This window comes from Poecilia reticulata, chromosome 19 (assembly GCF_904066995.2).
Source record: "Poecilia reticulata chromosome 19, P_reticulata-male-v2, whole genome shotgun sequence".
Classification (NCBI taxonomy): Eukaryota; Metazoa; Chordata; class Actinopteri; order Cyprinodontiformes; family Poeciliidae; genus Poecilia; species Poecilia reticulata.
The window spans coordinates 20,493,995-20,709,221 of NC_088848.1; the positions used below are offsets into that span (position 1 = coordinate 20,493,995).

The window sequence follows — 215,227 nt, forward strand, 5'->3', positions numbered from 1 at the left end:
AGCAAATGTGACTCCTGAACAGACCACCAGTCCTTGTCTGCCTTTTAAATGAAATTGATGACACAAACATTCGCTTACATTAAAATTTGTACTCTAATATGACATTGCAGCTTGCCATATTTTCTTCCCCCAAAATGTGGGATTTTGGGGTCATAGCTCAGATAACCAGCTTCTCCCAGTTGCAAAAATAATGTTGTTGCAAACGTTGCACATCATAATAACTGTCCAAAAGTTTACCAAAAAAAAATTCTGAAAAAGTATAAACCTTTAACAAACTTTAAGTGTGATGTAAATACTTTTTATTTTTTATAATACATAAACATTTATAGGAAAATTGACTCAAACAGTAACCATTTTGTTGTTTTGATATTACTGATACGTCACTGAGCTGAGTTAGGTGAACAGGTTATGCTAACCATTTGTGTTATGATTAAAACTACATAAAACAAATATGGAAAGATACTCCACATCTGAGGTTTAACTTTCTATCGTGTTCCACATGAGCAGGTTGTAGTCTGTATTAACGACAAATGTTGGGAACTTGGGGAACTTTATCCTAAGGCGTATTATCTATTAATGTTTCACAAAATGACAGAAAAAGTTTGATATGTGAATCATCCGTGGGAAAATATGTCATATGTGGTATATTTACCCACATGTGTTCACATGTGGAAGGTTTACCATTGGGTGATAGTCTTACTGGACAAGAACATAAACTAACAGTCTTTAGACGTCCTGAAGGGCTTTGTGGGTGGAAATCTTGTCCAGCGGTTAATGATACATTCTATGCACACTCACATCCTTTGGATATGGGCATATAGTTGTCAACATGAACTCTTAATAAAGCACTTCTTATTCATCTCATACTGATACCTTTATCTTCAATATTCTCAGATGCCACCGCTGGTATTAGGAAAACCTCTGTTCTTCATCTTTACTGCAGGGTCTACAGAATATTCCTGTAAGATTAAGAGATTTATGAAGAGGAAAATGTAAATCAATTCAATCTATGACTAGAATACTGAAGGTGTCGTTGACTCCGCTACCTAATTTTACTTAGTTTTACACTGCGCACCACCACCATCTAGTGGCCATATTCAGCACTGCAATAAAAAAATGCCTTTATGAAACACAAATGGAGTTTTGTTTTTTTTTTAAACTACAACTTGTAGCAACCAAATTTCTAAAGAAATGACAAAAAGAAATAAATGAATATGAGAAATTCACCACAAACAGCTGGAATTGCTGAAAAATCTTACAACTACACATCCTCTGGTTTCGTGAGTGCGGGTTCCTCTTCCTTTTTCAGATTTTGAGTAGCCATCTGCTGTGTCTCTGTGGATGCTTGGTTGGTTAAAGAGGTGTGATCGAAATAAACACCTTCTGATTCTTCAGGTTTCTACATCGACCACCAAGACATCCGCAGCACGTTTCACAGCACAAATAGGACAGCCATTTTGTATTGTTGATCAGCTCTTTAAAAACACAACTTAAGTATTAGAAATTTTTTCTACTTTAATAGTAGTTAAATGTATTAAAACAGGACATGTGGTGTGCTTTTAAATGTGTGTCTTACGTTTCTGTGGGGAGGATTAATGGTGTTTTTCATGCCAGGAGATCCGGCTTCCCTGTGGGGCCGGATCTGCAGCAGCTCCTTCAGAATTACTATGGGCCTCTAGGCAGTTTTTCTAATTAATGTTCTCCCTGCACAGGATGACAGTTTTTGGTTTGTGGCCGTGTTTTGCAGGTTTGTAGTCGTGCTACATACTCTTTCAAGTTTTGAAAGATGGTTTTGCACCACTCTCCATGAGACATTCAAAGTTTGGGGGAATTGTTTTATACCAACTTTCCTCTTGTTCCTTTTGTTTATACTCAGCTGAATTGAAATCCCACACAGGTGGACAAAAAAATAGCATTTGAAAAGAAATGGCAGTAATTAGATTTTTTTTTTATCAGAGTACAAATGCATGACACACTTTCCTCATTTTTATTCTTAAAATATTTTTGAAAAGTTTGTGCACTTTTCCTTCCACTTCGCACCTTATTCTACCTCGTATCGTAACTCTGTCACATAAACCCCAGTATAATAACTGTAAGGTTGTAATTGTAAAGTGATTCAATGTGAAAAGTTTTTGCAATGCCAGTCAATGTAAAAACTGAAAAGAAGCGGGCCAGGAACACGACCCTGTGGTGTACCTGTGCAGCTGCTGCAGTGAAGCCTCTGAGAATAATTTAACGCTCTTAGTCTGTTTTATGACAGCAGCTGCGCATCAAAGCCGTCTGCTTTAGCACAGCGACATCAAGTTTAGATTACTGAAGTGTGACCCCAAAGTCAGGTTAAGAGGCCAGTATGAGTGGGAAACCATCAGAAAATGATTGACTAATTTACTGGCAAACCCTGCAGTTCATTTGTATGTAGTAGTTGGCATTTAAAGACTTATTTGCATTAGGCATTTTAAAAAGAACAAATATATAACTGATGTCAGCTCTGTTGTGTTTTAAAACGGGTCTCTGCACATCATGTAAAAAACCTCTGAGCCTCTTTAAAACGATCATCAGCCAATCTGCACCTGTTGTTTTCAGCATGCTAAGATCTTCTTGTGATCACACAAAGCGGAACTAAATTAGTGCATCTCAGGACAAAACTAACACCTTTTGATCATTTGCAACTACACAGTTTCCGTTCGGTCCGACCAGCTGCAGCGGTGAACCAGTCAGAGAAAATCTCTATTGAAAAACCTGCTATGTTTAGTTCCTCGTCTACGTTACTCGTCTGTGTTTTATCCTGTCAACTTTGATGCGTCTCTATTAATATTTTGTCTAATTATATTGGCAACCCAACCAGTATAAAACGGAACAAAAACACCTGGTGCATCATTAAATAAATAATTGGTTCCATAATATTGAACCACAAAGTCACAAACTGTTAAGACTGAAGTTTTCTGTCCTGTTTTAATTACTGGATTAACCGAATCCAACTGATAGTCGGCAGTTGAGGAAGACTTACAGTACAGAAGGCCAATTGCATGTTAAGTAGCATCAAGCGTTCATATTTCAGCTTCCTGAATATTTTAGACATGCACGACAAAAAATAACAATAATTAAAAAAAACAATCTGCAAATAGGGATATTTTTTAAAGAACTTTTTGTTCTTTTGTGGAGGAACAAAAGACATTTGCAAATAGGTGAATGTGTGAACACTAAACTGTGAACAGCTGATGACCAGTAGCTTAATCAGCCACTATTAGCTGCGCAGTATTAATGATGATAGCTGAAAAATGGCAGTGCACCGTCCCAGTTCTGTAATCGCATCTTGGTGGGGAAATTGCCTTTTCAAACATAATTGTGGAATTTAATAAAAACAATTTGGGAATAGAAAATTTAACAACAGAAGTAAATATAACAATTTTGGATGAATATTATTTTTTGACTATTATTTTTCACTGACTTTCAATAAAATTGTAAATGTAAATGAAATGTAATAAAACTGTAATGAAAGTTGACAATTATGATGTAACCTAATCACTTTAAAAGTGTTGTTTGAGAAGCTGTTGGTAAATTAGACGGATAAAAAGAGTTCAGTTAAGTACTCCTTCACTAAAAACTCACTCATGTGGACATTTAATGAAAATGGAGTGTGAAATGTGAGCAAAACAGTGTAAGTTATAAAAACGCAGATGGTAAAGAAACATAGAGATTTGAAATAAAAAGTAAAAGCTCGATGGCTTAAGAGAAAAAGTTGATGATCAGTGCTCACTAGTAAAGTTTTGGGCGGAGAAACTGACCAAGCCCACATTAAGTAATGTATTTTTGTGAATTATAAATTTTGTGAGTATGTTCATTCATTCATTCATTCATTCATTCATTCATTCATTCAAGGTTCATAAAAGACAACAGAAAAAATATGAATTAAGACCAAATATTAAGTCACATTTTCTCCCCAGTAGATGATGAAGAGTGGAATTGCCCAACGCGGTTTCACACACTGACGTCGCGAAACTACATTTCCTTGCCTGCGTTTCTCGCAGCTGCCAGAAATGCTCCGAAGTTCACTGGTGCTTGTCAGCAGAGTCATCGCAGAGGCTTTATTTATGAGGACTGCACAGCTGAGCTCAACCACATAACTTCTCTCTTTTTTTCTATTTTTTTTTTTCAAATACATGAAAGTCTGATGACTCAGAATTTATTAATAAATTCAAAGGGTGTCCTAAATTTTAACATCAAACAACTGTAGTTACTAACAAAAGTGTAGTTTAAAAAAATGTATCGGTACCAACCTAGAGAAAGTAATTGCACCTCTAAACAATTGGCAATGAGATTTCTGCATCACTATGGAGGGATTTGGTCCAGTCTTATTTGCAGAATTGTTTGAATTGAGCCACATGGGAGGAATGGTCTCCCTAATCAGATTTAAGTATGGATTATGACACAACCAGAACAAAACCCATTTAGAGGTTTATTTGCTGGTGTGCTTTGGATCAATGTCTTGCTGAAAAACCCAAGGAAAGGTCACAAACTGATCAGGGTCACGTCGGTTTGGATAACTTTCTTCCTTAAAAGGTGAAATTAGTATTTGAAAGCAGAAAAACAAGAGAAGAAATGAAAGAGGGCCAATGATTTTTCAAACTGCTATACATACTGGTGCTAAATGAAGTTTGAGCTCATTTCTCTGTAATTGTTCACGCAGCAGCTACTTATTCAAAGCAATCACTTCCAAAAAGTGATTGCCATTTATAATAGCTTGGGATTGTTTATTAGTGCCTGTTATAATTGCTATAATTAGACTAATCAGACTCCAGTGACAAAATCAAAACAAAAATATCATAAGGCTTCCTTAATCTGTTTTTTTATTATTAAAACTATTGCAGACTTTTCCTGTTTTGCTTCCCCCCCATCAGACAGAAACAGTTCAAACAGTTTGTGTTTGCATGAGCAGACAGAAGCTCAGACGACTACAAGTACCAACTTTGTGGAGGAAAAGGTGTCGTTCAGAATGCAACATTTTTCCATGTTTGTTGCTTCTGTTTGGCTTGTTTGCTTTCTGAGTTATTGTCCTTCCATTCAGCCCAACCCGGTGTAGAGCCGAGAGGCTGTACAGCAGCTCCACCCTCTGGCGTTGTTACGCTCTGCTGTGCATTAGTCACAAGGTACCACTGAATGCAAAACATTTTTTTCCACTTGTGTTTGAGGGTAAATGTGCTTTCCCAGCGTGCTGCAGGCCCACAGTGATGCTATTTTTTCCCCCCTTGCCTCTAAATCCACTTTCTCCCACGGCGTTTCATATAAACCCCAGTTTATATGAAACTGGGGTTCGGCTCTAAAGGTACTAACGACCTTTAGAGCCGAACTAAACACCTGAACCAATTAGCTGGACTCCCTGATCAGCACGTCATACTAATTCAATAATTTCCACAGTTCTCTCTTCGTCCTCTGTTGCCCCCCCACAGTGCTTTTTGCTGTGTATCATATCCAACTCTACAAGGCCAAATGGAGAGTTAAGTATTTTCCACAAACACATTACTACCTTCAGGCTGACAACTTGATTTCTTGGATTCTGCGTCTGATTGGCTGTTTCGACCCTGTGACGACTCCTTCACAGGAAGCTCTGGGAGCTCAGAGCAGAGCAGCTGATTTATTCAAACAAATGATTCAAAACTCACGCAAAACACAAAAATCATCAACAAAGATGTAGGCCGAGTTAAAAACCATCTTGTAATTCATGTTCATATTTCACCTTTTGTTCATTATTCAGTAACATAGTTATGTTTTATAACGCACAATGATTATAAAGGAGCCATTTGAACATCCTGCACTAAATCCAGTCCCAAAATAAAATAAGATTATTTTTTCTATTTTTATTAGCTGAAGTCCTTTAAAAAAAAGTTTATTAAGTAATTGCTTTATTATCTTGCAATTACCACATACCTCAGCAGCTGAAATGCCTTTTTATATAAATGATTTGATAAAATCTTTGGATTTTAGACTTCCAAATCAAATGCAATACTTTTCATTTAGTAAATAAGACACACTACAAAGTTTGCATGATAATAAGTCCTAATGATGTACAGACTTTATGGGAGTCTTACCTTTGTGTGAGTGTTAAAAAGTGGTGGTGGGGGAAGGGGAGGGGGAGGGGGTCCTCCTAACATATGGAGGGGGAAGTCCCACACCAAACAGCAACATCATATCCAAATTAGCTTCCATGCAGAAAAACAGGAGTGTCTCTCTCACACCGCTGTCTTCAAAAACAGATTCTCCCTTCGTCTCACAAGGTAAGTGATCTCTCCTGCAGAAAAATGATTTTTTTGTGTGTGTGTGGGATTTTGAATAAGTTGAATGATTGAATAGAAAGTTTTGATATAATCCGCTGAGTAGCCATATGTAGTTCAATCCTTTCTGCAGTTGAATTTAAACAGAAAAAAACAAGAAATCAGAAAAAGCAGCTGAGAAAGCCACCACAGAAAACACAAATTACAATCCTGAATATTTATTTTTTATTTTTTGGCTATCATCACGTTTTAAGTAGTCGCAGGCTGAACTTGGTGCTTGGTAAATCAAAAAAAAAAAATGTAATAAAATTAAAAATAAAAAAAAAACGCTACAGGCTGCTGGTTGCTGGGGTGTGACAAATGTACTCAAGAATAAATCAGGCCCGCAGCTCTGAGCGCGAAGGCAGCCGAGGGCGGAGAAGATCTGTGAGCTTTTCACACTCTGCTGCTTCACTGCTCGCTGGAGCAGAGAGAGAACAAGAAGATACAAACTCTAAAGAGACAAACGCGTTTGAGCTCAGGCCAAGTTGAGATGTTGGTAATTATGTTTCTTTCCTTTTTTATTTATTTTTTTTATGGTGAGGGGAAAATGGCTCTAACTTTTGCCATGTTTGCGCAGAAAGCTTCTCAAAAGACCAGAAGAATAAGGAGTGTTTGTAACAGCAGAAAAACTCTGCTGAAACTCTAAGTACGAATAATATACACAAAAATATATTTAACTGGCATGAGTGATATTTGGCTCAGGTTTTTGCACTATTCAACTAGCTTTCCAGAAGGACCAAAATGTTAAGCTTTTGTTAACTCTGAAGATCATTCAATAGTCAAATTACAAAAATAAGGAAACGCTGTGCTGAAAAAATTCTAAAAAGGAGGCTAGTTCAATGATAGCTGATTAAATACATTTTACACGTTTAAAGATACTAAAAATATTCTCAGACAATATAATAATTTATCCAGTAAAGTTTCATAAAATATATACCAGTGTCTCTTCAGGCTTAACGAGGGCCGAGTAATAAGATTACCCACTGATGTGTTTTGTAGAATAAATCTCTTATGAAATATAAAGGTTTTTTTGTTGTTGTTGTAAGCAGCAAAGTGCTTTGGTATTCATAGAGTCAATAAAACTTAAAAGAATAGCCTAAATTAACTTTTTATTTTTCTGAATGACAAATGAAGACAAACCCTATATTGAATTTTAAAGCCCAGTCTGGTCTCAGCCCCCTATTGTAAACTAAATACTTAAGTTTCACTCTGAAAGAAAACATAACATCCAGTTGAGGTTTTTGGGAAAATAGAAGACAATTTCCAAATAAAACTATATTACTTAAGTGTTTTGATTAACCTCTACAAATTTAGATCCAACTTTATGTCAAAAACCTATAAGCATTCATAATGTAATTTGATGTTTATTAACTACCTGCGACAGAATAGAGCCAGTTGGAAAAAAATAAATAAATCATGGCATCATTTGTATAAAGCTTCACTTTGGCTGTAGATATATTCTTCCAAATATTAATTTAAAAAAAGGTATAAAATTGGACCAAATTTTGAACTTTGGTAGAATCAATTTCAAACTAAACTTATATCCATCTTCAGTAACATTGTGTTCTGTACATTTTTCTACTTGCCTAAAGCTCAATGACTCAACCCGACGTCTTGGAGCAGAAGCTAAGGATCAACAGAAAGTAACTTGAAGACTTTCACAAACATGGGATCACAAGGCTGCCTCATATACAAGGCCTTCGTAACGTCATTTGTTGCCAACATAATTATGATTATGGCACTTTGACCTGCCCTAAAGCTAGACTGAGTTTCACTTAAGATATTATCGTCAACCAAGTGTTTCTTCTTACTTCTGTACAATGCTTATATCAGAATCAAAGATCTCAGCAACAGTAGAAAGTAGTTTTCTTAAATTATTAACAAGCTTCTTGAATAACAGCAGCTGGATATGTGGAAGTTTTTGACATTTTGCCATGTTAAAACCACAAACTCTTAATGGGATTATATAAGAGAGTGATAAATCAAGTTTGCTCCAAAGAAAGATGACTTAATAGATTTTATTGAAACCTAAAACAACACATCACTCTGACAATCACCACCAACAAAATCTAATCCTGTGACCTATCAAAGGTTTAATCAGTTATCAAAGACCATACACCTCCCCACTTTTTGACTACTTAAAAGTGTGCTTATATTTTATATGGATGTCTGCTCTGTGGGTGTGTGTTCTTTTCAGAGTGAGGGCCTCTGGGGGGCAATGGGTAAAAGATGCAAAGAGGGTGAGCATCTAGATTCCTTGACCAGATCATGTGTCCCCTGTCGCATATTATGTCAGCAACTGCCTACATCCCCCAGTTGTGCCGTCTATTGTGGTGAGTAAAGTATTACATCATTTTGAGATCTTTTTTGGAAAAAGACATTTTGAAAACACATTATTTTGTCTTCCACTTCAGTTATTCTCTATGATGTGTCATTCTGTCCCATACAGTTGAATCCAGAAGTTTACATTCATTAAGTAACAAGATGTACACATTTTGTCTCACTGCCCAAAATTAGATCAGACCAAAATTATTTTGTTACATGTCAATTTGATTGCAGTCTCTTTAAGCAATGAGGGAAAGCCCGGTCTATGATGTCATGGAGGCACACCTGTTGGAGTATTTTAAGCACACACCTGATAGACACTTCTTTCTTGTTTGACACGATGGAGAAGTCGAGAGGATTCAGCCAAAGTGATTATAAAGTGCCTTAAGGAAAAGAAACTAAGTTCTGGTGTGGACATCACAAAGAACTCAGTCCTATGGAGAATTTGAGGACAGACCTGAAAAGGCAACCAACAAACCTGACCGAGTTATGCCAGTTCTGTAAGGAGGAATGGGCCAGACGTCCAGCAAACTATTGCGAGAGAATTGTGGAAGGAACCCCAAAAGGCTTTAAGCCAAGTCAGTCATTTTAAAGATGTTGCTAACATGTACTGAGGGAATGTATGCAAACTTCTAATCTTAAAGTCAATAAATAAGTCTCTGACATGTTCATTATTGTGACATTTACCAAATAATGATTTTGGTTAATTCTGACTGACTTGAACTAAGAGACGTTTGGTCAAGAGTCTAGACAGTGAGGGAAAAAAGTAACTTTTTATCCTGTGTATGTAAACTTATGGTCACAAGAGTAAGATCCCACGAAAATACCACACTGAAGATTGCACTTGCTGATATTACAAAAATGAAATACGTTAAGTGTCCAAAGTCTCGTTTTTCTAACTTCTTTCACTTTTCTTTCCTTAAGAGGCTGCACTCTGCAGGGCTAAGCCCGGCCACTACTACGACAGGCTGGTGAGGAGATGTATGAAGTGTGCAGACATTTGTGGTAAACATCCAGCAGAGTGCTCCCCACACTGCCCGAGTAAGTACCACTCTGCTAGGGATTTCAGTTTTGAAATAAATGCCAGATTTACAGTCAAGAATTCCCGGCAGAAAAAACTAAGAAGTCCTAGCCTGGCCATCGTCTTTCTATGCAATTCCACTCGATTCCCATCTCCCTTCAGTGCTCCCTCTGAGAATTTCTCCCACTGAGCTTGATTTTTCCAGTTGAATTTCAAATGGGCCAATTAGCAAACAGGAGGAAGAGTTTGCAACAAGGACCTTGATTTTTGTGTAGTTTTTAAAATTGTTGTCTGACTACATTGGATTGTAGTTTTGGCAATGGCAGCAGAGGAAGTGAACACAGCCATTCAGTCAGTGTTGGCCACGCATCCAAGACTTGTCCAATTAAAGTCAGAGCAAGAGGAATGTTTCTGATATTACTACTCACAAAGATGTCGTGGCTTTATTCAGTGGGTTGCTTACAGTGCCAGCAATATCCGGTAAGCTTCATCGACCAGACTCAATACATATGTCACGGTCAAACATTAGCGATTGGGCAAAATTAGATCCAGTCAATTCAAACTTCAACAGAGCCCATGTTTCCAGCAAGCAATCATTTCTGAAAAATCGAAGGTCCAGCACCTATGTATGAAGCAAAGCACAGAACAAGTCCAGCAGCTTAGGAGTATTTAAGACTTGACAACACTAAGAGGCATCACTAAGATATTCTGTTTGTTTCCTCCTTCAGCCCAGTCACCTCTGACGGTGACCAAAAGACTCCCTACTGAAGTTAGCAAACAGGCCGTGAACACCAAGCCACCTCTAGGACCTTTGGACCCTGCCATCCAATTGTACGCCCTCCTAGGTTTATGCGCAATACTGCTGCTTTCCAGCCTGTGTCTCGCTTTGGTTGTGTTTCTGAGGAGAGGAAAGGCCAAAAACTCAAACACCAAACCCACAAGTACCAAAAACCAGAAGCAGACGAGTGCTGTTCAGCCAGGACAAGAGTCTGGCTTTCCAGAAAGTCAGACCGGAAGAAGCCTCAAAGGTTGGTGTGGCAAAAACCCAACAGACCCGATTGGTGAGGTTACTTTTTCTGGAATGTTATTTCTGTCTTTTCTAGATTGTCCATCCAGCTCATCCTATCCCCTTTACCGTGAGTCATCAGAGGACTCCTACCCAACGGAGACCTGTGTCTGCGTCCACTGTTTCCCTGACCTGAGGGGGCTCAGCCAGGACAGCAACAGACAGCAGAGACCATCCTATTCATTCTACCAGCAGGGCATCCTTCATAGAGCCCACATCCAAAACGGAGGTTCCCTGTGGACAGGGGACAGCTTGAGTGCTTCGGGTTCAAAAGCCCAACAGGAGGCAGCGGTGGGATGAGGTCCGTCTGCAAAACTAGAGCTGGAGGATTTCTACTTGGAATATTGGAGGTTGCTAGTTAATGCACAGTTGACTGATAAGGGAGTGCTCAGCTGTAAAACGCAGAACTTTGTGGTGACCTGCAGTATTTTAGGCCTAACAAGCAACCATGATACTTTGTTCAAACTAAGATCTAACAACGCCTGTAGCAGACACATGAAACTTAACTTTAAGGGATACTTTTACCTCATGTTTCTCAAAACGTAACATCTGTTCTGACATTTTTCTGTATAGTTTCTCCATGACACCACTTAAAATACAGTTGAGGAGCAACAAGGCAACTCTGGTTACACTGGCTTGCAACGACGTAAAATATCACATTTTGTCACGCTACAAACACAGACTTAGTGGATTTTATTAAGATTTTTGTGGCAAACCAACAAAAACAAGTAATTAGTGAAGTGAGGGTAATATTTTCTTAAATGTAGTAAAGTAGACCCCCGCCCATTTTGACATTTAGTATTCAGTCACCTTTTTTTGCTGACTTTTTTTCCTAGAGCATATCTTACATATTCAAAAGAAAAAAGATTTTGGGAAGATGAAATACTTTGATATGATGCTACTTGACGTGCAAAGTAGCCAATCCAGGAGCACCATTCATTTTACTTGCCACTGATTGGAAGCCCCCCCAAAAAGTAAAGATAAGGAAGACAGTAGATGCTAGCATCTGGGAATGATGCTAAGATATATTAATATATATGAAGGTATATTCCATTTTTCGACCATTAAAATAGGCAATTATGAATGTTTTAAGATGGGGAGTCTGAAGTATTCACAGATTTTAAGTATTCGCAGGTGGTCTTAGTCCTTTGCAAATAGCAGAGGTCGACTGTACCCAACGTTTGGCAGCATTTTTCCTCAAAATCCCAATAAATCATGCTAAAGTTTGTTTTAACGTGACAAAGTTTATTTTCAATGGTTCAACTCTATGTAAAGTGCTTTGCTACGTTTTCATAGGCATTTGCTTGTCTGCCCAAGAAAACGAAACATGACAAATAAAGAGAATCCCACTGAGTGGTAAAATGAGCAGAAATACTTGACTACTAAGAACAGGTGTAAAGGTCAAAGTCATTTCTAAATACATTGGGTAGAGATAGTCTCAAAGCTGAATACCTGCAGCTTTTAAAGCCGCTTTGGGAAAAACCGGTACAGTGTGAGAATTCTGAGTCACCACAGACGCCGATCAGTGGTTGAGTGATAAATCGACCCGATATGCAAACTCTTGACTGGTTTTTGTTCTTAAAGATAAAATCACAAGGTCAACCTCATACTGAAACCTTGGGGGGAGGAGGGGTAACTTGAGACTTCCAGAGGAGGATGTGAAGCTACATTTGCTTCATTTCTACTCTTTGTGACAAACGTTTTGACTAGATTTAACTGTACAACTCTCCCAATCTAGCGTGACGCTGAGGAAGGGCGCGGAAGATGTCACTGTCTGTCAATGGAGAATCGATGGGGTGTCCGGTCAGCGGTTCAGTTCCCGAAAAAACACAAAAAATAAAAATAAGAAAAAACTGGGGAAACTCGCGCACGGACTGCGCGCGCACATACAGAACAAAAAGCTTAGTTGGGGTCAGTGCGACCTGCGGTTATTCATTCATTTTTAGCTAGCTTCACGCGGAATAGTGACATTTAGCTAACTGAAGGACAGCCAAGCCGACGAATAAACAAACGTAAACTGACCAATGACATTCAGGCAGTAGTGGGAAGTAACGAAGTACATGTACTTTGTTACTGTACTTAAGTACAATTTTCGTGTATCTGTACTTTACTTAAGTAGATTTAATAATGGGTACTTTATACTTTTACTCCACTACATTTTACAGTAAGTATCTGTACTTTTTACTTCACTACATTTCTACAAAAGTGTCGCGTTACTCGTTACATCCAAGTCGCATTGAGCTTTTTTTCCGTTAAAATGTGAAGTTCAGTGTCTTAAGGTGGCGCCGTAAAATCCTAGCAATAACGTGACTTACGTGTCTGTTGTCACCCATCGCCTCCAACTTTACTCGCACGTGAAGCTCCCGACATGTGCAGTGGTTTCCTCTGAGCGGGAGAAGATGTCTGTCTAATCGTCAGTTATATAATAGCGCTGCATAAACCATAAGATATGGCGACATGTAAAATCAGCAGCGCTTCGCTTTCACAGACGGTGGGGACTTCGTCCAACTTTTAGCGTCACTTGCATAGGCGTAGGAAGCGGGGGGACATGTTCCCCCGCCCCAATATTGAAGAGAGTCACATTCGTCCCCCCCAATAATTTCACCTCAGTTGCGAAGAATTTTAAAATCTTCCACTCGCATGCTTTTACAGCGCATTAGCAGAGCACTTAAATAAGCTAAATTATTTTATTATGAGAGGAGCAGATCAGGCATAGGAGAGCCAGGTGGAGTTTTAGAGTGTGAAGATATAAAAATTATATTAATTAATTATATTAATTATATAAAAATTAGATTAATTACATGAGACAATAAGAAAAGTGCTTGAGGAGAGGTTTAAAAATAAATTAGTGAAAATTTTTGCTACAAAGTAAATAGAGTTGAGATGTATAATAATGTATACATCTGAAAATGAAGTTGTTTCAATTCTCATTCTGTATGATAAAAACATACTTTTTATATTTAGTTCACGTTCTGATCCTGTAAATTACTGTAGTGTCTGTTGTAAGTCCATGAATCCATGCAGGAACACCAGGTTGCAGAGAGTCAGAGGGAGGCAGAGATAGAAACACATATCTGTAGATATTTTTAATTAAATGTTTGCGGCTAAAAATGACAGGAGAATAAAAACATTTAGGCTTTTTGCCTCAGTGTTTTTTATGGCTCATGTTTGCTAAGTTACTGAATGCAGGGCTGGAAAGTGAGACTGAGTTAACAGTGAGGAGCTAAGGTGTCAGACGTGAAAAGCATCATTTTTATTTATTTTGTAGATCAAACTGTTGCACTGATGTAGAGAGTAGTTCAAGAAGAACAAAACTTGTTTTTTAGATTTTATTTTTGTTGGTCAAACTGCTGTATTGAGTTTAAAACTGCAGAGTCCTATTTTATTATTTGTTTTTTACTTTGGTTTTAGAAAGAAGTAGAACCAGTTCAACTGCAAGTCAATTTATATCAGTGCATTTTGACCAATAATCAAATGTCTTTTGACCAATAAGATATATCAGAATCTGGTAGCCTGTCTGTGCTACCAGAGTATGTAGCTTGCTAGTTGTGAGGCAAATGCTAAAGTGAGTGTTCATCCTGGAATCCTGATTATTGGATTGTAAATAGTAACGTGTTAGAATACTTCTTACTGAAACAAGGGTCAGATTAGAGTAATGCATTACTGATGTGATGATGGCATAATTGTTTGACATTTCTGCTCAAAATATTAACTGATCTGTCAGGTTTCCGATATGCGTCGCCCCCAATGACAGACTCGTTCCTACGCCCTTGCCTAGAACACTGTAAAAGACAATACCTATTCTTACTTAAATTAGGTTTGTATGCTTTACTCAAGTCTCACTAAATTGTTTATTCAACTCAAGTAATGTGAGCAATGTACATGTTTGGCCTGAGAAAAGTACAAGACTACATTATTTTGAGTAAACTGGATTTGACTATTTTTGTCACTGGAGTGAATGCTTCAGCTCAGCGGTGCGCAGTAAAGTGCGGGAAGCTTCCACTGGAAGAAACAGAGCTTCTTTAAAGGTGAGTTATTCGTCTTCAGTATATTTTCATGTGTCATGTATGCCTTTACTACTCGCATATATGGTTACAGGTAAATTTTTCTTTGAAAAGATGACGCATAAAAGTCTTTGCAGGCTAATATGCTAATGTTAGCATTGGCTCATGGGTCCAACATTAACTAAAACTGCCACACTTTTTACTTGAGAGACTTTAATGTTTTTGTCCATTGTTGTGGAAAAAAAACTTACCAAGCACTGTTCAGGTAAAATCACTCAATTAGGTTTATTTATGAATTATGCACAATACAGAGAGCTTGTAGGACAATCAATCATGAAGCAATTCTGGATGGAAAGCTCTGCCAGGCAGAGACAACACATGAGTCTTTTAAACACATTAAAGTTAATTTTAAATTTACTTCTCTTATGTCTAGAAGAATGAATTTCTAAACTCTTAAACATCCTCAGGAGTCAAACAACTAAGAATGATCATAATTAAGCTACCCAATTTCATGTGTTTTCTAGAAAACCCAACAAAACAAAAAAAATTACATTAGTGCAGTGAAGGTATAGATAAGTGTCCGTTCAAAACCCAACAAGAAAGCGCAGATTTTCCATCTGGAAAGTAGGTAAAGCGTAGAAACAGGAACACTGATCGCCTGCTCAGGAGGGTTTGTTACCTCCTGTCATAAAAGTATAAATCTTCACTCTCTGCTTCGGTCACTCGACAGTGGACCAGCAATAGTTCTTTGAGTGGAGAGCCTTTCAGAAACATCTAAACTAGCTGTTGCTCTGGACATTGTCCTCTTTGGTGTCAAAAGTTGAAGTACTTGATACTTGGTAGAGTGAAGTTTTGCTGCTCACTCTGTTGCTCTGTTGTTTCAGATTTAAAGTCGTGATCTAGATGGACAGTACAGACAGGTCGTCCTTCACAGTGCTTGATGTGGATTCATGTTGTTCCTTCCTTCTCGCCCCTCTCCCCCACTCGGTCTCAGCGTTGCTGCAGCCAAATCCTCCCCCGTCTCTCTTCTCTGGCTTCCTGTCGGTCCAACTGGTTCTGGTGTTGGATCTTTGGGTTGTCCAGATCGTCCCTCAGGAAATGTCCATGTTGTCCACAGATGAAACAAGCGTCAACAGTTCAGAGTCGTCTTCTCTCACAGTTCTGAAGCATGTTTAGCTTTTCTTCCTCTACGCTGATACTGGACAGCAGACCAGTGGAGGTTGTTAAAGCTCAGTCTCACAGTTTTCAGTCCAAATGCTCAACAGGAGACTGACAGTTGTCCCCTGGAGGTGATGGAGGTCTTTTCTGTCTTCTTGATCCTCCAGATCTTCTCGATCATTTTCATCGGCTGGTTTTGTAGGAGGGACATCATCTGGTCCATGGGAGGACAGATGGGAAGAGTTGAGGTCAGAGGTCAGATGCACCGCGCGAGGCTCAGACAGAGAGAAAGAGAAAAAGCAAATAGAAATCAATTAGGGTTTGTTTTGTCATTTTTCTATGCATATATATTTATTAATCTTATTTTAACCTTTTACGTGATCATATAGTTTTAGTCATTTATTATCCATCCAGTATTATGGCTCCTGTTTGTGGAACAGTTTGTTATTTCCAATAAAGGTCTTTAGGATTCCAAAAAGGTTTGGTTCCCTCAATTTAGAAAACTCAAGGAATCACCTGCCTTATTTACCTTCCCTACGACTCGTGTTTAGTCAGAATGCTAGATTTGGGGTGGAGCACTCCATGCATGGTCAGTAGTTTCCGAGTGTCTTAACATCGGTGGTCTTCATCTCCTCCTTTGGCCAGCTGATTATTCCTGCAGGGTCTCTGATTACTCTGGTGTAGGGCTGAAACGATTCCTCGAGTGATTCGAGTACCTCGATTATTAAAATTCCTTGAGGAAAATTGACCTGCCTCGAAGCTTCGTTAATTTATGTTTTATCATTTAGCGCACCGTGTTTCAGCCGGAACATTATTTGCGTTGCGCGAAGCTCTGACTTCCACCTCTGAGTTGTTGACGGAAGCTACGTGTTAGCGGTATAACGTCCAATCTTCAAGTTCGGCCCGCGGGGATTTTACTGATTGGTGATAATTCCGGGTTTTCATCGTTTTTGTGGGACCAATAAACATCCTTAAAATGATGCCGGGAGTTCGGCAGCCTTTCTGCTCCGGAGCTGCTGGTTGAACGGCGGGAAGAAGCTGAGGAGGATTTATACAGGTGAGCGGAGAGACTGAACACGGCGGGCGGCTGAGGGTTGATGCTTACAGGGTAATAAGCAGCTTTACGGACGAACCGCACAATAAACTTTTATCATCCCGGTCTGAACAAACGGGAGGCGGAACATGGCTGGTAGATGAGTTTCTGAACGGAGGAGCCGTAAATATCCCGTATTGCTCCCCCGGTCTACACAAAAGTAACTGGTAGGGAAGCACAAATGTGGAAAAAATAGACTGATGTTGATATCTGATAGTAACACTGGTGTTATGGAAGATTTACCAATATTTTATTTCATAATTGTTTTTATCCGATTACTCGATTAATCGTAAGAAAAATCTATAGATTACTCGATTACTAAAATAATTGTTTAGAACAGCCCTACTCTGGTGAGTAGCTGTTTATCGCACAGATCTTGTTCTTGCCATTAAGCTGGCTTCTCAGGACTTGCCTTATTTGTTGGAGGTACGAGGGGGTGCCCAAAAGTTTCCAGAATGACGCTGCTGCACACACAGTTTTTGTAGTACACGATTCTGCCGCTAGGTATTTGTTCAACCACGCCTTCTCAATCAGTGTGCCAAGCAGCGTTGATGTGGAAGGTTTCATCTACCCGCAGTGAATTTTCTTGTAAGAGCTGTTTTGTCCAGCAGTCGTTTTTCTTCAAGGAGAAGTTCTATGAGCAGCACACGGCTGAAGCTTTGCTTCCTGCTCCGGAAAAAAGCGGTTGATCATCAATTGACAATTCACCATTTTTAAAGCGGGTGAACATGAGTAAACTTGAGCTTGACACATAGCGTCATCCTTGTAAGCGGTCTTTAACATTTGAACGGTTTCCGATGCTTTTTTCCTGAGCAGGAAGCAAAGCTTCAGCCACGCAAACTTCTCCATGAAGAAAAACGACGGCTGGACAAAACAGCTCTTACAACAAAATTCACTGCGGGTAGATGAAACCTTCCACATCAACGCCGCTTGGCACACTGATTGAGAAGGCGTGGTTGAACAAATAGCAGTGTTTCTCAACATTTTTCAAGCCAGCGCCCCTCTAGCCCTTATCCAGGTCCCTCACCGCCCCCCACCAAAGAATTTGCAGGCTACTTTGCACTGACTATATTTTATCATTAATATTACTATCACTATTGTAGATGTTTTGATTTTTATGCTTGTTTCTGTATTTATCATCAAAAATAATTTCCCAGAGAACAAAAAAAGTCATGGGAATAGAAATTATTTTCACAGGCGTCTACGAAAAATGCAATGAACATTCACATTAAAATTTGTAGGCCTAACAGCAGCCAATCAGAGTGGGAAAAAAAATCTTATTTTGTGCCGTTTTCTAGTTGTTAAATCTTGCACAAAATGACCAGATAAAAGATGTACAGCAATGCCAGTTTAAACTTTGAACTATTTGCAAAACGACTGAGCTCTGCAACATTAAAACATGGATAGAACTGTAACTACATCAGTGTTTGTCAGTTTCTGGTGGTGCAGCTCTGTGCTGCCTTCAGGAGAATGGGACATCAGAGTATCATCCATAAAACTTCACCCACATGGCATTTATTGTGCAAACCAGAGCTTTCAGTGGAGAAACAAAAGTTCCAGGTCCTTTTAATGCCATACAAATATGAGACAGAAACAAATCCTTAATCAAATCCTAATGAGTCAAATTGAAAGTGTCATGGAGTCTCAACCTCATGACACTGACATGAAAATTAATATTGAAGAAATAAATATATCAAAGCTAATTAAAAACATAAATAAGTGATCAGTTCTTTACTGTTATGGTCTGTAAGATATATTTATTCTCAGTACTAGATGGGGTCTCAACAAACCCATGACATTTCAACAATATTTTACCTTTATCTGGAAATAGTGTCTGTTTATTCTTGCCATACAGTCCTCTGTATTAATTATTGCTCGAAAGGTCTTGCCATACAAGTTTATTCCTCTTTCTTAGTTTATTCTTGCATTTTGTTCTTCATTCATTTCCATTTAGTTTCCTTTGATTAGTATTGTCCTCTCTTGGTTTATTGCTATGTCCACTTTAGTTTCTTTCCTGTTGCTAGATTTATTTTATCATTTATTGACGCTCACCGTCAGTAATTTTCACTCATCACCTGCTGCGCCGTCTAATCGTCATGTGTTTCACATCATGTGTTGATTTTTTTCAATGTTCAGTGTCGGATTCTCAGTTTTTATGCCATAATTCACATCTAGTTCGTCGCTCCGTTTTATGTCCCGCTTCTCCTGTTTCAGAGTTTTGCGCAATGTGCACGTCTTTTTTTTAAGCCCCCAAGGTGCTCGGCGGTCGGGAAGCGTATCGATGGGGAAAAGCGATGCAGCACATATAGGCTATACTGCATTCTGATTATTGAAATTTAAAAGTGCTGTGTTGTTCTATCACACCAGTTTCATACCGGACCACTTACAGCACCGGTGTTAAGGCTATAAAATGAACGCCCTCTATCGTGGTATCACCCATGGAGGGATTTCTTGATTTCTTTATTTAAATGGGTTCATTTTTCAGAGGGATACACAGCGAGAGTATCGTGATTTTAGCTACCAGTAGAAGAAGAACGGAGCTGCGCCAAGAAGCTAAAGGAAGCTACAAACACTGAATAGAAGAAGAGCTGCCATCAATACAGCTGCAGCCAAGCATGGTTTAATGTTACACAATACAGTTTTACCAAGTCGCTCAAAGTCTAAACTGGCATTGTTGTGCATTTAAGGTGTAAAGTTTACCTTAGACTAAACGCCCCCCAAAGGCATCCCAGCGCCCCCCTTTTGAAAAAATGTCCGCCAGCGCCCCCTGCCGTCCTCTGAACGCCCCCTGGGGGGTGGCACCGCCCACGTTGAGAACCGCTAACCTAGAGGCAGAATCGTGTACAACGAAAACTGCGCGTGCAGCAGCGTCATTCTGGAAACTTTTGGGTACCCCCTCATATTTGGCTGTGGCTCCTTTCCTTGTGACCTCATTCAGGTTGCCATTTGCTTGTGGTATTCCCAGGTACTTGTAACTGTCCTCAATGTCTGCTATTGTTCCTTCTGGGAGTGAGACCCCTTCTGTGTGGATGACGTTCCCTCCATCCGCCACAGTTCTCTAGTCCGAATGACATCCCAATGTCAGTGCTGTAGGTCCTGGTGGTGCGGATCAGTGAGTCGATGTCTCGCTCGCTCTTGGCGTACAGCTTGATGCCATCCATGTAGAGGAGGAGACTTTTGGTGGCTGCATTCTTGAGTCGGTATCCGTGGCCAGTCTGGTTGAAGTTTGGAGCCATCCCGTTTTTCCAAACAGCGATGGTGCTCAGAGGGGCTTTCCTCCCTCATTGCTCCTTCCCACCTGCCTCACCCGGAGAGCCAGGCAGCCGCTGCTGCTGGGACCTCTGTCCGTGGAGCGCCTGCTCCTTCGTCCAAAGAGGCGCAGGCGATTCTTCTTTGTGCCTGTGTCCTTGAGCTACAGGCGCGCCACCTGTAGCTCTGTATGTTCTATTTTTTTGCCACCATTCGGATCACAGAAACGTGTGTGGGCATCTGCCTGCGCCTGCTTACCAGCAGGTTTCTGGAGGTCCATATGGTGGCTAGGGTGAGCCACATCTCCATGAGGCCCTTTTTTATGTTTTCCGGTGGCTCACCCTATGCAGCACTAGCTGCGTGTCGAGGACCTCCCTTACTGGCAAGTATGGGAATTGCAAGGAGCCGGCCTTTGCCCACAGGTCCACAGCAGCGCTACACTCCCGCAGAAGGTGCCTAACCGACTCCGGGTCGGGGGCAGATGTCGCGGGAGTGCATGACGGCTCTGACTGGGAGGATCCCATGAGCCACCATCCTGGAGTCTGTTTGGAAGGACGGGATGGCTCACGTTGATGATTTGGCTGAGGGGATTCAGACCTATGCAGAACAGCAGTGGGGGCAGAGAGTTTCCTGGAAAGAATTATGATTCTTTCCAGAGTTTTTGATTTCTGCCCCATTTGATTAACACTTGTGCAAGTGGTTTGCAGTTGCAGGTTTTTTTATTTATTTATTTTTTAATATATATACTGCAAACTGCACAATTGGTTTTCAGTAGCAGTTTTTTATCCATCCATCAATTTTCTTACACCCTTGTCCCTTAGTGGGGTTGGGAAGGGGTGCTGGTGCCCATCTCCAGCTAAAGTTCTGGGCGAGAGGCGGGATACACCCTGGACAGGTCGCCAGTCTGTCGCAGGGCAGTTTTTTATTTATTCCATCCATCCATCCATTTTCTTTACACCCTTGTCCCTTTGTGGGGTTGGGAGGGTTGCTGGTGCCTATCTCCAGCTAAAGTTCTGGGCGAGAGGCGGAGTACACCCTGGACAGGTCGCCAGTCTGTCTCAGGGCAGTTTTTTATTTATTTTATTTTATTTTATTTTTTTAAATATATACTGCAAACCACTTGCATAATTGGTTTGCAGATGCAGTTTTGTTATTTTATTTTTTTATTTATATATAATGCAAACTGCAAACCACTTGCACAAGTGTCCACTGCTGTTCTGCATCTGAACCCCCTCAGCCAAATCACCAACAAGACTGGCTACGGATACCGACTCAAGAATGGGGCCACCATTAATGTTACCCTAACCCTCCTCTACATGGATGACATTAAGCTGTACGCCAAGAGCGAGCGAGACATCGACTCACTAATACACACCACCAGGATCTACAGCACTGACATTGGGATGTTATTCGGACTAGAGAAGTGTGGTCGGATGGAGGGAAGGTCGTCCACACAGAAGGGGTCTCACTCCCAGAAGGAACAATAGCAGACATTGAGGACAGTTACAAGTACCTGGGAATACCACAAGCAAATGGCAACCTCGATGAGGTCACAAGGAAAGGAGTCACAGCCAAATACCTCCAACGAATAAGGCAAGTCCTGAGAACCCAGCTCAATGGCAAGAACAAGATCAGTGCAATAAACAGCTACGCCTTACCAGTAATCAGAGATCCTGCAGGAATAGCTAGTTGGCCAAAGGAGGAGATAAACACCACGGATGTTAAGACTCTGAAACTACTAACCATGCATGGAGGGCTCCACCCCAAATCCAGCATTCTGACTAAACGAGGAACAAGGAAGGTAAATAAGGCAGGTGATTCCTTGAGTTTTCTTAATTGAGGGAACCAAACCTTTTTGGAATCCTTTACTGTGGCGATTTAAAATAAAACCTATTGGGTGTATGTACAGTAAAAAGAGGAGTGGGCCCAAAACTGAACCTTGGGGAACCCAAGCTGAGCAACAAGGTCCCAGAATACTGAAATATTAAAACTGTACAATTCATGTTTAAGGTCAGAAATCAGCAACTTCCACCCAATATACAGAAAATGTTTTGTGACAGAGAGGGAAGTTATAAGTTAAGAGGTGATGGACATTTTAAAAAACAATGTATTAGAACAACCATGCAGAGTTTTTGTTTATCGGTGCGTGGAGTAGATGTATAGAATGGATTGAATGATGAGTTCAAAAAAGTAGAAATATAAACCAGCTTAAAAAACTGATTAAAAAGGAGCTTATTGCAAAATGTTCTATAAGATGACTGTTTTAAAGTCTGTATATACTATTGATGATATAAATACTTTTTAAATAATGAGACATCTTTAAATGTCATGTAAAATGGAAACAGGTTGTCTCGTTTTGATGTTTTGACAGTTAATTGATTATAAATTGATAAGTATGAAAGGGGCAGGACATTATAAGATATTACATCTTCTGCTCCTTTTCAAACAGAAAATATAAAATGTGCATGTCACTTGGGCATAATTTGTTTTACCTCTTATTTCTCTAGTCTGTTTCATTCTATTTTATTTGATTTTTTTTCTTTCTTGATTGTCTTTTCTGTCTGTTATAGATAAAAATAAATACATAAATAAATAATTAGCTGGCCAAAGGAGGAGATGAACACCACGGATGTTAAGACTCAGAACCTACTAACCATGCATGGAGGGTCCCACCCCAAATCCAGCACCCTGAGACTAGCCACAAGGAACGAGGCAGAGGACTAGTGAGTGTGAGAGCCACTGTCCAGGATGAAACATCCAAGATCCATAAATACACCAAGGACAAGATCTCAACAGGCAATGTGCTCAATAAATGTCTCAGACAATGGGGAACAGAGGATGAGGTGCTGGAGGTACCATGATGGGAGATGACAAGCCCCTACATGGGATGTACCACCGACAAATAACTGAAGTGGCTGATATCAGGAAATCCTACCAATGGCTGGAAAAGGCTGGACTCAAGGACAGCACAGAGGCTCTCATCCTGGCTGCACAGGAACAGGCCCTAAACACCAGAGCAATAGAGGCTCAGATCTACCACACCAGACAAGACCCAAGGTGTAGGTTGTGCAAGGATTCCCCTGAGACAGTCCAGCACACAACAGCAGGGTGCAAGATGCTAGCAGGGAAAGCATACATGGAATGACATAACCAAGTGGCAGGCACAGTGTACAGGAACATCTGCAGAATATGGACTGGAAGATCAAAGTGGGGAACACCCCCAAAGGTGGTGGAGAATAACTGAGCTAAGATCCTGTGGGACTTCCAGATCCAGACAGACAAAATGGTAATGATGAACCAACCGGACATTGTGGTGGTGGATAAACAACAGAGGAAAGCCGTTGTGGTGGAAGTAGCAGTACCAAGTGACTACAACATCAGGAAAAAGGAGCACGAGAAACTGCAGAAATACCAGGGCCTCAGAGAGGAACTGGAAAAGGCCTGGAAGGTGAAGACCACAGTACCATACCATCCCACACCAACTTTATTTATGAATCACTTTATACATCAATAAATTGATTAAAAACAGAAGAAAACTGACCATCAGTAGAAGGGTTAAGAACACGATAGAACTGAGCTGCAGCGCATGCTTTAGCACAGGACAGCGTTATCTCAAATAAAACAGGCATATGGTCTGAAAATAATGAGTCACCAATCACTAAATTACAAACTGGTAGACCATAAGATAAAACCAGATCAAGACTGTGACCATGCTCATGGATAGCACCAGTCAGACTACACAAAATTAAAAGAATCGGTAACATTAAGAAATGACTGAGCCATAGGTGAAGTAGGACGACAGACAAGAATATTAAAATCACCAACAATGAGAACTCGGTCATACCTTGGCATAATATCAGCCAGGAAATCAGAAAAGTCATTTATAAAGTTTTTGTTGTACTTCGGTGGCCGATAGACCGCTGCACACAGCACAGTGTGAGAGCTGCCGAGTTCAAATAGGCTGATCTCAAAGCTACTAAACGAGGCCAGAGGCAACTGTTTACAAGTAAAACTGCTTTTAAAAACAGTCACTATACCTCCACCGGACCCCGACATCCTTGGAGCATTAAAATAGCCGCAGTACCGCGGTACAAGTTCATTAAAAATGCTGGAGTCACCAAACCACTTGTCCATGATTCTGTTAATAAAACATCCAATCAATAAGAGGAAAAGAAATCCCTAATGACGAAAGTTTTATTTGTCAGCGACCTGGCATTTACCAAACTGATCCTGGCAGAAATCGGCGGGTCTACACCATCAGGTGGCATCCGGTGCTCCCGGCAAAGAGGCCGCAGGTTGCTAGAATTCACCCTGCGTCTACAGGGCCGCGGAGCGCAGGGACCTGTGGTAGTGCCTGTGGTCATCGGGGCCCTCGGGGCAGTCACCCCCAAACTGGAACAGTGGCTAAAACAGATCCCAGGAACAGCATCAGCCATCTCAGTCCAGAAATGTCAGGTTCTAGGCACAGCCAAGATACTGTGCAGAACCCTCAAGCTCCCAGGCTTCTGGTAGAGGACCCGAGCTCAGAGGGTGAAAGAGTCCACCTGCGTGAGGGTGAGAAGGGAATTTATATAAATATGAATAAATATATATACACATTGTCTGAGTATCTCTAAGTAGGTTTGATTTTAACTAGCGTTTCACCTAGCATTATTTTTTTCTTATGTGCACAACTATCAAACGTTTCCCAAATACAATGTGACCCCAACACTGAAACTGTGAGTTTCTGTAACAGTATATGTTGAGTAACTGAGGGAAATAACATAAACATACAATATTTAGGGCTCTCTAACAGGCACCATGATGTGCAGAAGTGCTTACATCCCATAACTATTTCTAGCATTTGCAATGCTGCAGCCACAAATTCCAAGATATTTTACAACAAAGATGATTACTTCAGATCAACACAAAGTCGCTGCATAACTGTAAAGTGTAAGGAAAATAATTTGCAAACTTTCTACCTTTCTGATAACATTTTAAAACTTAGAAATCTGACTCGTTATCAAATTTTTGGGCCTTGTCAGAGAACTTAGGAACAGGAAATTTAACAAGGCAAGTGATATCAGATCTGAACCTGTCCAAACAATATCATATGATACATTGGATGCTCACAGAAAGGAACATTTTAAGTCTGCTTGTAAAGCAGGTGTTTCTGTTTTTTAATAGAATTCCTTTAACTCAAGAATTTAAGCCAGTTCTAGGAGTTTAAGATAAATTGTGTTTTTTTTCTCATTTCTGCCTTTGCAATGATTCTGCTTAAACATCTCTTTTTGTAAATATTTCTGTCTTTGTTCTGTAGCCTTTACTTGGTATCACAAAACATTAGGCAATATCAAGATCGAATAATGGTAATATTAGCCTAAATGCAGCCAGTGGCATGTGGGCTATAACTAGCATGTTGTCTTACATTGACTTCCTCCATTCAGTGTGCTAAACATGGTTAATAAATAAACAAAATAGCTAAAAAGCTTATTTTAGGAAAAAGCCTACTTTTAATGTGGGCAATAGTTACATTAGAAATGTTTGTGCTCTGCTTTTTGTTCACTTCGTGGCACTTGGTTACCAGTAAACACACTCATCTCTAAGCAACAGATTAGCAACAAAAAATTGTTATTGTTCAAAAAACATAGGATTTCTTCTGCTATCTCTCAGACGTTTACTTTATGGAACTTTATGGAACTTGGTTACCAGAAAACGCGATCATCTCTAAGCAACAGATTAACAGCGTAGCAACAAAAAATTCTTATTGATAAAAATGTATAATGTTTCTCCCGCTCTTTTGAAATACCACTTATTTTACACTAACAAGAATTGTGCAGTTGGTCAATTTTGCAGAAAAGTATTGTTTTTTGTCATTAATGGCAAATAGGCTATATTAAACACACATTCAACACAAAAGTAAAAATCTCGATTTATACTTCGTGGCAGTTCGTTACCAGAAAAACCCCGTTTATCTCTTAAAATCAAATTAATAACAAGTAGTTTATATAGTTTATAAAACAAAAGCTCTTTAGAAATAACGCTTACCTGATTAGATACAAGACATTTACCGTTGGCAAATTACGCTAAAGTAAATATCTGAAGTTCACTTCGTGGCTCTTGGTTACCAGTAAACATACTCATCTCTTAGCAACAGATTAGCGACAAAAAATTGTTATTGTTCAAAAAACATAGGATTTCTTCTGCTCTCTCTCAGATGTTTACTTTATGGAACTTTGTGGAACTTGGTTACCAGAAAACGCGATCATCTCTAAGCAACAGATTAACAGCGTAGCAACAAAAAATTCTTATTGATAAAAATGTATAATGTTTCTCCCGCTCTTTTGAAATACCACTTATTTTACACTAACAAGAATTGTGCAGTTGGTCAATTTTGCAGAAAAGTAATTTTTTGTCATTAATGGCAAATAGGCTATATTAAACACACATTCAACACAAAAGTAAAAATCTCGATTTATACTTCGTGGCAGTTCGTTACCAGAAAAACCCCGTTTATCTCTTAAAACCAAATTAATAACAAGTAGTTTATAAAACAAAAGCTCTTTTGAAATAACGCTTACCCGATTAGATACAAGACATTTACCGTTGGCAAATTTCGCAAAAGTAAATATCTGAAGTTCACTTCGTGGCTCTTGGTTACCAGTAAACACACTCATCTCTTAGCAACAGATTAGCCTGGGAGAGCGGCGCGCGTGATCCGCACCGAGTTGCAAAGATCCAGAGATGCACGAAGCGCTGCGACACGCTGCGCATGCGGCGGCGTTAGCTCGTGCCGCTGCGTGTCCCCTTCAACGCGCACAATGAACCGAGCTACGTGCTCATGATTAATTAAAACAAATTCAATAATTTCCATTGGCATGATTTATCACTTCTCTTTTTATTTCTCTTTCTTTCTACAAAAAACTGTATGATAAAAGCTTTCAGGTTGGTGCTTTGGTCTCAGCTAAACCTTTTTTGAAGGAAATTTTTATTTACAAAGACTTCAAAATTCATTTTATTTTTGTCATTTTGTTTATTTATTTTGGATATTTGAGATGCCTTCCAGTTGCAGTGTTAAATGTTCATTATAATTTTAAGTTTACTGATCTTTCAGATTGTGTTCTTGCATTATAATTTTCCCATTAACATTTATTACTTAAAAATGGTCTAAAAATAATATTGTTTATCAAAAATCTAAATTTGTTATTGTGACAGGTCTACACACATATGATTTATAGTGTAGTTAGTTTATTGCCATGGATGGCATAGTTACTTTGAAAGAGTAATTTGATCACTCAATAAAAAATTCATCCATCAGCTAGAAAATGTGCATCTCTTTTCCCTCCAAAAAGAAGCACATATTGTTGCTTCTTTTTCCCCAAGGAAAAAGAAGCAACAATATGTGTTTTCTAAAAATAATCACAAATACTTAACTTGGATACGTAATTTTAATCTGATTATTGGATTGTAAATAGTTAGATTACGGGTTACAAGGGTTCAGATTAGAGTAACACATTGATAACACCATTGTTTGACATTTTTGCTCAAGCTATTTACGGATCTTTCAAGTTTCCGATATGTGTCCCCCCCAATGATAAACTTTTTCCTACGCCCTTGGTCACTTGGAAGGAAAGCTTAAAGAAAGGTAAGCTCCGTGGACGTGATGCTAGCAAAGCTACCTGTACTGACTGATGTTGCATCTGCAATGAGAAAAAGTTGTCACTCATGCGCTGAATTATTGTGTGGAGGAGTTGACTGAGGTGTCAAATATATGGGACAACGCTGTGACCAAAGTCTGCATTGATATGACATTCAGGAACGGTCCGATTCTTCTGGATGGATCTTTACCGATTAAATTTATTTCTGCTCTAAGTATTTAATATCTAGGTGTTTTATGGGAATGTGGATCTTTCAGATCAATTTGAGAAGCAATTTTGATAGGTAAAACTAATTTTTTTTGTGTCACGTAGCGCGAGGTGCTGGTCTTGACTTGGTCTTCTTGGGTAGGTCGTCTTGACTACAATTCTGCTATGTGACTCCTTAGTTCCATGTCCTCTCCCACCCACCTTCTTTCCATCCCCTTTCTGTTGGATTTCTTTCAAAATAAAAGCCACCAGTGGCAAAAAAAAAAGTGAAGTTCATGCTATGTTAGGACAGGAGACGAGATGTTTCCATCCCTGAAATTATGATGCATAGAATCACATATCTAAGTCTAAACTATGTTACACAGAGTAAACATAATAAAAACATGCTTTATCTGTGACATTGTTCATTAAATGGCACATTTCTAATGTATTAAAATTAAATACGATCGGTACACTTAATGATATTAGCGATTAGGTAATCCATTCAGCAAGTACTTTTACTTTTAATACTTAAGTATTTTTAAAAGCCAGGACTTTTTTACTTTTACTTAAGTACAAATGTTAATGTGGTAGTTTTACTTTTACTTGAGTACATTTTTGTCTGTGTATTTGTACTTTTACTTAAATACATTTTTTGAGTACTTTCTCCACCACTGCATTCAGGTTTAGAATGTACGTGCCCACGCCGACGCACACAGATGTAGGCTACGTACACCAAAGACCACTTTTATTTCCCACCCACAATTTTAATAGCAAATGGAGAAAATAATTAAAAAGTACAATAACTATCATATTTTTTATTTGTTTTTTTACTCAAGGAGCCCACAGTGCATGCTGCCGTGACGCACCTGTCTATATAACAGTGATTCTTATGTATGCAAATATGACAAATAATGTTTTGGAAATGTGAAGATGCTAAGGTGCAGGCTCCCAGTTACAACATTTTTAAATAAATAAAAATTTTAATCGACCTGACCCAGAACGTTATCACCATCTGACAATACTTGTGCCGTTACTGGTGCATGTCTGATGCAAAGGCTTTCTAACGCCTTTCTCATGTCACGACTCTGAAGACCGAAGGACGTTGTCAGCAGGTTTAATGACAATAAAAAGGGTAAAACTGAAATCAAGACAAAAAATACAGTAAATATGCGATCATATGCAACATAAAATACACTACATTCAATTTCTACCGATCATCACATCTATATGCGTACATCTAGGCTACCAATTGCGCACCTGATAACCTCACGATAACCTCGCATCTAATTAACATAAACATACTCTACCTTAAACCAACACATTAGAGCGCTATCGCTAGACAGAAACAATGTTACAAAGTTACAAACTTAATACATACCGGCAATGCAACCATACATGAAAGATTTCAACAGTAACTTACACTAACGGACACTAACGGTGCCTATTTCTACCGTTTAATAAAGTTTTGTTTTGAACAACAAAAAACTTACTACGTTGTAGTATCTGAAAACAACATGAAAAGACAGGCTCTCTCCCCTTTTTCTTGTACACGTACTAAAACAACATTTATAACTTCAAAACGGAACACTCCCCGTCTGGCGTGAATAAACGCCACAAATTGGGTTTTTGCAAAAAAATATCTTATGAAGGAACCAAAACTACAATTTCTGAGATAGGTCTTACAAACTGTTTTAAACCATCTGCTTTGGCTACATTAACTTCTACTTTACGTACTCTATCATCTTTACTTGGAAACACCTGAGTTATAAGTCCAAGAGGCCATTCATTTCTTGGTACTTGACTGTCTTTGAGTACGACGACACTTCCTAAAATCACATTAAGTTGGTTGGATTGCCACTTGGATTGCCACTTGCGACGTGAAGAAATTCTTTCTTCCACTTGTCCCAGAAGACATTTGACAGGTGCTGCACTTGACGCCACTGGTGTCTGTAAATGTCCGAAGCTGTAAAGTTGCCAGCTGGAGCCTGAAGAGGGATAACTTTCTGCGTAAGAAGAGTAGCTGGAGTCAAGATGAAAGGGTCACTTGAATCTGAAGAGACTGGGACAAGAGGTCTTGCATTTATAATAGCTGACACCTCTGCCATGAAGGTGATGAGAACGTCATCAGTGAGTTTTGTGGTCTTGAGTTTGAAAAACATAGAGTCTAAAATTCTCCGGGCCAGGCCTATCATTCTTTCCCATGACCCGCCAAAATGGGAAGCATGTGGTGGATTGAAAGTCCAAGTACATCCATTTTCCTTTAAATAGGTCTGTAGAGCTACATTATCCAAGTTTGAGGGGATTTTCAGTTCCTTACATGCACTGACAAAATTAGTACCCCGATCAGAACGAATAGTTTTTACAGGTCCTCTTATAGCCAGAAACCGTCTAAATGCATTAATAAAGCTAGATGTGTCGAGTGAGTCTATCACCTCGATGTGAACTGCCCTAATGCTCAGGCATGTAAAAATGACAGCCCACCTTTTGTTTTGGTTCACACTTCCTCTGGTACGTCGGTAAGACACAAACCATGGGCCGAACACACCTAAGCCAACATTGGTAAATGGAGGGTCCGTTGTAAGACGGTCTGGAGGGAGGTTTGACATTTTTGTGTGCTCAAGGGAGCCCTAAGTCTTTTGCAGGTTACACAATTGTAAATGATTGTGCTCACCTTTCTTTTGCCACCCACTATCCACCATCCTGCAGAGCGTATAGCTCCTTCTGTGAACAAGCGACCTTGATGATGAACTTGACTGTGATAGTGCTTTATGAGAAGAACTGCAACATGGTGGTGGCCTGGAACTAGAAGTGGGTTCTTTTCACCATGAGTCAAGTTTGAGTCAGTGATACGACCACCTACTCTGAGGAGTTCATTTTCATCCAGGTAAGGGTCTAAGTTCTTAAGAAGACTGTTTTTGGGTAAGTTCTCATGCTTTTGTACACACTTGATCTCTTCAGAGTACACATCCTGTTGTACTGCTCGAATCACAATATTTTGAGCTTGTTGAAACTCATCCACAGTGAGTCCTATCTCACAGTAATGCCAACCACTGCAGTGATTGTTTGTATTTGGTGGTGATTTGAAGTTGTGGACGACATGTAGTAGTCTTGAAAGAGCACGGGTAAGTGATCTCCAAGTAGAAAACTTACTGAATCTTTCAGGACCAAGTTGCCTGGTTGAAGTTGTAGTTTGGAGAGTAGTTACATGAGGTCTAACATCTGAGTCCATGTTAGGGTCCACAAGATCGTAGGAGTCATTTGGAAACTCTTGGAGTTGGAGTAAGAAGCTGGGGCCAGTGAACCAGTTACAAAAGGGCAACTGGTATGTAGGAACAGAACGAGTGGCGTGATCCGCTGGGTTCTGACTACTAGCTACATAATGCCACTGGCTTGGTTGAGAAGATTTGCGGATCCTAGTTATACGGTTACTGACATAGACATAAAATCTCCTAGTTTCATTGTAGATATAACCTAAGACTACTTTACTGTCTGTGTAGAATATAGTGCAGTCTAGTTCGAGGTCAAGTTCATCTGTGATTAGATCTGCAAGCTGTACTGCCAATACTGCAGCGCTAAGCTCTAGTCTTGGTATGGTGTGATCTGGGCGTGGTGCAAGCTTCGCCTTGCCCATAATAAACCCTACTTCACAGTTTTTCTCTGCATCTGTCACTCTTAGATAAGCCACTGCTGCTATTGCTTTAGTAGAGGCGTCCGAAAAAACGCACAACTCTTTTTTTGTGGCTGTTGAGGGAGAAATGTCTGTGTATGTTCTAGGAATAATCAGGTTAGATAGTTGTTTAAGCGAGTCCTTCCAGAGAGTCCAGGACTCTTCCTTTTCTGGAGGTAATGGAGCATCCCAGTCTCCATTTTCAACTGTGAGTTCACGTAGAATAGACTTTCCCTGTATAGTGATAGGCGCTACAAAACCTAATGGATCATAAAGGGTGTTAATTGTTGATAACACACCTCTTCTTGTGAAGGGCTTTTTCTCATCTGGTATTTGAAAGGTGAAGCAGTCTCTACCTAGGTCCCAAAGGAGGCCCAGGCTGCGTTGCATTGGGAATGAATCAGCTTCAAAATCCAGGTTTTTTAGATCTTTAGCATGATCTGGTGTAGGGAATGCCTCTAACACTTCCTTTCTGTTGGCTGCTATTTTATGCAGTCTGAGATTTGACTTTGCAAGTGTGTCACGGGTTCTTTGGAGTAGGGACACAGCCATTTCAATGGTGGGAAGAGATTTGAGTCCGTCGTCGACGTAAAAGTCCCGTGTGACAAACTGTATCACCTCTGGATCACTGTCCGAATCGCTGTGTAGAACGGACTGATGCAAGCCATATATTGCCACTGCTGGTGATGGGCTATTTCCAAAGACATGGACTCTCATCCTATACTCCACAATATCTTTGGAAATGTCATTGTCGCGGAACCACAGAAAGCGCAAGTAGTTCCTGTCTTGCTCATGAACGTTGAAACAGTAAAACATCTGTTCAATGTCTGCTGTAAAGGCTACAGCTTCTTTTCTGAAGCGCATTAAAACACCTAGCAGAGAGTTGTTAAGATCAGGTCCTGTTAACAACACATCATTCAGTGATACATTCTCGTATTTGGCGCTGCTGTCAAAGACGACCCTGATCTGTTTGGGTTTACGGGGGTGGTAAACACCGAATAGTGGCAGATACCAGCATTCCTCTCCATCTTTTAGTGGAGGGGCAATTTCTGCATGTTTGTTTTTGAATACTTTGTCCATGAAAGTCACAAAGTGTTCCTTCATTTCCTCATTTTTTTTAAAATTACGAACAAGTGACATCAGTCGCTTCAGGGCCTGCGGTCTGTTGTTAGGGAGCTTTTGGCGCGGTAGTTTGAAAGGTAAAGGTGCTGTCCAGCTATTGTCATTGTCTTTTGTTAGTCCTTCTTTCATTATCTTCAAGAAGACTTTGTCTTGAATGGAAGGTGAGATGTAATTGTCATGCCTGGTTTGTTTGAATACATTACATCCTAAGTGGTCTGGTTCACAAGCGCTGTCCACAAACTGGGTGCTGAAGTTGAATGGAACTTGAATCTCACAATGTCTCTCTTTTATATTGAAAACATTGGGGCACGGTTCAAACATTGTAGGACGACCCTTCTCAGTGGCATTTGTGAACAGAGTCTTTACTGCAAGGGTTTTGTGAACATCACCAACACACACGTTTCCTACTATGACCCATCCGAGGTCCAATTTTTGTGCATAGGGTGCGTTGTTAGGTCCACTTATCTGTTTACGGACTTTGTGAACTCTAATAATGTCCCGTCCAAGGAGAATTAAGATAGGGGCTTTAGAGTCCAGTTCAGGGATGAGGTGAGCTACTGACTTCAGATGTCTGTGATGCATAGCTGCACTGGGTGTGGGTATCTCATCTCTGTCATTTGGGATGCCTTTGCATTCAATAAGAGTAGGCAGTGGAATGTGGACTGAGCCATCCAAGGCTTCCACTACATAACCTGTAGCTCTCCTTCCCATTGTACTTTTAGTTCCAGCACATGTCCTAAGTGAGTAAGGGGAACTGGGTCCACAGTCATTAAATACTTCAAAGAATTCAGGACGTGCTAAAGATCTGTTACTTTGTTCGTCATGGATAGCATAGAGCCTTACTGCTTGTTGTGGTTGCCTGCTGGATACACTTTAACAAGACAGATTTTAGAGCATGATCTTCTTGCTTTATTCATGCCACAAACCTGTGTGCAGTTGGAAGTTATCTCTTCTAGTTCTGTGGAGTCAGGCTCCCCGCCATGCTCTACTGCAGGTTCAGTTTCTCTTAGCCAGGGAGCTGGCCCTGGGTGGAGAGCAGTGCAGTGTTTCTCATTGTTGCACTCAGAACACTGTACCTTGACTTTACAGTCTTTTGCGATGTGTGAAGATGAGGCACAGCATTTGAAACAAAAATTGTTCTCCTTTAAGAACATTTTCCTATCGTCCAGTGTTTTCATACGAAATGTCCTGCATTTTGAGAGAGAGTGAGGTTTTTGTGAATGGGGCAAATCCTGTCACTATCCACAGCTTTGTTCTCAGATCTATGCTTATCTGCATTTGAGTAAGAGACAACATCAGTTTTGTGCACTGAAATCTCTTTTTGTCTGTTTGTTCTCCAAGGTGGCTTGTCTGATTTGGAAACATCAAGCAATGACACGAAGTTAAAGCGGGATCATTTTTAGCATCCGCTTCTTGTGTGACAAAGTTCACGAACACATTAAATGGTGGAAACGGCACACCTCTTGTGCGTTTGTAGTTAGTTCCTACTGTAATCCATTTTTCCTGCAAGTAGAAAGGAAGTTTTTGGACAATAGGATTTACTCTCTTGCTGTATCCAGAAAAGCCAAACCAGGGAGGTCTCCTTCTTCTTTAGCACACTGCATTTCCATGAGCAGGTCACTAAACTTCCTCAGTTTTGTGTAGTCTTTGGGCGTGATTTTTGGAAATGCATCAATTCTTTAAAAAGTGCATCTTCAATCACTTCAGCCGAACCATACATTGTTCAAGTCTGTTCCAGATCATGTTGAGGCCATTGACTGGGTTATTGATGTGTTAGCCCTAATTTGCTCCACCTGCTCAGCAGATTCTTTTCCGAGCCACTTTAACATCAAGTCCATCTCCTCACTTGCTGTTAGATCCAAACCCCTTATGGCATTTTCAAAGGAGCGTTTCCAAGCTCTGAAGTTTTGAGGTTTGTCATTGAACTGGAGAAGCCCTGTTGTTACTATTTCACGACGAGCAAAATATCTAATAAAATCACTTACATTAGAGTCTCGAGACTCTTTTCGTGGGGGTCTAGCATTGTAGAAGTTAGATCTTCTATGTGATTTGACCAGTTGGGTCTGAAATCTTTATTAGTATGTGGAGACCTGGTAATGACTGGGGGGTTTTGGGGGTTGTCGGATAACAGGAAGGACAGACTGGAACTTGCCGTGAATCATCTTTTTCAGAGTGTAATAACTCTTTGCTAGTGAACTCTGGTTTATTTTGAAGTGCATTTTCCTCTTCTGCTTGCTGAAAATCAGTATTTTCCTCTTCTTTTACAAATTTAGCTTGGCTGATGACATATTGCTCAGTACGGTCATCTGTTAATGAAGAACATGGGTTGCTGCGTGCTTCTATCTGTGTGGCAACAGCTGCTTCTAATGCCTCCGCTTCTGCAATAGCTGAAGCTACATCCTTTTCTTGTTGTAGAAATTCAATAGATGCCTCAATTTTGGCTTTTTCTACTTTTAAGTTAATTTCTTTAGCTGCAAAACTGAGACGGGCTTTGGCTGCCTCCGCCTTTGCTCTTGCCTTGGCTGCTGCAGAGCTTGTAGAGGAGACACTGGAAGCCTCGGACCGGGTCTTAAGGGATGACGTCTTGTTAGACATGGCGACGTTGACTAGGTGACGTTCGCAGGATCACTGCTGTATGCCGTGCTGCGTTAAGGCGTAGTAGTGGTCTGCTTCACTCTAGCTTCAACAACTGCGTTATCTTCTTCGGCGAGGACGTTGCCGTTTTACTGTGCCGTTACTGGTGCATGTCTGATGCAAAGGCTTTCTAACGCCTTTCTCATGTCACGACTCTGAAGACCGAAGGACGTTGTCAGCAGGTTTAATGACAATAAAAAGGGTAAAACTGAAATCAAGACAAAAAATACAGTAAATATGCGATCATATGCAACATAAAATACACTACATTCAATTTCTACCGATCATCACATCTATATGCGTACATCTAGGCTACCAATTGCGCACCTGATAACCTCACGATAACCTCGCATCTAATTAACATAAACATACTCTACCTTAAACCAACACATTAGAGCGCTATCGCTAGACAGAAACAATGTTACAAAGTTACAAACTTAATACATACCGGCAATGCAACCATACATGAAAGATTTCAACAGTAACTTACACTAACGGACACTAACGGTGCCTATTTCTACCGTTTAATAAAGTTTTGTTTTGAACAACAAAAAACTTACTACGTTGTAGTATCTGAAACAACATGAAAAGACAGGCTCTCTCCCCTTTTTCTTGTACACGTACTAAAACAACATTTATAACTTCAAAACGGAACAATACTAAATAAAAAATCATTTTTAATGACCCTAATAGTGATATTTTTACTCATTTTACAGACAAATGCTTCTCAAGAAACAAAATAAATATTATTTAAAACAAAAAACAACAAAAAGTCCATCTGACGGAGTTGACACAGAACTGAAGGTGGTGACAAACTTGAGTAAAATGAAAAACTTGATACATGTGAAGTAATGCAATTTATGTAAAATACATTAAAATGAATTAATTGCACATTTAAGTGAGATTTGACAACAATTTCCCTGAAAGAGTCAGAAAAACTCTGATGGAGTTGACATCTGACGGAGTTGACAAAAAGCCAAACTATCTCAATTTATATGACGTTATTCTGAAGTAGGCCGTGTTGTAGCTCATCAGGTCCATGAAATCTTTATAATGTACCAAAATTAAGCTTTTATTTCACGAAATTTCATCAAAGTTTTGTAAATTGTCAGTTATGGTGTTGACACATCATGGTTGTGACAAACAACTTAGGAATAATAATAAGAAAAAACAAAAGAATAACATAAGCTAACCAGAGCTAACTAGCCCTCTTAGCAAAGGAAGAAAAGGGAAGTGGTCATGGGGTCCTCAGAAGTTCTGGTGCTCCCCAATAATGCCTGATTTTTTTTTTTTACATTCTTTTAATTTCTGACGGTGTTGACAAAAACTAGGGACAAATTTCAATAGAGTTGGAAAATATATAAAAATGCTTTTTAATTAAATTTATTGATACCTTTATAATTATTTATATGACTACTTATACTTAATTGTTATAATATATAATTTTAGTATTTCTTTAATTGTTTTAAACTATTATAATGCATTGAGTTCTGCTCCGGGACAAGGGATTTTACAGGCATCATCCACCGACTACAATGTTTAAAATAAAAAAACATTCAGCAAATACCTGGAAAATATTCATTGTTGTGCTCACATGACCCAGGTTAGTTTAGTCAGATATTTGAAAAAATAATATTTGTGTATATTTTATTCAAATTTTGTGCTTTGTCCATAGGACCTGTTTTGTCCCTATTCTCAAGAATCACTGATAAATATTAAAGAGTAACTAAGCCAATCAGAGACAAGCTTTGCAATCAGTCCAAAGAAGAGACATCTGTGAACAACGAGCATAATCAGTGGGAAACAAACAGCAATAATAGCAAAACACAACATTCTATACAAATATAAGAATCTATAAATGCATAAAATCACAAAGACAAGACATCTCATGGCAGCTGCAACATTAAGGCAGAGAAAAAGGAAAGCAGAGGGGAGCATTTTGGATCCAGTCCTTATAGTCAATAAACCCTTGAAGGCTTAGTGAGGACCTGGTGTCGAATTGTTTTCTTTGTCTTTTGTGACTTTATATATTTATGCATGAATATATTTGCGATTAATCGGATAAAAAAGATAATCATATTCTATCGCTTTATTCTGCATTTATAACTTAAGCTTAGTTTATACAATGTTAGAAATACAAAGATGAAAATAAATAATTTTTTCTTAAAGAAAATAAATATATTTTTACCTAAAATACAACAACATTTTTATAGTTCATTTGTAGCAAATATGCAGCTAAAAACAGCACTTCCAACATCAATATGATAAAAGTTGAGCTCTTCCTGCTTGACCTAACAGTACAGTTTAGGGCTGATCTGTTGATCATATTTTTGGAGTAACGGATTAGCAAAAAAAAAATCATTCAGTTTCCTGTTTCAGGGGGTTTGTAAACAGATTTTGAACCAGGTGGAGCTAATATCAGGCCACTTGAGGAGTTCTGGGTACAACAGATTTAAAAGGGTTTTTTATATCTTAAAAGCAAAATGTTTTTGTATAATTTAGGCTTAATTACTGATGTGTTTTTTCAGCAAATGGCCTTCTGTATTCCAGTTTCATAAAGAAATTGCTTAAAAATGAAGCAGGTTTTTTTTCCAGATAGTTTATTTGTTTCCATCACTGTGTCCAGTTTTTGCAGCAGTAACTGTGTGTGTGTGTGTGTGTGTGTGCGTGTGTGTGTGTGAGTGAGGAACAGCTGCTGAGCTCAGTCAGGACAGGTTCCCTGTTCTCGGCGACCCTCCGGCTGGATGCAGCGGTGTTAGCGGAACGACTTCCGTCGGCTTTTGAGTTTTCACCTGTCGTCTCGTACGTACAAACTGTACACATACACTTTTACACACATCATATCATCATCATCATGTGAACAGAAGAGAAAGAAAACTTTTTAAACATATCAAACTGTGATACCAGCTTAGACAGCATGCTGAATGCAAGTACTGATTCAGTACACAAACGTACAGTGCATACGCACGACACACGTGCATACAAACGAGATCTCACGCTTTGTCTTTTTTTTTCTCTTTACACAGAACACATTTTATACAAACATCTACTCTAAACTTTTGAGTTTCTTCCTCTTTCGCAGACGCGCGCGCCTAAATGGACGGAGCAGCGTGCAGGTGACTGTTAACGCTGCGGCTTTTCACCCTTTACACAAACTCGACCTTCTTTTTCTTCCATTCGTCTCTTTTTTAGGTCATTTTCCTGAAACAGCAACATGACAACGTGCCGTCAACGCAGGGAGGGAAAAAAAAAGTCACAGAAAACAAAAAAAAATACAAAAAAAAAAAATACAAACAAAAAAAACTTATTGGCATTCCTTGACGAAATCTTCATAAATTCATATTTTACTGCAGTAAATAACCTCACAGAAACTGTACACTTATGCAGAATAATGTTAAATAAAAAAAGAAAGACTATTCGTATCCTGAAGGAATTTTTCATCTATGCTTTACTTTTTTTTTATTCAATTAAAGTAATTAATGACTTCCTGTTTTCACGGGCTGTTAATGTGTAACACAGGAAGCTCAACTTTCTTTTATTCTGGCCACACGACGTACAAGGACACTGGTTTAGCCGCAAACAGGAAGGTAAAGGAGAAAAGTGTCCATAGCAACCATTAGACACCATCTATATGCCAACCAGTTGTCAAACCTACTGCAACTGGTGATGGGGGGGGAAAAAGAAGAAAAAAAGGATTTGTGTTAAAGCTCCTCCTAAAGTGGAGTAACCCAGACAGAGGAACCACCAATCACTGCTTCATAGTAAAATACTGTAGCAGCTAAAGATGAAAGCACACCAGGGCTGAAGCGGAGCATCCTGCACATTCATTTCCTGGCATTAACATACAATCGGACGGGTTGAGCTGACGCGTGCCAAGATAGAGGAAAAAAAAAGAAAAAAGAAATAAGTCTCTGGACTTCAGCCAGGGGTAGTTTTTTTCCCCCCAGACTGCTGGAACACTTCAAAGTCAAAAGAACAAAATGGAAGACGTGTCATTAGCCTTTACAAAGGAAGATGGTGCGAAACTTTTTAACTGCTGCAGTATTGACTTTTGAAAACCCACATGTGTAGGAATGAGGGGCATTTTGTACGGATTTGGGGAACAAACCATCTGGGTCAAGATCGTGTTTCAAAACATGTCAGAATCAACAGAGAACTGGATTACCAGACAAGAACCAGCTTTCCCTCAGTCGCTAGCCCTAAATGAAGTGGTGAGTACTGTATACTCGAGAAAATGGAGTAATGATATGCAAAGAGGAATAGTCAAAGATCGCCCTTTCTGAAAGAGCCTTCCTACAGGCAGAACAGGTACAATGTATTCAAACTGTGACAACGATTTCACAAAAATTTGGACTGTTCTTAATTTTGTTGGGGTGAGATTATTGTAATGCAATAAAAGAGAAATTTATGTTTTTACACAAACCCAGAGGTGCCAATAACAGTTTAGCACTAGATAAAGGTAAAGAAAACAAACAAAAAAACGGCAATAGCAGCAGCTTCACAAAAATCATTATAGCATCTTTTTGTCTTTTGTGTACAAAAACATGATCGACGACACGATTCAACAGACGAATAATGCATTTTGTTTTTCTTTTTTTCAAAGAGAATGCAAAACCGTAAACAAACCATTCGAATGCAAGATGTATAAAAATATATTTACTGGGTCATTCATTTCCCCTCTTTAACTATGGAAGCCTTTTTTTTAATGATAACAATAATAGTACCACTTTGACTACAACAATCTGACAAATAATAATTGGAATAACATTAGAATACTGTCAGATGATAGTCTTCCATTATTCCCCAACTCTGGACAGAAACTGCATAATAAGACAACTTCCGTGCTGAAAATATTTGGTCTTGCGGAGGAGTGTTTGCGCGTCAGATGAAGTGTGCGCCCGTGTCCGGAAACGTTGCCTGGCGATGAATGCGGCTGTGCAAGCATGAAGACGGAAGTGGGGTTTGAAAAAAATAAATTGAAATAATTTTTTATTTATTTATTTTTTAATCTAAAACTTCCCGGAGTTTTACTTCGTAATTAACAGAAAAAATGTTGGGATAAGACACTAACTGTCCATGATCTGAAAAGCAAAAGCAGAATTTCACAGCTTCTTTTTCCCTCTTCATGTCCTGAATTCAAGTGATAACTTCAGCAAGAACACAAATGTCTGTATTTCTAGCAGTTTTGCACGAGTCATTTTTATTCGGTTTCGTCCCTGTGCAGGGTCCTGCTGCTGCGCGGAGGAACGGTGGCTCCGTGTTTACAGCCAGTCTGGCGTTCTCCCTCTCCATGCCTCTTCCCTTACATACTCGTCACCTTTTCCTGATTGGGTTCCTCCTGGAGGCTATTCGTACTCCAGGAACTGTTTGTGATAAAACAAGAGGTACCTGAGGAGGAGAGGAGCGCGGGGGTCAGAACCAAGCCTGATGTTAACGGTGGAGCCTGGATGACCGCTTACCCTTCACTGTCAAGCACATCTTTGATGCTGGCCTTGGTGATGATGGCGTCGTCACACTTGAACCACTGGTCTTTGTGCTGCCGGATGAAGGTGGTGTAATGGCCGCTCTCTAGTGTCCCCTGGTGGTTCACCACGGCAAATAAACTGTACCTGGAACGAGGAAGGGGAAGAGAAAAGGGCAGTTTTGAAATGATGTCGATGAATGACATTGTTGAAGGCGTAATGTGATGACCATGTCCACATGTAGATATGACTGTAATCATTCTTGTGATTATCAGAAATGTGGCCAAATCATTTAAATAATCACTCTTCAGTCAATAAAACCTCATTTTAACTTTGCTTCTAAATGGTCAAGACAGCAAATAGAAATTTGACCAACTGCAGAGCACAATGTGGACACTGACTTCACCGGTCGAGCTGCGACAAACATCAGCTCTCACAAAATTGGAAAGTTTAATGAAATGGAGAGATGGGCTAGAATTAATCTACGTTTCAGTTATTTTTAACCAAAAGCAGGAGGGTTTAGGCTTCATTTTAAAGAATTATGGAAAGTTTTCTGGAAGTTTGTCCCAGGATAGAGGAGCATAAAAACTGAAAGCTGCTGCTTGGTTCTGATTCTGGAGATGCAGAGTAGATTTGAGAGGTTGGTCCAAAAACATCAACAGATCTTTTACGTAGCATTAGCAACATTCTAAATCAGCTGGAGCCATCTGAGTTTTTTAGGCAGACCTCTCCACAAAACATAAGGAAAAAAAAGTGAGAAATTGCTTATTTTTACTACAGAACCCAGGTTTGTGTCCATTGGTCTAGAGCTCACTTATTGTCATTGTTGAACGCCTCCACGGTCTGCTGGTACTGCCCGTTCATCCTGCTCTCCTTACTGAAACACACACAAACACAGATAAATGAATACATGCGTCACATTAAAGTTAAAAACAATGCACGGGCCGCATCAGTAAACACATCAGACTTACAGTTTGAAGGATGTGAGTTCCAGCCTCACACGGGGAACCAATTACACCAGGTTACAATAAAATAGTTTTTGGAAGTTGTCTTATGTTTTTTCAGCTGGATTAGGACTATTTTGCACCTCTGAATCCAAAAATGACCTCAATTTTTCCTCAATTAGGTCAGGTTTTTATTCTAATTTTAGTTTTTACAAAAATCTAATCTTCTGACTAAATTGATGTTCATTTCCTTTAATATTTCTCATTCAAAAGAGGTTTTAGGAGAAATAAATTGTTTTCTAACAGAGTGCTTTAGTTAAATGCTACAAACTTGGATTTTTGGATCAAGTTAAACGGTGATTTATTTACTCTGTCATGTCCTGATTGACAACGGCTCTTTATTTCCGCTCACCTGGAGGCCATGAAGGGGGTCATGTCCAGCTCCAGTGGGAACGAGACATAAGTAGTGATCTTCCTCCGTAGTTTGGCTGAATGTTCAAATCTCTGACACACACACGCACACAAAGGAGCATTAGGTCTACGCTGTGGTTTATCGACACAATCATTAAAAAAATAAAAATAAATAATACTAAAAAAAGGAAAACTGCTTTACTTTAAGGTGAAAACAGGCCACAATAGGCAGCTTCTTCATGGTTAACTGCTTGGTGGATTCCTGGTAACTATGGCAACCACTACACTTGATCTTGGCGCTGCTGCCGAGGTGCTCCGGTCTGGTGAACCTGACCGGTGAGGATTTATTTACTTTTTTTTCCCCAACACCCAAATTTGCACAGCCGCCCAACTGGAGGCAAACACTTTGGATTTGGTGCCGTTACCTGCGCAGACAGTCCATAAGTGTTGTAGCTCCAGTGGCGTGACTCTCCCCGTTAAGTGCTGTCAAGTCTCCTCCGGGGCTGAGGGGCCAGAAAGGCGTGGAGGATCCGGGTAGGTCCAGGCTGATGTCCCAGAACGGGTCTATGGTCGTCGAAACACCACTGAGGACGCAATGGAGGAATTGGACAGATGTCAAGGAAATATGACTGTACAGAGAATGACAGACAGACGTGGACGACATCAGCAGCCTTCGTTTAAGCAAAGACACAAAATGAGTCAAACTGGCCAAACAGAATGTGCAAGAAGAAATTAAAACAAAGGTGTTTGTTAGTTTACCTACATGATAAGAAAATGAAAAATGACAATAAACATCACGTCCCCAACTCTCATCTTTAAAGCTGGTCAACTAATTTAATAACAAAATACAACAAATATCATGAGTTATGTGTATCTCTTATTCAAGAACCTGTACTAAATAACTTTTCAAGGTTAAAACACATTGGACTGGGACCCATCGGATGAGAGGAGGCATCCTCTTGGTAATGAGAGGCCTTTAATTAGGCCATCAGTTGAGACTGAACCGGCCCATAATGTGCACTAAGTGGAAGGATTAGTTTATAGTTACTGATGAATTTCAGCTACATTCATTTTTATTTTACTCATTTACCTCAAATGCAACATCCTACCAATAATGTTGTTCCCATATAATGTGCAGTTTTTGTTTAGATATCCATTTATTACATCTATTAGCAGTTTAATCATTTATGAAGTACATGTTACATAAATAGAGGTTCTTTCAAATGAACCACTTTAACTGTTTGTCTGGTTGATCTATGCCGCTGGTCGTTTTTGTGTTTGACCTGTGGCGTTCTTTTACTAATCCTGAGCCATCCAATATGAAGAGAAGGTTTTTCTGATGTCTCCTTGAACACCATGCATGTGCAGCCCGACCAGTTCATGTAATTTATTGAAGGGCGGGATAGTGAGAGAGCACAAAATGCTACTTTTAGGGTTTTATGTTGAAAAACCGTCTGAAAATATCGAGTTTCAATTCAACAGAGCAACATTAAAGCTTTGTTTAAATATGACTAAGTTGTTATTTTAGTTGGTTTCTTTTTTCTAGTGTTTTTTACACATTCTTCTACAACCTGTGTGTACAAAAAAAAAAAGACAACTTCAATATGTTTGAAAGGAATAACAGCCTCCAGAATCCACCAGGTGGAGCTAGAGAGCCACGTCTCAGGCATGCGGGCTTGTTGCTGCTGCAGTGTAGCGGCTCAGAGTGCAGATGTGAGTGATAAATAACAGGGTGGATCACAGGGAGACAGGAGTTTTATAGGCAGAGCAGCATCACCGCTTCCACTTTTCATGCTTTTATCTCTTCACTCCGGGTCCCCAGCGAGGCGGGGCGAGGGCTCATGTTTTTTACTTACACACACATTACACACACACTTACTGGCACACTTGGCAGGTGACGTCAGACTGCAGACCCCCTGTGAAGATTTGGTCAATGATGCAGTTACAGTGGTTTGGGTTGTTGGCTTTCTTCCCATTGTCGTCTGCAGAGACACACAGAAACGTTCGCCGTCGCTAAAAGCCGCCCCGGCGTGACTTCACACCCACACACTCCACCACACCCCTTATGATCTACCCAAAGGGCATCTCTGTGTTCGTGTTTCACCTTTGCAGTGTCGGTGCAGCACGTCCAGCGCCGCAATGAGGAACTCGTGGGCATCCTGCTGCTCGTAGCCGGCAAGGTGCCGGGCGTGGGTCCACACCAGGTGCAGCAGGCGGAACGGGATGTGAGGGGAGCGGTGGCCTGAGTAGAACTGAACGAGGAAATGAGTCAACTTTCCTCTGGGTGGCCCCGTCTTGGAGAGGAAAATAAAAAAAAAAAAAAAAAAAAAAGGTCGTCACCTCCTGGAAGAGTTGGGACATCTCGCACACGAGGCACGAGTTGCTCTGCATCTCGCACTTGTGTCGGTCGGACAGGAAGAAGTCGCGCAGCAGCGGCGTGTGCGTCAGCGCCTGGACGATGCAGTTCATGAAGCAGGTGTTGCCCAGGTTGATCAGACCGCGTAGACCTGCAAGTCAACGGCACCGGTCATCAATAAGAAAATCATTCGGACACACGCACGAGAGTCCGTATGAAACCTCGAGTATGGAAACCTCAGACTTTTCTGCTGAGGTTTCCATACTCGTTCATGGTTCTGTCCAGTCAGAACCATGAACCTTCGTGTTTCACTGGGATGTTATGGGTTTCATGTCGAAAGGTTTTTGATTCTTGTTCAATTTCAATAACGTTGTTTAACGTATAAAATGTAAGATCACCTTTATTTCAGTTACACAGATCAATTACTCATTGAGCCATCAGGAATAAAATGTTCTTTACATTGAACAGATCGGTTTGTGTTAAGATGAATGACCTTCGCGCTCAGGTTAAAGGCTTAAATACATCATAAGTAAATAATCACTCAACTTACTGTAAGGAATCTATTCTCATAAAGGTTTATTATAGAGTTATTACAAAAACTGTGCAGTTTCAAAGAAATTATATGAAAATCAAGCACTTTCCAAACCTTGAAAACCCACTGGTGCAACAAATCTGCCAAGATGGAAATCAGCAGGTCAGGTCCTAAAATGTAGTCCTGTGTTAAAATGGTCCAGTCAAAGTCTAGTCTTAAATCAAATTGACACTCAGCAGGAAAACTCGAGAATACAATCCATTTAATCTGACTGATCATGAGCTTAGGCCTGTTATGGTAACAAATTTTGCTGGACGATAAATTGTTAAGTTATTGCAATAAACGATAATATTGTCTTGAAACCATTTTCAAGTAATATAATGGAAATGGCAAAAATAATGCAAGGACACATTCTCAATAGCTAATAAACTTTTAAATTCTAATAAAAATCTAACACTGGAAGTCAAAGACATTTGAAGTATCCAAAACAACAAATAAAATGAATTTTGACGTCTCTGTAGGCAAAACTGTCCTTCAGTAAAAAGACCAAAGCACCAGACTAAAGACTTTTCATCCAGAAAGAGAGAAAAGAGGAAAAACAATCAATCACGCACATGGAAATGATTGAATTCGTTTTAATTTATCACGCGATTAATTCATTTATTGCGGCAGGCCTAGCTGAGCTATTTTTCAAGAAACACGACCAATAAAACCCTGGATCGTTTACATCCAGTACACAATTAAGCTTTACTTTGTAAAATCTCAATAAATCCATTGATGGTTGTAACTAAAAACGTTGAGAGACACCATGTTTCTTTCTGCAGAGACGGAGGACAAAACGTTTTTCCCCCCTATGAGCCGACCGCTTGCTGACCGAGGCGAGGGAGGCGGGGGGGATCAGGAGGCGGCGTTCTCACTGATGAGCAGCCAGGCCTGGAAATCCCACCATCATCCTCTAATGGTGCCAGTGATGCTAATGGCGCTGGGCAGATCACGGCAGGCCGCTGCGAGGTGTTAAAAGGTAACGCCAGGAGCGGTCAGCGTCGCACACGGCCGGACGGCTGCTGCTGTCCAACATTCACTAATGCTGCATCCTAATTACACCTCTGACGTGATACAAGGCCTCAAATACGCCAGCAACCTACACAAAGCATTGTCTGATGGTCTAATTCATTGAACGCATCAGTGAAACGGCTCAATCCACCAGATCCAACCGCTGCAGCAAAACCATAAAACCCCTTAAATAAAACATTTCTGCTCTTTACGCCTCTGCTGATCTCCGATCTTGAAACAAAAGACCTGGCAAAATGACCAAGACGGCAATCGGCTCCTGTGCTTTTTAGTGCGTGTGTACATACACGTGTGTGTGCAGAGACACGAACCAATAGTACAGTTGGAGGTGATCCGCCTCCTCTTGGGATTGTGGCGCAGCAGCTCCAGCTCCTTCTTGGTTGGCTCCCACGTCGAGTACTTCTCCCCGATGCCTGCGGCGCAGAACAAAGACGCCTTTTCAAAATATACCTGCGTCTTTGAGTTTTATTTCAGGACTTGTGGAGGGAGGGTGATTTGAAAAGCGCCTAGCGACGGCGCTGTTGGACAAAGCTGTGCGGTGTGGCAGCGAATACTTTTCAGAGCCGCACTCTGTAGATTTTAACGTCGTTAGCTAGCTGGGCTACGTCTCCAGCAGCTTCGACACCGCATGAGTGAACTGCTATTTTTAAGTAATAGCAACGAGTCTCACTTGGATTTAAATCAGGATTTGACTAGGCCGTTCTGGAGGAAGATGACCCTGACGTTAATGTTGCCGTTCAAGCTGTATTTTGTTCCATTTTCCTCATCAGTTCTGACCGGACTGCCAAATTCAACTGAACAGTGCTTTACTCATCCCTAAGAGAAATGAATTGGTGCAACTCACATCCACACGTCTTGCTGCATCCAGCAGGTGAGAATGGTGAGAAAGTCGGGTCAGGGATCTGATCCGTTCTCACTGAGCTTTTGCGATATTTATCAGTTGTAAAAACAATACCACGTTGCCACGGATACCCAGCTTAACAACTGTCCGAAAGTAAAAATAAATAAATAAATAAATAAGAGGACAAAATCCTTACAGCTGCACAGCATCCAAAACCAGGTGGAATTATTTTCGCCTCAACTCCAAAAAATAACGAATAAAAAGGGAACAAATCAGAACTAAAGGAACTGCTATAACTGGGCCAACATGCTCCCACCATGAGCGACGTCATTCTACAATCCAACGTAGAAAATCAACCTCACACCCACAGCATGTAGGTCTGAATGTCACAGCTGACCTTCTAAGAGCTTCCTCTACATGTAACTGATTGTGACGCACCGCTACGACAAAATGAAATAAGCTCTTTTTGTGCGTGCTAAAATAATGTCAAGCATTTATTTATACTATACAGATGTATATACTAAACATAAACAGAGTTTGAAATTAATTTAAATGTTATGAAATGTTAAAATGTACTTAATTTTGAAAACAATTACAACAATCTAATGTGTGCTGTGCTGCTTACAGGAGTGAAGCAAAATCAGATGAACAAATCTAACACTTCCCAATTACTATGCGACTCAGCATGAATGGGTTCAATCAGACTGAGTTCCCATACAACAGAGATTCTTTTTCAAGAGGCTGCAAACTGTGGCATTACATGGCTACAGAAGAGCTATGATTCCAGTTGGACAGCATGTATGTGGTGTCACAGTCGCGTACCTTGCATCTTCCAGGCTTTCCTCTGCTCCTCTTTGGCAATCTGCTCCATCTCTTTGTCATAAATGTAGTCTTGGCACATAAAGCAGTAAATTCCTCCGTACAGCAGGTCGATGGCTGAACACAGAGACACAGACAGACAGAGTACAATGACAAAAACCAGAGGACACGCTGGTTTATCGGACTGTGAGGAAGAGGATGTTGGTGCAGTCTGTGTGAACCGCCTCAGATTACCAATCTACACCGCTTGGAAACATGAAGAAGAAGAAGGAGAGTAAACTGCACTTCAAGAGTTCACACAACAATTCCTTTTTCCTCTTCTACAGTACGCAGCTACCCGCTTGATGTCGCCATAACAACCAGACTATGGGCCTCTCTCTCAGCAGATGTCCTCTGCAGGTATGGAATAGGGAAAAAAATGGAGCAAAACGGAGTAAAGGATGCGGGAAAAGAAGGATTTTAGAAAGATCTGAGAACAAAAATGGTGCAAATAACCAAACTCCAACGGTTCTCTGTATCGAGAGGGTCACCGGGTAACCATGGGAACAGGAGGGCAATCGACAAGAGGATGAAAATGAGTGTGGAAAAAAAAACATACGAGGAAACTAGCAACATAAATGGCTGAGTTAAAAAGCGACAAACGAGGAGGGATATTTAATAATTGCCGGTTTCGTCGGGTTCATTAAGGGTGGCTTAATTACTCCGTCCCCGCTCTGCTGAGATCTGTCCCTTTTCTCTGCTTTCTTTTCAACTATGTTTGTAGCATTTAATTCAGCCGCCACCCTAATTAAACTCACAATTAGGCTCAGTGGGACGTGCACATTTGAACGCAGCAGGGAGTCTTCCTGAGCAGGCTGATAATGCAGTATAGGGAAGGAAAATAAAACAAAACAAAAAAACAACTACTAAATCTTGGTGTCTCAACTTCTGCCAACCCCAGATTTTGTCTCGGCACCGTCAGCATTTGTCATTGTGACAAAAAAATTCACTCAGGGACGTCCCTGAAGAGATGCCCCCCTTGGCAGTGAGCCGTCTCCACCCACATCAGTTGCAGGACAACAAAATGTGCTGGACAGCCTGACTGCGATAACCCAAAAAGTTTCTTGATTTGAATAAAAACAGTTGTGAAAATTTACATTTGACTTTTTTTTTTTTTTTTACATTTTCTGAAGTTTTTCACAATGGGGTTAATTTTTTTTTTTACCTCTATATAAGGATTATAAAGTTCTGTTAGAATGTTGTATTTGCTAAAAAAAAGTATCATCACCAGACGCACAGTATTGCACCAAGCAAAAAGAACAACTAAATGCAGCATTAGCATGAATATGACTGGTTATGAAGGGATAAGCAGTGACTTGTGAAAAGGAATACTAAATATTTCTGTTTCTTAACTGACTGTCTTCTTTTTTTTCAACCTGGTTGCAATGGACCAAATGCAACAAATTGCTTGCAAATACGCTAAATATGCTCCTCCAAAGTTCAATATAAAGGTGGGAGACATGGACTTTGAATTTTATCCTAATATTTTTTGGTATTATTGAGATAATGATAAAAGAAAGTTATTAAAAAAAAGAACATATTGCTACTTTTCAGGTAAATGTAAATGTACTGATATCTACCAACACACTGGAGAAAAAAGTAAAAATAATGTTTCTGTTAATGTCACTTCTTTTTTCTACTTTTTTCAAAATTCTTATAAAAAATTTGATGAGAAAAGTGATAAACAATATGAAAATTGCCAGTCCCAAGTCCAATAATAGTCAGAGAATGAAAGCTTTCAGAATTTTGGTTTTGTACAAAATATATGAGCTAAATCAATCAAGATGCACTAGAATCCAGACTTCTGACTTTGATGTAGCAAGGTAAAAAACAAAACAAAAAACAAACAAACAAAAAAACTGTACACAAAAAGCATCTAAAAACGAATTAAAACGGACGTCACTTGAAATTGGAATTGTATCTGATGTGCAGCCAGTATTAAAAGTTTCAACAATTAGTTATTTTCTAAATAGCATCCAAGCAATTATTGGCTCACTGGAGCCTCTTCTGCTCAAATCTGGAGTCTGCTTCATAAAATGATGTTTAGCGAGTTGAAATGTTTTTTTTGTCCTCCATTACTCGCTGGGGAAACACGCCATGATAGCATCCTATGTGCAAGTAGAAGTGACATCCAAAACCAGACTGGTTCAATTTCTGAAATAAAGAGTTTCTGAAATAAAAATCTAATTTCATTGCCTTCCTATTAACGGCACTTCTGAATGAAGGAGTTGGCTGTAAAAAAAATATATAATCACATATTCGCTCCAATGGGAAACAAATACACCAGTGACATTCACCATCCCCCTTGAGGCTTATCTCCTTGTAGAAGGTGTTGCAATTATGTTGCACTAGCTTGCGTAAGAGCTCCTAACTATGTCGCCCTTAATAAAATGTCTTGGTGTGCCACAGTGAGTGTGTTCAAACACACACAACTAAAAGCTCTTTTTATTTACAAACACACTCTGATGAACAGAAGATAAAACACAGTTAAAAATAGGGAAACTAGAACAGAATCAGAGAGGCGGTTCTTAATACGGTTCACTGCTCAGGGTAGCATCTTGTCAGGGGCGTACATGGCCTCTTATGGGGGGGGTGGGGGCATCGTCAACTACACCATTGATTTCCACTAAAAACTACTTCATTTAGAATTTAAATTAAAATTGGTAGATTTTCCACAATTTAATTGACAAATTTGTGTAAAAGACAAAAAAACCCGACTCAAGTTTGATTTCAGTACAATAAGATGAAAACAGAAAAAAAAAAAAAAAAAAAACCAGGTGACTGAGAACTGACCACAATTTTGGCTGTCTGGAGAACAAAGTCTGGCGGGCCACCAGGCTTTACTTGCACTCCTACCAGGCTAAGTGTCGTTTGTTTATTTAATGATTTTTATAATAAACCAGGTTTGCAACCACTCAAAATGTTCTGTGAAGGGGTGCTGTGGTGGCGCAGGGGTTAAGCACAACCCACATAAGGGTTCTCGACGCGGCCATCCCAGGTCCGAATCCCGGCTTGATGACCTCTCTCTCTCTCATTACCTATGTTCCTGTCCTAGCACTTTCAAATAAAGGCCACCAGAGCCAAAAAACCCTTAAAAGATTTTCCTTGAAGGCTCATTTTGGAGAACACTGCATCAATGTAAGTGTCAAATATCAAAGCTTTATGACAAGTTACTAATATCAACAATGAGACGTATATTAGCGCCCTGTTCTAAGCCGTAAACAATGGGATTCGCCATTTTCTTGGTGCAAGTGCATTGAAAATCTGAACACAGAGTGGATGATGTGCGACTGCATGGGAAAAAAAACATGTTGGCATAAATAACATGCAGTGACATTTTTATGCATAGTTTATCATTTTATGAGTGATCAGATTTTAGGGTATTTTGCCAAAGCAGTACACTGCAATGGAAGACAATCTGAAGATCGCTGATCTGTTCTAACAAAAAAAAAAGTTACTGAAAATAGACGGCCCCGCCATTCTGCTCCTGTCCTAATCACACCCAGTTTATCTATAAAGTTTGGTATGATGTTCAACTCTACCTGTTGTTTTTGAATAATAAAACATAAGTAATCTTTAGCAGACAAATGATCCATTTAAAAAGATAATTATATTTGACTATGAATACACAACCTATAGAGATTACTTTTAAATAGTCCACTGCCGTATCTGTTTGGTTTTGGAGATACGGCAGTAATAGGAAAACACGATGGGGAAACTGGTGCACTGCCCCGGTCCACCAGGGGGAAACCCTGAGAACCCCTTACCCGGGGCGTCACTAATGCTAGAACCGCCACTGATTTTACCAAATGTGGTCTGTTTGTCCCAACGTACTAAATTCCATACAACATCAGATGTTTAAAAAAGTAAACAGACACAAATCTGTGTTTGTGTGTGTGGTCATACCGAGGTTATGCCTTTTGCTCTTGGCATGTTCGTGGATGTGTTTTTTGGAGAAGCAGGCGAAGAAGACACAGTAGAGGCAGGAGTGGAGTCTGTTGAGGTGGGCTCCGCACATGTGGCAGATGCATGACTTGGCCTGCAGAGCGGAGAGAGGTGGGACAAATAATGTTCACCACATCTGCACAAAACATTTTGTTCTGTTTTTTAATGTATTGTGGTGAACCTTTGTGCTATATGGCTCTTTATTCTACTTAATTTGTGACCAGATTTACTTTTGTTTTAAAAACAAATCAGCATTATTCTCTTTTTTTTGTTTTTGTTTTTTTTGGAAGAAGCTTATTCGATTGTCTGAAATATCTTGCATCTTGTAATACAATGTATTCAAATTGGTATGAATTATTATTGTGCTACACATACATTCTGTTTGTCTGTGAAAAGAAGCAGGGTGGGGGGGAGCATGCAGATGAAATGCTGGCATGCCTATGAGCCTGCATGGAAATGAGAAGAAATGCGGAATGCTGGAAACAGCAGGGAGGGCAAAATGAAAGGAACACGGATGAAGGAGGTATGGAAGGCAAGAAGAGACAGAAAGTGAACTTTAAGCTTTTTGTGTGTTAATAACACGAGTGCTGTGTGGGGGGAGAGTAGAATAAATGAAAACGGATTCACGGCTGAGATGTGACACAACATAATAATGCCGCATGAGACACTGGAACTGAAATTCCGTAGCTTGAAGAAAAAAAAAGAGAGAGAAAACAAAAAGATCGTCTGAACCCCCAAAGTGAAAACAGGAAGGAAAACTTGTTCAAAATGGAAAAAGTGGGTCATGGGGAAACCGAGGCTCGCTGATGCATGTTGGGATCAAAGGCTGTGCTGCATCGTCTTACAGTGGGATGTTGGAAAATATTGAAGAAATGATGCTGTGCATCTAAAGATTCGCATTAGAGCTGGACTAGGGTTGCCAGGTCTGATGAGGGGGTACTATGTATGCCGATTGCCTGTTTTCTTGGGAAACAGGCAATCCCAACACCCAAGGGTGTGACTGCAGCTCTTCGTGTATTCATACCTTTTAGCCGTTTTAGCACATCACAAACACAAACTTCAATGTATTTTCCTGAGGTTTAAAGTGAGTGACCAACCAAAAAAAGGCACATAATTGTGAATTGTTTCGATGTTAAAGTACCTGCAACATGCATCTAAATTATGTCCTGTGTTTTATATAATGAAAAGAAGAACCACTAAAACGCCTAAAGGTCATTAGTTTGACGATATATCATATTTAAATAATACGTATCGGCACTGCTCTCGGTTTGACGTCAAAATATGCCGTATCACACACCCCTAAATACTACCGTTTCTTTGAATACATATATAAATTATTGGTTCAGTGTGTCTCGCAGCATGATGTTTTCATTTGGATACTGTCCCATACCGCTTTTTCTAGCTAGAATAATCGACAGAAAATAAATACTGAGGTAAAATTATCTCAAATGTAGTGACACCACACAGTTACTATCAAGCAAGGGCGGTGCCAGGCTCCTCGCGTTAGAGGGTGAGCATCAAGCAAGTACCCCACACCACCCGCCCCCAGCAACATTCAATGAGAACATGCAAGTGCAGAATGGATGCAGACACAGACCCCAACCCACGCTGCAGATGCGCACGTAACTCTCCCCCAATAAAATCGTCACGTCTGCAAGGTTTGACGTCTAAGAAGTGACGAAAAGACAGAACCTCATCGATCATCTCAGTAGTGAAATATTTGTAAGGCTGATTTCCGCGAATGAAGAATGATTTATTGGTGAGGGTAGACGGGGGAAGGTTTGGTTGTTTCAAACCTGGCAGAATCCCCTCAGACAAGGAAATACCGCTGTGTGCGCTGGTGGAAGGAAGTGGAGCCACAGCATGCGCAGTGCCAACGCAAACAGATGCACATCAGCTCTCAGATCTAATGTCCAGCCTAAGCTTTGATAGGAGTTAATGTTTGGAGTGACAAGTTTGCTTTAGTTTGAGCTACACGTTGTGTCAAAGAGCAGAAACCTCTGAGGGTCGTTTTTATTTATTTGAAAGCTTTTTCTTTTTGGCATTAGATGTGCCTCATTTGGAAGGGCGGGGAACTCGTCAGACATTCAATACAAAGACAAAAAATAAAATAAAAACAGGTTGTGTCGCACAGTGGGACACTTGTCTCCCCCTCCACTTGTTACCTTGCGTTTTCTGGTCTCGGCTGAACCGCTCCACACGAAACACTGATAAATAAGCCTCAGGTTCTGCTTCCAGTTGTCCACTTTGAAGCTGTTCACATGGGGGCAGCCTGCGGGACTCATGGCAGTCACAGCATCCGGCTTTCCGCCTCCTCCGAGCGACGAACCTGTTCACAAGCCGCCCCCCGCCGCCCCGGTCCGAACGGCTTTTTTTCCCTTCCTTCCAGCTAGCTCGCCAGCTTCGTTTATCCAACGAATGCTGCGTACTGGCTAACTGGCCATGTCCCGGTAGCAGGAGCTGATGCACACGCAGCAGCCAACATGGAGGCGAATGTTTACACTGCGGCCTGTTTGCAACTTATCATTGACGCTATTAAAGCCAGGACTGCGCAGCACGTGAAGCTCTTCAAATTCGCTCAATTACATGTTAGCGCGCTGGCTAAAGTTGGTTAGCACTGGAATTCAACACAGCGACTGTCGTCAGGACCCTCCTTAATAATAGCGCCGAACCAACCAGAGCCGCGTTTTTAGTGTGATTGGCGTGTGCCAACGTTCGGCTTTTTTTCTTCCATGTCCCGCCTCTACGCAACGGGTGCTGCGTCGTGATTGGTTGGCTTTTCCCCATGAACCACATCCGCTGTTTTGGAGGTGTTCTTTGCCTGGACTGATTCCGTAACAGTCAACCGGATGATGACCTGGGTGGAAATTATGAGGCGGCGTGGGAGGAGTGTTTTGCCGGCGGGAAACGTCAAGAGCCAACATGTCAGTTTATTACGTTTCAAACCGAAGGTTCCCACATATTTTTATGTAACTTCTTTTAGTATACTGGCTCCCAGAACCATCTTTTCAGAGTTCTAATTGTTCATTTAAAAAAACAAAATAATAGAAAAAGTCACTCTCCTTTTTTATTTATTTGCATTTATCACAACATCCAAACACCGTTTAATTTCTACCTTAGTCATATGATCGAAGTGGTTGTCTGTCGCCCTTCTAGAAGGGACGTCCAGGGTATGCCCCAGTTGGTGTATCGTTGACATATAAACCCCACCAGTGAGGAAGCGCACAAAATTGCCCCGCCGGGTGAAAAATGGTGCGCACCCAATGAGAAGAGAGTCAACCTCAAAGCTACAACCAAGACTGTGATCCACTATGAAATGATGGACGCTAAAGTAGAGCGTGTAGAGGAAATTAACTGACACCTGTATTCTTAAACAATTTATTAACAGATCCACAATCGCAATGCTCAAGCTCCCAATTGATAAAGACAGATTGGTTATATCTGTTGACTTCAAGCTGTCAAAACAGTTTCTTGTGCAGTGCTCTAGCGACACCTAGTGGATCTGACCTAAAAAGAAAAAAAGAAAATAGAGAAACAAAAACCAAAAAAATAAAAAAACAGTGCACCAGATTGTGTTCGACTTCTCCACAGTGTCGAGCTTCGTCGAGGGTATGTCCGTGTGTACAGCTTCGCGTTTGATGATATCTACAATCTAACCAAGGAGTGAGAAGAAAACGATCAGCGCGGTCTTTACAAAATGTAGAATATAATCATATTTATTCATCGTCAGCCAAAGATGCTTCACTTCATTCGTAATGCCCCTCCACTTACGGCCATCATGCAGAAGAACCCAAAAAAAAACAAAAAAAAAAAACAAAACAAAACAAGTGAGATTTATTCACACACGTTTGGAACAGATAAGTCCAGTTTTTATTGTTGTGGTTTCTGTCAGCGTAGCTGTGGCGCTCCTGAACATTGATAAATAAAACACTGACGAAAATTTGATTTTTTTTTTTTTTTTCCTTTTCCCCTAAGGATCTGTTATCCTTAAGACACGGTGAAGTAAGAATAACCAAATTAATCATCATTCCACACAATTAGGTTTTTTTTCCTTGACCAATGTCCTGATGCAACAGAATGTTTTCTTTTCCTCTTTTAAAAAAAAATCCAACTCATCCCGGGAAGAACGTGTTGGGGTGGCTGTGGCGTTCTGTCCCTGTCCAAGGCCCCCTCATGAATAACTCGACGTTTTGCTACCGACGTCGTCCTCCTGCGATCCCATACTCTGCAGGAACAGTGAAGAAGCAGCAGCAGCACGGGTCAGAAATGTTTACCACGAAAACACAGAAGCCGTAGCTACGCTCTTAGAACAAAAACAGATTAAAAGTGGGACTTTTCTTTTTGTCACATCTTACAGAAGAAACACTCGGATTTTGCCACGGTTCACTATAACTTTGACATTACCGTCCAATACATACCTGACAGTAGTGTGAATTATTTGCTTTTCACTAGAGAACTCAGTCAGATTCCTCCAGTTTTCGTAAAGTTTGTAATCTACGGATTATTCCGATTTCTTTCATTTATTCAGGCAATAAGTAGATAAAGATACTATTTAAAGCTAATGACTATAAAACACAGGCAGGAATGCCTGGCAATGATGATGCAAAAGCTTAGACACACACTTTCTTGTTTGAAACAGCAGTGGAGTAACCTATTGGGTTTTTGGTGATCTAAGATATCAGTGCAGCAGTAGTGAAAATATGTGGAAAGCAATGTTCCCTCTAAGCTGCGCACGCCTGCGCAATCGCGCTCTGCTCGCACAGTCTCAGCGCACAAGAAAATCTATGCAGCGCATAAAATAAAATCCACCATAAACGTATTAATATCTAATATTAGACCGAATCTAATATATTGAATTAGACCAATAATGTCTTATTCCGTACCATTTTTCAATGTAACGCAGTGAGTGACAGATGCTCAGCCAATGATACGATACGGTTTAATTATGCTATGCAGCCAATCATAGCGTTGATAGCTCTATGTGTCCTGCCCATACGCGCCATGCAGGTTAGTTTGCTAACAACAGTGCGGCGGAGTTAAGAAACGCAACCCCTTATCATGGCGAAACGAACGGGCAGCGACACATCCGCTCACCAAGACAAAGTAAAAAAGAAATGCAGTTCTTTTAGGATGGAATGGCTGTCTAGAGTATGTGCCATTCCATCCAAAGCAGGACTCTTATACTCATACTCTCATAACATAACATACTACACATCTCATGAACACCAACAAGATTTTTATCTTCATTTTAAGTGGGCCAAATCGCTTATATTAAAAGTAAACTAATTAAACAAAAATTGCTGCTGTGATTTGATTCTTTTAATAAGCCATGTAACTTGCTATGATTTTGAACGGGTGTGATGTGTGTGGTTACAGCGTGCACATCTGATGTTGCTCACAGTGGTCCTCAGTGTGCTCAGGGAGCTTTTGTGTATGCCCAGACACATGACAAAATTAGAGGGAACATTGATGGAAAGCCAAACGTGCCAAAAAATGCTGTGCTTTGTTGTGTCTGGTAATAAACGTTAGTAAATGGTGATCAAGAAGAACATGGTATCCTTCATATCAGTGAGTTGTAATTGTTTAAATATTTTTATTTTCTCTTTGGTGGATCAAAATTTATGTGGTGTAAAATTAAGCCCAAATAAACTGACTCAACCAATGCTAGTCATTTCTATTTTATCCGATTTTCCTAAAAAAAAAAAAAAATTGTTAAAACGGGAAGAACATTTCCGAAACCTTTTTAATTCCAATTTTGAACCTCGGTTACATACCAAACTTTGATTTTGGTGTAATATTACAAAAAGTTAGTTCAAACGAGTCTTTGAACTAAGGGTTTTTTATCCCTTTATCTCATAACATGACACATATGTTAAATTATTTTGATAATGTTAATTATAGTTACTACAGAAGGCAGTAATTGTAATCAACATCTATTTTACTGATTATATTTAGACCATCTTGTAAAATGTTCCTTTTTTTAAATCAATTATTCTCATAATTGATATAATTTTTGCATGAACACGAGACATTTGTTATAATTGCCATCACTAAAGCAGATATAAAACACTCACCTTCTGCACAAACTGTGGGTTTACTGTAATTTCTTGATCCATAGACTTTAGTTTCTCATCCAGCTCTATACATTTCAACATCTGTAAGTAATGATAATGAAACAGTGATTTTGATTATAGTAGCTTTAACCAGGATATTCAAGCAGAAAAAAATCCACAGGCAGATTTCAGGATCACCTCTTGATCTATTTTGTGGAGCATTGCTGGGTTGTTGTATTTTTCGGGGTTGTCATGGAAGCAGACCATACCGTCCTTTTGGTTAATGCTAGCATAGATCTCGCCATCTTCAATCTGAAATGCACATTTTTTTTTGTATTATTACATGAACCGCTGCCAACAGCGTTAAAATTTAAAAGAGAAAATATTTGAAACAGCTCAAAGTTGTTTCTGTGCACAGACTCACCATGTGTAAGACGTATTTCTCTGCTTCCTGGGGACCTGAGAGCTGCACTCGACTCGCCATGTCTTGCAAAGACAACGTCAGGAAAGTCTGCGGGGATCAGACAAAACAGGAAGTCATTGGAGACCCACTGAAGCCGGTCTTGTGGAGAACAGCAAATTTATTTTACTTAGATTTTTAGCACTGCAGCAGCAAATTTTAAGTGACCTACTTGATTAAAGTACATTTGAATTAATACGAGTTTTTGGGAAATCAGTGCAACTGAAATTAAGTAAGTGTTGGTTTTATTCCTAATGTATTACTGGTAATTTACTGCTAATTTTATTATTGTATTTTTTTAAATCAAATGTAATTTCTTATTTTATTATATATTTATATTTTAATTATTGTGAAGCACTTTGGTCATCTAAGGTTGTTGTAAATGTGCTATATAAATAAAGTTTGACCTTAAAAAAACTATTTCTTCTTGTTTAAACCGTATACATTCAACATATTTTCAGGAGTAGCACAATATTTTTACCTCTAAATAAAATCAGGTCTAAATATTAGTATTGGTACATTAAACTTCAGAAACCAAAATTAACTCATAAAATAAACATTTATAGAAAAAAAAAAACTATGCAATCTAAACTGTATTGTTGGTTAATCTAAGTACCCGATTTAATAAATTTTAAAAATTTTTACCATGAAAACAGTGAAATCCTAATACCACTGGATTTCACAGGCTTTCCCTGATTCCTTGGAATATTTCATGAGTTTTTCTGAGGTCACTTTCAGGATCATGTGAGCAAGACTTTCCAAAAGCAGATTGAACACAGGCTTCTAGTTACAAATGTCATCATTTCAGGATAGGAAGCTGAAAATCTAGCTAAACTGTTAACATCTTTAAATCATTTTTCTCATTAGCTATGCTTTGTCTCATGTGATTGAAATCTTTCCGCTGGTTTTGTTCGTTTTATTTTGTGCCAGCTTCAGAACAGAGAAGACTTGTCTTCAAAGAACGATTAATGGCTGATGATTGGATATCCAAATCAACTGCTTGTTTTATGCTACTGCGTCACTAATTTTACCTTACAGTTTAGTTTCATTTCATTCCATTTAAAACCCAATTTAATCAGTGCGCATTTCCAACATTAAGACAATTGGTGCGAGTTAATCGCCCAGAGTCCCCACCTTTGTTAGCCTCTGGATGTTCTTCTTGTAGAGGGAAGAGAGGCACTGCTTGACCAGGCCTGTGTTGTTGTCTCGTGTGAACGTCTCATTGTGTTTGTTGACCAGGCTGCGCAGCTCGGCGGGGTTGTTGGTGGAGTAGACCTGAGCCAGCTCGTGGTAGGCGTTGCTCAGGGGCTGTGGGTGGAGGCGGAAACCACGGTTACAGCAGGAGAGGAAAACGGTACGCTCAGGCCTTAACTGGCTGATATAATTTCTTCACTTACAGAAGTATTCATGCCCCATTTTTCACCTTTCAACCCACAAACGTTATGGATTTTATTGGGATTTTATGCGATAGACCAAAACAAAAACATGGGAGTTTTTGGAGTTCAAGCTCAGTCAGAACGTAATGCAAAATGTATTTAGGTCTGGACTTTGACTAGACACATGAATATGCTTTCATATAAACCAAGCTTTTTGTCATGTGAACCCAAAACCATCAAGTCACAGTATTGGCCAAAATCAGAATCGGCAGGTCAGGCCATTTAAAGATTACTGATCGACCAGAAAACTGCTATTGATGCCACTCTAATTTCAGATTTAGATTTTTTTTTATTTCTTCCTTAAACCTCACAACTAGGTGCAACTTTGAGCTGGTTTATCATTCAACATCCCAATAAAATACGCTGAAGGTGAGACAAAAGGAGAAAGTTGAACAGCATGAATAACTTGCTTAAAATGGAGAATGCTAATGTTAGCTAAAATGCTATATTCTGGTAGCTGCTCTTCAAAGTACTCTAAAGAAGAAGAGTCAGCCTGCAGGTCAGACATTAGACAGAATTTCTATCCACTTGTTTTGCTAAAGCAGAGAAAGCACCAGCGTTGTGATCCAGTTCCTACCTTGATGAACCTTCCTACTATCTGTGAAGTGTACTTGGGCAGCTGCTGCACTTTGCCGTGGAGAATGAGCGACACCAGGATGTACTTCTTATAGGCTTCCAACATGATGTGACTCACCGCCATGGCCGGAGTGGTTATCGCCTGTCGAGGAACACCAGACGGGTTAGTGTCCCCCTTGGAGAACGACTGGCTGCGACGTCGGACGAGCTAACGGGAGCGTACCTGTTCATAAAAATACAGTGCTCTTTCAAAGTTTTTCAGGCCCGTGTAGATCATGCCGCCGTAGTAGTAGTAACATAAAAAGTGCTTTGCGTCATAGGCTCCGTTCTCCTTGCAGATGTCCATCATGTCCACCTCCAAGAAGGGCAGAGCGGGCTTGAAGCATTTCGCTAATAAGCACAGCTACAGGAGAACGAGAGGACGGTGAGGGCGGCGGAGTTGGACCGGACCGGACCAGATTGGACTGGACCGGACAGGAACGGGGGAGAAAATGGCCGACTCACCTGACACAGGTCTGCATGAACTGAGGTAAGTTGGTTTGTGTTCATCTGCATTTTGTCTATTGCCTGTTTTAGGATGACGACACCCCTCAAAGGCTGAAGAAGAAGAAGATGGAAGCATTAAGTTAAACTGAAATTGTTTTAAAATGCAGCCAAATATTTATTCTGAGAAGAAAATAGAAAAAAAACACCTCTCTTAGGCCTTGAAAATCATTCTAAGCTAAGGGTGAAATGACCGCCACATGTCAGAGCAACATTAAAAAGAAAAACACCCACACACACAAGATCTAGACCAGCGACTGAACTAGAAGGAAGTGGTGGTTTCATGTAGCAGCAAGCTAAGTGCAGCATGACTGATTTACTATTTCACCATAAGTGTGTCAAGCAGACCCTTTGACTTTATGAGAGATGATCTCTGTCCTGCATGGAGCACACAATGAGCAGCTGGACTGTAAATACAGCAAGTAGAGAGACGAACCCTCATAAAAGGGTTTTACAAAGCTGGATGTGTGCTGCAGCAGACAGGAAGTAAAGCCAGAACTGAGAAGAGAAGCTGGGCTACAAAAGTTGTAAAAGTTCAGAAAACAACAAACGGCAGTGGTGAAAACAGAAATCAGAACTTTCCTGTCTTCATGAGCTGCCACAGTGCAGACTGCTGAGAGTCTGAAAGCCAGCATAACTCAATGTGAGACTGATCTTATCTGGCTCTGCAAAGGTCTGAAAATCTGCCACCGTCCTCATCTGCTCTGCTGTTAGAGAGCTGCCTGCCTGACTCGCCCACCAGGTCACGTCTGCATGTGCGATTAACAACCGTCACCCCACTGTCACTAACAAAAACTTATTAAAAAATAAATAAAAAATTGGTATCAGCAAGTGAGGCTTTTTAAAGATTGTGATTGTCCTGAAAACTACAATCTATGACTGAAGATCCACATTAACTTTTTGTTCTAATTCCTATCAGTCAGGGCTGAATGATAATAGAGAATCTTGTGACGGCAATAATATTAGGGAATATTGCAATAACGATATCAGTTATTCCCGTTTTCTTCTCTCCTGTCTATCTGATCTGTGTTTTCTTTAGCATTTTTGCCAGCCATTTATGTCTGGTGTGAGCTTTTGCTGTCCAAATGGCTAAATGTTGCATGAGCATGAAAAAAAATGCAACTTCAGAACCCATAAAATATTTCAGCTCTCCAAACAGTCCTCAGGCATGTGAATATTGTGTACCACGACTACCGATTCACATTTAAGCCACATAATAGCTACTTAAAATTAAAAGACTAGTTCGTGAAATAAAAACAGTGTAGCTCATTACGTAGCTTCACCACAAATAGAACAATATATTTAATGACTTTTTCTGTTCATTTTGACGGCTTCAATTCTAGGAAAACCTCAAATTACCTCACTTAGAAGATAAGAATATTACCTGAAACCAATAAAATATAATTCCCAATACTGAAACGTCCTTTTGCATAAGTTACAGTTTCAATATAAAATCAGCATCTCCGTAAAGCTCATCAGCAGAAGGAAGCATGAGGACTTTGAACAACTAAGTCCAGTCCTTTATCCTCCATAACTTCTGAGGTTTCCGTTTCAGGACTAGATTAACAAATGAAAATCCTTCTTTTTCCTGAAACTTTTCAGCTCAAAACAGAACAATATGAGAATTTTGCTAAAAGTTAGTAGAAACTAAAAGTTTCAGTTTTACGAAACTGAAACTTTTACATTCATAAAGTCTACGTTCATAAAGTCGTAGACTTTGGTGTCATAAAGTCTACGATGTTTACCGAAGGAATAGGTCAAATTCTTCACTGAGATGGGCATCTATGAAATTATGTCTGAAGCAAGAAAACGATTCACTGCTGAAGCTCTTACCTGTTTCCGCTCTACTAGGGCGTTTGTCAATTGGTGGCAGAGGCCAGCAACTGCAAGGAGAGAGAAAATAATAATCGATATTTCATATAAAAGACAGCAGTTAGTTTTTTGATGAATGGCTCATTTGATATCATTCAACTTTTTTGTCGTACTGTTTTCAAAAATTGCCATCAGTTATTTATCAAGCATGCTGTAAGAATTTAGCTTTGGCTTCCGAAGCTAAATTACAGGTCAAAAAGCTCAGTGTCTTTGCATCTCTACATTTGATTCTTCTTCTTCTCAAATTGTGTGTCTCTATGCAGAACTAGATTATTATTTGTTTTTGTAGCCAAAATGATTCAAGTATAACTTAAGTGAATCTAAAAACGCTTTTAATTCCAGGTGGGAACAACCGGATCCACGTCTGTTTGTGTTCGAATCAATCAGTCCGCAGTAGAAAAGGCACCATGAGCGCCGCAGACAGGATACAGACGAGCTTTGTTCACCGTCAAGAGTTTACTTACAAGTGTCTGTTGCATATCTAATGTGCTCCCCATTACAGGTGCTAATGAAGAGCTGAACTTGGGAGAAGAGCGTCTCAAAGTCTGGGATGTTTGGCATGGAGAACTTCACGAATCTGGCAGCAAGAGGAGGAGAAGATCAGCTCTCATCTTCCAGTGCAACCATGAGAAATTAACAACATCACAGGCCTCAACAGGAAACAACTAAATATTAACTAAACCAAAGTTTACCTGAAAATCTTAGTCCTATGTAATATATTAGGATTGATAACCGTTATGCAGGTTTTAAACATATTTTTCATAAAAACTACATCTCTGTATGAAAAAAAGTTTTGTTTCTTTTATTGGGATGAATAAAAGAATGTAATATTCTAATTTAAATGTCATGTTTTCATTCTCTATAAGCAAAACAAAAATCATCATGAAGGCTTTCACACATGAATTAGTGTGGAATTAATCTACACAATTTGTTTCATTTAGTGACAAAATTGTGAAATAAATGAACTTTTCAATAATATTCCAATTTATTAAGATCTTCAGCACATGTTTCTTTCTTTTCTAAAGAAGAGAATCAACCACGTTGCTACCAGAACATGCAAACACGCCGTCCAGTTTACCATGTCCCAGAGAGGGAACAACTGATCTTCAAACACTCCCGACAGAATAACGTAAAGCAGATGAGACAGAAGAAGAACAACGGCGCCTAATGAGCGCGAACAGAGGAGAACTCTGACTCACAGCACAGCCAGCACGCCCAGGGAGTGCTCCTGGATGTCCAAGGCCCCCAGCACCGTGTCCAGGTGGGACAGATTTTTGGCCAGCAGCTCCCCGCTCTTGTTGATTAACTCGCACAGCTGAGTCATCTGGCCTGGGAGGGGAGATAGACAGGGAGAAATTTAAACTTCCTAAAACTACAGCACCTTGGGAAAGAAAATAAGGAAAGAAAAAAAAAATTAATAAATAAATCTTAGATTCGATTAAACTTTTCCATGTTTTTGTCACATTACAACAGCAACCTTGCATCTATGGTCAGAGGAAAGTATTTTACTTAAAAAACAGTCTGTGATCATCTTTTTAAATCCAGTGCAACTAATTTCCTCCATAAGTAACATAACTAATAAAAGCACTTTTCCTGAATTTTAGTTTCTGTTAGAGAACGTCAGTGAGCAAACATGAAATCTGTGATAAAGCTTTGGAATAAAAGCTAAAGCTCAACCAACTTGTAAAACGAATGGAGGAAAACACACACATTTGTTGCCTTTTAAGGTAGAAATATTGGTAATGTCGTCCATTTCAAATGGTAAATAGTAGCATATCAACTTCAATGTAGCGGGAAAAAAATGAACCAGGAACAAGTGACTGAGCTTGAGTCGGCTGGTAAAGACAAAGCAGAAGATTCAGCTCTGATTACAAAGTGTTGCCTCCGACTTTTCAGATGTTTTGGTAAATACCTTTGAAAAACTACATATTTTCTTTCCACTTTGCAATATTTGATCTTGTCTGTTGCAATAATTCCCCATAAAGCACACTGATGTCTGTTTGTGATAAAAGGTGGAAAAGTGCAAGGTACTATTTTTTCCAAGAAAAAAAAAAAAAAAACAAAAACGAAAAAAAAACGAAAAAAACCTAAAGGACACAGTATTTATGTAATAACGTTACCTGTGTGTCACTTTAAGGGCTAGTATAAGATGAATACTTTTTTTTAATTCATTGAAATAAATAATAATAGCTACGTTTTCTATATTTTCCCTCCTGATGAGTTATTACTTATAAAAGTAGAAAACAACGTGAATCGCATGCTTGTTTTGTGCCAACCCGTTGCGAGTTATTTAAAACACCAATCGGCTGGTCAGATGCCCTGTCAAGGCCTTGCACAAGAGAGGTAAAGCAAAAGCGATTGACAGATACCACTTTCAGCCAATTATGTTCCAGATTTTGCTTTGATGACCAATCAGAGGAGGACTGGGCGGGACTACCGGTAGGCAATACCCAGAAATTATTAGCTAGATCAAAACCAAAAAGTAGAATTTTGACATTTAGTTTTACGGGTCGTGGGGTTTGAGCGAGTCTCAAGAGTCACGAGGAACAGACGAAACCCATGCTGAGAGTTTACGGGACTCTCGCGCCCCAATAAACTCGTTTTTGTGGTGTGTTTACATGATAAAGCAAAAAGCAGAGCTCTGAACAGTTCTGCTGCCTGGCTATCGCCAAAGCATTGGGTAGCATATGCTAGCTAACTAGCTAATACTTCCCACTACGGTGAGTTTAGCGGCCCTACCTTGAGCGGAGAGCTGCCGCACGTTGTTAACGAACTGCTCCAGTGCTGAAGCCATTATTTCCTGGGTCCAAAGTGGAGGTAATTCGCAGTGTTTTTCATTCAAACGTCAGAAACAAGTCGGTCCGGATTGAGACAGGGGGCCACACAGCCGCCACTGATGGGGAAGCTATCGCGAGAACACGGGAACAGATCAGGCTGCTACGGGATTACCGAAACGTCATTTTTGACTCTTAAAGTACCACACACACGGTTCTGTTCGCCGTTTTGTATTTCAAAATGAATAACAAAAATGCTGCAACTGGTTTATAAAAACTTTTAGAAATTATCTTAAGGGGCTTAAGATGGCGGACTATTATGCTGTAGAAAAGAAAATGGTAATTGCAAAACACTAATAAATGCGGAAGCCACTTCATCGATTTTAACAAAGATGTTTTTACACTAAGAGCTTCTGTCTATATATATTTTTTAATTTCAACATTTACCTGTCATGCACCATGTTAACCACAGCTCTACAGGAATAAGTGGGAAATGGCATAGACTACAAACAATGGATGGACGACCATTTACCTCAGAAGTCAAAACTCATATAGGCAACAACTTCATTTCCAAACATTCTAAATCAGTGGTTCTTAACCTGGGTTCGATCGAACCCCAGGGGTTCGGTGAGTCGGTCTCAGGGGTTCGGCGGAGCCTCTGCCGCGGAGGTAAAGACACACTTGTGTAAAGTCTGATGACGCCCCGCTTTGCTGCAGAGGATCACTTTACATTGCTTAGCCGATCAGTGCTGCAGAGGAGCACTGATTGAAGAAGCTCCACTCTCAGCATGGATTTGAACTTGTGTCTTTATTTACTTCAGCAAAGCTCAGTTTTTACCAAATTCTATAGTCTAAATCTGCTCCTTAGTCGCATCTTTTCGGGGTTGTTACTGCCTCTAGTGGCGTGGAGGTGGTAACACAACTAATAAAATTACATTACTAAATCAGAACACTGCAAAGTATTTTGTGTCTCGGCGGGGGGGAGGAGGGTTCGGTGAATGCGCATATGAAACTGGGGGGTTCATATGCCCTTAACCTCAAAAAAGGTTAAGAACCACTGTTCTAAATGCATGGAAAGCCATATTGGATTATGAGGTTGCGGTTGAATGACCTTCAATGAATGGAGTGCTCGAGTTTTAACCACAAGCTGAATTTTCTGTTTAAAATGCAAACATAATGCTTTGGATTTGTCTTGAAAGTTGGAGCTAAGGTCTGAGAATGACATCACATATAACCACATTCTGGTTGGAAAAACTAGCTGCTTGCAAACAAAACAAAACAAAACAAAAAAAAAAACTAAAAAGAAAATCTAGTTGGATTAGCTAACATAAATATTTCTCAGCATCTTTGTTTTTTTACATTCAAACCTGATGTCAGGTTCCACTCAACTTCTACAGTGATGAAAGCTCTAAGACGAAGTTAATGACAGATGAAACCTTTATTTGTGAAAAGAAAACCATCACTGGTTAAACACAGGATTAACCTTATTTCAGTTGCAATATAAAACAACTAAGTAGTTGTTGAAGGTAGGCTCATCAGACAGAAAAGCACTGATTTTAGATTTTTTTTCCCCCCCTCAATGCTAAACTTCAGAAATGATGTGGTACACTTAAAACACACCGAAGAGTGTAAGCTCTCTTTTCTGAATAAACCATCTTGGAAGGAGCTGGTGTTGTGTCGCGTTGAGTTCCATGCTAGGATGCGTTTCTACCAGTTCTGCCTACACGCAATTGCGCTTCTCAACAATATTTACGGCCAACCTCGTGGTGCATTCAAAATCAGAACTAGAACCACTCAAACTAGGTTATTTATATTGAAATAACTAGAAATTTATTTAACATTTGCTGGTACACAATGCCACCAGGGCCTTAATAAACTCTTCGTGATTAATTTCAATTTTTTTAAATTATCTCATTTGTGGTATATTTCAAGTTATGTGAGGTCAGTTATTATTGTCAGTTTTTGCTATTTAAGCGAGATAAATAAAGCTACAGAATCTTTTCTGAGTAAATGAGTAGGTAAAGGTCTGGAATGTACTGGGATGGGGGTATTGTTGTTCTCACAAGAGCAGGAAAACAGCAGAAAAAACAGAAAAGTTATTTTTGTTGCTTGTCTGAATGGATGAAAACCATGAGACAGAATTTTCAAGTTTGAATATTTGACTTGTTTTGCTTTCCTTCTAGATACTGCCAAACAAAAGTATGCATCATAAAAGAGAAACCAGCATATGACATTTCATTTTCAGCCTTTCAATTATCTTTACATAGGAGTCAGTGACAATTCAAGAACAGACACAGAAGTACAACTATTAGAAAATTAATAAATTAAGACAATGTTGTTCATTTTGGATTGTCCTATTTGCTTAATAAGTGATAAACACGACTTTGCTCATATTATTAAGTAACAATTATTTTCATTATTTTGGAAATTAAATATATCTATACAAATGTACGAATTGACTTGAATGCACCACGGGCAAAACGTTTTATTTTACTTCGCCGTAAAACACGTTTAGAAGCGCAACTGATGAGGAAACAAATCTCAACGGGGGAACCCGAACTCGACACAACACCTGTTTGTAGTACAGCTTGTTCCCACAGCTGAGCTCTTCTTCCTCCTGATGCCGCAAAACCAGGCGATAACTGTCTGTTTCCGTCCACACTGCTTCAGTGGCAGCTGTTACCGTTGCAGTGGGACGCCCAGTAAAAGCTGACGGGTAGCTAACACACCGTCAAACCGCTCTCAGTGTAGCGTCCAGCGGTGTCACATTTGACCTGGCCGCTGCTGCTGTTAGCCTGACAGGGAGCCAGCAGTGTTAGCTTAACTGCAGCAGCGAAACGGCCATGTACAGTGAAACACAACGTCATAAATAAGCAGTAAAAGAAAAACAACCGTGCTAAAATAAGTTTATTTTTTCTCTCCAATGCGGACTTTTTGTCGGCGTGTTCCAGGCGCAGTGAGTTCGGAGAGGTATACCGATCGTTGGCGGCGGCAGCAGCGATGTTGCTGTGCACGACTGCAACCCGCCTACTCGGAAGAGGGAAAACTTTGCTCCCTGATCCGTTTAAGAGGATTGCTATAAACATGTCGTCCTCCTCCGGCGCCGGTAAGAGACTGCGGGTCCTGGTCGACATGGACGGAGTGCTGGCGGACTTCGAGGGGGGCTTCCTGAAGAAATACAGGGCCAGGTACCCGGACGAGCCCTTCGTCACCCTGGATGACAGGAGAGGCTTTTGGGTGTCATTACAGTACGGGCAGCTCAGATCCGACCTATGTGTAAGTAAACGGTCAGATGGAAGCAGTTTTTACGGAGATACATTAAAGCTACTGTCCCAACTTTTTTGGGGGATTAAATAAATCACCGCTTTGGTTATAGTTTGCCGTCTTTAGTCACGAGCCATTGTCAGATTTTCAGTTAATCTTGGTAAAGTTGTAGATTCTTATTTAATCAATATAAAATATTCTCTCCCCAAAGCAAGTTCTAGACCTCTGGTGACATCACACGAGGCACATTAACGCCACCGATTTATTTCTGATCATGTCCAGTCGTGTTTTTTCTTCTTTACTCATACCATTTATATGGAAGACAATTATGCACCTGAAAAAATGTAATGGTTTTGATCTCATAATTCTGAATTTTATTTTCAGAATAAAATTTAGTACAAAATTTGAGATTAAAGACAGCATTTTAAGATAAAATTTTGACAGAAAAAAAAATCCAAATTATAAGGGAAAACAAAGTCATAATTATGACATTTAAAAGTCTTTTATAAAAAAAATTTTCAGGTGGCCCCAGACCTCTTCCTTATATTTAATACATTTCTTCCTTTGGTTTACTTGTATTTTGTATTGCTGCAGCAGAAAGTTGGATTTCAGGAAAAACATTTAATAAAACATTTAAAAGCAGTTTGTGAAAAGTTCTAGGCCAAACTTGTCAAGGGAGGGATATAATTAATCTAAACTGCTGTCAGCTGACCACATTGACTCTTGTTCCTCTTGTGATGTCATTAACTCAAATACACAAAAAGCAGAATTAGCATTTTTCACTGAGCTTTTTAAAAAAGCTGCATCTTGTGAAATCCAACAGTAAGAATGCAGACCTCTGTCCCATGTTTTGGATGGGTTAAGACTTTTTCACAGCGTGTTGATAACAAACTTGACCTTTGTTCCTTCTTGTTGTTATAGTAGAGGTGCACTGATACTAATGCAAACACACGTGATCCGGTAATCCACCGGGTGTAAACTAACTGTTTCCATCTCTCTCCAGGAAAAAGCCATCAGTATCTGGGAGTCCAAAGGCTTCTTCATAGACTTGGATCCTCTGCCTGGAGGGTTGGAGGCGGTGAAGGAGATGGCCAAGATGGATGAGTAAGAACAATCAGAATACTTGCCGGAATAATAAGACAGATAAAAACTTGTTTATACCAGTTCATCTGTGAATTTGCCTTTGACTGGTTTGATTGAACATTGCTTCAAATGCTGAATTTTTTTCTTTGTTTCCCACTTTCATCAAAAGTATCAAAACTACCAATCAATGCATGTTTTTGGAGATTATTAAATCTGATTAAGTTTAAGAGCATTTGCTTTTATGCATAAAAGAAGTTATTCCTTCAACCAATTCATTTTCGGTTGGACTAAATACTCTTACTAGCACTTCATTTTTTCTCTTATGTGTTATGGTCTTTGTTCAAAACTCGAAATCAATCAAAAAAAGAATCACCAGGACAGACATAAAAGAAAACCAAAAGCAGTAAAACCCTCTAAGTTTAACTGTCTCAAAAAGAAAAGATTGCGCATTTTGGAACCAAGCAATACATCATCAGCATAGAAGACAATCTTACAAGTCAAATTAGTCAGGTGATTCGATTCTTTGTCTTTTAAGCGCACCTGCTAGTGGTTTGATAAAGATTCCTTGACATGTAAACAGCATTGTCATGTGCCTTTGAGGTCGAAACTAGCAGAGAAAAGTTCCAAAACTAAGTAAGCCTCATTGTAGCCTTTCAGCTGGTCGTTTCAACATACATTTGGTGGTGAGATGGTATTGAATCTAATATTTGGCCACTAGAGGGCAGTAAAAACAAGTTAATAATTGAATTGTTACACCAGAATAACTTTTTTTTCAAGCCAATGGCAATGTTCTTAGGCAGAAAGTAGGGGTACTGTTACCTCATTGAGGCAGTACTTCTTTGTTATACACAAATAATTGTACAGATTTCCCAAACAACCAATAAAATAACTTGGCGATATTAAAGTGTCCATCCTTGTACTACCAGCAGATCATAAGTCTGGCATTGATGTTTGTCTTGGTCAGAACTCTGTCATCTTTGCGTCTCTTTTAGTCATCAACCGCATTATTAAAAAATAATAATCTTCACTCATGGACACCCTGCTGCCAGTGATAAGCAAGCTCTGCCTTGGTGGTGAGTGATTTTTGCAAGGTTTGTGGCACCATCTTCATCAATGATGGTGATTTTAGACAGAGGCACTCAGGAGCCCTTTTCTTCTCCTGAATCACTTTGGGTGAAGCTCCTCTCAACCCCACCTTTCATAGCCATTACATATTGAACATTTCTATCAAACGTGATCACTCTGGATGTGTTTGAGCTCTTCATCTGAACCGTTGCCACCCGTTTCCAGCATATTAAGAGTCTGTGTGGGTGGCATATGCAGCTGGAATAGGAAATGAATTGCCATGTGTTTCCACTGAGCTCTTGTTGTTTCCTTCTCTCCCTGCAGCACAGATGTCTTTATTTGCACCAGCCCCATTAAACATTACAAACACTGCCCATATGAGAAGGTGAGCCTCCTGTTGATCAATAGCATGGAATCTTCTGCTTTGATAATCATTAAAGGGATTTTTTCTAACAACTGACACCTTGATTGCGTTTGTGCCTGTGTGTGTGTGTGTGTCTGTGTGTGCGTGCGTGCGTGTGTTTCCAGTACGCCTGGGTGGAGAAGCATTTAGGCTGTGACTTTCTGGAGCAGGTCATTCTGACCAGAGATAAAACCATAATTGCCGGTGACCTCCTCATAGACGACAAGCCTGACATTCAAGGTGGGCTTTGTGGACTTGCATTGTTTATGTTGTGACATTCGATAGCTCTTAGACTGAGCAACGCTTTGAAAAAGTATACTTAATATCAGCCTGGGCAAAAACAAAAAATAAGTTTTTAAAACAGGATTTTATTTACTAAGGGGAAACAGCCTGACCAACCAACCAGAAAAGGTAAAGCCAACGTATTTCTCTGGCGATAAATAAAGTGTCTGTCGGTCTCTGTTTATTTACTTACCAGCCACATGTAGGCCTGGTTAACCAGCATTCAAGAACGTCCAGGCCTTAGGGTGGCACCTTCAGTGCAGTTCAGTTAAGCAGCATAGCAGTGATCCAAAGCACAGCAGAAAATCCACTCCTGAAAGGATTAAAAAATAAATACGTTGTGTGAGTAATCTATTCTAAGTTTGGACTTATAAATGACTTGGAAGATTCCGACAAACACTTGTTGACAGTTGTTGCCACCAAGAGGTGACACAACTTTAGGTTTAGGGGGAAATTGCTTTCTAGACATAATTTCCAATAGAATGGGATTGTTACATTTGCAATGATACATAGTCTTGCAAATGTATTCAGTAGTGGTGCACCAATTTCAGTTTTCTGGCTGATCTTTCCCCCATTGAAATGGGTTTTTTTGGTCGGAATACCAGCCAGGCCAATCAGTGAACAGAAGGAAAAGTTGTGAACAATGAAGTCGATTTTCTGCGCTGTTTTAGATTTATAGTCTGACTGTAGTTTTTGCGATGACAGTGGAGGAAGTAAATGAAGCCCTTCAGTCTATTGAATTAAAATCAGCAGCTGCCTCGTTTGACTCGGCACTTCTCTCTTTGCAGCAGAGGATGGTTGTTTACAGCACACTCAATTTCCGGTTAGCTGCATAGAGTCGAAACGGAGCATTTCATACATTACATACAAACATTAGCAATTGGGTAAAATTTAAAACTTCAACTGAGTGTACACCTTCAGGAAGCAATTGGTCGTCAATAGCCAAGGGTCCAGAGCATCTGTAGAACAAGGGACTGGTTTTTGCCAGGATACTTTAACTTAGTCTGGTGTGTTAAATCCCAATGAAACCCACTGAAATCAGCGGTTGCAACACACATTTCTTATGTGTATCCATGTGTTCTGCTCGTCTTTGACTGCAGTTACTCTGAAACAACCTTCTGGAGGCTCCTTCTTGTTAAACACAAGTAATGGGTTACATAATCTTTCATGTCTTGATTAGGTGTGGAGCCCACACCAGCTTGGGAACACATCCTGTTCACCGCCTGCCACAACAAGCATCTGTCAGTCGGTCCTTCCCAGAGACGGCTCCTGTCTTGGTCTGATGACTGGAGGGGCATCCTGGACAGCAAAAGGAAGTGAGGGACGCCACTCATTCCTCTGCATCATAGTAACCAGGGTAACCGGAATACAAGATTGATCGTCCCACTGTTGAAGTTGCAACGACATGAATGGACCAGCATTTCCTGCCGCTGTTTCTGAAGAAGAAAACTGAAGTCGGCCGTGCAGTTGTTGGGACAGAGAGAGAGAGAGAAAGTTCACTTATTTCACCACCAGAGGGCAGCATGACACAGGCCAACCACACTTCCACGAACATCTCTAAATAACCGCATGTCGATTTTTAACAGGGCCAGACCGCATTAATGGAAGTTGTTGGTATTGCTCTCCTATGGTTTCTAAATTTGGAGCTTTCTGCTCAGAATCCATTTCGTTTTATTTTTGGCCTGCTGTAGTGATTTATTCATATCCTCATTACAAAAGGCCAGTCCCATAAATATATCCATGTACTGTGATTCCCACACAAACATCAGGGCAGTCAGCTACACAGGAAAACGAACAAATATAGCCTCACAGAGCCGTAAGAGCTGGTGAACGTGAGCACAGGAGTGTGACATCAGACCTGGGATTACTGTAACGGTTATAGTTGGCATTTATTTTACCTCTACTTAAGTGAAACACCACTGTAATGTACAGAAATTTACATCCACTCATTGCTGGCATGCATGTTTCACTTTTAATGTTACGTTTAAATATGACTGTATAGAGAAAAAAAATTAAAAGTTTGGCACCATGGACCTGCTTTTTTGATATCCTTGAGGTTGAGGGTTTGGTTGAAGGTTTGGTTCTCAAGTTTTCCAAATTTTTCATCTTGACCTCAAATCCACAATTAGATGGTTAAGAGATTAATACAAGCAGTTGTTCCAACAGGGATGTTTGATGGCCAGGAAAATCCATAATAAATTCAAACTTCAACCAAAAAGAAACGGTTCAAATTCATCACTGAAAGCCCTAAATGAGCATGAAATCGATGCCAGAGATGAAGGTATGTAAACTTCTGACCACCACCGCTGGAAAGGTGGACGACCTGGAGGAAAGTTTTGTTTTTATGCAACTTAAAAATGACAACTTTGGTGCTCTTATTTTTTTTAGGATTTCACAACGATCTATGCATCTCACTTCACCCACTGAGGGAAAACGTATTCGCACACACATGTTGCCAAAAAAAACACGTAGAACAAAAATTGCGACTTAAAACTTCTGTTCTTTGAAAAGTTTTCCTATTCTAAACTATTGAATAGAATAGAATATTTAGAAATTCCAAGTCATTTTCAGTTAGATGTTCCACATGAAATGTACTTGGTGTATTTTTATACTGTGGTGTGTTTACATTCGCACATAAAAGTAGATGGAGGGTAGAAACTTTGAACTACCTCCAGAGTGTTAGATTTATTGAAGTAAGATGATTTTTGAGTTGAAAAGTGTTTCAGAATGAAGTTGCCGCAAAACAACACAAATCTTTTTTACTTTACTGTTTTAAGGAGCTTGTTGCTCTGCATCATCAAAGTTTTGAGAAGACAGTCCTTAGATTTGTGCTTTTGTGCCTGGTTCAATCTCCAGCTTCAAATCGGTTTCTGTTTTCTGTTTTAACACATTGTTTTCTCCATCTGCAGCCAGTGAAAAATAAATAAAGGACACTTTAACATGTCTTTTTTTTCCTTTGCTATCTGTTCATTTCGGTTCACCCTGCTAAAACAAACATTAAGGCAAACAGTTTGGACAGATGTTAGGAAACTTGCCCACCCCTCAGAGTTTTCACCTCCCAGCATGGTGGGGTGGTGGGAGAGTTCAGACATGATGGGGCACACCTCTTTGTCCTTGGTGTTGTCATTTCCTCCATCAGTCCATGTCATATCAGAAAAACACATATTGAATTATTTTGAGCCATTTTCCAAAATCTTCTTTCTACTGTATTGTTCCAGCCAGATGGATTTTGCAGTGAATGAAAAACTTCTGATGTTTGGTAGCTGTTGCACTTTGCATTTAGTAGTAGTACTCTTAGCACTTTCACCTTAAACAATTTTTTCCAGTCATTGTGGGGGCAAACAAATTAAGATCCTGATGTGTTATTTTACGTCACAGTAAAGTATTATTTAGCTTTTCATTTGGCAAAAGCAAAGAGTTGGACCTTTATTCTTAAAATAACAGAAAAATTAGAAAATTAATGGAAAAAAAGTAGACTTTGTTATCTGTAACAATTTAACAATGGCAAAATATGTTTTCTTAACATGTGGTTTGAGGACTTTGTCCTTTTCCTTCAAAAACATTTTTCCCTCAACTATCATTAAAATTAATTTAGTCTCTATCAGATAGATTGTGCTATTTAACTTGAATGTTAAAATCCAGAACTTATATGTCTATGTAATCAGACATACACTCTAAACACCAGAGCAGTGTATTTACTGATGAATGTGGTCCACAGAATTTTTGACAAGTTGACAGAGGTGCTAATAAACATAAAACTAACAGCTGACATACGTTCTATGTGACCCAGACAGGTTGGATTTTTAAGTTGAATGGACGAGGTGGTTTCGTTTATAGCATACAACATATGTAAAGCTTGTTAAATTCTCTTAAAGGGGGATATCTGGACTTGAACCCTACCAAAGAGAGTGACATGACATAACAAGCTTTCCCTCATTCTCAATCATCAACCAGTTGGATCAGCTGGTTAATTTCAGATTGGACTGTGGACTGTTGAAAAAGAGAAGGGCAAAGACTTCAGGAAGCTGAAGTTCACAAACACAACTCCTCTTTTTCTAATAAGAGCTCTTCCATCCTGTTTGTGACCTGATGAACTGCCATAGTGTACTTCCGAAAGTAGTTAACCCATCTAATGGATCAGCTATCGCTCAGCTGCTGGAAGCTTCTGAGGAGGAACTCGTCCAGAGTGTTCCAGTTGATCGCCCTTCCAGCGGTCATCTTCTTATTGTTAAACCTGGGTTGTGTAACAGCCAGCAAACAGCCAACCATTGAAAAACGCTTCTTTAGTGTAAATTTCATGTCAGCCCCTTTGGTACATTGCTGAGCAGAGAAAATGCAAAACTGTTGCCTTTGGTTGAGCTTCAACAGTCATTCTGCTGTGCAACTGACAATGCAAAAAACACAATATTTTGTGTCAAATATGGGAAACTGGATTATACATGCTCTTGTTGCAACTACCATTTGGCAAGATTTAAAGCAGGGTGTGATAATAACAAGAGCGCTTGACTACTGACAAAGCATAGTGGTTCATGTCCAAAACCCATACACACCACTACTGGGCCACTTAGATCATATCTGTGACATTAATGTAATACCACAATTTAGGAGGGATTGATGCACAACACAAGAACATTTAGGCCTGTTTATCAGCCTGATTATGATTGCATAGAAACTATAAAATCCAAAATTTTAAATGCACTTATAAAACAGTGAAAACAAAACACTTCTTAAGAGCCCACAATAAAAAACTTACAAAAACACTGGCCTTATGACTCTCAAGCTGGGGTTTCTGTAGAAACTTCTTCAGTTTAGGTTTACAATGATACCAGTCAGATTTGGGCCTTTACTTGTTACATACTAAATAAATAATAATAATAAAAACAAGTTCTACATGTTGACCTCACGTAGAAAAAAAGCTCTTCTCTTGGTTTCTTAAGATTGTGACAGTGATGTGATCCAATCTCTTCATTGATCGATCAGTTTGCACCAACCCTTTGTTGGTTAGACTCAAGCCCAACTATTTCTTTACCGTTTCTACTGACTTCCAGCAGCAGAACTAGACTTTCATACACGGGATGGCCAAAGGGTGGGCAAGGCCATACACTAATAAAGGGAAATAGCTTGTGTGTCTAACCTGGTTCCTGGAGAAAATGCTTCTTATGATCATCATCATCATCATCATATTATCTGTACCAAAACTAAAGATGTGACTACCTGGTGACACGTTAAGATTTGCATAGACTTTAGCTCATATGTGCAGAAATCTAAAAATGTGTCCAATATCTGAATTCAATCTACTCAAGTAAGAGTAGAAATAGTTCAAAATATTAGTCAACTAAAAATTTAAAGTACAGTGAGATAAAGCTACTCCTGTGAGATTGTTTTGCCGTGTTTTTCAAAAAGTTACTCAAGTAAATGTAACCAGAACTACTGACTTCTGAGCATACAAGTCCTGGTCATAAAATTAGAATATCATGAAAATGTTGATTTATGTCAGTAGTTCCATTCAAAAAGCAAAACTTCTATATTATCTTTATTCATTACACAGACTGATGCATTTCAAATGTGTATTTCTTTAAATTTTGTTGATTAGAACTGAGAACTAATGAAAAGAAACAAATGGACAATGCCTCCCTGATGCCCACCCATGCTACCAGCGCTGGTTTCTGCAGCCATTTGACCATTTGCTTGTATTAAAAAGTCCATTGCCATCTTATACATTCCAACATATCTAACACTTTAAATGTTTTTATTTTTGTCCCAGTTCTGATTTCCATCTTGTCTCAAACGCTCTGAAAGCAGCAGAGGCAAACCCCTGATCAGAGATAAAGGTAATTAGGCTGAGGTAAACAGACGTAATCACGCGTGAACTGCCAGGCATTTTCTGCAGAACTCGGTCACTGCTGGTCAAAAGCGTCAGAGCTCAGAAAAGATCCCAGCAGAGCAATAGAGCTGAACTGGATTGAACAAGAGTTTCTCTCATGAGAATGTACTCCTACTGGACAGTCAACAGTACACTTTGTATTGCTTGCTCAGTGAGGATATGATGTACAAGATGTGCCCTTGGGGAACAGGGAAGACGCCACATGTGGTCTGTGCTAGAATTAGTGTTACCGTCTGAATTAGACGTGGCTGGAAAAAACTGGAACTTCACAGTAATGAGCACATAAAATACTGCGGAAGGGCTCAGGTGTAGCTTTTTCTGTTTGCTCACTTGTATTTTTACTTTCATTACAATCCTGCAGCTACATCCCACACTCTGTTATCCTGCCTCTCTGTTTGTATTGCTTTCCTTCCGTTTGTCTAATTGCTTTATGGGTGAGAGGAAAAATGTGTTGTATAAGATATGTTCCAGAACGCTTCATGTGTACAATCAAGCACATTGGTGTGCTTTGCTGACCACTGGTTCCTCTTTTTTTTGGAGGAGGAGGAGGAGTTACTTGATTGACCCCTACGGTGTGTAACTCAGGTTTATAACTCACTTGCTAATATTGCCGGGAAGTTTCATCATATGATTGTGAGAAACCTGATCGATAGGTAAACCCAGAGGAGGTGTTATGATTAATTCATGAAAATCCTTTAGAACACTGTAGTTCTTTAATCAAGGCACTTTACAAAAAAGTTATTTCAGTTCAATCACCCATATCTTCCACTTTATCTCAGTTATCACAAAGTGCAATAAGTTCAGTTCACTATTCCAATTAGTTTAAGAAATTTATATGAAAGGAAACCCAGTAGTTTGCATCGAGTCATTTATTCCTCTTGGGCGACCACATAGTGACAGCAGAGAATTGTTTGCATTGCGTCATTGACTTTACAGCAATCCCTCATAACAAGACAAGGTACTTCACCGAAACTGACCAGCCAGGCAAGGAAAGCATTGATAACAAAAGCAGCTAAGAGATCTGTAGCAACTCTTGTGGAGCTACAGAGATCAACGGCTCGGGTGGGAGAATCTGTTGACAAGTATAAGGGATGCACTCCACAAATCTTGTATTTTACATCAGAAAGCCATTCCCTAATGATTAGAAGTCCGATTTGCAGTTTGCTACAAGCCTTGTGGTGGAAACATGTGGGAAAAGGTAATTTGCTCAGGTTTCTTGGCACTCTTGCAAAATTATGTGACAGAACACTGCACACCACCCTGCAAATTAACAAATGCTTCCAACATCATATGAGAACTAATTGTCGCAACATGTTTTAAACATGTATATGTGATATGCATGTCATTTAGTTGTGTTTTTTCCATTGGAGAGTGACAGTTCAAAACGAATACATGTGCAAGTCTTTTCTGCATGCATGGTTTTGATTTACGATTCCCATGCAAGTGGTTAAACACCCACAGCTGCTGGCATGTTAAAATCTGAGTCAGTGGCAAGCATGTTTTAACCGGTGCCAAACTGGCTATTCATCCAAACCAAGCATAACCGGTTTATTGGCATCTGTCTGTCAACAGTCATTTTTCCGTCCATCTGTGTAGTAACAGGACACAGTGTTTTGCTGAGCTGGTATTATGGGCGGAAGTCAAACAGAGCTAGTAATTACTGTAAAAATACACCCCTGCCCTCATTGCCTGTACAACAACACAGACAGGGCTGTTTTATGAATATTGTTTCCACTTTTGTAAGCAGATATAAGTTTTGAACACAGAACAAAGCATTGCTGCAAAAGAGATATCCGTTGAAGGCCCAAACCGATGAACCAAAAGTTGCTTAGTAATCCCGGGCAGGTGGGAGGGAAGAGGTAAGATCTGAGGCTCAATTCAAACTCTGTCACCCCCTTACACCTGACCAAATTCTTTGTGGCAAAGATTCAACAAGGTTTCAAAAACCTTTCGTCGAGGTCTTGGTGAGTTGATTGGTCGGTTGCACGTCCATAATGTGAATCTGTCACATCCCAAAAAGGGTTTAATTAAACTGAGACCTGGAGATTATGGAGGCTGTTGGAGGACAGTTCCTGGTCATCTTCAAGACAAGGTAAAATTTGTGGCAAGGTTGCATTGCCCTGCTGGACGTAGCCATCAAGGGATGGTACTGGACAAAAAGTGATGGACATAGTCAGCAACAATACTCAGGTAGACTGTTGCGTTTAATTGATTCTCAGTTGTTACTAAGGGTCTACTTAGTGGCGCATACACTAGTGCAGGGCTGGGCAATCCTGGTCTTCGAGGACCGGTGTCCTGCAACTCTTAAATGTCTCCCTGGTCCAACAGCTGAGTCACCTCCTAAGTGCAGTCAAGTTCTCAAGAGTCCTGCCAACGACCTCATTATTTGACTCAGGTGTGTTGAAGTAGAGATGCATCTAAAAGTTGCAGGAGATCGGCTCTCGAGGCCTGGAGTTGCCCACCCCTGCACTAGTGGGACACATTAATAAGAGGCACGTTGGATCCATACTTTCATGTCTTTTGAGCTAAATTCTCACCCTGTCACCTGAATGTTGCAGCGGAAATCTAGACTAACTGGACCAAGCAACTTGTCACTAATTTTGATGATTCTGTGACACTGTTAGGGCTAGAGTTAGCCCACTGTGGTCTTCTGCTGCTGTAACCCATCTGCTCTAAAGTTTAACATGTTGTGTATTCAGAGATGGCATTTTAGATGCCACAGTTTTAACAAGTGTTTGGCTCAGCCACTGTTACTTTTCTGTTACCTACTCTGATTTCTGACATCAACAAGGCATTTTCATTCGCACAACTGCAGCTCACTGGATATTTCCTTTATTTTTGGGATAATCTCTGTCCACTCAAGAGAGTGTTATGAATGAAAATCCCAGTAGATCAGATGTGCATGACTGGACTGGTTGGATGTGATTTCAGTTGCAGATGTTCCGACAATTGCGATTTCCTAAGAAAATGGACCATTTTGGTGTCCAACACGCCTTATCTCTCCTATCATTATACTGAACAAGTATGCTTATCAAACAGGAAGGAAGGCATTATCCCTCCTGTAGTACTAAGAGGGGTTCCTGCAGACCAGGGGTGCCCAAAGTCGGTCCTCAAGGGCCAGCATCCTGCATGTTTTAGTTCTCTCCCTGGTCGTACTAACAACCTCCTTAGCATGTCAATGTTCTTCTTAGGTCTTCTAATGACTCATTTGATCCAGGCGCGTTATTACCAGGGAGAGACCTAAAACATGCAGAATGCCGACCCTCCAGGACCGACTTTGGGCATCACTGCTGTAGACCCTACATGAACTCTAACCTGTGTGCGGTTACGGCGGAGTTACACTGACCCCGCATGTGCTTTTACATGTTTTTTTTTTCCTCCATGGTTTTGGGAACTGACTAGATAAGAGATAAGATTGCGGGATGGATAAACAGTGACATTGAATAGAAAAACATGTGTTTATATGAGTCAAAAAATAAACCAAGTCAGATTTTTCAGCTTTCTCCACATATTTGACATATATCACTGCAAAAACATTTTAGCCTTTTATGATGCTTTGCATAATAATGTAATGGAAGCTTGTGTGTTATCTTAGCAGTATCACAGTATTTTAATCAGGTCGTAATTATCGAAGATCAATAACTGAAGCATATATATATTGGATCAGGATGAATTTTTATAAGGCAGTAAATGTTAATCTGACAATGCGGAGAATCTCACACTAATGATTTTCTTTCATTAAGGCTAACATGAAAGCGAAGACACACAATAGGTGTTCCTCATGTTTTTAATGGAAGCAAGAACATTTCAAGTGGCTGCTATTAAAAGTCCATTAACCATATTTCCCCTTCTTTGAAAAAAAGAAGAAAAAAGAATGCATTCATTTCCTTTTCAGAGAAAGACAAGGGCATTGACATTAAACTCTACGTGGAAGAAGGAGTTAACTGACTGCAGAACTGCATTCTAAGCACATAATTTCAGCTTACTTTCTTAAGAAAAGAATTCTGTCACAGACTCGAATCTGACATGCTTTGTAGAAATGTAATGCACTTCCGAGGAGAGCTTGATAAGGTTTGCAAAAACCAGAAAATCAAACAGCTCTGGGAACAGAATGGGACATACTGGGGAGATTATTTGGAATGTGTGGCTATAATTTTGTTTTTATGCACACAGAACTAAAAAGAAAAAAAAATTCCAGTGTCAACATGGTTTGATAAGGTCTGTGTAGTGCACCGCTGACAGATATTAATTTCCCAGGTGTTCAGTCAGAATGGGAAGAACACTGTGGGTTCTCTTTGTTTACACCTTTGTGTACTTTTCAATTTATGTCTTTGTGCCAAAGTGCGTGTGTGTTTGTGTGTGCGTGTGTGTGCGTGTGTGTGTGTGTGTGTGTGTGTGCGTGCCTTTGTCTGTGTGGGAAATGGAAAGCAAAGCAGGTCAATTTCCACTGTAGCTGTGGACCGGGACATTTCATTACTCCATCTACCTTCACAGAGATTGCTGTTATTGCACTGATGCCTCTAGAGGTACAAATCAGTTTACAAAACCGTTTCATTTCCAGGCACAAACTCAGCTGGAAAATTTTTACATTAGTACGCTCACGTCACAAGCAAAAACACATACAGGGGTTCATTTCTACCTTGTTTTCTCTGACGTTCCTTGCTTTCGTAAAACGCGTTTCTGATTCAAACCTGTTGTCACCAAATGATAAACCACTGCCTTCAAAAAGAGATTAGAAACTTGCATAACTACATCCCAGCAATGCCTGTTGTCCTATAATCAAGGTTTTAATGAAACAATGTTGAAAAAGATAATATGTAGCTGAAAAGTGAAAGGTAATAAGGCGTCAGATATACAAGTCTTGACAGTGTTTACATGTGGTTTTGCTTAGGTTGATCAAAAGGACTAACGCTGATTCACTGTCTTTGATTACATTAGATATGGACAGAAAATGCAGGCGGAACAATTAATCACTGGAATGACCTACCAGAGTACATATGTACATTTTGGAAGGCAAGCACTGATGAAAACTGTGATTAGTAATTGTTTTAGCACAATTGAATGTGATTTTGATTTATTTTTTATCCAATAGTATTATTTGCCCTTATCTAAAATAGTAGGCTATTTTGTAAAAGTTGCTGTCATTGAGGACTAGCCGTTGTCATGCAACTTTTGAAACCACTCACCTACATGGTTTTTGGCCTTATTCAACTCTCTAAAACATATAAACACTGACAGTCACTTTCATCCATATATCACTGTCCAAACCATATTTCACATATTAAAGGGTTTTTTTGGAGCTGTACCAAGATCTCCTCCTCCAAACGGTTTCAATATGATGTTAAACAAACTCTAAAGCCATTTGTTGATGGTGTGAATGTGATCTGACCTCACTCGACACAGTCACCAGGTGTACGTAGCAATCTGAATTACCTAGGCACAGTCCTACTTGATATGCTATTGACTCGTATTTGGAAACCAGCCAATTCAGGGATGCCATTTATTTTGCTTGGCACCGACTGGCTCTACTGCAGAAAGTGGGAATAAGGAAGACTTCTCTGGTAGAGAAGTCAATTTCCACTGGGCATGTTAATGCATATCAAGGTAAATTTTGTGAATTATTAAAATAGGCAGTTCTAGGCATTCTTAAAGTGTGTCTAAAGTATTCCTGGATTCTAGCTATTTACGTGCGGCTGTGGCTCCTAACCCCTGTGAATACCAGGGATCCACTGAATAGGTGTGAAAACACCTCAGTCTAAACCATAGGTTAATCTGTCTTCTATACTCCTACCTCAGTCTCTGCTTTAAAAAAAAGTCCCCTTGTTTACCAAGTTCTATCTAGAAGTCAGTAGTCTCTAAAGCCTTTAAATGCCCAACTACTGGTTCCCAGATAAGGGCAAAGTTTCCTAGGTAGCCCTCTGCTTTCGTCACAAGTCAAACCACTCTGCTAATACAATGTTTCTTCATCTATAATTCTCTGAAAGGCCTGAGGGAACACACACACAATTAATTATAGTGCAGGAGCTACTGCATGTGAGAGGGAAAATGGAAAAACACTAGATATAAAAGTATTTAATAAACTCCTTAGAGATAGATCTTATTGTTTGTTTTCATTCCTTCCCTTTGGAATATTGTGGAAGCAAAACAAACTGCACATTCCTCAAAGTTCATTCATGCATCCACCCGGAGGAGAGCAGTGTGATCTGTTGACTTCCCAGCTTGATAACAATTTGAATTGCACAGCCAGAGCTACAGTGACATGGTTGGCTATAACTGAGAATCTATGACAGGACATGGACACTTTAATGTTTAAGATCAAACAAATTCCATAGTGGCACAAAAATAATATGAGCAAATATAGCAAGCATTAATATTTGTTATTAATGATGATTTTCAACTTAAAGCAAATAAGAGTGTGGCATTTAATGACTTATCAGGCCAATAAAAAATATGTCGAATATCTGCAAATGATTTCTCATTGGAAAGCAGAGTATTATTTATTGAATTTAGCTGTAATTTCACATACAGACTACATGTAATATATATTTTAAATAATTTCCAGATAATAAAAAAGATTACATTAAAGCTTCATTTTGGTCCATGAGATGTTGGATGACTGTAAAATCTCCTTTCAGAGGGAGAGAGGCCTCCAGCAGATCCCCACTCTGGGAGGACAACCATCTGCTTCAGCAGACTGAGGGGTGAGAAGGACACAAACAAACACAAAACCAGAAGACAGACCACAGTTTGTAGGGCTCCGGGGCAAAGTGTGCTCATGGGGGGGGAGGTGGTCAGAAGAACTGGAGGTCCGCAGGGTTCTACACCCACATCAGAAATCCAATACATACTTCCATCATTATTCATGACATTTTAGTTCAGAAAACAAATGTCATGTCTTGTGGAAATTTTTGATTACAAGTCTTGCAGTCATGACTCTCTCGGTGAAATCATGTAAACAGGGTCTGAAATACAAAATGTGAAAATTTTTAGGATTCCAATTGGTTGGAACATAAAGAGCGGTTTGCGCAGGGCGTAATCTGTCCATGAAACATCACTGCTGAGAAGGTCTTGGGTTTGATACCGTTGTCCAAACAGACTGCTAATAAAGATCTAAAACAACCTGTATTTTAATTTTAGCAAGGAAATATTGTTGAAAATGTACACATTGTTTAGTAATATTTTCAACCATGTAATGTTCAGTGGGGAGGTGATAAATGGGACACGCTGAATGTGGTAATGTGGACAGCCTCTTAGAAATCTACAGGTTATGGTGAGGATCTACAGTCTGTACATCATATAAACAGAGACTGATGTTAACAGTTTGTGATGCTAATTATGTTCATCATTAGCATGTTAAAGACAATAATTATATCAGTTCCAAATTCTTTTATGGTTGTTTTTCCCACATTCCCATTCTCCCAATTAAAGATGCAGAAGGTAACTTTTGGTCATCAAATAAAAGGAAAGATTCAGATAACAGTAAATGTGCACAAAAGGCCCTAAAATCCTTTCAAAAAGATTACACAGCCTGTAACAAGAGTTTCCCATAGAAAATCAACTCTTCACTGTTAATAGTCATGAACCGCTGCAGAAGAAAAAGGGTCCAATGCAACACAGTGGTGTAGCATTTGTTATGGTCTTGACTGAGGGTCAGCTAAGTTTTCCAAGCCTCTATTTGTTGATCCAGATGAGGCTGTTTAATAAGATCTACTGCAGATAAAGTATTAACTGTGTCTCTTTGTCTTTGATCATCACAAATCAAAGGAAGAAGTCAGGCTACAGTTAAAGTCCTCAGTTTTTATTTCTTGGTAATCAAAGTTAATGTGAGGCAAAAATATCCAGAGTCAATATAATATTTAGTTTTGAAATTATTTGATGGAAAAAAAAGCCAAGCAAACCAATGTGATTCTATGCGGAAAAGTAATTATCCCCCTACACCTAATAACTGGTTGTGCCACCCTTGGTGGCAACAAACGCCATCAAGTTGAGGATGAGTCTTTTACATCACTGTGGAGGGATTTGGTCAATGCGTTGTTTTGGGGTTATTTGCAGAAATATTTTTCTTTAGCTGTTCGCTGAGATTATCGTTATGCGATATTATTCTGAGCTGAAACATCTGAGTCAAATTTTGTTGAGACAAAAACTCAACAAACTCATAAAAAATTCAGAGAAAAATATGCTAATCAGGATGGAAAACATCCTGCTCCTCCGCTACAGAAATTACTGATGAAATAACAGAACATGATTAGTCAGAGCTCTTCAAAATGAACCAGTACAGGACGTCAGTCATGCACCTCCAACAGCTTTACATAATAACTTACTCTGTACGATCACTAATTGTTCCCTCTCATCACATTTAACTGTTCATCTTATTATAATTTCATCTTCTTTTAACAGTGACGCCCCAAAATAAATACTTAGTCTTTTATTTTTTTCTGAGCACGACTCAACAGGCAGCATGCATTTTTAAATCAACATCCGTGCTGCAGGGCAGCAGAGTTTTCCGTGGAATAAACGATGAAGCAAGACCAGAGGCGACCGAGACTCTGAAACATAAGGTGGAAGCATGACGCAGGCAACACGCAGCACGCCGCTATATATTAGTGAGGATTCTTTCTGCCTGTGCGGCCTGGGACAGATAAAAAAAACGCTCTATGTCAGCGCGCTGCACAGATTGACTCACACAGTCTCGCTCCAACGTGTGATTTGTTTGTGTATGGATGAAAGCGGGCGAGGGAGGAGGCGCTGCCAACACCGACTCTGAATCACTCTGAAGTGAGGGGGGAAAATAAAAAAAGAGCTAAAATTAGAGAGGAAAGTAATAAAAAAAAGACAAGGGGCAGCTGAGAAAAAAAATGCTCCTTTTTCTGTAATAAATCATGTAAAAAATCTGGAATTTTACAGCTGAAGGTGGCGGGGCTACGAGAACTAACTCTGTATAATTGTGTAACATTCTGCTGCTTGATGATAAAGAAGGCATGTTTTTGTATGGATTGTTAGTGCAGATTTTTATAGTTATATATAATGAAACAACTTAATTTCACAGCAAAATTTCCACATTAGCTACATTTGTGTGGAATTTTTTAAAACTTTTATTGGATCAATCAAAATCAAGTAATACTAAAGTGGAAAGAAAATGCTACATGTGACACACATTCGTCCTCAACCCCTTTTTTACTCTGATGCTCCTAGTTGTTTACAGATACCAGTCAAGAAGTAGTATCTATGCCTTTTGCAATTATGTACCATTTTGTCTCAATCTGTCACATAAAATTCTGCTGAAAAACATTGGAATTTGTGGTATAAATGTCAAAATATGAAAAATATCAAGTCACTGTATTTCTATTTGCTTTGTAGTGCTCTTTGTTGAAGAAATACAGCACATATTATAAAGAAACCCAAAGCCACTGCCAGCTTATTATTAGACTTTAATGCAAGGCATACCAAGAAAGTATTGTCATAAATACTTGGTACAGACTGAAGTTTGAAAAATAATAGCCTCTATATCAAGCACAGTGATATAGAGGGTTTGGGGTTTCTTGTAAGGCGAGAAGTAAACTCATGATGACCTCTCATCAAACCAAAGAATATGCAACATATTAATTATTGTCTTTAAATCTTTTGTAACTTCATGTCAAATTTTTTGATTTTTTGTAAGAAATCTAACCTGCTCCATGCAGGTTGACAAATGGTAGGGGAAAAAAAAGCAGATCATTTTGGACACAAAATCAAACCAATTTGAGTTTCTTTAGCGAAACTCAAATGAAAATAAGTTTGACAGTGAAGTACGAGTGCAGAACACCATAACTCAAGAAACTGGTTGTCCACAAACCAGATTTTCAGGTGCTGTTTATTTATGCTCCTTTACCTCCGCACTTTGAAATTTGTTTTGTTGCGTTTTGTTTTTCTGACGTTACTTCTTATGTTTGTGTGCACTTCAGCCAAGGCTAACAGTCAATGCAAGCATAAATAAGCGCAATAAGAAAGCATCCCGTAAACAACAACAGTACTACATTAGCAGCAATGACATAAATTGTTGCCGTTATGGTGATACAATTTTTTTTTTGCTTATAAAGCATTTTTAGCCATGATAACAGAGCCACATAACCAACCTTGTTTTCTATTTATACAGTGTTTGATAGGGTTTGTGAAAGAGAGAGAGGGAGCTGCTTCATCACTGGCCATATTTCCAGTGCCAGGAAACTTCACACATTGACGTCTTTGCCTAACAGATTGAGGCAGCCACACTGAGGAAGCCTCACGGTACGAAGCTGCTGAACGCTGCCAAGTTGTCAGTCACACGTGCACGTGCATGCGTGCACGTACATGTGTGCGTGAGCATCAGTCAGTGTGTTTATCCCTACATGGCCGACTCATCCCCTCTCCCGGTGTTATGTTGTTTTTAGACGCAGATTGACGGTGTGTGTCGTCATCCGACTGTATGTGGATTCTGATTAAATATAAACTGAACTGGAAATCAATCCGTCTCTATCAATAGCAGGATTATTGGCTTATTGATGTAACTTAGGATAGGACAGTTCTAGATTTTTGCAAGAAATGTAACCTGCTCTTAGGAGTCTGAGAAACAGGAAGAAAAAAATACAAGGTTCAGTATGTTTTAGAGAAGTGGTTCTTAATCTTTTTTGAAGTACCGAACCCACCAGTTTCATGTGCGCATTCACTGAACCCTTCTGTAGTGATGAATAAAATATGATTCCCCCACACCCAAAATCAAGACATAGGGGTGTCTAGAGTCCAATTGGGTCACCCCATGATCACTAAGTCTTCTTAAAAGGTAGAGTCTCTGAGAACAGTTCTTCAAAATATAGTCAGTGTTTTCAGCAAAGTTGAGCTGACTGTCCAGGAACGACCCAAGGTATTTAAAATTTAAAATTCGCCACAGTTTCAACAGGTTGGCCTTCGAGAGAAACTGGAACCACTTTAAGGTCTTGTTTAGATCATTTAATTAGCTCTACATTCTTAAGAGAATGAAAAATTTATAATAAATAAAGACTGCGGTATTCTGATTTAGTAATGTAATTATATTAGTTGTGTTACCACCCCACGGCACTAGAGGCAGTAGCAGACCCGAAAAGATGCGACTAAAGAGCAGATTTAGAAGTACACAGAAAGCTATAGAATTTGGTAAAAACTGTGAGCTTTGCTGAATTAAAGACACAACTTCAAATCCATGCTGAGAGTGGAGCTCCTTCAATCAGTGCTCCTCCGCAGCACTGATTGGCTAAGCAATGTAACTGGATCCTCTGCAGCAAGTGATGGCAAAGCGGGGCGTCACCACGACTTTACACAAGTGTGTCTTTACCTCCGCGGCAGAGGCTCCGCCGAACCCCTGAGACCGACTCATCGAACCCCTGGGGTTCGATCAAACCCAGGTTAAGAACCACTGTCTTAGAGCCAAAACAGTAAACCAATCCTCTCAGAACAAAGCAGAACCAGTAAACATTTCCTCAACAATGTTACCCAGTGACCAAATACCAATGGCTCCATTAAAGGCAGCTCCCAGCATGGCCTCTGGACATCTATAAAAAGATTCTGATTTAATCAACAATACCAATGTCTGTTTTCTTCAGCTATTTAAGAAAGAGATATTTCTGAATTTCTCAAGTGAGGTTCTGTTAAAATATTATATGTAGTTAATAACTTGACATCTAAAGAAGTGGAAATCCAGATTTGCTTGGTCTCATAAGATAGCAGGTAATAGATAAAAATGGTTCAAACCTTCAGGGAGCTTCCGTCTTAAATCAGTCCTTGTCACAGAAACATCCGTAGCTTACACACCAACGTAGTTTTTGTTTCCAACCTGCAAAGTGTCTATTTGCTCTGAACGTTATTTGCCCAGAAGAAAGAATAAAATGAATGTGTAACACCTGCTTATTTTGTGACTTAATACATTTCTGCACAGCCCTACATTTCTATTCTAGTTAATCTGACTGAAAACAAGTTCTGTGTTCTGTTCTCAGTTTGTGTTTCACATAGAAAAATCATGAATACCAAGAATTAGTGTACAACTAATATTCAATTTATTTTAAATAATCACCCAACACTAATGTGATGGTGGTATAAAGGTCCACAAAATACTGTTCACACAAACTACTTTGTTTTATGTTACATAGAGGAGCGGATATACGCAGGTCTTTGGTTGGATAGTATTGTTGTACAGTAATGGTACAGTTGATACTAAATATCAATTTGTCCAGTCATGCTAGAAAAACACACAGGCTTTAAAAGGGTGTCATGATTGTGTAATTTAATTATAAATGATTGCTGAGGTCACAACTAAACTGAATGAATCAATGCTGTCGTTGCACAATTAGTAAGTAACAGATACAGCTGAAGTAAATGCTTTGCCACACTGGACGGTCCTCATGCCATTGTCTGGAGAAACACACACCACCCATGAAGCCTGTGTGCCAAAACCAATCATGCACTTTCTCACGCGTGGATCTCTGAAATGTCAACCCACGCGCATGTGCTGACATCGGGTGCATCAGTCCTCTTACTCCTACCTAATGGCTGTTGAGACATGTGCACCCTTGATATATTCCTCTAAATGCCAATGCCGGTACACATCCTACAGCAAACGCTTCTCTGGAATACCATCTCACTAATGGTGTCGAGAGGATTTCTGTTTGATATACATTTTGTCTTGTGACCGTCAGCTGCTTCAAGACGGAGTTCAAGACGGTGAAGGGCTCCTGAAGCAAATAAAAGACTTCAATTCATCCAGTTATGTGGGAAAGATGCACATCTGTGTTTCCCCGCAGTAAACCGAGAATGACATCTTGTGAAAGATTGTGACCCAACTGTTAAAGGTCAATCAATTGTTCTTTCAGATTGAAATAATAAAAAAAGTGCAAATAAACCAGATGAGATTTTCCATTTTATCCTTCCATTTAATCAGCTGAGTGCTGATCGAACATTATATGGTCAATCAGTGAAAGTCCAAAAGTATCATGAACAGGGTCTTCATTGCTCAAGCCTAACTAGAAAATGGGCTGGTGAAAGCTTCACCGCTATATAATTTAATCTGAATTAGTTAGATTTTTGTACAGCATAAATCAATGGAAAATTTGTATTCACAGGCAGAACACTGTGTCCTGCATACATGGAACGAGCTGGTGTTTAGCAAATGTCTTTGGATGACTACCTGTGCAGTGTTAAATGCGCTACGTACAAGAGATAGATGGTCCATTTAGACCAGGGGTCCCCAAACTTTTTCCTGTGAGGGCCACATAACTTTTCCCTTTTCTGCTGGGGGGCCGGAGTCAGTTTGTAACAGAAAAAGTATGACAATTGCAGGAGTGCCTAAATGTAAAAAATTATCGTTTTCCAGAAAGCACAATCAAATAACTCTCTCTGGGTTCTTTACAGAATAAATCCAGGAAATCAATAACAATACTATGAAATAAATACGTATTTTCCGGACTATAAACCACAACCCCAAAATTTTTTTAAAAACCCAGTAAACATACACATATAAGCCGCAGATATCTCTGCCGCTCCAGGTTTTCCACAGCGATGCAGCAGCGGCAGAGGGGGGCAGACACCCAAAATTTGAGTCATAACAGGTCAATTGAATTTATTACGGTTGAAAAAGAAAAAGTTGCCAAGTTTAGATTTAACTGAACTGATTACGGTAGTTTCCGAACGGTAACTGTAACAGTAAAAGTGCTGATCCATCGTGTCTGCTACTAGCATGTGCTAAATGAAAATGGGTGCTTTCTTCTTCTTTAGATTTCAACAGCAGCTTGCATCCATTATTGTTGCACTACTGTCATCTACTGATCCTAATATCTATGCCTCAAATTCTCATAATGATCCCAGTATTTAGAAAAACGAAAAATCTTTTTCCCCTCAATGCTGATCAACAACATTGTCAAATTTCAATTCTCTATTAAAACCTAATTCTGTTTTAATGGGCACTTTCTTCTTTTATTTCCAACTTTGACTTCCAATGATTCACTTCCTGCTAAAGAGCCCCCTGGTGGTTGAAGAAAAATCCACATATAAGCCACACTGAGCTATAAGCCACATGGTTCAAAGCTTAGGAAAAAAGTAGCGGCTTACAGTCCGGAAAATACGGTACATGAAAAAGAATGGTGCTCTCTGGTATTGTTCAGGGGCCCGGACCAAATGTGGACCGGGTCTGGTCCACGGGCCATAGTTTGGGGACCACTGATTTAGACCATCTATCTAGAAGTACTAGAGTATTATGGACACTTTAGAAGGAACAAAACAGTGTTCCTTCTAAAATGAATAAAAGAACAAAAAAGACAGAAGTCACTGATTGTTAAAGTTTGAATTCAAAGTTTTATTGCTACTAAACTTTTATTGTATTTGTTATCGACAACTGATGAGTTTGCTGTTAATTCCTATTATTATTTTAATGTTATAAAGCTCTGTGCACCGGACTATTCTGAAATGCTTGTCCGAAAATATTACATTTCATGCCGACATTAACAACTGTAGTAGAGGGCAACGTGTAGTAGAGGGCAACGTGGGGTTAGACTTCCAGTCAGGATGGAGCTGTCACAAGCAGTGAAACTGCAGACAATTATCTAAGTGACAATAATTGATGTCATGCACTTCCTAGTCATGTAACACACCAACCACATACTGTTTGAGTGTACAGCCCATCTTCTTGTTTTTATGACTGCTTTGTAAGCTTAAAAATTCAAAGTGAAACTCAACCTCAACCAGACAGAAGAGATGAATGATGGACGAATACCTAACAAGGATTCAGAAGTGAAGCTGGATGGTTGTTGATTTAGAATAATAAAACACAAATTAGACAACCACAAGTCTGTTGTTACTAAATCAGTTTAATATCCCCTTAAAATAAAAGGATATCTGCATAACAGGACAAAGAAAAACTGGTCCATGTCTTCATTTTCTGTAGGTTAAATTACTGCAGCAGATTTTTTGCAGGTTTCAGTAAAAAAACACACAAAAAAAAGTAGAGAAAAATCATAAAAATCAGCAGCTGAAGCTTATTTAAAATGCTGACAAACACCACAAAAGTCCTGACTACCACCACTAAAATTCATTTCTTAAATCACTTCTTTGTCAAGCAACAGATGTTTTTTAATTCTTGGCTGATCTATTAAACACTAAATGGTCTTGGGTAGAAATATGTTCCTTATTTATTTATTTTTAATCTTTAGTATCTACATCTACATAAAGAAACACCTTCATAAAAATATTTTTGTGGTTGGTTATTGTACAAGTTACAATTTCAAAGTTTAAACATCATACCAAAAGGATATGGTTAATTTAATTTTACATGGCCTGTAAAATTTCAAAGAAACAAATGTGAATTGTATGGGCCATCATGAGTTTGAGGAGGCCCAAAGCCAATCTTGAGTTTCTTTATCTCAGAATGCAAAACATAATGAAGTTAGACACAGTGGTCAACTGTGAAAGAGAGCTCTAGATTGTTAATTAAATTCCCACTGGTTTTAGAATAGAAATACTGGTTTAGGTGTACCATTTATATCTTAGTTTCAACTGAATCACATCTTTCTGGTACAAAGAGAATATTAAGCAAGAACTTTTTCAGATTGCACAAAATAGGCCTACAGTCATTTAATATTGTCTGTCTGTCATATGGTTTGAGAATACAAGCATTGTTTCTTAGAAAAGTTGTTCAAGTCAATATGATATACATCTGAAAATCATGTGCCAGTTTATCTCCCTGTTACAAAAGCCAGTGTTGCACTTCAGTTTCTGTGGTTATGTTCACAATTTTCCAAGCTAATTTATTCAGCCTGCAGCTACACCATGGAGAGGCATGCATTGATGGGGCGCTTCCCTGAAGGCATCAAGCAAGAACACACGAAATAACCGTCTTTAAAGTGCATAACACATGGCACAGGGGTAATTTCAATTAAATTCAGTACATTAATATAAGGTTAATTCACAACAAACATCACATAGAATCACTTTAACAAACAGATCCAATTCATATACAGAGCAATCAATATTGCAGAAGTTCCTCAAGCTGATCATCATCATGTGGCAACATTGAAAATGTTTTTTCTTCTGACAGAAAGAAACCAGTGAAAGAACCCAAAGTTACTTGCAGCAATAGCTCACCCAATTGTGCCAATGATGAAAACCGCTTACATTCCAAGACAAGTTAAAACAAATATGTAGGCTATCAAACTCAAGTCCAAATACTACAAAGCAAGTGCCTGGTGAAGGACAACACTGATCAGAGATGCAACAAAGAGACCCATTGAAACTCTGGAGGAAATAACAGGCAAACACTTCAGGATGCAGAATCTGCCAAAAGACAACTATTAGACACACACTTCAAAAAATCTGAACATTATTGAAGAGAGAAAATAAAGAAATCTGACAGAAACCCATTCAAAATTTGCCAAAAGTCATGTAAGGGACACAGGATTTGGACATGTTGAATCTTTAGGCCTAGGTGTAAAACACCATGTGTGGCGGAAAACTAAATCTGCACTTCAAGGATCCGACATTGATGATGCCAGTGCCCTCTATTGAGCCTTACTCGGCACACTATTATGCAAACAAAAGTGAGTGTAATCTTATTTTCTTTCGACAAACATTTGTGAAAGAACAGATCACCCTCAAGAGCTCAGTGAATTATCACATGGTACCATGCGAGGATGCCAACTGTGCAGTGAGTCCAGTTGTGAACATTCCTCACCACTAAGTATTCATAAGTTAATTGTTAGTGGGATTAAGCAGAGTTTGAGAGTTTGAGAACAACAATGACTCAACTATTACGAGGTAAGCCACATAAAATCCCAGAGCAGGGTCAGCAGATTCTAAGGCGCAGAGCAATGAGAGGATGATATGAGTCAGCAGCTACAAACGTTGAAACTTCAGATTAATTCAAAGCAGTCCATAGAGACCCTCTGGGGTTGGCAGTTGCCAGGAGAATGGCATTTCTCAGTGTGCATTGCGTCAAGTGCAAAGTAGGTCCAGAGGGGAATGTGCTATTTTCCAGAGTCAGTACCATAGTTTTTGAGAGGAATGCTTAATGTTTCCCCATATGAGACATTTATAAAAATGTAATGTTCCCATCTTTGTGGGAATACATTGTGAACGCCTCCTTTCTGTTCCAAAATGACAGCACACAAAGTGCACAAAGCAGAATCTTTGTCTATAAAGACATGGATACGTTTGCTGTGGAAGAATTTAAGTGGCCAGCGCACAATTCTGACCTCAGCCCAGCAGAACAGCTTTGAGGTGAATTAATGTTGAGATTGAGCCAGGTTCTCTCTTCCAATCTGATCTCATAAATGTGTTCCTAGAAGGATGGTCAACCATTCCCACAAACAGTCCTAAACTTTGTGGAAAGCCTTCAGTGAGAAGAGATAGCTGGAAATGATGGACTGACAAACCAATGGGATAAACTAAAATCAATTGTCTATACCAACTTATTTTTGCAGGGAGGAGGGCCTGGTGCCTATCTCTAGCAGTCATTGGATGAGAGGTGGAGTACACCTGTTCATCACAGGACAAACAACCATGCACATGCACTCACACTTAAGGACAACTCAGTGGCAAACATGTAAACCCCATGCATAAAGACAGCAGGCTGGAATATGAACCCAGGACCTTCTTGCTGCAAGAAAACAATGATACAAAGTGCGTATAACAAGAAATCCAACTGTATGTCTATGTAGACAGATACATCTTTAATTCTAGTTTCATTTTTTTGGCTAAAACTAAATGATAAAAGACTAATTTCTCTACCACTGTGAATCGACATAGGTATTCAACCAAATGCATATCCCCATGCCGTGGTATGTCCTGGTTGCATTAACCTCTTAATGCTTGCTTACATGTGCATTAAAATTGTGAGGGGAAAACTAATCTATAATCCAAGTACGTCTTTTACCACAGGTTAAATGTTCAACATATGAATGCACGCATGTTAAAGATGAATGTGTTTCTAAATGAGCAAGTGAGAATTGCTTCATGAAATCAGTCTGTTTTGTTCATAATAAAGCATGATGGTGGATGACATCATATTCAGAGCTTGTTTGTTGTTAAATGAATCACAGCTGAATGACAACATATGTCCCGGTACCCATTAGCAGCAGCATTTCCCTGGCTCTTTACGTGTCAGGAAAACAACAGGTCGACGTGAGGAAACTGTCTCCAAAACAAATTTGAATTTCATTGAAATGGAAAGAGTTCAGCACAAACAAAGAAAATCCTCTGCTGAAAACCTGTATTTTAAATGAAATGCTGAAATGCAGTACTGTACTTCTTAACATGGGTTTTATTTTAAGAAGTACAATGTATTCTATGTGTTTACAGTGTCTTGTGAAAGTAGTAATACATTTTAACATTGTCACGTCCTTAGATCTTCTGACCTCTGCAGCAGTCAGTAAGATAGAGAATTCAAATAACCAGCAATCTACAAAATCCTACAGCCAAAAATAAAAACTACCTTTTCATTAAGTGCCTTGAAATTATACAAACATTAAAGTACTTTATTGGAATTTTATATGCTAGATAACAGTTGTGGAGGCAAAATGTCAAATGGATAAGTGGAATAAAGAAAGTCATTATTGAATCATAAGTCTTGCCTACAATTTCTTACAAGTCCTGGACCTTATAACAGGACTTGTTGGAGGGGTTCTCTGGTCCTTTTGACCTACAGACAATTAACACTGCACCTTACCGTGAACACAATCTCCTTTGTCGATGTCGACATCATGGTTTGGAGAGAAGTTTTAAAAAAAGGCCACATACATATAAGTCATTGAAGAGTAGAGTTAAATCCAGGAGGGTCTGGATAAAAAGATACCGGAGGCTGCAACAGACGTGGCATTGTGCTAGACCAGCGGTTCTTAACCTGGGTTCGATCGAACCCCAGGGGTTCAATGAGTCGGTCTCAGGGGTTCGGTGGAGCCTCTGTCGCGGAGATAAAGACACACTTGTGTAAAGTCGTGATGACGCCCCGCTTTGCCATCACTTGCTGCAGGGGATCACGTTACATTGCTTAGCCAATCAGTGCTGTGGAGGAACACTGATTGAAGGAGCACCACTCTCAGCATGGATTTGAACTTGTGTCTTTAATTCAGCAAAGCACACCGTTTTTACCAAATTCTGTAGCTTTCTGTGTACTTCTAAATCTGCTCTTTAGTCGCATCTTTTCGGGGTTGCTACTGCCTCTAGTGCCATGGGGTGGTAACACAACTAATATAATTACATTACTAAATCAGAATACCGCACAGTCTTTATTATTAATTTTTCATTCTCTTAAGAATGTAGAGCTAATTAAATGATCTAAACAAGACCTTAAAGTGGTTCCAGTTTCTCGAAGGCCAACCTGTTGAAACTGTGGCAAATTTTAAATACCTTGGGTCGTTCCTGCATAGTCAGCTCAACTTTGCTGAAAACATTGACTATATTTTGAAGAACTGTTCTCAGAGACTCTACCTTTTAAGAAGACTTAGTGAACATGGGGTGACCCAATTGGACTCTAGTTGGGTCACCCCTATGTCTTGATTTTGGGTGTGGGGGAATCATATTTCATCACTACAGAAGGGTTCAGTGAATGCGCACATGAAACTGGTGGGTTCGGTACCTCAAAAAAGGTTAAGAACCACTGTGCTAGAGTATTTCTATAATTAAAGCCCAATGTGTTGATATACTTATTCTAATCTAAATAGAGGAAGAGGTAAATTACCCTGTTAAGGAAAGAAAGAAAATAAGGAACAGAAGTTGGACTGTATACAGGCGCAGCGCACTGCATGCAACTCCGCTTCGTTCTCACCCTGTGGTTATAAGTGGCAAAATGGAGCTGGAAGATGTTTAACAAAAGCTAACAACAGGGGAAGTTACAATACTAAGAGAAAAGTCAGAGGTCTGAAAGTCCTTCAAACTGGTAGCAGGTTAAAATAAGGTGTCAGCTTTACTTTAGGCTCAGGTCTCCAATTAGACTCAATTAGTCGGGTTGGATCAGGTTCAGACATGACGTCCACATGCTTGGGGTCCGTCCAATCTAAACTCTAGAAAGTGCTGGAAGTTCATCTTGTAACACCAGTGTTAGAGTGGCCTAGTTTAGCACTGTTTAGATACATAAATCTAAACAGTGCAAAACAAATTAGAGCAAATCAGAGCAAAGGGAAAATTAAGCACACATTTTTCTGAATGTGAACTCTAAATGTTATAAACCATTTATTCTTTTCTTGGACTTCACAACAATGCTCTGCTTTGTGTTAGTCTATTATCCCAAATCCTAATAAAAAAGACAGGTAAAAGTGGGAATACTTTTGCTCTGCTCTCTAAAAGGCTTCTGAGATGCAGCTTTATAGCTTTGAATAATTAATTTCTTACATAATCATTGATGTGATTCTTATCCCCTCTGCACCTCTGAGCTTTACAAGGCATTGTAAAAGCAAACCAGATCAGACAGGCTCACCACTCTGAGCAATCGGTAATAAAACCCCTCTCCAGGATTGAGTGCTGCAATCCTTGGTTGATCTGTTTGAAAAGCTCTTTCCTAGAAAGAGTCGGCCCTCTTGTAATTCACCTGTTTCCAACCTCTCTTACCTGTATTTGCCACAGAGTTGTGGCCTCGGCATTTCTTTCCCACTCATTCAGACGTAGAGAGGCTACTTTCCACACCTATAACAGTGAACATTGGACACTGGCGTCACATTTGCAGAACTGTGCGATAAAATCATCTACCACATGGCACATGTTGTCAGTATTATGCTCAGTAAATAGTTAATAAGCTCTCCTGTGATATTAAGCTGGACACACCCTCATCTACTCTTTGTGCTGTGCCTGTAGCATCAGATAGGCATCCTTTACAACTGTTGGACATATGGGATGTGCGGCTGTTTTACAATCATATTTTATTCCAGTAATGTTTGTGGTAACCAATATTAATCTACCAAACAGAGAAATACAAAACATCCCTGGAGAAAACTTGGACCCAAGGGATAATGCCAGCTGCATTTTACTTCTTACTAAATGCAAAAATCTGAGATTGGTTTTCATTTCTCTTTTTGTTGCAGTCTGGCCAAACTATTCACGAGGAATATATGTAGTTGCTTTTTTAGCTGCTCCCACATTACCGCTACGCCATTGTTTCTCAATTCCAGTCCTCAGGCCCCCCTGCCTTGCATGTTTTAGGTGTTCAGCTACTGCCACACATCTGGATTGAATCTGTGGGAAATTAACAGGCTTCTGCAGTACCTGATGACTGCAGAAGAGGTCATGCAATAATTTGGATCAGCTGTTCTGAAATAGAGGCACATCTAAAACATGAAGAGCAGGGGGGCCTGAGGACTAGAATTGAGAAGCACTGTGCTACACCAACAGCAATATGTTATACATCTGTTGGCAAAAACAAAGAAATGAAATTTCAAGTCTTGTCACAACTCTAAAGAGTTAATATCATTCACAAAGCGTCATTCGCTGATGCATATACCGAGTGTTGTTTGGAATAAAGCAAGGCAAGTTTGTAGCTCTGATTACACACAAGGCAATACAAAGTAGCTTATAAAAAATTCATACTAAAATATTAAACGTATGAAATACAACAATAATAGTGTGCATCACAGTAAAGTGTCACATAAAAAGGAAGAAATGTCAAAACGGCAGTTTAAACAAACACAAAGGTAACGCCGAAGCAGGGACCAGGAGCAGAAGGATATAAAGCAAGACTATTCATTTTGGGATTTTTTGTTGCATGCAATTCAATTTCAAGTGGACATTTTAGTAACAAAATTAATCCAAAACAGAGTAAACCTCATTTTTGGTTCACTACTATGCTTCTTCCACATGGTTAAATTTAACAAAACTCCACTGTCACAGTCAATGTTAGGGGCTCCCCAGGGACGTGCGAGTTAAACTGTTTTGTTTACACTTGACACCGACAATTCCCATACAATTACACTAAATCAATACATAATGAAAGATCCTGAATATACAGTTTTACTTACTTTACTTGACACCTCAGAAAACCTGTGGCTGCCCCAACAGTCTTTTTGTATGTCATAGTATCATGACACATTTTGAAATTGAGCTAATTTATAAAACTTTGAAGGCAGCAGTAATGTTCTCAGGTGTTCTAGGAGTTTGTTTCAGAGCTGAGGCGTATAAACCAAATCCTGCCTCACCTTGAACAGTTCTAGTCACAGACTGAGCGGGTCTCAGCTGATCTGAGAGGTCCACATTGTCATGATGTGGTTAAAGGTGGTGAGAGTGAACGCAGGCAGGACCCAGATTGAGAGGTGATGATGATGATGGCTGATAGTGAAGCCCATAGACCAACACCCGTGACGGTGCGCGTATTGGTTTCAGCAAGTCACGTGACCAATACAGGAACTGTTTCGAAATGACACTGGATGCCAAACTGTGTTTATAAGGAAGCAAATCTGTCAAAAGCATTTGCCAAACAAATTCTTTTTTTTTTTACATTGTCATCTATGGAGCAGCTTCAAAGGAAATGTTTCCGCAGTGTGGGACCATTTTGATCTTATATTGGAAAGTAAATTTGTTTTCATTAGGCCTGTTGCGATAAACGATAAATCAATTAATCGCACGATAAAAATAGCTATCGGGATCATTTAATTTATCGGCATTATCATTTCTCCCTGCATTTTTCCATGACACTGGATGAGAAAGCTCAAACCTGGTGCTCTCCACTGGCCCCTTCCCTTCCTCATTTTTTTGGGAAGGGAAAAAAAATAATCAGGGAGGTGGGGAGGAGCGGACTATTGCATCAGGTAGTCAGCGCGCGCATCATTTTGTACTTCTGCAGCTTTAGCACCCGTGAGGAGTTAGCAAGGTAAAGAAACACCATCTGATTTTGGGGGAAAGCTCGAAATGGAACTGGTTTCAAAGCCGAATACAACTGCAGCAGTGTGGGAGTATTTTGGATTCAAACCAAATGACCGATTCGCACCGCTGAACCTTTGCGAGCCGGTATGTCGCATTTGCTATAAAACAGTAGCAACAAAGAGCAGTAATACAACAAACTTGCACATGCACCTAAAGCACAACCATCCAGCGAATTTTTTACAGTTGGGGACAAAAAGTAAAATCGGTGGCCCGTCTCCGTCTTCAAGTTCGCAACAGTCCACCATGACTGAAGCAATTAATTGACAGGCAGCATACAAAAAGGACAGCGCAAAGTGGTGCGCGCTCACAGACAGCGTAGTTCGCTCAATTGCGAACTACGCAATTAAGCGTAGAGATGCTCCCATTTAAAATAGTTGAAAAGCTGGCATTTCGAAAAATGCTGCAAACATTTGATAGACGGTACGAAATCCCCGGAAAAAACATACATATCACAAACGGCAATTCCACAACTGTACAACAGTATTAAAGAGGACATAAGGAAGGAGATAAAAGACATTTCATTTTACTCTGCTACGTCGGATATGTGGTCAAGTTCAAATATGACCCCTTATATGAGCTTGACCATTCACTATATAGGTGCTGACTGGACCCTGCACTCTAAATGTTTAGAGACCAGATATGTCCCGGATAACCATACTGCTGACACCCTGGGGGAAAATCTGAAAGCTGCTTTATTAAACTGGGGACTGGATGAGGACAAACTGGTCTGCATCACAACAGACAATGGTCCGAACATTGTCGCTGCAATAAGAAATCTTGGCTGGCCATGGCTCAACTGCTTTGGCCACAACCTCCACCTTGCTGTTTCCCATGGCCTAGACAGTGACAAAGAATGGACAGCACGGGCCATAAGACTCTGTAAAAGTTTGGTCAGCACATTCAACCTGAGCTTCCTTAAAAAGAGACCTGAGGAAGACACAGAATGAAGCTAATCTCCCTCAGCACAATCTCATTCTGGTGAGTAATTTTTTTAAAGTAATTTACTCATTCATTTGTAACTCAAAATATTGAGAGTTAAGTTCATTTTTTTATAGCATGAGACCTGTGGAATCTACATGCTATAAAATTAAGACCATATAATTAAGACTGTTGTCTGGCAATAATTTTACATACAACAACAGAAATTACTAAGGAGAATTAGTAAAAATGTAAAAAGTAGCACTTCTTTAAAGAAGTTGAAATACACCATCAATAAATAGTACTGTTCTAATATAGTAATATATTTTGCTAGAGTCATTTTGGTGTTATTTCTACTTGTCGGCACAAGGGGAGTATTATGTTACCTGTCACTGCTGAAGTTTGACCCTAATTGAGTAACCTAATAAATAATAAAAACATTTCCAATATCCCACAGGATGTTGTCACACGATGGGGCACTAAACAGATGATGATTGAGGGTGTTGGAGCAACTCCCAGCCATAAGACGAGTCCTGGTTCAAGACAGAAAGCACAGCCATCTCAACCCAAACTGGCAGGATGTGTCAGTGTTGGAATCCATCAACGCAGCAATCAAACCACTGGCTGATTTTACAGATGTCCTTTCAGGAGAAACATACGTCACAGTGTCTTCTGTTAAACCTGTGCTGGAACTGATTAAAGGCGAACTTGTCTCTCCAGGCCCTGATGACAGCACACTGACTGCCAGTATTAAACAAAGCATATCCAAGATACTGACTTAAAAATACAGCTCACCTGCCATCCAAGCCCTCCTGACAAAGGCCACCATACTGGATCCAAGATACCGTGGCAGCATGGAGGAGGCAGGGTCATTGGATGACGTCAAACATCAGCTGGTGCAAGAACTACTGGAATTAAAAGGGCCAGAAGTAAGTGAGGAAGGTGTAAGTGGTGAGGACTGCAGCCAAGCTGCTGGAGGAAACAAAGATGAATCTACAGCTTCCCCACCCACCAAGAAGAAGAAGCTAAGTGACCTTCTTCAAAACAGAAGAGCTAAACTCACAAGCCAGACACAGGCGACATATCCAAAAAGAGAGCAGGCTGATGCAGAACTCACCAAGTTCCTTCAAGAAGATGCTATTGATGCTTCTTGAGATCCCTTGATGTGGTGGCATGACAATCAAAGAAGATATCCTTTGATGGCAAACTTGGCTCAAAAATACATGTGTATTTGTGCAACAAGCACCAGTTCAGAGAGAATGTTTAGCACAGCTGGAAACATTGCTACTCCTGAGAGATCCTGCCTTAAACCACACAAACTCAACATATTGATATTTCTTGCTCAGAATCTGGATGACCAGCTACAGATCTGTTTAAAGATTGTTGAGGCATCTGGTCTTATTTAAGAGTGTGTTTTTGATACTTTGCACTTTTTGTTTATAAAATTGCAGTTTTGCCCATCTTTATTTAAACTTATTGATATAGAGTTCATAATTTGTACTCTTGGTTGAACATAGTTTTTATTTCCACTTTGGTTTTAACTTGTGTTAACGCCGTCACAGGACTATACAGTTCAGCTGTGACGACTGAGACAATACTGACAAATGACAAGGATCTGACAAAGGACAGAGACAACAGGTGGGCTTAAATACACAGGGAGTAATTAGGGGAACTAGACACACCTGGGACAATCAACAAGGAAGAGGCAGAGACAGGAACAGGATCACATAGAAAAAACTGAAAAACAAACGCACAGAAAGACGGATCACGACACACACGGTTCATGCCTGACAACTCTTACACAGTGGCGCAACTACACATTATTCAGGTGGATGCGAAAACATAGATCGGCTTGAATAGATGCAAGTCTTATATTGCTAACGTTGGAAACTTTCAAATATGCAACATCACTGCAGTGACAGGATTTCCAATTCACCTTGGAGTACTAATGTGGGAAAACACAATGCATTTGGGTTGCATTAACCAGAATACATGTTAACCATCTGCAGAGTAACATAACAACTTAGTATCTGGAAAAATGGCAGACTTTCTCAGAAAGGAAATTATTTTTTTCTGCTAAATAACTTCTCAGAATCCATTATACTCAAATATCTCTGCTGTCTGTCTCAGGCTGGCCTGTGAAAGTGGATAATTGGTGAGACTAATGTATGTCAGTGGTCCGTTTAGAGACACACACAGACATAGCAACGTTGTCATTGAATGATTAGGGGTCTTATTATGGGGTGCTGCTTTTAGAGTGTATTTACATATATTTTACCTTTTCTTCACATCTTAAAAGTGAAGTTCCTGTTAAGTAATGTGGGTGGTCAATATATGGGATTTGTAAATTTAACATAAAAACTAGAACTTCAAGCACTTAGCAGGTTCTGAACTGGACCGAGTAAGTCTCTTCAAAAGTCAACTAAAACTTAGAGAAATACGACCATTCTACATCAAGAAAAACTGTGAAGAGTTTCCAACACTGTTGCCCAGGGGAAACAGATTCAGATGTAGGAACTTGACTAACCTCAACACAGCAGAATCAAAACTCCTCAGAACCATGAAGTTCACAATGTGGTGCCCCTGGTGGCAGATATTTCTATAAGCATATTTATTCTGCATAATTGCAGAACTGTGAGTCCTGTCTCCTCCCTAATTGTTTCCCAGGTGTGTCTAGTTACCCTAACTCTTTGTCAGACCTTGCTCCATGTTCAGTCTTTTGTCAGTTGCTACCGGTATTTAGCTGTGTGCTATTGTCTCTGCCGTGCTGCCTGATCTGGACTGTTTTGAGCCACAATCATCATTAAATTTATCATCTTCATCTCAACCTGGGTCTCTGCGTTTGTTCTCACCACCACAAACCACACTCATGACATTTTCCACTTCAAAAACTATTGCAGCATTATCTGAGGGTGGAGTGTTCTCCAACAATCAAGGTTAGCCAGATAAAAACATTAGCACGTGGTGTGTAGGATATCCTGGCCTTGCCTGTGAAGCCATCATCTCCAGATATTTACTCGGGTGGGAATGGCAAACTCAAAGTTACTGATTGATTGCTGACGATCATTTAATTATTGTGAATTATGCTGGAGCACTCCATGGTAACAAAGGTAAATAAGCAGAATCAAATTGAGAACCAGAGACATCATAACATGCTTTGTATTTTTTTTAGCAATTATATTGTCTTGGTGTGCTTTAGCATTACTGCTAACTCACAGGCAATGCTACTAAATATAGAAACGTCAATGTTTAGAATGTTTTTTCCACTTTTATTCACTATCCAATAATTACTACACTCATTTAGCATACATGCTGCCTCATGCTTTCTGATTTTAATTCTTTTAATCATTTTTTTGATGCTGGCTAATGCTAGCTTGAAGAGCAATTGAATACAACTGAGCCAACAATAGCATAGCAAATAGCATTTCAATTGGTCATTTTCGCCTATATTTTACAATAATGATTGAAAAACAGATTGGACATTATGATATCCAAAAATTAAAAAAAATTATTTCTAGAATAGTTATTAGGGGGTGTCGTGTGGCACAGTGGTTAGAGTGGGCAGCTCACATGTAGAAGCTATAGACATTGATGTAGCTAACTAACGTCTACAGTTCCTTTGCTGTACGTCTTTTCCCCTTCCTGTAAGATTACTGTCAATTAAAGGCAACTAGTGCAAACAATTGCTTTATATAAAACAAAAATCTATTAGTTTTATTTTATTTTTTTTCCCTTCAGCTTCCCTCTCGCTTTCTCGTGTCTGCAGAAGCCATGCTGCAACCCTGAAACAGCCATAGTTTTACGGTAATGAGACTTTTGCTTCAAAGCCGGATCCACTGAATGCTCAGCCACAAACAAAATTATGCTTTGATGGAGAAAACATCAAAGCAACATACAAATCATGTTATGATCTGTATGTGTTGTCAAATCTAACCATCTGAAACAACCATTCAAATCTGAGCCTTGGGATCTTTGTAAAGGCTCTCCATTATTTATTTACCTTTTATCCTGAAAAATTCAGCTTTTCAGTTTTCCAACAAAGCCTCTGAGTGATTTTTTTTTTCTCATCTGAACTTTTTCACTCCCATTTATGTACTCACTTAGCACATGATTTGAGGCTTATTAAAGCCATTTTAGCCTTGCATATCTATGCCTGCTCTGACCTACATTATGAAAGTCTAGGCAACACTAAACACATGCACTGTAGAGTAACTTCAGAGGCATGCAACAGGCGCTTTAATCTCTCATGCTGCAGGCCAAAGCTAATCCATCACTCAACCAATTGTTTACAGAACAGTAACAAGGCAGTGCTATCTGCAGGAATGCCAGCATTATTTTAAATGAAATGGACCACATCTGATAAGAGCTGTCATCAGTTGCCAGCTGTTATTTCCTACTGTTTATCAAGTTACCTTGTATCCATGCGACTGCACTACGCACCCTCAGAACATTCTGAAAAATTTTCAAAAGGTGATTTACTTTGTCTTTATGGTGTTTGTGTATTTTAAACTACAAACTTTTGTCATAAAACTGTTAATAAACCTTTATTTTGTGCAGCTAGATGCACAGCTAATTAAAAACTGGTCTTGTTCAGAAGGGCCTCTGCAAGTCTGTCCCATCAGTGAGTGACTCAGTACGAATGACCAAATGTAGCGTAACGTGCTTTGGACACCTCTGTCTTGATGAAGTGCTCTACAAATGCAGGTCATTTACCAAGAAATATTCAAAACAGTTTGCAAATATTAAATGACCAGATGTACAAAAGGCCACTCCCCTTTTTCTCTATTAGGGCATTAGCTTGAGACTCCCATAATAATATGCTAGCATGTCAGACAGGACAGTGACTTTTGGTGTGAATACACCAAATGGCATTGTTCTGGGTTGACCTTTTATTGCTGCCTGTCTCAATATGCATTTCCTTCTTGTTTCTTGAGTGGAGATGCAGCAGGTAGTCGGAGGCACTCAGAGGATTGAGGCTTTGTCAGCGCAGAACCATGGAGGTAATTGCATAGTAAGTGTAAGGTATTTGCATCCTGAAACGATCTGTAAACAAAACATGAGTAACACACAGAACTTAAAAGCAAAATGTTAAACGTTCTGTAGATAACAGCCGGCTGCATTTTCATCCAGCCTTCTTTACTCTTCTACCCTCATATGAATCAGTATAAATACAGCTGTTCTACCCTAAACAAACAGTCACACCTGTAGCATCAGATAAAAACCGCATCATGTTGAGATGGGCAAGTCAAAGTCCAAACCGAAATCCAAGTGATGAGCAGTAGCTTGACTGTAAAACTTATGTACACTTTATGACTTTGCATTGGTCTGTCATATGCAGTCCTGAAGAAGACTGTAAAGCGAGACATTTCTAAAGGCACAAAATTCATGATCAAACTGACTGGTTTTACATAAATTTTTATGTTGTGCATTAGATTCAGATGCTATGTATAAATTCCTATCTATAAAGAAAATTCTGTGCTCTTACAATAATCAGTACATTTAGTATGGGTACTGTCAAAAGATCAGACTTGTTTTGGTCACACGTCAAGCATCAATTCTGAAGAAACAAAGCGGCCACTTAGGATAACTGTCTATTTTTTAATTGAGGGTTGCCCTACACGATTGCTCTTACTAACTACGTTTGAAATATGATTCATATGAATCATATTTACTTTACAGAGGTAAATATATTTGTTCAGTGGTGTGATAAGAATTATCTGACCATTAACATCCTACCACTCATGTTAGCATCGTTGGTTAGCATCGTACCCCACTGTCCATCCACAGGGAAGAGATAAAGCTGGTCATTTCTTATAGCCATCTGGGTATTCATCTGGCGAACCTCTAAAACTGGAGTGACCATGTGTGCTGCTGGTTCCAGAAAAGGTTGTTTTTGTCTTCAGAGACTGAAGATGTTTGGGGTCAGTCAGAACATTGTGTTTTTATATTACCAAGTAGTGATGGAGAGCATTATCAGATTACATGGTTCTGCAATCTTTCCACTCAGGCTAAATCCATGTTGCAGCACCTTGTACGGACTGCTATGGAGACTCGAAAAGGTCTCTGTGCTCAGGCAGGCACAGAGGATATTGTTGGATCCGTCCCACATCCTTTACGTGGAATATGAGCTCTTACGTTCCAGTAAGAGGTAAAGAATCCCAAAAACTAAACTGAACAGTTTAAATACTCTTGTACCCTCCTCCATCAACATTTTTATCAAACCATAAATGGCATGTTGAGGCTTGTAAGGTGTGCAATGGCTTTGGGTGTTCTTGTTTTTTTACACTGTTGTGGATGTGTTTCTAGCTGTTTATATCAATTTTATATGTATTTGTTTTCTGTCTGGGCAGCTGCCACTTTGCAATATACACCCTTCAATCCATAACAAATTTCCCCTGGGGAACAATAAAGTATATTCTATAAAATGACAGTGGGTGCCTGGAAAAATACATAATGCAGCCTCTTTAAAAGCACTTCAAAACAAAGGGAGGGACGAGGAGTCAGTGCAGAAAAATGATCTAATATTGACTTGATGATCTTCAGAAGTACTGAAGTCATGGTTAGCAGCGTCGCAGTGGCTAATCATAGCAACATGAGGTCAGCGCATGTACCACAACAAGGTAATTAAGTCCTTCAAACGGCTGACCACAAGCCCACTCATGGCTAAACACACTCAAGACCAGACTTGGCCAGTTTATACTGCCACAAGAGCCCTGTTCGACTGTTGTTTTTTAAAAGATGTGCGTCAGTGCATCTGCCTTTGACCCCTTCAAACAAACACACACGCGCACACACACACACACACAGACTTAAAAATGGACATCAGAAAGATCCTTGATGAAAGCACCTTAAGTAATTGGTAATTGAATCTTTGCTCCTGTGCCTTGTCTGTGTTCTCATGTGAAGCAGTAGAAGATCATAAAGGCACACAGATCATCTGTACTCATAAACAGGTTCACAACATACTGTCCTCATTCCCGCTGCTGTACCACTGCCATTAATCCAGGAATAAATTGTGAGGACTGCATGGATTAGAAACCTCCATCGGGGCTGCTGTAATGAGGAATGTGTTTTCTGTGCAAGAAGGCCAAGTCAGTAACAAAGAACCCCTAGTGCTCACAAAAACAAGTCACCAAGCGATAACCTGGTGGAACAGTGGGTGTCAAGCAGCAAAGAGGTCCTGGGTTCGAATCCTCGCCTGGTCTCTCCCAGTGCATGTGTGGGTTCTCGCTGGGTACTTCAGCTTCCTCCCACAGTCCATTAATGCCGCTTTTTTTTTGTCAAATCTCACTCTAACCAGTTAATGTATGTTTCGGTTCTACCCCAGTTGGGAGCATCTTCATTACGGTTTGTTCCTCAATATTGTAGGAGAGAATATAGGAAGGAACATGGGCAGGCTGTGGGCGGGCATCTTTGAGAGTATGTGTCTTGTTTTTGCTTTCTTCTGTAGTGTTGCTGGATAAACTACAATACTGCTTGTTGTAGTTACAAAAATAGTGAAGCCATTCCACTGTCCTTCTACTGTTCAAACCCAACTTACTTTTCTGTGATGCTATGATTTTCTTTTACTTTTTGCAATTTTACTTTTTGACAGATTTAGTGGCCCTTTAGCTGACAGTTTAGAAAACAAGAAAGAGAAATAGAAAAAGCCCTGACAGGTTTGGTTCCTAAACTCAGTGGTGTGCCATAAACACAGGCCCCCGCACCATGTTGGACTCCAGGGAATTACCTTTTTACATAAACACAGGTTTGCTGGAGTCATGGAAAATTGCAGTTTGTATTTAAATAGAAATTTGAACAATTAGTGAAATCTGGTGAAGATGAATGTTTTAGCCAAAGGAGAATGACTGAAGGTGGGGTTATTAAAGATACTTAGGTTCCAATCACCTAAACTGGCAGGATAAAAACCACAGACAACTGAAGTACACTAGGGAGAGGGGCAAAAAGAACTAAGATGGTCTGATAAAGAGAAAGCCAGAAATAATCTATTTTGGGAAGAGTGACAGAGACAGATGTACTCAAATATATACATGGTCTCAAGTTCTTTCATTCCTTTTCCCTTCTCTCTGCCCCTTTAATTGAGTCACATTTCTGGTTTTGCAAAAATGTAGAAAAAAAAGTGAGACGTATGACAAAAAAGATTTCATCGCACACATGTTTAGGTAGGTGCTGTAGCTACAGGCCTATTATTATAGTCCTGTAGCTACAGGCCCTCCCTGTAGGGGAGGGTCTTTAAGGGACATATACAGGAAATGCACTGGGTGCATTCCTTAACAGTGAGCCGGTATATGATCCAGACAACAGTATGAAAGAGGGAAGGTGGAGTTTTCGCCATCTGTAATCCATCGAACAAAACTCCCCAATTTGCATACAACTTATTGTATGATTGTGTATCATTGATGCTGCAATTTTTTTTATTTATTAATATTTGCCCTCCCTCCCCACACCCCCAGGACTTTTTCAGCTACAAGGCAATATTGCAATAAACACTTTGGAGCTTGAATAAACCTGAACCTCATTTGTGTGTGGTTTAGCACTTATTCACATTGCAATCACTTGCTTGGGCTTTTAAATACACATGTATATGTATATAAATAAAGCCAAGGCATTTCTCGATTTTCTTGCCGGGCAGGAAATGGTGCTTACTCCACATTCACACAGCACACTTCCTGAAAAGCACAGTCCACGTTAGCAACTCATTTGCCACCTCTGAAAGGTACTGCTTATTTTCTTGCTTTTTGATCTACTCTAATGTGTAAGATTAACTTCTTGCTTGCTGATGCTGAAGAAGTTACTTTGCAGATTTTAAATTAAATGAAATCGTCTGCATGTTTGGTGAATAGATGTAATGAAAACTAGAAGTGTTTAAATGAGGAACGTTTTGAATATCACATAGCATTCCAAAACAGTGACGTGTGGTGAGGTTCACAGCTGGTGAGGCACCGACTTAATCATAATCAGATTTACAAATATAGATATTTTCCATGTTTTTGTTTAAATACAGAAATTTTGCGCATGCAGACAATGCTGGAGGGCAAAAAGACTGTTCTTTTACATGCCATCCATAGCAACGCTGCTGTGGTAGAATAATTCTGTTAACTCAATGAAACTTGGAAATGTAGGTATTATGAATTCAGTGCTATGCTCCACAGCAAAGTGAAAAACCGTTGAAGTACAACTCAAAGCCTCTTCTTTCTTCCCCTCTGTATCAGCCAAGCTACACACAGACTCATTGCCGTAGCAACTGACAACAACGTCTTACCTATCGTCTGCAACCTTGAACATGAGTCTATTATAATGTTCAATTAAGTTCCAGCTTTAGTAATTTTGGGGAAGAAAAATGTTGGCAGTCTATCATAGACAAGATTGTGGAGATGGCATTAGTGACAGTTTTCTAAGAGAATTAACTGGTCAGTGTTGGTCATCCAGCACCAACCTAGATGTACCCAAGCTGGTATGAAAACTTATCTTGGGAATTGAAAAGCTACTGTCCTAGCTCTTCCGTTTTCATATGCATTTGCAAGTGTGTTTCTTCTGTCTTCTTCACTGAAAGGGATCTTATGATTTGTTTTGGTTATTAAAACCATTGTCTCTTTACCTTTTCAGCCAGTCATGGACATCGTTAACCCCCTGAAATCTGTCCTGTCCACTGCTGTTGGGATCTACAAACTAGTAGAGAAAGCGAAGGCCAATAAAAAGCAATGTCACCGTGTTGGGGAGCGAGTAAAAGCCTTGGAGAGGGTGGTTAATTCAATCGACTCCACAGAAGCAGCCCAGCTCTCTGCAGAGGTGACAAAAACCCTCGAGGAATTGTCTACCATCCTCAACTCAGCTTTTGGACTAATTGAGAAATTCACTTCATCAAACTGGATGTCACGTTTATATAAGACCAGCAGCGATGCAGGGGACTTCCAAATGGTAAATGATCGCCTCAGTGACAGTTTCCAAAACCTGACTATAGCTCTGCAACTAAAGCAAGGAAGTGAAATGACCGAGCTGCTAAAGAGGGCCTTCATAAGGGAGGAAGACGAAAAGGACCGGAAGGAAGATGAAAAAGAATTAAACAGAAGTGAGAAGAGATATTTTGGCATTACATCATCCTCCTCTTACTTACACAACTTCCATGTTTTAGAGCACTTAGGGAACTCTGAAAAGTTTTTCATAACTCATCTCATTAGATAGCAAAGCAGAACTGTAATCAGCTAACCACGACAACACATGGCCACACACCAACTTTTCTCCCAATTTTTCCAAATTTTTCCAAACGTTAGGCTAAGAAAGCAAATGAGTTGAAGTGATAATCCATTAGTAGTGTTGGGTGCATCATTACAGCAGTTTTTGTTTGTTCCTCAGTGCTCGTGGAATACATGGAATATGTGGAGACCATGCGAGCAGATCTAGAAGATGTCAAAAACAATGTCGCTCACGTCGTGGAGATGTGTGAGTACACGGTCATTTAAATGAAAATAATGTTGGCACACCAAACAGATCTACTCGGTTTATTTTCAGTGTGTACAAGCATCTCAGCTATAAAATAAAATGTATGGTTAAATATTACAACTGTGTTGTCATGATGAGACTGTTCCGTTTAGCCCTTCATGATAATTCATCATCCAATTCCTTGGAAACAAATATTTTACCTTCCTTTCACTGACCTAAATGGTGTGATGTGCTAAGTGCTGAGGTAGTGAGTGAATGATGGATCACAGTGTACAACATTGATTTTGTCAACGAATGTCACACCCATCCCAACAGCTCTGAAAAAAGTCTAATCCAAATTTGTTGCTTATAGGGCTTGAGCAAAATTATTTAACCAGACTTTTATACGATATAAATACTCTAAAGAGATGCAAATTAACAATTCAATTCCTATTTAAAATATATTTTAGCCTGAGGCATGATAACAGCATACCTTGAGATCATTTGTAGCAAAGGAAGCATCAGCAGCTAAACAAAAAACTGTACTTATAACATTTGAAAAGCCCAGTCCTTTTTTGCTTGACTTATCATTAATGCAGTATAAGACTAATTTGACTGACTGTTTTTTGTATTAACGAATTAATAATTGGATAGCAAAAGGTGCCATTACAGAATAGCAGGAGGATATTGTTTTCCAGAATTTGAACCATGTGAAGCTAAATCTATGGCACATGAGTTGTTCTGCATATAACATATTTAGAGACAAATATGTTTCCAATAGTTTATTCATCATGATTAGTCTATTTGAAGCTGCACTATATACATTTTCAAATTTCTTTTTTTTTTTACATTTTTGTCAAAACTGTCGTGACAATATAGAATCTTGGGGGGGGGGAGGGGAGTCTAGCTTCTCCACCTCCTCCCTGTGCTGTTATTGCCATCTGGTCAAAAGCAACTAATCAGAGCCAGGAGGAAGGTCTTATTGCAGTCAATCATGCTCATGTACTCACTGTTCAATGTACTGATGACAGAGAAACAAGTTCTGTGCCATTACAGGAAAACTGTTTATTCACCGTCATTGACAGCCATGCTTAATAGCCTGAGCATTCATGACAAGCTGTGCTATTGGGAGGATGCTGTAGTAGCACAGAGCAAGGGGGAGGCTAAGAGCTTGATTTTCTACCACAAATCATCCGTCTCATACTATACTTGACATAGTGACAGTTTTAACAAATATGTAAAAAGAAAATATTTTTTGCAACGTTACATACTTTAATCGTTTCAATGTGCAGCTTCACATTAGAGAGCTCCCTTGATATTTTCAAGTAAAAGTTTTTGCCCCCGTACAACGCCCATCTACTTTGGAACGTTGTAATTAATGTGTTGTTCCATTTTCTTTCAGTGAAGAAGCCAAAAATCATTACCATGGACATCCGAGTAATTAAACAAGATGAACTCTGTATTCCAAAGTTGGACGAATTGAACAACCTGACAGACCAAGCCCCACAGGTCTACAGAGGAACATTCAAGGACTTCACAGTGGCCGCCAAGATATTCACCAATTTGAACACCACTGCAAAGTCTGTGCCACGGTTTCTCTAAATCATGATATACAACACAGGAATAATAACAGCATTAGGATGCTTTTATAGTAACTAATATTGACCAAATTTACTGTTCTACTGTAACTCTTGCTAATTTTCTTCCGATATTTTAGGTCACATGTTGACCGTTTCCAGAAACTATATTTATGTTTCTCTTAAACCTTTTTCTCTGTTTTGTGGTTTTGGGAGGTTAGCCAAAGTACAAGAAGCTAGACAAGATTTAAAATAATGGGTCATAAATTTGATTTGATCAAGCTGACAAGCTCTGTTTTGTTTTTAACTAGACCTCAGAAATAAAAACTAATTCAAGGTACTATAGTTTTTGTAAAGCTGTAGATTTGGAAAGAATTGTGATATGTGTATGACAAAAGCATCTCTTTACAAACGCTTAATTACAGTAAACATTCTTGTCAATTGTAGGAAGATAAAGTCTGAGTTCAAAAATGAAGTTGAAACCATGAAAAGGTTCGAGTCTCCTAACATCTTGCGAATGTTTGGCATCTGCATCCTGGATGAGGACAGTAAGTAATGATGCATGCACAGATCAGGATTATCTAAAAAGCAAAAATAGCAAATCTTTTATCTGCCTGCAGCTCCTAAAACTAAGTACCTCATCATTATGGAGTACTGTGAGAAAGGAAGTCTCCGAGACGTTCTGAGCTCTGAACGTGACCTGTCCTGGACCAGGAAAGTTAGCATGTGCCGGGATGCAGCGCAGGGTCTTTATCGGTAAGTCTGCCAGAAAACGTTACTTGTCTTTGGTTTGAATGATGAAAAAATTCTCTGGTGTAGAGCTCGTGAAGGTTTTCCAACTCTCACAAATCTGGTTTGAGCCTCAACTTTTGCTTTCTTTCTCACGCTGCCCAGACAAAGCTCACAAAACATAAGAACACTGGACAGAAGTTTTTAACTAGTCATTCAAAACAGTGCTTGGTTTAATGGCTCTCAATTTTGTCTCTCCTCGCCAGTAACTATCTGTGTTACTGGGGAGAGTGATAGACGCACTCCACATTCTAACATAATATGGCGTATGATGGCACTGTATGTTTTTGACATTTTTGACATGAATGTTTGATCTCCTTAGGATATAATCAGTTCCTCAGTCTTAAGCTGTGACATTTCAGAATTCTGAATCTCTATCTGAGAAAGTGAGCATGAAAATCTCTGCAGAACATAAGTTCATCAGTGTAGAACACTCATCAGTGGTTCTACACTGATGAGTGTAGAACCACTCATCAGGGATGATGAGTGGTTCTACAGTGAACTCTACATGAACAGATGTGTTGCAGAGATGATGGAATACCACAAATGGTTTACATGCAGCACCAAATAGGGTTACTATAATGTTTATTACTGAATCCTCATACTGTCCCAACCATACCGTGCCTGACCCAAGCCAAATCCCACTGCAAATTTGACTCAGAAGTTACCAACTAAACTGGCAGTTGTAAAATCAACTTAGCCTTAAACAATAACAGTAGAGGCTTACAAAGTTTTACACACAGTTAAGTCACAACCCCACATACCACGGTAGACGCTATTACTTTCCACTATCATAGTAAAACAGGTCAAAGGAGATCTTATTACACCTGTGTCCCAGCCACAACCCCGTCTAATCCACTATCCTTATCTGTCCCACTATTCTTGAGCTGTTATTTAATCTAAGTAGAATCTGGAAACGATACCCAGATGTATCCCCAAGCAAGCTGCAAGTTTCCACACAGTTAAACATATTCATAAACATACTTAATTACCTCAACCCAACCTTGCTCAATTTTCAACATACATAATGGTAGATTTTTTACTTCAAGGTTGCATCAGAACCAAACAAAAATCTCTACTTCTTAATGTACTATATAGGTAACAAAAACATTAATCATTCCCTATGTGGTACATGATCTGGCAAAGGTTCCCAACACAAAAACAACAGTGGAAGAGATTTGACATCTTGATAACGAGTCCAGTATACAAGCTTTTCCACTAAGTCAATAATACCTTTATTTATTATCTGACATTTATTTTTGCTTTATCTTATTTATCATTTAGCTTTATTTCTAAAGAGGATCATAAGATCATGCACCGTTGCAGTTTTGAGCCAATTCTTGGCCCCAACCTCCCACTGAGCCACCAGAACAGGCCCTTCTCAGGACTGTGAATGTAACGAGGCAAAAGGTTAAACAGCACCTCAATGCCATTAAGATGCCCACAAACAAGCCTCCTCGTCCCCACCTGCACCTACACCCAGTCATCCTTGCTCCCGCACCACAGAAAAGCACTGCCTTCACTGCTTTTCTGCTTCAGTTAAACACCCCTCAATCCTGCATCAGTATTACTACCACATGACCGAAATGCTACCACATGACCAACCTCCTCACCCTCCTGAAATACAAAAGGTACCAAGATAGTAATAAACGCAGTTTGTTCATATCAGCCCAGTTTTGTTTAGTTTTGTCCGATACTGATATATTAAGAAGTGGCTAACATCACAACAATTCTATTGTTGATATTGATAAATCAAGCATCCCTAATAATGATTTTTGTCACTCTGTTGCAGAATTGGGCCAATTGTCCTCTTTTTTTTTTTTTGTAAATCAAAATATGGTCACCCTAGCTAATCAAACTGAAAATGGTTTGACGCTGAAATTAAGATTCAGATGTTTGAATTAACCTCTCCTAGACTGCATCAGACGGAGCAGAAAAGTAAGCTTCACACCGACATCACCAGCAAAAAGTTCTTTGTGGATGAGAACTACAGAGTCAAGGTAGTGAAGCTAAAGCCTCCTGCGATCACTCCATGGCAACTCTTCCACACTTCTCACACTGCTCTTCTTTCCAGCTGGGCGGTTTGGAACTGGCTCAAACTGAGACGTCACTGAGAAATGCAACGGTCAATAAGCGTAAGGACAAAGACATCAGTTCTCTGTGCTATTCCTCCCCCCAGATGCTAAAATGGGGCATGAAACACTACTGCAAAAAGTGTGAGATATACAGGTCAGTGTCATGAGACTGCTGCTCAACCGACTACATATTCCAAACATCTTTAGGATTTTCCAAAAACACTTAAGTCATCCACAGTAACGCTTTTATATCGGATTTTTTTCAGCTTGGGAATCATAATATGGGAAATTGCAACTCAGAAGAAGCCATTTTCAGGTGTGTATCTGCTTTGACAAACAAGGACAATCTCAATTTTTTCAAGTCATTCTAATCATTTTTATTTCTACATTTTTTAATTGTAATGACATAAGAGGAAGTATGTGAGATTTTACCATAGGCAAATGAATGCCCCAGTTCAAACACCAAGGGATCTTTATATGGACGTTTGGGTGAAAATTATGCTGTCCTGGCCCAAATCCCTTTGGAGATACAATCGTTTTATTTAAAATGATGAATTGTGAAAATGTAGTTAGAGATCATAAGGTACTGTCAAGTTGCTTACCATGTTTATTTTGTCGTCAGGGTGCAAATTATACCACCAAAATCGAGGGGATTCGACTATTTTTCAGAAGATGAAAGCAGATCTAAGCAATAATGGTCGTTTAGTTTTTAATATAAACCTCAATCTATGAATCTGAATAAGATCCCTCACTCTTACATCAAAGGATTCCTATAAAATGTATAAAAACATTATTAATCAGTGAAAGTTAAAGTTATTTTGGCAAAGGAGACATAGGCAGATAAAGGAGACATCATTATGAGTTACTAATGAAATCAAAGTGTATTATAAATTAAACAATATAGCAACTGGAGGTCCAAAGTGTTTCTCTGTTTGATTAACAGATTAGGGAAAAACTGTCTAAAGTTTGATGAGCTGCATAACTGTGGATAGTAGACAAGTTGGTACTAAGGTACCAGTGCAGGTATTCTTTGATAAAAGGTAAGTTTTTTCTGATATAGGCTGAGGTATAAGTTCTACGAGATAAAAAAAAAAATGGTTATAATACTAAGAAGGCACAGCTGGCTGGGCAGAGGGAAGTCTGGGGCTCCTTGTAACACTCTGCTGAATGGATGGTTTTCAGGGAGTGTACCAGTACATTTATTCATACTGGAACTATCTGCTATAGTATGGCCCTGTTGGTTTGGTATGAATCGACAATAGAAAGGTTATTTTATTTTATGACTAAATACATGCAGTATGTTTATGTGCAGAACTAACAGTGCAATGCAATGTTGTGCAGCACAACATTAAAAAGTGACACCAAAATCAAACGGAACAGACTCTCAGCTGTCACTGTACTCTGCTACTTGGGACCATTAAGGACTTTCAGTTTGAGGAGAAAGAAAGGTGCATCAAATCAAAGCGTTGTGTCACTGTATACATTTTACTGAGCCTAGCTGAATTACCAAATCTACAGTCAAGTCCTACAATAGCTACTTTTTAAATTTCTCTTGAAAGAAGCAAACTGAACAAAACCATGATAATAAAATTAAGCCATGACTTAACCCATGATTTTTTGTGTGCCATTACATCCTTAATGTTTACCCTTAAGCAATTACTCCATCCATTGTACTTTGCCATTTGATGTTCAAGCCCTTGCACATGCATCCATTGGCAAATGGATCCATGCTCCTGAACTGTTTAAAAAGTAATATAGAAGAAACACATGCTTGAATTTAAAGTTTTTCTTTTTCCTCACTTTCCAGATTATAATGGTAATACGGACACCCTTCATGTAAAAGTGGTTGAAGAGGGTTATCAAGAACCCGTTCCCCGTCAATGCCCCGAATCCCTGAAAGAGCTGATCGATGAATGTAGAGGCTATGAATGCATCCAAAGGCCATCTGCTGGAGGTGGGTAATCATCGTGGTTTTTGCTGTGTTAGGTTATGCTGTTATGTTTCAGAGATGCTATAGATGAACACTAATCATTAATGAACTTTCAGTCGAATAATCCAAACTTCTTTGTACTTCTGCAGTGTTGGTGGATAAACTTCGATGCTTGTTGGTAAAGTTAGAGCAGCAGTGAAGCTCCTCTGAAGTCTTCATCCAGGTCCAATCATCTTCAGTGGAGGAATCAAAACTCCACAAGTTTTCTGCAACATACTAATAATACTCACTGCTTAAGACAGATTTAAGGGTTTTTTAATTCATTTTAAGGATATTTTTTATACAACTCATATTTCCTAATTAGAATCAACCTATTCTATTTTGAATAACTAAGTTCTGTATTCCTAATAACCTCATTAATGTTGAAATGCCACCTTAAGAAATGTATTAATTGGTTTACATACATTTGAACTAAAACTTGCATGTATCTTGTATTTTCATCAACATGTATGGTTATTGTTGATGCAGTCCTTCTTGTTGCTTTGAACTTTCTTTTGTGACATGTAATAAGTGCCTTAAAACCACTTTAGGTGCCTTAAAGCTTTCTAGAAAGCATTTGAACACAGATTAAAGAAAATCCCACCAATGAGATTATGAAATTTACAAAAGAGTTTTGAGTAAAAATACACAGAAACATCAAGTGGAACATATGGAGCAGCAAACATATTGAGACGTCAATTAATTTGTCAGGAGAAGTAAAAAAGCATTTCACCCTCTGTTTTAATGGTATAAAGCTGGAGTGCCAATTTGAAATCTGCTTTTGGAAAAGTTTAATGAGGTCCTAAAATTTCCATGACTGGTTTACTTGTAGAAATTCTCATACAGAAAAAATAAGTGTAAATGTAACTAGACTGCATCCTAAATGACTCCAATCAAAAATGTGAGCTCTAGTTAGCTTCCTGTACTTGCTTAATTTTTTTAATACCGTGTCGGCACTTCAAATGTCCTTTAACATGCTGTTGAGATTCTCTTGATCGTTTTTCCTCTTTTGGTCAAATTTTAGTTTGATTTTCTTTGTTGTCTGTGCATTTATTTGTGGTTTGATAATTGGATCTCAGGTGGATCAGCTGCTATTCTGTGACATGCATCCCAGGGTTAATTGGTCAATCTGAAAATAGCCCTTATTTGCGTTTAGCTGCTGTTGCTGTTTCCACCTAAGTCTTGGGTTGGCATGCTTCGTCAATTCATTTTTTTCTTGGAGTTTCCATGTTCTCCCTATGAAGGTGCTGGTTTTCTCCAGGGACACCAGTGGTCTCCAAAACACACGTTAGGTTGATTAGAGAATGGCAACATTGGATTGGGCCTCCTGTGAGGAAGGAGTCCTAACAATGTAGTCCTTTGGCAGCAATTAAAGCTACCAATTAACAAGGTTTTCCTGAGTATTCAGTGCTACTATAGACACAAAATTATAGATACTGAAACACTTCATCTGAAGCTGTGCTTCGATTTTCTGGCAAATCCCTTTTCTTCATCCGCTGTGGAGGCGAGTACAATCATTAATTGGACTCTGCATGCAAGGTGCCTTTACGTAACGGTGTGTCAGAAATGGAGAAGAGCTCTGGCAGATTCGGATCTGAAGATGAGGAGGCACAGCTCAGGCTGCAACATAAATACATTACGCATTAAAAGAGCTCAAGCCAGACACTTTGCCACCCATCTCCTCTTTATCAGTCAATCATTTTGTGCGAGAGGTGACAGTTTGGTGTATCAACAACTTCTGTGCGCAGACATGAGTAACAGCCTTCAACTGACCCGTGAAGCCAGACTGAAAAGGAAGTTCCTCAGTTTCAAAGCTGCGAGGAAAAGTTTGTTTCGTGCTAAATATTTCATGCGTGCTCAGTTTGTAGGGCAGTCAGTTCATGCTTACCAGCGTGATGTGAGGGGATTTGGAATTAGGAAGCACACTATAAATACATGAGAGCAAAGGTCTTTCAGAACAAAAAGCTACAGATTGAATACAGCACCCAAGTAGTTTGGTAAACACGCTGTTTAGTCAGAGATATTCTGTGAAGTCTGTGAAGGCAGTTTATACTGAGTTCAGTCATTCACTGCAGTGACGCTTTGCAAGTTATATATGTGCACACTTTTCACTGCATTGTGTTATATTTGCTGTTTTCACACTAATAAATCCTAAATTTGTCCCCAGTTTGCTTGTTTGTATTCTTTTTCTGTAAGGCCGACAGGATTGCCAACTGACCTGTTTTAGTTGGGACATCCTGTATAATAACAGTTTGATTTGTCCCATTTTCTGTCTTAAATGTCCCATAGGTTGACTTTTACCTGCAATGCACACAACAGATGTCACTCTTACAAATGCCAAATTGGAAATCCCTGCAATCGTATCAGACAAGCGTTTGTGTCCATTAACAGCCGTCTAGTCATGCACACCAGATGTGAGGAGCGATGCATAAGTTGCTGTTTGTTCGGTGCATAATCAGAAGACAAGCAGGTATGGATAAACCTGCTAAAAATACTTTGCAGCTACAAAAAACAGCAAGAAGCTAAACATACCTGGGTTAGTATTTTGCCAGCATGGATCTACTGAAATGCACAAGAGAGCTACATAGGCCAGAGGTGCTGGCAGTATTGGTGCATTAGACAGATATTGACAAAAAGGCTGCAAGTGAAGGATTAAGTGAAGTCCACCAAAATGTCTAAACATAGAGGTAGCAATAACAGCACACTGAATGGTCAAGCTAAAAAAAATGGCGTTTTGTTCCATTGCTGATTGTAAAGAAAATTCTCTTGAACAACAAAAGATGAGATGATTACAGTGAATGTACTGGGACATTTCTGGAGTGGATTCCCTGACCGCAAGTTATGTTTAACTGTTTGAACTTCACACTGAAGACATAACAGCTGATAATGCTAATGTGAACTTTGAACAGCATCATTCTGTCCACCAGTTATTTAAAAAAAAATTGTAATCATTGCATTCTTAAGGCAAACTGTGTGCCTTATAAGCACTAACAGCTGAAAGCATCCTAATGATCAGCTCTCAGTGGATATTGAGTTTGTTTTAAAAATCTAGAACATTGGCTTCAAGAATCAGACCAAAAAAATCAAAAATCAAAAAATTTGGCAGCACATATCAGGGATCGATGTCAAAACTAATTGCCATTGGCTAGGGCTGGATGATATGGCTGAAAAAAGCATCACAATTTCAGTACTTTATATTTATTAGCTTTTTCTTTTAAATTTCAGAAATACGGCAAAACTGGTGACACGATTTTCCCTGTGTTACCCCCAGTTTTCACCATGAGAAGTTGCGTGTATAAAGTCTTTCCTCTTTCTCCTGCATCCCACAGAATGCTGTGCGGTTCTGTATCAGAATTCAGTGAATAGTCTGTAAGACGTATTATCTATTGATAACATATTGATGTATTGTGATATACATTGTAGATTTATAAATTTATTGTCCCGCATTAGCATTGGTCTTAAAAAAAAAATCTGTTGGTTAATCTTTATCGGTGGATGAATAAATGTAGAATTAACACGTTTCTCTAATATGATTAAATGAAGATGTTAGAAGTCAAGAAGCTGAGATCCTATCCATAATTATGACATAACCTTAAGGGCATTAGTCCACATTAACTCCTTTGAAAATCTCATGATGTTTTTCCTATGATTTCTGATGCACTTAAGGTCAGACATGACATGGTGTCGCATAATCAGAACCCCCCCAGACCTTCATTACTGTAGCATTAATTACCAGCATCTGAATCCCTATTATCTCCTGCGCCCGCAGTGACGTTGTGTCAGGCTGATTTCATCCTCATGACTGATTGCACTGCCAGTAGATTTCACGATAGTTCCTGCCTTTCAAGAGCGAGTCAAATTCTAAGAACTAAAAGTCAAACAAATTGAGGAGATGATTCTTTTTCAGTCTTTGCACAACACAGATGAACATGCAACATTTGACCCTGAAAAGAGTCCAGATTTTCTTTTTCTATTTGGTTACGCTGTTGTTCAAGGTGACACTGAATGTATTTTTTTATAAAAAATTTTAAGTGGCTTTGATTCATGTTTGTTGCTCTGCATAAGAACTTTACTTTGCTATTGTGGTGTAAGAATGTATTTATTTTTTTACTACTGTTAACACCGATATGATTTTGATTTATAGAAATCAAGTTAGCATACTACTAGTGACTTAATGCAGTAAGACTTACTGAAGGTCTCAGGGGTTTTGATGTACTCAGGTGTTCCTGCTCCCAACTTGGAGAAAGACATTTCAGATGAGGTAGTAGCTTGCAGATGTTGAGCCTTTTCATTAAGATGCAGTACTGCCAGGTAAAACCTGATTAAATAAAGTGGAAGAGAATTATATTTTTAAGTTCAAAGCGGCACACAAAACTAATCTAATAAACAATTTTAAAATGGGAAAAGCAATATCGTAAATAGAAGTTGACACTACACAGCTATTTACCCTGCACAGCATTCCCAAACGGCGGTCTCCATACTGGTGTCATTTCTTCCTCCATATCAGACAACAGTTGTTGAAGTGTTGGTTCCAACATCACAGCACTTTGGTGTCACCTGTGTGCCTTTGAATAAGCAAATATTAACACTAACAAATTAATTAATAATTATTAACACTGACAAATTACATGGCAAAGTGTAGTATGTTGGAAAAAAAATTACACAAACTACATGTCAAATACCTTTTAAAATATAAATGTCATCACAATATGAATGAACACTCGTAGCAAACAAGGCCTCAATCTATTCAAGAACATCACTGAACAAAACTACACCAATCTATTAATGTAATAAATACTCAAAACATGCAGGTGTTCTGTCCCTTAGGAGCTAAAAGCTAACATTAGCAGAAGGCACAATGTACTGCTATCAAAACAATGGCCAGGACATCATGTCAACACACAAAATTCATGTCTAAAATAATATTTTTCATTTTAGCATCATTTCCAGCTTACCGCTTTCCTGCGTCTTGCCGTTTCAGGAACTGACCCCTAAAATCAGACAAAATGTCTTTTGGCAAATCTGTCTTGATAATGGCAGAGGTTGCTGAAGCACTTGTACTTGACAGTCTTCTTTTTAAAACTGTACGTTCTACACATTCATTTCAACATTGAACATTGAATGTTTATTGCTGACTGGATAAAGATAAAGACATTCACAATTAAATTGAATTGAATTCAATTTAATTGTATTTTCAATTATTGTGTTTTCTCTTATGGCCCCTGAATGCTTTGAACCTGGCGATTTTGGCCTGTAGTGCATAAAATTTGAGCACTGGTTAATCAACTTAACTCCAAATAGAGCAAATTATAGAACACAGAGGGTCACAATATCAGGTACCTGACTCGGCATGATGACTCAACAAAGGATTACGCCGACATTCCTGTTTCACACTGCTGAGTGGAGAACGCATTTCCCCAAATTATCGAAGTTCACACTGTTTTAGGACACATTCCTGATTAAAACTTCTCCTGCCTCATCAGTTTTGCTCTTGGCCTGGCACGTTCTGTGTATATTGAGGAATTTGTCATTCCCCTTTCAGTCCTTCTTTGACGATTATGGCATGTTTACAGCGGTTCGTTGTCTGTAAAAGTACAGTGAGGTGTGTTTTTGCACAGTTTAATCGAGGGTCAGGCTGGAAAGTGTAAATGTCATCACCGGAGAAACAAACGTTATGTTCCCTGTTCTCATGCGTTTCTGTTGGTTTGGAGGACACACTGTCCAATGCGGTCTGGGTCCTCGACGCTTTCTGTGAGCCCCTAACTGTTTTCAGACGTTTTCCGTCTCTCTCTTTCTCTCTCACTCACACACACACACACACGCATACACACGCACGCAGACAGACAGAGGCCAACGCAGGATGTTCTCTCTTTGTTTCTCTGTAACGTTCCCAGGGATAGAGTCTGCAGGCTCACTGCTGATAACGTCACACGCAAAGAAGAGTACTGGACAGCGGGTCTCGTGGTTGACCCCGGAGTGTGTCTGAGGCGGGATTAAATGATGCAGACGTAAAACTGAGATAAGAGCAAAATGACTGCTTGGCCTTGAGCTTCAGCAAGGCATTTTTTTTATTATTATTATTATTATACAAAGCCTTGCAGAACAATCCGTAAAGCATAGCAAACAGAACGTGCTCTGGTCAGACAGGAACATAATTCAACGTTTTGACCTACTTGTACAGCAGTGAGAGAACCTGAAACAGCACCCTGATCATGCTCTCTTCATGAGAAAACATGGTGGTGGCAGCATGATGCTTTGGGGAAATCTTTCTTCGGCAGGGAGGGAAAGTTGTTCAGAGAAAATGGAAATATACATGGAGGTTAATACGGGGCAGTACTTAAAGAAAACCTGTTAGAGTTTGCAATAGAAAATCAACAACACTTGACATACAATGGCTTAGTTCTAGGATTTTCTCACGTTAGAATGGCCTAGTCAAAGTCTAAAAAAAATCAAAGTAATAATCTGTGGATTGACCTGAATAAAGCTTAAATACTCACCATCCAGCCTGACTGAGAGTGAGCTATTACTCAGAAAAATACTACGTTCCTGGTGAGTTGTGCAGCTGAGTGGTTCTATGTCTGGAGACACAATCGACATCCAGTCGTTATGTTTGGTCTAATTTATTCAGATGTTTTTCATTTCTTCAAATTTTAGTCATTTGTTATTTTTAGGTTTCATAACATGTCTCAATGTGATTTACAGAGTTGGAAAAACGTGACTTCCCGTTGTCTTGGTTGGTTACCGTTTCCACAAGACATCATTTTCCATTATTAGTTTTCTTTCGGTAACGTCTCACATTTTTTTCTAACATGTTCAAGTGGCCAGTTTAATAACAATACTGCATAAAAAGAATTGAAAATATTTTTCTATGTCAAAGAATCTTCTGTTGACTCTACACTGATGTACTTTCCTTTTAAATCTGTGCCATTACCTGCCACAGCAAAGTAAACTGCATGAAAAATGATGTCACTTCCTCTTATTGAAAAGAGCTCAAGCAACTTATTGTGAAAACAGCAATTTCACTGGAGCCATGAGCTGTTAGCAGGTGGAGTTAATCACAAAAAATGCTTGAAATTGTCAATTTTGTTACCGTCAAACTTAATTAGTTACGACATCACGCAAGTACTGAGTACTCACTTTAAAAGCTAATAATCACTATGCCATATAATCAATCCAGTAAAGATAATAAGCGCAGTAAAAGCTGGGGGAATTATGTTTTGTTTCCTGAGAGATATTGTACTTCATCAAGTACAATACTTGAATGATATTTCGGAATTTATTAGATTCTAATGTAACTTTTACCCTTTTTAAGGAACACAGCAGATGTATGATTGTAAAACATTGTTTCACATGGTGAATGCATGTCAAAGAGTTTATTTAACAAGCTAATGCCTTAAAATAAAAATTAACCCTTTAATGTTGATTTTTTTACTTTAGCGGTCAACTCTAGTAATCTAGTAAATAAAAAGAAAAAAGAATTGTCTTTAGTATCACATTGTTGATTGCCTTTTGCTGTATAGGCACACTTTTGTTCTGAAAAATGTTTGTATTCAATGAGTTTCAGTGACAAATGTTTACAACTATACAACCAATCCAATTAATAATTGGGTGTTTTTAGTGTATTTTTAACGGCTCTAACAGGTCGTGTTTGTGGACTGTGGCAGGAAGCTGGAGTAACAGGAGAGAAGTCTTTGTTTCTGCATCGAGTTTGCATTCAAATCCAGACCTCTGGCCAAGATTTGGTGGGGGACGATCTGTTGTCTTTCCTTCCTAATGCTTTCAAAATGCCAAATGTACCTTGAAACATAGAATTGGCTGTATTTCTAGAACAGGGCGTTCTATTTTTGTTGCTCTCCCTGTTATTCAGATACTTTGCTTTCAGTTTGAGATTTCTAACCACAAAGGTTGAGTGTACAACTCATAATCCCAGTACTGAGGCCTCCTTTGTTAAAGCTTAGATTTTAAGCGGTATTCATTTTCTCATGCATGTGTTGCAATTCCAAGTTTCAGATAGTTTCAGTCTTATATTTAGTTTGTTCCTCAGTGTACTTTTTCTTCAATAGGCCATTGGAACAATTGGCCATTGTTGCATTTCTGTTTAGGATTCTCAATTCTCAACAAGTTATCTTCATTCTTGTTGTTACATTGTCTGAAAATTGAATAAAAAAAAAACATTAATAAATGAGAAAGAATAAATTTTTATTTTATGTTGTTTTTTATTGGATTTTTAAATTTTCTCTGACTTCATTGCAAAAAAGAAAAACAAATTAACACCAACAATAAATAATACATTCAACAATAAAAATAATCCAGATCCAGAGTAAACATTCAAGTGTATTTAGCCTTTATAAAAAGCTACAGTAAAATGTAAACAGCCTTCTCTCCGCTAACATTTCACCTCCTGAGCCGTGTGAGTCTCTGGCGGCTGTCCAAAAGAAACGTCGAAACGTCAACAAAGCAACAACTTGCGCATCGGCGCGCGCGAGTCTCACAAGGTATGAAGCCACGTCACAGATTAGGCTCTGACTGACAGGGCAAGCTAACATTCTCATACGTCTCGTTGGCAGTGTTTTTTTTCTTTTGGAAAAAAAAGAAAAAGAAGAAGCAGACTCGGTTGTCCGGTCAGTGTCCTTTTGAAACGGTGCTGCGCGCGGCAGCAGCATCAGCAGCAACGGCATCGGCGGCGTCTTCAAAGCTCCGTTCTACGTCCGAGCGGCAGCCGGCCGCCCTGCACGCGCCAGGCTCCTTCTTCTTTTAAACGATATTTTTTGTGTGTTAGTTTGCGCAAGCTTGCGCCTCGTGGTCTTTAGCTTTAGCTTATCACGCACCTCTCTTTGTCCTTGCCGTGGCCGCCTCCGATGGCCTTTTCCTTAATGTACATGAGGTCGCTGTGGACGCTCGGCCTCCGCGCGCACGGAGTCACCACGCCGTACGCCTCCCCGATGTCCTTCATCTTCTTGTGCTTGAGCGACTTCCTGTGCAGCATGTCGCAGTACTGCACGGACACCTTCCGGTGCAGGTCGGGGCTCATCTCGTGAGGTAGCTTCGCCAGGGTAAACAGCGTCTGAAACATCTTGTCCACGTTCTCGTTGCGCTTGGCCGAGATCTCGAAGTAGGCGCACTTGTCGTCGCCGGCCACCAGCTGCTCGATCTCCTCCTGCTGCACCTCCCGGTGGAACTCCCGGTCGCCCTTGTTCCCGCAGATCACCAGAGGCACGTCGATGTTCTCCTTGATCTTGTTCTTCAGGCAGGACTTGGTCTCGTAGATCTGCTTCTTGAGCCGCTGCACCTCCTGGAACGACTCGCGGTTGTCCAAGCTGAAGACGAGAATGAACACGTCACCTGGAGAGAAAATTAGGTTTGGGAAAAAAAAGAAAAAAAATAGGATGAGTTGGTTAACTCTTGTTTTTTTTTCTAATGTACTGAATTTGCTGAAAATGCGTTTTGCATTTGCATGAACTCGCAACGCCATGCACCGGGAAAAGCAGCCGTGCGTAAATACGCACGACAGCTGCAAAAACAAAACCAGCGAGTAAAGTACCTGTCAGTATGGAGAGTCTCCTCATCGCGGGGAAAGGGTGATTTCCTGACGTATCCAGTATGTCCAGTTGGTAAACGTCCCCTTTGATGTTGTACAGTTTCCTGTGAAAGTCCTCGATGGTCGGCGTGTACTGCTCCTCGAACCGGCCGTTCAGGAACCGGGACACGATGGCCGTTTTCCCAACTTTGGTGGAGCCCAAAATCACCATCCTGTAGCAGTTCTTAGCGGGGATGTCAAAGTCGCTCTCGGATGGAGACATTTTCTTGATCATGGTTTATTTCCGATGGCTTGGATTGTGCGTAAAAAAAAATTAAAGAAACCGGCGATTTCCGTTTGCGGTTCTGTCTCAACGGCGGTCAGGAGTGAGGTATTTATGCGAGCTGGGGACCACGCCCCCTGTGTGAGCGTCACGGCTCAGTGAGTAGACACACGCTGCTGTGTGTGAAGCAGGAGAGACGAGGGGAGGGTGGGAGTGGACAGAACTCCCACTGGTGCGTCAGTCTGTCAGTTCCAACGACGACGGGACAGGAACGCAAAAAAAAAGAAAGAAAAGAAAAGAAAAGCAAAAAGCAAAAAAACAGGACATAATAATGATGGATGGGTCAGAGGCCCGGCTGATGTGCGTAAACCTGCAGTAGTTCACTAGCTTACTAACAGATTCATGTTCCCAAATGATTAACAAATTATGTTATAAAACTGATTAAAAAAAAAGAAAGAAATGAACATTTGATGAAGAAATATAAATATAATTGATGCAGAATAATGAAAATGCCACGGTGTGTTCCAAAACCAAACACTGATTTATTCATCCACTGTGATTTTACAGCTGCTTGCTGTGACTAAATGGAGGTTAAGAAACACAGAAAGCCCAATAGAGGGCGCTCGAATCTGCGCTTATCAATAATGTGTGGCGCTGCTTGTAAAAGCGCGTGCTTTACCTACTGCGTGCACGTGGCAAAAAGAGAGAGAGAGAGAGAAAAAAGTGGTTTCCATCAGCTTGTTTACCTTCTCTCTCCAGCAGATTATTTCATCTCAGCTGTTTATTCCCCCAGTTAATCACCTGAGCTGAACAGAGGAGATGCTTCAGAGAGGCAGCTGCAGGAAAGCGGGTTAAACAACAGCCAGCCCGCTGCTGACTGCTGCGTGCTTCATGCAGTCACTTATGACGAACGGCGCCAGTAAGCTGGCAGCACACACTGGCACCTGCCGGTTAATGGAATGCGACCCAATATCTGCAGGAATAATGAGATTATAACAGGAATCTGAAAAAGCTGGGTTTTCCACAAGTTAAACTCCCTGACTTTAGAAATAGTTTCAGACATGAAATCCTGAGGTTAAAAAAAGTAGTTTCTTTTGTTTGTTTGTTGTTCTTTTTTTTTTTGCAATTTAATGGTTTGACAAATTCAACTAGTTTCTTGCAATAGAGTTAGAGCCACTGCATTTAGAAAAAAAGAAGTAAATTTCCACCAAAAAAAGAGAAAAAAAATCTGAAATTTTTAGATTATTCTGAGATTTTTCTACAAAAAACTTGGACATTTCTGAGCTCTTAAAGTCAAAAATTTGCAAGAAAAAAAAGTCAGATGTGAGATTAATATGGCATATTTTCTAGAAATAATTTGAACATTTTCTGAGTTTGTGAGTTAAAGTAGACAATTATTTACTTTTGGAAATGTTCTGTTTCCAAAGTTGAAGATATTTTGATTTTAGCCCAGCCCTGTGAGTATGCTTTCCCTGAATTATGCATAAAGGGAAACATGGAGGTGACTGTATAGCGACATATTCTGGCCAGAAACCAGAGCAACATATTTTTAAAAAAATCAAGAGACCGAACAGCTCTGATCTGTGGCAAATTTGGAAATTACTGTTATTGTCAACCGTACAAAATATTGTCCTGTAATTTTTTTGCCAAAAATAATTTTTCTTGTCTGAAACATCTTTTGGAAAGAAAGAAGTGGTGATTTTTTTTTCTTCTTTAAAGCAAAATCACTTTTGTTTTTCAAGAAAAAGGGCTTCAAACGAAGACTTAGCCCTAACTGCAGGAAAAAAAGTAACTTCTATTAAGTATGGACTTGAGGGGGATGAATTCAAAAGCACGCCACACTTTTCAGATTTTCATCTTTGAAAAACTTAACAAAATCAAGAATAACTTTCCTTCCGCTTTTAACTTATGCTGTCAAAAGAAAAATCCCAATAATAAAAATCCCAATACATTGACGTTTGTGGTTACAACATAATAAAATGCAAAGTAAAATGTTTAAGGGGGTAAGACAGCCCTGAACATCCTTAAAGTGTGAAATAAGCTGGCACATTATTGAAGAGGAAAAAAAATGCAGCACAGAAAGAAATGGGACTAAAAGGCTCAGAAAGTAAATTTAAAGCCTATATTTTCCTCCTCTGTTTTCTATTCCGTCTCAAACCACTCAGCTGTTCATATCCACATAACAGCAGGAGGTGGGAAACACGCAGTCATTTGCATCCTCTGCTGCCAACTATCCGCGATTTTGAACAGAAACGAGGCCGACCACGTCTGAGAGGTCCCGATATGTATTCATTTAAAAAAAAAAAAAAAAAAAGCATGCCTGGAAACCAGGCAGCAGTGAGTCAGCGTGCAGCCTGGCCCGGAGAGCGGTGCACACGTCCAGTTCTCTGAATCTATCTGCTCAGATAAGCACCCCGTGCGGTAAACACCCAACCTGAACTGACTGACTACAGCTCTGATGGCGTATGTAGCTTATCTGCTCTGGTGGAGAGGATCTGGGTTTTGTTTTGACTGTCTGAGCCATCATCAGAAACTGCTAATATGGCTATTTGGTGGCAAAGGTCGGCGACGGTGGCGTGTGACTTGTTGATTCGGACACTTGGGAAGGCGCCTGCCCGAGATGTCAACCCAAATCACTCTGACGTTCAACATGCTGCGCTGTTTACACACCTTCAGAAATTGTTTTTTTATTATTACTATTATTATTTTTAAAGATGAATTCTCCTGAGATTGTCGAAATTATCAGATTATTAGTATTATGCTTCATCTACTACTTTAGATGAAGCTCTCAAAATAGATCCATTCTTGTTGGTCCCTGCTTCCAGTAGTCATATTTAATAAATTAGAATATTCTTCCTGATGAGGCTCATTTGTCAATTTAAAAGTACCTTTTGGAAAAAAAAACAAAAACAACCTTTAAGCTGGTATGAAGTGTCAAACCAACATTTCCGTATTATAGAAATGTTTTTTTTTTCTTTTTTACTGCTCTGGTGTGATATTCTAATTTTAATTTTTCCTAAGTAACAGAAATAAAGCCTAGAAAACACCAGCTATCTATATAATCCATTTCATTTGGTGATGCAGAGGAACTGCGAACATCCAGATGAAAACAGATGCTAGGCAGTAGCCCAGGGCGGCATGTCCTGTGGTGGGAGCCCCAAAAATTTAGCATGTCTTCGTAATGAGTATGTTTTACAAACTTTGTGTCTTATATAAAACTCAAAGTCCTGTATAAAGTGTGGGTGTTTTAATACTGTTATATTTTTGTGAATATATTAAATAGTCAAACAGTTCTGAAGTCTTAGTCCGTCTTTTTGGGACCAAACATGGAATCATCTTACATGGGTGTATAGACCTGATGTACTCTAACTTCCATGAGTGAAATGATTTATTTGTTTTTGAATAACTCATTAAGTAAAATAATTACCCTTCGGATAGATTTTTGATCGATGAGACTAAAAGGATATTAATAAATTACTCCGATAAACGTGACTAAGTTGTCAGCTGTTTGATTCATCACTACTTCCTGCTCAGGTCGTCCGTTTTTCTGACAGATTTGGTGTGGAAACTAAACCACACTGACCCTCCGGTGTCCCATGACCCAGCTACCTGTGGGAGTCTGCTGTTTTTCTGAGTCATGACCCAGTTTCCACAGAAAATGTGTGTCTTAGGCCAACTTCACAGCGTGAGACATAATGTGGTCCGCCGTCTCTGTGCAACAGAGGACATCTATACTTTCACTCACGAACCGCTCAGGGAGGCAGAAAGACGTCGGACAGAGCAGCAGAAAATGAAAATCTGCTCATTGGAGATGCGAGTCTAATGGATGCGCTGAAATGGGGTGATTGTCGACGCGGTTTCAGACATTATCAAGCCATTAGTTCCATCGCAACCACATTCAAGGGCTGGGAGAAAATGAAAGTGGGGCGAGGAGGACCGTAACACGGCGGGAAACAGACAAGGCAACTGAGAAAAACAGGAAATCCAGAGGAGAGGAGGAAGAAATATAGCAGAAACAGGTCTGAAGCACTTTAAAAGTAAGAAAGAAAAATGATTTGAAAAGTTTTCAGCTGGGACGACTTTATCTGACGATTTCACCCAAAGCTAAGCTGGCGCTTACACACTGGGTCAACTATGATTCTACAACACGATTAATTAATCATTTGAATGGATATGAACATCTTAAAAAGTTGATCAGTTGGAAAAATAAAACCTTTCATTAACTTTAATGTATAAGCTTGGACTCCCTCAGACTCCTAGATCATCCTTTTCATTTGAATTGTTCACGATGAATATCAAATTATACATAAAAAAGGTGTTTGAATATTTTCGTCTCATTTTCTGTCTAACAAACTCCTGACTCTTTACCAGGGGTATGAATGTGTTGAGAACAAATGCATAAAAAGCAGTTTATGATGTATTTAACAATTTATATCAAATAAATGATCAAACTGATCCGGTGGGAACAGGAAGGGCTGTTCATCAGATTTACTGACATCTAACAAGTAGAGATGTTCTGATCCGATTCCAGGTATCGTTATTTTATTGGTCGTCTTCAAAAGAAGAAGCTCAAATTTCTTGTGTATCATGTGACCTGAATCCTTCAGATTCTTTGCTTATGTCATATGACATATATATACATGCATATATCTTCAACCTCCCAGGAATGTTCTGTGTGGAGCTGAGCAGAAAGCAGCTGAAACACCAGTTGTTAATATTTACCCTGTTCAAAGTGAATATGCTCTCTGTGTGAATCAGGAGAATAAGTTTTACTTTAACTTTTGTCGACCCAAAGTTAACTTGAACTGTATTGAAAATATTTAATGAGCTAAATCATCAACCGCTAACATTAGCCTAGCACTTACACAAGCTGGAAGCACAGTTAGGCAAGTTTCTGTAGAATCATATATATATATATATATATATATATATATATATATATATATATATATATATATATATATGTATGTTTTATAAAACACCAATAAACTTTGGTTTATTGGTGTTATTGGCCTCATCAAAACTTTATAGGTTGGTCAATTAAACCAACCTATAATGACATTACTAACGTAGAGTAATACTAATAGCACACATTGTTGAGAAGTGACTCTTAAGTCAATTTATTTATTTTACCAAAGTCGGAAAGTTTTTGACAGTTTGTGTCCCACCTCCAAATGGAAACACAATTTTAGGGAACCCCAAATGTTTTTTCTGTTAAATTAGTGCTAAGGTGAAAATTTCACCCTTTGCACTGAGATTGGACTTCTTTTCCTGCTGACTGAAAGCTGGAGTCATCTGACCTCAGGACACGTGTCCAGTCTGTCCGTGTGAGGAGCTCAGAAACCCTGGTGACCTTTCTCCATAGAGGTGCCTTTTGTTCCTGGGTTCTGTAAATTTTGATGTTTGTTTGCCTCATTATGTGTGAGATATTTGCCATCAGTTCTCAGAGGCATTCGGTAAGTAATGACAGTGCCTTGTAAAATAGTATTCATTCGGGTGGAATTTCATATTTTGTCACACTACAATCCCAAACACACATATTTCTTTGGAATTTCATTTGATAGAGCAACTCAATGTTGAGTCCTTGCCTTTTTTCCCCTCAAAATATCTCAAGTAGGCCTTCACAATTATGTAAAAACACTGTATTGTGACTAAGCAAGTGCTGTCAATCGATTAAAAAATGTAATTATAATCACACTCTTGCGCTGTGATTAATCACAATTTCTAACTTGATAAGCCTGAATTATAAATATGGATGCAGTTGTGGTTCTTGCAAGAATGACGCCCCAGGCAAGCTCCTTTTTCTGACACACTCCAACAAATTAAAATCCAAGCAATTTTCTGTTTATTTTTGGTGCAGAAAGCAGGGATTTTCTACTTCTTAGGTTGTGACGCCCCTTTCTGATGCCACGCTGGCCCACTGCCAATATCACCCATATCAGAAATTGCCACTTTATGCATGTTTAAAAAAAAACAAAAAAAAAACGTGATTTTATTTTTTTTTTTGTCTTGAACGAAACATGTCTGAAGAGTCTCAGTTTTCCAGGTTTTTATAGTCAGGAAGGTTTAAAGTTAGTCGTTTTGTTTTAAATGTTCATTTAGAAATGTTCCTCTCCATTCATTTCCTATGGAACTTGAGGCGACGATCGCTTGTCCGCGTACAGCTGAGCGACCGGCAGAATTCGTACATGTCAAATTTCACAGACGTGAACACGCGGGCTCACGATGCAACATAAGAAAGTTGAAAAACGTTTCACTTTTCGTTGCCGTCGTGGAAAACGTTCGCCTTTCGCGATCGTTCGTCGATCCCCGTGTATTGGGTTCATAACGCCCTGCTGTTACCTTGGCAACCCTCTGCCAGAAAGAGGCTTTTAGGTCACAATAGTAGTTTGATTAATCTGCGTTATATAATATTATTGCGTTAAAATGTTCAGATTAAGTGTATGCGTTACTGTTCATAGACTAAATGTACCATAAATAAATAAATACATAAATAAATAAAATAAAGCAGGTGAGATTATGAAGAAGGCTGTGTGGGGACCTGCTCACTGTATTCGAGATATTTTCAGAAAAACAAACTGTCACCTGCGGGAGTTAGTAGTGATAAAATAGAAAGGAAATTGAACATTGAAATAAACAGGAAAAACAGTAAGAGATTTTCTTAAAACATTTGTAACCTTTGTTCACTTTGTTCTTGTATATTTTTGTGTGATCTAAAGTAGGCTCCTACTTTCTGATTCCTCACCCAGATTTTTTCCCTCTATGGTAGAAAACGGAATTCTTAAATATTTCCACCTTGGAAAAACATCATTAAAAATGTTCCTGTTTTCCCACCAAAACCTCAGTCCGAATGAGAAGGTGATGTGTAGACAGTCTGGTTCGTCTCCTGGTAAAAAATGTAAGCAGTGTTTAAAATCAATGTAGAATCTAACAGGAAGGAGACAAACAGAGCGTCTTCTTTAGGGTATTTTCCAGACCGTGTGACTCTACTGATTAAAGCAGAATGACGATGTCTTAATGTAGGGTTAGATAAAGAGTGCAGGGGTCAAGGGTCACACACGTTACAGATGTTTACAACCTTTACAAAGTTACATGAGCCATGATTTCCTAGAACATTCTGTTAGGTTTAGAAAAAGAACAAAAAAAATCGTTGTTTTTTTGGACTTTGAGATTGATGCGTGTTTAAAAATAAATTCAGCAACAAGTAAATCCCTGGAAAAACGAATAATTTGGAGAATTCAGCTTTTTTTTTTTTATCTTATCACTTCACTCGACTGCCACAGATCAATCAGAAGCTTTTGTTTTTCAGAAAACTCTTGAGATAGTGGACAAAATTTTCCACAAAAAAATAAAGCTGGTTGGTGAAATCATTCAAAATATATATATTTTTTCCTTGATTCATTGAAATGAAGACCCAACAAGGTTGTATCTGGTTTACCTTGTTCAAGCAAACAGGCCTATTTAAATAAAAATCAATAAGCATCAAAAATCAATCTTTCCTTTTCGCTTGACTGAAGTAAACTATCAAGTCATGGATTTAATACATAACAAAGTTTGTTTCCATTCTGTTTTAACAAGTTTAAAGCATCAGATACTCTATAATAAACATATATCTCCTTGACGACAAAGCAATCTTCAATCATCTTGATCTTCATTCACAAAAGTTCTCGATAACAAAAGTTAGAGAACTTTCCGAGTAGACTTGGTGCTTCATGCACACGTGTTCTTCCGTCTCACACTCTTGTTTTTCCCCGTTCTTCTTTCTGTTTATTTTCCATCAGATAACTGGCAAGAGGGCTGATCCGGGGAGAAACATAACTGTGAAATTCCACTTGACATCGTCCACAGTTGGAACCAAGGGTTCTCTTTGCGTTCTTTACGTGAAAGCGCATCAATCTCCCCCAGTATGTTCTGAGTTTTTCTGCAGAGCCAGTTCTATCCATCATCAACCAAATGAAGGGTGCCAGTCCCATCTGTCAGCCGGTGCTTGAATTAGGACACCTTTTTTACTTCTACGAGAAGAAAATATCATTTTCTCAAGGTACAATACCAAACCCCAGAAGATGCTGCAGGTCCGTATCCGGTTTCTTTAAGAGGCAGTATCATGTATAGTTGAAATCAGATATTTACACATACTGTACAAAAAGACACAAAGACATTTCTTTTTCTTCACTGGCTGAAGTTAAATCAGACTTTTCTTCTTTTAGCATAATTAGAATGACCAAAATCATTTCTATCTGCTCAATGCCAGAAAACTTGGACTATCAGAACCTACCAGAAGTTTGTGGTGAGAAACCCAAAAGGTGCAACCCAGGTCATTCAGTTTAAAAGACTCCCATCCCGGATACAAAAAAATGCATGCAAACTTTCGAGTTCGATGAAAGCTACAAAAAAAAAAAATGTCACTGCCATGTTTGGGTAATTCTAACTAAGCAAAAGCAAGAAATGTTTAGTCTGATGGAAATAAGTGTCTGCTGAGCTCACTATGCAGAATTTTTAAAGTCCAACACAACAATATAACAGATGACTTCCTGAAGGCGGAGTTTCAGAAAGAGTAGGAGCTTCTTAAAGAGACAGAGGCCCAATTTTGAAGCATCAAAGCGCCATGCACATTTTTGGTTTTACAATCTCAGATAATATCTTAATTCTAATGTCATAAATTTATGCCTTTACATTAAAAAAAATAACATTTTCTTCTTTGGAATTCATGATTTTTCTTGTAAATACGTGAAAATAACCTAGAAATATTTGGAGGAAATATATTTTTTCTTCTCTTATCTACAACGGCCCTTATACACCACCATAGGTGAAAGCACCTGAACTTTGCTGGTCCTTGTTAGAGGTGACCTTTTCAAGTTGCTGTTGGAAGTCACTGGAAACAGCCTGAGCGGAAACTGTTGCGTAACGTCAAACATGCCTCTTTTTGATCATCATTTCCCTAAAAATCAGTCTTTTCCTAGAAGCCATTCACTATTAGCCTGCTGTTAAAAAAATGTCCAGGTACTGAGCGATAATGGATTTCATTGTGTCAGCGCTGTGAGGGCGCAGGAGAGGAATATGGAGAGAGGAAATCAAAGAATCACAGAGAGATGTGGCGGTTTTGTCGTCTGGAAGTTTCCTTTTGTGGAGAGCAAGGTGATGTCACCGCGCTGGCATTGTCTCTCTTCTATTGTCGGATGATGTCTGCATTCATAGTGATTTGCTTCAACAAAGCAGCTACAGTGCCTTGGTGAGTATTCATGCCTATGTAGCATTTTACTTGTCAACCTCCTGCCCCCCGCATCGTATCGACCTTAAAAACAGCTGCTTCAGAACCCGGAGAACTTGCATAACCCAAGCATGCCTGGGTTAGAAAGAAAGGAAAAAGAAAGCGGTGGTACGTAACTTTTACAAAAATATATTTTTTTTCATATTTGTTTAAACTGTCACCATGTCGTGACAGTAAAATGTATACAGATAATATACTGTTACAACATACTGATAATTTTAATAAACACAGCTCTGGAAAAAATTAAGAAACCACTTACAATTATCAGTTTCTCTTACTTTACTTGTTATAGGTACTGTAAATGTTTGAGTAAAATGAACATTGTTCTTTTATTCTATGAACTACTGACAGCATGTCCCCGAAGTTCCAAGCAAAAATTTGTGTTTATCTGCAGAAAATGAGAAATGGTCAAAATAACAACAAAGATGCAGCGCTTTCAGACCTCAAATAATGCAAAGAAAACAAGTTGATATTCATTTAGAAACAATACTAATGTTTTAACTCAGGAAGAGTTCAGAAATCAATATTTGGTGGAATCACCAGGAGGTTTTCAATGGGACCCAGTGCAGTGGTCTCTTCATTTTTTCCAGAGTTGTAAGTAAAAGTTATAAAAGTTACATTGTGCAGCTTTAAGCTTCCTGATTCATCTTAAGAAATAAGTTGCATCTGCACACATTTCCCTGCGTTTCCGCTCGAGCGGTCCATTAACGACTACAGCCGGTGTGCGTCCGTCCACGTGCCCGGATGGGAATCCTCAGCCGCCCCACCAGCAGGTGAGGGATGAGATCACTCTTGTTTGCGGCGTTGATTTCTCTGCAGATAGATCTGCTCTGTGAATGGTCTGCAAATACAGGAGAGCAAACATGTAGTAAGACAATAAATGTGGGAAGGGAACGCTGTACCACACAGTACCAGGAGCTTGTATGTGTGTAGCGAACCGTGGCGGAGCTCAGGCGTGCGGGAGTGTATGATAGGAAGATGTGTCTGGGTTTCCCTTGCTGACAGGGACAATATGTGTGCAAGATATCATTTCCGTGGCACGTCGGTGACACACCTGCACCGGACTTCTGAAGAACTTGACACATTTAGAGAATCTGTGGGAGACTCATGGTTTCGTTTGATCTATGGACATATTATCTTGCTATAAATCTTAGGCACTTTTGCTTACATTTGATTATTTTGAAGGGATATTGGATACAACAAAATATGAGGAAACTATATTAGCAAGTAAGAATACCCAGGTACCTCTTAGTTTAGTAAAAGGGAACTCAGGTAATCTGTTCCCAAACAGTGTTAGCTTCTGGTCCACCTAAAAATCTAAATATAGGATTTAGAGACAAAACAGCTTCTTTAGGGTCAGAAATGAAGCTGTTTGAATAAAGAAAATAATTATTACTGGAACATCCTTGCAGCAGCATTCTTTTACGATCTTTGGTAAACTCTTAAAGAAACTAGAACATTTCATGGAAAAGATCAGAAAATCCAATTTCTAAATGAGAATCCAAAAAAACTCCTCAAAGCACATAGTTTGTAGAGTTTTTGATTACTTCAAGAAAAATAAAAACATGGCTTTAGAAATTAAATTGTAACTTTCTGTTAAAGAATCCATGACACTGAGGTTACAAAAAGAGAACATATTCTTCCAGCTGATATTCAGGACTAAATGAGAAAACTGGAAACGTTTCTATGGTCGTGTTGACAAGGCTAAACTGAACTAAACACAAACGTTGACCTACTTTTGCCACCTAGAGACATCTACAGTGGGATTTTATTTTCATAATAATAAATAAAACATTGAGCTGGATTTATTTAAGTTTTTGTACTTTGAAATTCTGAGGTTTAAGACGTCAAGTGATGAATGTGAAAAACTGAATCAAATAATCCGAATTTTCCTTGCCTTTGCTTATTACACCTAATTAGGAGCAAATGTCAGAACAGAAACCAAAAGATGAATAAGTAGGAATAAAAAGTCAATTTTAATAACCACAAAGTGTTTTTATAACCAACATTTCACCTGTCTTCACCTCATTTATACTAAATTTAGGACAGTTGTGAGCTGACTCGGCTGCACAGCATTCACTTCATCACCACCTGTTCTCTGCTGGGTTCCTGCCTGTGATTCTTACCCACTAGAATCACAGTGTGAGGTAATTTTCCCTTAGCCACACACACGCACACACACACACGCACGCACACGCACACACACACGCACGCACGCACGCACACGCACACACGCGCACACACACGCACACACACACACACACACACACACACACACACACACACACACACACACACACACACACACACACACACACACACACACCTTAACTAATAGTACTACTGAGAATCAGTGAGACACACGTTAGACAAATATAGTACACGGCTCCCGTAATCAGCGCAGCGTGTGGTTAAATCTTTAGCTCCCCAGTGGACGATAAATGACACCATGGCTGACCGGCGTCGCAGTCGTGACCCGCTCCTGTTGCCCAGTATTATAATCTTCTTATACATAGATTGCTTTAATCGGCACAAAAGCTGGCATAGCGTTCAATTTGAGATTCAATGTTAGTTTTCCTACACTTGTCCGTCAGCCTTGAACGCCTCATCTTGGGGAAGCTGATTGAACACCTTCCTGCCATTGCTGCCTGATCTTCAGAGGACGTGAGTTAAACAAACAAGACGACCCTGAAGAGGAAGGAAACAGGCTAAATGAGTTTATCTGACAGAAGAAGCTGAGCCAAAGCAGGGTCATCAGTGACCTTACTCACATCAACAAACGATAGCAGAATGGCTCAAAAAGAAAAGAATCAAGTTATTGCAGCAGTCCAGTCAAAGTCCAGATCCTAACCTCAGTTGAAATGCTTGGTTGGGCCTTCAGGAGAGATTGAGGATCATCTGCAAACCTCAATAAACCAAAATCATTCTGCCAAAGTAATGTGGGAAGATGTGCAGGTCAGACTTAGTCAGGCAGAGCAACTAGGTTTACACACCAAACCTGACTTGGATCTAGACCCATTTCAAATCTGTCTACACTAAGTTTTTCAAGTTGCTTTCTTTATATCACGACTGTGTCTGCATTATATCTCAGTTTGTGATTTACATCAAACACCTGGATGTGATGTGTCTATATGTTACCTGCTGAGTGGCAGAAACTCATTGTATTTCTCCTTATGTAAAGGTTCCTATTTTAACCTTTTTTATATCTGTGAGCTCAGATGTTCAGAAGTAGGTCAGAGCAGATTTAGGTCACATTGCACAACCAGTGACATAAAATGTACTAACTAGAAAACTTTTAACATTCGCAAAAAGAGCCTCTAAAGAAAGATGAGAGGAAAGCATCGAGGCAGATTTCTAAAGCGAGCCGCTCTGCTTCACATATCTTTGTCTCTGCTGACAGATTGCGAATGAATTGAGTGAAATTTGGATTGAAACGCAGTTCATTAACAGCTGCTGCTTTTTAACAACTAAGAGCTCCTTTAATTAAACTCCTAATTTTATTTTGATACAACATCAGTTAATAAAAACTGCTACTTATGTAATCAGAAAACATTGTCACTGGAGAGAATTAAGGTCAAAACTCAACGTAATTTTACAGTTTCAGTAAGATTTTATGTTACTGATTTTGTCCACAAGTCAAATTCTACACTGTTTAAACGGAAATAGATTTTTGTTATCCAATAATGTTGCACGGAAACTGCAGGAGTTCAGTCAAGAGGATTAATGGTGTTTAAAAATTCCATTCTGAAAATAGAAAGCCCGTTTTTACTCCGCTGAATGCTGATCTGTGAAGAGTTATTTAGTCGCAGAACTACTTTGGAAACTATTTTGGTTTAAGGACTTCAGCATGTTTTTAGATCTGTGAATAAATTTACTCTGCAACAAACAAGAAAAAATATTTTATTAGGATGAAAGATTAAAAACAGTTGAATATATTTGGTTTTAGATGCAGTTTGTGATAAAGGGAAAAGAACAATTGACACTAAGGTTAGAAAAACAGAACATATTCTTCCAGCTGACATTCAGTGTTGGTTGATAAGGTCACGCTGAACTAAACACAAACATTGACCTACTTTTGCCATCCACATACATACAGAAATGTTTGTTCTTTAACTTCCTGAAGTATAAAAACATATTTTTTAAATCCAATATTTGACCTAACCTCACCTCTTTTCTACTAGATTTATGACGGTTGTCAGCTGACTGGGCTGGACGGCATTCACTTCATCACCACCTGTTCTCTGCTGGGTTCCTGACTCTCTCACACTGGTGATTCTTACCAACTCAAATGAGGCACACACACATGCACACGCACGCACACACACTAATAGTACTAGTGATAATCAGTGAGACACACAGAGTACAGATATAGCACACAGCTCCTGTAATCATCGCAGCGTGTGGTTAAATCTGGTACCTGCACATCTCAAGTTTGAATGTAGCAGCAAATAATACTGAAAATTAAACTCTTTCTTAAATCTTGGGTTTGAGTTATAAAGAATTTAAATTAGCCACGGGGTAAAAGCGGAGTGTACAAAAAGGGAGCAAAACCTTGCACAGATTTCCTCTTGTGAGTTAATTTGAGTCCCTTAAATCTCTGTAAACTGCAAACTTCATTGTGTTTTACTGAGGTTATTTATTTGTTTTGAAAAAAGTCCTAGGGGCGTAGATGCTTTTGCGAGACTGAAAACATGCAGTCTGTGTTCGAATCGACGGATACAGCCTCTTCTCAAAAACCCTCAGTAACCTAAAGCAACACTTTCAGTACAGCAGGGAATTTTCTTCAGCCAACAGAAAATTTAGAAGCCTGCCAAACCACGTCAGTCCTTGAGATGTCTCCGTCTTACTGACAGAACCAAAATAAAAAACAAATAAAAACCTACAGCAAGCCTTACATACACCCACACCCATACACAGCCACTCAAACCACTTCTAGAAATATTGTCTGGCTGGTTTGTTTCAGTTTTGTTGAGACAAACTTTAAAATGATTTCAAAATACTTATGAGTCATATGTTAGAACAATAGAACATTGTTTTTTTTTCCACCTGTATTTTTATGGTGAAAGTCATTCTTGTTTTCAAACTCACTTTATCGGCGTGGGTTGAGTGATGTGTTGGGAGAGGTTAGTGTGCCAGGTGCTTACTTTAAACTTTCAATTCATTGTCCAAAACCAAAATGAACACATGCGGACACCCAATAAAGCTTGGTATGACATTCAGCTGGGTTTTTTTCCCTCCACATCTCCTGAAACGGCTAAACAGGTGGATGCCGATGTTATACCAGAAAATGCACCAACGATGTTGCTTTTTCAAAATAAAGTAAATTTTAACGTTTCATGACATTTAAATTAATTTCAAGACTCTTATTATGAAGAGTATAGGAACACAAATATAGGCTATTCTGCCCTTATGGATCAGGCACATTGTAACGAAACCCCACCTGGAATTTTGTCTTCCAATATCAGAACCGATAGAAATATTAATAACTCTAATACATTTGTGAGAAATGACAACAAGGCTTTTGAGACTTACCCTTCGAATCTTATGGCCACTTTATAAGCCAGGGCCACTATGGCAGTAAGAACCAACCCAACAGGACTGGCACCACTGCAGACAGAACCAGAGAGAAAAACAGAAGATGGATAAGAGGGCATGACGACATCCCTGAGACAAAATGAGATCACTATTTAACTTCAATTGAGCACATAGGCAAGAAAAGACCAAGAACTACCTGTCCTACATATTGCAGATGAGAAATGTGACACAGATTTAGATGGAACGACGAGGTCTTTATGTGTATGAGGAAGTGATCAGAATACAGCTGGGTAAAAAAAAAAAAAAAAAGATTCATTCAGTGACAACAAAAAAATCTATAACTCATAATAGACAGGTGTGTCTGAAGTGCCAAAACCATTAGTTATGAAACAGCGTTATATGAGCCAAAGTAAATAGCTTTTTGTGGAGAGAGGTGATGTAATTTGAAAAGCATAGTTTTTGAATAAATGAAAAAAAAGAAAAGTATGCTTCATATTTTGTAAAATTATTTTCACCCAAAATTTCAGGAACTATTTTGAGCAACCAGGTGGCCATTGAAAAATCATGGAGCAAGAAGTGATTTGCCAGTGAAAGGAATAGTTTCTGTTCTTTTTAAAGATCAAGTTTTTTAAAGAGTTTGTGATCTGTAATGAAAACACATTCACAGAATTATCACTTTTTTATCACTAAAGATTATTATTTTTTCCTGGAGTGTAGAGACAAAGCTACCTTGGTTCTTTAAAAGCTTCTCTGGGTTCTTTAGTGACTTTTTGGATGAGCTGTTTTATCACTCTTGGGTTGATTTTTGAGTCATCTGGCCACTTCTAGGGAGGTTCACCAATGTTCCATCTCATATGGGGTCTGACGTCGTCAACATCTGACGAAGTTACGTTTTGCTTCTTTTGTGACATTTTTAAATTTAACTCACAATTTGCATGACAGTTGAATTCTTTTTACAAGAAAGTAATTTAAGACTGGAGCTTTTTGAATATGGCTGAAATTGGCTTACTCTTCATGGGTTAGATGCTAGCGTTAGCCTTAACAGAAAACGTGAAGGCTCTTGCTGGCTGTCTTAGCTGGTCACCAGTTTAGCAGATTTTAAGTAGGTTACAGGTCAGCCAACTCACTACAGGCACGAGGTCAGCATGGTAGCTTGTTTCACAGATAAATTGTACAAGCAGAACGACTTCGAAAGTTGCTTTAGTGTGGGTAAAGGTCATAATAACAAAGCAATCTTTGCAGAAACCCCTAACCCTAAATCAGCAAACCAAAAATACAATTACTCCTTGTCTAACACAAACATTAAGATGTCCACAGCCAACGCGTGTGACAGAAGATCAGGCTGAATGCTGAGGGAGATGAGTGGCTCTGCTGCTCTGCAGCGTTGCTATCTACGTTCCCTGAATCTGCAACTGTCATCAGTCAGCTGCGGCACACATCGCTGTCATGTGTCCGCTTCTCAGATTATAAAGATTAACATAAACAAAGGCTATTAAGGCTCGTGGTGTATGGATTTTGAGGAGGACAAGGAACACTGATCAGCCTGCCTGTCAATACCCCCAAAGTTCACCTTTACATTGAGATGATAAACTCTACATCAAGTTGCTGTTATTCCCTTTAGTTTGAAGCGGAATTGGCGGTAAAGTACCTGCTGATTAAGACTCATGTAATAGAACCCAAAAGGGGTCTACCCAACATGGGATGCACGGATGCAGCCGTGTAACGTTCTGTAGCTCTGTCACTTTCCCCTCAACCAGCAGTGTAGAATGCCTAGACAGACGTGCAGGAACTAAAGGAATTTGAAGGTGCATTGAGAAGAACCTTAGTGTTCCCTTAGTAAAATTTGGGAAAACCATTAGATTTCTGCGAATGCAAACAAATAATCTAACACAGGCTGCAGGGCTTTGGTGAGCTAGGCATAGCATATTTGCTTGAAATTACACTTTGATTGGGCTGCCATCTTTATTCATTTAACAATCACTGGAAAAACACAAAATCTTACCAAGTATTTTTGGTCTAGTTTCTAGTGCAAATATCTTATTACAATTGAAATAAGACCAACTAACTTAAAAGTAACTTTTCAACAAGATATAGAGGCTCGTTCTAAGTCAATAATTCCTTAATATTAATGAAAATGTACTTGTTCTACTGGCAGATGAATTAACTTATAACCTAAAATGTCTTGTAAGTTAAATAATCTGCCATTGGAACAAATAGTTTTTCATCAATATCAATATTAAGGAATTATTGACTAAAACAAGCCTCTACAGCTTGCTAAAAAGCTACTTGTAATTAGGTATTTCAAGTTTGCCAAGATATTTGCACTAGAAACTAGACCAAAAATACTTGGTAAGATTTTGTGTTTTTGCTCAACAAGACACAAGGTTTACTTCCAGTTAACAGTGGATTACATCAAATCTTCAAGTCAATCTAATCAATCCCAAGCAAGACTGAAGTGACTGTGAAGAGAATTAACTCCCCTTTGAAAAGAAGAAACTTCCAGGTTTGAGATGATCTGCATAAACTGCCACCAATTTACCAGGGTTGAGTTTATCAGCAATAGCACTAAACTGAAAGAGGACGTGAATTTAATGTCTGTGTCATTTAAATGTTTTCATTGAAAAAAAAAAAAAGCTCTGACTTGTCCCTACACCTGTACAGATAAGATCGACAATGTTGTGTAAATCTAAATACATAAGCCCTGTGACATACAGGTGATGGGTCAATGAATTAGGACTTTGACTATCTGCCTTGTCTCTGTGCTGTGAAACACAAAGATAATTTTTTACCCCATGAAACATACACTCCGGAAAACTCTAGACTACCAATGAACACATTGATACAATACATTTGCATTTAAGGTGTTTTCACATGACTTTGATTTCTCTGTCAGCGATGGAACAGCTGCGATTACATTCCTGTCACGGCTTCAATCAGCTTCAGATGTTATGCACAACATTCGCCTCCCACTTATTCAGACGGACCAATCTGACGCCATGACTCAGCGGACCTCGTTTCACGGTTTCTTTGTGCTACTGACCCACTTCCATACCCTCGTTACTACAAATATGACCAAACCTGGTCACCGCCGGTTGACTTGATTGTGCCACGTTATGTCCATTTGAGAGAAACACTCCCTCAATTTACGCTTCAGCTTGGAAAGCGGCGAGGAACTGACAATGGGGAAGTACTATTTAAAAGTTGCCCCTTTCATTTTCTTTCACGCTGTGTGACTCAGAGTGATTCTCAGTACAAGCTCGTTATCACCTTATAATGATAAGAAACAGCAGCTGAGCTCCCGTTTTGGGGACAGGCAAATTAACAAAATGTGACATCAGAATTGTATTATTCTCCCATTGATTTGTATGTTATTTTTGGTATAAGTAATCTCATGTAACTATTTTATGAAAAAGAATGTCTTAGAGCATAAATGAACATACTGTCATCACCATCCTAAAATAATGGTGTTATTTTTAGCCAATAGTAATTTTTTTTCTTGTCTAAAATAATTTTTTAGAAAAACAGAGGTGGTGATTTCCCCCCCCCCAAAATCACATTGTTGGCAAAAAAAAAAAAAAAGACTTAGGCCATTATTTTAAGAATGTGACGATACATAGTGTCTGAATACGTCAAGCAGTCGATGATCATAACATTTCTGTTTGTATTTCAGAATTTTTGCCCGTGCAGCCGACTACAGCTGGACAAGCATAAGCTGGATAAGAATCAAGCAAAACTATAGCGGTACAAAATAGCAAATGGAGCAAAATAATCTTTACTCTTTGCTTGTTACTTTAGTTATCGGGAAGCAAATGGCAAATTTCCAAATTTAATGACCTCGAGATCTACCACCAACAAGAAAAACAACTACGGTATACCCGGAGGGACATTTCAATACCAAAAAGGGCAATTGCCATTGATGTCAAAATGACAGTGATTTACTAGCGCTGATCAATACTATCAATACTACAAAGCACTCCTTTTTCACCAGCCAATCAGATTCCCAATCAAGCCAGCGCTTCTATAGTTGCGCACCAACATGGTAGCCCAGAGTTTGAGGGCATGATGTGGCCCAGGGCGCAGAGTGATCTTCTCAGACTGGGAGAATCTTTGTTCCGTCTGTCTCAAAGACCCCATGCCCCACCACATGATGAATGTCTCTGATATAACTGACCACAGTTGTAATGCACTCGGCGAAGACGGTTTTAACAAAACAAACCTTTCAAAATGGAGCAAAGTAGAGTGAAGGGTAGGGAAAGGTGCACAACAACTAAAAACCGAGGTGATTTTAGAATTTACACACCATCACTCAACATCACTCTATAAACTATAGAGCTAGATTCATAAATGAATACATAAAATATCCTCTTTTATATATACATGCTTCATTTGCCTCTATATACCAGAACTCTCATTTATGTGACCTCCAGAATCCATTATTCATTCGTCCATCGTCTGTACCTGCTTGTTCATGCAGATGTAGACGACAGTCATTGGGTAATGTTCACTAGTCTATCACAGGGCAACCCAGATATTAAAGTAAATATTTTGGAAAACTGAGTAATTCTAGACTTCATTGTATGAACTATAAGCTAATTTAGAATGTACTTCATTGTGTTATAGCTTCTGAGAGTCTCCTGTAAATTGGGCTTTTAAAAACAGATCTTTTTAATTAGATGCATTTTGTCCTCTGTGATAAAATGTCTGTTTGACATCATAAAGTAAGGCTTCACCAGATGCAAAGTGTCACCACAAAACAGACCAATTACAAAACGCTTCTCTTTGCAAATTAAGTATTTTAACTTATATTTTCCAACATTTGGAAAATAAAATTAGATTGTTGCAAATATAGTTCTGCAAATTATTGCTTACTGGAAATGTTGGTACTAAAAGCTGTTGGTTAAAAAATAAAGCTCTATTTCACCAGTTTGTTGACATGATCTTTTTTTGGCTCCAGTGGCCTTTATTTGATAGTTAATTGACAGAAAAGTGGGTAATGAGAGAAGGGGGAAGACATGCAGCACAGGTCGCCAAGGCCAGGAATCGAACCTGCAACAGCTGTGTCGAGGACTAAGGCCTCCATATGTGGGTTGTGCTTAACCCCTGCACCACCACAGCACACCAAACACCATTTATGGCCATATCAGAAACGTGAATACAAAGGTTCCTACTCGGGACTTTAGTATGTTTATAAAGAAAAAAAAAGTGATTAATCGCTTTTATATTTTTTGTCCCTTAAAATCTATGTAATTAATGGAAACTAACACGTTCAAGTTCTGGCACTAGCATACACCAATATTGTCATGTACTGCAGGTGTTCTTCCTCTGTTCTGTTTAGTTGATCATGTATCTACTGTCTGCTGGTGATGCCTTCCATAAATTCAAGATCAAATGTAATTTTGACACAAATGATATCCAACTTTACATTTTCTAGCCCTCTTACCTAAAAAGCCTAAAAAAGTTTCCACTCCCATGGCAGATTCCCCCTTTCACTGTTTTTATAAATTAAATCTTTGGCCATATCCTCCTGACTCCCAGGAAAAAAAATATTGCCCAATCACCTTTTTTTTTTTTTTGAAATCCCACAGTCTTTGTAAGGTAATAAAAGGTTTTATGCACTTACTTTGTCTCTTCCCATAAAATGTGTTATTACTGATAAATGCCATTTTTATGAATTAGAAAAAGGTACGTACAGAAGTCCCACCCCTTCACATGTGGTGTCATTGAAAAGCCCTAAATGTCCTCTCTAGATACCAAAAGGAATTAATTCAGTAGAATGCAGGGGGTGGGAGATATTCAAGTTTAGAAATGTCCTCTACAGAGTCAGGAGTATATTGCTTAGCATTTTGGGAAATATTTGCAAAATAAAAACTAGCTATTATTGTTAAATGGAGTTACTGTGTTAAATCAAATTAAATTATTGTTATTCAATTCATTGTTCTATGTCGACTCAAATTAAAGTTTTGGTTCGACTATGCAAGCAATGAAAAAGAACAGTTTTGAGGGTTTTAATACATTTTACAACAATGATACTAAGTGTGAAGGGAACTGCATTTAAAACTGACCAAGCAAGACAAAGAAGAGAGACATTGAAAATAGCAAAATTAAGTAGAGGTGTAAGAAAGCGTCCCTAATCCAGACGAGTCTTAACAGCAATGAGGATAAAAAAAAGTGATGAAGAAAAGAGGAGGGTGGGGTAAAGAAGACTCGGAGCTCTTATTAGTCTGGTCATCAACTCCATAAAAGCTTGCCTAGCAACCACACACGCTAATCTCCCAGCCATGTTGCCACAGTTGCCATGGAGACTGGGGGCACACGTAAAACTTATTTTACCTTGCTGCGTTTTTCAGCCGTGACTTGCAACTCGGAGAACAACAACATGTTCCATTTTTAGGTCGGGGGGTTCATTAATTATGCGTGCACTCTCCTCATTTAGAGCACCGTTTGACGTACGCTGGTGCCGTTCTGCTCGGCCAACGCATCAATTCTGCTGGAGTTTTATCGTCTCGGGTGACAAACTTTCAAGATGGTGATTAGCAGTGAACTGTTCGCAACAAGTCCGTCAGTAGAAAACGGGCAACATTTACTCACATGAGCGCGAGGCCGAGGTAGTTGGCTGTGCTGCCCCAGTACATCGGGTTCTCTACGATGCTGAAGGGGAAACCGGTCACCTTCTCATCCATCAGTATGCCAAAGTAGTCGCCTATATAAAAAAACACAGAAACATTGGGTTAAAGAGTTTCTTTAAAACAAACAAAATTAGAGAAACAGCTAAATGACAACAAAGTTCGACTGGATTTTAACGTACTTTTTGATTTTTTTTGACTGAACGTTGAATTCCGTCAAATGTAATTTTAATGGCCATGATAACGTAAAAACAGTTTTGCATTTATTACGCTAGCAGCACTCTGGAAACATTATTTTCTCCTATGCGTTTGTCAGCTGGAAAGTGTTCAGCAGGAAGGCTTCTAAAAAGGCAGCTACTCCAGTAGGAGACATATCTGCTGCCAACCTGAACAGGCTTTCAAAGAAGTTCAAAAGAAGGCAGTAAAGCTGCTACGTTTTATCCTTTTGCGTTTTCTTCTTCTAAAGGTTACAGAAAGTGCTGCACTTTAAAAATGTGGCTCATCTTTGGAAATTTCACGTAAGTCTTACTGTAAGACGTTTTCGTACAATAGGCCTGGAAAATATGTTATTCAAAATCACTTTCAGACACAGCCTATCTTAAAGGTGTGGCTCTAACCCTTAAACTGCATCCTGGTTACATTTTTATTAAAAAACAAAACACTAATCTGCCATGTTTTGCTTCTCATCTGATATTTTACACAATTCGTTTGTTGCCAATCATTGAAAGTCAAAATAAAGTAAAAGAATGAAAAGCTTTCACAGCAGAGATTGTATTTCTAAGTCAGTCATGTGAAGATAAAGTTATTCAAGATATTTATTTGCTGTTAGCATCATTGGACGTGAGGTCAGTTGAACTAGAACACTCCTCACTGTGGCTCGCACACCCACCACATTTTGCTTTGCAATGAGTGCCCAGTGTTGTGCCCAGGCAAACACAAATGTTATCTGACCCAGTTGGTGTGATGAGGGCAACAAGATGTGCACATTTGAATATTTCTCTTATGCCTCCCCTGCCCACCTACGTAGAAATATTCATACACATAAACACACATGCAGCAGGTAAAAAGCCACTGAATTACGCATTTGTTGCTGCTGGCCCTGTTTTCTGTCAAATGGAGGCCGGTAATGTCCGAATTACATAACGCCTTTTCATTATGTATGCTCTTTTTTAACAGTGTGCAAAAGAAAGGTGATTATATAAGCTTAACTGTTTGGCATTCAGCGGACGCCCAGACTCACCTGGCTTTCCCACAATATAGCCAGCCTCGATTTTTCTGACCCGAAAAGTGACGACTGGCATTTCATTCAGATCTGGGAGCCATATATATATATATATATATATATATATATATATATATATATATATATATATATATATATATATATATATAAAGCTGCCAATAAAGCAGCATCCTGACTTAATTTAAACTGGAAAGTTGTCTTTGCTCCTGTGCCGTGCAGTTTAAATCGTCAGGCCACTCGTTTACCGAAGAACATGTCCTGAATGTCCTATGCTTAAATGTCGCAGGAGCTGAAAAGAAAGACGAAGTGCGCGCTCACACCGAGCAGAACCGAACGGTGGATTGGTAATCTGGTAAATGGAAGCCCATTTCTTGACGGCTATTAGAGGGAACGGGCTGACAACCTGTGATGATCAGACACTTGATTACCTTGTATCAAATGTAGCTGCACGAGCATGTGAAGTCAAAAGGAGCACAAAAGAATATTTTGCATCATTAGAATATAATGGACATAACCCATAAAGCACTCCGTCATGTGTTGTCTCGCAATACTGGGTTTAACGTCACAATTCTTAAATTAAAGTTTCCAGACTTTAATTTGAGAATTGTTACCTTTTATCCATCTCAGAATTATGACTTCTTTCTCACAATTCTGATTTTTTTCTTCACAAAATTCTGAGACTTTTATTTCCGAATTCTGACTTTATTATCAAATTTCAGATTTTTATATTAGAATTGTGATTTTTTTTCTTCAGAATTTGTACTTCATTCCATCTCAGGATTCAGACTTTTTCCACACATTTCAGGGGTTAAAGTCAGACTTATCTCTGAATTCAGACTTTAATCTCAGTTCTCAATTCTGAGATGTTAATCTCAGAATTCAGACTGTTCACACAATTTTGGGATTTATATCGGACTTTAATCTGAGACTTCTGATTTCATTTTTTCATCTCGTAGTTCGGGCTTTCTCCTCACATAAGATTTTAAAAAGAGAAAAAAAAATATTTCATGTTCATTTTGCCAACAGACAGATACCTTTGTGTTTATCTTTTCAAGTGAAATTCTCTTCAGAATTTCTGAATTTGCTGCACAAGTTGCAGGCTTGTGTGTTTTTAACCACCATTGGCTGAAGCAGTGGAGTTTAGTACCATGACCTATAGATAAAAAATTCATTGTTGGTGTGTTATTGTTTCTATTGTGACTTGCTGTAAAATGAATTGCCCGTCAGAGAATGAAAGAATCTGAATCATCGCCTATTAATACTGTTTATTCTGACTTTCCTCAGTTTTTTGGAAACCCGTTGGTCTTTAGTTCTCTTTATGCAAACCTCTGGTTTCAGCCCTACCTTGTCTGTTATACTTTGACTTGGCACATGTGTGTTTCTGTAATTACAGAGCCTTTTTATCCTTGAATGACTCATCACTTGGAGTACAAGACATCATGCTTCTAGCTAAAAAGCTGGACCAGTTGTCTTTCCACATGCGCCACCTTTTACTGGGGCGTAATTTTCTACTCCTAAAACCTCCATAATTACACCAGAATAAATACAAGCTTTTTATAAAACTGCTTCCTGCTGTTTTTTCATTCACAATCACCTGCACTTGTTTCTACATCTTTAAATTGATCGCTGCAGTGTATAATTGCGACATCTTCTCTTGTGCCATCCACTCTCCCACTTCTTCCGATCTCCACTTTAACTGGTGCTTTTCAGAGATGCAAAAATGGAGGACTCCTCTCCCCTTCTGTTGGTTCTTCTGTCCCCCTTTGTGATTGTCTGAAGTCATCTGAACCCAGCAATGGACATGGGCGAGGCAGAAAAAGCATGGGACAGTCAGTCTGGGTCATTTATGAGTCTCTCCCACTCTACATCTCAAGAATTATCAAGCGGTCATTGCTGCGGCGCTCGTGTTTGTTTGCAATGATGCCAGAATGTTTTCAGCAGCACAAGACAGAAAATCATCACAATGAGCAAGGACCCACACTGAACACACCAACATGCATTTGTCACACCAAAAACAAACTAAAACTAAGGAGTTTTTCTTTGACCAGAAAGAAGCTAACTAGTAATTGGAAAAGAAAATGGAATACATGAATAATAATAGAGAGAATAATAATAAGTGAAAGTACATTCAAAAATTAAGCTAATAAATATTTGAGCTCTTAAGGCATACGGTCGATTATTACCCACTTTTGTTTAGTTAATGTTGATTAAAAATGGAGGCTATTAAGTCTATTGTTGTGGTTTTTAAATAAATAAAATAAAATAAATCTTAAGATAGCTGAAATCTTCATTTTTCTAAAGAGTGGAAGTTAGTGACAGATAGGAGTCCACTGTGCTTAGTTTTGGTACCACTTCTAAAAGTTGTGCTGCAGAACGTTGCACTGCATTCTCAGGTCCACAGTGGATATTTTTCATATAAATATGTGTACCATTACACTCTGCACTTACTGTCAGAAACGACTTGAAATTTACCTAAAAACGTCCCAGTGAAGCCCAGAGCGAGAAAACTGCTGACCACCAGAACCGTTCCCATCACTATAAGGGAGATCCCGACGTAGAAAACATCCGTCCGCTCCATCAGTTCCCATCTGGCCTGGGTCTTCATCACCACTGTCATACTGTACAGCAACAAAGATGAGGCATAACTTTATTTGCTACTCTACATTAACACAGGGTACCATGTTTTAGTCTCCTTTGTTGAAAATTAACATTGAAAAAAATCATCAGTCAGGTAAAACTGAAAAAAAAGGAAAGTTATGCAATTTGGTGTGGACCACACAAAACAGCTTACAAATCTTACAATATACAATCAGAGAATGCAAAAATGTGCCATAGTGCCATTTTATAGTACAAGTAGCTAAGTTAACATCAGTTGTTATAAAAAAATGCTCTATATATAAAATATGATTTAAAAGAAATTTGACTTCTTAACTTTATGCTTTGAAATTGGTCCTCTGTCTCTTTAAGAAACTCCTGCCCTTTCTGAAACCCTAACCCTAACCTTCAGGAAGGCACTACAACATGGCTCCTCTATTAACCCGTTAAAGTTTTTAACAGTGTTTCACTGAGAGGCAGCTAGTATCATGAGCTCAGTAGACGTGCAATTACACCAGGTATTTGCTAATTGCTGCTGGCTAGTCTGAAGGAGCTGGGGGAGGTGGGTCACAGGGGATTCAAGGATTTCTCAAATATGCATAAAAGAATCAGGGCAACATTGCAGGTACGTTTTTGATGCCGGAATAACATTATAACTCGCAAAGCTCAAAAAAGTCAATTTTGCATGATACTGCCTCTTTAAAGACCCTCAGAAATGAAGCAGGTGCACCTTGTTCCATCACTGCATAGCCAATTATCAATTAACACCCACCTCTAAAATAATTATTTGACGAGACTGAACACAGCATAAGCACTGCAGTGCAGATCAAACACACGCTGCTACTTCTTAACTCAACAAGTGGAATCTGTCTCTTTGATGCAAAGAACAACAAACCAGTTGCACACCCTGCCAAAAGACCAGAGCTACATTTCCATGACTCTCCACAGTCTCCTCTTAATGCATGTTCTGTTTTGTGTGTGAAACTGTGTTCGGTGAATTCAGAGGGAAAAAGAGAGTGCTTGTTTACCGGAGTGCATTTTAAAGTCGCCTGACGTCACTCTTGATTGCTCTCTCCGGATGATGTGAGGGTCGTGGGTTGTGTAAGTGCAGTCATGCAGTAAAAGCATTTTCATTTTCTATCTGGTGCTCGGATCGAAAGCGCACAGAGGGGTCGGTGACTGCTTTAAAAGGTGCTCCGTTTGGTTTTGGTGATGGCTTTTTGAAAACATGTTCCCTCCGAACGTATTAAGCACTAAACTCTGGAGGATTTGCTGCTGGGATTCAGTTTGTTTTGGAGCTCAGAGCAACACAACTGTAGTGTTGAAGAAATTTAGAAGTAACTGACAAGATGTGCATTTCTTATTAGTCAGCTTATATGTGTCTTGCAGTTGCATAGAAAACTGCAAGACACAAAATGTATCCATTTCCAATGCTTTAGCCAAATGTATTTATGTGTGCGTGTGTGCATGGGTGTGTGTGTGTGTGCATGTAGAGTGCGTCATGAGTTCAATTAAAGTGGACTAAACAGGGCTGATGTGAATAAAGAAAAGAAAGCAGTGGCAAGAATAACTATCTTTTTTTTTAACTGGTATGACTCTTAGTTATTACATTCCTGTTTAACGTTTTGTTTATTGTTGCTGTTTGTATCCATTTCCCTTAATTGGAGAACCTAAATTTATTTCTAAGTGTTCAATGGCAATTTTCATATTGTTTTCTAAAGATAAAAAAAAACATGAGATTAGACAACAAGATGTGAAATTTTTGTGTAAGAAAACTAAATATTTAACGGTGTCCTAATTTTTTGCTCAGAAGGTTTGTGGCTGTGAATATTCAAGTGGTGAAAAGTGAACACAAATTACAGAGTCTGGTCTGTGAACTGACATATTAATCAGTTCTTGTTATGAAGCGGCCTGCTTAACAATGACCTTACTTACAATTCTACAAATATCTGCAATACTGCGGCTAGCAGGCTCCAACATTTTAACTACAAACACTCATGAATTTAAAAAAATAATTTTATTTAGAAGCTTTTTTATTCATATAGAGCTACACAAATTAAGAGTAGTATCAAGGGAAAAAGTGTAGAGAAAGTGTGTTAGAGCCAAAAAAAAAAAAAAAAAAAAAAAAAAATATATATATATATATATATATTTATAAATTATTATTATTATTCCTGTTTAGTTCTGGTAAACAAACCAACAAATTTTTATTAAAATCTTTTCAGATATTCTCCTCAATATCTTAAATCAACGTAATTAAATACTTTTAATCTAAATACACTGTTTCACTTCCTACTTGGTTTAAAGTTTCACTTTTGCTTTATCAGCTAAATATGATCAATTGTTGCTCATTTTTTTCCTATGCTTCCCTAAGCTTTTCTGAATCTGCTTTACAAACGTAAGTAGCCCACCGCTTTTAGCACTTTAAGATTACGCAAAACTGAACAGGTTGTACATTTGTGAGTCCACATTCATATGTGAGAAGTAGTGAGCAGCATTTTACTTGGGGGTCTAAAGTGGCTCCCGAGTGAAATCTAGGTTTGGGTTTAATTGGAGAAAACTGGGTTATGGGGTCTGTGCTGTGACTCTTATGGCGCGCTTCCTTTGTTAAAGGTGACCAGGAAGTGAAATGTGATGTGGCGCATGTTGTTGTGCCACGTCAGACACAAAGAGCCACTGCTGGGCAGACTGTTGAATAACACGTTTTGGACAGGTGCACTGCTGGGATTTGGATTAGAAAAGAGACTGAGGGAAAAGGGGTCTGGTAGGACGTGGGCAGTGGGTCAGTGGTTGTAAATGGATGAACCACCATAACAGCGGACAATGAGTCAGTTCTAATGCAAGAAAAATTTCAGACGAGTATTCATGTAACCACAGCAGTTACACCAGATTATGGCAAATTACAGAAAAGGCTATACATATTCAATGCTGTTTTTGAACCACTCAGGAAGAGAGCGAGGAAAGAGAAAGTCTAGTTGTAGAAATAAATAAAGGTACAAGGGGGAAGGGGAGGTGTGTGAAGGCCAAGGTAGAAAGCTTTGGTTTCCTTTTGGTCTCTTTAAAAGACACAGATCAAAAGGAAAGTTGTGTTTTTGTGGTTTCACAGCAACATTTTCTGTCTTTTCAAGGTTTCAACAACCATTCTGGAAAGCCTCCATACACAATTTCTCTGGATGAAAATGGGGACCAACTTTGCAATAAAAAAAAAGAAGTAAATATCAAATATGTAAAAAATTGTATAATTTCAATTACAGTGCTATAGTGGACATTTGTCCTCTTTCAGATTTCTTTTGTCCTTCACATATAAATGTTTCAGGCCATCAAACTACTTTTAGTTTCAGATAGAAATAGGCTTAGTAGAAAAAGATTATTAATATTTAATACCCACCAATAAAGAAAACATGAAACGGTGGTGAGAGAGAGTCCAACTTACCAAAATTACTTCAAGAGAGCACTAACAATTACATGATTTAACCCTTGTATGTAGAAATGGGGTCCAACCGACCCCACACACGTAAAACTTGTATCATTTGCCACAGTCCTCTACGTTTGCCTCAGTCCTTGCACGCACAAGGACTGAGGCAAACCACAAGAAGGAGACATCAATGGGAGAGTTACCAGCAGAAAGAAAACATTTGCAAATAAATAAAAAGCAGTCTGATCATCCTCAAAATGTTTGGGAGAATATTCTGTGTGCTAATGAGACGAAAGCGAACCTTTCGAGTGTTTTTGGGACAAAAAATCTACCACATGTCAAACATGACGGTGGTGATGTGATGGTCTGAGGAGGCTTTGAAGGGTAACTTTGTTGTTCATTCCCTACTAAACATTCTGATGAAGAACGTCCAGCCAATCAGTTTGTGACCTTAAGCTTAAGCACCTTTGTGTTACACAGCTGGAAAGAGATTCATAGCACAACATTAAGTCAACCTCAGAAAGGATAAAAATACATCACCTAAAACAGGTCTCAAAATCACTCCAATGTGGGACAAAATGTCTCCATAGTGATGTAAAATATTCCTTATGATTTATTGTAAATACTTGATGGCTGTTGGTGGTTGTGCCAAACCATCTATCAAGTATGGGTGCAATTATTTTTTCACAAAGGGCCAGGTTGGTTTGGATTGTTATTTTCAGTTGATAAATTAAATTATTCTAAACCTGCCTTTTGTATTCCCTTGTTTGTTTACATGTTTGTTTTAAATAAAGTTTTGTTTTGATGATCTGAAACATTCAGATTTGACACAAAAAAAGGCAAAAACAAACAGAGGTCCGTTGGGACCGATGTCTTAGCCCCTTACAAATTACCCCTCTGTTTCTTCTCTTTGCAGGATGAAACTATGCAAAAAAAAACAAACAACAGTTTTATAGTATGAAAAACTATTTTGTGAAATCAACAATAAGCTGTTATCCTCTCTCAGCAGAGGCAAAGTATGTAACTGTAGCAAAGAATCAGGTCATAGTGGTTGGCCTTGGTAGCATCCAATATGATGCAGAAATGGACAAACCGTGACCTATATTCTTTATCCGGGAAGGCAGGAACTTTACTGCCGCCAGTTTGCGAACAGACAAAAGAAAAAATCAAAAGTCTTTTTTTTCTTTGTCATATTAGAACTGGAACATAAGCAAAAAAGAGGTTATCCAACCCTTAACTCATTGCACTCCATCCTATTGCTGTCAATCATTCGGACTGCATAGATTCCATTGACTTCAGTCAAAACTCAGAAAAGCATTTCCAGATTTGATTACAGGTCTGGACAAATCCAATGGGAGAAAAAAACACATCAGCAAGAAGAACCATCTGGTTTGACTGCCACACACATTTTTCTATTTGATTAGCATCTTTTAACTATTGTCCAAAGTGATGTGATTGAAAACAGCCTCGGTCCTGTCCATTCTCTGAGGATGGAACCTCAGAGTCTGGCCTTTCTTTGCTTTCTGACTGGCTACACTTCACATTCAACAGGCTGTGTTCTTGTTTGTCCTTGCAGAACACCACACTCTGCAAAACATGTGATACCAAGACAATCTAACATGGTGAAAATTCCTGATTACAGATAGTAGCAGTTCTGACATCCTTCCAAGCAGACCATATCACTCGAGATTGGGAAACTGGGACAAAATACCGTGTGAACTATAGGGGTATGAATTTTTAAAACTACCAGAGTTTCTCATAATGTGAAGAAGCGCAATAACCTCCGCAGAAGATTGAAATTCCATAATCAAGTGTACCAAGTGCCTATGTTTCTCGTGCCCATGTTTCCTTAATTTCCCACAATCCGAGTGAATACTATCTGGGGAGCTATTGCACTTACAGGTTAGTGAGGCACAAAGTGGCAATCTGGCTGATGTGCTTCTTGAGACTCGATGGGCAGAATCTCAACCTTAACAGCTTGGTGTCACATACAAAACAGTTTGATGTGAACACCGTTTCCAGATGAGTCACTTACTGTGTGACACCAAATACACAGCCATGGTTGTAAAGGTTTACCTTTGCATGAATGTATCCGGCGGACATCTGCTTCGAGTACACATGGACATCTCGGGAGTGAAGTGTGGCCAAGGATGTTGGGGCCTTAAATCTTACTGGCCACAAAAATGGCTTACCCTCTTATGCACAGCCACACACACACACACACATGCACGCACGCACGCACGCACACACGCACACACACACACACACGCACACACACAATGATCAGCAGATTGCACTACACTGTGGATCAGCATCTCATTTCCACCATTGATCTTCACTTGCCGCCTGAATCTTTTGTGTAATGCCCGCCACACTAATGCTTATCTGTCTTATGTTTCAATAGCGCCCTAAGAACTCCTGCATCGCCTTATAGCACAGTACACACTTTGATATCAAGACTAACCAGAATGCATAAGATTTGTAGGACATGATCATGAAATGATATAAACACATTCTCCACTGCAGTCAAATCAATACAACTACAACTTCAGGTAAAACATGCCTTAAATATCTATGCAGTATAAATAGATAAAAGACAACCAATTAACAATCTATTTGCATTTTTCTGAGTTCTTTTTTTAAGCACAGCATTTGCAAACAACAACAGTCGATGAAAGAATATTCTATGTTTATATTTAGTGCTACTAAATGTGGCAAGCCCTATATTACAGATTTGATTAGGGCTGTTAATAAAAGCATTGAGTGAGTTCATCTCCCTGAAGCCTTATAATTACACTAATGAGAGGCAATGGTGGAGCATAAACAGAAGAGAAAATTTCCACTTCTGGCTAAGCAGGGCTCAATGTATTTAGTCTCACTGACTATGTTTATTTGACCTGCATTAAAACAGTTCCTTTGACATTTGAATGATTTAACTAAATAATTCCATTGATCAGATCAGTGAATAAACCTGGTTTCAATGTTTTGACTGTATGGTAATTTTGTGTTTTAATCAAAAGAACCGAGTTCTTTTGATTACACAGAAGTTATCCCTCAAACTACTGACTTTAAAAGAGCCTCAAAGGACCTGAAGACCTTTAAGTTCACACAAGTGCACATTTTTGACACAGTTGAAATTATAAGATGTAAACTATTTGGTCTGATAGGATTGTAGAAAGTATCCATTTGATGAGTGCCAAAATAAACTGTATATACTTATTCATTTGAAGTCAGAAGCATTGCCTTCCATAAGCTTCACAGAGTAGTGGAGAGCAGTGGAGTTTGTGGGTATTTTGGTTCATTCCTACAGACTTGTGTAACTGATTCACATTTCTACATCACTTTCCTTGCATAAACCTTTTCAACTCTGCTCATAAAATTTCTATGTGACCGATATGTGATTTTCTGTAAGCCAAAACATTAACTCTGTTGTTTTTAAGCCAATTTGTCGGTGAGGTTAGAGTCATCTATTTGTGAAGTGCATCAGTCCCTCCTGCAGCAAAAATAGCAACAAATAATGCTGCCACTTCCAAACCTTTTCTGCTGCAGTTGCGACGGTGTTCTCTTCCCCCTGTCTCTACCGCATTAAAAACCATACATTATCATCAATGTGTCAGCAGTCCTCAGCAGGTGGTCTGATGAAATGTATCTAGATCTTTGCTCTTGGTACATTTGCAAAGTCTAATCTGCCATTTTATGCTGCTTTTGAAAAAACTGCTTCTTCCTCAATAAGTGGCCTTTTAGCAACTCTTTCCACAAAAAACAGCGGCATGTTTGTGCGTTTTTCCATAGTTGGATTTATACAAACATACATGAACACTGACCAAGGTAAGAGAGGGCTTTAGTTGTTTGGACATTAGGGTTAGACGTGAAGAAACATAGCAGTTCTGATGGTTTTTTGGAGCTCTGCTTGATTTTTTTAAAGGAAGGAACGATGGAAAGAAGGAAGGAATGAAGGACATGGCTCGCTTTGACAAAAGTCCTTCAGCAGATAGCAGTTTACCGGATCATTCAATTAGTCATTAAAGCATGACAGTACACACCGACTAAAAATAAATAAACCGGTTTATCACACTTAAACAAGAAATGTATTCTTGAAAAGAAAAACATTTTCAGAGGAAAGAAAAGGAAACAAAACCACATCCGAAATGAAAAAGTCTATTGAAATTGAAAGAGCGGAGAGGAATGTGTCAGTAGTGGTAAAAGGATGTGATATTGGATGTCAATTACCTCAGAGAGAAATGAATGAAAGCAGTACTGACTCACACTGGGAAATGCAGGCCCTCGAGGGATAAAACATAACGGCAGCTGAAAAAGCAGCAACTGTTGCAGCTCAGATTGGATTGCTCGTGTCCTTCTTGTAAAATTCTGTACATGTGGCGTTTGGTTGGGAAAATGGAGGCACAATTGGCACGTCTTCTGTCTGTGTGATTAAGTATCAGTGCAGTGGTCTCTCAGAAAAGATTTCTTCTCCTGTGCTCAAAACACAAAGTACATTTCTACAAAACAATGGTAATTAAATAAAACTATTTAACATGAAATAACCGACTTCATGAATATTCATCCCCTTTAAGATGACTGACTTAATTCAAACAATATTCAGGCAAATGGTGCTACTTGTCTCCCAAATTAATCACCTGAGTGCTGTGAGTGTCTCTGTAGTGAGTGTAGAATAGAGATGTGTTAGTTTGTTTCAAAGTGTTAAAAGCATAACTGATATTTAACTTCTAATAATTATCAGTTATTGGCCACAACAGCATGATTAATATTGGATCCTGTTATTGCTGTAAATTTTTATATCCCTAAATTTGTAACCATGCTCCATAAACGTTTTGTGAAAAGGCTGTTAACGCTTTTTAAATGACCAGACATGCTTTCTACATTATCAGGCACTGAGATGACAATAATTTGCATTACTGTACATTATACTCCATTATAGTAAGGGGGCATTTTAGGGTAATCAGTTTTTAGCAATGTGGTCTGAAAAAATAATTGGTAAATTTTTTTTAAGCGAGGTCCTGGCAAAATGTAACTTACAAATGATTTGTGTCTTAAAAAACTAGAAAAGCTAAAAGTCATCTCAGATAACTGGATGGAAAAGCTATTCTTCTCTTCGCTCACGCTTTTTTGTCCTTGAATATGTGAATGAATTGTTACATTTATCTATATTTAGTTTCACCGTGGGCAGGATTATTCTCTTGAGAAGCACAAATAAAACTGCAATAATATATGAAAAACCTGTTGTTTCTCAATAGTATGCTGTCAAACATCTTGCAGGGGAATACTGTGTACGCCGGTTTTCTGCATCAATATTCAAATAGTGGAGAACTTGCAAATGTTAAAGGTATTTATTGTGCTATTGTGATTGTCAGACAAACTAAACTCTTTAAATTGTGAAAAAAGATGTGAAGCATTCTGTGAGCAGGCTTCCCATTAAGATCTACGACTCTTTGACTGGTCAATGACATATTATTGGCTTAGAAATATTTCTATGATGCTTTTAACTTTTTTATTAACAGACACGTCACTCTTCACAAATCTCTAATATAGGATAGAAATAACCCCTAGTTTACTGCTGAGCTGTCTAGTCTTTGAAAAGATCAAGATAACACTTGGTGTAAGGCCAGGCACTCTAAATCAGTGTTTCCCGACCCTGGTCCTCAAGGCACACTGACTTGCATGTTTTAGGTATTTCCTTACTTCAGCCCAGCTGATTTCAATCGATGACTGATTAACAGGCGTTTCCTGAAATGCAATCAGTTGAGTCAGGCACATTAAATCAGGGAAACCTCTAAGACACGTAGGAAAGTGTGCCTTGGGGACCAGGGTTGGGAAACACTGCTCTAAATCACAGAGTGACTGGTTGGTCTTCAAATATCTTGCAAAATGCTTTACTTCCCTTGTTAAAAATAATAAATTCCAGCTTTATGTTGAGAAAACTACATCAAAACTTAAATGACCCCAAGAAATTATAGAGATTAATTAAATCCTTATTTGGAGATTAAATGAGCTATAAAATACCTACTTATATTATCAAGGATGCACAAAACATCCATTGACCATAATTGTACAGTTTGACATTTAGAAAATAAATTTGCTAAATGGAAACATGGCAATTAAGAAAAAAAAAACAAAAAAAAACTCGTTTTTAGATAAAATGTTTTAGCGCTAGGACAAGGTGTTTTTTTTTGGCCATAATGAAATTGGTTTATTTTGGCAAAACATCCAACAGAAATGGTTTTTTAGCATCAAACAAGTCATGTGACCAACAACAGGATGTTGCCACTGGCACGAACCACAAAGAAGATGACGACAGGAAATGGTTGGAGGATTGTGGCGTGGCGTGGTTTTTGTGACTTAACACGTGAACAAACTTATTCACGTGATTTTAATTGTGTTTCTTATTTAAGGGAAACACTGCAATTGTGAAATTGTGTTTATTTTTTGAATACTGAAAAGGTTTTGTGCATATTTGTAATAGAAATGCACTTACTGACAAAGAAGCCATTCTTAACTGTTTGAATGAACATTTCCTCAGGAACCTTGTTTGAGTCTCTACAATGTAACTTACATCCATCAGTGTGTGAATGTGTGCGTGAATGAGTAAAAGGCTGAATTTTTATTTTGTGAAGCATTTAGACCATAATGGATGTATTGTCGAAATATGGTTGCCACAGCGACCAAATATACAACATTTTGTGATTATTTTTGCATCTTGTTGAATTTTGATAGCAGTTAATCTTGTGACACTGTAATCGTCAGTGGAAAATCCTGATCTTTTTTCTTCTTCATTATACCTGTGGCTCCGGAAAACGTTGAGCAGAATGATGACGAGTCCCAGACCGCAACAGGCCACATAGGGGCCACCAAAGAGCCTGGAAAGTCCCCGAGTACGATGCTCCCATCGTGCCACCTGCAAAGCAAGAAGATCATCAGCAGACAGCAATTACCTTCAGTTCAGAAATCCTCCACATTTGTTTGCCTCCTTTAGAGACACAAAAACAGGTCCCTAATTAAAACAAATAGTAAAAAAAAAAAAATTTGATGCAAAAAGATTTTAGGCACCAATATGAAACATTGGCTCCCTAAACGAGTGCAAACCTTTATCGTTAAAATCTTCTTTTTGATAAAGACATTTCATTTTGATAATATTTTCCATTTTTTATACTAAAAGATGTAGTGCACAAAGTAATTTTTTCCAAAGTTTACTTTACCACTGATAATGCGAGTAATGTCCTCTACTAAGCTTTTGTAGTCTATACAATTTCGATTTTTTTAAATTCATAGATCACAATGTCACAGTGTCTGCTCTGGAATACATTTTGATTCAAAGACCTTGACACATTTAAGGCAATTGTATGTGTGTGTGTGTGTGTGTGTGTGTGTGCACTTGACTTTTATTTTACTAGTGTGTAAAAAGGAGATGCCACAGGTAAGTAAATTTTAAATGAAATAACTTAAGACTATTAAGTCTGACTATTTCATTGCATTTCTTTCCAATTTTTTGTGTGGAGGCTACAGAAACAAAGGGTCAATTAAAGAAATCTCAACATTTCTCTCAAGAAAAACATTCCAGCACTTTTCCACTCTGAGAGCCCACTGAAAAAGTGGCAGCCTAAACAGTAAAAAATAAAAAGCTTTGCTGCAATGGTAAGGTTTTTTTTCTTTTGTTTCTTTTGGCATTGGCACATTAAGCAGCATGTACACAAAGATGATTGACAGCACTAAGACCTTCCTCCTGGCTCTGATTGTTGTTTTTTTTTTTACCAGAAGCAATGTGGAATGCAATAATAGGAGTGGAAGGAAGTGGAGGAGCTTGATTCTTTCACATCTTATCTGTCTCATATTGACGACTTTGCTGTCTCTATGAGACGGTAACAGTGACAGTTTTAACATGTAAAAACTTTATTTTTTAATAAAAGTGACGTATTGCAGCCTTAATATCTACTCATGGGTGGTCATGGATTGGCTGCCTTGTAAACACCAGCCAAAAGCGTGGCAAGTAGCATTGCTACATTTTCTTTTGTATGTTTTAGATAAGCAAAAGTCGAATTTTACGCCAATTATTTGGAGTTATGTCTCACAGAAAAAACCATGAATGAGCAAAGTCCAGTCTATTGACCATTTAGTTCTTACGAGTTGTTTAATCCACTCAGGAAAGCTTCGTGTGTGCATGCAATAGCTGCAAGTAAGGAACTATAATTAGAAAATTTCATATGATATGTTGAATTATAATTACTAAGAACTAAGTTGTATTTAGCTAACATATCACAGGGTGTTGCATGTAATGTAGGTTCATGTAAATTTGCCAATCAGTGATGCAAATGTTTAATAGCATTAAATTATTTGTCTAAGATTTAGTTTCTTACTTATTATTGGTCATTAATTCCACTGTTTCTAAATTGACAAAAGAAGTTTACTTTCTGCACAGACTATAATTCGATAGGTTGACCTACCAAAGCAGGATTTAGGGCAGCAGCTGTGCTGTCATCAACATTCTTGTTTATGAATGTTGCTGGTTCCTTCATGTCAGTCCGTCATAGCACACAAATTTACAGAAAGCAAATTCTATCAGCTCTGCAGGATAAAATTTATTTACTTGACCAGTTATAGTTAAGAGTTCTTTAAGAAATGACAGAAGCCGAATTGTTTTCAAACTGTAGGCTCAGGAAGTACGTAGATGCGAATCAGACAAAGCAGACAGAATAAAACTGTTTCTATGGTAACATCTTTTCTATGTTTAGAGCTAGTCAAGCTTGGAAACAACATGAAAACAGGTAAAAGTTAGAGGAGACAACTTTCACACAATAAGTCATTAATTTACAATCATCAGACAACAAGCGACGTAACGAAGCCTCCAGTTTCCTTTATGTTCTCTTTTAATCCTGGCCGCCAGCCGACTCCAGCTCATTGTTCTCTAACCTCTTCCTTTCAGCAGAGTGCGGATGCATAATTAGGCCTCAAAGCTTGAAAAGGCCCGTTTGGTCCGGACTCATGCTTCACATCCGCATGCTGATTACATCAGAGTCTGTTCTGTGGGGCACTGAGACACAGAAGCACCACAAAGCACAACAAAGGCGATTATAAAAGAGGAAAGAATTAATGACTAGTCTTTCCAGATAGCACGTTTGGGGAAAGTCACATTTATGATGGCGTGTATTATAACGTCGCTGTGTGGCATTTTAGGCCTGGAGGCATTATGTAACAGCATTCTTTTGTGTTGAGCGACAAAAGGTTTTGGCACTGAGACTCGAACATAGAAGAACTGATTAAGCATCCCGATGAAATGCTCACACACACACACACACACACACACACACACACACACACACACACACACACACACACACACACACACTGACAACTGACTCAAACACCCAAGTGTTGCTACATGCTAATAGCATGTATGTAGTTAGCTCCTCAAGGTTAACAAGGGTAAGGTCACAAGTGCGCGTTTACTGGATTTTGCAAATCTGACCAGAGCTTAATCATTTTTATGACAAGAAAAGTCATAAAGAAGACAAAATAGCCCCATGTTGACATTGGTAAACAAGTAAACAGTGCTTCTAAAACCAATAAAGCAATTAATCCAGAGTTAAACATACATTACGCTTTTCCACTAGCACCTAGCAACATGGACTGACTCAACTCTACACAGCTATTATTTATGATTAATACTGGAACATTTAATTACACATTCAAATAGGCTTATTTGAGGGTAACTGACATTAAGCTAAAAGAATCATCGAGTCCGTACTGCCATAACAGAACCAGGTCTCTTTTAGCATTTGCACTTTCCATTTCCTCTGCCTAAGAAACATCCAATACCAAAAATCTATTGACACCAACCTGCTGCTGGGCCAGAATAAATAACATATTTTTGGAAAATGAGGGCAACTCAACGGTTAATACGTTAGTAGCGTCAGAAATCGCCTGAATCTTTGCTTCAGGTCTGCTGATCTGATAGTCCCGCAGACCCAGTTTAATTGGGACCAAATTTGCAACATTTGTTACATTTTCAGCTGGTGTGGTTTGCTTTCACTTCGAACCATGTCAAACAAACCAAACCTTTTGAAAAATCTGTTTTCCTGCACCAAGAGTCATTGAAGGAAAACCTCTGAAGGAGACACTGAGTGTAACTTCCTTCTTCTAGAGTAGAATCAGCTGTTACAGGTTGCATGACTTCTCTCTCGAATCCCAAACCAATTAATTAATCTTTTCTTTGCTTCCATATTTTTGAGCAGAGCATCTTTAGAACCAATCAAACACTGGGAAGGCTTTAAGAATCCATTTTCAATAACAACACTACTACAAACTATACTACTTTCCATAGTTCACCAAAAAACAAAAGGGCTGAAGCCACGGCTTATGCTTGCCTACCATGTTCATGAACTTTGCAGTCCCCCCCCAAAAAACAGTTGCATATCAAAAAACATTATGCTTTGTTGCTCCAGAAAATTACATCAGTGAAATTTTTCACAGGAATGCTTCGTTTTTCTTCATAGTTTGAATCTATGCCAGCGTATTTGCAAAAACAAACCAAAACTGAATAATTATAGTCAAACTATCACATGTTGTGCATCATTATGGCTGGTTTTCTACGTCTAAAAAAAGATAAAAAAAAAAACAACAAAAAAGATTGTTTTTCAAAATCAAAGGAATATCATGAGAGCCTTGTAAAATGAAGAGTAAATAAGAAGGGGGAAAAATTTCAGAACCATTTAAAACGCCCTCAGCAACATGGGATGTTGGAGATGAAAGGAAGATAAAAAAGAAAAGATGGAGGAAGGAGGAAAAGTGTAAACAGAGAAATACAAAACGCTTCAGTATAACTTCAATATTGTTACTGCTGATTAGCACAGCAACAGGTGGCAACCACTTCAAAACATTTGCAACATGATTACTTCTAAGCAGTGGTGACATTCTAAGCAGTGGTGACATTCAAAATCACCAATTTGGGCAGTAATTTAAATCCAAACCCTGTAAGTTTTCCCACACATTTCTTTTAACCCATTCAATAATCAATAAATAAAAACATTGCTGTCAAACGGAAATAATCTTCACTAAAAGGCCTGCAAATATTGACTGATATCAGAGATCTTTCCCTCCCACAGCGTCACCATCCAAAAAAACTTTTTGAAGACATTTAAATAATAAGAGTTACAACCGCATTTACTTTCCCTTTTAAATAAATAAAGTATATATTTTTGAATCAAAGTGAATGTTGATTTCTATGGGTTTGTAGTGTGAAAAAAGACTGGACTTAAGACTTGAAGCAAATACTTTACTGAAAAAGATGCAGGTTGTTGTTGGAGACAAAAAAAAAATCTTTATCTGGACATCCTGTTGTTTTGGGCCACTTATAACCAGACTAACAGCCCAATCAGGACAGCAATGGCTCACATAAACAAACCAGGCGGATCTTACTAATATGCGGTTGTTGAACTTAAAACAAAAATTCAGGTTTATAAATGAGTCTCTCTTCTCTGAACAAAAATGTTTGGTCATTTTAAGATGGAAATAGGAGTGTGTGGAAGGATTATTGGTTTCCAAGGGCAAAAACAACACAGTGTATAAAAACACATATTTTCTTCTGCTCATGTTTTTTTATTTATTAGCAGGCATGCTATTTTTTCGCTTGTCAAAATAGCTGCATAAAAGCACCAATTATAAGCTCTACTTATCCAGAGCACACACACAGGCTGACGTTTTGCGTGGCTAAAGAATATAATCCTACTGAAGAATTTTCCATGTAAACAGAGCTCTCCTCAATGCTGAGAGGATAACGCTGAGGGTGACACATAAAACCTCAATGAATTCTAAAGATAAGAACCGAGCAACATCTACAAAGTTCTTACATCAATCTAGCTGGATAATAACCTGTTTTATTCATTTAAATTCCCCTCCTTAAGTAAAATCAGCATTCATGAATGGGGCACTTTAAAAATTATGGAAGCCTAAACGGGTCAAAACTGAATAAGTAATTCCATTATTTATTCAATGTCAAATGTATTTATGTAGCACATTTCAAAAAGCTTGAAATGCACAAAGTGCTTCACAATGTAAATGCAACTAAGGTAAATTAAAATACATAAAGTGAATCAATAAGTAAATGTACCATGGGATAAATAAATGTTGAATCGAATGTTTAAATTATTTATATACTATGCCAATAAATCAATAAAATGCAAACTTATAACATTTATTTATTTAGTGGCCTGTGCAATTAATTGTTTCCTTATGCACTTATTTATTTAATGTTGTCCCTTATGGTCCTTCATAAAAAAACAGCAACAAAAGCTGGCAAGAGTAAGCAATAAAAGCTGTTCAGCAAATATAAACAAAATAGTGATGACTGTGGGGGTCAAAATGACTAGGACAGACAGAGTAATAAAAAACAATAGAGTGTCAACTGAACTAAAAAGAGATTGAAGTACAGCATGTTTACAAAAATAAAAGGAATAAAAATATTTTTAAATGATGACATAAAACAATTACTCTCAGCAGATCCTCGAAAGGGAGGCAGCATTTTGTCTTTGGCAGATTTCTTTAAACTCTAGCAAAGACCAGTGCACCAGGATGAAAAGCGACTCAACAACAGGACAGAACAAAATGAAACAGAAGCTATCCCCTGTCATGATGTGTTTCTGTGTGTTTATTTTTAGAGTTTTTTGTGCTCAGTTTGCTTCCTGTGTCTCCGTCTCTGCGTCTTCCCCGTTGATTTTCTCCCAGGAATGTCTCGTTCCCTTGATTACCCCAAGTGTATTTAATACCACTTATTGTCTGTGTTCCTCGTCGGGTCCTTGTCTATTGCTGTCTTACGTACGTCTGTTTCTGTCTCAGTTTGTCAGTCGTATGTTTAGTCGTTCCAGTTTTCTAGTTGTACTGTTAAGTCCTGGTTAACCCCTCTCTATGTTCAGTCTTCGTGTCAGTGCTACCGGTAACTAGCCGTGTGCTCTACTTCTCTCCCGTGCTGCCTGTCCTGGATTGTTTTTGAGCATTGTAATTCATTAAATCACCATCATCTTCATCATACCTGGGTCTCAGCGTCTCTCCTCACCATCTACCACCACACCTTATGACAATCCCGTTATTTTCTCATCTCTCCTTAAGAGCCACATGAGAAGAGTTCCGCGTAGCCTCATCTTCAAACCCGAGAACACGGCAGGAATCACAGCTGGCACCCTCAGCCAAAGTTACTGCGGGGTGGCATTTGTGGCCAGAATGTCTCTTCTCAGTCAGAGATAGAACGGCGGCTTCATACATCATTCAGAAATCATTTGCAGCCACTCCAGTGGTCGGTGGAGTGTGCTAAAAATACTCAGGTGTTCCATGGACAGAAAGCAGATGATGTGATCGAAGCAATCTGGAAGAGTAACACAAGACCTGGGCAGGGAAAGTACAGGGAGTGGCGCCAGAACGGCAGAACTGGGAGCCCTTCGAGACTAATTCAATAGAGGCTTTAACAAGCTCCTCTTGTACCATCAGCCCACTTTTGTCTCACATCCAGGTGCTCCAAAGACATCTGTTATGTGCGGCGAGACAGCAGAAACGGAGAAAACAGAACTTAAGCCTCAGCCCAGACATTGTTTACACCAAAAAAGAAGAAAAAAAAAACCCACACAGAATTGAACCCCAAGTAGAAGTTATGTGATATAAAAAAAGTGTAACTGTGGTTCTTTTAAAGCAACGTTAGCGGGGCTAATTTGCGGAGCCCCAGGGGGGCCAACAGTTGACTATGATGATTCTCTCCGCCTGATCAGCAGCTGATGGTTTATTGACTGTATTAATGTGCGGCCGTGTTTGATGGAGAACACTTTGCACACAGGGACAGCCTAGTAATACGGGTAATAAGGGAACGAGAACAAGAACATGGACAGATCACATGCTTACATGCATTAATAACACTTTAATAATAACGCACCTTGGGTTCAACGGACATTTTCTCATCTACTGATGAGAAAAATACAGACTACCAGGAACTGACAATGACTAAGTTGTCTTTCTCTTCCACTCTTCTTGCTTTCCCACCACTTCTTCTGACAGAAGTGTCATAATGTGTGGTTGGTGGTGGTGAGAATGACGCTGAGACCCAGGTAAGATGATGAATATGATGGTTTTAATGAATAATAAAGCTCATAAACAGTCCAGGAACAGGCAGCACGGCATACAGACAAGCACACAGCTAATCGCCGGTAGAACTGAAAAACAAAAGACTGAATAACTGGAGCTGACGCCGACACAGAACTTAACCTGTACTACTGGGACGACGGACAGACAGACGCAGACAGCTAACGCTTGACAATAGACAAGGACCCAACGAGGAACACAGACAACAGGTGAGACTAAATACACATGGGGTAATCAAGGGAACGAGACACACCTGGGAGACAATCAACGGGGAAGACGCAGAGACAGGACTCACAGAGAACAGGATCACACAGAAAACTCAAAAATAAACACACAGAAACACGGATCACGACAAGAAGTCTCTTCCTGTTAAAACTGAGGCTATCTTTACATGAGGTCACTGCCTGGAACGTGCTGGTACTTTCACATGTTAATTGAGAAAGGTTCCACGTTTAGAATCAGCTGTCATGCCAGGCCACTAGATGGTGCTGTGACTTTAACATATTATCAAATCTGCATGTGCTTTTGACCCTTAGCTTCCACCTCATTGTAAACAGTAACTCGTCTCCATCTCCCATAAACAAAGGGCTCTTGTAACACATATTACTTATCAAAAATTGTGTTAAACTGAACAGGGTAAGTAGCACAATGCTATCCGCCATTGTTTTTGTTGTTAGCTGAAAGTTTGTTCTGCAGTTTCACATTTGCGGAGTTCTTCACTTACAGAAAACTTTCATTCTGACACCTGGTTTCAAAAAAGAAGTGCCAGAGTGAGAGACTCCGGTCACCAGTGAGACGTAAATGAGCTACTGGATCGCAACAAAAATGTTACAGTTTACCTGAAGAGCGGCTCTGTGTAAACAGGCCCTGAGACTCATTTGAGTCATTTGAGTTTCTACTGTGCCTACAAAAGCAATACTTTTTCTCATATTGTCAATAACTTCAAGCGATTATATGGGATCTTTTGAGGTATACCAAAACAAAAGTAGTGGGTTATTTAATCATTTTCACAAATAAAAAGGTGAAATGTGTGTTTTGAGTCTAAACATTGTACAAGCACTACAGGCTACACCTGATGGTAGGGGGCGCTAGCATACCGTGGTTTTATGTTTAAAAAATGTTAAAAGTAACAAAAACTTGGAGGGGTGCAAGCAGGAATTATAGTTTGGAAGTTAGTGCACACCACCATCGTCTGAGTCAATAAACCTATCTTAATCAGTCTCTACTGTCACTGTTAACCTCCTGACTACCAGTAGTTCCTTTTTGTCCTCTGTAGAGGACACTTCTAAACTTGAATATCTCCCACCCTCTTCATTCTATTGAATTAATTCCTTTATTAATTAATTCCTTTTTAGGACATTTAGGGCTTTTCAATGATACCACGTGAAGGGGTGGGACTTTTGTACGTACCTTTTTCTAATTCATATAAATGCCGTTCATCAGTAATAACACATTTTATGGGAAGAAACAAAGCAAGTGCATAAAACTTTTTATTGTGCAAATTTTGGTTTAAAATTTTGTTGGAATATTCTAAAGTCTTTTAGCAGCATATTAAAACATTCTATGAATTATTTTGACTGTATTTTATTGTAGTATTTAAAAGTTGAAAAATTGTCCTCTGTAGTGGACACATCATATTTCAAAAATAAAAACTTTTTTTCCAAAAAAAATGTTTTCAGTATTCTAATTACCTTACAAAGACTGTGGAATAATAAAAAAAGATGATTGGACAATCTTTTTTTTCCTGGTAGTCAGAAGGTTAAAATAAACAAGTACAGCCTGGTGGCCCGTCAGGCTTATAATACACTGGAGGAAACCCTGCAGCTTCAAGTCCTTAGGACATGAAGCTGCAGGGTTTCAAGCTTAGCACATTTCTAGTTATAAAATGTCAAGCTCTGTCAGGTCAAATGGAGTCAACATACATTTCTATGTGTAGACATACATGTTTTAATTGAGCTTTGCCTGGACCATTGTAAGACAAAAAGTCACTGTTAAATGCATCTGCCCAAAAAAGTTGTATGACTGCTTTTTCCTTTGTTCCCCTTATATGTAGGTCAGTGGGAGGATCAGACTCAGGTACCTGAGGAGTGGAACCATTTCCATATGTAGGGACAAGATCAAATGATGTTTAATATGCCGTCTAATATGCTGTTTGCTCCGACAGCCTGACCTCTGCAGACGGATTGGTTAAAAATGCATGAATCGGGTTTGCTCAGATGAGGCTGAACTCTGCTTTGGAGGATAAGGCACTATGCATAATTAATTACATATTTAAAAAGTCTCACTAATTGGAAATGCAGTCCAAAGCTTGAGCCAATGTTATGATGCATCAACAGTGGAGAACAGCAACACTGATGTGGAAAAAAATACCTTTAGCCAATTGCCAAACCAGATTTTTTTCCATTATTATCAAGGGTGAGTTTCTACCCCATTTGTCAACATAATCTATTTGTGCATGACTGATACTGAAAAAAACATAAGAAATCTTTTAAAAAAATTCTCTTTTGGGTAAAAGTCAATGTAAACAGTCATTTTCATCTTCCAGTGATGAGACACAGCTTCGCACAGCAGAGCTACACACATAGCCTCACATAAAATACAGAAGTGGATTCACTGAAAATCCCAAAATTATTTGCTGTGTCAATATACACATTTACAGATTGCTTTGCTCCTGGGGGAAAAAATGCAGTTTGGGGAGGTAAAATGCTAAGTGCAACAGTGAGATATTACCATAAGCATTCCAGATGCATATAGTAATATGCTGAAATATTAGCAACTTGTCACAAGACAAGTTGCTAATATTACATAATACACTATTAGAGTTCTGTCTCCATAGTGGGTAAAAACTGATGACTGATCAGTTCAAAATGTCCAGTGTCAGGCAGATATACCAAAGATTAATCCAACCCACTATGGGCTATGGCTAATGACAAAACTGGTAAAAAAAAAAAAAAGAAAAGAAAAACCTCTGTTAGACATGCTTCTCGTTTCAATGTTGTGTCTAAAAACGGTTTTCACTGGGATTTTTGAGGAGCTAAACCAAAAAATACAAAGTGGACCAGAAACCAGTTTCTACTTTTCCATAACTTACCAAAGAACCCAAAGAAAATACGATGCAAAGTGGCCAGAAACACGGTAACTGAACAAGGTAGTTGCCGTTCTACATTTGGGGTCAGATGAAATAGTTATTAAGATATTGCACAGGGAAATAGAAAAAAAAAACCTTAAAGAAACTGTTGGGTATCAAACCTCATATTTTCTTTCACTAGAACAAATGCCACAGTTGTATACGTGTCACCACTGAGACTGTATATTTAGAGACAGAATGTATTTTGACAGCAGGTGTAAAACTTAGAGCAACAAATTGACCAAACACCAATTTGTTGGTGAATAAACAAAAAAAATCTATGTATGTGTACCTACTGATCCACAGTGGCTACGGATAGTAGTATTAGGATCACTCGAATGGTGTGAAGAAGAGAAAGAGACTGGAAATCTGTTATGGTCAAAGTCACTCAGTCAATATTTTATATAACTTCTTTTCAGCTGAAGGTAATGTGGGACATGTCTATCAGCTTTGCACATCTACGGATGGAAATGTTTACCTATGCTTTATAAAATCCTTTGACAACATTCTGATTAGACAAAGCTCCTTTTCAAGACATTCTTCCTCAGAATTCTGGAAAAAATGTCAGAATTGTTTGGCTTTTTCTTTTTTAGTGGCCCTAATCCTCATCTGTAGCTACCTGCAATATCAGTAACTAAGAAGAGCTATTGGCTCCTTAATTATACAGTAACGGTATAATGAAAGAGCAGCAAATTAGAACGAGCTATTCAAATTAACACACAATCACTTCCATGCAGTGTACATCTGAGAAAATGTACCAAACTCTGAGCACAGAAGAAGGAGAATATTAAAGGTCTGGCTGTACAGATCAAGGTAGACACACTCATACAGTAACACAAACTGACAAACACACACACACACACACACACACACACACACACACGCAAAATCAGCAGCATGCTAGCTGACACTTTAATGCACAGTCCTTGGCAGACACAGTGCCACTAATAATTATCCTGCCATTAAGTTTGTCTTCCAAAACCAACATTATGCCTGCGTGTACGCAAGTCTTGTACGTCAGATCTAAAAAATAACTTGGCTGGATGCTGAAAGTTGAATAAAAATATGACACTTGAAGAAAAATGTCAGCAACATCAGTCTGAAGTGAAGTTAGGTTTAGAGAGCCACAAACTCTCAGAATAAATGACTGCAACACAGCAGCTTTGACAGAAATGCTTTGATTTCCTTTGAAAATCAACAGTTTGTTTGTGATACCAATGTAATTAATACTCCCAGAAACACGGTCTATTAATGACAAACAGAAAAAAACTCATTTTACAAGCAAACCCATTCAACAAACATATTGCAAAAATAATTACAAACCAACATAAGACTGAGAAACAAAGTTAACTTTTAGACTGATTGTTGATGAGTTTTATGACCAAATAAACAAATGTCCAGGAAAAATGGATGTCAACTAACAAAGAAGACTTTTTCATATTTAATGCAGTCAGGAATAGTACCACACAAGAGGAAAGGGACACAGCAATTTCTTTGCACCAGAAGCCACCAGGTCCCCTACAGAGAAAGATAAAGACTACTGGGACTTAATGACATAGAGAAATTAAACTTCGATAAAGCGTCTTGGAACTGATGGTTTCACATTTAGTTGAATGAATTTATTTGCATAGGGACAAATGTTAATTATGAACACATGCCCTGTACTTAATTTCATAACCAGATTCATTTCCAATGCCTGTCCTTAGCTGGGCTGAGCAGCTAAGTGTTGTCAAATAATTGATCAGTTCTTACAGAAGAATGACAAAATCATTCCGAAACTGTTTCAAGGTGTAGTACAGTACTGAATTCAAAATACGTAACACCTCACCAACACACCCCAAAGAAACATAAATAAGTAAATAATCTGAGGTGTTATGGAAATACAAATAATGAAATCCAATGATTTTTCTAAAACATGAAAGTTTGGTTTTGGTTTCTTTCTATACATTGCGTGTGGATATCTGCAGCTTTAATCATTGGCTTGATGTAAAAAAGCATTTTTCAAAGCAAGTTCCAAGATTCCAGTCATGAGCAACATGTGCAGTTGCATGGACGAGGACAGACTTAACCCTTATAGGCCAAGGTCTAAATGGCCATTCCGGCGCGCAGTCTTTCTCTTCTCAATGTGCCAGAGCTCACTACGAAGCCATGCAGCAATCGCTAGCAAAACTACTACTAACACTACACACACCACAAACTCTAAATAACATACTTACTGTATAAAAATCCTATCGAAACACTCTTAGTAAAATCCACAGCATCAATTCTCCCTAGTCTCTTGCCATATCCCATTCCCCCCCAACCTCCCCCTCGTTTGTCCCCACTGTCTCCGTTCTACCTAGCAACAGACCGTCAACACATTTTCATTGGTTGTGTCGAAATGTGGTACAGTTAGACCCTGTTATGCCCAGAAAAGCACGCCTGCCCAAATTTGCATCCCCTGTCGCGGGAGCGCGCATCGCTCTAAGCTCTCGCATATTGACGAGGAAACGGATAAAAATATGACCGAAGAGGAAATTTTAAAGATATTTGTAACATTATCACGTTTCCTAACCATGCATATGGTTAGGAAATTTGGGGCAATATGGATCCCAGTGCTAATTTGAAGAATTAAAGAGTTAAGAGTGAAATAACTTTTTCTACATAATGAGAGTAGCTCCAAGAACTCCTGTTATAAGTTTTAAATTATTTGGATAATATTTTAGGGGAATAGAGAGGGTTGCATATTTTGGCAGGCTGGAAATCCATATTGCCCAAAAATGCATCCCTGTGCTAACTTTGAGAAATAAAGAGTTAAGAGTGAAATAACTTTTTCTACATAATGAGAGTAGCTCCAAGAACTGCTGTTATAAGTTTTAAATCACTATAATAATATTTAAGGAGAATAGAGAGGGGTGCATATTTTGGCAGGCTGGAAATCCATATTGCCCAAAAATGCATCCCTGTGCTAATTTGAAGAATTAAAGAGTTAAGAGTGAAATAACTTTTTCTACATAATGAGAGTAGCTCCAAGAACTCCTGTTATAAGTTTTAAATTATTTGGATAATATTTTAGGGGAATAGAGAGGGTTGCATATTTTGGCAGGCTGGAAATCCATATTGCCCAAAAATGCATCCCTGTGCTAACTTTGAGAAATAAAGAGTTAAGAGTGAAATAACTTTTTCTACATAATGAGAGTAGCTCCAAGAACTGCTGTTATAAGTTTTAAATCACTATAATAATATTTAAGGAGAATAGAGAGGGGTGCATATTTTGGCAGGCTGGAAATCCATATTGCCCAAAAATGCATCCCTGTGCTAATTTGAAGAATTAAAGAGTTAAGAGTGAAATAACTTTTTCTACATAATGAGAGTAGCTCCAAGAACTGATGGTATAAGTTTTAAATCACTATAATAATATTTAAGGAGAATAGAGAGGGGATGCGTATTTTGGCAGGCTGGAAATCCATATTGCCCAAAAACGCATCCCTGTGCTAATTTGAAGAATTAAAGAGTTAAGAGTGAAATAACTTTTTCTTCATAATGAAAGTAGCTCCAAGAACTGCTGTTATAAGTTTTAAATCAATAGGATAATATTTGAGGGGAATAGATAAGGGATGCATATTTTGGCAGGCTGGAAATCCATATTGCCCAAAAATGCATCCCTCTGCTAACTTTGAGAAATAAAGAGTTAAAAGTAAAATAACTTTTTCTATATAATCTGAGTAGTTCCAAGAACTGCTGGTATATGTTTTATATCGATAGGATAATATTTGAGGGGAATAGAGAAGGGATGCATATTGTGGCAGGCTCAAAATCTATATTGCCAAAACATGCATCCCTGTGCTAATTGGGGGAAATAAAGAGCTGAAATGATATAATCTCTTCTATGTAATGACACTTGTTCTCTGAGCTAATGCTATAAGTTTTATATCAACAAGACGGATGCAAATATTTTCAGGCTCATAAATTAAGTTGCATTTCCTCCTACATTAACAGACTAGAAGTGAAGCATGATATAAAATGTTCTACATAATGGGTCTCTGTTGTAATGCTTTTGAGCTATTATTGTCATGTCGGTTTTAAGGTTGCGAACCCACATGCAAGAACACAGTCAGACAGAGCGAGTCAGAAACAATAATGTTTATTGAAGGATCAGGGAGTTGGTGGCGAAGCCGAATCGGCGGACCGGTTCTTCTATTGGCGTGGAGGTATTAGGGGCGAAGCGGAGCGCGAGCCGAGAGTCCGTTGACGAGCGATGCTTAGCTCTGATGTCGGGCACGGCCTGGAGCCTGATCCGTCCAGGCGGTCCTCCGGGAAGTTCGGGCGTGGGCCTCCTGGCCCGTTGCGTCCCGAAGGGGAAATCCCGGGGAGGGATCGACGAGGGGAGATCACGCACACACACACAGGGAGTGGCGTCTGACCGGGAACACCGGCAGCGTCGGGAAATCACACAGGAGGGAGGTGATCCACAGCGGGGAGACAGACTTACACGAATGCGGGGGCAGCTGGTTTCCGGGAAACAACTAGAAGACGGCGGGAGAATCTGGCGAGGGAGACAACAAGGGTTAGACGAGAGTAATCACAGAAGGCCTCTTTCTGGAACGCTGGTTACCGTGGTAGGCAAACACTCAGGCGGTGAGACGGAGTGTAGCTGCTGCTTATATCGCAGGTCCACGCCCTCTAAACCAGCTGCAGGTGTGTGTCCGGGTTGAACCAGGACACTTCTCAGGGGTGGAGCATGGGTGACATCTGCTGGATGTCTTGAGAAGTGGTGGTTCCAGGGACAGGTGGAAATAAAACTAACTAAAGGAAAACAAACTAAGAAACTAGGAAAAGGGGAGGACAAACAGACCCTGACAGTACCCCCCCCTCAACGGACGCCACCTGGCGGCCGAACAGAGGACGGGGTCTGGGAGTCCCTAAAGTCTCTAATAAGGGAGGGGTCTAAAATGAATGATCCCGGAACCCAGGAACGTTCCTCAGGACCATAACCCTCCCAGTCGACAAGGAACTGGTGACCCCGACCTCGTCGCCGAGTGGCGACAATCCGGCGGACGGAGAAGGCCGGATGGCCATCGATGACCCGGGCGGGTGGAGGGGGTTCGGCCGGAGGGCAAAGTTCACTGGAGAGCACTGGCTTAATTTGGGAAACGTGGAAGGTTGGGTGGACACGCAGAGACGGGGGAAGGCGGAGGCGTACAGCTGAGGGGCTAATGACTGCCAGCACTTCAAAGGGGCCAATGAACCTTGGAGACAACTTTCTAGACATAGACTTGAGGGGAATGTTGTGTGTGGACAACCATACCTTTTGTCCCACTATATAAGCAGGTGCAGGGGTTCTACGACGGTCAGCCAGGCGTTTATTGGTAGCGGAGGTGTTGTTGAGGGCAGTGATGGTGTCCTTCCAAATCTTATGGCTTCGTCGGATGTGGTGTTGTACCGACGTGATCGAGAGGTTCTCCTCGTCAGAGGGGAGGAGTGGTGGTTGGTAACCCAGGACCACTTCAAACGGAGAGAGACCTGTGGCTGCAGAAATGTGGCTGTTATGTGCATACTCGACCCATGGGAGGTATTGGGCCCAATCGTTGGGGTTCGTGGAGGTCAGGCATCGCAGAGTCGTCTCTAGCTCTTGGTTCATACGTTCTGTCTGGCCATTGGTTTGTGGATGGTAGCCAGAAGTGAGGGATACCTTAGCCCCCAGAGCCGAGCAGAACTGACGCCAGACCTGTGATATGAACTGGGGGCCGCGATCCGAGAGGATTTCCTGCGGGATGCCATGTAGTTTAAAGACATGTTTAATTAATAACAGGGCAGTCTGGGCAGCCGTGGGCAGCTTACGTAGGGGAACAAGGTGACATGCCTTGGAGAAACGGTCGACGATGGTGAGGATGGTGGTCATACCTTTACTGGTTGGGAGTCCGGTAACGAAATCTATGGCCACGTGGGACCAAGGGCGCTTAGGTATGGGTAGTGGTTGTAGGAGTCCTGCGGGGGGTTGATTGGATGACTTGTTCCGGGCACAGATTGGGCAGGCTGAAACAAACTCCTTGACATCTTTGTGTACGGAGGCCCACCAAAACCGTCTGTTTATTAGCCCAATCGTGCGGCTAACGCCGGGGTGACCTGAGAACTTAGAATTGTGTATCCACTGGAGAAAACGGGATCGGACAGAGGACGGAACATACACCTTACCCGGTGGGCAGGACTCTGGGGCTGGTTCTGTTTGCTGAGCTTGATGGACGATGTCTTCGATCTCCCAGGTGACCATTCCCACGGTGCAACTGGGAGGCAGGATGGGAGCTGGGACCACCTCAGCGTCATCTGGGGAATAGACTCGAGATAGAGCATCGGGTTTAACATTCCTTGAACCTGGGCGAAATGTGATAGATAGGTTAAATCGAGAAAAGAACAGAGACCAACGAGACTGGCGGGGATTGGATTTCTTGGCTGCTTGTAAGTATGTCAGGTTCTTGTGATCGGTCCAGACCAGTACGGGGTGTTCGGCGCCCTCCAGCCAGTGGCGCCACTCCTCCAAGGCGAGTTTAATCGCGAGAAGCTCTCTGTCGCCCACGTCATAATTCCTCTCAGCTGGTGAGAGTCTACGGGAAAAGAAAGCGCATGGATGGAGCTTATGGTCGTGGGTAGACATCTGGGAAAGAACCGCGCCGACCCCGGTGTCGGAGGCGTCAACTTCCAGAATGAATTGCTTCTTGGGGTCAGGCTGGACCAGAATGGGAGCGTGTGCAAACCGGGACTTGAGCTCCTCGAAGGCGGCCTCCGCTTGAGGGGTCCAGACGTATTCTCTCTTGCTGGAAGTGAGAGCGGTGAGGGGTGAAGCAGTCTGACTGTAATTGCGTATGAACCTCCTGTAGAAGTTTGCAAACCCCAAAAAGCGCTGTAGTTGTTTGCGGTTTTCGGGTTTAGGCCAGTCGAGTACTGCCTTGATCTTGTCCTCGGATGCTCTAACCTGTCCCCTTTCGAGGATGTACCCTAGGAAGGTTACTGAAGGGCGGTGAAACTCACACTTTTCCGCTTTTACATACAGCTTATTCTCCAGAAGGCGTTGGAGAACCAGACGGACATGTTGTTTGTGCTCCGCGAGGGATTTGGAATATATCAGGATATCATCCAGGTAGATGAACACAAAGACATTGATGAGATCCCTCAGGACGTCGTTCACCAGGGCCTGGAAGAAAGCAGGTGCGTTAGACAACCCAAACGGCATGACCAAATATTCATAGTGGCCCATGGGGGTTTTAAACGCCGTCTTCCACTCATCACCCTCCCTTATGCGAAGGAGGTGGTAAGCGTTCCTGAGATCTAGTTTTGTGAATATGGTTGCTTCTTGGACGGGCTCAAAGGCTGAGGATAATAATGGCAACGGGTACTTATTCTTGATGGTGATCTGGTTGAGTCCACGGTAGTCAATACAGGGCCGGAGAGAGCCATCCTTTTTCCCCACGAAGAAGAACCCTGCTCCGAGGGGAGAGGATGAGGTGCGGATAATCCCTGCAGCTAGAGACTTGTTTATGTACTCCTCCATGGTTTGCCTTTCTGCTCTAGAGATGTTATATAGCTTACTGTTGGGTAATGGGGCGCCAGGCAGTAGATCGATGGCACAGTCATACGGTCTGTGGGGTGGCAGAGACAGGGCTTTGTCCTTACTGAAAACAGGAGCTAGATCATGGTACTCACGGGGAATGGAGGAGACGTCAGATGGGTCGATCTCAGCTGGCTCTGTAGGCGTAGTGACGACTGGAAAGGCGGAATGAAGGCAGGTACTGTGACACTTTGTGGACCACGACTCAATCTTGGTCTCGGCCCAGTCTATGTGCGGGTTGTGCTTGTATAACCAGTCGAAACCAAGGATGATGGAGGCACTGGCGGCAGGAAACACGAGGAAAGTAATCTCTTCTGTGTGATTACCTGAAGTGAGTAGACGCACTGGCTTGGTTTGATGGGTGATCTGTGGCAGGTTCCCTCCGTTGAGGGCTGATACCCGGAGAGGAACTGGAAGCGGCTCGATTTCAATAGACAGTTGCTCGACGATGTCTGAATTAATGAGGTTCTGTTCACACCCTGAGTCAATGAGGGCTGATAAAGAATATGGTTCGTTAATGATTATGGAGACAGGGATGATGAAGCGAGATCTTACTGCTGTAGTCTCCGGCAGTCTCCCCGTCCTTACTGCCGGACCTGCGGGTTTAAACGTATTGGACAGTTAGCGATTACATGATTGGGTTCACCACAGTAAAGGCAAAGCCGGGAGCGCATCCTCCTCTGCCGCTCCTCTGGGGTTAGCTTAGCGTGTCCCAGTTGCATGGGTTCTGGTCCTGTAGATGAGGGAAAGGTGGGTGGAGGTTGGACAGTCGACTGGTTACTGACCTGTGCGGAGCGCGGAAGGGCGGTGCGGCGGGATCGCTCACTCATCCTTGACCGAATCCGGTTGTCTAATCTTATGGCCAAGTTAATAAATTCATCCAGAGACTCTGGTTCATCTAGAGTAGCCAGTTGGTCCTTTATCTGCTCATTTAACCCATGAAAGAATGCGCTTTTAAGCGCAGCAGGGTTCCAGCCTGAAGCAGCGGCCAAGATTCTAAAATCGATGGCAAAGTCTGACACAGTCTTCTGGCCTTGCTTCAATCCGTGTAGTTCACGGGAGGCTGAAGTCTTCTCAGCCTCTTGACAAAACACCTGCTGTAACTCCTTCAAAAACTCGGGGAAGGTACACCCATAGTTAGAGGCTGAAGAAAACCGGGCTTCGGCCCACTCTAGGGCTCGGCCCGTCAACAGGGATAACACGTAGGAAATCTTAGCACTGTCATGCAAAAAACTCTGCGGTGAATGATTAAAGATGATATTGCATTGGAGAATAAACCCCTTGACCTTCCGGACGTCACCTGAAAATTTCTCTGGCGCTGAGGGTCGGACGTCCGAAAACATGGAGCGGGCTGGTGGATCCGGAGCCACTGTCGGGGAAGGTTGAGAGCTGGGAGCCTGCTGAACTGAATTCCGTAGGAAAGTGGTTAATTCTGTTAGTTTATCGTTAGTCTCGGCTTGACGACTAGCTAACTCCCGTAATGCGGAGTCATGTGACTGGACTAGCGCGTGTTGTTCGGACAGCGCCCGTCTGATTGCGTCTGCTGAGGTTCCGAACTGGCCTGAGTGTTCTGTCATGTCGGTTTTAAGGTTGCGAACCCACATGCAAGAACACAGTCAGACAGAGCGAGTCAGAAACAATAATGTTTATTGAAGGATCAGGGAGCTGGTGGCGAAGCCGAATCGGCGGACCGGTTCTTCTATTGGCGTGGAGGTATTAGGGGCGAAGCGGAGCGCGAGCCGAGAGTCCGTTGACGAGCGATGCTTAGCTCTGATGTCGGGCACGGCCTGGAGCCTGATCCGTCCAGGCGGTCCTCCGGGAAGTTCGGGCGTGGGCCTCCTGGCCCGTTGCGTCCCGAAGGGGAAATCCCGGGGAGGGATCGACGAGGGGAGATCACGCACACACACACAGGGAGTGGCGTCTGACCGGGAACACCGGCAGCGTCGGGAAATCACACAGGAGGGAGGTGATCCACAGCGGGGAGACAGACTTACACGAATGCGGGGGCAGCTGGTTTCCGGGAAACAACTAGAAGACGGCGGGAGAATCTGGCGAGGGAGACAACAAGGGTTAGACGAGAGTAATCACAGAAGGCCTCTTTCTGGAACGCTGGTTACCGTGGTAGGCAAACACTCAGGCGGTGAGACGGAGTGTAGCTGCTGCTTATATCGCAGGTCCACGCCCTCTAAACCAGCTGCAGGTGTGTGTCCGGGTTGAACCAGGACACTTCTCAGGGGTGGAGCATGGGTGACATCTGCTGGATGTCTTGAGAAGTGGTGGTTCCAGGGACAGGTGGAAATAAAACTAACTAAAGGAAAACAAACTAAGAAACTAGGAAAAGGGGAGGACAAACAGACCCTGACAATTATGATATCAAAAGACAAAGCAGAGAATTTTAAACCATTTGCGGAGAACGTTTACAACAGACACGGACTGAAAAAAAAGTTCGACTCACATGTGTCAATAAAAGTGTAAAAACCGTATTTATTTCAAATAATTTGCGAAATAAAACCCACCGTATTAGGGATTACATGGTTAGGAAACGTGATAATGTTACAAATATCTTTAAAATTTCCTCTTCGGTCATATTTTTATCCATTTCCTCGTCAATATGCGAGAGCTTAGAGCGATGCGCGCTGCCGCGACAGGGGATGCAAATTTGGGCAGGCGTGCTTTTCTGGGCATAACAACCCCCACACAGTAAGGCGGAAATGATCGATCATATTCCTGGCTTTATTTTCAAGTAAATAACCACAAAACCAATATAAAAACACCACTTTTATAAAGTTTGAAGTCCGTACTGTCCACCAGAGGTGAAATGAACACTCTGTATGCCGTCTGTGTTATTACGAAGCCTTATAAATGTGTCACGTGCTTGCCCGCTCCACAGCGGGCTTCGTCCCGGTAGGGTTAACATATCCATTGAGCAACCCATCAGGCAGTCTTCAGTGTTTTCTCTCACGTGGGCCTTCAGTGTCCTTCACCTGTCATCTTTTGTATTGTTCATTCAGATATTCATCAGGATTCTGTGGCTTATCTCTTTGTTCTTCTGTTTTTCAGAAATAAAAGAAAAACTTGTTTTGCGGTTTAGATGTGACACTTGTGTTCGGAGGTGTATGTCTGCTCTGCACACAATGTAATCATTCTCTTCTTTTTCAAGGATTTAAACTCCGGATTTGCAGATTTTCACCTCATGCTGTGCTTCTCTTTTTGTTCAAACATAATAAGAACCCCAACAGAGAGAGCAACATGGAAGTTTTACATAACCAAGTTATTCCATGTATGTATGTGTGTGATTGGGCAGCTTATAACTGTAAACGTTGTGTTATGTGCTGCCCTTTTTACGGTTTATTTCTGTTGCTGCTGTTATGATTCACATTTCTGGACTATTTGTGTCATGCCTCAATTGTTTCTTTTAATGGTTTCCAGTTTCTCGCTGCACTTCCGACCCTTACCCGCCCAATCAGTAAACCTGTACATCACCAAATGCGTCACTGGGATATTGATCCTGAATCCAGAATTGACCAAAACTGAGTTTGTGTACATTGATTGATATCAAAGAGCAGTGGAGTTTTGAAGACTGCTGAGCCCTTGGTGACGACTGAGGATCTGCATCTTCACATCCCAGACTGCTAAGGCCTTGGTGACGATGGAGGATCTTCACACCCAGACGACCATCTTCTCTTTCCAGGGGATGAGGACGCAGACCTGCAGGAGGGTGTTGGGATCCCAGCATGTGAAAGGTTTGACCTCGAGGAGGGGGTGTCGAGAAAAGTCGAGCTCCTCCCACTTCCCCATGCTGGAGATTTTAGTTTAATAACAACAATAAATAAAGTTACTTTTAAAATTAATTACACAGGTGATATCAAGACCCAACAGTAGAGTCAGACGGTAATAAAATTAATCTGGTTGTGTTTGTTGTTATTGTGTCCTGCAAACTTTGCTTTAATTCTACTTTTTTCTATTAAATCATAAAAAATCATAGTCAGGCAGAAAGAGAGTCATGGGACTGGTTGAGATCTTTCCAGGACACACAGAAAACAGGTCACAAAGGCCTGGAGCTACTAGTAATCTTGTATTATGATTTAATGTTGAATGAAACTCATGCAATCTTTGTTTTTATATGCAAACTGAATTTATTATGTTTTAAAGATGAGTAAAATACATGTAATCCTTCCTTTAAAGGTTACAGGTTGGAGAGTAGAAATGACAAGACCATAGATAGATAAAAAGTGTCTGATGCTGTGTTACAAATATAGGCTGGAAGGGTGAAAGAACAGTTAAGCAGAGAGAAGAGAGGAAGTGAGATTTTTAGACTGTATCTGCATCAGGTGTGAATACAGATGGAGGACTTCAGCAAGAAATTTTAAAGAACAAGGAAGGTTAAAAGTTAAGTGGAATAAAGGTCGAGGCTAACTGAAGATACCTGACGTCAGGGAAAGTACGCGGAGATGTAGGAGGTGAAAGAACTGTATACGTGCCCCCCCCCCGAAATGTAAAAGGTATAAAAATATATGCAGGCGATGAAACGGTGTTCTTAGTTCCGCGGTGTTCGAGTCGAGACCACACGAAGATGCAGCATTAAGATAAGGGCGATGCAAAGGGACTACGGGGAGGTGAAGACTTCACGCCACTCGAGAAAGGAACAAGATCCAGTTGCCCACAACCCGAGTTCTGATTCGGCAACGGCCCTACACTCAACTCAAGACCATCTCAACGATGCAGCAGCAGACATGGGGAATAGACAAAGATCGCATATGGATAAAGAACTGATTTCATGGAGGATTCTCACCAGTTCAACTTTGGATTTATTCTAAATGGGATTCCGCCTTCTCAAGACAGGACCTTGTCCATGGATGTTAAAGTTTTCTGCTGCCACGTTTAACCTCATCATCGGGGGTCGAGTGGAGCTGCATCCCAAAGCCTCTCAGTTTTAATTTAGTGACACAGTAGGGACTGGTAGGGAGTGTGATTTCTTAAGATTTTACTTATATTAATCTTTAAATTTTTTCTTTCTGATTGAAGAAGCTGTTTGTTATTTTCCCCTGCTAAAGCTTGCTAATAAAATACCAAAGTCTAAATTGATGCTGTGGACAGTTAAATTAATTAAGTCACTCAGAAACTAGTTTTTCAGGTTAATGTAAAATCAATGTTCATGATCCTAGTAAATTGGGGGCTTCAGACGTTTCTTTGGTTATGATAAATAATGACCCTGGGACTCGTGCTGAGTCTCTAAAATTATCTAAGCTGTAACAAGTCCACGTTATTAATTAGAGAGAGAGCTACCGTTAACGAATGTGGTTTTTGACCTCGGGCACCGGCGAGCTACTCCGATGTCTGATATAGGAACTATAGCGGGTCATAACGTTCGGATTGAAGGTAGTTAGAGCTTAGACGTGTCTCTCTCGCAGCCAGCTTAAACAAAATGTCCTCTATAATTCAGCCGTGGTAATACCCAGGAATTAGGGGCTTTTTCGGACCGTTAGTTGGAGAGCTGGTCAGTAGTCAGTCCATTAGAGTTGGGAGGTTTTAGGGGCGTGGCTGATTACTGGGTAATAATACAATACAGCATAAATTTGACATATTGCTAATGTCTGCCTACTCTCTGCAGAACTTGTGGACTCTGGTTAAGTCATTCCATAGCCTGTTTTTTAGTAGTTTAAGTTGTTCTGTTGTTTTTCTAGATGAGTGCTTGGACTTGTAGTGATGCTAAAAAAAAAAGAAATTTCCCTTATTCTTTTACTATATTGTTGTGAAAACATGTGACTTTGTGACTTTTCTGTCCTCTGTGTAAAAACGGGCAACCAGTGCAGAGACATCATGCAGGCTGAATAACCTATTGGCATGAAAAACGTGCATTCATTAGGCTTCCAATATATTAGCCAGCAGACACTGGCTACAATTCTTTGCAATATTAATTAGGAATGCATTGATACAAAAATTTGGGAAACATCGATATCCAATATTAATATTGCTGTAGTACCCACAATCCTTTGTTGCATCATTATATCTGTCACATGACTGAAGAAATGACCAACCTCCTCCAGAAACAAATGGCCACAAGATGAAAATAAATATTTTTTCATAGAGGTCCAGTTATATTTATTAGACCAATACCGATACGTTACAAAATGCATAATTTTAGAACCTTGTCCAAAAGCTAAGGTTTGTTTTCATAAGACCGTGCTGGAACTGACTCACAAGTGTTATTTTAAGAATACAAATTCATTTTACATTTTCCCCTCCAACAGATTTGGTTGTTTAGATTTACATAACATGTTACATTAAAAGGGGGTTAGCTTGGCCCTGACCTCATTCTCCAAACTGAATCGACCCAGTCTTCTGACTGCTCACAATCAAATTAATTGAAGTAAAAAATATCTTTTTTAAACTTGCCTTCCCATCCAGTGATCTTTAGCTTCATGTCATGTTTATGCACATCCACGTGAGATGTCAGGCTACGACAGAAAAAAATTGATAGAACATGCTTACCACAACTCTTACGGAGCATAAAGCGTGTCACCATGACATGAATCTAATACTGCTTTAATCTAATCTCATTTAGGACCTTATTCAGCTTGAGTGAAAGGGCATCTTGGACTGAGGCAGTTTGCTTTGACACTGCAAGAAGAGAAAATTCAATCTAAATGAGACCTCGTGGTTACAGCCTCGATGCAATAGAAAGTCTTAGCAAGCTGGATACACACTTGATCAGATGTCCCTCCAGGTACTGAACACACACAGTAATACACATGCCTGTTGCCCTAGTAACTGCTAGCTGTGAAATAAAAGATGCTTACTAACATCAGACAAAAAGATTTGTTGCACTAAAATGTCCCTTAATTTCAAGGAAATAGGCTATTTCCTTGAAATCTTCAACAATTTGTTTGAAAATAGCCTATTTCCAAACAATGCAAATTCAGTTACTTTGTAGTAGCAACTAAGAAGACAGCAAGCAGTTATCCCAGAAGAGATGTCTTTGCTCCTGATTTACCCGTTTTCTGCTCCCTGACTGCTCTGTGAGATAATCTAATTTTGGTTCTGAACCTCACTTTATGTACCTGGACCATGATTTCTGCCTCTCCCGCTGCTAATCTAAACCGTTTCCCCTTCCACTGAGGTTTGGATTGTGGACATTATTACACCTAATTAATCCATGGTATGTGAAGATGATCTGTGTGTCTATATCGACCTATCCCTTCTGCTGGTCTCCCCACTCTGATGTCCTCAGTTCTGGTTTCTAGCATTTAGAGTCTATACCAGTGGTCCCCAAACTACGGCCCACGGGCCGGATCCGGCCCGCCTCCACATTTGGTCCGGCCCCCTGAACAATACCAGAAAGCATTCAGATTTTTTTTCATATATTGTATTTTCCGGGGCTGCACAGTGGTAGAGCTGTTGCCTTGCAGCACGAAGGTTCTGGGTTCAATTCTCGGCCCTGGTCTTTCTGCATGGAGTTTGCATGTTCTCCCTGTGCATGCGTGGGTTTTCTCCGGGTACTCCGGTTTCCTCCCACAGTCCAAAAAAAACATGACTGTTAGGTTAATTGGCCTTTCCAAATTGCCCCTAGGTGTGAGTGTGTGTGTGCATGGTTGTGTGTCCTGTGTGTCTCTGTGTTGCCCTGCGACAGACTGGCGACCTGTCCAGGGTGCATCCCGCCTCTCGCCCGGAACGTTAGCTGGAGATGGGCACCAGCAACCCTCCCGACCCCACTGAGGGACAAGGGTGAAAGAAAATGGATGGATGGATGTATTTTCCGGTTTATATGTAGATTTTTCTTCAATCACCAGGGGGCTCTTTAGAAGGAAGTGTGTCCTGTAAGCTGAGGGTGTTTTGTTTTGCATGGCGCATTGCTGCCATCTGTTGGACTTTTAGGGAACTGCTCGACTTTTATGTTATGTAATCAGTACGGTTGGTAGCGGTAGAGCAGATGAACAGTGTCTGTTATGAACGCCGCATTCCTGTCGAGTTCTTCGAAGCAATGCCTGTAAGTAGCAGCTTATACTTCAAAATGAGCCTTTATGTTAACATATGATAAAATAAGTAACTTGTTTATTGAATTAGTTTTGGAAATACCTGCGGGCGATTTGATTATGTGATACGTCATTGCTAACTAGGAGGCTGCTAAGATTTCTCAGGTCGCTCTGTAGCATTGCCGCTCACAACATTCTGAGGTAGCTGTTGTGTCAGTTGTACTTCTAATGTATGTATCTGAATGTAAAACACTTCTGTAAGCTGCTCTGAGCTCATCCTGAGTTGTTTGTGTTTTGACAGTTTCACTCTATTCTACATGGAAATAAAGAAAGAACTAATTAATCCTGACTCGTGTGAAAGGAGTCTGGCTGATGGTTAGTTTTGGTACAAGACACCATATCGAGACCATTACAAAGTGAATCATTGGAAGTCAAAATTGGAAATAAAAGAACGGGAACCTAATTCCCATTAAAACGGAATTAGGTTTTAATAGGGAATTAAAATTTGAGAATGTTGATCAGTTAAATAGCATTGAGGGGAAATGCTATTTAACAGTTTTTTAAATAATACTCGGATCATTATGAGAATTTGAGGTATAGATATTAGGATCCAGTAGATGGCAGTAGTGCAACAATAATGGATGCAAGCTGCTGTTGAAATCTAAAGAAGAAGAACGTGCCCATTTTCTTTAAGCACATGCTAGTAGCAGACACGAAGGATCAGCACTTTTACTGTTACAGTTACTGTTCGGAAACGACCGTAATCAGTTCAGTTAAATCTAAACTTGGCAACTTTTTCTTTTTCAATGTAATAAATGTGATATTCAATTGACCTGTTATGACTAAAATTTTGGGTGTCCGCCCCCCTCTGCTGCTGCTACATCGCTGTGGAAAACCTGGAGCGGCAGAGATATCTGTGGCTTAGATGTGTATGTTTACTGGTTCAAAAAAAAAAAACTTTGGGGTTGTGGGTTATAGTCCGGTGCGGCTCATAGTTAGGAAAATACGGACTATGATCCTTCCTGGATTTTTTCTGCGAAGAACCCAGAGAGGGTTATTTGATTGTGCTTTCTGGAAAACAATAAATTTTTACATTTAGGCACTCCTGCAATAATCTCTCTTTTTCTGTTGCAAACTGACTCCGGTCCCCCACCAGAGAAGGGAAACGTTATGTGGCCCTCACAGGAAAAAGTTTGGGGACCCCTGGTCTATACGAATCTGTGGGTGAAACAATCCCCAGTAAACAAACATACTAATATCCTCTACTGTTACATCCACAAGGATATGACTTTGTTGAGGTCCATGTCTTCAAAAAGAAACTCGAAGGAAATAACATCTGCTTTGTAATCCATTATTTTCTGTTTGCACATACTGTTTGTCCTCCCAGATGCTCACTACCTGTCTGTTTCATAGAGTCTGACCTGGGATCCAATCCTAAAAAGAAACTGCCTTCCATCTTGTACATTCTTATCATTGTAAAAAAGAACAAAAACAAAAAAAAGGTTTAACCTTTTTGGGTTGTGGTCTGAGTTCTGGGTCTGGCTCATAAATCACCAGTTACCTAATAAAAATGCTTGGCTATAATGCTCTGCATGTTGCTTGGCTATAACCACAAACACCACATGCAAACTGTTAAGCACAGAGGTGGAGGAGTGATGATTTGATCTTGTTTTGCAACCGAAGGATCAGGGTAATGTCACTAAGTCAATCAAAAACTTTTCAGAATGATGCCAATGTCTTCTAGAGTCAAATGGGCCTTCAGTCCAACAAATCACTGTACATGAACTCGGGGCAAGAAATAGGACAATATTCCCAAACACAGCAGCAAATCAACAAAGAGAAGAACTAAGGAGTTTCAATGGTCTTTCAAAGTCCAGGCTTCAGCTTCGTTGACACTGAGGTGGGATATAAAGAGACCAATGCAGAAACAAATACCTGTTAATCTCAAGAATCGCACACAAACCCACACAGTAGGAAGAAGATAATAAATGATTCAGTGGATGTACCTTTTAACAAACCATATTACCTTAAAGAGTCAGAGGGGAGGAGAATTGCTACTACCATAAAAGGAGAGCAGGGACCAAATCACTACCAAATACAAAGCCAAGAAAAAACACTCGGCTCTTTGGGTGATTGGTAATACAAAGCCTAGTCATACATGGAAGAAAGAGAGCTGCTACTGTGATTCATGAATTTTCCTTTTGATGAAATTATTGAAAAAACAGGGCAGAAGAATAGACATAAAGAAAAAAACAGCAAGGGGTACGGAGAGAAAAATAGTGCAAGCATGATAGACAGGAAATAAACAAAACAGAGCAAAAAACAGAACAGAAGGCACAAAGTGAAAAAAAATAGCCAAAGATAACTTTTGAGAATACATAATGAAACATTTAAAGCATTAGTAATGTGTTTGGAATAAAGACTTGCTCCTGTAACCTGCTTCTGGAACTGTCCGATGCCAAAAGTGAGTCAGCAGGAAGTGATCTGTTATGTAGAACAGCCAAACGAGATTAGAGGACTACTCCAAGTGTGGGCTCTTCTGGATGGTAGATCTACTTGTTTATCGATGCAGAATCAAGTCCAATTATTTCAGTACTCAAGGCCATATAATGATAAGCAAATTCAAGTTGTGACACATTTAAACATGTCGTAGTCATGCCTCTTATGGTAAGTGACTGAAATATGTTTTATTTGTGCAGCATGTCATGTTGCCAAGATGAAGAGGCAGCAGCAAGCCTAGATCATTTATAGATACAACACAAGAAGAAATGTCTGTGGATATGTACATAAGGCTACATGAAACATACACAAATGATGATTTTAGCTTACGGTTGACTTGGTGAGAATCTCGAGTTTGATCTTGATTGTTCTGATTTATTAAGATAGAGAATATGGAGTTTCATCAGATTATTTTACAAGCAGTAAATATATAGTCATAAAACGTAAACAGCATACAACATATTGTAAGCAAGTTATAACTGGCCTTTAAATTGTTTTCTGTAACAAACTTTTCTGACCCATAAACACCGTTTGGAGAAGTACTTGTCAAAAAAAAAAAAAAGAAAAAACAAAAAGATAATTCTACTATTCGGAAGAATCTCATAATACAATTGCCTATTCTTTTATACAAAAAAGACCTTCCTAAAAGGAATGTAAAAAGAATCTAAGGTACCACATATTTTTATTACAGTTTTGTTTTTAGGTTTAATACATTTTCTTCAATATGGCATTCAACATTTTTTGGAAATGATGACAATAATGTACTTCATAAAAAGAATACTCTTTGCACTATGAGTTTCATTCTTTGCAGAAATGTTATGCTTGCATGAAAATGCCAAGGATAAACTAATAAAGCTTTTTTTTTTTCATAGAATAACATAAAAACAGCCTTTATTGTCCTCCAAAGGGAAATTCAGGTCTAACAGCAGCAACAGATAATAAGGTAACCTATACATTTTAAAACAATACTAAATTCTTTAGCATTTTTGGACGTTCTTCAATAATAGTAAGAGCTAAAGTGCATGCTCCATAGCTGCAGGCTGCAAACCCCTGTGGTAAGGCGTCACCCCATCTGCATGTGTTCTTCGCACTGGCCATCAAAGTGAAAGGAACAATGTAATTCAGCGTAACCAAGCAATGGTGTTTGGAAACTCATGTCTGGGACAACAGCTACAGAAAACAAAATAAACTTTCATTTCTTTCCAAGTAAAATCATAAAAGTCTATGGTGCTTCCGTCTTCTGCGACAGCCTGAAACTATTCTAGTACAACCAACTGCCTTCAGAAGTCACCTAATATGAGTGAACCTGATTGTATACTCATACTGGGTGGAACCTAAAATGTTCCAACCAGACTGAATGGACTCAGAAGAACGGTCTTTGAAAGGATGAAAGGCGAACGTTTTCTGTCTCATACCACATACCCCTGAAGGGCTGAAATGGTGATTTTTCAAAGTATTGACTCAGAGGGGCTAAATACAAATGCATGTAAATTTGTACAGGCAAAAAAGAAAGAAAAAAAAGAAAACAGTTTTAAAAGGTTACCAGTCAGAACATCAAAATCTGACTGTCTAAACAATGGTTAATGGTTTCACAGGGCTCTTAAGATTATGTTTCGGTCCTCACGTGGTACACGACACTGACGTAATGGCACCTGATGATAGCACTGCAATCAGAACGCAGGTTGTTATTAGCATCAGACTCTAATAAGAGTGCAGCACTGCGCTGGCTGGCATTCAGAGTAGCTACATGGGGACAAGAAGAAAACAATGTGAACTTTCCCCAAGGCCTTTGGAGGCTCTGTTCAGTCCACGTATGAGTCACATCGCAGCTCACCTACACACAGGTATACACACTCGCTATTAGACCACACTGTGCAGGTGTTGCTGAGTTAGGTTCAGCCTGCAGAGAATGCCAGCGCTCCCATCAAATAGAGAGTGCCAAAACCTTAATTGTGTTGTGAGAGTTCCTTGGGACTGACTCCAGGACCTGACCTGTTTTCAATGTGAGGTCAATGTGTCACAGCGGCAGTGTGGTACACTGACCTCCTGGCCCTGCTGAGCACCTGGGTCTAACCTAGATCCACTCTGTTCCCTTCCTGTGATTCAGCGCCAGCTCCAGTTGTGCCTCTGATTAAAGATTTTACATAAGACCAACATGAATCTTTCTTTTAGAGACAAGAATTTACTTTTATTTCAACATGTTTGACTGTATTTCCACTACTGGACAGCATTTACGTCAATGTGAAAAGATAAAAATAAATAAATAAATCACAGTGGCCACCAAGGGTATGGTATGTCCTGATCTGCAACCAAACAGAAGAACTCAAAGACATTGCTGTGTATTTGTTCCATGTAGTACACCGTGTTCAGAGCCAATGAAAAGTATGCCCCACATTATTAAAGAACATGCGAGAAGACCTTTTTCCTTATTTGATGGATCAAATGCAACACAAGTGGAACATTTAAAACAGTCACAGGGTTCTAATTCACAAAATGAACAACTGATTGAGAAAAACAACAAAAAGAAAGCATTCATACCTTCTTGGCCACGTTACAACTCTGAGACGTCGCTCCCTCTCCATTCATTTCCTATGAAGTTGCGTGGTGAGGCAACAATTGCTTGACGAGCGACCGGTGAAATGTCGAGTTCATACACGTACGGGTGCAAACGCAGGCTAGCGACGCAAAACAAAGTTGGAAAAAATTAAACTTTAGTCCCTGTCATAGCCATCACGCCCAAGTATGTTGGATTCCTTTCTGAGTGGTGGAAAGCATTTGCCTTTTCGTTGTCGTTAGTGGCTCCCCGTGTGTCTAGTTCCTTAGGTTTCCACTCCTAAGAAGTCACTTGTAAGACAAAAAGTTTGATTTGGTCTCTTTCTATCCACATCGCCTACTTCCAATTATTCTTTTTACTTCAAATCTATGCAATACTTTGTGTTGGTGATTAAAAAGACTGGCAAACTGTGCCACAAAGCTGAAGCAGCCTTCATATCCATTGTATATGAAGACTTTTGCTATAAAAATCGGGATCAAAGATTTGATAGTTGACAAGAGAAAGGATTGGCCTGTGTGAGTTTGAGCAGCAAAAGATGAAGTTAAAGCTCCAAGATCTGAGTTATTATGCAAGGTCTGTGTTTGCCTCAAAATGTATAATTTGATAAGATGAGTGACTCACACTTAAGTGCTTTCTACGAAATGCCTCCCAGACACTGTAAGTAGATGTTCATTATTCAGAGAATTTAAATGAGTGAAGCCCTAAAAGCAGCTTATTTATTTAAACAACACAACACTTTTACAGGCTTAACAAGACATAATTTTCCTAGGGAGCATGTGGACTGGAAGAAAAGAAAAAAAATAAAACCTCCACTAGATGTGAATGTCCTTCAAGCTACAAGATGCAGGTCTGACTAGTAGACCTGCAGCAACTGTTTAAAATCTTACTTTTCCAAATCACAAAGGCTTAATTATGGTTTGAGTTTGTGTAACAGCTGATGTATGGAGAATATTTTGTTGATGCAACAACAAAGACTGGAAAAAGGTGAAAAGGACATCCAGTTAAGCCCAAATTTTAATCACTTCAACTCTAACAAATTACAACATAAAACATGAATTCAGGTAAATATTATTCCACAGGGAAACATTGATCATGTGACCAAATAGTTAGGAGAAAGGCATCGTTTAAATGAAGTTTGTGATGGGTAAAAAGTGGTTAGGTTTATTTCTTGAAAAATTGTTTTTCACTCTTGAAAGTGTCTTCAGTCTAGTAATAAGCTTTAATAAATTTTGAAAACTTCCACTTCTACATAATTGGAAGTTTTGCCTGCTAAGCTTCTGCTTAATCTTATTTTTATATCTCAAATCCAGGTTCTGGAGGGCCAGTACCCTGCAACTCTTACATGTGTCCCTGGTCCTACACACCTTAATCAGATGGCTGAATTACCTCCTCAATATGCAGTCATGTCCTGCTAAAGACCTGATTACTTGACTTCAGTGTGTTGAAGCAGAAACGCCTCTAAAAGTTGCATAACATCAGCAATCAAGGCTAGATTTGAAGAACCCTGTTCTACAATTAAGGTTGGAACTATTAGCCCCCTGATGAAATCACACAAAACTCTTAATGTTTCCATGGAAATGACCATAATAAAAACTGCTAATACTTGTATTGCCTTCCAAGTAGTGCCTGAGTTTTGTGTGATTTTAAACTGAAAAACTGGGAAAAAAATATGTCTAACCACAACAAAAGAAATAAAATGGGTCAATTAACTCTAAATGAAAATATATGTTGACTCAGCATTTAGGTCTTCTTTGGTCCATCAAACATCTTGACCCAACAATATTTTCCAACTCCACCTTGTAATAATTAATGACGCCACTTTATAAATAATGTGTTTTACATTTTAAGACTTTGAGTAAAAAATATCAAGTCTTTTCAAGTAAACAGCTTCAAGTCGAGTCAAGTCCCAAGTCAATGGCATGAAAGTCAAAGTCAAGTCCGAGTCTTTGAGCCTTTTTTCAAGTCAAGTCTCAAGTCGTGATTTTAACGACTCGAGTCTTGACTCAAGTCCAAGTCATGTGACTCGAGTCCCCACCTCTGGTAAATGTAAATAATTGTCCTGCTGCATTTCGGGTTAAATTAGAGTGTAACAGCGATCTGGTTAATTCCTGTTGAGAGAGCTACAATAATTCAACCGGAAAGTTATAAAAGCATGAATTACTGAGTCCAAGTTACGCCATTTTCTTTTACTGAAAAAACAAATCACTGAAACTGAAACCACTTAAAATTGTACAGTTTTTAAATCAATCTGTTGGGTCTTTTTATCACTGCGGGTGGTTGCAGTCAGTTTCAGGGCCTCACTGTGAGAAACCACAGTTGGTAAATACAAAATGAGCGAGTCCAACTGGTTGTGATCACATCACACAGGGGACCAGGAAGCTCCTCTTATAAACAAACGCTAACTGAGACCCTTACCTAATCGTTGATTAAAGTTTTAGCCGAGTTTTGAGGAAATTTTGCAGAAACGTTAGCTAAATATGTGCGGTGTAGTTCTTTTTTTTTTTTTTAGGAAACAATCAAAGCCAAAATCACTCAAAAAGCAAAGTCAATCTTTGACCATCTCCCATAATCATGACAATAATATCACACCTGATAGTCTCAGTTTGATTGGGGACCAAAATTGCAACATGTTACATTTTCAGCTGGTGAGAGACCTTTTGAGAAACCGGATCCCCCTCCTCACCTGTGCCCCCTCCTTGGCACAGCACCAAGAACCACTGAAGGAGACAATGAGTGCAATTTCTTTCTTCATAAAATGTAAATAAAAATGGAGTGGTGTAAAATTTTATAAGCTGTAAGATCTCTCTTTTCTCTTTGGTAAAAGACCACAAGCCATTTCTCCTGCTAGCGCTTGTTTTGGTTGTATTTACCCAGAATCCACTGCGCTTTTGTGTGCTTACTTCTTTTGGAGCGGTCTCCGCTCCGTTGTATCCACACATGCATTTGAACAGCACCAGAGTTCACTTCAACCCAAGTTTGTAGGCAGACCAGAGTTCACTTTTTTGGTCCACATCAGAGTTCAATTACGCATTCACACCTCCTGAACAAACCAGTAAGCAACAACGTGTGGTTGGAACATTGTTAGAGTAGATCGCTAGTGGACCATTGGTAAACCATCCATCCATACACCGTCTTTTGCATGTCTTATAAGTGGTCTCAGCGAAACCCAGAAATCTATCTCCCAGCATACATTGGGTCTGCTCCCAATGAGATTAACCCAGGCAACTTCCTAATTGAGGTACTCAAGAGGCATCTTGCTAAAACTCCCCTCAGTTGAGTCCTTCTGATGCTTAGAGTAGCGACTCTGACCTCCCCATCGGCCGATGAAGCTCCTCTCCCCATCTCTAAGGCTGAGAAGAAGCCATGGACTCAACTAGTAGTAAACTAAAAAATGTTTGTCTGCTGATTCTTCCAGGTTAAGACACCTGCCCTAATCAACACAATATGGGTCAACGAACACAAAACTGACCTTCTTCCATAACCATGCCAGTCATCAAACCTAATCTTAAGGAGCATAAGTAGAGCCAAGAGGCTGGATGGCTGAAACCTTAAAAAGTGTTGAAGGATAACATGAAGGTAGACCCCATTAGCTGTTCAAAGTACTGACAGTAAGGATATCAAGTCTGGTTCTAATGGGGATTTTGAAATGTTATATATATTAATAAATATGTGTAGTACCTATATATTTCTTGACGAGGGATTTATCTCTTCTGGATAAATGTTCTCAAATTTCAAAAAGGCTCAAAGATCTATTTATAACAGTCATGTGCGAACATGTTTCAACACTTCTTCAAGTCTTTGATTGTATAACCCTTATTATGTCCATTTATGCATACCCTGTTTCCGCACAATGAGGAAAAAAAGGAGCAATTGGAGTAATGTGTAAGGCCAAAAGCTCTCCAGCTCCATTCTCTCTCCTCATTGGCTTCTCATGTAGATAATGGTGGGCTGACTCAGCGGACTGCGAGTAATCACTAAGAGGTACATCAAATGACCATCTTTGAATTAATCGGCTCTTAAAGGGGGTGAAACTGGGTTCAAAAGAACTTGGCAAATTACTGTCATGTCAGCCAGCAACCCTCATAGAAAAAAAAATATCGGTTCAAGAGATGATTAAATAATTAGCTTGTAATAATGACTCAGTAAGAGGCGAGTTCTGAATCATATGAGAATAATCAAACCACAGCACACCTTCTTAACCTCACGTTAGGCTTGATTTTTTTTATTTTTATCTTCTCCCCTCTCATCAGTGTTTAAGCACATTATTTCTGCTCTCTTTCTCTTTTATTAATTATCAATGGGAGTACGGTATACACTGCATGTGTGCTAAATTTAATGCCTTACATGTGCAGTGGTTTATTTTGTCTTCATGACAGTCTACGTTAGGAAGTTGGTAGCGATTTTGCGTGATTTGCTCACTAGCTGACTTGAAAAATAATTACTGTTCAACAAAAGGCCTCAAATTGCAATTGACATCTTAATGTTTGTGAGCATTTAAACATCCGCAAAGGACTGCTCGGATACAATATTTGGTAAGAAAATCTAAAACTAATCTACCCAAGCAAATAGACTTGCAGAACAACAAATTTGCACTTCTGTTTAATCCAAATTAAGTCAGCGGCTCCATCAGGCCCCCCAGGGCTTCAGGGGCCCCATAAACGCTAATATTTTAAAACAGACCACAGATACATAAATGTAACATTTGTTTATTGAGATTATCAATGCTGTTAAATGTTATTCAATTGTTTAGGCATACATAAATTAAATGATTTTAAATTGTTTAACATTTAAAAACAAGATTTTAAGGAGCTGGCAAGTTTACTTTGTAAAACTTCAAAGAACAATATTCATAGTTAGATTGTTTTGTTACCATAGCAACAATCCGATGTTGTGAGTTTAATCTTTGAATTTACAAATACAAATGAGTAAACTTATTGCTTTTTAGGCTGGCCAATTAAACAACCCCCTTCTCCCATATTTCACTAAATCTAACACAGAAGCAGTTAGAGGTGCTGATATTTTAGGAACAAAAGGGGCCCCTTAATCAAATTCTGTTCAAGGCCTCATGCAGCCTTGGACCGGCCCTGTATGATGAGGTAATCTGCTACGCGCAACAAACGGGAGATTTAATTCAATGCTGCTAATGTGGCTGACCAGTCAGTTAGTACCAACTACGATTGTAACTAATTATTGTTGTGAAGGGCATAAATAGCTTTTAACATGAACTTTTCAATAAAATTTAAATAAAAAAATAATGTTATATTGTTACATATTTTATTTATTTTTATTTTTTCTATATGATTGTTTTTCATAAAAGTATGATTTTAACTGAAGAAGGATTGTATCCTTGCAATATATTTTTTATACTACTAGGGTGGAGGCTTTATTTAAACCCATTCTTCTTCTTCTTATTATTATTATTATTATTATTATTATTATTATTATTATTATTATTATTATTTCTTTAATATCTGTATCTGCATTTTAATTGTGCAAAAAAAGGGTTTAAAAATCACTCATATATTTAAACAGTTAAGACAGTAATGTTCTTCTGTCTTAATGTTGGTTTTTTTTCAGAAAAAAACAGGTATTTATATAGAAGAAATGTCATTTGCATGAGATTGGAATTTTACTGCAACACAGTTGTGCTTTTTTTTTTGCAACTTTTTTATAAATGGGTAAGTACATTAGAACTTTCTCCTTAAGCTTCAACATTGGCAACAAATTCTTACCACATTCCAGAAGATAGGGTTGAATATGATGGCAATCACTGCGATGGAAAGGTTTGGGTCATGAAAGTTAATATGTCTTATGAATTCTTCAATCGGCACCAAGTCCATCTGAAAAAACAAAACACAAATAATGGAATCATAAAAAGTGACCAAACATTTTATTTATTTTTTATTTTTTACCATGGAACAAATGGTTAGATGTAGCTTAATGCCGTTGCTAGAAACGGCATTAAGCAGAATCAACATCTATACCATGTTTATTTACATTTAAAAATTGTGGGTTGCTAGCAGCACCCAGCTGCTAAAAACCTGGGTGGCCATTTACTTCAAGCGATGATTTTTCCCCATTGCACTTTATTAATTCAAGGCAACGTTTATTTGTGTAGCCCCATTTACACACAAGGCTATTCAATATGCCTTGCAGAAAGGAAGAGGATCTGAAAGAGGACATATATTACAGTTTTGGGACAGTGCAAGTGCATTTTCTTCCATTACAAGAGTCTAATGATTAAGAGCCTTAACAGATGTACAAAGCTACAATTTAACTTAAAAAGATAAAATAAACCTGCAGATTTTTACCTGCTCACAGTTCCTTTTGCTTAATGAACATATTTTCCCTAAAGCCCTGGATTCATTAGTTAGCTTTATTAAAGATGAATTTGTTTGCTACATGTTTTACAGAGAAAAATTAATGTTAACCCACTGAGTAATGTTAAGGCAACAGACTTTCCACCTGTCTGATTTAGACTCTCCATCTGATGCCTCGTTTCCACTAAGCAGTATGGCACAGGTCAGTGACCTACATGGACCTACAACTGAAGGTCCATGTAGGACTGTGGTACGGTATGTTTATTCATATTCTCAGTTAATACAATAAATGTTCAGTTAGTGACAATATCTCAGTCTTGGCCTTTAACTAACAATCATGCCATGGCCCAGCAAGGATTGGCGGGTATGGACCGCTGGATGGAAGCTTGAAAGGCATAAATGCTCTGAATTTAAAGTTGGATTTTCTAAATCAAACTCATTTGCAACATTTTACTGTTATATGCCAAGAGGAAAAGAGGAAGAAATTAGATCTGTATCGTTTAAAATGACCTATAATAATAGGGTGATCAAATTAGCTCCTCTAACTAATGAGATTCAGGGCTACATAAAGAATGATCTACTGTTGAGACAAAGTGAGACCAAAAACATAAGTGCTTTAGGTTGAGTGTAGTCGCTTTGGCTCCAGGGTGAATCATGTTTTACTGCACAATGTTGGGGAAAGAAGAGCAGCGCTATCAAAGCTACTGCAAGCTCAACAAGGAATTGCAATTTCTCACTGGCATGACTGGATACAAAAAAGGCATTGATGAGTTAAGAGTCACCAGGATGTTTAATAAAAGGTGGAAAAAACTGAAGTGATGGTGGTTTCTTCTTTGATTCTGAGTTTGTGGGGAATGCCACTGAAATTAGCACTAAAGGCTACACAATAAAAAGCTCTATAATGACATCATGTAAAATGTTATTATAGAGCACTAGAACTGCCAAAAATGTCAAATTTATAAGTGTATATTTTTGCATTAGTAAAAAATAAAAAAAAAATTCTGGTACAGCTGGAGCTTTCTGTTAATAATTTCAATCATTTCAAACTCCCAATAAACCAAACCGACATTTTTTTAACTCTAAGCTCAATTTAGAGAAAAACTAAAAAAAATACTTTTAAATGATTCATATTATTAACAATAGTAAAGGTAGAAGTAGCTACATTTGATAGTCATATTTCCAATTTACTGGCCTTTTTAGACAAGAAGTATTTTAATTTCTCTATTATGACCCAGGATAAGGTCACTGGATAAATAGTCGTTTTAAAGGTCTGAGATTCTTCAATGTTACTTCTTGGCCATTTTTGCATAAAACCTACAATACTGCCCTACTAACGCTTGTACATTAAAAAAAGCAAAACATAAAATATACAAGCATATATATACTGCATATATTACCCTGATAGAATATTGCACAAGAGCATTTTCCCAAAGGGTGACACATGAACCTGCTTGACGAATGGTGATATGCCACATTATATATAACATGAATTGAGGGAGTATCATTATTGCACATGTTCGAAATGTGTGTGAAAGCTGTTGAGCTTGTTTTCAGATTCATGCTTTTATTTTGGAGAGGACCTTCCACCAGCTGTGTTCCGGTCAGACAGAAAACAAAACTGGAGGCAGTGCTGCTTCTCAGCCTGCCAGCTTGCCTAACTTTACCTTGGAGTAGTCGACGTTGTTCAGACCTCCGCAGCAGTCAAGCGGGACCGGCTGGTTGCTCTGTTCGGCAGCAGGTCGGGTTTCCCGCTCAGCAGCAGCAACAGCAGCGTCGCTGTCGCTCATTCACTCCCCCAGATACGTGGCAGAAAGCCGCGCTATCAGCCGTGTCAAAGAGATAACAAATGTTGCTCAATAAATAGGGAAAGGGTCCAATTTAAACTGTAAGAGGCTCGTGGCCTAGCTGTTATGCTATTAATGTCTAAATAACCTCTAACCCCGCTCGGTGCATTCTGGGTAATGTGGTTCAAATTTATTTTCGTTTTTTTATTTTTATTTTTCTTCCGGCGTTATATGAATGCATATGGCCTGATTAAAGCCCGTTTCTTTTTGTACATATTATTGATATTTATTGTATTTTTTTTTAGAAAGCTGAGGAATTCAGATTGCATTAGTAAACAATGAAAAACAAGAAAAATACTTTTTTTTTTAATTTCGGAAAATGAAATAAGCCTCATCTATTTATGGTGAGGAATAAATTTTGACACTTTTAAATATTTTCCCACTTAAAGTAGCCTATAAAGAAAGACATGCATGTGTAGCAGGCGCACGTCATCAGAAAATTGTTCTTTATCATTTTAAAGAATCTTTGGCCTCAGATATTTGATTTTGTGTTCTACCGACTGTTAAACCACAGCGAGACTGAAAGAGTTGTCTGAGTCTTTCAAAAATAAGATTGTTGTAGCAACTATGAAGCATAAAGTTGGACATTTGGTGATGCTGTGAATTCCACACTCCATCCAGGGGTGGAAGTTTAACATTTTCTCCACTAGCCACAGGAAGTATGCTTAAAAGTTATATATTTAACCTTTGCTTAGGATTCAGCTGCATTGTACGAAGTAAATGTGTCACTGAAGATAGAAAATGTTTTATAGTCTCAACCTTCCAAGTCTCAGTTTGTTTCTTTGTTGTTTTCATGACAATGATGATGTTGAGTCATATCCTACATTTACATTTTCTCCTCTCCTCATTTCTTTCTTGGTCATCCTATTTTTTTCTCATCCACTTTTAATGGTTTACCTTTCCGTTTCCGTCGCCATAATTTGTCTTTCCTTCTGTTACCTCACTCCTTTTTCCATATTTTATGGCATTATTATTTTTCCTCTCAATATCCACTTGTTTTTCTTCTAGCGCTTCATTTCAGTTATTCCATGTTTTTTTTTTTCCCCAATGAAAATGTATTATTTGTTGCCTCTTTGTCTTTTCCTTGCTCATTATTTCTTGTATGTCACATTAATTGCACACTTGTTGTCAGCTGTTATTTTGCTCCGACCTTCCTCCTCTGTTACCCCCTACCATTTGTTTGGAGCGAGTCGGATGAGTAGGAGACACCTCATGTGGAGGCAGGAACAGTGGCAGATTCTGAAACCCTCATCACTTTGTGACCCAGCATAATGTTTGTTCATCTGGGCATCTGATCTGAGTGTGTATATACTGTATATATAAAAACAAGGATCACATGAAGATTATGAATGTATTTGGAGATTTGGTCTCTTTTCTTTCTTTGGTTCAGCTTGGATGCAAACACATCAACAACAACATAAAGAGACATTTTTACAGTCTTATGCCTGTACGATGCGTCAATGAAAGCGGATTAGCTTTCGACTTCAAAGGACAAACAGTCATGGTGAGTATATAGTTAAATGCAAGGGGAAACTGTACAATAAAGAAGAAAAATATGCCTACAATATCTCCTTCCTATAACATCTGAAGTGACCTTACTTAGGCCGTGTTTATGTCACTTGATGCCATCAGTGGTGCCCAGAAGAAAATTTCAGAGCACACCAGGACCGGCCAAAACCTTTTTTGGGGCCCTAGGCAGATTTTTAATTCGGGCCCCACTACACCAACATGTCAACGCCAGATATTTCATAATAATGAAATATTATGAAATGATATTTTAACCTTACAAGAGTAGCAAACTAGTAAATATGCTCCAATTAATTTGCACGTAGAAAGGCAAGATTGGTATTAAAATGTGGGATATTCATTTATTTGAAAGTAACATCTGCAGACAAACACTAAATTTACATTTGGCAAATTTCATATCTTTTTTAAATTTGGAAGAGATGTGTAAAATGTCCAAAACGTCCAATCTATCACCCTTTGCACATGACAGGAGTTCAAAACATAAAAAATACTGTGGAGAATGTATCCGTTCTCCATGCTAAGCTCTTGATATATGAGGTTGAGGTCAACGAGATGAATTTATGAATTCCATTTATTAATACCAATATACAGCTGGTCCATTCCTCATGCTACTTTTAGGAGCTCGCAGGACAAAATGACACCCAAGAACAGTTTGTGGTCTCCTTTGTTAGCCTCTATCTAAACTACGCCCTAAAGAGGCATTCCGGAAAGTAGTTGAGATGGAAATAACTGATTTCTATAGCAATGCATTGGTTTTCCTTTTCAAGCTGTTTATGATTCTGCAAGAAGCCAAGAATAAAAAAAATTCCATCTGCCATCATTTTTTTTCTCTACCATAGTGGTCTATATTCTCTACTGATGGTTTCATACAAGGCACAGACATATAGAGTGCATCTTAGTGAGGTCATTCATCCATGCAGCCATATTTAGCTGCATAAATCTATTTTCTTCCTCCTTATCCAACCATCCACCCGGTTACAGAGCTACCAATGAGACATTCATGTGTTTCATAATTCACTCACACACCCACAGTTATAAATCATGACTAGTGTTTTTTTCTCTCCCTACTGATCGGTCTGCTGGGCGACGTCCTGCCCGATCGCCCGGCGCAGGCGATCAGATAACGCCGGACAGGAAATTGGCCAGTGCTGTAAATCTGAAGCAAACAAAACCAATAATCGTCCAACTCTGCGTCCCGGTCATTCCTACCACTGCTGTCGTCAGCGCCAGCGGTTCAGTACTGTACACCTCGTACATTAATTTGTTGCAATCATGTGCCGAACTAACTGTAATCGACGCATCAGCCTTCCCCGTCTTCCCCCCCTTCACTTGCAGACGCAGACTTACAGTTACATCAGGCAACAAGATGTCCTGATGAAGCGGGAGTGTTCTGCTGCTCACGGGCATCAGCGGAGTCCTGACGTTGTTGTGCCGGTACATGTGCACGCCTTCGTACCCTGCAGGTAACCAAACAGACGGAGCAGGAGCAGGTTTGAGCTGGTATGGCGCAGTCGTACTATGATAAAATATATTAAAAGTGCTTAATTAGATTTGCGATAAGGCCCGGGACAGGGACAGGACAGCAACAGTGACGAGATTCTCATAAACGAGGACGCTAACGATTCCAAGAATGATGCAGGATTGGAGCTCTAGTTTGTTTTTTTTATAGCAAAATATAGTTGCAAAACAACAAATACAGTCAATAAATAACTACTTACGCACACAGGTGAACTGAGCTAGAGAAAGAACTTGAATGGCAAGAACGGTTTATTTGAGTACAATTGGTGAATTAATAAGGACAGTCAAAGACAAGCAGGTAAACATCCCTTCAGTCCTCTTTACTCTGATACCTGATAATAAAATTCAGACAAATGACTGTCTTCAGAACTCAATAAGTGAACAATACCTGTATGTAATTAAGGGTGCATTACTGCTGCTGGTTCTATGAATACTGTACAGAACTTTGGTGCAGTTAATAGGTGTTTCTAAAGTGCTTTATGAATTAAATTGATATTGACCAGCCCAGTTTAGTTCACATAAATCAAAGAATTTGTTTGTCTAAAGTCCATGTTTGTTTGGAAAGGTGCGAATGTGTAGTCCAACTCTGATGCAGACTAAAAAAAAGCAAACTCTAGTCCACCAAAAAAACTTCGGCCTTGGTTCAGCTGAAGTGAATTTTGGCACGGTTTGAACGTATATGTGAATGTCAAACAGGAAGCGGACTATAGTGCTGGGCATTGTGGGTAAATACAACTAAAACTCTAGAGCTAGCGGCAAAAATGGATCATCAGCATTTGCAAAAATCTTAAGAGAAATCCTACGACCACTAAAATTCATACTACTGTAGGGATGTGTGTGTTTTTGTGTTTAGTTCCTGTGTTGTTGCGTTTTCCCCTTGATTGGCCCCATCTGTCCCTAGTCCTATTTTACTACTACTACTATTAGAAATAGAATGTGTTCTCAAAGTTTTCACTAGCCTAAAATGCTCGGTTAAAATGCTCGGCACAGTCACACCTCTTCCTATCTTCCGTTCCCGCCTAAGACAGTTTCCCTCTTTGCCTCCCGTCCTGCCATTACGGCGCAAATGAGGCGCGTGACGATTAAACATCGCGTGTAAACACTGGGTTGCCATGGTGGATCAATACTAGTGATGGTTCCCGCGTGAGCGTCGCTGCAGGTTGATGGGAAACGGCATTCTCGTGCAGATCATTAACTGTACCACAAAGACGGAAAGGAAGAAAAAAAAAAGAAAGGGAGCGAGAGAGAGAAAGAGAGTGATGCCAGTGCGATACTGAAGAAGAAGCCACTTCTTAATTACTAGCAGTAACTTAATATAGCTGTCTGCCGAAGGAAATTTAATCGTGAATGATCTATAAATAGATCCCAGAGAGAAGTTGACACCAGTCCTTGTTACGCTGTGACACCGGCTTTGAGTTTGGCCTTTAACATTGACAATTCTCATTAAAAATATTACACAGCGCCCCTACTTTAGCGACATACCAGTGAATAAATACCTCCCTATTAAAAGTGAGATTGACAGAGGAGGAAGCTCATTGGCTCTGCCCTTTGCCCACATTGTCACCGGGAAACATGCGTCACCTCTCGGCGGGAGGCTCTTTTTAGGCCAGATTAACACGCTTGTCTAATTTAATAGCAACATTATGATGCCGTCAGAGGAGAAAGGGGGTAAAGTGGGCTTTAATTTTGACAGAAAGTTTCGAAATAGAGAACGAATCAGGCATAAATCTGTTCCGAAAGCCGAGAGAAATTCTGTCATTTGTTTAGTTATGTAAAAAAATGTAACCCATTCATCTTGATCCTCCAATTAAGTTATTTTGCTCCCTCTTTCCCTCACACCCTTCCTGGGTTTTTCCACTCGCTGCCCCTAACCCTCCAGTCTTTCACCAGCCACACAGTTATTGTGTCTAATGACATGTTGCTGACGTAAGCGTGGCGGCCCCTTCTCACTTAGCCCACCAGCTCCTCAATAATTTATGTATTCATTTACTCGTGCACTCGGTTGTTGCCCCTTGACCCCCCGTCACTTCCCTCTGATAATTCAGACACCTCTTTAATGAGCTCCGCGCTGGGATTTTTCCAGTTTGTGCTGGGAAGTGGGTTATTGAAGCAAAAGTAGGTAAACACTGACAACTAGTTGAGACTTGAACAAGGGGTTCAAGTGGAAATCCTGCCGAGGGCCCATGGAGCTGATGACCTCACCTGTAATGTTGTGGTTAGTTTTTGTTAACGCAAAATGATACAAGCTGAACTTCTTCATATGTCAGATTAATAATTTTTTTTTTTTCAACTTTCATGTGCTAGACCAGCACAAAGCAGTTCAGACACATTCAATAAATGTGAATATTATTGATAATTTCATTTATTTCAGGAACTTCACCACTAAGTGAAACATTATATAGATTTATTCCGCAGTTACGGATGTATGCCAATGGAATGCATTTTTGAATTCATTGAATATGACTGCAATTCTTGTTTTTTATCTGAAAAGTGTGGCACGGATGTGTATTCAACCCCTTTCAGTCTGATACTTGATACAATAATATAATCTAGAGGGAAATCTGCAACAACAGCTCCAGTTGAAACCAGAAGTTTGCATACATACTTTTGAATGTGGAGAAAGTTACAAAGAAATCTCTAGAAAAAAATGCTCTCAGTAAATTTTCTGGCATTTATTATCTATAAATCCCTAACCCTTCCCTCTGGTGAAACCTCTTGTACTTGAGTTAAACTTACCTCCACTCCTTGGGTCGATCCACTGCAGCACAATCATCCCCAGGACTTCACCCGGTGGATCACTCTCCTCCGTTCCATCGATCCTCAGATCTTCAAACCTACAACCTGTCCAGGATTCAGGCTCCATTTTGCCACCTCCAAACCTGTCTTACCTCCTCCAATGCATACAAACAAACCTTGTAATCATCTCACAAAGCTAACTTTCCTCCTCTCCACCAGGCGCCTCCCGGACCTTTTCAGGGAAAAGAGCGTCCCCAGTCACACATTTTTCCATCTCGTTCAAAAATGTGTTTTTACTTACCTGCTGCATTCAAGTGTGGATCACAGGTCCCCAACTCTAGTAGTCAGTGAGCAAGAAGCAAACAACCATGCACACCCACACCAATTAACCATGTCATGTTTTTGGACTGTGGGAGAAAGCTGGAGTACCTAGAGAGAACCCACTCATGCATAGGGAGAACATGCAAGCGTCATGTAGAAAAACCCAGGCTGGCATTTGATGCCAAGTTCTTTAAAAAAAAAAAGATAAAAGTTTAAGTTTCCTTCACCAGTATATTACAAGAACACACATTGAAGTAAGTCAGTACAGTTATATTCACAGAAGAGATATGAGGCATTGTCAGGGCTTTTCCTTCAGTCCACACCATTATGATTCATCAAAACCAGAGATGTCACGGTTTGTCTTATTTAAATTCCCAGGCTTTAGCAAATTGGCCATTTCCTGCTTCATGCAAACAGCTTGACATCGCGCAAAGAAATTCGATTCCATGTTTTGATAACCAGACCAGCTCCGGTATAATATTTGGAGTAATGCTCATGCATGCAAAATTAAGTATGCTTTCTCAGCTGCTGAATTTATTTACCCTCTCAGTTTTCATTATTTTTCATCGCAGGGGTAGATGTTAGCAATAAGCAGACCGTGAACTCATCTGTCATTTCCTTTGCGACGCTGATTTCATTTTCCCACAGCAGCCCGCGGGCTCACGAGGAGCTATTCCTGTAGCTCAAAACATGTCAGCAAGGAAAAGCAGTGGGTTCTATAAATCAGTTACTGACGTGACTGATGGGACCCATAATCGTGTAGGTGTTTGAATGTTATGATGGTTATGAATGATTGATCCCGTTGCGCATCGACTGAAAGAAAAAGGTATTAGCAAGTGAACACTTTCTTTGAAAGCCTCACAGGCACACCTGTGAGTCTTTCACTTGTGAGGCACACCTTGACTCATATTCCATCAAAACAGGAATGAGTCATGATTTTCTTGATCTTTAGTTTACCATGCCATATTACAACGACAAGCCAATGGTTTTTTTCTATTAGTTTGAAAAGGATAATGCGGATTGCATTTGTATTGCACCATATTTCACCTTATTGTTGGGGGTTTGTGTTTAAAGGGATGTGCATTATTCACTTTGAAACACATAAAGCATTGTGCCTTTGGGTCAAACCGGTCCACTTCGGTCTCACCTGGATAGGACAAATTCTTCCATGTTTACTGTGTCGCACATGTCTTGTGGGGAACAGCAAACAGGATTTCTTATGGTTTTCAACTGTTGTGTCTGCCCAGGTTCAGACATGACAGTCCCTCTATGGACCACCGGACTCCCGAAATTGAGAATCCATGACATTCCAGTCATTGCTGCATAGCTCTGAACCAAGTAGCCTTCAGGTCTGTCTTGGTTGGACAGTTAGAGAAGCTGTCACAGGGAACTCCGAGCGATCTGCGAGGTTCCATTGACATGAATGTGTTGTGATTACTGCACACATCATACAACCCGATTATCTAGCAGAATGGGTGCCTAAATGGACTTAGCGTGTTTTAGCTTAGTCCAGGGGTGTCCAAAGTGTGGCCCTTGAATTAATTTTGTGTGTCCTTCAACTGCAATTCAAGAATAATTTAAATTTGGCCCATAGATGGAGACTTTTAATTTGTAATCAGGTTAAAAAATTGTTACCAACATAATTTTCTTACACAGGAAAATGTAAAATACAACGAAGTATTTGTGATTTATAAGAAAGTTTTAACAAAAGTTAAAACCAAGAGACTTTTACTGAAAAGCCAACTTTGCTGCACCCAAATCAGCTTTTATTTGTTAGTAAACTTGGCTATGTATAGCGAAATAAATCCTGTTCTTACTACTGAAAATAAATGTATTCAGTCGAGCCCAAAAGAAACTTAATTACTCAAAAAAATTGAGTTTTGGTGGAAATGTGGTCCTTTTTCTACAATAAATGTCTAAATATTATTATTTGCTTGGTTTTCGGTTGTTGTTTTTGCCCTGTGGTGATTTTTGAGCCCACATGGTAAAACGTTTGGACACCCCTGGCTTAACTGTTGTTCCATCAATAATCTCTCTCACCTGCGCTGTGGATTTCTGCAGCTCTTCTGGTGGTTTAATACCTGTTGGCTGCTTCTCTGGTTAATTCTCACCATGCCATTCTCAGATGGCCACCCTCTTACTATTCCTCATCAATTCTTGGACCAGTGCTCTGTGAGACGTTCAAAGCTTCTTTTATAAACTGTCCCTCCTTTAAACGTCTTCACACCTTCATCCCTGACCTGTCTGCTGCATTTCTTGGTCTGCAGTTTGTTTATTAGTGTTCTCTAACAAACCTTGGAGCCCTGTTAGGCGTATCCCAAAAGACTCTCTCTTTTCTGGAGTTTCTTGGAAAGCCTTTGGAATGTGAGTGGAGTGGAACAGGCCAAGTAAGAAAGTTAAAAACAGGAGAGGAGACACGGGAGGCAAGACGAAAAGAGTTCTAAGAAATTCATTGTTTAAAAGAACTGCAGCAAGCAGGAACAATTAGATCTTTGTAACAATTGTCACAGTGCTGGCGAGACTAAACTGGATTCATCCGAGAGTTCACGCATGTGTTCAAATACATTAAAACACAAAACTCATCATTCAACTCAGCTCTACCCAGGTAAACATCCAGACACAGCTGAAGATGAGTCTACTGATCTATATGTACTGATTTACAGACATGTGTGTATGATGCATGGCCATCAGTTCTGCCCCGTGTCCACAAGCAAACAATTTTCTTTTAAAACGGGTTGCAGATTGCAAATTTCGCCCTCACACGTTCATGTGCTTTTGGGATGTACTAACTTGACCTATAAATTGTGCCATGATGCACTTTTTGATTCTTTTCTATTCAACAGTTATACTTTAACTTTGCATCTAAAACCCCTTACCATTAAATTATCCATCTAACCGAACAAATATGAATTAATTACAGGAAACCAATCCAATGAGGGTCAAAAGGATTAAGTGTTCTCTTTTTCTAATCACTAACCCCTTCTTCTTTCGGGAACGGTGTGGCTCGTGTGCAGATGGAGAGTATCAAGAAAAGGGATCGGTTTCTTTATTCGGGTGGTTTGTACTCGTTGATCTTTGAAATCAAGACTTTGCCATGATGCAATGTGAGCGAGCGCGGAACGCCGCGGCGAAAGTGTGATTTATATTCAGGGCAGCAGTGGATACATGAATAGTGACAGTGTTTTTTTGAGGTTAACAGGTTTACTGTGTTCCCACCGTGTAATCCCACACGTTCTCGGGTGGCTCAGGAGCAGAATCACATGAAACATCAATGTGAAGCTGCCGCTTGTGTTCTGCTAAACCACAGAGAAAGTGCAACAGCAGTTTACTATCTGTGATTCTCTGGGAGGATTTTTCACATGTTCACTTGCATTGCCACTTTTGTTAACTTCATGTTTAAATGTTGGGCAGGCAGATAAATGGGAATCTGTATTCTGAATGTTTGCGGGTGTAAGTGTGCGCATATTAACTAGATCTTAATATTTCTTTCTGTCAAAGATGTTCCATTGACAGGTTTTTATCGTTAAATGTTTTGAATATTAACATAAAAATATGTCTTGTAAAGGTTTTTATTCCACTTTTTTTCCTCATTTTGCCCCCCATACAATTAAAACATCTGTGTTTATTAGGATGTTATGTCAAAAAGACAAGGACAGAATCAATGGAACAGTAATTATTGTTTTCAAAATAAAAGAAATTTTATATAAAATGAAACTAAATATTTCTTCTTTTTTTTCTTTTTATTCACCAATTAGGGCGCACAGAAAAAAGAGAAAAAAACATTACAGACCAACAAATTAGTGCAAAATAACCTAATAAGAGAAAGAATAAAATAAACAAACATATATTGAGAACAAAGACATCAGGGGTTGGGGCACGTTACACAGTAACGGTAAACATCAAAAACGTGTAATGCTCTCGCCACACCATTAGTTGATTCTAGGTTCTTTGAAACTAAGTGCGCATGTGTTTAAAAAAAAGTTCCACTTGAAGGCACGTGGATTTGCGTTTCCCCATCAGATACCGTTCTCCCATAGATTGGGAGAAAGCACACATTGTGTGCGCTTGCAGTTGGAAAAAGTGGGATAACTTTGCTGAAACACCTTATTTGAGCTTTCACGGTGTATGTAGCGGGCCCAGCGGCATGAGCGGGCATTGGGGGACATTGCCCGCCCACAGAGTCAGCCATGCCCCAGCCCCAACTACCTCAATTTAAATGATGTTATTCTGAAGGAGGCCATGTTCTAGTTCATCAGGTCCATGAAATCTTTACATTTTACCAAAGTTAAGCTTTTATTTCACAAAATGTTATCAAAGTTTTGTAAATTGTCAGTTATGGTGTTGACACATCATGGTTGTGACAAACAACTTAGGAATAAAAAGAAGAAAAAACTAAAGAACAACATAAGCTAACCAAAGCTAACTAACCCTCTTAGCAAAGAAAGGAAGTGGTCATGGGGTCCTCAGAAGTTCTGGTGCCCCCCAATAATATAATGCCTGATTTTTTTTTAATTTTTTTTACATTCTTTTAATTTCTGACGGTGTTGACAAAAACAAGGGACAAATTTCAATAGAGTTGGAAAATATATAAAAAATATTTTTAATTCAATTTATTTATACTTTTATAATTATTTATATGACTACTTATACTTAATTGTCATAATAAATAATTATAGTATTTCTTTAATTGTTTTAAACTATTATAATGTATTGACTTCTGCTCCGGGACAAGGGATTTTTACAGGCATCATCCACAGACTACAATGTTTAAAATAAAAAAACATTCAGCAAATAACTGGAAAATATACATTGACCCAGGTTAGTTTAGTCAGACCCAGGTTAGTTTAGTCAGATATTTGAAAAAATTGTAATTTGTATATATTTTATTCAAATTTTGTGCTTTATCCATAGGACCTGTTTTGTCCATATTCTCAAGAATCACTGTTGTCCGAGTCACCTTCAAACACAACCTGAACGCTGAGACGCTCGCGCTGGGTTTACACCTGTGCGGGAGCGAAATAGACCTGCTGCTGCACAGGTGTGTGTTAGAATCATGGCAGCAAAGCAGCAAACCAGCAAAACGCAAATAACTTTCCACAGTTTTTCCCCAAAACTAACCGACTGAGTTGAGTAAAGCTTTTGGATAACAAATGACTAGCTAATAACAATACAGCACCTTAAGCTTGTTAACAAGTAGCCAGTAGGCTACTGATGTTGTTGTCTTTGTTCAGCTATGTAGATTCATTTTGCCCCCCCAAATTAAGTTGATGCCCCCCCTGTTAAACACGTCTGGAGCTGGGGCTGGTCCGTAGTTCTCTACTTAAGAGATGAGCGCTGAACAAGCAGCCGTGTATTTTGTCACCTGGGCAGGGTGTCAAATTACGCAGTTAAAAGTCTGACCCAGGAGTGAATTTACAAAGGCAACTAAATTTGTTGTTTACGAAGTGTGTTTTATAAAACTACGACATGTCCTATAGACCTTTAAATCTCGTCAACTGTTTTTAAATAGCTATAAAACCATAACATTTAGTGCAAAACTTGTATATGGGATTGTTTTCAAAGGATTAAAGACTCCTCTTGCGGAAAAGGAAAAAAAAAGGAAAAAAAAGCCATGTGTAAAGGTTGTTTACCTGTACAGCCGCAAAACACGTGATTAGTGATCTCATGGGTGCCTAACAGTCATGCTTTTGGACTTTGGGAGGAAGCCGGAGTACCCGGAGAGAACCCACGCCTGCATGGGGAGAACATGCAAACTCCATGGAGTTACTATGAAGCCCTGGAGGTCGGGCAGGAGATCGACAGGACTCGCTACAAAGCCCTGGAGATCAGACCGGAGACCAAAGGGACTCAATATGAAGCCCTGGAGGTCAGCCCGTAGACTGACAAGACTTACTACGAAACCCTGGAGGTTAGCCCGGAGACCAACGGGACTAGCTATGAAGCCCTGGAGAAGTGTATTGCATATTGCATTTTCAAAAGTGTAGTGGAGAAGTCTCCGACCACACGTCTGAATACAGGTGGCTGCTTCTGTGGCTGGTCTGAAACAGCCGCAAAACACATGATTAGTGATGTGATTAGTGATCCAATGGGTAGGATCGTCAAGTGCCTAACAGTCATGCTTTTGGACTTTGGGAGGAAGCCGGAGTACCCGGAGAGAACCCACACCTGCATGGGGAGAACATGCAAACTCCATGCAGTTACTATGAAGCCCTGCAGGTCAACCCGGAGACCGACATTACTCGCTACAAAGCCCTGGAGGTCAGCCCGGAGACCCACAGGACTCCCTATGAAGCCCTCGAGGCGGGCCGAGAGACCAACAGGACTTGCTACCAAGCCCTGGAGGTCGGACAGGAGACCGACAGGACTCACTATGAAGCCCTGGAGAAGTGTATTGCATATTGCATTTT

The 215,227-nt window shown here is 39.5% G+C and overlaps 7 protein-coding genes and 2 long non-coding RNA genes across 12 annotated transcripts; 3 read left to right on the plus strand and 6 right to left on the minus strand.

Moving 5' to 3' along the window:
* Positions 1-6,126: 6,126 nt before the first annotated feature.
* Positions 6,127-15,096, plus strand: tnfrsf13b (TNF receptor superfamily member 13B). 2 transcript variants are annotated; one of them, XM_008437972.3, is made up of 5 exons: positions 6,127-6,272; positions 8,509-8,644; positions 9,561-9,677; positions 10,386-10,685; positions 10,761-15,096. In XM_008437972.3, the coding sequence occupies exons 2-5, from the start codon at positions 8,530-8,532 to the stop codon at positions 11,021-11,023; spliced, it is 795 nt and encodes a 264-aa protein (XP_008436194.1). In that variant the 5' UTR covers positions 6,127-6,272; positions 8,509-8,529; the 3' UTR covers positions 11,024-15,096. The 2 variants fall into 2 exon arrangements, with proteins under 2 accessions (XP_008436194.1, XP_017166245.1); XM_017310756.2 differs by lacking the exon at positions 6,127-6,272 and having other exon boundaries at positions 6,283-8,644.
* Positions 15,097-24,403: 9,307 nt separating this feature from the next.
* LOC145549110 (uncharacterized) lies at positions 24,404-26,780 on the minus strand. Its single transcript, XR_014085070.1, has 2 exons — positions 26,255-26,780; positions 24,404-24,771 (listed from the first exon to the last, which is right to left on the minus strand). It is a non-coding gene; the product is annotated as an uncharacterized LOC145549110 (long non-coding RNA).
* A 13,865-nt stretch (positions 26,781-40,645) lies between these two features.
* usp22 (ubiquitin specific peptidase 22) lies at positions 40,646-54,625 on the minus strand. Its single transcript, XM_008437971.3, has 13 exons — positions 54,062-54,625; positions 51,858-51,990; positions 47,916-48,029; positions 46,564-46,665; positions 44,634-44,800; positions 44,398-44,545; positions 44,173-44,275; positions 42,719-42,877; positions 42,496-42,622; positions 42,295-42,386; positions 41,753-41,815; positions 40,936-41,085; positions 40,646-40,864 (listed from the first exon to the last, which is right to left on the minus strand). The coding sequence occupies exons 1-13, from the start codon at positions 54,179-54,181 to the stop codon at positions 40,822-40,824; spliced, it is 1,521 nt and encodes a 506-aa protein (XP_008436193.2). The 5' UTR covers positions 54,182-54,625; the 3' UTR covers positions 40,646-40,821.
* A 1,114-nt stretch (positions 54,626-55,739) lies between these two features.
* cops3 (COP9 signalosome subunit 3) lies at positions 55,740-65,765 on the minus strand. The gene is made up of 12 exons (XM_008437970.3): positions 65,576-65,765; positions 64,036-64,165; positions 63,301-63,413; positions 62,798-62,847; positions 60,926-61,018; positions 60,645-60,824; positions 60,423-60,563; positions 59,544-59,717; positions 58,374-58,460; positions 58,148-58,261; positions 57,971-58,051; positions 55,740-56,121 (listed from the first exon to the last, which is right to left on the minus strand). The coding sequence occupies exons 1-12, from the start codon at positions 65,628-65,630 to the stop codon at positions 56,068-56,070; spliced, it is 1,272 nt and encodes a 423-aa protein (XP_008436192.1). The 5' UTR covers positions 65,631-65,765; the 3' UTR covers positions 55,740-56,067.
* Positions 65,766-68,146: 2,381 nt separating this feature from the next.
* Positions 68,147-74,652, plus strand: nt5m (5',3'-nucleotidase, mitochondrial). Its single transcript, XM_008437967.3, has 5 exons — positions 68,147-68,886; positions 69,878-69,978; positions 71,347-71,407; positions 71,551-71,665; positions 72,888-74,652. The coding sequence occupies exons 1-5, from the start codon at positions 68,611-68,613 to the stop codon at positions 73,025-73,027; spliced, it is 693 nt and encodes a 230-aa protein (XP_008436189.2). The 5' UTR covers positions 68,147-68,610; the 3' UTR covers positions 73,028-74,652.
* LOC103482057 (uncharacterized) lies at positions 71,662-123,263 on the minus strand. Its single transcript, XR_536385.2, has 4 exons — positions 123,166-123,263; positions 122,658-122,775; positions 122,401-122,528; positions 71,662-72,020 (listed from the first exon to the last, which is right to left on the minus strand). It is a non-coding gene; the product is annotated as an uncharacterized LOC103482057 (long non-coding RNA).
* LOC103482056 (mixed lineage kinase domain-like protein) lies at positions 110,004-120,376 on the plus strand. Its single transcript, XM_008437968.2, has 11 exons — positions 110,004-110,097; positions 110,988-111,450; positions 111,735-111,821; positions 113,203-113,380; positions 113,825-113,925; positions 113,998-114,133; positions 116,082-116,166; positions 116,241-116,395; positions 116,508-116,557; positions 118,049-118,195; positions 118,321-120,376. Exons 2-11 carry the CDS (start codon positions 110,994-110,996, stop codon positions 118,368-118,370), a joined length of 1,446 nt encoding a protein of 481 aa, XP_008436190.1. The 5' UTR covers positions 110,004-110,097; positions 110,988-110,993; the 3' UTR covers positions 118,371-120,376.
* A 3,125-nt stretch (positions 123,264-126,388) lies between the features above and the next one.
* rasd1 (RAS, dexamethasone-induced 1) lies at positions 126,389-128,289 on the minus strand. Of its 2 annotated transcripts, none has more exons than XM_081600821.1 (2): positions 127,752-128,289; positions 126,389-127,478 (listed from the first exon to the last, which is right to left on the minus strand). In XM_081600821.1, exons 1-2 carry the CDS (start codon positions 128,020-128,022, stop codon positions 127,081-127,083), a joined length of 669 nt encoding a protein of 222 aa, XP_081456947.1. In that variant the 5' UTR covers positions 128,023-128,289; the 3' UTR covers positions 126,389-127,080. The 2 variants fall into 2 exon arrangements, with proteins under 2 accessions (XP_081456947.1, XP_008436187.1); XM_008437965.3 differs by having other exon boundaries at positions 126,389-127,552; positions 127,752-128,284.
* Positions 128,290-135,505: 7,216 nt separating this feature from the next.
* On the minus strand, positions 135,506-202,807 carry pemt (phosphatidylethanolamine N-methyltransferase). 2 transcript variants are annotated; one of them, XR_001777610.2, is made up of 8 exons: positions 202,539-202,807; positions 200,287-200,394; positions 163,487-163,602; positions 153,152-153,297; positions 149,402-149,513; positions 142,811-142,885; positions 139,860-139,966; positions 135,506-138,119 (listed from the first exon to the last, which is right to left on the minus strand). XR_001777610.2 is itself a non-coding variant. In XM_008437962.3 (7 exons), exons 1-7 carry the CDS (start codon positions 202,659-202,661, stop codon positions 138,065-138,067), a joined length of 735 nt encoding a protein of 244 aa, XP_008436184.1. In that variant the 5' UTR covers positions 202,662-202,807; the 3' UTR covers positions 135,506-138,064. The 2 variants fall into 2 exon arrangements, 1 of the variants encoding a protein (XP_008436184.1); XM_008437962.3 differs by lacking the exon at positions 139,860-139,966.
* Between the last annotated feature and the right edge of the window lie 12,420 nt (positions 202,808-215,227).

Excerpts from the sequence above, each read along its gene's own strand:
- tnfrsf13b (XM_017310756.2), top strand. The coding sequence starts at position 8,473 with ATGGATGTCTGCTCTGTGGGTGTGTGTTCTTTTCAGAGTGAGGGCCTC. Across the intron at positions 8,645-9,560 it reads CAGTTGTGCCGTCTATTGTG|AGGCTGCACTCTGCAGGGCT; the intron begins GTGAGTAAAGTA and ends TCTTTCCTTAAG. Across the intron at positions 9,678-10,385 it reads GTGCTCCCCACACTGCCCGA|CCCAGTCACCTCTGACGGTG; the intron begins GTAAGTACCACT and ends TTCCTCCTTCAG.
- rasd1 (XM_008437965.3), bottom strand. The coding sequence starts at position 128,022 with ATGATCAAGAAAATGTCTCCATCCGAGAGCGACTTTGACATCCCCGCT. Across the intron at positions 127,553-127,751 it reads GAGACTCTCCATACTGACAG|GTGACGTGTTCATTCTCGTC; the intron begins GTACTTTACTCG and ends TTTTCTCTCCAG.
- LOC103482056 (XM_008437968.2), top strand. The coding sequence starts at position 110,994 with ATGGACATCGTTAACCCCCTGAAATCTGTCCTGTCCACTGCTGTTGGG. Across the intron at positions 111,451-111,734 it reads TGAAAAAGAATTAAACAGAA|TGCTCGTGGAATACATGGAA; the intron begins GTGAGAAGAGAT and ends TTTGTTCCTCAG. Across the intron at positions 116,396-116,507 it reads AAAAAGTGTGAGATATACAG|CTTGGGAATCATAATATGGG; the intron begins GTCAGTGTCATG and ends GATTTTTTTCAG.
- nt5m (XM_008437967.3), top strand. The coding sequence starts at position 68,611 with ATGTTGCTGTGCACGACTGCAACCCGCCTACTCGGAAGAGGGAAAACT. Across the intron at positions 71,408-71,550 it reads AACACTGCCCATATGAGAAG|TACGCCTGGGTGGAGAAGCA; the intron begins GTGAGCCTCCTG and ends GTGTGTTTCCAG. Across the intron at positions 71,666-72,887 it reads CGACAAGCCTGACATTCAAG|GTGTGGAGCCCACACCAGCT; the intron begins GTGGGCTTTGTG and ends TGTCTTGATTAG.
- cops3 (XM_008437970.3), bottom strand. The coding sequence starts at position 65,630 with ATGGCTTCAGCACTGGAGCAGTTCGTTAACAACGTGCGGCAGCTCTCC. Across the intron at positions 58,461-59,543 it reads ACATCCAGAGGCTAACAAAG|ACTTTCCTGACGTTGTCTTT; the intron begins GTGGGGACTCTG and ends TGATCCCCGCAG. Across the intron at positions 58,262-58,373 it reads AGAAATACGTCTTACACATG|ATTGAAGATGGCGAGATCTA; the intron begins GTGAGTCTGTGC and ends TGTGCATTTCAG.
- usp22 (XM_008437971.3), bottom strand. The coding sequence starts at position 54,181 with ATGAGTCCCGCAGGCTGCCCCCATGTGAACAGCTTCAAAGTGGACAAC. Across the intron at positions 42,878-44,172 it reads GTCACCTGCCAAGTGTGCCA|TGGTGTTTCGACGACCATAG; the intron begins GTAAGTGTGTGT and ends TTGCGTCCTCAG. Across the intron at positions 41,086-41,752 it reads GCGTTCAACAATGACAATAA|GTACAGTTTATTTGCCGTGG; the intron begins GTGAGCTCTAGA and ends TCCTCGTTCCAG.
- pemt (XM_008437962.3), bottom strand. The coding sequence starts at position 202,661 with ATGAGCGACAGCGACGCTGCTGTTGCTGCTGCTGAGCGGGAAACCCGA. Across the intron at positions 142,886-149,401 it reads TACCTCGGCCTCGCGCTCAT|TGGTGCCAGTCCTGTTGGGT; the intron begins GTGAGTAAATGT and ends TTCTGTCTGCAG. Across the intron at positions 138,120-142,810 it reads GTGGCCATAAGATTCGAAGG|ACCATTCACAGAGCAGATCT; the intron begins GTAAGTCTCAAA and ends CTGTATTTGCAG.